Raw genomic sequence first — 288,358 nt, forward strand, 5'->3', positions numbered from 1 at the left:
TCTGCTTTCCTCCATGATAGTTACTGGGCTGTTGCTTTTTATTGTGTATTCATTTATCTTTTTCTTTCCTGAGAAAGTTGGTCTCTTAGACTTTGGGAAATATTTGGGATGGCCACTATATTATTTGGCCACATTACAGATAGCGATGAAGTTTTTTCCTCACACAGAACTGTGACAAATGTCAGCATATTTCATCCACCTGCATTTTGTGTGTTCAACAGTTTTATCTCAATGCATCAACAAAGTACCTGATGGCGATACCAAGCAAATAGATACACTATATTGGAAAAACCAATTGTATCAAATCAGTCACCCATATTGGTGAATTAGGCCAGATGACTAAACTGCTATTTTATTAAAAGTTCACTGATAACACCAAAGGTATTTGTGAGAAACAACACAAAGAATCAACAAAGAACGCTCACAACAAAATGCAACATTTAATTCTACGGTACTCAACATCCCATATATATATATATATATATATATATATATATCTGCAGTGCAGTTTTGCAGATTTAAATATTAACCACAACAAAGCAGGATACACTGTCAGAGCTCTCACAAAAATAAAGGTAAAAGTAAAGGCTGCTCACGATCAAAGCAACGCAACTGACCAAAGTTTATATCTTAAAAACAGCATACAGTATACTGAGCTCTATTCATATTTCAAGATGTTAAGCTCACGTCTGAGACATAATTTATTGTGTTCTCTTGCTTTGAAATTTACTGTACTAACATTTCATTTGAAATAACAGCCCAGTTTCCAGTCTATTGCAGCCCTAATGGTATTTTAATGGCAGTGTACTGTATAAACATATAAAAACATATTTGAAGAACGATGCTGTTATCTTCACTGACGTGTAAGAGGACGTCAGCACTCAACAATCAAAATAAGAAAAACAAACGTAAGTTTTGTGTGAGCCTCGGTACAGTAGGTCATTAGTGGGAGAGTGCTCTCATATCCAACACAACAGGATAAGAAAACAACAGCAAACTACCGTGTCAACAACAGGGAGGCAGATGTGGCAGCGTTCCCCCTGTCTGTTTTGACAAAAACAGCAATAATGAGCAACAGTGCAAACAATAAGAAAGCAGCAACACAGACGAGTGAAAGACGCCCGCAGGGGAACCTTAATGACTAAATAAACAGGAGGGATGGCGGGAGATAAGGAAACAAGTGGAAACAAGTACTGTTGGGATAAGATAGGATAGCAGTGCGTGTGTGTGTGTATGATTATTTATTATATTTTGTGTGTGTTCATATATGTACAGTCTTATGTTTGCAGCATTCACTTTGTTTACATCTGATTAAACTGCTCAGCAACACAGTTGCGCATGAAGTACTGTAGCACAAATATAATGTGAAGCAGGCTGCAAATGTATGTCTGTGAGAGAAAGCACCTCATCCGGGAACAAATAATTATTCTCTCTGCTAGGACTGACCCCCCCCGCCTCTCACTCAATCAGTCAGAGGGGGGTGGCCAGCATCTACAGATGAAAAACTGTAGTACTGACAAACTGTCTTGAAGAGCAGCATATTTAAAGTTGAAATCTCAACTGCTTTTAGTTAAGGGATATTGGAGACATCATTTATAAATGTATGGGTTACAAAGTAATGGCCTGAAAAAACAAAGCCTGATGCTGTAAACTGCTTTTTTGATGGAGCGTCTCAAATTGATTTTTATACCTAAACAAAAACACTGATTAAGTTTTGCCATGTATTAATCTAAATAGCATTTTTTCTCTATATTCACAGTATCTATATCTCAGAAAAATGATCTATTGAAGAGCAATAGCCCTGAAAGAAATGTGGATGTGTCACTGAACTGTGCTGTATACATATACTTTTTTCATGTCCTTGGCATAGACAAATGGGGGGGGTTTAAGGAAAAGACGAAAAATCTTGATCATTGTAGAAGTTTTCCTGTAGTGTCTTGAACAAAAGGTATTGTTAAATCTATCACACGTCTTTACTTTTGAACATCTTTACTTTTGCCATAAAAAAATTAGAAAATTTTGAAAATCTGTATTATTTACAGTAATTTCTTGTTTACTTGCTATCAGCACTTTTCTAGTGCACTGCTGGATTTCTTGGTGTATTGTCCTGATGTGTAGCTCTACAGAATACAGCAGTAAAATAGGGCATCACCCATGTGTGTGTACTTAAACATATAGTTTTTTTTGTTTGTTTTTTTTTATACTACTCTTTTCTTAATTTGATCAGGACCTGTGTCTTATTTTGAATTAGCACTGGCAGGATTTTTTTTTTTTTTTCTTGGAGCAGTTGGCTCCAATGGTGCTAAAGTCTAGGAGGGCCAAGCTGTTGCAAAAATGAAAGAAAGCAAAAAATCTGGTGTTAAGGAAGAAAAGCTGTTTTGTGTTCTGTCTTGTTTGCATTATGAAGGGGAAGCATTGTCCATCTACAGCTGGAGTTAAATAAATCATTTCCTATTATGTCGCTGTACCAGGCATGTTTGAGAAATACACAGAACTAGGTAAGGTTTCTGTGTGTGTGTCTTGGTTTAGATTTTTTTTTTTCACAAATAATGACATCAAAAGTGTCCCAATACGAGCAGTTTGTAATTTTTGGAGGTTAATTTGTTAAGATATGTGTGAATAGGTACATTCACTCACTCATACGGCAATAACACTACGCTAATTGCATCTTCATGTTCAGTGCCTAATTGGTTCTGGCTTTGACCTCATCGCAGGACAAGTCACACTGCAGGAAAGTGTCTGAAATGTTATGGCACTGCCGGAATTTCTTCAGGGGAAAAATTGATTGCAATAGCCATCAATTACAGTCAGTGAACATGTCAGACCAGAGTACAGGGTTTATTTTAGGATTAGGAATCTTTTAGGATTTTCAAAATTTATTTCAGACAACCAAATCGTGACCAGGCCCAGCTTTACATACTGTATAAATACCGTATTTTCCAGACTATACGTCACCCCAGAGTATTAGTCACTTCTAGCAAATATAGCAATGTTGAACAGGAAAAAAAACATGTATAAGTCACTTTGGTGTATAAGTCGCATTTGTAATTATACTAACTATAGTATAAATTAGCCTATAATGAAGGTAGGCTAGGTATAACAACAAGCAAAAAAAGTGCATTATGAAATTCATTCATCTGTGTCAAGTAACATTAAACACCTGCACCAACATTGGGAAATAGGTGAAGTGACGTGACCTCTCGGATTTTGACACTAAGTCCAAACTTTGTTTCAGCTGCCTATTTTACTACCTGCACTTTGAAGTCTGCAGTATGATTTCTTTTGGGCAGCATTTTCACGTTTTACACTAGGAGTTGTAGTATTGTGTGAACATAAGCCCTTTTACTTTTTCAGTGGTACTATATTCACCTGAGTCAAGAGTGCCATCTAATGCTAGTGACTACTCAACAAAATGACTGTAAATTTACACATATAAGTCACTTCACTATATAAGTCAAACTTCTTATAGTCCAAAGAATATGGTACCACAGATTATTCACTATACATCTGCCGACAAGGTGTGCATCAATATGCTACCTGAGTCTAACTGAGATACAGTTCGACACCCAGTGAGCAACTAAACAAACCTGCTATGGCTGCCAAGATGGGTAGAGCTGAGATGATAGGGATATGACAGAAACTAGGCTTCCTTACATATAGTGTATGCTGTATGTATCTTATGTTGACTCTGGGAAAAGCTGAAAGCCAATCAAGACTACCAGTCTCAAAAATATGGTATGGTTTGACTTTAAAAAGTAAACATATACAGCACTAACACTATTAACTAAGCATCTGCCCTCTTTCAGAGAAGTCTCACTAATTTGTCTCACCAGAAAAAGCACAGATCTTACTAATAACATTAATAATGGTTATATTTTAGGTGTTCAAGTAATCCATATCAGTGAACCAACATGTGCAATTACAAGATGGCGATGGAATGGGCTTTAACCTAAAATGAATTGCAGCAGGACAGCCTTCATTAATATTGTTAATTACAGCTGTGCTTTTTTTACGACATATCAAAATGGGGAAAGGGTGATGGCGGCAGTGATCAGTAAATAATATAACACCTGAATCTGCCTATTTCTAGAGTTAGCCGCACAACAGCATTTTAACATTTTCACTCTATTTCCCTGGATTTTTTTTTTTCTTTTAGTTTTCATGTGAACACAGCCAGAAGATGCAAGGTTTTGTCATTTTGTTTGCATGCACCAATGTGAAAAGCAAATCAAACCTGATTTCAGCCAGTTTCCTGTTACATGTTACATTTCCAGCTACATGTTGCATGTTACATACATGTTTCTGGCTGGTGATTGTTCTGAAACTTCTTATCTGCAAAAAGTAATAACATACTATAAGAGCAGACAGTACCATAAAACCTGGTATTGTAGAAAAAGTATTTTCATATAAAAGCACAGAACAGTGCTCAGCATTTAAACGTACTCTGACTCAAGCCTGCAGGGTAAAAAAGTAAAGAGCAGTTCAAGGGCAAGTACATCCAGCTCCTCTCAGTTTTACAAAACTGTCACTGCATTTCCCTTTGTCCACTCTTTATCTTTAAATTTCCTGCTCTACTGTTCATCTCCTGTCTGTCTTCACTGTTTTGCTTTTATTTACAATCACGTTTCCCGCTGGTTTTATCATGACTAATAGTATAACCTTCTTCAATGTCCATGAGACAAATCCCAGTATCATGATTGTACCGGCTGCCTAAAGTGACTAAGGCCCTCCCTCAGTGATCAAACTAAAGCAGATGAAAGCAGTCTGATCTTGAGATCAGACAACAGGAGGCCTCATTAACATTTTATCAAGCCTAAATAATACAACAGAATAAAAATGCTGCTCACATTGCAAAACAACCATGTCAAATTAGTTCACCAAATGTTCCCTCTGAGTAATTCATTAAGTGACTTTACAGGGACACACGTTGATAAAACTGTTAAATGCTCACAGTAGCAAGTAACTGCAAATAATTAATAATTATGGGCCTTGAGTGTGGTACGGGTTTGTCAGTAAATTAAAATGACAAGGCTGCTCAAGGGCTTATGACAAAAAAAGGATCTTTTAAAAGACATAAAATAAGTTGTAGATTAAAGGTGGGCTGTTTAATGGCATCTGGTTTCCAGGCAGCTGATGGCACTGATGACGTCTGAAAAGCTCTTATACTACTCTCCATTCTGCATTAGTTGTCTCTTTCAAGTTGACTGGGTTTTAAAATTAACAGCCTGCCTTCACTCAATATTCTGCGTTCCACACAAAATCATAAAGATCTCAGCGGTTGATACTTGCGCTAGTGATAATTGGATGTGTGTTGGATGAACTGCATTGTAAGTGTTAATTGCTACTGAGGTGAGAATCCAGCCAATGCAAGTACGCCTGTCTAGCCTGTGTCAGCTTATTTAGAGCTTACACACTGCAGTGCATTGTGTCCTGAAGCCAGTTTTTAGACAAGAATAATACATTGCACTACAACAAGGCTTAACACGAGTGCACATGCACAGAGGCACAAACAGGCTTACACAGAAAAGCAGAGGATTGCTCTATTCAGGAATACGCTTTGTACGGTAGATGAGATGAACAAGACAAATGGTGTGTTTTGAGGATGAACCAAAAATTGCAAACTGTGTGTTCATGTCTGTGTATGACAGATGGACACTAAAATATATTAATGCGCATGTGAGCAAGAGTTTTTAGGGAAAAAAGATTTTACGAAAATGACACTGACTGGCCATTTTATATGTATTACTATGTTAAATTACTACTTGCATGCTTAAGTGTCTCATCTTAGAGTTTGCATAATGGTGATCTTCAGTGAGGGTCACATTTGCAATAATTTAACATTGACAGCACTGATGAAGGCCACTGTGACTGAGGAGGTAAAGTACGTGTTTTATTTTAGATAATTTGCTGTGATTTATTAGTACTCTAAAAAAAAATTGATCCACAGGAAATTATTCAAACCCTCTTCAGAATCTGTTCAAAATCTTCACCAAGCTCTTTTCAATAATCCTCTTTTTTCTTACATTTACATTTCATGCATTTACATGGCAACTCTCCAGAGTAGTGTCCAAAAATGATTCTTTTTTGACAATTACTTAACTTTTGGAGCTGAATAACTTTCACGAGGACTCACAAACTTCACTTGCATTTCAATTTGAAGAGCCTTATTCCAGTTTTGATTCTTTGGCACCAACTCATACTCCAAAAACGGTAAATGCCACCAAGGTACTTTTCATTAGGCAGATAACTATTGGCAGACTGCCCTCAACATTAAACTGCAGTATTTGTTCAAGCACTTACAACACCCTATATTTCCTGATGAGGGATCTCCTGTGAAAGGAATGACCTCCCACAGAAGCAAAGGCACAGGTAGTCAGACGTTGTTAGCACATTCATTATCAAGGTCTTTTCATATCCCTTCTGTGATCACAGTCTTTCCCTGTGTTGTCAGTTTGGACTGATTCGGAATAGCAGCACTTTTCAAAAAAAGTGTGTCAGTTTATTGGGTACACCGAGCTAAAACTAGTGCAGTCTAATCCAACAGTCTTGCTATAAATCCTCCTATCAGTTAATGTTAGTTTAACTGTTTAGAAATGTGTTCATTCAGTGATATGATCATTAATCATGATGCGGTTTGTGCTGCTGTTGGACAAAGTAATATCTGACATGTACATCTTGTTGACCGCTGGTGGAGGTTGCACTACAGAGCATCGATGTAGAATGTTGAATAGAAACCCACTATATCATTAGCTGATGGCAGTCAACCACAACACATACTCGAAGACCTATGGCACTTCGTGTTCAGAGATTGTCAGAGATAACGTCTGTTGCTTTACACATGTCAACATAGTCTGTTCCTACTCTTCTTACCTCAAGTAAAAAGGTTGCTAATGAATTTGCAGTGCATGAAAAAGTTACCCAGGGCATTTTGATGATAAGTTTGAAACCATTTCTTTCTGATTGTCTCCTTTAAATATGAACAATATTTAATTTTAGAAACAACCCTTCTGGAAGCTCCCACACTCAGTTCAAACACTGTTGACAGATGATGCAATCCCTTGCAAATTTTGTTTTTATGATGGGCTTTAATCATACCTATAAGACTGCCAAATAAACCTCTGCCCTGCAGCAAAAGTATTATTTGCTGCTTCGGTAAATTTCTGTGCCTCAGATCTTCATAACACTCTGTGGATTGCCAGTGGACTGTCGAACATTTGTTTTCCCAAATGTCTTCTTGAGTAAGTTAAGGACACTTTAATTTTATTTTTAATTTTAGGTGATTCTGCACAGCTCGCATTACACCTCTTATGTAATGTAAAATTTATTTCTGTATATTCTAGTGGTGAGATAAAGTTAAGATAACGTGTTTTTATTGTTTGTTTTGTATAAAGTGGCTGTCTTTCCTGATGCTTACTACACACTAACACTGACTGTTGCAGAAGTCTAACTTAATGTCAAAATAAAATGATGAGTCTCTCTGGCTGATCAGTCATTGTGCCACTCCCATTATTTCCCTTTGTTTTCCATCCCTTTTGATTGCCAGCATTGCTTGAAAACATGGCAGGGCTCAGGTTTTGCAGCTGTCAGCAGAATCTGTGACAGCTGACAATGATCCGGACACATAAGGCCACATTTTGGGTTGTGTTATATGTGCAGTTCAGCCCCCCCACCCCATAGACTGCCACAGGTTTGTTGCCACCATTTAGTATAACTAATAACAGCTTGGCACTTCCTGGCATTTGCAATGGCATTGTTTCAGTAATCTTATGCAACGTCATAACATTTATTTCTGTCCACAGATCCATTAAGTTTTGGCCGAGATCTTGTGTTGATGATGGGAAAGTGCAATTTGAGCCTGATGAGTCTTGGCATCGTCGTCCTGGAATATGCCGGTGCCATCAGGGAAGAACGAAGTCCCTTTGATGGGGTAATTTGTTCATTTAGTACACTCAGGTAGTCAGCTGGTTTTGTTTTATTGCCGCATAACATTGTGGCAACCCCAGATCATAACACTGTCTACAGAGGCTTGTACACTGGGCACTAGGCATGATGGCTGCATTGTTCCATGTACTTCTCTTCTTACACAGGCACCCTTTATTCTGATTAGAATTTGATTTGAAATTCTTTTTGAAAAAGTGCAAAAACAATTAATATTTTACTTGTAATGAGCCCTGTAAAAGACTGCTGACCTGTCTAAGGTGGACCCCAATTCTCGCACAACGTCAGGGGGATTGGCTCCAGTCCCTCTGTGCCCTCTGCAGTATGAGAGGTATAGATAATGGATGGATGGTTAGATTTTATCTATAATGATGTGTTCCGACTGTATTTAAGACCCATTGCATGTCCTGTTGCCTTAACACCAAAACCAGCCTAGCGTTTTGGTTGCATATGAAAAATGGAAAAAACTAGCAAGTCATGTTAAATAGATAAGGGATAAAATAGGGAAGCATTTAGAATTTTAAATGAGAAACCATTCAGGTTAAGGCTGTTTGCTGAATTTGAAAAAGCACTACCTTATTTTGTCATTAAAGTGCAGCAGTGGAGGCGCATCAAATGAAATTTTTTCAAAGCATTTCCAAATAGGCTATCAGAACAAATCACATCCATGTTAAGTGTTACCTGTGCTTTTTTTTTTTTTTTAAGGTGACAGCCAGCAGTTAGTGTAGCTTGTAGATGCAATCACCATCTGTTTGCTGTACAGTAATTCACATTTCAGTCAAATTACACAGTGTGTCAGGCCTGGCTAAGCATAGCCACAATAATGGGCTCCTCAACACATCTACTAGAAAACATATGGACAGCAGAGAGCTAAATCCCTGCTGCCTATAATCAACTGGGCATGGCCACAAATCCTCTTCTTACAGCAGTATGTGCCTCAGTGTTTTTCAGTGAGACTCGGTATATGGCAGACACTCACTAACCCATTAGTGACCCTCTGTTTCTGAGCACAGTCACACACATTGACCTTTTCACTCCAGTCAAAGCCCTCCCTCCACCATTCCCTTCTTGGCTTCCTTCTCCTCTTCCTCTTCCTCTTCCCTTTTCAGGCACATTCAAAACTAGAGTGCCACTCCAAAAACTTTCAGAATAACACTGCATTTAGGATGAATATTTTACCGCATGGTTGTTTTTGAAAAGCACAGCCTGCGAACAACATCTCTTTTTTTCCTCCATATTTGAAGCTCGCAGAGCACACGGCTGCTGATAAAATTGGGCCACTGGGGAAATAAAGGAAATGAAGATATAGTCGTTTGCAATGATAAATTCACAGAGGCAATACACTTGTGCATTGCTTTTCTCTGACCAAGCATTTCCTCTGGTAGAAAATGATAAAGTGTTGTGGTAAAATAGGGAGAAAGATGAATGCAGCACATTTTAAAATTGTGTTTGGTTTGATAGGTTCTTCTTTCAGTAATGTTTTTATATGATGTCCAGTATTCAGCCTTATGTCTTGACTCTGTTAAGATGCTCTCATTGAAAGTCTCTGATGCACACAGTGTGATTACAGCATTTGGTCAGGGAATAGTGAAGGTGGGAATGTGAAATATGTAGTACACTGAGTATCTGTTTAATATGCTGCACACACTTATTTCCAGATCCACACATGCAGATACAATGGATAGTGCAGGAGTTACATGAAATAACAAAAGACATGAATCCATGGCGTCTCACGGGGAATCCATGGTGTCTCACGGGGAACATACACACACACAAAAACAGACAACTGTGCATGCATAATGATTTACTGTTGAATTCAGCCCTAGAGTTGACAAAACAAGGCAGGGTTGATTGGCGTAAATGAGCTGAGAATGAAAAGTGTTAAATTAATTTTGCATCATCTACAGCCAAGGGAGTTGAATTAGAAAGCCAGCAATAGCAGAGGAATTTAGTTCGAAGAGGAATGTAGCTGTCTAAATGTCTCCTGCTGCCACCCATGATCTGTTGTTTGTCTTGGATCTTTCATTTTTAATCCATGTTTTTAATTTTTCTAGCCATCTCAAAGCTCATTTAATTTTGCAGATATTTTTATTTTCAGAGTTCTTCATTTTAATGTCAGAGATCTGCTTATCCATCACTTAGATATTTATACATACACGAACTGCATATCTGAAGTGGATCAGCATAACTTTCTGTGTACTCAGCACAGGCTAAGTTCAGTAGAGATCAGGGAGAGTAGACAAAGAACAAGCTCAGTGAGACACATTTTAATTAGAACACACTTAGACTTGTATATGTGTGTCAAATCCATATTATAATGTCATATGGCTATAATTTTACATCATAATATGGTTGTTATTTATCACTGTTATTTATCAGTGCAAACTCACAAAACAACAAACATCCATCCATCCATCCATCCATCCATTATCTATACCTGCTTATTCCTATTTTAACATAGTGACAGGGATCTGCTGGAGCCTATCCCAGCTCTTTGTGAGTGAAAGGCAGGGGTACACCCTGGACAGGTCACCAGTCCATCACAGGGCCACATAGAGCCAAACAACCTCACACACTCACACTCACTGTGACGCATTATTGTAACAATAATGCAGGACTCCTTGTGACCCCAGTTAGGAATAAGCAAGTATAGATAATGGATGGATGGATGGATGGATAATGTGTCAAGTATGCACTTGTCAATTTTCACCATCTTGTCACTGAGTTTGACAGGGAGGCTATATTCATTTATAGAGCATTTTTGACTTGATACTATATATTAGTATAATATTCTACAGAAGTTATTAATGGCTTATAACTGATCTTAAAATTAGCAAATTATTCATCATCCTTTAATACAATAATTTCAGCCTACAAACAATTTATAATGTGTGTTTTACAAAAAAGGGGTGCAAAATATGTTTTATTTAATTAATAGAGATTAACATGGATCTAAAATGATTCTGCATCTACATGACATGTTTCACCTCTGATGAACGATTCCTGATGCACTGTGTTTTAAATATTACACCAAAACAGAGACATCGCAGTGTATACTTTGTCTCATATGAAGGACAGGACAATGACTCAGAGACGCTGTGGTCTCCTGAACAACCTACCTGACAAGACACCTGCATCAAACTGATAACAACTGAGCCTCCCCAGACCACAGCATGTAAAGTGAAATTTGTGAGTTGACATTGAGATGAGACTGAAATCTAATAAAAATGTTAAAGAGCTAACAGAAAACAACATTTGTTATTAAAACTTATCTTTTTATCAGAGCCTTTAGGTTGAAATAATTTGTAGCACTTTGAGATTTGCTTCAAATATAAAGTGCATTATAAATAAAATGTAATATTTATCAATATTATTATTATTAATATTATGAAATCTGATTTCAGTGCTAAGCAAAATGTGTTTCTGAGCATGTGTGTTTCTGTGAACAACTCAGCCAGGTGACCATGTTTAGTTGCCAAGTGCAGAGTTAGTTGCCATGTTCCACCTGTATTGACCAGAGAAAGAGAACAGCAGGTACAGATGGCCAGTGGGAGTAAATGGCACCATGCTGCATACGCACACACAAACATGCAAACAAACCATAGGGCCAGATTCAGACATTAGGCTCCGCACAGTCATTTTTACAGATCAATCTTCAATCCCAGCTAAATTTTTACATTATGAACAGGGGTATTCTCTGTTGACTTAGATGAATGTGTTTTGTCTGCACCTAGGTAACAAACTACATGAGAAAACATCAGAGAATTTGTTTAACTCCCTGCTGCACCAGCCTATTTTACCAAACTGCACTTAGGAGGGGGTCGGTTATTTAGTAAAAACTGTTTACAATAAGCCCCTTTGGACACTAAAGCACTACAGCCTCCACAACTGAACAGTCTGACCTCAAACGTTACAATAGCCCTTATGATTATTATTACTAAAGACAGTTTAACAGAATCAGTTTAACAGAATAAGTCATATTATTATGTCATTAAGTCATATTAACTTTTTACTGTCCACCTGTCAGTATAAAGCAAAGATTGTGTCAGCAAGGCAATATGTGTATTTGTTTCTTAACATGCCTGAATCCTATGGTCCGCATTAATGTCTTCATGTAAAAACAAGTAATGTGCAGACTACTGCATAGCTGCTCAGATCATATTAGAATAATATGTCATCCATTATATGAATAAAAAAGAGTCATGATGACTTCAGTCATCTAATATCCGCCATCCTTTGCACACAGGCTGTTTCCTCCCACCTGCAAAGTTTTTCATTTCACTAAAATTAATTTTTAAGGAATCATCAAAGGCAGTTGAACCATCAAGGCACGTATACGGTGCCAAGAGGTAATGTGATTGGGGAAAGCTACCTTGCAGCCAACTTTCTCAGATGAATTGGTGTGAAAGCTGATGAGGCGGAGAGAACAGGGATAGCATCTTACCAGAGCTCTGTAGCATATAGTATGCTCCTTAAATCAACACAAGGCCACATTAGCTACTAGTTCCATAACACACCTAAATCACCAAGCAATTAAAATGGCTGAGGTGCACTGTGGGTAATGTAGGTTCCAGGGAAAAAAAACTGTATTGACATGGAAACCACATCTCTGTTTCTACTGCATCGATTTTAATGTTTTTTGTTGTCAGCTGTGACTCTGACAATGCTATTTATGCTATGTTCAATCAAGTATGCTAAGTTAGTGGCATAATTTAACAGCTCCACTCAACCTTTACAAATTCAGGTTGATTTACTCACTAATGAGATGCCATGATTCAAATACGAACAACAAATGCTTTGGTGTTTGTCTTTCAGGTGCCTCTCTGATTGTTTGTACTAGGGTTTGAAAAACTTTATTCATTTCAGGTTACATAGCATTTATAGCTACTGTCATTATTGTGAAAAGCATAGCTAGATGAGTACTGTAAAAATGTGTATAAAGGCAGAAAGTTTAGTACCCATCATTTATTTACTTATTTAAAAACTCCTATTTACCTTATTGTGTTCCTAAAGCTCTGAGACCCAGCTTGTACCTTTGGCAATTTGGTTAAAATGTATTATGTACTGCGAAGGCTCCCTGCTTTAATTACCATAATTATTAATTATTTCCTGTTATTTCCTCCTGTGACCGTTAAACCTTTTAATCAAAGCATGACCCAGCAGTGAATTAATTTCTCTGGGGTGACATTATGTGAACTAATTTGACATGGTTGTTTTGCAATATGAGCAGATTCTGTTGTATTACTTAACCTTGATAACATGTTTGATCTCAAGCTCAAGCTGCTTTAATTTATTTTGATTTGAACCTGAGAGAGATAATCTGAGCAAGGCAGCATCTTTTATACCCCCTGGGCAATACAATATGCTTTACAGAGGCAAAGAAAACATTAAGGACTATAAGCGATAACAACAGCAGCAAATCCATCATCCACCACTTATCCCAGAACATCCAGGGTCGTGGGAGGGGTGCTGGAGCCAATCCCAGCTAACGCTGAGGGAACACCCTGCACAAATCACCAGTCTATCAGAGGGCTGACATATAGGGACAAACACACATAAAAATAAAATACATGAACTGAAATAAAAATAAAACATAAAAGATCAGAAACACAGCTACAGTGCAGTAAACAGCTGTATGTTGCCCTCAATACAACAAAGGCAACAAAAGTGCAGCAAAGGCACAGAAAAATTATAGATTTTTCAGTTTCAATTTGACAGTGCCTAGAGTTGGGGCACACTGAAGGTCAACAGGAAGTTGGTTTCACCTGAGGGCAGCATATTAGTTAAAAGCATCTTCACCCTGTTTTCCTTCCTGACCCAGAGTTCATAGTTCAGTGATTGCTTCCTAAAGGTCTTATGGCCCTGCTTGATTTTTATTCTTCATGGAGATCAGAGTTGTGTTTAGGCTCTTTACCACTGAGTGACTTATAAATTAGTAGAAGTAAATTAAAATTTGTTCTGTAGATTACTGGTACCCTGTGCCTGCAGGGGATGAAGGCATGAATGAGTCTCTGTAGGTCTGACCACAAAACCTCTACATTTGCTGTTTATTTGAAAAGATGAAATGCTGATTTGGTTATGGCTTTGATGTAGCTGCTGAAGATCAGGGGCTGTATTCTTAAACATCCCTAGCACAAAAAGTAGCTCCTGGTGATACAATTATAAGAAAAGTCTTAGGGTTGTGAAATTGAAATTTAAGTGTAAATCCTAGTAAAGATAAATGTTATTCATTAAGTATCTTGACCCTTAAAAGAAATATAGGGTGGAAAACTGTCAGAAGGAGGGAGGAGGACTTTAAAGATTCTTAGGAGTTTCTTAAGAAGAAAATTCCAGGAAGATGGAAAGGTAGAAGAAATGTGCTCTAAGTGTGAATGACTCATTACAAGTGTGAATTAATCAAGTGGTAGATCGTACAAGAAAAATGTTTGCAGTTGATCTTGTTACAGACGCACTCAGTTAAAGACTACTTTTATTACTTTTTCTCCAAGTACCTTTAAATAGATTAAGCCTGTGCGCCCGATTAGTTAAGTTTGGAGCTCTCTGGATTCTTGGAAGCTTTATAAATACTGCCACAGAATTTATAACTTGAGTGTTTGTCTTTAATGCTCTGGAATAAAGTTTAATTAATTCAATTTTATTCTAGAGGTATTTACTTGCTCTAAGACAAAGTGACAGAGTGAGCCTAAGGGACAATATTTACTAAGTAGGACAGTGTTGTCTGCATAAAAGTGGTAAGCTACCAGACTATCATGTATGATTTGACCCAGAAGAAACACGTACAGGCTAAATAACAGTGTTACAAAAATAAAACCGTGGGGGACTCCACATGTCATTGTGATCCAGTCTTATGGTCACCAATGAATGCAGTATAGTCCCTTGCCTTAGAGATATGATCAGAACAAAACTGGGACTGCACCTGATAATCCAACCCACTTTTCCAATTTGTAAAGCAGGATTTTATAGTCTACAGTAACAAAGGCTGCACTGATATCAACCAGCACCAAAACCAGTGTTTTACCTGTGTCTGTCTTGTTGCAAATGTCATATAATAACTCTAACATCTTTAGGCACCAGGTAATCTTTTTTATGGATGTTTATTTCCTCATTTTAGAGTACTTTGAGACATTACATCAACTTGAAAACTTTTGACCGGTATCTAAAGGTTGTATTATGGCGATGGACATTCAGTTTTACCTTTCAGTGAAACCAACCTGGGAGATAAATTGGAGGTTCCAGTCCAGCTTTTTTCTTAGACTGATGAAGCTGCCTAGATGGGTGGTGAAACGTTTCGGCCTTAAAGCTGAAAGTCCAGTTGCCATGACTCAACTTTTAGATAACTTCCCCTGGACGACTGAGAATCTTCACAGACATATTTTGACCGGTAATGTAAATGCTCTCTTTTTTAATTCCTCAATCTGTTATGCAGACAGTTTTGTACTCTGACCTTTGACAGAGTACCCTTTCCTCTTTACAGAGAAGCAAGCTGTCTCATATTTATAAGCAGGACACCAAATGCCAGACTAAATTTGCCAAAGCCTCAGTGAAAAACTTAATCTAAATAGGAATTAACCTCATATCTCACATCAATGCAGTGTATTTGCTTGTCTATTCTGCCCCTGACTCTGTTTATTACACTGTCACTTGCCTGTGACAGTGTAGAATAAAATGTATGTCAGTTAAAGACTTTTATAATAATATGTAAGTGATTCAAACGTTTTCCTTGTTTAGATTTGAATGGACCTGTGCATATAGAATCCACAAACCTATTATCTTTTCATTATACATTATCACACAAGGACAGACACACACACACACACACATACACACACACACCATCACTCGTGTGCAGCAGTGAAACTGAACCAGCTGTTGTCTGTGTTTCTGTGCCATTAGGAGCAAAAAAGTCTTTGTAGTGTTTCAAAATCAACCATCATCAAAGAAGTGCACCTGTTAGTTTTTTCATTAGTGTCAAACAAATTACATTACATTATATTACATTTAAATTTGCTAAAACCTGGAATTAAATAAATTAGAACCATGATAATTTAAGTCACTTTTTTCTATTTAAATCATGTTACAGCTTTGTTAGTTTACTGATATTAATTTACAGCTCCATCCTAGATTTTAATATCCTGTAGCTGACTTATATTGTTGTGTGTGCTAGGATGCACTGTGGCCAGTGGTAGAAGAGTAAGGTAACAATAGTTGTTTAACAGAAGGGGAATAATACAATATTACTAATGATTCGATCTTTGCTTCTCATTGCTACATATTAACAATTAGTTCTTCATAGATAACAGATAAAGTTTTACTCTGTTGGAATGATGGATGACCTGGTTATCGGTCCTCAGTTGATTTGCTATTTCACACTGAGGAGCACTGGAAGCTGACTGTCTGCCAAATGTTGGAAATATAGATGTACATACAGTATAAATGTGTCACAGTGATGTTTTGGTCTACAGTGGATATTTGCAGATGAAATAGTTTCCACTTTAATAAAATAAACCAAGGTCACCAATGCGGAGATGTATTTACATATCTCTCTAAAATTGAAAAAGAACAAATTAGATGCTGACACCTCAGGAATGTATTTATCTGCTTTTATTGTCAAACATATCAGTTTGCCTATAGAACAAGACAGAGCCCAACTGTGTGTTTTTATGCAATTCACAGAAGGCTGTTCATAGCTTCAGGGTTAACACATGGCTACATTACAGAGCATCAGTGACAGAGTTGCAGTGCCATTTTATTTATACTCAGCATGTACACCCACAGATAATAACAAAAACCACAAATGAGTGCAGACACAGGCTGTGGGTGGAATATTGTTATGTCGTCTCCTATTACATGGTGGTAAATATGTAAATGGCTACACAGAACATTTGTTTGTATTTGTCATAAAAAGGGACATCACACTGAGTCAATTTTTTATTGCACTTATGTAAAGCTACTAGGCTCACAAAAGCAAAACCGTATTCAACTAAAGTGTAAACAATACTACATTTCCAACAATGCAACTTGATAATGTCCTTTATTGGCTTCTTCTTGAGAGATAAATGCATATTTTCAAAGTCCATTTCCGAGACTGTAACAAGGTTTGTTATAAATTTATGGCAGATGATGACATCACTATGACATCACAACGCTGAGAGTTGACAAAGCCACGCCAGAGCTGCAGAAGACAATATGCAATATGCAACTACTTTTACAGGAAAGTCAGGAATCTTATGTTCATGTGTAAATATAGATGTACTCTAAAGTAAAACATTGTCCTTTCTAAGCAAGGTCAACCCATTGCTCAGCTGTTCTCTTTGTGTTTTATTTCCCTCTTAGTGAAAGTGACTTTTTGTGGCCAAGTATGGTGACCCACACTCAGAATTTAACCCATCCCAAAGTGCACACACACAGAACAGTGATCATTGCTGCAGCGTCAGTCATGGTATTGATTCCTACCAGACCTGACACTCAAACCTGCAACTTTCAGGTTACAAGTCCAACTCCCTATCCATTAGGCCACGACTGCACTCAGTCTCTGTCTCATTGAAATATTATGTTCACTGATGACCCTGCTCACGCCAGCTGATGTCTCCCACAAACTCTCTCTCACACATTCAATAAAAAATGTAATTCTCTCTACACCTTATCATCTAAATGGTGATTTCATCTATCACCGTCAGCAGATGGTAACAAAAATTGGACCTTATATTCATTCGGTGTCATCTACAAGAAAGAAATTGGGCAATAGTGTGAGCTTTTGAAAGTTGTTTTTTTTTTTTTCAGTGTCAGCATGTATACCAGCAGTCCACCGCAGAGCTAAGATGAATGCTTTCAGCTCAAAACTGAATGGCAGTTTTTCAGTGAGATTCATGTTCAGAATCATGTTTTTTTTAATGGGTTGGATTCCTTCCAAAAAGACAACACTCTTTTTCTGTCTTGCTCTTTCTTCCTTTTTCAGCTTTACTTTTGCTCTCTCCCTCTGTGTGTTATTCATGGGCAGTTATTTTATACAAGTTGAGATTAAACTCAGCACCAATTTATGAAAGAAAAGAGATTGGTCTGTCCCCTTTTCATCTTTCCAGAAATTGGCTTTAAATATAATGCTGCCCCCACTTAAAACATGCTAATGTCTGTCAGTATGTTTTGTGTGGAAGTCAGAACCCTTTTTTTTTATTATTATTATTCTTATTCTAAGCCCACCTCAAATCCCACACTTTTGGTTCTCAGTGACAAACTCCCCAGAGAAACACTTCACAGGTTCAGTCCTTTCAGCTCACTTGGAGCCAGGGCCTTTTCCTTCTTTATAATCCTCTTTCTGAATTTTAAGGGTGGGTGTATGGTAGGGCTGCGTGGAGTCACATGGATTACTTTGGCTTTGGTTTTACACAATACCTGAGGCATCAACTGTCAGAGAAATCTAACAGGTGCTATACGTGTAGGTGACACCATGCTGGGTTCAGATCACATCAGTGATTTAAAGAGGGCTGCTACATGTTTTTTTTTTTCCATAAGCCTGACAAACACACATTCAAAGTTCCTGATTTAAATTTATATCACTACATTTCACATTAAATCAACATTTTGATATTCTGCAGGCTTCCTGTTTGCTGAATGTGTCATTAAAAAAACATCTCACCAGTGCTTTAAACACTTGGAAGCAGGCTTAAGAAGAGCTCATTCAATTATTCATTCATTATTATCGTCACATTCACACTTGGCTTGGCAGTTTTGGATAATGTTTGTAATTCTGCAATTACACTCTTTATGGAGTATATGAAGGTAACAATTTTAGCAACTCCAATTCTGAAAGTAAAGATAATGCAGGGCAATTATGGGACTTGTTACCTCTAGGCTCAGAGTAATAATGTATTATTCAAAAATGCAAAAACGTCCAAATAAATCTCAGACTCACAGTTTGTAATGAAAATTGTGATGTGAAACCATCCTTTTTATTACCTTGTGCTGGAATACCTGCCATTGAGAGAGAAAAAACTGTCTTTCCCCCAAGTAACTTAGAGAACATTTAAAACTGTTACTTTTTTAATAGAAGAAGCTCATGCCTGAAGCACCGCGTGCACAAAAGAGTTTAACGAAACTTTAAGAGCCACAGTGAAAGTGTGGAAATGGGACACAAGACTACACCTCCCTATACTACACCACCTTTATATTCTGAGCTTTTTTGATATTTTGTCACAGTGTTGAGTGGAGTCTGAGTCATGAGTCTTCTGGTAAAAGGTGGAGTTAGTGTGGTAGTGGGTACCCTTGAGACCAGCTTGACAGAGAATAATGAAAAGAGCTAGTTAATGAATGGGAAGATGCTCAGACACTCTGAATACATGCAGTGACTGGATGAGTGAGGCAGGAGGAATGAGGACTCATCACTGAACTACAAAACATTTCCAAAACAACAAAACCATACAGCAACACCACAAAACCACGGCCTGTATTACTACTACTACTACTACTACTACTACTACTACTACTGCATTTTATTTTCCGACTTGCTGTTTCCACGGTAACCACAGGTCACACTACATCAACTGGGACTGAAATCTTAAGGGTTGCAACTTTGAAGCCTTGTTGTCCATGTTGGCTTACACAAAGTAGTACTAAAGTAGTATTTATGGCATGGTTGCAGTATTTGTTTGATTGTGTCAGTGTTTGCCTAAAATATACTGCATGGAGCAGTGCAGTGTGTGTGGTTTTTGAGTTTGTATTCCCCACAGCAGTCCATCTGCAGCAGGAACACACAGATTAACAGAAATGAATCCCGGTTGCCTGTGTGCTTCCGTGATGGTTTCAGTTCAACACAAGCAGCATGAGAGATAACAAGAGAAACCAGATTTTCACTGTTGGGTCTTCTGGAGTCAGCCCGAGGCTTCAGCTGGCCTTTGAGAAATAGATTTCTATGGACAACGATGCTCTTTTGGAATAATGGTCACACTGTGTTTGTCTGCTTGTTTCTTTTGTTATTTCAGGTCTAAATACAACCTGCTGCCCACATCAAGACATCTGGCTCTGGTCAGTGGGTATCTCAGCCTTTTATTTTGAGTGCCCAAAGAGTGCAAGGCCTCATTTTCTTCTTCTGCCTTTTAAAACCAATGCCAAATTTCACATCTGCTAAATACTGTTCAAATGATCTTTGGTCTCCCACCACAGTAACTTCTGAATGCATCCATCCATCACTTATTCCTGCTATTCAGGGTCATGGGAGGCTGGAGCCAATCCCTGCTGACATTGCGCAAGAGGTGGGTTAAACCCTGGAGAGTTCACCAGTCTATGATAGGGCTCACACACAGAGACAGATAAACACTTACATTCACACTTATGGGCAATTTAACCCCAAACTGCATGTGTTTAGGCTGTGGGAGGAACCACAGCACCACTGTGCCAATAAGATGCACAAAGTACACAAATCAGTCCTGCTAGTAAATTCCAGACAGTTGTTGTTGTGATATTTTACAATCTCAGGTGAACCAAAACGTGATTTGTAATGACTGTGTACTACACAACGATGCTCTGACATTCACTTTTTAGTTTCTCAGTCAAACACCTACATTATCATCATCTCATAACTCTGCTTCTTAAGTTATTCAAGGATCCTGTCTACACCTTTGCTTCTTTGCTATTCAGTTTTACTATAAATATCTGAGTGGAGCTGAAAAACTGCCCTTGCAGAGAGCAAAGGATTATTTCAGAGTACAAATTATTAATATTTTTTTCACCTGCCACTCTTAAAATGAATAGTTTATGACAGCCCTGCTGCTTTTTAGCTACACCCTTTCTCGTTCTTTTTCCCACCCATCATCTGTCTCCTCCCAGCTAATCTATATGTCCCTTCTCTTTCTTCTCCTCTCTGTACACAAGGAAATACCTCCAGGGAATGGAGGGGTTTGCTTTGAAAATTAACGTCTCTTATTGAATCAAATGAAGCATGGGCTCAGGAAGTGAGGCAGGAAAAGGTCAGCAGACTGAGAACATTTAATGAATATTGAATCCACCGCTCTCGCTTTCACACACACACACACACACACACACACACACACACACACACACACAGACAAAGCAGAAGATGTTTCAATCCCATATGTTTCCAAAAATACATACATAAAACAAAAATGATATAAATAAACATGCACATTAAAGGTTTTTGTAAATAAAATGGGTAAAAATCAGAATATTTTCAACTCTTGTAACTATGCATAAAGTCAGAGATTTCTTTTCCAAGCATAAAAACAGTAGTCTTTGTTGCCTGGGGAAGATTATGATCTGTTTTACATGGCTGCATATACTAACAATTTCTGTGTGTCCAATTCATGCAAATTGCTAGTGTCTCAGACACATTAAGCAACCATTTGATGAACATAGTAAAACATTTTTAAATTGCCATAATAAAATACTTGGAAAATAAAATATCATTAAAGTATCTTCTATATCTTATATCTTATATATTAAAATATCTTCAGTTGTCCCTTGATGACAGACATAGCGCTGAAGGGTCAAAGATCCATTGCATTTCATGTTTAGCCTTTTTGTTTTGTCTGGCAGGGTAGCCTGAAACAACATGTTCTAATAGAGTTTAGTGAAATTACTATGATATTTGCCAATGCCAACAATGTGTTCTCTTGACAGCTAGTAAGACAAGCCAGTAAGTGACATACATTTTCCTGCCTCATAAGAACCTAGAGGAGGAGACATGCCATACTTTGACATTTAAACAGCACAATGTAATGTAAGACCAGGTTGACCTTGTTCATTCATAGTCATTCCTCTTCAAGTGTTTTGCTTATTTACCTTGACTAAAGTTGACATTTACAAAATGATTTTATTCACTATTACCTGAAGTTGCACCTGCTTAGCTCTACTTATAACCTTTGTCATTACTTTACTGTAACAAACTTATGACGCATAATCAATTTATGAGAAACATAATTGTCACATTATGTGTTCACAATATAAATGCTTTGATTTTCAGTGCTATTTTATAATGGTATTGTATAGGCATGTCCGCTGGGTTGGACTATTGGATTTTAAATGCAAATAGTGAGATAAGAGTGAGTAGCACAAAAAAGAGATAGGAATGTCTGGAATTTTAAGTAAAAGTAATGCAAGACCTACTGGTGTGTGAGTGCTGAGTGCTTCCCTTCAGCTTCAGTAAAAACCGACAGGCATGAGGACACATTACTGGCAGCACGGCACTAGACATGCTACTAGAAGCATATGAACCATATCCATTTTCTATAAAAAAAATATATTTCCTTTCCATACCGGAAATTTTTTAAATCGAAATTTATGATTGAAAGACTGATCCAGTCTCCCTGTCTAAAATAATTATTTCTTGTGGTTATTTAAAAAAAGTCAGTAGTTGTAATAGAATTATTACCCTTTACGTAATCTGTAATCACTTGTGTCATCCAATACACATTTGTTTTGTTGAACAACACTTCCATAATGGTTATATTTTAATGCTGTAATGGATAAAGTAATCTTAAATTTCAGTCATCAATGACATTTCAGGTTGGAACCTGACTCAAACATGTCAAAAGTTCAAAGTGTCCACTGTTGACAGACTGTAAAATGTTAGAAATTCATCATTTTCTAAACCTTGAAATAAGAACAACTGAGCCGGCACACTGTGGATATCAAGAAAATCTCCTTGAGGCATGTGTACAAAAATATTTGTTCATCTGTGTTTCAGCCTTGTGCATCCTTTGCATACATTTTATACTTTCTGTAAGCACTGACACCAGCTGTAATGAAGAAATGCCTGGATAGCATTTGTATAGCCACTTGGTGTAATCAGGCCAAAGGTATGGTAAAAAGAAGAAGAAATTATGACGCAGTAACAAATGTGCAAAATAGTAAAATATGTACAAATATTGTGGCATAAATTGGACAGGATTTCTAGGATAAGCATATATTATGTTTCCTGGTCATCCATCAAATCAGCCATATCTGTCTTCTAGGTAAACTCTGGCTCCTTCTGAGCAGGACCGCTCGTTCCACCATCATGTTGAACAGGAGTTGCACTCAAAGGATGAGCCTAGTCCAGTACCTGCACATCTGGATGTGGCCAGCAAAAGGTGACTGTAGCAAATGTCATCCAAGATTTTTCTCATGTTTTTCAAAGGTCCAGACTGGGCTGGTACAGGGAGATTCAGATGAAAGAGGCAGATGAGCAAAAGAAGCTGAAAATTATGATTGTGTCTCCACCTTCATATAATATAACATCTTTTGCTGTTTCTTAGTGTTACTGCAATAAAGTCTGCATATCGAACACACACTGAACTCTGCTAAATGTATACTGCAGTTTCTATTGCTCTACCACCAAGCTATCACTAAATATATTCAAGCTGCTACCATCAGGACATTTACAGTAACTATCCTGAGCACTGTTGAAAGTACCATGATTCAGCTAGAAGATTTTGAAAGGTTTTGTCAGTGAGGAGGTAATCTGAGCTGAGCTAGACTCAAAGTTAATGTGATGTTTGCTCCTGTTGTTCCCTACAGTTAAATTAGCACCAGTAATAAGATGATCGGAGCCACTTGGTCTTAATGACTGTGTTTGTTCATGGTCAGTGATTGAATACATCCTTTATTTGATTATGATGCTCCCTAACACCCACAGGACTAACACAGCCTGCTAATAAAACACACCTACCATGGCCTCTTTTACATTTTCAGTTTTTTTCATTTGTGCAGGCTCACACACCCAGTCACAACCAACAACCAACCAATACCAACCATTCTCTGTTCAGTCTCTTTGCAAACTATGAGATTACAATTTAACCCTGTTGATTTTTTACTGAAAAGTAAAACCAAATCACTTATACAGTATCTATTGATAAAAGTGTTAGTCACCAAGCATAAGTCAATATCTATAAAAGATAGTATAACACATGGGGTGTTTTTTAATGAAAAGTTATGCTCTAACAAACAAATAATACTGCTTGCTAATGTGTAAAATCAATTATTTATTTTTTATTTGATGATATGGAATAATTATGCCTGATAAAACATCAACTGAATTATTAAAGAGCAGCTTTTATTTCATATGAATATTAACTATATACAAAAATACTTCACAAGCAAAAAACAAGAGCGCATTAAATCCATAGTTTTTATTTCATCATTCTATAGCATAAGAATTCATATATTTATTGTTTCTACAAGGTAACTCACCCACATTTCAAACCTGACCATGTGTGTATAGGAATCCAACAGTTGTGCTGAAAGAAAGCCACTGATTCCTAACACCTTCGACGAGGTGCCGTTGACCCTTGCTGTTTGCTAGACATCTGTCCTTATAGGTAGACGCATTCATTAAGTGTGATTCCATCAGTGATAGAGCTTTAGTGGATATTTTTGCTTGTTAAAGCCAATATCCGATGTGTTAAGGTGCAATAAATAGAGATGTAACAAAACAAGGACTGAGAGCCAGAATGGAGGTATGGCAGTTGAAAAAAATCTGAAAGGTTGGAGTCATAATTGCCAACACACAGTAAGTGTGAAATATACTGCTCAAAAAAGGTAAGGGAACACTAAAATCCTACATTGGCTCTTGATGAAAATCTTTTATGTACAGTGTATACTGACATTACTACAGCCAGTGGAAATCAACACTGAGGATTTCATCCTGGTACCTCACAGCAGTCAGGGCTGACTGTGACATGGAAGTCTGTGAGGCCCCTTCAAAGAGATGCCCATCCCCAGCCATCGCTGAAAGTTTAATATAGTTTTAACTACATATAGTTCTGTTATGTATTAGCATAAATGCCAAATAAACAGTTTTGTGTAGGCCACCATTTCAGTAGCTCAATAATAAGAAGCCTGCTCTTATTTAATCTACTGAATCCAATTTGCTGGTCTAGGATGAATATGTTGAAAATCATCGTTATTCATAAATGTGTGTGTGTGTGTGTGTGTGTGTGTGTGTGTGTGTTAGTGTACTTTAATGAATTATCTGAAATAGCCTATATCTGTCATATATTCATCAAGAGTTGTAATATTAGTGAGCATGTACTTCACTTCACTGAATCAAATGTAAACAAAAAATGATTTGTATACATGTATTTTACATGATATAATATAAAAGAAAACAACAAAAGAGACAACAGATTAAATATACATACAATACATTAGATTAGCGGTCTACTTGAATCAAAATGTGTATTGTATAAGCCTATAGGTACAATTTAAAAAAGTATAAAAATAAATTAATAAATTTATTAATAAATTAATAAATAAACAAATTACTATTCATCATTTTAAAAGCTTTTCTCTGTGCTTCTTTCTATTTGCCAAGAATATATATTTTAAAGACTCGTTACAATATTTGCATTAACTGGACTCCACAGAAAACAACGCTGATAAGAACTGCACTGAAAGACTGGTGTTTATTTTGATCCATTTAAATCCATTTCTAAAGATCTTCGGTTTGACGTACAGCCCGTCACGTCAACGCGTGGAGGCTTTCTATTTGCTCAGTTTTGCGGCCTGTGTTGCCTGGTAACGACGCAGCGCTGCATTTCAGGAATTGTAGTTCACAAACGGTCGTACCTGCTTTTACTGACTACAAGAAGGTTACGGGGCGAAACTACACATCCCAGAGTGCTTAGGTGTACTCCCATTTTGAGCACATGACTTGTCCTTCTCCAGTGTTTCCAGTGTTTTCCGGCTAAATTGTTGCCTGGCTAATATTTTCCACCGTTTTCTTTTATTCTGCCCGTGTGTGTGTTTAAAATGAAGCTGCGGTATTTAGTGGTTGCTTTGTGTCTCGGTGCGTGTGCAATGGCTGGAAAATACTCTCGTGAAGTGAACGAGCCTAAGCCGAGCGGCAGTGATGGGCAGACCGTGGAGTTCAGGATCGCTAAGTTGAACCAGGTGTGGGAGAAAGCTAAACGGGTACGTATATAACGTTAGTTAACTCAGCCAGCACTGTACGGTCAGAGTGAGCTCAGCTGTAATGTGAACTATGAAATATATGGTCAGTATAAGCTTGGTAATACAGTAATATATAGAGTGTAATTCTCTTTCAAAGTAACTGCAGCTGAGGCCCTTTAATAAGTCAATTGCTGTAACTACTCAGTGGTCTCCAGCAAGAGACAGTAATTATGGGCATGTTCCTTGTGGGAATATATCAGTGATTAGGAAGAAGAACATTAACGTTGAAGATTATATCTAACTGTAAAATGAAGGCATAAATGAGAGGCAGCATTTGTAGGTGAAACTAATCAGTCAAACCTCAACTGCTGTCACAGAGCATTCAAAGCAATACTGCACTATGCCTTGTTGAATTCACCAGTCATTTCTATTATCATGATTTAGGAGTCCAGCTCTGACTGAATCAAAGTTTCTCTGAGACCTGTTATTTATTTCCGTATTCATCAATCAAAAAAGCTAATAAACTATATTTTGAGACGTTAGTATAGGACAGCTGTTTTTTCACTGTATTTCTTACACTCTTTGCCTGTCCCTCCTCAACGGCTTGCCTTTTTCTGTCCTTAAACCCACCCAGTGCTACCTCCCCCTATTTAACTGAAGTTATGTGATTCTTTGGTTTGACAGATGCAGTTGTCCCCTGTGCGGCTGACCGAGCTACACAGCGACCTTAAGATCCAAGAAAAGGATGAGATGCAGTGGAAAAAAATGAAGGTTGAAGGGCTTGATGAAAACGGGGAGAAAGAGGCCCAGCTCCGGCGTAACTTCAACGGTAAGACAGTCTGCTCACTCATGCAGCCAAGGATAGGTTAAACTGTCTTGTCACTTTGTCCTAAATTAACTGTACAGTCAGTCTTCCATGACTATTCAGTCACCGCTTTTGGCAGTGAGACCGTGTGCTGACATTTTAATGATTTTGACTAGTAATTATGTTTGAAATGTTGGCTTACATGTCAACAGGAATATCTATGGTATTCACCAAAAAGCAAACAATGCAAATATCAAGCAGCTCCAAAGCTGAAAATAGTTATCGCTGGATTTTGCAGACACTTTTGTGTTTCAGCAACTATATTGTCTTAAGGCCTAATCCTTTTGTTCAAAAGTGATACTGCAAGTGGTTTAAATGGGCATGGGTAAATCAATGTAAATCAATAAAACTGACCGTGAACTTAATGACAATTTTTTTAAAATTTTCATTATCAGAATCTGTATTGAGTGATGCTGAAGTTTCCCTTTAAAAATGCAAGATTTTTAATGACCTTGTGTCTTTCACATTGGACTCTGAGGAAGTGTGAAACATTATTAGTGGTGTTATTCAAAGCCAATGGTTTACAGAGAACTGTTAGGTTATATTTAGTCAAAGCACAGAGTGCAGTATGTGAAAACCCATCAAAATAACCAATACAACTAATAATAGAAGTACTTTATTAATCCAAAAGGGGAAATTCAATTGTTACAGCAGTTATTCAAAGTTATTACATTTGAGCTTATTTAAATTATATTAATTAATAGTAATTCATAAAGTAAATTAATAAAGTAATTAACTTGTATGTAGTAATATAAAGTAATTATTTATTAGGGGGGGGTGCATGCGTGTGCGTTATTGTTTATATTGTGGAATTATAGTAGAGTCTTATGGCCGTGGACACAAAAGACTTCCTGAATCTCTCAGTCTTGGCTTTAGGAGGAATTAGTCTGGGGCTGAATGAACTTCCCATTCGCCACAGTTCCTCATGAAGTGGGTGGACAGAATTGTCCAGTATGGAGTTGATTTTGTCCACCATCCTCCTCTCTGCCACAGCCTCCAGACTGTCCAGTTCCAGCCCAACAACAGATTTTGCCTTCCTGATCAACTTGTTTAGTCTGTTGGCCTCACCAGCCTTTATGCCAATACTAGAGCCATTGTCAGGCATACCAGCTTTTAAATATTGCATGTCAAGCATATCAGTATACATACAAAGAAATATTTATTTAATTATGGAGTTTATTGTCATTAGGGGAATAAAAACCTCCCATAATACTTTGCACCTTGTTGATGCTTAGAATGCATTCTGTCAGGGTATATTCTCCAAACAATATAAAAACAAAGTGTGATTTGCAGAAGCAAGCATCAGTAAATTGAGATGTCCAGAGATTTTATGTAATGTAATGTTTTTGCTTGTAATTCAGTTAAGTGAATTAGTTTTCCTGGTGTTCCTGTGAAGGCTGCATTTTGATCCCTTCAGTAGCTCCATGCACAGATTGTATGTAGTATTCATTATATACTTGAAGTGTGAAGAATGTCCCTGCAGTTTATTCTGAGATGCTAAAAGGATGAGACAATCCAATCATGACTAAACCCTGAAACTGGTGTACCACAGTGTGTGAGGGGACGTTCACCTCAGCACCTTCAGGCAATGGCCCAGCAATACACACCATTTAGCATTCTGCCAGTAAGCAGCGGATACTTCCCTCGTTGTGGCAGCTCAGGCAGCAGTCCAGCTGCATTGGGCTCTGCTCCTCCATCACTGCCCAATAGTAGAACAACTTTCCATTTCCTTTGTAGGCCAAATATAAATCTTTAAGGAGGATTTTAAGTCTCCTTCTCCTCACTGAATCTGGTCCTTTTCTTTCATTCATACTAATTTGGCTCAGAAATCATTTTTGTTTCTTTCCTTTTCACAGCACTTTTCTCTGATGATATGTGATAAAGTGGTTGATCTACTGTAGGAATTCAAGCTTATTTTACTGCTTGTCTCTAGACATTTGTAAATGTCTGTGTGGAAAATGTAAGTCATGTTAAAGTATCTGCCTGCATGTGGACCCTCTCCTAATGTTGTATCAATAGTTAATAAGCAACACTGATGGCTTACTACAGTTATGAAAGAGTGCTGAATCAGCTCCTGCAATAAGCATTTACTAGTGTAGAATAATGAGGACAGAGCGTCTTCAGAGTTAGGTCCAATTCTGTTTTAAGTCACACACTTTGAGATGTTGGGACAGTTTTAGATATATAATTTATTGTGATGCTCTTTTTTTTTTTTTTTTCCAGACAATTGATAAATACATACAATGACAGCATTATCAGTTATCTGTTCTGAAAAGCCAGTGTTTGTGCCCGGCAGTTTCTGGATGCATTTTGAGTCATTTTTCGTTACGTTGTTTGTACAGACATTTGCCAGATTTTGGGTTGAGTAAGGTCTTCTGTTGTGTGACTGGAAGACTAAATGAGCACTTTCCTTCTCTCACTGTTTCATCTTTAAAAGTGTTTCATGTTAGGAACAGGACAATAGAAACCACATCCATATCAACTACTGTGTGCTATTTGTGTCAAGAAAAAAATATGATAGTTTGTTTTCGTCAGCTACCCTGACTCCAGGCCTCGTTTGCTCAATTTTCAGCAGGTACTCTCTTTGCTGTTCTCATGTGGTGACTTTAGTCTAGAATGGTGCCTGTTAGGTGGCACCCAGTTACAGCAGCTCCTCTTTGTTTTTTGTTTTTTGCAAGTTTTTTTACTAAATCATCTAGATCATCTGTTAATCCAAATCAAGTCAAGATCTATGCTTTCTCTCTGATAACGGATGAAAGTGGATGAGTTGGGATCTTCTAATTCCTGTGGAGAGACATATGGAGATTATGGAAACTGCATCAGAAAATATACGTTTCTGTGGCAACGGCATCCATACAAGGATGCCGTTGCCACAGAAACGTATATTTTCAACTGTTAGCTCTCAAGGGAACAAGTCTGTTTCTTGGTATAAAACCTGAAATCCCCCAAGACCTGAAGAGGCGTAGGAGGGGCTGCAGAGCAGGAGTGAAGCATCGAGAAAAACGTAGGAGATTTAAACCATTTCTCCCAGAAAATATTATGGGGAATATGAGGTCACTCTACCACAAAGTGGATGAACTTTCTGCTTTAGCTAGCAGCCAGCGAGTGTACAGAGAGTGTAGCTTGCTTTGCCTCACCGAGACCTGGCTGCATGAAAATATACCGGACAGCTCGCTTGAACTGCCTGGGTTCTCACTAGTGCGAGCGGACAGAGGGAAACAGAGTGGCAAGAAAAGAGGAGGTGGTCTCTCTGTTTTTGTTAACTCCAAGTGGTGCAACCCTGGACATGTAACAGTGAAGGACTGCATCTGCACTCCAGACATCCAGCTGTTGGTGGTTGGACTGAGGCCATACTACCTGCCCCGTGAGTTTTCACACACCATTGTTGTGACTGTTTACATTCCTCCATCAGCTGCAGCACAGAGTGCATGTGACATCATCCACACATCTCCAGACAAAACACCCCAGTGCCCTTATACTAATTAATAGGGATTTTAACCATGTCAGTATTTTGGGAACTCTGACCAACTTCAAACAGTATGTGGACTGTGCAACACGAGAAAATAAGATTCTTGATCTCCTTTATGCCAATGTGAAGGAGGCATATAGCTCTTCAGCCCTCCTCCCACTGGGTGGATCAAACCACAACTTAATATATCTAGTACAAACGTACAAGTAAGACAACAGTCTGCTACCAAGAGGTATGTGAAAGCAGCTCTATAGAGACAGAGTAGAGCACAAGTTGAGACAGAATAATATTAAAAAGGTGTGGAATGGGATGAAAATAATGACTGGCCATAGGAATTCACACACTGCTGTGGAAGGAGACTCAAAGTTTGCTAATGAACCTAACCTGTTCTTTAATAGATTTGACACCACCTCTGCTTCTTACTGTCCTCACACACCATCCCTCCTCCCTCCACCACCTTAGCTGATGCCTTGGGGTCTCTTCACATCCCTCCACCCAACATCTCTGCCAATGCTGCCTCCCCATTGCCCACTGATGCCATCTCCTCTATCAGCAGCGGTACAACATTTTACGCATACTTCACCTCCAATACCTCCTCCCCTGCCCTCACCATCAACATAATACACAGGCCCAGCCTTTGCCACAGAGCAGATGAGGAAGGAACTAGCTAAACCAAAGACCAACAAAGCAAAAGGACCAGTTGAGATCAGTCCCAGAGTACTTAAGGTGTGTGCTGGACAGCTTGCAGAGGTTTTTCAGAAACTCTTCAACCTCTCTCTGAGGCTCAAAAAGGTGCCAAAGTTATGGAAAACTTCCTGTATTGTCCCATTACCAAAAAGAGACCGTCCCAGCACCCTTAGTGACTTCAGACCAGTAGTGCTAACATCACATGTCATGAAAGTGTTTGAGAGACTGGTCCTGCAACACCTGAGGTCTCAAGTGTCTGATGCCATCATCTACTTAATGCACAGAGCATACTCCCATCTGGAGAGGCAGGGCCTTGATTAGTGTAACAACAACTGTCTGAAAACCAGAGAACTGGTGGTGGACTTTAGAAGGAGCAGGAAGACCCCCAGTCCCTGTCTCCATCCTTGGAGACGAAGTAGACATTGTGGACTTCTACAAATACCTTGGAGTCCACATTAACAACAAACTGGACTGGTCAAACAATATAGATGCACTCCTTCAAGAAAGGACAGAGCAGAGGAGACTCTGTTCCTTTGGCGTGTGCAACAAGCTACTGAAGATGTTCTATCAGTCTGTAGTAGCGAGTGCACTGTTCTTTGCAGTTGTGTGCTGGGGAGGTGGCATCAAGGCTGGTGAGGCCAACAGACTAAACAAGTTGATCAGGAAGGCACAATCTGTTGTTGGACTGGAACTGGACAGTCTGGAGGCTGTGGCAGAGAGGAGGATGGTGGACAAAATAAACTCCATACTGGACAATCCTGCCCACCCACTTCATGAGGAACTGTGGCGAATGGGAAGTTCATTCAGCCACAGACTAATTCCCCCTAAAGCCAAGACTGAGAGATTCAGGAAGTCTTTTGTGTCCACGGCCATAAGACTCTACTATAATTCCACAATATAAACAATAACGCACATGCACACACACACACACACACACACACACACACAAAAATAAATAATTACTTTTACTTTTCTACATACAAGTTAATTACTTTAATTACTTTAATTGCTATTAATCAATATAATTTAAATAATATTAAATTTAATAACTTTTAATTAGAGTAGCTGCTGTAACAATTGAATTTCCCCATGGGGATTAATAAAAGTACTTCTTCTTTAAGAATAATGTGCTGCTGTCAAGAGGTGTGTTAATTTTTAATGTGAAATCTTTTAGAACCTATTTTGAATGAATAGTATATATTTGTTGTTTAGAGAGTCTGGGGTATCAAAGAGCTACACCCGATGACAGCCTCAGGTGTTTCTTCTCACGTCAGGATAATTTATCACAGCATCACTGAGGTCTTTGTGATATGTTATGCAGTGATCCTGGCCAAGTATGGGATGGATGGGAAAAGGGACACACGGCCACTGGAGAGCAACTACTTGAAGGACCATGACACCAAAGAGGCAGACGCATTTGATGATCCCAGGCTAGACAAACTCTGGAACAAGGTGTGTTTAAAAAGGAAGAAGAAAAATATTTATTAAAATTTATTCTTCCTTAATTTCATGTCATCTTTTTCCCATCATAATTTTTATTGAGGAATTTTTCCCTGTTGCTGATAAAAATCTGCCACAATAGTCATAAATATGACTTAATGTCAGCTCAGCTAAAAAAAAAAAAAAATGTCACTTGGTTTTGAATTTTTTTAAAAAGTGCACCAAGCCCTTTTACAAGAGATGCTTAAAAGTTATTTTTTAACTGTAAACTATGTAACAATTTACACTGTAGTGCACAAGGCAGACTGTTTGTATATTTGTGATGCAGTTATTTAGGCAAAGAAAATAAATGGAAAGTTTTACTGTCAAATTTAATTACCAGAATTACACAATTCAAGTCTAAAGGTTTTTAAGGTTCAGAGCAAAGTTCTACAATGAGTTTTCCAAAATTCAATTTTGAAAAGTTGATATTTCCTGTATGTCATATATTCTTTATAAAATGATGCTTTTGTTACCACAGTCCTGTGGATTTTTAAATGTGGCCTATATAGGCACTACTGCTTTTTGTATTGAGACTGTCTCTGATGGCTCTTTCTTCATCAGGCCAAGAGCTCAGGAAAGTTCTCCAGTGAGGAGCTGCTGAGCCTTAAGAGGGAGTTTCAGCACCACAAAGATAAGATCCATGAGTACAACATCCTCATGGACACTGTCAGCAGGACTGAGGGTGAGCTGCATGAATCACTCCCTCTGCTTAGTTCTTGATATTTTCTGAGGCCAGGTTTCTCCTCTCCTAGTAGTTTTGAATGCTGTCTGTCTTCTCAATTTTTTTTAATACTTTTCACCACCATAGGTATTTATATACATGCATGATTATTGTTTGGACTCCAGGTTTCTTCCTGCCCAGACCAAGTTTAAAATGTAAACATTTACAGTAATTTAAGCATGGATAATTTTACTGAGAAATAAGGCCAGGTTTATATATTTTTGTAGCTGTCGGGGAGTTTCCAAAGCAAATGCATGCAAAAAAACCTCAAAAACTCAGTCTGAAATGGGCTCTGTTTGTTCAATCTTATGGTCATGTATGTAGGTGGCAGGTATCAGACTGCACGTTGCCACCCACCGCCCTCTGCTCTGTCAGTGCTTGTCACGTCACATTAAGCTGTGAATTTTAAGCTGAGCTGACAGGCCCTACTGTGTTTCAGAGTGATGCAGGGAGGACAGGCAAGTCTCTTTCAGACATGATTGACACTTTGCATCTGTTTCATTCCAGAACTTCTCCGTTAGCACTCCACAGCACTAACGTTTCTGCCAGAACAGGCCAGGGGTATTTTTCTGCTTGTCTGATGCAGTTAAATTTTAAGCCAATCATATGTTGCCTTGAGAGGCGTCTCCATGCACCTCCAACACTTCCTCCTATCTGGTAGCACGGTCTTCATTCTGTCTTGGTTTTATCAAGCTTTATCATTCAGTCGGTGCAGCAGTGTCCATTTGGCCTTATTTCACTTTTTACCACTTTGCTTTTTGTCAGAGTAAGACAGGCAGTAACCTCATAACAGCTTAGACAGCTTCACCAAAAAGATTAAGATCACAGGCTACTCAATGTTCTTATGGTGAAATAAATGTGATATATGGAGAAAAAGCCAGTCCTACGAAATGTCCTAAACAGGTTATTTTGTGGTTTGGGCTAAGCTCTCATTATTAAATGCTGCTTTTCTTTGTCTCTTTTGATTGCTTTAATTTTCTGCTCTATTTTCTTCCATGCTTCCTCTTCTTCCTCATGGTTTCTTTTCACAACACTCCATTTTCTCCGCTCGTCTGCCCTGGCACCCATCTAATCCACCCACCCACCCCCGTCGGCTTTTGACTCCTAACCTGCCCCATCACCTCTCCTGTCTATGTTCTGGTCCATCTGTTTGCCTCAACAGAAATACACAAGAATGTGATCTCCCCTCTGGAGGGTGACACCAAAGAGCATGTGCTGCACCAGAAGCACACGGAGCTGAAGCAGAAAATGAGAGACCTCAACCAAGGCTTCGAGCGTCTCCGTAAGCTCAGCCACGAGGGCTTCACTGAAGACAGTGGTGAGACAGAAAACACACACATACACAGTTTGGTCTCAGTCTCTCGTTGCATTTATCTCATCAACTTAAATCGTGATTTGTAATCACAGTTGCACACACTGTCATAATGCAGTTGGTGAGCACTGACATGCAATGACTTAAGATTAAGTTGTTTGTAGTTTCAAATTGAATATGCCTTTAAAATGAAAAGGGTGTGTGTTCTCACAACATCACACTCTTGCATCCATCCAGTGACATAAACCAGCTTGTCCTTGTGCATTTTAACTCAGAAAACATTTGTTTTTCATGATTTCATTTCCTAGTTTATGGTCATTTATCTTTCATACTGGGTGCTGTTGGTTCAGTTTGTGTGGGGTTGCAGTTTGAGTTTGCTGGGGAGTTTATATGAAGGCGATATTCCTTCTGCTGATTCATGCCGACTCCTTTATTTCCTCATTCCCCTCCAGGTTGTTTCTCACTCATCCTCCCCTCTCTTCCTGCCTTGTCTCATGCAAAACATCTCTTAATCTCATTTCTGTTTTCTCTGCTGGAGTTTGTTATTCATGCATTTTGTAGGACTTCAGGAATGACAGCACCTTATGCTGAGGTGTGAGTTTTCATCTTTCAAATTATGTGTAAATATGAAATGACGGAGCAGCTAGGGTAACTTGTAGTTATGCCTACATCCTATAAAACATCTCTTCAAATCTCTCTCCGTCTTGAGTGTGCATGTATTGGTGAGACTCCTTGGGCTGTTAATTTCTTCATCTGTCTGCTCTTTCCTTGTAGAGTTTCGGGAGCCCCGTGTAATTGAACTCTGGGAGGCTGCCAAGAGAGCCAACCTCAGCGACGATGAGTTGGACTCTATCAAGGTAGCTCTTAATCTCTGCTGACAGTTTTTTGGATCCGTCAACTCTCACCAATTAGTTTTTAGATGCCACTTTTTATCAGTCTAATGTAATTCTTAGAAACTTTTTAATCAAATGTTCTTCTGAGAACACCGCCATTATTGTTAGTAGTGCACTTGCAAGCTGGCACTACTTGTGTATGGTGAGCATTAAAGCAGAGAGCATACCTTATGAGTGCATTTTATGCATTGAGCAGAAGTATGAAATGCAGAAGTATTCCACTGTCCTATCACTCATTGTGCTGCCTTCAGCTTTTGTCCCATGAGCAGATGAATGCAGTGAACAACTCGATTTAAATTTCTTTTTAAGAAATCTGGCTCCAAGGTCAGCTGTATCACAGGAGAAAGACTGTTAGAAATTTCTGTGTGGCATTACCTCTCTACCCACTACCTGCATACGAGCTCCCTTGGGCAGCTGTGCATGTAATTGAAGGTGATCTAAACTGCACTCCTCTGTGTGCTCCATCTTTTCCTTGTTCATTTAGGAGGAGCTGCATCATTTTGAGACCAAGGTGGAGAAGCACAGCCATTACCAGGAGCAACTGGAGCTGTCCCACCAGAAGCTGCAACACGTGGAGGCTTTAGGAGACAAAGAGCACATCAAGAGGAACAAGGAAAAGTACAACACACTTGCTGAGAAGACCAGGGAGATGAGCTACAAGGTAAGGAGAGGCTGAAAGATTGTATTCCGCATTGTGCTGTCAGACACCACAAAGCAACTGATACTAATGTCTCACAACAGGCCTGGTCTAGAATCTATATTGCAAATTAGGAATGGAACAAAACAGCACTATGCTGCTGACACAACGCAATATTAACAACAGCTCATGTTGTTCCTGTCATAGCAGGGTAAGACTCTCATTTTGAAATTACAACACAAGAGGTTTTGGCAATAAACCAAAGGCTGCTCAAAACTGTTGAAGAGCTCCAAAGAGCACTTGGCGTGGCTAGCGTGACCTTTTTTCAAGATTTTGTTGCAGTGATGTGTGACAATACACTTCTCATTCCCCTGTCAAATTTGTTTCATTTGTTAAAGTGGAACATGTTTTTTTTTTTTTTAATTTGAACTTAATTGTGTCTCTATAGAGCTGTTTGATTGTAAATTTCCCATCCACAATGGAAAGCTACAGATTGGTTGTCTGCAGTTAGGCCACATCACATTAGTACAGTAAACTGGAGACACTGTGTTGATGATGACTGCAGATTCTTTGTCTTGATTTCAGATGAAGAAACATATGCAGGACTTGTCGAACAAGATCTCTCAACAGGGACTCGCACACAATGAGCTCTGAGAGTCAGTCTTGGTCATCACATCTGTGAAGGTGAAACGAACTGAAATAATTCCCTTTGCAACCACACACAAAGTATGCTCATTCCCCTTCACCCACTTTAAAAAAGAATCAGCGTTTTCCACACAACGTTTTCTACTTTTATAGTGTTATTAGCTGTTGATTTTGCTAATCAATCGGTTGAACTGTGGGCTGTTTGTAGATACTAAACAAAAGAGATATTTCCTGGACTTATATATAAGTCAGATCAGACACATTATCCAAGTACAGATAAAGTAAAACAGAAACAGCTACATAATGGCCTGGTACCTCATAGCAACATTTAGTATCACAACTAACAACAAATGTGGATACGTCTGCATGAAAATGTGGCCGTTCTCCAAGAAAGCCAACTTTTGTGGAGGTGGTTGTTGAAGGATGGACAGTAGCAGCTGAGTCACTCTTAGCCAGGTCATGTAGTTTTGCTGTTGAGTCAGGCAACCAACTAGTACTTCATCTCATAGGAAAATTGGCATATTTGTGGCCAGGCAATTTTTCTAGTAATAAATGCTGTGCTGCTCTGCTGAAGCATCATAATGTTGCAGCTGTTATTTGATGAATAGAAAGTGAAGAATGCTTTGCACATTTGAGTAAGAAGCACTGAAACAGCAATCTTTAATGTTCAGTAAGATAAAGTTGTCAACATACAAACAGTAATATATTAAAAATATAGTTTAAGATCATTCATATTTTCTTGGCATAAACAAAAGCAGATATATTTTACACTTGCTGTAGAGAAAGTGTCCCTGTGGTGTCATTAATAGGATCTTCTTGGGAAAACTTTTTTGACTTATCCTCATGTTGTGTCTTCCTCCTGTTGTTCCTTCCACCTCATCTCGTCCTTAGAGGCACCAATGCGGAACCACCACCATAAAAATAAATTAGCCTCAAATATTGGACAATTTGTCCTGATGATATCAAGAGGGAGTGAGAAACTGGAACACACACATACACAATGCTTTGCCATTAATCAATTCCTGGCCTCTCACAGACTAGAGGCAGAGACATTGATTGCTGTGATGAGTAATGTTAGTGGCTAGCTGATTACTCAGTCATGTCCTGCTTGAGTAAAATAGGCCTGGATTAATGTAATTTCCAGCCGACATATAACTCTGAGCTGCTTATGTCAATCAAATTCTTTTAAGCCCTGATATGGAATGATAGCCAAGGAAGCTGGGACTTAGCAGTTGATTGTAAGATATTGATTAGAAGCACTTCATCCCATTGTGTGATCATATTCTGCTCCAAACCTGTGATAAATATGGCACTTGGTGACCTCCTGGTTGAAGGGGCAATAATAATATAGACACACCAAAACATTTAGTAAGTTAAATGATAACATTTAGGCAAACTTAAAAGAAATTCCATCTTACACAATGTGATACCCTGGATAGTTACTGATTATCTATGGGGTAAAGTAGCTGTCAAAGAACTTGTACTACATGCATGTGCATTAGTCTTTGGTTGTTTATAAATGTTTTACACAAAATTGTGTTTTTCTAAACATTTGTGTAAGCCAAGTCATGTATATGTAGCGTGTCTCTGTGAGAGTATGATTCAAAATTTAACAACTTTAAAAATCTGCTTCTTCGTTATCATTACGAACTGACCACCATGAGTCGATATGTCATGTCTGGGGGTCATGATGCATTGATTCTACTGCACATGCGTTCAAAGTTGATTTCTTGATGCTCTTTTACCTAATTATGTTGCATATCTGTAATATTTTCTTTGTCTGCCATATTAGATACATCAAATATTTGCTGGATTTCACACACACATTTTTTGACAGCTACCTTACCCTATAACCTTCTCTCTGTGATTGCAGTAGTAAATACTTTCAATGCCATTTTCTGCCAGTGTTCGGACTGAAGCTCAAGTTTCTTCATTTGACAGCAGCCTGTGCATACTTGAGTGCCATGCAGCCAAAACATCAGTAACATTTCTAGGGTAAAAGAGCAACACCAGTTTCACTACTTATGAAATTATAACATTTACTCAAAACACAAAAAAAAAAAAAAACATCCAAATGGCAGCTGCATAAGAGACGTCTCAGTGGAATGGATTGTTTGCAGGAATTTCTCTGCATTGGCACAACTGTTTGTGTATTTGAGTAATGACCATTAAAGCATTTTACCTTCCTCAATCAAATGGAGGTAATCAGCAGTAAGAAGTATTCTGAAGTGCCATCCATTTAGGCGTTGCAGAGTCAGTTTGGTGATCCTTCCCACCTGTTCTCCAGCTGACTCAGTCTGCCCTCCCTGCCCTGAACATGCTCCGCCCCCACTCTCTGAGCCATGGCAGTGATGTCAAGTTTGGCGTATGTGCTCGAGCCCTCTTCTGGTCAGGAAGCCAGTGGCAAAGGGGGAGATGAGAGAAAACGTTTGTCAGTAGCATGGTCATATACATGAAAATTATGCTGTTCAGTTCCTTCGACACTTCGGTAACTCAACCCTGCACCATTTCCTATAAGAACATATTCCAATTTGATAGTGCTCTTAATGTCCCTAAAGCATTTGTTTCATTTGTGATTTACATAAAATGACTTTGGGTTAAGATGGTTTCTTTAGTTTGCCAATTCACACTTTTAAATTTGAATACATCTAAACTGTTGTACATGATATATGTCATTTTATTGAATTTAATTGCTTCTTTTTAGTTACAAATGTGATTATGCTACATAAATTTGGTTCTAAAGTGGCAATAAAAATAAAATTCTGTTTCATGAAGAAATTGTCTCTTCCATTCTTTAAGTGTACTGATCTGTCTGTACATAGCAATAATGGTGTTTAATTGCTGTAAACACATTTTCATTTTACACACTTTTGAAGAACAGACAGGAGGAAGACAAGCAGCAGTAGCAGTATACTGACAAATAAACCAAATGTACATTAGTATATTTTTTTGAAATAGTGTGTTGGCTGAGAATTTGACCATATTGTTTGGGAACACACCTTTCGAGAACCTATAAATAAATACAGTGTACTATATTCTACAATGCATCAGACCTTTGTGTGGTGGTGTCATGGGATGCAAATGTTGTTAGCGCAGAGGACAGAAAGAACTGCAGGAAAGATCAAGTATAGATCTAAAATGGCAGTTTAAGACGAGAGCTGAAAAAGGTTACCTCTGACAGCACTGTGAGGACTGGAGACTCTGGCTGAGCTGGGCTCCCGCAGGTCCAGCTCCATGTAGAGGAGCTCACTGTTAGTTTTAGCTGGCAGGGCGCTAATGGGGATGTTGACATAATTAACAGTGCTGTCACTGCGGAGCCCAGTGACAGACTGAGGAGCTTCATGAGGAGACTGGAACATACCTGAAGGAACAATCCAAAAGGAGAGTGATTAAAGTGGCTTCCCAGATAAAGTGTCAGTATATCACTAAGCTGCCCTTGACAAAAAAAAAAAACCCCACAGGCTGGTGTTGGCTTATATGTGCTCGGTGTCGCAGGCAGAGGTGGAGGAGCAGAGGGTGGCCCAGAGGGCAGCAACCTCTTCTCAGCTGAGCAGAACTTATTACCAGCCTCCCCAAAGACGACATGTTTCTCTCTCACACACACAGGACGATCTGGGAACAAATGTTTAGCACGTTAGTTTCTGTCATCGATACAGTTTGTGTAAATACTCCATTACAAGACGGTTCTGCATGAAAGAACACTCGCTGAAGTGAAAGTGACCATTAGCAGATTATTCCAAAAAATGACAGCGACATTGTTTTAGTCTCGAGCTTTCAGTTTTACTTAATACATCATCAGGAGCAGTTTGTCTCCAGGAAAGCACAGCTACAACAATACATTTTCTAGTAAACTTAACGGTGAAACACAGCAACTGCTTTTACATGAAGCTGAAAAAATGTCCTTTAAATTCCAAAAAGAGTAATATTTAATTATTATATACAGAAAGATGGTTTAGGTCATGTATTTACTATGTATTTACATGTATTTATTACTTGAGCACTTGGGTATTTATGCATTTACTTTCCACCAAACACAAGACACAAGCACAATGTTGCATGCACAAACACACCTTGTGTATCTTCAGAAGGTGACAGACCTGTTGGTGAGGTGGTGATCTACAAAATAAGAGATAAAGATTATTTCACAGGTTTTATCTTAAAGCCTTCTAGAATTAGTTAAAACAACTTATACAACATGGCCTTTCCTGTATCCCTTTGAAGAAATATGCTCATGTGATAAAGTTTGCTGAACAGTGGACAATGTACAGTAGCTACAAGAGGTAAATACAAGAGAACGGCACTCTGGATTTGCCTTCCTTTCCCATGAATCTCGTGAGTCACTTGCTTTGTTAAAATACAGTGTTTTAAGTAGTGCAACATCAATGTAATAAAATGAACAGTGTGTCTTATTCCTTATGAATTCAACTATTCATTAGTAAGAGGAAGAATTTGTCTCAGGCAGTCACATATTGTCAATATGCAATAGCTCTTTTTATGGCTCCTGTCCAGCCCGAGATAAAATGTGGCAGATAAGAATCATACCTGTGTCAAGCCACCGTTCCTCGCAGACCTCCACTGCTCTGGTGTGATGTAGTTGACACCATGACAGTACTGATGGAAGAGACAAAAATGTAGGCAGGGTGAATAATCTTTCACTGCAGTGTTTAACATTACTGACTTAAAGGAAAACAGCAGCTTTTAGTGATAAATGAGATAGAGAAACTGCCCAGGGCAGGCTTCATGAGGTAAAGAGGGTGATACAGGGCTGAGCTGACACCTCCAGAGGAGGTGATGGGAGACAAAGAGGCGCCCGGTTTGAGTATGACAAATCTACCAGTGAGTCCCAATTTACAGTTTTCTCCTGCCCACACAGCAGCTAATAATGCAGGAGGCTGGAGCTTCAGGAATAGTATCCATCATACAGTTTTGTTTCAGTGGACATAATAGAGCCTTTGGGATCAGGCATCGTCTCATTACCCGACATGAAGGGTGTGGAGTTTTCAACACACTGACCTGCTGACAGTTCAGAATAGAGCAATGATGAATAAAGGAAACTTGTCTCATACAACAGTATTCTCCCCTCCAAGGGTTTCTGATGGTTTCATCACTACTCGTTAACTTTCTCTGCCCCCCTTTTGCTCTCTGTCTGCAACTCACACATGCCGTATAAGGAACACACACACACACACACACACACACACACACACACACACACACACACACACGCACACACGCACACACACACACACACACACACACACACACACTCCTACACAAGCTGTCAGAAATCACAAAGACATGCTGCTTCCTCGCCTGCTCCGATGATAATTTTGATCACTTCAAGGGAGGAAGCGCTTTTCAAAACTCATCAGAAAATTAATTACACAAAACATGGGGAAGTCTCATCTGAGAGCTTTTCAGGTTTCAAGTAGTATCGAAAGGAAAAACAACACCAGCTCCAGACTAATGGAAACCCACACTTTTTTTTATTTGTTTTTTTTTTTAACATTTATTGTTTTTGGCAGGGCAGTGGCTCAGCAGGGGGCTGCGTGCCCTCACAGAGAGAAGGAACTAGCTCTGATTCACGGTCGCTTCTGTCACTCTCACCATGTTTCCAGTCCCTGTGGTTTTCAGGCCAAAGACTGGACCGGAGACTAAACTGCCCATGTGGAAGAGTGAGGAGGCCTGCTGTGAGTGCAGGAAGGCAGCCACCATGATGCACTGTGTGGTACATTATGAGCAAGCTAACACATTTTATGATAAGGTTTTGTTGTTAAAGCACTGTGTTGTAATGCTAATGATGTATGCTGCTGGTAGTTTGAATCACATTAAGCTCTATGGAGAAATGATGGTGTTTAGATAGCAGGCCTCCTGCTTCTCTGCTCCTGTGGAAAGCCCTGCTCAGCGTATTGCAGTGTTTTCATCTGCAAAAGGCTTTAAGGCACTGGCTACTGTAAATCACAATTACAAAGGCAGCCACCCAAGTAAGGCATTAGGGTGAATATCAAGTAGCAGCGTGTATGTAAAGGGGCTGGATAATTGCTGCTTGAGCTGCTGGTGCATCAGTCTAAAACACTGCAAAATTATGTAATAGAGAAATAGCAAAAGTTTAAGAGGCTACAGAGGCCACACAACAATGTTAGAAAAGTATATATATAATCATTTCCAACCACATTCCCCAGTTTAACAGTCCTGAACAAGCTGTAGCTCAAAGGTATGGATGGGTAGCAAAATTAATTGAAAAAAGACAATGAAAAAAGACAATCGATTGGGAACCACTGGACTGATCTACTTAACTATAAAGTAGAACTACAGTTGTGAGAAAAAGTGAATTAACTGGTTTTCTGCATTAATGTGACATAAAATCAGATCTGATCTTCATCTAAGTCACAACAATAGACAAACACAATGTGCTTAAGCTGATAGCACACACACAATTCTAGTGTTGTTACTGAACACACCCATCAAAGATTCACAGTGCTGGAAAAAAAATTAAGTGAACCCTTGGGGTCCATAGCTGGTTGAGCCTTCTATGGCAGCAGTAACTTCAAGCAAGCACTTTCAGTAGCTTTGGATCAGACCAGGAGGATTTTGGACCAGCCGACTGACTGCACCATAGTGCTGAGTATTCTTCCCAAACAATCCAACTTTTGTTTCAGCCCACAAAACACTGTCCCAGTGGCACTGCAGATTGCTAAGGTGATCTTTGGCAAACTTCAGGGCACAGCAATGTTTTTTTTTTTTTTTTCTTCCTCCATCATGTTCTGCCATGGACGCCCTGCCTGTTCAAAGACTTACATTTGGGCCACAGTACTAAAGTGTCTCCATTTATAGGCAGTTTGTCTAACTGTGGACTGACTGATGCCTAAACACTTTGAGATGACTTTGCAGATCAACTACTCTTGATCATCTGTTTTCAGAGATAGGTCTAAACCCCTGCTCCAAACCCATTTTATTAACTGGACTCCAGGTGAGCAAACTACTGACTCTATTTAGCTTTGGTTGAAGTAATTACATTTTTTCTCCAGCACTGTGAATGTTTAATTGGTATGTTCAAAAAACACATGAGAAATTAGACTTGTGTGTTATCAGCTCAAGCATGTTGTGTTTGTTTATTGTTGTGATTTAGATAAAGATTAGATCCCATCTTATGTCACATTAATGAAGGAAATCACTTAATTCCAAGGGGTTCACATACTGTAGCTCCACCTCAACAGGATACACTATTATGTTGTTTACACATTAATGGATCAGTAGTGACACTGACATTGTACTATATAATAATATCAGCCACACTGATCATATTTCTGTGGATCGAGTACATTTACTTTTAGCTGATTTATGTAAAATAAGAATAAATGTATCTAGCATTCAAAAACCCCAAATCTATCACTGCATAAATATAAAGACCTGGGTCTTGACTTTTGTTGGTTAGTAAGAGCAAAGAAAAACAAAGTGACCTTGCTCCAGGACACTAGAATTTAGAGCAGTGCCTCACAACAAAATATCTATGGCAACAGATGCCAACTTAACATCTGAGCCACAGTCCTAAAGAGAGGCTCATCCTAACTTATGACCACAAGGGACAGTTACATAAGGTCCCACAAGAATTTAAAATATATTGTGGTCTTAATAAATGCAGACACACACATTAAAGAGAGATTAGCATCTGTGAGAGTAAACCCAAGAGCAGGAGGAAATGATTAAGCATGGTGATTTTTGCACATACTTGGTTTCATTTCACTGCTCAATGCAAATGTTAACATGCAAATACAGCTCCCAAGGAGAACAAGGAGATTAGAAAATGTCTCTATAGCAATGAGTTTTATTTACACAATGATGAAAATCTGCTTACATTATTGTGGGGTTTTTTTTTTCCATATTATAATTTGATTTACAAAAGTCTCTCAGAGTGATTAGACTCTAGTCTTAAGAAAAAGTTCCAAAAATCATATTTTCTATGGTCCTCTTAACAGAGCTTGTGTAAAATATCAATCACTGATTCAATTTCTGAGCAGGGCTTTATAGATGTACACATACTCCCTTTGATATTCTACTTAGCTGGTGGATTGGTTTACTGATGTACTGAAAGAGTGTGAGACTACCACTACCTGTGTTTTTTCACAAACCAAGTCTCCAGGTGTCAGCAGGGGTCTGGGTGTGGACCTCCCCTCAATGTCCACAGGGAGCGCCCTCTCACTGTCCCAGGAGTGTGAGCGCTGTATCTTGCCCTGACGCTGAGCCCTCCGTCCTCCGTCCTGATTACGACCTCCTTCTTCACGACACCTGCTGCTCCTGCCCAGCTCTGGCAGGCCTGCTTGTGCTGATGGATCACTCAGGGACAGCGTCTGGAGCAGACTCCTGGGGGTGTCATACCACAATTTGAGGAGGCTGGGAATCTGGTACTCCTCGCTGTGCCTACGAGATGCACAAGAGTTAGACTTGGACGTGCAGGAGGAGGTGGTGGTAGCAGCAGAACTGTGCTCTGAGTTAAATACGGACTGAAAAGGGAAAGGAGGAGGTGAAGAAGTGGGGGGAGGGCCATGAGGAGGAGGAAGAGGAGGACTTGGCAGACGGGCCTCGGAGCCAAACTCCTCTGCTCCTTCCTGGCTGGCCATCTCCAAACTCTCCGTACATGAGGAGAAGCTCCCTGAGTAAGACGACTGACTGCCTGTCGCTATCCCAATCCCAATCCCACTGTCCAATGAGCTCTGTCGTCCACTGTCATGGAGACCACGAGTTTGAAGCTGGGCAGAAGATGGCCGGGTCCCAGAACCAGCCATCAGAGCAGCATAAAGCCGGTCATCTGAGCCGGTCAAGGCCTTCGGTGTGCAGGAGCTTGACGCTGTCTCGCTGGAGAGGTGTGATCTTGATAATGGCTCCACCCAAAACGAGTGTCTGGTTCCATAGCTTGTATCTGATTGGCTGGAGGAGGAGCTGGAGATGCTGCTGTGATCGTCCCCGGCAACAGATGTGCTGCTGCTATAAGTAGAAGCTGAAGAGGGCGGGAAAGTTGTTAAAAACTGATAAAAATTATTTACTGATCAATCTGCACAGATAAACACTGAAATGCAACCAGAAGGTGTAGAAAACTCCTACATACAGGACATTTAGTTAGTAATTTATAAATTATGCCTTTAATTTGGCTCTGAGTACAAAAAGTACATTTTATGTGTGAAATCAATTTTCAACTAACTGCTCTCATTTACTACAGTTCAAGTTGAGGGCACAAAGATTTTCTCCCCCAAACTCTCTCTGCACTTAGTGACTCATGAGACCTCTAACTATACTGAGCTTCATGTTTCAGACTAATATACTCCAAAAGTTCTAACTCAAACGTTCAAAGAATAATCTCAGGAATATAAGCCATTGATTAAACCCATGTGGGGACAGAAGGCAAGTAAACCAATGCATACAGGGTGCAATGGTAAGAAACTCATCAAATCTCAAAAGAATACGCATCAACATGTGAGCACCCTAAGATAACGTATAGTCCCTCTGACACATTGCAGAGTGATCATGTGCTAAATGCTGGTTACTGATATAGAAACTCATGTGATGTTTATAGAGAAATGCACCTGTGCTGCTCGCCAGGCTGCACTGAGACAACATGCTGAGTCTTTTCTCCAGCTCCGACGCCTCCTGGCTGATTCGTTCCTCTGCTGAGGCAGGGTCAGCACTGGGATCTGTTGTTTGTACATACCACACACACACGCACACGCACACACACAGACACAGACACACACACACACACAGACACAAGGCACTATCATAAAGACACGGTGGGAATGAAGCCACTACACAGGTGGATGAGCAAAACTGATAATGTTACAATATAATTTCACTTTTACATTTAACTACCATTTTACATAAATCAGTTCAGTGTGGAAAAAGAATCTTCTGATAGACTAAATGTTTAAGAGTGAAGCTCAGCACAGAGTCAGTCTCAAGGTCTATAATCACCACTAGATACAATACATTGTTTATCCCAGAGGCTATGTAATGCAGCTGCTGAGCTGTGTTGAATGTGTTACATATTTCTTCAGTGATACAATTTTTCATTCTGTAAAATGTAGGCTGATGTGTATAAAGTCAAATAATGATAAAAATATGATACACTGAATTAATATTAATATAATTTATAGACAGTTGAGTGCTACTTTATGCAACTGACTCTCATCGAAATGTCTGACATGAGTGTGTCTCCAACTGTTACACCAGCTTGTAAATTTAACATGTCCCAGAGGAGGTTATAGGTTGGACCTATCAATTTGGAGCATCAATTTAATGTAAAACTCTGCCAATTACACACTTAATTCCTGCTATAAATACACCCTGTGTGCTGCTGTGCCAGTATGTAGTGGGTCAGAGCGTTTGTTTGTGTATAGGTGTCAAAAACCTAACCCCTGGATCTCTGCCTCTGGACTGCAGCAGCTACCGCTAACGTGCAGATGCCAAGTTTCTTCACTACGCTATGTGAGGTGTCAGCTAACATTTGCTAACGTTGCTAGTCTATGCTAATTATATCTGCTGCACAGTACTGAATGTCGTGGGGTTACAGGGGGGCCCAGAGCACATTGACGCCGGTTGGCTGACACTAGAATAAAGGTTGCACAGAAGCTAAAGTTTACCTCTGGTCACTTTCAACCTGGATGCTGTTCATCCACCCCCCCATCAGTCCAATTCTGGCCCAACTCTCCTTCACCTATACATCTGTAGCACCTGTATTTGTCTGTTTCATCCCCTCCTATAGGAATTTACATATTAATGCTGACTGACTAATACAATAAATGTATAGATCTAAATATATGATCAGTACATGGATCTAAGTTACAGCAGCAATAGCTCATGTAAAATAAAAGTGCTCATTAGGTGGAACAAAGGCAATGGTGGGCACTGCCATCTTTATGTATCATACTTTGTCAGTTGATCATATGTGTTGTGTTAAATTGGTAAATCTGGAAAGGATCTACAATTTTAAAAGTATAATATTGCCCTCTGAAATTAGCTGATGAGCAGAAAAAGAAAGCAGATTGCTTCAGGCTGCCCAGTGGAGTATTGAATCATTTATAGTGCCGTGGAGAAACAGCTGTTGTCACATCCCTGATATGTTTTCTGTGTAAGTATTTCCTGTTCAGCTTACAACCCTTCTGTTCCCATATTTGTGGTCTCAGAAAGACTACGAAAATAACAGCACACAGATCACACACAAACATACGACCCTGAATGCACATAATGACCTTCAGGACTTTAAGTATGTGGTGTTTCTGTTTCTGCATGGTGCCTGACACAAATACTAAATATTCACACCAAATAGGCAGTAGACCTTTATAAGTCACACACCAAAGTGTCTCAGTGTTTAGTTCAGAGCAGTGGGCCTCATTTGTCATTTTTACTAGTGTGGATAAAACAGCAAAATTCCTATATCCATTGTACAGTTATAATTGCACACCTCCCTGCTTGGTTTTTTGGTATGTCTTTCTTTGCATATATGCGTTTTAATGCAAGCACATGTATGTTCACCTGGCAGTGAAGGTCTCAGGCCATGCACGGCCCTGCTGGGGGCGATGCCCCTGACAATGCAGTCAAAGAGGAAACTGATCTGTTCTCCTTCTGAACAGGACAAGAAGAAAACACCAGCCCCTGGAAGATGGATAGACAGAAAGAGAAAGTCAGTATGTATGATGGATGATTCAAAAAAAAAGATGATAAAGGTGAAAGAAATGAAGAAATGCAAAAAACACCATTAATCAGTTATGCCATCATAGTTAAATTAAGTTGACACTATGGCAGATGTTGAAATATGGAGTAAAATTAATTTTTGAACAAGGCCAAACAATATTCATTGGGATTCAGAAGACTGCTGTAAAGGCAAGGCTGCTCTTTGAGGCAGCAACAACCCTTTTATTTTTTTACATAAAACTTCTATCAGTCCAATCCCTTCTCTACTATCAAGCCCACGCAGAGCTAGGATTCTGTGAAAAAACACACACAAAAAAAGAAATTTCAACAACTCACATAGTGGGGATATTAAAAAGCAACCACAAAATAAGAGTAGAGCTGTGTTGACAATATTCCTAGGAACGATAACATTTGAGTCTGTATTGAGTACTGCTAGTCAGTAAAGGTTTTTTTAAAATGTAATTTCTAAGTAACTAATTAATAAAACTGGTGTTTTCCTTATATAATGGACCCCAGTTAGAACTTTACAATACAGCAGCTTTGTATTTTAAAGACAGTGAATATTAGATACTTTCCATTGAGAACACTTCAACCTCAATCAATTCAATTTATTTGTATAGTGCATCACAATAAAAATACCTCAAGGCACTTTGCATAGAAAGCCCAACAAATCCCTTAAGACCGAGCGCTTAGAGACAGTAGAGAGGAAAAACTTTGAACGGAAGAAAAACTCCAGCAGAACCGCACTTAGTTTGACCCTCTGCCTCAACCGGTTGGGGTGAGTAGATACAGCAACACTAAAAAACAAATGAACACCGTGCAGGTTTGGTGGGGCCGGTTTAAAACGAGTCAGGCTCGAGAACGTGCGGAATATGAAACAAATTCTTCCAAACCTATTACAAACAATAACAGCAACATTTTAAGGATCATGTTACTTCTTGTCATAATGTTAAAACTATATGCCATGCATATGAAGCATGAAGCATTTCTAAAGTGGAAAAAAAAAAAAAAAAAAAACATTCATAGTTTTACACGTAATTGTGTAGCTTCAGGGGATTCACGTTTAATCATGTACACATCAGAAGGTTGCCTTTATGAGTCTGAATTCTTAGACCACTCTTAGATGTGGGTCATAAACTTCATTTTAGCACAATATATTCATGAAACTACTGAGCAGGTCTTTTAAAACCAGCAGTCAGCCACTTACTGTGTGTCTTACTGGTGATGTAGTGATCCTGAAACACAATAACAGGTTAGTGGATTATAGAGCTCAGTGTTGTTATCTAAGTAGTGGTGAGTGTTATTTATGATGGTGATGTCTTTTGAAAACACCACAGGTAAATTAGTGTGGTCAGCAGGCTACACAAAACTGCACATAATGATATAATAATAATAATTCAAACATTAAAAGTTGCTGTTTGCTCATCATTGGTGACACTAGTGGAATCAGTGACAGTGGGTGGACAATTGAGTGAGACTGGCTCTCTAATGAAATTGCCTATGAAGCCAGTGTGGTATAACCTGAGCAAATAAAATGCAAACATCTGCTCTTTGCTTGGATGAGGATAGGATTCAGGGACGCTTTGAGTTAAGGTGCCAAGAATAGTTTCCAACTTTCAATGTCATAAGAACTAATCTGCCTTTGTTCTGGGTTCAACTTGCTAAGACCTTTCTGTGTGGATTTTCTCTAGGCGCTGCTGTTTCTTCCCACATGACATTAAACACACAGATATTTTCATGCCGCCCTCAACATTAGGAGGAAAAGAGTATTGTTAGATTTCTACCAGAGGAAGGACTCATCACCTCTATGGGTCACAGGCTGGTCCTCAAGGTCCCTGCTCAGTAACAGATGCAGGGTGTGGACAAAATAATAGTAGCACTATAGAATCTGATTCTATCCTCAACAAAATATGTTTTGCAGAATATAAGAGAAAGAAAAAGAAAACGAACCTACAGGTTACAACCTGGAACAGCTACAACTACACAACAGCTTCAAGTCATCATTAGAAAATCCACAGAACCCCAGAGGGAAACATCTGGCTCTTCAGCTGCTATATTCTCCATGGTGTTCACCATCTAGTCGCTGAATATATCTTTCTGTCGTTCAGTGCTGGACAGGTAGCGTACAGAGGGTTTATCAGAGCCTTTCAATTAAATAACAGCTGCCTGCTATGACAGTCGTGAGCAAAAAAAAAAAAAACAAAGACTGTAGGCCAGAAAAGTAAACTAAAAGCTTTGCAAAGCTGAAGAGAACCACAGAGATACATTAATTTGGTAGTTTCTCCCCACCATCGATCTCTTTCACACTACACAGAGTCAGTCCATTGAGTTTATATCTAAAATAGCTGATTACAGCTGCTTTAAAGTTTACAAGTGTAAGCATAACTCAGAGTTGTTATTTGCAAATGTGGAACTGTCAGGTTTAGAGACTCATAAGTGATTTCATCAAAATATTTGCCAACCTTGGTATGTTAGTAGGCAGCATTGCTGTAGGTAGCCCTTTCTACTCTTCTTTTTATCTTGTGTGGAAAAATCATCATCAGAGGCCTTGAGAAGCCGCTTCTCTTTACAAACAATTTTGGAACATTCTTCAGTCTTTATGGGACTATGTCATCATAACCTTTTGAACAAGAGAGACATATTCTACCATTAGAGAGAATATTATTAGGGTCTGATGGGAGTAAAACTGCAAATCTTCATTTTCTGTAATTTTCTCAGAGGGCATTTTTGGCAGTCATATTTGTATTTTATTTTGCTATGAACACCAAGGGGTCTTGTTGTAACTGGGCATCATTTATTTCTCACAAATACACCGAGTTCAGCTGCGTGAAAGCTCATCTTGAAGGGGGACAGATCTTATTTTCGTATTGTGACTATTATGGCAGTGGCTTTTTGGGGGATTTATGATGTTTATCTCTACACACTGCAGGTGAAAGGTAGCGTCTCTTTCAGCACGTGACATATAGCGAGGTGATGAGTCAAAGGCATGTAGGAGGCTATTTTGTCTTGATGTTTCGGCCTTAATTCATGAGGCTTTGACACTCCTAATGACAAGCGAAGAGTCAGACATTTTAACCCCTGAGGGTCATTCATATTCAAATGTCACCTGAGACTTGCTGACGTTGCTTTTTTCTTTGTACTTCTAAAAGCCCAGTGATCTGGACAACTGAGAATTTGGATTAATGGAGTGCTGCATAACATAACATACAGTAGCGTAACAAAAACACAAGAAAACACACACCGGCACGTGCATCAGCATAGCAGCGTGTGTGTGTTTATCCCTGCTGAGGCCCATGGAAAAATTGCTGACATAGTATGTTGGCTTAAAATTGCTTCAACGGCTTGACGGCCGAGGACCATTTATTACTGTCTACTGTGTGTGTGTGTGTGTGTGTGTGTGCGGGTGTGTGCGTGTGGGTGCGTGTGTGTGCGTGTGTTTGTCTTTGTGTCATATGTCGATATGAGCACATGATAAGCCAGAAAATATCGGTCCAGCTATGACATGGCTCCAAACATTATCGACCCACCCCATACTGATTCACATTGCTGCACAGTGTGCGTATGTGACTGCACAACCTAAAGCACAGGTACAACACACGACCATAAAACCTCAAGCTCAACCTAGTAAAAGACTTTGTACGGCAAGATTGTCCACGATCCCAAAGGACGGGTTGGCTGGCTGTTGGGGAGTGTGCGTGTGTGCGTGTGTGCGTGCATGGCTGTTAAAAGGTGTGTCATGTCAGGGGTGTACGTCTTCAGCTCTGCAGCCAGAAGCCGTTACCCTCCAAGGCACAGCTGACTTTCAAAGTGCAGCTGCAGCAGAGAGCACCGTGGCAGTCGAGGGGAAATTTCTACACGGTAGCAAGAGATGACCCAGAGCTGGACTTACTGATTTGCTTGAGCAAAAAGGTCTCAAGGGAAATTAGGGAGCTGAAAGGGTAAAAGAGTTATTTTATAAGACACGAGTTCAAAGTTCAGTACTCAAAAAGTAAAAACTAATTAAGAGCTTTTTGACTTTCTATGCAATAATTACTCTGCACTATTTGCACATCTTTGCACCGATCATGTCCAGATAAATACACAGGGTGCATTTTCCAAGCATGGTAGTACATGAGTGTTATGTTAAAAACTCTCTGCACTCTAACAAACCTCCCAGTCTTATTTGCAGGCTGTTGTAATGTCTGACCACATCTCATTTCACTTCTGATGTATTCTAATGTTTTTGTATGATTTATCAGCCAATAGAATATCAAACAGCTACAGAGATGCACCTCTTCATCTCAAGAAATTTACATATCAGAAGAAAAACACTTAGAGCTGAACCAAGGGTTGAATTTAGAATAAACACATCAACACAAATGGACTTGTAACAGTTTTACCACCAATTATTTGGTTAAAAAATGTAAAAATATGAAAGATAAGCTTGTCAAATGTGAATATGTGCTGTCATTATTACATACATGGGTTAGCACCTAAAACAGACCAGGGCAGTATTATATTATTGCATTTACTGGCTCTTTCCACAAATGGCATTTAAACTTGTCAAAGCAGGAAACGCAGCTAGTAACATCAATAATGGCTCCATTCAATACACTTATTACTCATGCATTTTTCTATGATATATCAAAATGCTAAGTGAGAGAGGCCCAGATTAATGTAAACCACTACTGGGGAAAAGTTTATGCCTTAATGAATTTAAATATGAAAGCGGTTTTGTTGTCGGCTTGTGCAACAGCAGTGCTACCAGCTTAAAACAAACAGTCACACACAGCACACTGGTGATTTGTGAAACAGCAGGGTGCTTTCCAAATGATAAATGGAAAATAAACATCAGTGCCAACAGGGAAAAGTGTTTGTGTATGATTAGAAGTATAATGATAAACCATATTATTCCCTCTGCCTGTGGTTAATGGAGCTGATAGCTCGAGGCTCTCCAAAACACACAAAGAAGTAACCACTGTTTGGTTGTTTTGGACTGTTATCAGCAGTAAAACTGCACTTTTGTCAAGCAAACCAGATGCACATGATCAACATAATTGCATCACGAATAAAAGTAGGCGAATACATTAGCCATGTGTTGCACCATTTCTCCATTTCTCCTTGGAACAGAAATGCTCCTAACTCTACTGACTGTATAGGAGTAGTTTATGGGTAAAGGATGAAGTGCTCCCAGTGATTTTTGGGAAACATGCACAAGGACTCTTATCGTAAAAAAAGTCTGCTATAGGTGAAACCAAATAACACTCCATGAAATTACTGCTTGGTGCTGGTATGTGTCACATGTACTCAAACACAAATACACATGTAAACCAACACTCTGCTTTACATTGCGTTCATGCCAAGATTGTCACTTGCCCATTTGACACTCACATCTATCTCTTTTTCTCTCACACTCTATCCCTTCAGCCATGCCAACAGGGCCACTCTCTGCTGCCCCACTGACTGCTGGGTAATATGTAGATGATTAGCCACATAGCCACCAGACACCAGAGTATTCACTACAGGGGAGACTGGTATTTATAGTTGCTGCTCATCAGAGCACTGAAACCAGAGACTCTAGTCCACATGGTTATTCCTGTAGGAGCCATAAGTCCTCCAGCAGACACGCACACACATGCAGACAGACCTTTTTATAAAGGCACACAGGAATTTTCTTCTAACACTGACAAATTGCAAAAACTGATTTACAGTGAGGAAAAAGTACATTTCCAAGCACCTGAGTAAAAACAAGAACACAACTTGTAGGTGAGTCAGGTTTCCCTACAATGAACACTTTCCTGCCCTGCTAGCCACCTTTCTTCCTGCCCATGTGTCTCACGCAGAGCCACACACATCCCCACCCAAAAATATAAAACTGCCTCTCATTCTTCACATTCATGCCCACATCAACTGGACATTCAGAGGATGCTTAACCTTGGCAACCTCGCAAACACACACAATTCAAGGCCAGCCCTACACAGTGGTGAGTTCATGCATACAAAGTCATTTCTTATGTGGATAAAGTTACTCAATAAACACCTGCAATAAATCAAATGTTCTACACACCTGTTGATGGATGGATTTATTAACCTGTAATCGCTAGAATGAAATAAAAAAGAGGCAATTCTTTATCGGAAGGAGAGACACTGAAACAGAGCATTTGGATGACTGTGCTCCACAGCCGTATATCATAAAGACAAACTTGATGCACTGAGCTCAGCCTCAGTTAGTCATACACTGAATACCCTCTAGTATATGATGGTTAAATTCTCTGTCATAAATTTTGAGAGTTCCTGCATTTCCTAAATTTTAGGAACAAGTGTGTTTGGATTTATTAACCATACATGCTCCACACTTTTCATTATAATAGAATAAATTAATAGTTTTTACAAAGAGTCAAACTGGAGTTTGTTTTGAAAACAATACACATGTAAAAGCAACAGTATTATCTAATGAGGTTTAAGAAACACAGATTATGCACAATGTATCATTCCCGGTCCCATCACTAATTTTATACCCTCTAGGTTTAGCAACTTAACCACAAACAAAACTAATACAACAAAACACATCAAGTGATGTACATTACACTGTCAATAGCCATTTCTTCCTGCTAGTGTTAAGGTGTTGCACGTTTTGGTGGTGGGTCTCGATGTTCGGCCCACCAGTTACTTACAGTATCCACAGCGAGTCCCACCCTCGAACACGAAGCCATTTGGCACAGCACCATAGCGCCGTAAAGCCGACAACTTCCAGTGGCCAGTGATGACAGGAGGGAGACCCCTGGTGAGAACCAACAGGTTGTTGCACAGGTGGAGGCAGGCAGGCCCGCTTTCTAGTTTGGTGCCCGGCTCCACATTGACACTGAACCTGTGGACTGAAGGAGAGAAAGGAGGACAGGGAGACAAAGAGGAAAGAAAAAGTGGAAAAAGTGACGTGTGTGTGAGTGTGGCTAATACTCATATCAACTTAGAGATAATTAAAATATCCCTGATCAAAAACCACAATCACATAACAAATGAGGTGAAACATGAAAACAAACCATCAGGGGATATCTCTCGTACGCACGCACACACACGCGCACACGCACGCGCACACGCGCGTAAGTGGTGGCTGCAGTAATGATGATTAAGCACTTCTTTAAGCTCTGCTGGCTGCAATTTGTCTTCTCCCAGTTGCTACATATGGCAGTTAGTCAGTGCCAAGATGTGTCTCCCTCTCACACAAACATACTGTACAGGGTCACATATAGTATATATACATTCAAGGCAGGGGAATAATTAGGATGACATATGAAAAGCACTTTCATAACCTACTTGTTTTATGCAGAGACTTAATAAACTCACTTCACCTGAGACTGTGGAACAGACTGAAGGTTTCCACCTGAGCACCTTTAGGTGCAGCCTGACTTGCAGGGACCTCAACACTCAAAGATGTAGCTGAGGCCTACGACATGCACTACGAGGGTTTACTGATCTTTAGCAAGTGTTAAACGTCGGCAAATGGTTTACACAGTATATTGAAATGGTAAACACCAAGGGTGCCTTGAAGGGAGGAAATCGTTACACCTTGAAAAATGTTAACAGAAATGTAGCGGTTTTATGCAATTTGCAAGGAAGGCAAATTGAGGTGAAAGGTTTTGTAAATTTGGGCACAGAAGCCTTACAGTAACACTGCAGACAAACTACAGGCATGAAATCAAGTTTTAATGGGTGCAGAGAGGTGCAGTGATCTACAAGAGGAGATAAAAACACAAATGACTTTTTCTAGGTCAGCTCAAGGTAGTGGAGAATACATTTACAACTACAGTATTCTCTGGTGCAGAAAGCAAGTCATACAATGCTGTGTTTCCTTAGTTAAAGTGAAAGAAGACCAAATATGGATGCTGTGGTTTTATAATGACAGACGGATGGAAAAGAACAGAGATGCTGTAATTAAGCTGGATGATTAAAAATCTAAAAGGTACTCATCAAAAGTGTCAAAAAAAGAGGGGAAATAAATTTGTGAAACATTTACATAGTGATGGAGGAGCTGAATTCTTGTGAATAATTTGATTAAAAGGTAAGATGAAGCCTCAGAAATATCCTGCAGGTGATATTCTGGAAGGAGGATTGTCAATTCAACTCAGCATCCGGCTGTGAAGCTCAGTCAAAAATCAATCTGAAGTTATTTAAATATGAATATGAACCAAAATGTCTCAGTAACACTAAAGTTTGGACAGTTGTAAAAAAGTAATTTGTTTGAATTTTTAAGTGAACCATTGAAAACTTTGAATTGAAAGTTTTTACCAGTTGATAAAATGCACATGTTTAATATTTCTTTGAACTGTATTGAGAGAGAAGGTGGAGGATTTGATATGAAAGACTGCATCATCACCTGCAGAATTTAGAGCGGTGGCATACAGTGGCCGACAAACGTGCCGCAGCGGCCAAAACATATGCAAGAGAGAAACGCTGCAACAATGAAAACACACAAGAGAGAAAAGACAACGGAAGTGGGCCAGGCCGATAGGGGGACCCTGAACCGAGGGATGCTATGAACAAAGTTTGGCTAACTTTTACAGATGTAACATAAAAAAGGTAGATTTTCTGTTTATTTCTTTTTAAACACTTGGCCGTCTTGTTTCACAATATTATAAAAGTACAGTATTGCCCTCAGTTTGGGGTGCCCCTACAGGCCTGGCGCACTTCTGTTGTGTTCTCTCTCTTGTGTGTGTTTTCATTGTTGCAGCATCTCTCTCTTGCGTGTGCTTTCTTTCTTGCATGTGTTTTGGCCATTGCGGCGCGTTTGCCCTTGTCGGCCACCATAGTGGCAGGCCTGTGGTAAAAACGGTCACCTTTCCAACTCCGAAATTCTTATTGCACAGGTGGAGTGTTTAAGAAGTAGAGGTGGTTGCAACAACAAAAACACTTCATTAAAACTAAGCCGCAAATTGCCCAAACTATTGCTTTGGATATCCTGGAAAAGTCTACAATACACTTTGAATTTGAAACAAACCTCATAACTTGTGTAAGGGCATCTCTATCTAGCACATTTCACCCATAAACTGTGAAATAGGATTGAGTTTCCTTTGGCATGTCTTGCGTGTCGATTTTATATATGCTTGGCCTTTTCCCTCAGATTCCTTCACTGAAAATAAAGTTGTGAAGTTGAGACAGCAGATAAAGGACTCAAGTGATGCAAGACAGATTGTATCTGGCCATGTAATTCCACCTGTCATGTTTCTGATCCCCACAAGCAAGTGATATTCACTGGTTTCGCCTTAACCTTTACAAGTGATAGGGGACAGAGCAAGACACTGCTTCACATTCTGCCATAGTTTGTAGTCGAGTATATTACAATGTATTTAGGACACTTTTACTTGCTTAGGGCCACTTTCAGGATTTGATAACATGCAACAGCTAATGAAGAACTGGTAATAGTATATTCTAAATCCACATTATAGCAAGTAACCATCTTTTTACTTCACAATAGAAAATAAAAAAATACACCACATGCACTCATCACAGGTGGAGGAACGATATGATAAAATGTGAAATACTAAAAGCAAAATCCCCACATCCTGTTCACATTTGGAACAGCTGAGGATGAGCAGTTCTCCCCCTTAGCACATTAAATCATCACATTCATGAACCTACTCTGGACTGTGACATCCACACAAGGTCAAACTACTGACCTTCCCCCAGACTATAGCAGACGCGGGCATCCCAGGCCAGCAGGGCGTCTCGGCTGGTGAAGCCCAGGACCAGTGTGCGTGCCAGGCAGAGAATGGAGAGTGTGTAGGATACCCCATCATACCCGGGCCCTGGCTCTACACCACATATTCCCTAAAGGAGAAATAACACTGATTATTTGGATTTCATTACCAATACACCTCTTCATATTCTTTTTGTTATTTTTCTGTTATTATAATGGAAAGATCTGCAAATAGTAAATCATTATTAAGGTGGAAACACTGAAAACCTCCTGGCTGAGGACAGGTGGCCTAACCCAAACAAAATGAAACTCAGGAGCAAAACACACAGCGTCTCAAACATCAGACAGTGAGCTCTGTGTCCAGAGGGAGCTGGACTCCTTCATGTTGCAGCAGATCCTCCGACTCTCTCTGGGCTGATGCAGTTTGCCGAAGGCAGATCAAATATACGTTCGATACCTGTATGAATGTGTCCTGTCTGTGCCTGTAATTTTCAACTTGTGACCCCATCTCGTGTTGAATACTCATTTTCTATATTTGTTTATGTAACTAATGTTCCTGCATGAATTCACTGTCAGACTTGCCTTTACGCTGAAGTCTTACATATCAAAGTTGCAAGACCCGCCTTTACACAGTAGCCAGCAAATGTTGCTCTTTGACATTAAGCCCTATAAGACCCATGTTTAGTCTCTATCCACATGCCAGTCGCCTTATTTGGACTACCTCATGTACATCGCACCAACCTCATGACAGCATGACAAGGCCGAGGTATGCCACATGACTACAGAGCTGCACAGAAAAGACCCTGCACGTTTGGTTGCCCACAGAGCTGAACATACCTCCAGCATTACATTGAGCCTCTCCTTGTGGCTGCTGGCCTTCTCCTTCCCTTTCTTCTTCTCCTTATACACCAGCAGAGACAGACAGTCTGAGGACACACACAGCGACGAGATTTAAAACCCGACAGGCTTAAGAGTCAATTTTGTGATTAATAACGGAATGTGAAATAACACCAGTGTCACTTTTTCATAATCCAGTGGTGTGGCAGCCTGTGTGTGTGTCACAGCTGTCACAACGATGTTTAAAACAATGAGCTGATCCACTGGCACAGCTAATGATGAAATTCAAGCCACACACACACACAAACACACACTCACACACTCAGTGTTGAGTAGCCTATCCCACCAGGTTTGCCAGTTTCTTCAAGGACACAGCTTGAGCCATATGTTTGTGTATGCTAAAAGGCCTCACAGCACGTCAACTATTCAGACTTTAAAACGTGCACCTTTATTATACTGCCAAATCTGCAAAGGAGGAAACCTCAGTTAAAGACTATGGCAATGTCAGAGTTTTTGTTTTTGGTTGGAAGGCTTTCAAATAATTAACCTTAGCGCCAGTTGGCACTAAAACCCCCATCCAGGCTTAATTTGCTGGGAACCGTCAGCATATATTCCTTGTCTGCAGTCTTTAGAGGTGACACCGGGCAATGAAATAAATGTACTCGATCAGTTCAGCTGATGTAGCTGACTGCAACGCGTGCTCCACGTTTGGACGCGGTTTTGTGACTCGCTCCCGTGGCGCAGAGCCAATGCGCCAGCTGACCAGCTGCGATTTAACTTTAGTGCAGAAAATCAGATAAGATTAGCGCTGGATGATGCGGAGGAAGAATCTCTAAGATTCTGTGTAAAAGTGACTGGAAATAACAAGAGATGGTTGTTTAAGAAACACGGCAGCGTTGGCCACAGGCCTACCTGCGACCGGAGACGGCTTCCGAAGCACGACCCACCGAGTCTTCCACTGTGGAGAAGTTTGTAAAGAAACAGTAAATCACAAAGTATATTCCTCTGGTTGGCCTGCAAGTATGGAGACTTATTTTACAAACGTAAAACAAGAAGGATTCACCTTTTTTCCTTCTCTAAACTTGACTTGTCCCTCCGCGACAACTGTATCCGTCATCTTCTGTCATGATTCAGCTGCTCTGTGTGTGTGTGTGTGTGTGTGTGTGTGTCGCTTCTCCCCCCCAGTCCACAGAAAGAGAGAGAGAAAATATCCTTTACAGTCCAGACGCCACTCTCTCTCTCTCTCCCCGACAATCAGACCCCCCCCCCCTCCTCCTCCAAAGTTAGTACAGTTGTCATCCGGCGTCAAGCGCTTCTTGTTTACAACGGGACTAACTCGATTAAAAAGCGCATAACTGTCGTACCTTTCACTTGACCCATGAAGCTGCCAATCAGACTGGTGTTAGACAGGGATTCCTGTTCCCTTCATGCTAATCAGACAATCTGCAGCTGACAGAATAGTCTCAAGTTAACAGATTCAAAGTGAGCCATTACCTTCAAACCCGCAACAACATTTAAATGATCATGTATTGATACTACTGAAGACAATGTTGTATCACATGTACATATCCAGTGTAACAAAAGCCTCCAGGCGCTGTTTCTTTCTTTTGTTTGTTTGGGTCATAATGTTACTTCCATCTAAGACGGTGAAACTGAATGAAGTAATCAGTTAATGTAGCAGGAAAAATAGTAACTCTTGTCTTTTTGTTTTTTTGTTTCGCAATACTCCTAAATGTTTACCCAGACGACGTCGGCCGACCAATGGGTGACGTCATGACGCACCACGTCTCTTTAAACATAAAGAAGCATCAGTGGCGGTTCTGGAAATATTTACATGTGGGTCCTTATGTAGAGTAACAGTACAAGTCTGCTTCTATAAGTTAATGGGATACAAAGAAAAAGTTTAAGGGCGTCTAAGACATTATGTATATTTACTACTGCATAGACTACAAACTGGGATTGTGGTTTGAATGTTTAATCAAAGTCACTTGCATTATGGGAAATGTAGGTTCAAGTGTTTTTTAAAGGTTGACTCAATCATGCCAGGCAGACCATATTTCAGCCTCCGCTGCTTTAAATTTTCCCAGTCACAAAAGTCTCCCTGCTTTATGTAAGTACAATGTTAAATATCTGGAGTGGAGTGTCCTTTTGAATTACTCATTTATGTCAACATACAGAAGTAAAGAACTAGAAGTATCAGAAGTATTCATCTGGAAGGACAACACAGTTATGGAGAAAGGATTGCCTATCGTGTGCATGTCATTCCAAAACTTCCATATAATAGAACCCTTTTGGGCATTTTCATCTAAAATAATGCACAATATGATTAGATTATGTATGAAGATATATAAGTGTAACTAGTAACAATGGCCATCACATAAATGCAGTAGAGTAAAAAGTACACTATTTCCCTCTGAGGCATACTTAAGTAGAAGTACACAGTTTGTCAAAATTGTTCTTAAGTACAATACTTGAAGTACTGCATGGTACACACAGAGTAAGTATGTACCATGGAAGTGGGACACTGTTTGAGTAACGTCAGCCTGCCATCTTCAAATAGCAGCCCTGAGCAGCTGCACAGTTGATGACACTGGGCCGTTTGACTGGACTCTAAACCCTGACAATGTTACTGCTGCTGCAGGGAGCTCCAGTTTGGTCAGAGCCACAGTCTGAGTCAGCTAAACGTCAGGCTACTCAAACAAATGTTGCTTTCAGTTTACCCCGGTCTATCTGCCCTTTGCCCTCTCTTTGTTCCGACTGTCTCTTGGCTTTGACCATGGAGGGCAGGTCTGAGGTCTGGTACACTGCTGACCTCATCCGGCTGCTGCGGCAACGCAGCTCCGAGGCCACACCCTCCCATTTCCTGTCCAGGTCTTTGGTCTGAGATCCCCGGAGGTCTCTGGACACTTTGTGGGTTTGCCTGGTGTCTTGTGGACCAGAGGTGGCCTCGATTTTGTCCAGATCCAAAGCTCGTTTTGGGGTCATGTGGTTGGAGCGGGATGAAGGGGACTTGGATTTGCGACGTGAGTGAAGAGGAGGCTGGGGTGGTGGAGGAGGAGGAGGTGGAGATGGCGAGGGAAGAATGGGCTTGGAGGATGTTGATCTTCTGCTGGACATTTTGAAACCTCCTCCTCCTCTTTCTGTCCCTCTCCATCTGTCTCTGTCTTTAGCTGGGGAACAAGAGGCTGCTTTAAAAACAGAGATGACAGAAGAGAGACCGCACAGGCTAGAGAAATGACATGCAACAACAATCCACATGCAAGGAGCACCCAGAAAATATGAAAAAGAAGCAAAATATTAACTTCTCAATTAAAGTCTTTGAGGAATTCAAAACAAACAAACACTATGACTATGAACCTGAACTCTTTATGTGTATGTGAAGAAAATGGTAAGAAACAAAGATTATTCACACTAAGTCAGCTTCAGTCAAATATCACACTTTCCACGCTGCCTCTTGGCTATGACATCCAGGGAAAGATGGTTAGATGGTGTGTGTGTGTGTGTGTGTGTGAGACTGAAAGCCTGTGTAACCTTCTTAATACACAGACTGCTGCCATCTACAGGCTGAGGGGTAAAAAGAGGCATACACTGTGATTGATGCTTTAATAATTATTTGACTTTGAATTCATATTACTTGCTACTCCTGCTAATGTCACATTTCATTTATTTAAACTTTTAAATAGCTTTGTCTTGCTTCATAAGAAGTGAAGATTTCCCACAGCAGACATTTTGACATTTAATAACAGGAAAAGCTCAGGTGCAATTAATAATGATAATGGGAAACAGCCTGGGAAGGTTACCACTGTCTCCTGCTATGGCAAGTCATAACGTCTGCTGTGAAAAACAATTATCTCAAACAAAGACAGTGGAGAAAAATAGAGTTTAGAAATAAAACTGTCTTGTGGCCTGCTGATCTAATTTCTGTGTTTTTAGCCGTGCTACAGCGCATCCTGCAATCCTGTCTCTGAGCTCTGCAGGCAGTTCCTTTAACCTCATGGTTTGGTTTCTGCTCTGATATGCATTGCCAGCTGTGAGGTTTTCTATAGAGAGGTGTGTGCCTTTCCAGATCATGTTCAATCAGTTTAATTTACGACAGGTGGACTCTAATCAAGGTGTAGAAACATCTCAGCAACGATCAAGACAAATGGGAGCTAATTTTCACATGTTGTTGCAAAGAGTCTGAATGGTTATGTTAATGTGATATTTCAGTTTTTTCCTTTGTAATAAATTTACAATCATTCATAGTAGTAATACTACATGGCACTGATTAATGAGAAAAAATGCATTTTAACAATTGTAGCATCAGGCTGCATCCATCCATCATCTATACCCACTTCTTCCTAACCAGGGTCACAGGGATCTGCTGGAGCCTATCCCAGCTCTCTCTGGGTGAAAGGCAGGGGTCCACCCTGGACAGGTCACCAGTCCATCACAGGGCCACATAGAGACAAACAACCTCACACACTCACACTCACTCCTATGGGCAATTTAGAGTCACCAGTCAACCTGACATACATGTTTTTGGACTGTGGGGAGGATGTACCTGGAGTAAACATGCAAACTCCACACATAAAGGTCCCTGCCAGGTTGCGAACCTGGGACCTTCTTGCTGTGAGGCAACAGTGCTAACCACTAATCTACTGTGCCGCACATCAGGCTGCAACAAAACAAAATTGAAAAAAGTGAGGAGGGTCTGAATACGTTTTGTATGCAACTGTATATGAGAAAATTAAGTTCAGACATTCAGGACATTTCCATCAGTTGTACTTCAAGCTATTGTGTTAAGTACTAATTAGCAAATGTTAATTCCAACAGTCTAAACCAAGATAGTGAGAATGGAAGCTGTAATAATGAGCTTGTTGTTCCATTAACAGCAATTAGCTCAAAGCATGATTGTGCCTAAGTACAGCCTCACAGAGGTGGTGCTATAGTCACAGATTCAGTTCTGGTGCCTGTACAGTGGATATTTTACTTTAGGGAGAAGAGTAGTATTAAACTAGAGGGTTAACCCTAACCCTATCTCAAATCTCACCAGTGCAACTCCCCAACACACTAGTATACTGTGCAGTATACTAAAAGTAAACTTATAAATACTGGTTACAACAGGAGTCCTCTGTTATAGCACAAGTCCGGTGATTTACATAGTAGCAGAGTAATGGTTCCGTTCCACCCATGTACTATTTACTTTAAGCTACACCGCCCAAAACTACGAAACATATACTTAAATGTTATGAATAAGGTAAGAATGGTTAATTATACTTCATTACACAGAGTATGTCTTTATCAAAAATAAAGAAATATATAAATAAATAAGTACAAGTATAAACCAAATACACTTAGATACTTGCCAATAGGAGCCAAGTATACATAAGTACAAGCACAGGGTGAATATACTTCAGTTTTTCAGTATAATTGTCACGTATACTTGGGTAAAATTTTGTTCAGTATATCTCTAATGTAAGTACATAAAAAGTACACTGAAAGTATACTTTTGGACTTATTTTAAGTTTGAAAGTAGTATACTAATAGCCCTCTGGTATGAACTTTTCTGCTACTTGATTCTTCTTCTTCTTTTCCTTTCGGCTGCTCCTGTGAAAATATTTGTGTTGGAAACTGTTCAGACATGACTCCTGAAGTCTGTCTTTCAAACTAGGCTATAAAGAGCACTTCATACATTCAGTAGGACCCCCATCAGCAGAGAACAATGATGCTGGTTTGGTATAAAGGCTATGTCCCCAGTAATGAAAACAGCACCTCTATGATGGAGGAAATAACCATTTAAAAAAAACAAACAAAAAAAAAAAACAAAGCAGTGTTTTTCAGTCCTAGTCCTGAGAGGACACTATCCATCCTGGTTTTCATCTCGTAATGTCTCAGCACACCAGGTTCACATCAGTGCAACTCCTGATATGCTCAATATACCTGATTTAGTAAACCTGAAAGCCATTGGCAGGTGTACCTGGGCAGGGAGAGATATGAAACATGTTGGACTGTGGCTCCAGAAGCTGTAGTGCAAAAACACTGACACACAGCAGTATGGCACTATCGTATTTGCCACACTCATTTTACATACTTTTTACTGCTACCAAGGAAATTATATTTTCTCTCCTCTGCATTTGTCTGTTAACAAAGCTGCTCAGAGGTTTCTCTACAAGCTTTCATAACACCTTCGGGACTCTCAAGATATGTTTTAGTAACATTTTAGAGGTATAAACTCTACTCGACATTCTGGTGCTAACAACTAATGCCAACATACCTTTGTCTCTCTTCTCCATTGTAACTTTTATATATGAATAGTCCAACTATTCCATGAAGAACTACCTAGAGTTGTATTTTGCAGATCCCAGTGTTTTCTGTCTGTTCTTAACCTTCTGTAATCTTAGACAAGTCAATCCTAAACCCAATCTTTACAGGTAAATGGTACAGAAAACTGTGATGATTTTACAGCTTTGGAAAAACTTACATATAAAAACAATAAAATAGAGACTATAATATAATACAACATTTCCCCCTGCTTGTTTTAAATGCAAAAAACACCTGCCATCCTTTAAATTTTAACAGGATCAAAATGCTGGGCTGACCGCACTGACCCAAAGACAACAGAACAATCTACAGGAGGTGACTGAGAAAAGTAGTATAAAAAGCACTTGAATCCTGGCTACAACAAAGCATGCTTTATTTTCCTAAAGGTCAGGCTACGTAAATGACACATTCATTTCTAACACAATGTGCCCAGTTTGCTCCATTTTAAGGCCATGTTATAGGGCACAGTATCTCATGTTAGTACACAATGTTTTCTCCCACACAGCGCTTCCTATAAGGCACTTGTTTGGCATTATGTTTTCTCATATGTTGGGCCACCTGTGGGCACTTAATCATGTCTTTTTTTTTAAAATAAGTTTTTAATTCTGCTCTTTAGTGTTTCGGACTTAGGGGCACCCTAAATAGCACTTTTCTCATTTTTTTTCCCACTAGAAGGGGATCCATACAGAACCACCAGCTCATCCCAGTACAATGGCAGCTCACAGGGCACTGCAGCTTGTTCATCTAAAGGGCACTTCATCATGTTGTCGTCCGTGTGAGGGTACTTCGCAGGGCACCATCACATTTTCTTCCCCATGAGGGCACTTCATTCCAGGCTGTCACATATATAGAGGTATCTCTAGGGGGTTTCCTGATTTATTTGTAACTAAGACAGTCATTGCATAACTTCGGTATGCTTTGTGTGGAGACCTTAGAGGACATTGCATAGTGTTTGCTCTACTGCAGGGGGACATTAGAAGGCTAATAGCTACTGGTGAATAATTCTGGTATGTTATGCTCTTATGTACAGTGGCCTCAAGGTGCTGGGTTGCAGAGATCTGTAAGCTTCTTTCTAAAAAGGAGAATTACAAATTTTTCAAATGCACTTAAACACATGAAAGTAGTCAGTACCCTAATTTTAATTTGTCAGTTTGTGCTAGTTTCATTCTATAAGACTTTTTATTTTCATCTCTCCTCTGTTCCCATCTCTGGCCACCACTGCTTTAGTTTCTCTTTTCACCAGCAGATGGAGCTATTTGAGATGAGAAGCTAAAATATGCTGATGCAGAATGAGAAAATTATGTTGTTCAGTTGAAACTGGCAATGTTCCCAACAAATGCCAGTGAACTGAAACACAGAACCACAGCTGTATTCACCTGACAGCTTCTGTGAAAATGGCATTCCCATTCACATGGAACAAAAACACTCTAGGTGTGAAAACAACAATCACACCCAGAGGTTTTCTTTGGACAAGCTTTAGGCTTTCCTTAATAATCAAATAATGATTTCCATCAATATTTTACTTAATTCGGTGTGACCAAATTTATTTCATTCAATCCATTATATTACAAAGGCAACAACTTGAGTACATACAGATCCTTGTTTTTGTCTTATCTATTTTCCTGACATTGTCCCTGCCTGAGTCTTCTGGTAAACACCTCATACATCACACTCAGACAGGCAGCTATGCTTTTTTTGTGTGTGTGCTTGTGAATGTGAGAGGGGAGAAAGTGGAACAAGCACAGATATTTTATCTCGATTTCTGTGCAGATATATTTTGGTTAATCTTATGGACTAGTTGGATACAATGTGTGCTAATAATGTTTTGCTGCTTTTCTCCCATGCCAGTCCTGAAAGAAATAGACACGCTGGAGAATTATTCTAATTAAAACCACTACAGAATAAGATCATGTGTGGCAAAAGATACACAAAGATGTAGAAGCTTTGTGATTGTACATGAGCGTGAGTGAAATGGAAATGAGAATCTGTGTGTGTGTGTATGTGGGTGCACGTGCATATATATGAAGATGAGCAAGAAACAGAACCTAGTTTTGTATGTTGGCTACCAAAGAGCCCATCCTGACAAAGCCTGCCTAACGAGGCACTGAGCAGAGGAGAACCCATGCATAGCTAATAGCCCAGTCCCCCCAAAAGCCTTTGTACCAAGAAACAAAAGCCCTGTCCTGCAGACAAACACACACACACAGAAGAGGCAACAGAGAGAGGAGAGGAATATCAAGTAAGATAAATAGGAGAGAGGTTGTACAGATGGAGTGAGGTGGACAAAGGTCATTCAAAGAAGAAACAAACTGAAGAATTGCCTCATTCTTAGATTCTTAACATTTTGATTAGAGTGAAAACCCAGAAGGTGGTTTAAAAACAGTTATTCTGATGGTGTTCCCAGACCCTATCTGGATAGAAAAAATAACCCATTTATATACAAATATATTTATATATTGCAATTGCATTTCCAAACCCAGGTAGCCAGAAATGACAATGTCTTTACTCCTCCAAAAGATACTAATACATTAGTGTGTCAAACAAAACATATATGTTGTACGAATTGTCAATATGTGCAATTTCAGGTCCTTAATTTGGAGAAGGAAAGAGAAGACTGCCTTGTAAGACAGTGGTAGTGATGTTAAAGGATGTTTTTGTACAGTCATATTTTGCTCTGTGCTGTGAATGTAACAACTGCATATGAAAGTACTTTCAGTACCACATTTAAAAATGTGTTTATTCTGGGGGAAGTATTGGGGATATCAAGATGCCTAGAAATACTTTATCTTTTAGACTTAGATGAAACACTGCATGAAAGCACTGATCCCAGTTCAACTGTTCTGTGCTAATAAGTGGCAAGGACAAATGTGAGGCAAGTACTCATGGCAAATGAAGTGAGGAGAAAAGAACTAACCTGATCTCAGAAAGTCTAAGAAAGGATGCTGCTCAACCTCTAAAACATTTATTTGATCTATTTACAGACAATACAGTCATATGAACAGAGGAGAATTGATTTCTATTGTAAGACAACTTAAGAAACAGCATGGCTGCATCGCAATTCAACAATGACTACAGCAATAAGGTGGTTTCACAAAGTAGACTATATACAAATTAATACTTTTAACTGATAGTAAGAATGAAATGGGACACAGGATAAATTAATGTTTGCTTGAATGCAGGATAAAGTAAGAGTTAAACTTTTTAACGGTTAGACCTTTTATTCTGGGTTTTCTACCTAATATCCTGCAGGGAGAGAGCTACAAACTGTTGAATTGTTTCACTATGGAAATCAAAAAAGATGCAGCTGTGTGATGTAGTGCAAAGAAAAATGGACATGAAAAAGAGTAAACTGCTCATGGACATCTGCTGCAGAGTTTCTGGATCATTTGGTCACAGACTGAGACTACATGTGTGTGCAGTCACAACAGTCTTAGCTTTCATGGGTGACACGAGAAATGCCTAAGGAGACAAAAACTGTGGTAGAAACAGGGAATGTACTGTGCTAAAGAAGATAATGAACAGCTGAGCAAATGTGCGTGTTCATGGTCCTGTAGCATATGTTTGTGTTTAACACATGATCCACTTTGAAGTTTACCACTCTAAATATGGGACAGCTTGTAATTGCTAGCAGATGTCATTGTTTTCTGAACCTGTGGCCACTCAACCACCTGCAGCATGAGACACATTTTAAAAGGTTAAGGAACAAAATTGAAGGAGAAAATGATTTTAAAAATGTGTCAAGATGTGTAAGACTTGTTTGAAATTGGCTAAAGTGCATTGTTAGAGTCTGTACACTGGGGGGTAGGGCTGGAGGAAGGTGTTGGCACTGGTCATCAATTCATCCAGACCTCATCCTCAAGCTTAGGACTGTGAAGAAAAATCCACAGCAAGTCTGCTCAAAAGTTCACAGATACACACCACACAAAGAAATGAATGCATCCACGTTCCTCTCTTCATGTGCCAAACCTATTTTAGCTTCAGGCTGTTGTTGACCTACAGTAAACGCTAGCCTAGTGCATACATCACTAAATCCATTGTTTGACTAAAGGAACCACTGTATATGACAAAGGTCTCAGCTCTATTTTTTCCATTAGTTACTGTATTTTTACACTTAAATCTGCAATTAAATGTTTACATGATTTACCTTAGACTGTAGAAATTATGTATTAAATTGAAAGATATTCGATCTATAAGCTGAATGAGGGAAGGGAGGAGTTCTGGATGCATTCTGGGCCTTTCAGCCACAGACCAACAGTGGCCAACAGGGAACTTCAAACTGACTTTAGTGGGTGTCCAGTCCCGCTCGCAGCCAGGTGAAGAAAGTAAGTTCAGAAGTTAAGAGTTCACACGGGAGAAGTACCTGAGCTAGGCAGACCATCCTCGGCATGCCGCTGGGGTCTGGGGTGTGGTTTACATGGTAGGGCTGAGGGAGTGACATAGTTGAGGCTGGGGCTATTAATGTCGCCCTCTCCCACGAGAGTCAGGTCAGACAGGGCATCCTCCTCCAGCATCTTCACTGAGTCTCCCCTCCCACAGTCCTGGGATGGGTGGATTGGAGAGATGGTGCCAGGAAACAGAGGAGGTGGTCTGGCTTTCCTCCCCCCACCACTCTCAGTGCCAAGAGCAGAGTCCAAGCTCTGGGACTGATGACTGGCATTGAGCAAGTGGGTGCCACCTCCTCCTCCCCTGTCATTGCCATTTGCCTTATTGCCCCGGCAACCGCTGCTAAGGAAGCTGCAGTCGTTAGGGTTACGGGAATTAGGGGTGGAGCAACTGGGCTCAGGATGGTAGAGAAGAGGCACAGCCTGGTTCGTTGCCACCGGTGACAGGCGGAGAAAGTCTGGGAGCTGCAGGTCACTTTTGTTTAGCAGGCCTCGCTGGTCGTCTGCTCGGTTGCTCTGAGCTTTGGATATGAGGTCGAAGAACTCTGCAGGCATGTCCGCACGCACAGATGATACACACGCATGCAAACAAATTAATAATCATACAAAATACCATCCTCAAAAACAGTGAGACATTCATTGTAATTCAGAAAACATGCAACAGAGGGTGTATATTAATCAGACAAGTCAAAGCTACATTCAGAGTGAGTAGAGGTGACTATTGTGCTAGCTAGCTTTGAAAGCATTTGATGCTGCTTTTGCTATACTGCAGACAGGCAAAAGGTTAGTATGTTCACAGCAACAGAAAGCAACAGAGAGAGCGGTTGTTCAGTCTTTACCTTCAACTTCGGCTATATTAATCTTTTTCTGCTTTCTTTTCTCCGGAGCCTTATGCAGAGAGACAGAGTGGTTGGGTAAGGACTGGTTGCTTGTGTCATGGCTGGGCCCAGCCTTGCCGTTTTCCCCATGGGGGTGGGCTGAACCAGCTTTCCCTGATGGCCTGTCCTCACCCTAAGGGCCACAAGGAGAGTGGAGCGGGGCATTAGAGCCCTGATGAGTCATGGCGGTGCATGTATGGGCACAAGGAATGGCATGACATTGGGACGGGTGCTACTGATTCTAAATGAGATTCTAATGGGGGGGGGGCACAAGAAGGCTGTTCTTGTGTAGAGTGATGAAATTAAGTATATAATGAAATTATATATAATTAGTTTAATGAAGTTTTTTTTTAGGATAACTATAGTGTCACATATATTTGGTCATTTAAAATTAAAAGAAAAAAATAAAATGAAAGGATGTTCCAATGAGACAACTACATACAATGATCAACACTGTATGTACTAACCATCACCAACATTTGGCTTACAGCACACACCACAACACCATAAGGACTAACTACCTAAAACTAGAAGCACACATTACCGCCACTGAGGTGGGACAAAAAAAGAAATCCATAAATGGCCTTTTCAGGTGGTCATAAATAACAAGAAAACCCCAACAACAATCTAAAGCACTACTGCCACCACCAGCTATCCCTACAGGGAGCTTTTAGATGATGGGAGCAAAGGAAATGCTGCGAGGGTGGGCTTATATCACCTGGCCAGGGAATGTGTTATGAAAGAAATAAAACCAGCAAACCAGAGAGAAAGTTTATGATGCATTCGGCCACAGGCAGACCCCAATAATGGAACATTAGGAACCAGAATATGACGAGGCTGTTGGGCCCACAGCCGCAGCGCACATAAATACAGTCACACATACAGCCTGAACATTGACCAAGACAGAGGTACACCTGTGCACATTTAGTAGCGTGACATCGTCAACCAGGAAGTGGAAACATTCAGTGGGTTATGGACATTCCAGTGCAAGAAGAAATGGGAAATAAGAATTTGGAGATCTTACTGTTGATTGGTTTCTGCTTGTTGAGGCCGGGCCAAGACTCTTGTCTGCTGAATGAAAGACAGATTTAGAGAAACTGATGAAGGCGACAAGCATGATAAGCATGATAAATTGGACAGCAGTTAAAATGTTATGTTCGTATGTTGCCATTGAAACAGTTAAAGTGACAGAAATTTATGTTTGTCTTTGTTGCTCACCTTTTCCAGGAGTGTGTTCTGCTGTATCTAACACCACTCGCAGTCCGTCCAGGTTGGAAATAGGAAGACCTAGATCTAAAGGTTCCGACTCCCCGCTCTGCATCAGACAGACACATACCTAATAAGTGTTGATGTCATCACATTTACTGTCTGTCTGTTTGTTTCTGTTATCTACAGACAGCAAGGGTGAGCAGTGACTTACAATGCGTGCCACCAAGTCAGAGAGGTGCAGGCCATATTTGGCAACCACAGGCCTGAGGACTTCAGTCACTGGTTTAGTCGGTTTAGCCTTTAGCCCCACTGAACGGTTGATAGGGACCAAGTCAAGTCTGGAGAAAACAAAAAAAGTAACATTTTCTCCATGACAATAGGTCGTTGAAAGCTTAATCTGATATTTCATAACAGAATGAAGAACTTTTTACAACTGTGTGTTACTGTACCTGAACAGAGTGCGTTTTTCTAGTCGGAGGTCCCGTGAGCACAATGTCATACAGTCTTGGTCCAAAACAAGTGGCTGAGGAACAGAGAAACAAAACAAATTCATTGTAAAAGATTTTCATATTTGATATCACTGACTCTCAGTGGTATCGTCACTACACTACTGAGATAAATAAGAGAACATGAAAGGGCGACTTCTTTTATTAAAGATACAGAAACACATTTAGGTTTTTGTGTCTTATGTAGTTGACTAGAAAGTTGCAGCCATAAAGCCAAAACAATGGCCTGAAAGACACTAAAGCACTTAGAGCCATTTGATAATTCATTAAATCTAAATCCACTCGTGCTGTACCTTCTCCCCTCCGACCAGGAAGAGGTCAATAGCTGCCAGGTTGATGCAGAGCTTCTCACAGAGGCCCAGCAGCAGGTCCCTGATGGACACCCCCGCCCTCAGTGGCACAGAACAACATGAGCCATCTGGCAAGCTAATGTTACACTGCCTCAAGGGGGCGCTGCTGCCTCCTCGCTCTGCTGATGCTGATACTGCACCACGGAAAACATCACCCTGGAGAAAGACAACAATCAAAGACAGGGAAGGAAAGAGAAGATGAGAACGTGAGGAGAGTGTTATAAACAACAAAAAACAATATGTAAGGAGGTTAGCAGAGTAAAAATTGTATATCATTGTACTCTGTGTTCTCAGTTTTTATTTGTTCTGAGCTACATTTAAAGCAGATCAATTAAATCAATTGAGAGGAGGATAATCAAGATAAAGCTGTGACATGCTGACATGAACATCTGTGTGCCTATTACAGTAATGTTTAAACTAATTATCTGTTGATGTCACTTTCCAGACTGACCTCATTGATCCCTGATCCTGATGTCCCCAGCTCCAGACTGGCTCCTGAAGACAGTGAACCCTGGGACTCACGGCGGCCATTGCTGCCAGAGAAATCTGAAAAACAATAAAACTTTCCATGAATGTCTAGAGGAAAGGCTAATTCCAAACCTCTATATCCAAAATAAAAAGCTCAGCATTTTTATTGATAACAGTAAGACCAGCAGAGATGAAGAGGTTTTTCTTCTTGAAAACTACACAATGCCCTTATAATTTTCTTTATGCAATTCCCCCAAACCTATGTACAGCAGTGAAAGAAATTAAAAGAACATTTTACAATATAATGACAACCCAACAACTCCATAGTATATGACACCAAAAAATAAAAAAAAAAACTAAAAAACTAAAACTAAAAAATCAAAACCTGCACCGTTTGAGGAATATGTTGCACTTTGTTGTGTCCACTTCATGTTTACACACAGATACATTCCAGGATTAGTTTGAATAGATGTTTAAAGAAAGATTAGCAGTTTAAATATGGATTTATATGATATGGGTTAGGGTTATAGGACAAATTGTATAATGAATGTAGCTGACTAGCTGTCAGGAATTCATAAAAAGGGCAAAACCACTGACTGTAGTTGAAGTCGGCCAGATCTCGTTTCTTGGGGCCTTTTCCAAAGCTCCTGTTGCGGGACCAGGAAAAAAACATGCCTTTCTTCCTGTCTCCTGAGTCATCCCGGCAGTCTTCATTCAAAGATCGTCCAGATTTGCTTTTTTTGTCCTCCTGTAAATCATAAAGTAAATAAATAAACGACAGACAGAAATATATACACACAAAGGTACAAAAACACAATGGTAAATGATGCATGTTACCACACAGATACATAGAAAAAGAGCCAGATGTGCTTTTTTCTCATACTCTAAAATGTATTATTACAATTACATGAAGAGATCAGACTTAAATTAGTATTTTTATAGGGTTAACTTTACTTTTGAAATTTTTTTTCACTATTTTTTAGTTCTAGAGATTTTTTCTTTCTTTTGTGGCCAGAATTTTTGTGTCTTTACATCCTGGCACATACTGTAAAAAAATAAACAAATGAATAAATTATGCGACTGGGTTTGTGATGCATTTACCTTCTTGGGTGTGGAGAGATTAGAGCGGTCAGAGCCTGTGGTGCTGTGTTTGGAGGTGGGGCTGCTGGGGATGTGGTAAGGGTCGGGCAGGGGCCTCCCCTCTACCTCTGCCAGCATACACTCCTGGTACAGCAGAGACTTGAGGAACCGTGTATAGCTGTCAAACTTCATCAGGTTGAAGATCTGAAGGGTTGAAAAGGAAATACATGCTCAGTAGTTAAATAAAAATACAGGTAAGAACACACAATCGCACAAAAAAATGAGTGTAGAAAAAGGTAATGAAAAGAAAATGGATGGAAGACAGAAAGGACACTGATATGAAATGGCAAAATGACTGAAGAAAGGAAGGACAAACCAAAAATCAGAAGAGAATGGAAAAAGTAGAGAAGCAAGGAGGACGATTGAAGCAGCAAGACTACAGAGGGGAAAGAGGTGGTCAAGATGCTTACAGATGATGAAAGTACACAGGAGAAAGGTAAATTAAGGATTTTATTTTCTTAGAGCTCAAAAATGTAATCCACAGGATGGTGTTAAAAGACAACCATTGAGTTATTTAAAAAAAAAAAAGCATGTCTGTCCTCTGGGAGACAAGAATGTGCTCCGTCAACTGTATTAGAATCTGCCACTCAGATTTAGATATTTCTTTTGTAAAAGTGCTGCAAAGAGTGGGGCAAAAGAAGGAAGAGCATGTTGTGAGCATGGATGTATGTGTATGTGTGTGTGTTTGAGTTGTCAGGCATGTTTCAGTCAGAGTCAAAAGTCATTAGCGGCATGAAATTTGAGACGCCTGGAGATATTTTGGAAATAGTTCATCCTAGGCTTTGATGTATAAGTGCATGTGCATCCATAAAAAAATGTGTGGATGTTTGATGTCTAAAAATATGGATAGTGATGGTCTCTCTAGGCTCGTGACTCTAATCAGGGCTTAAACATTTGACCTGAGCTGCTAAAGTCAATAAAGCTTTTCAGCAACTTTCATCCCTCTACAATGTGCACATCTAAGAAACTAATTAGGTTCGTGATGCTGGACAGCAGGCCAAGACGAATAGCTGACCTCATGTTGCGTGAGTGCTCTGTGCTATAATACTGGCACTTTTCCCAATAGGCGTTCCTTTTAATTCAGTTTTATGAGTAATATTAAATGTGTCCTTCAGGGAAGCTTTTTTCACTTCACCCTAACAAGGAGGGACAGAGGTCTGTCTCTGGAGCAGGACCTTCCTGTTTGACAGAAGTGGCTGCTCATCACCTTGTTTGTATATGGCTGTTGTGTGTGTGCATTTGGTGTATATGCTACCTGCAGTTGCTGCTCCTTGAACATGTCAGGCCGGGGGGCATTGAGGATGTCATCAGCAAGCTGAGCTTGACTGTCTATGTTGACTGGTGTTGTTGCCTTACTGGACAGGAAGCTGTTGTAGATCTCCCTGGCACGCTGAGAGAGCTGAGGACATTAGGGGGCGGTCACAAACAACAGAGGACAGGTCAGGTAGAGGAAAAATAAAAATGGGTTAGACATAGAATGTGAGGGATACAGTGCGTTAATTAACTTTTTTTTTTTTGCAAAGGGGGTATAAATGTATGCAATTCTGTTAGACTCTGTGTCTACATGTCTGTTACCTGCTTCTTGTCACTCTCTGGGACGTGGCTGAAAAACTCACAAGCCTGCCAGAACAGGATATTCTCCTCACTAAACTCTTTCTTTAGGAACTCCTGCAGCACAAGAATCAAACATGGATTATTACTAAAGACTACTAACAGCATGTGCTGTTCAGGAACAGTCATGTGCTGTTGTAGTACCGAGAAGTAGCGGACTCCCACGGGGTCCTGCAGCAGTCTCTCGAAGCAGACAGCCCAGCTGGCCACTCTCCGCTCAGTGTGGCGCCGGTGGCTCTGGACACTGGGCAGGCTGGCATTACTGTTCAGACTATTGTCACTACTGCAGCCCTGCAACTCCACACTGTTCAGTTCTGTTCACACACACACACAAATACACAAAACATCAAATTCTTGTGCTCTCAGTAGGACTGTGACAGTTTGATTTGTACTATTGTCATTGCAATAGAGACACCAGGCCCAGGTGTGTCCCATACTGCTGATAGTGCTGCTTTGATCCAGCACGAGAGCAGCACCTGGTCCAGTGAGGCCTCCTCTCCTCACACAGGTCCCTCCTGTGGGTCTGTGTTGCTCTATCTTGTGTTTTGCAACACAACACCCATGCAGCTCACTTTCACTCAAACAATTCTTGGAATTCTGATATCACAGACTTCACCAGCCCATTTGTTTGAACTGTTTTCAACTCACTAAAAAAATGTAATAATGATCTATTTGTCACAATAAAATTCCAGAAAAAGTCACTAGAAGAAACTAAAAAAAAATGATGTACTCTATAATGATGATGATGTTCACTATCATTTGTTAGTACAACACAAGTATCCCAGGCATTCATGCTGTATGTTAACACAGCTCCATTACACCATTATCTTTACAGATTATTTATGTTTTACACTATAACTTCCAACTATTCACTCTCAGTAAAAACTGTTTTCCTCATAAAGCACTCTTTTAACTTTCCCATTAAAGACTTTTATTTATTTATTTTTTTGCATGGATACTTATTTTCTCTAAGTAGTTCCACTTTTACCAGCACTCGACCTGAGCGTTTCTTTGTTTTTAATCTTTTGATGAGAGCAGGGGGCAGGAAAATTGAGATGCCCAGAAAAGCTGAAAATAACCAGAATAGAGCAGCTTCAGGCCTGATGTACTAAAAGTGTGCTGCTAAATTGAGATAAAACAAAATACAAGAACAGCCAGAGGGAAGGCATCACCGGTCAGGTGCTTGAGATGACGCAAATGGTGTAAATAAACTGAAAGACCAGTATCCAGCCCACAGCTAAAGCCCTGTGTGATTTAAAACTTGGAAACTTGGCTATTACTGGATATTTCCAGTGTGATTTCCACTTATGCAGGTTTGTTTATCCATTTAATATTAGCAATGACTCTTTTCACACTGAGGATATATTTTATCAGTTTTGTTAAACTACTTAGCTCTTTCACGCTCATTCAGATTCAAACCAGCATAGTAAACAACCTCTGACACTACACTTCAGCCAGCTTCAGCTCTATCACTGAATGAGAAACATGAATCCATGCCTTCTGTAAACCACATACCGGTACTCTGCTCAGTGTCACAGAAGCTGGAGTGTGTTACAACATACAAACTGGTTATATCACCAGTCTATCATATAGGCAACCCACTAATACCAGACTGCATCACAACAGTCAAACCAAGCTTCTGTTAAAAATAAAATTTGGTACATTTTGTAATCTACAGTTCACAAAAGGTCTATATGTTTGCACCCATACAAAAGGAATTCAGTCATTTTGGGGAGCAGAGCAGCAGAGGTGAGTGACACATGGAGCAAAGTTAGCTTTCCTGAGTAGCAACCCAGAACTCGGTCCACAGACAGCATTAACACATCCTCCCTAACTATGTATTCTTTTTAAACCCGAACTTCAACTCGCTTTTATCTTGTAATGGAGATGCACAAGAGAAAGATACTGACACTTAATCACCACACTGCTCAGACTAACAACAACATAGTTAAACATAAGTGCCATATGACATTCACACAGACACACTGGTAGCTACAAAGCCATTTCTTAAACCTCCTGCATCTTGTGATCAGGGGATTCCTCTTAAACTTGGCAATGTTAAAATAATATCAGTAACAAACTAAAGATTTTTTTTGGAAAACACATTTAAAACGCCAGCTATCTCCTCACCTGGGTAGAGTTGGTAGGAACCTGTGTGATGCCAGAGAGGCAGGCAGCGAATCCTTAAGGGTATCCAAGCCCCTTCATCCATACTCTACCCTATCAGGGCCTCTCACAACTGCAAACACACCAGGTTGAAAACACGCTCTTAGACAAGGGCGCGCACACATACACACACACACACGCAGCTGATAACATCACAGGAAGGGAGAGAGAGAGGAGGGAAAGCGGAGAGAAAAGGAGAAGTACATTGAATGAGAAAAAGAGGCTGTTGGCTGACAACCTGAGAGACCACAGAGTGAGCTGGGTCACAACACGTACACACACCTGCATGCACGCTAACACACACACAACTCTATGAGCTTCCTGATAGGTAAGTGATACAAGCACTCAGAGACTTCCAGATGAATAATTCAGCACACAGGGAGAAGGGAACTAAAAACGATGGCACACACGCACAATATATATAGTACATGCGCATGTACACACATCCACACAAACTGCAGTATTGATGAGCCGCTTGTTAAAGGAAGGCCAGTACTGAGACTAATAAGGCCCGCAGCCCCTACACAGCTGAACATGCATACACTGACAGATGCAAAGAACAAGGAAGAAATATCTGTCAATCTACTTATGGCTTGACTTTTCTGACAGTTAACAATACATCAAAATCAGTTTTCAATGTAAAAATTAATATAATACCGTTGTGGACCTTGAATAATAATGCTCCATGTACAGTCTAACCGCTGTATATAAACATGGACAACAGGTCACTACTTCCTGCCACTGTGCTAAAGTAAAGAAAATGACCACTTGTTCAGAAATCAGAATAATATCTATCTAAAATGAAGATAATATCAAATTTTGATTCGTACTTTGAATTTTTAGTTTGGCTCATGTCCCATCCACAAACATGGAGGTTGTGGTTTATGACATATACTGCAACCAGTCAACAGGGGGCGATTGACTTTTGTCTGCTCCCCAAAATGACTGAATTCCTTTTGTATGGGTGCTTCACTTCTGAGGAAGCTGTCAAGTTGTCCATCACTCCAAACAATACAATCTATGGCCTTAAACAATCACTCACACTCACAATCTAATTTCTGTATTAAACACATATAATCACAATTTTTAGCCTACGCCCACGATATGGCCTAAATTCAGGCTACAATAGAGAACAACTGGAGAGGAAGTTCAGAAAATGTGAATTCAAATTCTAAATAGGACAAATAAGGTAAAGGCAAAACCATTTTTGGCAGGAATGAACTTTGTCATAGCTCCAACAAATCACATTAAACTGGAGTTAAACTGGTTGAGGTATCCATAATAACACTGAAATAACTAACTCTTATTTTTTAGAATATGAGAAAAATGTTTCAAAACATTTAGTTTAAGGAATTGTTAAATCTGTAGATCCATTTGATAAGCTCTATGAAAATTACAGTAACAGCAGTCACTTCACAACTTTGCCTCAGGTTCTCAAACTAGTGCTAATTTTTTAGATGTACTGGAGCTAGAATCTCAAAAATCTCACTTTTCTCATTTTTGTGCACATTATTGCATCTTTCCCACGAAACTCTTAGCTTAGTTGTGTAGGATTTCTTTCCTTTACATGGGCAACATTTTTAAGTTAGCCTTCACCGAGTTAATGAATTTCCCATCTCCCAACCTGTAGCATGACTAACATGCCATCAGGCGCTCTACATCACATGCACATAAATGTGCAGCCAGAGCCAGCTTTCCTCTTCACTCACTAAGAACACATTCTGTCTTCCCGGCACCTGAACTGGCACTTCTATGTTAACACTGACTGTAAACATGTCTGCCATGAGCCCATTTGTCTTGTTTCACACCTCGTCCCTTTGCTTTAGTGTCTTTCATATGCATTTGTGAGGTGTTAAAGTGCCATCAGAAGTCTCCTCAATAGGAGACCTTTTGTCATTGTTGACTGACTGCTTATAAGACAAACCTATTTCTGCAACTTTTAAGACATGGTTAGACAACACTGTACCTTATGCAGACTTTACCTTATGCACTGTTGTAATATAGAACTTTCACATAATAAACTATTGCATTTAATTAAATTCTCTATTAAGAATTGATAGTGCACAAGCACAATCAAAATGTGAGCCTGGCAGAAGATCCTATCTGTGACTTGCCTTCACATGTCCTTCTGCGCAGTCAACAAGTTTACAAATTTGGGACTGACTTTATGATGCAGCCTGCCAACAGCAACAAAGCAGGCAGAGGTGGGGCAGAGGTTGAGCAAGTCAAACCAGAATGCCTGTTGTACGAATTTCAGTGAAAAAATGAATGAGGTGCTCAACATACGCATGGCTATGTTGCTACACTTGAGAGCAGGAGAACTTGTCTGACACAATAAGTTATAAAGTATACAGTATTTGTGCTATTAAAAGTTGCTCATGACAAAGAATTCAAAGAGATTAATTTATATGTCTGGTCTGTCTGTTAGTCAAATTCTGTGATAAGAGGAAAAGTGAAGATCTGGTATCACAAAAAGGTCATATTTTTAAAAAAAGATAATGGCTGTTTGCATGTGTGTACTCTAAGTAACCACCTCATGGTCCACTTTCACCAGTTCTGAGAATGTCAGATGTAGAAAGACATATCTACTCACCTCCATCGGAGACTGCAGCAGACTGTAAAAAAGCACAGAGAGACATCGATTAGGCTCTTCCCTCATCACACAGATGACACACATTCATACAAGCTTGAACAGTACACAGGAACCAGGAAGCAGCTGCCCAGGCATGCGCTTTGGTCTGTGTGGAGACACATTACAGACCCAGACTGTTTCTCACAAGGCCTGGCCCATGGTCACACACACTTTCACATCATGACACAGTCAGGTTAGCACCCATAGTCATTGTCTTCTCTGTGGGTGGAATCATCTGTGAACTGGCTGTACTTGATCTGCAAGATAACCTCCTCAGTTGGGTGGGGCTTACTGTGTGTGTGTGTGTGTGGCTGTAATGTTACATTATAAGAACCAGGGTTAGGGTAAGAGCTGAAGATAGGCATCTTGTTGTGATGGTAAAAGTTAAGTTAATGTTAAATAATGTCCTCAAAAACACAAATGCAACACACAAATGCTCTGCAAACACTGACTGTGTATCTGATATTCTTCTCAGCGTGGAGACCAAAACCTGTCTACACACTCACATTCTGTTCCCCAGAATGAAAATCACTGAATTTTAGGATGATAATTTGTTTTAAAGGTCAGGGTGAAGTTGGGGTTAAGGTTAAGGTTAAGGTTAGGGAAGTCATTTTATGTTTAACACTGAGGCAAGTCTCCAGGGAATGTCAATGTAAAGTCCTCATGAGAACTGAAAACAAACGTGTGTGTTGAGTGTATGTGCTAAAAGAGGTGAAGAGGGGAACTTTAGACCTACCTGCCCCCGATTTCACACTAAAGTGAAACATTTGCTTTCACCTCAAAATCACCAATTATAGATAGTTTATCAAGTCAACTGTCTACATCAGTTTAATCAATTCAATTTAAACCCCTATCTGTTTAGCAGCTTCAAATCAAATTTATTTGTCGCATACTTTTAAAATACAATGTACAATAAAGTGCAATAAAATACAGCTTTTGGAGTCTTTTAGATTTTTAAACCCACAGGCACAGATACAGATCTACACAGACACATATTAAAACCAGAAATACTTCAGACTCAAATCTTACTTCCTTGACACAGGCACAAAACAGCATACAGAAACACACACACGCTATACAATGCAGTAATCTGTATCCCAGACATGCTGAGCTGGGATGAGATCATTCAACACGTACATCAGTAATTCAGCTAACTCTGGAACATAGTTGAAATGCTCTGTGAGTCACAGAGCAAAAGTAGAAGTACAGACAAAAGGAAGAAAGGGGGGAGAGAGAAAAAAAAGAGACAGACAGGAACAAAACAAGAAAGGATGCAATTAAAGGTGGAAACGGTTTGCCAAGATAAAAATGGGAGAAAGAAGAAAGCAAAGAGGAGAAAAGCTACACTGTCGATTTGTCAGAGGCTTTTGATGCTCTTAATCTGATAGCTCTGCCTGTAAATGATTGGCTTTGTGCTTTATTCACATGACAGAAGACAAGCTATGGTGTAACCATGTGGGCAGATATTCTGAAGGGGCTTTCTTTGATACGTCTGCATTTGAAAACTAACCTTCAGTGATATCATCATTAGTCAACACGGACACACACAGTTTACCAGGTGACTTTGGAATCCCAGTACTGTAATTTCTTCCTCATTTTGACATGCTGAACGACACTTTGCCTCTATGTCTCACTGGCCATTGCAATGCACAAGATCCCGAACAGCCAATAAATAAGGGATTCAGCATATTTTAAAGTCGTGGCAAGCTATTAACAAAAAAAACAAAACAAAAAAACTACATTTTATATTTTACTTTATATATAGTTTTATATTATACTGAAACTATACCGTGAGCAACAGGGTGGCTACACCCTGTCTTTACCCTCATAATGAAATTAACGCAGAGGGAAGTGCTACTTCCCTGAGTAAATCCCCTCATTATATGTGAGGAACCGGTATATAGCTGCAGTTACCTTAAATCAGAGAATTTACATGATCACCTAAGTACTGCTTGTCCTTTTTTATTTTTTGCATTAACCTGATTTATTGAATGCCATTTAGAAAGGCCACCAGTTTACACCCAGAACATTAGAGAAACCCACATCAGACAATATGTTGGGAAAAATCTTATTTTCCTGGTCATACACAGTAGCTTCAGATGGCATTCAGACCTCTTCATTTCTGCACATTTTAAATGGATTAAACTCTAATTTCTGCAGATTAATTTACATACTGTAATACATAACTCACTGTGACAAAGTAAAAGGGCAGTCGTGGCCTAATGGCTAGGGAGTCGGACTTGTAACCTGAAAATTGTAGGTTTGAGTCTCAGGTTCGGCAGGAGTTGTCGGTGGCACAGAGTGAATAGCCAGTGCCCTGTCCACCCTCAATACCATGCCTGAGGTGAGACCCTTGAGCAAGGCACCGGACCCCCAGTTGCTCCCCGGGTGCCGCAGCATTGGCTGCCCACTGCCCCGGGTGTGTTTGCACAGTGTGAGTGTGTGTGCACTTGGGTGGGTTAAATGCAGAGCACAAATTCCAAGTATGGGTCACCATACTTGGCCATGTAAAGTCACTTTCACTAAAAGCCCTCTGGCAGCTGTGACTTTAAGGCTTAAGAAGCTTTCCACATCTGGATTTTGGCAAGGTGAACTGTCACCCCATTCTCAGGTAGTAAACTCGTAGTGAACTCTAAACCGCAATTTTGTAAACACTTTGGCTAGAAAAAAAAAGCTGTGAATTTTGAATATACGACATAATAAAGTGTGTTAAGAGGAAAGGGACCTGTATTTTCTGAAACTACTGTATATATATGTAACTCCAGTTTTAAGAATGTGTTGAGAGAAGGGAATCAGTTCTCTGACAACTGTATGCATGATGCAAGAAAAGATTATTCCTAGTAGGAATACATCTTTGTGTTTAAAACAGTGAAATGACCAAAAGTGTAACAGGCACTAAAATATGTAAAAAATAAAAAAGAGCAGCTCCTATTAGCTGAAATAAGTTAGCTCTAGGGCTGCACCTATCGATCATTTTTGGAATAGCGTATTCTACCGAATATTTCAACGATTACTCGAGTAATCGGATAAAATTGACTTCTGCATTTTTAAACAATAATACTATTGTGTAAACGGCATGTTACCTCAAAGTGGCATCACCTTGTGTCGGCTCCGCTGGATGAGCCGGTCTGGTTCACAACCGGATGCTTTCTGTTCATGCATTGATGAAGTGCTGTTGTGGTTCGCCAGTTCTACTTTACAATGCACGCACTACACCGTGTTGTCATCTTTTTTAAGTCCGAAACAATCCCAGGCTTTGGACATTTTCTGCCTTTTACGGATGGTTTCGCTCTCTGCCGAAGCGCCAACTTTTGATACGGAAATGCATTGTGCGACAGTGATTACAGTCCGTGTGGAACAATGATCCCTATGTGTAGCAGGTCCAATAACGCAAGTTATAGTAATTAAACGAATACTCGAAGCAAAGAAGTTGCCTCGATGATTTTTTGTAATCGAATTCATTGATTTCGTCGAGTAATCAGTGCAGCCCTAGTTAGCTCCACCGCTTGTTGACTGTAAAATTCCCATTGTGACTAAACCAATGTGCTCTGATCTGGTTTGGCCCTGTAACAGGAGTCCAACAACTGGAACACCTATAAATCCTGTCTATTCTGAATCAAGTTGAACACTTGATAAGGCATACAGTATGTGCAAGTGTGATATATGTACATCTTCACCATTTCCTCACTTGACCCTAAGTCTGCTTGAGTCTGTCCTTGGCAGATGGCACAGCGAGGGTAATCACTGGGATTAGCCATTTCAGGCTATCCCCGTAAGAGCAGAGGCTGGCACCAGCATGTGAAATCCGATTTGATGTGAGGTTATAGCAGCTGATTTTGGTCGACCAACCAGAGAAAATGAAAAGAGGCAAAAACCTTAACAGTGGAAACTGGTTACTCGATCCTTACATGGATTCAAGTTCAAAACATTTCACATCTCACAAATTTCAACAGCCTTCATCTCTGATGTGTGGGTGTGATTCATGTGTGAGTTACAACATGCTGTCTATTTTACATGGGTGTAGCTTAGAGTGTATAGCATATGGTCCACATCTGTTAGAGGTGTCTTTTGCATGTAGGGTGCATTCGTTTGCATACATGAATGTGTGTGTGTGTGTGTGTGTGTGTGTGTGTGTGTGTGTGTGTGAGAGAGACCCCCCCCCCCCCAATCCAGCTCTAATGTGATCATTTCCAGACGTATTCTGTGGTGGAGTGGTTTGGCCCCTAGTTGAGGCCCCAAATCCCCTCTCCTCTTTTCTTCCTCTCACTTCTCTCTAACCTGTTTTCAAACTCCTTCCTTTTGTTTGCTCTTTTCTTCCCATCAAGTCGCTCTGTTAGGCTCCAGCAGATCCCCGCGAACCTGGTTAAGGAATAAGCAGGTATAGAAAATGGATGGATGGATGGAAATCGCCCTGTTCTTTTGTCTCATCTCTCTACTTTCACTCTTTCCTTAAGTCATCCTCTTCTTTCCCTCCCTCCTTCAACTTTTCTTCTCTCATTCCAGTGGTGTTTCCCCCTCCTCTCCTGGCTGATCCTGGTCATTCTTGACAACCCACAGGGAATGACTGGGGTTTTCCAGACTTTCCCTACATTTCTCTTCTAAAGCCCCTATCTACAGAGAATCTGAAAGCTGGAAAATGCAACAGTCTTGAGCCATAAACAGAGAATCTCAACAAAAAATATAGCTCCCAAGACGTCCTACTACTTCATGCCAATTTTCGCCTCCATTGGTTTCAAACCCAGTTAGCTCTACACTACCTCACTATTACCAGCTTGTTGGGATTTACTGCTATGTCATTGCAGCAATATTGTCATTATTGTCTGCTGATACTGATTGTTCATAAATATCAATGGGCTTTTATGTCCCCATCAGACAGTAAATGCACCAATCAAATCAGCATAAAATGTGACACATCAGCATATGACCGATTATGATTTATTATGTACTTGGACTTTGTCAGAGAAAAAGAGTTCCAAGCAAAACCTCAAAATGGCCATGTGGTTATGAATTTTTTGAATTCACACAGAGCTGTAGCTAATGGTTTATTCTCATCAATTAACATGTCAACACATTACTCATTGACCATTTAAACTGTCTCAGATAGACATGGTTACAATGCATGACACGCCATCACTAGGAATAGCTTTACATTTTTACATTTCAGTGCACAGCTTACTGAATTGAAGTTGATTCTCAGATCAGACCCACAAAATATCTACTGTTAACTAAAAAAAAAAAAAAGAAACGGAAAACACACCCTTTCAAGCTCAGCTTTAAAAAGTGTTGTAAAAATGCTGTTAACTGGGTAACTTCTTTACTCTATAAAGTAGTGAATATTGCCCATCACAAGCTCCTAGAGCCTACACTGACATCTTCAAATTGTTTTTCATGTATAACCAACAGTTCTAAACCTCACAAGATTTTTTTTTTCAGTGAAAGAGTGTAAATACAGCAATCCTCAGAAGCTGGAACCAACAATTAGATCTTAGAATTCACAAAGCTCTGTGAAAAACTTGATAAAATGGTTTTGATTTTCTAAGAAGTCAGAAGAAATCAGCTTCACATCCACCAGATGCAATTGGAAAGGCATTCAGAGGGGACGGCATGTTGTATTACATTATAACTTTGTCGATCAATGTGGTTTTAAAACCAGATTATTTTGTCTACTTATCACAACTTTGTCATTTTCCCACGAAGATGTAGAAAACATTTGGGGAAACATAAAATCCCACCTTGCAGCCACATGCCAGGCCTGTTCATGCATGATTTATGTGTGTTTGTGTGTGTTTGCATGTGTATGTAGGGAGTGGTTGGTCACTATGTATACAGGTCCCAAAGTGCTTTATTAGGTGTCCCATGTGCTTTATCTGTTATGATGCCTGAACACTGGGTTCAAACTATGGCTATAATTTATAGGCATTCATTCTCACAGTTATCATAACATTAGCACTTTAACGATGACAATGACAGTGTCAAGGAAAACGCATTGTGGAAAACGACATTTTGTTTTATACGATGAGACACAGAGCAGCTAGTAACACCTAACATGGCGCATAAAAAAGTATCTGTGGGAGAAATTGTCAGGCATAACATATACACACACACACACACACACACACACACACAAACACACACACAAAGACAACACTGTGTACCACAGGAACCTATTCCTGGCTCCATCACTGGAGCTGTAACTGCCACCTTTGGTACAGCATGAGATTCATCTCTTGTGTGTGTGTGTGTCTGTGTGTGTGTGTGTGTGTGTGTGCGTGTGTGTGGTGAAAGGACTAAAATATTCAAAAACACTGAATGAATCTTCTAGGTCTACTCATAAGCCTGTAAAACCTGACATTACTACAGGAGACCACACCTATAACTGAACAACTGACACACATATGCTGTCCTTAAAAGGTGACTTCGAATTCACAACACGGATTTCCCGACTGCCTGCGCATAATCACTCACACTCACACTCACACACACTCACACACACACACACACACACACACACACACACACACACACTTCCAGCTGAGAAGGAAGCGGCTACACCAACAGTCTCAACGTGTGCGTGCCTGTGTGTTTACTTTTGAATATGAGGTGGCTGAATAGTGGCTGCCATTGAGTAGACTAGAGTCACCCTGCCAGGACGTGCAACCATGAAACTGCTTAGCTTTAGTGTAGCTTAACTCAGAGAGGAAAGGATGAGGTAATCAAGCTGATTGGATTTTAATGATCCAAAAGTCCAATGAGCCTCTGCAGGTGCAAGCACAAGTGAAGCTGCTGTCCATTCTTCCTCCTGACATTAGGTTGCACAAATCACAAATCTGATCAGTTTCTCAAAAAAGGAAGTGCAGATTTTAAACTCATAGCTGACTAATCAATGAAAAAAAGCAATTATCAAACTTAGTGTGAATGGACCCTCTGTATTCACCATCTCTACATCCCCACAGACATTTCTAAACCTGATATTTCTTCCAAAGTCAATTCCTCTGTGTCCAACTCTGAAATACTAGGAAAAATCCCTAAATCTCTGCATCACACTCAGGAATCAATATGCACTCTCAATGAAAGGAAGGAATGCAGATCATGTTAGTTTCCCTACAATAGAGCCACACAGGAGATGTGACTCAGAGGCCGAGCTGCTGATAAATGTCTGTTTTTTTTGGCTTGTTGCCTTAAATGCACCATCATCACACAGACAAAAGAGGGAACAAGATGTAAACACAACACAATCTGATCAAATACCTGTCTAAGCACATGCACATACACTCTCAAAGCCTCCAATCGACACACCAAATTAAGTGAATTTTATGGGAAAAGACAAAGCTGACTCAGCCCACCTTTCCATTGCTGTACAGCTGGGTTTTTCTCTCTTTAACACACACAAATGCATATGAGATGTTTTCAAGGTGATTCACCGAGGCGAGAAAAAAGAAGCTCTCTGTCTTAACCTCTGTTTCTCTTCCTCTCTGTCTCCTGCTCTGGCCCACAACACATCTGGCTTTGAGGGGAAGAGAAACATGCTGGAGCCCTCTCAGACTCTTGTTATTCTTTCATTTCTTCTGTCTCACTTTGCCTTTATAGACATTTCCACAGCCTATCACAACCACGTCCCTTCTTTCTTACAAAAACTAGACAGGAGGACTTGCTCAGTTTAACTTCTGCCCTGTTTGTTTAACCAGATTACATGGCTCTCTAGCTTTTTTACATTTTGTTGTCATTCAACTCCATTTGTCTTTAATATAGGCCTCCACTCCTTCCTTTGTTCTCGCTCTAGTATGGTCTGAAGGTAATGGATTCTTTTTTCTCCACGTGTACTTTGCTGTAGGTAATTGTATTGTCCCCTCTTTCCTCCATCTGTCTCTGCCTTTCACGTCATGAACACAACAACACCGGTATGCACTGTAGTGTGCACTGAACAACAGTCTCTACTTCTCTCATTCTTTTGCCTGGTCCGTAGTTCTTCTCAGTCTTAATCTGAGCTGAGGGAACACCAAAGCCAAGCAAAAAAAAAAAAAAAAAAAAGTGCTGTTTTTGTTGTGGCTGCTAAGTTTTTCCACTTGTGGTGTTTTGGCAGCATTACAGCCAGACTTTGGTTTATTATTAAAAATGACTTTGCCTTATAAATCACTGAATATGGAAATATTTGAATCCAGTGAAGTTTGCTTCTGTGGAAAGAAATGTAAGTAGTCTCTCTTATGACATGTTGTGCACTTTCTCCATAAAGACCACTTCTATGAAGCATTATATATGTGTGTGTCAGAGTGTTCTACTCACTGTATTGAAGTTCCAGACCCGCTTAAAGGAGAGCCTCTTCCTCAGGCTCATCCTGCTCCCCTCTCACAGAGGAGGAAACCCACTGACCGCTCCGTCTACATGCCTGCTACAAACACACTCACACACAGACGTGCTCGCTGATGCTGACAGAGCTTCTTCTCAGGCTATCTAGGGCAGGAAATTCATGCAGACAGCTGACTTAGATAGAGCCATGCCTCAGGATGCCTGTGTCACACTCACTGACAAACAAACACACATTAGAATTAACTATCTGATATAGTTGCAAGAAGAAAATCTGTCTATATTGTGTCTAACTACATATGTGCCTCTCCCTGTCTTTCTCAAACACACACTCCTCCACACACTGAGCTGACAGACAGACTAGGAAGCTTCATTCTCTCGTAGACACACACACACGGCACTGTTTCCATAGTGACACGCCCCCATCATGCAGCAGTTACGGAGAAGGGGAGGGAACAAAGGTCAGTCTGCCAATCATACTGCTGCACAACTCTTACCTCTCCACCCGCCTCTTGGTTTAAGTTCGAAAAGTTTTCTAATGATTTAAGTGAATGTGTTTCCTGCTTCATGTATTACAATCAAAAAGAAAGGAGAAGAAGAAGAAAGAAAAAAAAAAACTAAGAGGATGTTTTACCTTTACCCTTCGCTTTAAAAACATTCATGAATTTTGTAGGTTTGGTAAAAGGTCAAAAGAAGCAACTTCGCAGGACTGAGCAGCCCACTTCAGCACACACATGCTCTCACTTTCTCCCACAAATAAAAGGCAGCAATTGAATATGTCTAATCAGCCTTGAACCTACACCTGACTCCCCTTAATTTTCCTGCTTTGGTTTTGGTTTTGTTACAGCTTCTCTTATTCCCCCACAGTTAGCAATTTGTACCGCTGTCTTTGATGTGACGATTCAGTTATACAATCATTATGAAAACACATATAGCAAATGTTTCCGTGTATTAACCTGGTCGATCAGATACTAGCTGCATGTGAAGTGCACTCTGGGCTGGCAATATGTGGTTGTATGTTTGTGGATTTATATCTCACTGTTCTCCCAGCATTGTTTTATGTGTGTGAGTGAAATGAAAATTGCCTTTTCTCACAAACCACAACCAAATGTGTTTCCACCTGTCTTTATTCTCTAGACTGGCCTTGTGCCAGACACTATAGCTGTGGGGAATCCAACCATTCTTCATATAGCATATAACGTAGACCAGCTATTGAAAACTGTCTTATGTATGTTTGGAGCTTGTTTATGTTTATTTCAGGACTCTTTCCTTGTAGGATGTGGCACCACACCAAAAGCAAAAAAAAAAAAAAAAAAAAAAAAAACATCATAAAGCTACATGCTGTAAAAATCTGAGACAGCCAGTAAACTTTAAGGGTGAATTGAAAGGCCTATGTCCAGTAAAAATCTTTTCTTTCATTATGTTTAAAGCAAAACTGTCCCTTTAATGATTACTTGCCCAAATTAGGACATTTTTATTGCCTAAGTTTAAGCACCACAAGCACCATCTGAGGCCATAGAGCTCAAAACGCCCCAGTGATTATTGTTGTTAAAGGTAATGTTAATAATATGTTCCTGTATCATAGCAACATCAGGGATGGCTCCAGCACTCAGTCCCCCCCAATACCACTATGCACACACACACACACTGAGGCTAACAGCGCTGCCAAATCACTAATTACCAGAGCTTCTAGTGCTAAAAAGGCTGCCCATGGAACCCTAATTTTTAAAAACATTCAAGTTTGCTTGGTTCAGCTAATTATAACAAGGCCCCTCAAAAGCCAGTAAAGCCACATTGTTCAAACCCTGGCTACTCCATTTTAAAACAGCTCACTGGTGTTTCACATGTCTTTGACAGGCCAGAAAGAACTGTAGGTGGTGTGTGAGTAACCTGCGCTCAAGCTCAGCCAACTACATATCTATCAATGCAGGGGAAGAGAGAATTGGCAGTGTGCCACACAGGATAAGAAGGATACAAATTATACGTCAACTAAATCCATATCCCGAAGAGAAAAGAAAGAGTAGAGGAGAAGAGAATAAAAGAGGAAGAGGAGTGAGACATGAGAAATGTCTTATTCCTCGCCTAATTCCTGTGGTCTAGCCCAGCAGCTCTGTTTTCCTTTGTGTGCACATTAGATCATTGTTTTTTCCTAGGCTAATTCAACATAAAGGGGAAATATATATATATATATGCTGCAGATATCAGATGACAGCAAGACAAGAGGATTACACATTCAGACAGACACATGTGAGTACTTACACGCACATGCAATGCACATGTTAATGATTAGTAATGAGTAAATGCTGTCCTACTTTTAAATTTGAATTCCTGTAACTGTTTTAAGATAACCACATTACATGGTTGACGTACAGTAACATCAGTACTTATAGTACATTTTCAGGATATTCAGTAGGAAAACTGTTTACAGGGATGTCTGTTTTTGGCTAATTCTGTGATTTTAACTCACGATTGTTTCATTATATTGATTCAAAAATCCCATAAATTCAATATTGCCATAAAACAGTCCTGCTGAATAATTTACAACCTTGCTTACCACTGGACTAATACAGCCAGAGATGGCTAACTACTTTGATATAAACAAAGTTCTCATCAATCTATGTTATCTTTGAGATAACAAATAGAGGAAACTGGTACCACTGTCGTTAATGAGAGCATATGGGAGAGACCGGGAATCAACAGGTGGTTTTTCCTTCGAAGATTTCATTAGGTAATACATACATGAAACATAAAGGTCTATATTAGCTTACTTCAAATCCACGTCTTTCAAAAAAATATTTTTTCTTCTTCTCTCTTTTTCTTTCCATTGTGTACAACGCTGCATTGAAACTCCAACAAAACTCAACACTGCCCTCTGCTGCACTTATTGAGGTGAGACACGGAGTAGATCGGATGTATTTCTTAGGTTTTCTGACAAACAACTACTCCTTTGTGGTGATCATAACAGTAATACACAACAGTAAATCAGTAAAAAGTGAGCTGAACAGTCTTAGCAATGATCAATACTGAGTGTAGGCCTCAGCAGTTATGGAGTTACACATCAACATCTAAATATACATGCAGAGTAATACACACATGTTGGTCAAAAGAAAAGAAACAATTATACCGTTGTGCAGTGTTTTTAGTTGGTGCACCATTATGTGTACATTTGGCGTCTCTGTGTAGATAGTCTCAATGCTTTGTTGAAAACTCACTTATTAAACCAGTCAGATCTCTATTAGAGGTGACACATAATGCTAATTGGTATTAATATGACTCATATGTGTTATTGGCCTTTTAAATTCTAAATTACAATAATTACTAAACTGCTGCTGCATAAACACTGTAAAATTATTAAAAAAGGAAAGAGGAGAAATCATGAAAACGTGGACAGAGAAATACTTTACTAGTATAGAGGAACAGTGCTCAGTAGACCTTCACCAGCAGACTGAGACCCCGAAATGAATATTTTCTAGTACTACTACAACTACAGCCTCAAGCTGGTAAGAGTTTTTTTCAAATTTCCTGCAAGTTAATTTAATATGCAATACTGTGATTGACTTATCACATGACACTGTTTGATTTTGCTAATGTGGTAAATTGCACCTATCTGGGGCTTTACAAAAATAATGAAAAAAAAAAGGAGGTGTGTTTATTTGAAATCAGAGCTATTTCTGATGTGAGTCCTGGACTCCTGAGGTGTTCCATGCACAGGACCAGCGTTGATCTTGTCGCATCATCTGATTCCCCAACACACTCTGCTCCCAGGGGATATCACGAGGAACACACACATACAAACTCAGCCTGACACAGTGTGAATACACATCCACAAAAGAAGAATAAAATGTGTGTGCAGGTTCTTCTCTTTGGGCATCTTACTTTGTGCTTATTCACTTTTCTGGGATACAAATTGAGTCTTGCCTAAGCGTGTGTGTGTGTTACACATCTTTCTATGGTTGTGTGGACATGTTTTACTCTGATACCATTCTTGTTTAGTGTTAGGGTCTAGAGAAAGCATTATTTCTACGGGTGTCCTCACAACTACAGTATAGTGAGACACGAAGTCCGTGTGCGAGTACGAGTGCGTGTGTGTGCAGGGGTCAGAGGGCCTATGGGCCATTCCCTTCTCACTTCTATGTTTAGTAAAATAATGTCCTAAGCTGCTTTAAACCAGAGTGTCAAAACTCTTAATCAAAACTGCATACAATAGACACACGCACAGAGACAGGCTCATAAACAGCTACTGAACTGTTACATTATATAAATCTCATATTGTGGACAACTCTATCTCATTCCACGTGCCGCTCTATACACCCTATAGGCCTATTCCATTTGTATAAAAGATATTTAGTTGGAGATCACATTAATCTATCAATAATTTGCCTCAAAATAAAACTCCTCCAAAAGTAAATACAGTTTCTAAAGTTCAACTGATCTAAAGGTCTAAATCAAAGAATCAACAGGTTTTTTTCTTTAACACAACAGAGCTCCCCCCTTCCTCTCCCAAAAAAACCAGATGATTGGCCTGCACAGGTCACATGACCTGTTATCCCAGAAATAGGCCTTCAAAGTTCCAGTGCATTAAATTCATCCCTAACCAAAATAATATGTATTGGAGGATTCACATGAACTGACAGCTCCATAAGAACCACAGACAAGCCAGGCGATATTAATTAGTAGTTTCAGTTTAGGCTGTTCATACATGTAAAGCTCCACAATTGGCAACGGGAGTTTGACAAGATCTGAAATTCAACATTACAACAAGCTCATTCGTACCTTTTCCTCAGCTAACATCATCTGCTCCAGGAGCATAAGTTCAAAACAGCAATGACTGGGTAACAGCTTGCGTGCTACATGTGACAGAGGCACGGAATCAAATACAGGCTGCATCAAATATATGGAGAATAAACATACAAACACATACATAAATTCACACACACACACACATACAAACATATCTCATTTACTCACTGGATCAGCAGCTGTATCAGAATCCACTCTCAAAGTTTGCTGCTCCATGAAGGAAGAGATAAATAATCCTCAGCGCTGCATGGGAGAGCTCCCCTCAGTACACATTCTCATCAGCTGTTGAATGTGTGTGTGTGTGTGTGTGTGTGTGTGTGTGTGTGCGTGCGTGCGTGCGTGCAAATAGACAAAGCAGCAAAGCCTGATGGCTTTCAAACGTCCAAACCGGTACAGAATGTCGCTGTCGCTAAATTCCTCTTCCCTCTCACTCCTTCTCTCTTTCTTGCCCCCCCCCTCCTCCCTCTCTGTCAACTCCCTTGTCCTGCCTCTCTGCTCTCCACCTCCTCTTTCTCTGCTTTTCCACCCACCCTTGTATAATTTCTATTCCACCCACATGGCTGTGGGCTGAGAGACGCACACATACACACACTCAAAACCAATGCGGAGGCACGGCTGCAGAGGGAGATCCCTCGCCATTAAGGAAGACACACCCACACATAAAATCAGCACCGACTTGAATGCATTACCCTCAGTGCTGCTCTGTCATCTATTTAGTATGCCCCACACATGTCTGGAGCATAGAGAGTAAACTGACGTTCAAGGCTAGGGGGTTTACAGGGAGAAATGGATGCACCGTAACAATGACCCACCCTGAAAGACTGAGAGGAGTCGGAACAGACAGAGGCGTAAGAAAACCCTCCAGCTGACAGCAAGGATGGATAACTGTAGCAATGATTGTGTTGTGGGATACAGAGGTTAGAAAAAGCTGCATTCCTCAACATGCCATGACACACAGGGTTGACAAGCATGACTCATAACTAGATTTATGGTCTGGACAGCTCTGCCATTTCACTGCTACTCCATTTTTGACCATTCTATTTGTTAATCACTTTACGGAAGTGCAACTCATGCCAGTAGGCCCCTTTTAATAAACATAATTCTGTCAAACTTTGTTTTTGGCCACCACCTTGATGATTGATTTTAAGCCTATATAATCACATGAATTCTAAAGCAACTTAATCGCTTCTTCTAATCATATCCTAGAGGCTTGCACTGTGGATGATGTTCAGCAATTTGATAAGCTGTGTGACAGACAGTTTCACCATCTGATTAGCAAATGGCTGATCAGTTGTTTGGCAAGCACCTGTTTGCGCCGACAGGATGAGTCTATATAAACTGCTCCCATGACACTTTGTTTCCTTGCGGCAAATGAATGGACATGCTTTGGCATGTAAAAGTTGTGCAAAATGCTGAAAATCTAGTTAGATCCTGTGTAGATATTTTAGCAATATCTTCATGATCATTTTAGCCAAAAAATGTTAAGGATTATACTTTACATTTTGAAAGATTTCAGTTTTGATTGATAAGGTATTTTGGTATAATTAGATGTGTGTATGCACCAATTGTACCATCGGGTCTTTTAAATGCCTCATTTCTTGTGCTTGGGTACACAGGGGAAGGCACAGTCTGCCGGGGAGGATGGAAGCTGCCATTAAAGCTGGCACTTACAGAATCTAAACTGTCAAAAAAATCATGTTAGAATAAGACTTTTAGGATTCAACTCTCTTAGATGTATGTTGTGTAAACCAGAAAATACCTGAATATTCAAAAGGAGGTCTATACTGTACCAGATTTTCAACTATGCTGTAGTCTTCTTATATAAGAATGATATGAAGGCTACCGCTAACACTTATTTTTTTAATACCAATTATTTTATTGATTAATCTATTAAATGGTCATGGTCAAGGCGATGCATGTTTTAAATCCAACCAGCAGTCCAAAACCCAAAGACATTTTTGCTTGAAAATTACCTTAACAAATTCTTTATTCAATAATCTAAATAGTTTCCAATTGGTTTTCTGTCAGCTAATACAATAATCATTATGCTGGCGTCAAGCTGAGGTAACCACTGGTTATACACCCAACCCAACAGTGTGTGTAGCTTAGCAAATTGGATGCCTGTGTCAAAACATTTCCACAAAGAAAACACACCATCACACACCACCGTGGCTTCTCACAGCTAACTAGCTATTCCAAAACATACAGAGAGTACTGTCTGCACTGCTATCCATCTGTTTTTTGCAGCAGATATCTTGTTGAAATGGTCTTTTCCACAAACACTTTAGCCCCACTAGTGAGAAATTTCATCTTCCTCCACCTATCATTATGTTGCAGCTCATGAACAAACCAGCAGTTAGCCTCACAATCAGCTTATTGTGCATTCGACCTCTGAATGATTGTGTCTGTTTTCATATCTTAGACTTACATCAGTAAAAGCTTATGCTGGTTTTAAACATTTGAAGTTTCAAACAAAGTTACATGCTGATTTGTTTTTAACTGTATCCCCTATGTATAGCACTGTAGGATGATAAGCCAAAGAAGTTCATCACACAACTGAAATTCAGACACACAGCTGAAGCGGCAGGAGAGCAGATGTGTGCAGCCTAACTTCCATAACCTTACTGCTTTCATAAGACCTAGGCTGAATGTATGTTTGTGTGTTTAATGGTTAAGCCTTTAGCTAACATACACACATATATAATATATATCATCCTTTGTACACACACACACACACACATTACAGCATGAAGTCTGAAAGCTCCGGGAGAAATGGTACCGTTAACATTATGGTTGGGAACTGTGTGAATGTATATATGAGTGTTCATAAGCAAGTGTAGTGTGTTTAGGGTTGCAATTTGCGCTTGTGCGTGCGTGGTTCATTCATATATATGTGTCCATGTGTATTTGTCCTGTGTATGCCTGTGTGCATGAGTTTATATACTGTACTGAGGGCTCACTAACAACGGGGATTGTCAGCTTGCTGCTCATCAGAGCTCATTAGAAGTGCAGGCAAACACCTCAACCCCCATTACCCCTCACCACCATCACCACATGAACTCACAAACTCTCTCTCTCTCCTGCCCCCCTCTCACAACACAAAGCCCTCTCTGTTTATAGACATCACTGCATGTGCAGCAAGAGAAAAAGGCCTAATGACCGGAAGAAAAAGGTAGAATAGAGTGGGTGGGATGGTGGGGGGTGCAGAAGAGAAAAGTAGAGAGAAACCCTGCCATGGGATGGCCTAGCAATGGAAACACACACAATGGTGAAGTGAATCACCTTTGTTACTATGTGTCATGATTAACAGAAAATTAATATAACTAAATTGCATAGTAATGTGTTCTGTATAGAGTGGCAGTTCAAACTGAAACATACAAGGTGTAACCCTTTTCTAATAATGTTGTGCAGATGCAACTGCATCAGCAATACAGATGCAGTTACAACTATGGCAGAAAAGCTAATTTGATGCTGCACGTGATCTACAAATTGAGTTTCCCTTTGTCAAATCAATCAGAAGATTTTTCTAAAAAAGAAAAAATTTAATTAAAAAAATTGCTTTCATTTAACTTAATATCTTGGGGCCAAATCCTTATAACACAACATCTCTAATCCAGCCAGGGGCTTTTGTAACACATAATTCCGAGTGTCTCTACCATTGCTTCCTGTCTGTCTGGTCTGCTGTCCAAAAAAGAAAAATGCCAAAAATTTAAAAAAAAAAAAAAAAAAACTGGAGTAGTGAAGCAACAATGTGGTATCTGCTTATCTGCTCCCAGGGTGCCCTAGCAGCCACTAAACGGCGGAAATATTTTGCTTTCCTCTGATCTCTATCTTAGTACCAAAACTCCTGTAACAGGGCTCTGCTTTGGTCTCACCAACGTTCACAAACAGAGACCACGATCATACTCTGTGTATTACATTTTAGGTTAAATGTACAGTATTATCACCATGCAATTTTTAAGTTCTCAGATACAAAAAATTGTTGATCAAAATATTTGTTGGAAATGGAAAGGCTTATATTTTAAGATGCAAACCTTAATATTGCATCAAGGGCATTTGAAGCGGTAGCCATGATAGAAGTCCATTGTACATTTCCTGCCTGAGTACTAGAGCAGCCACTGTGGACTAACTCATTATAAAATGTTGTAAAGCAGAACTAAATAGGTATACTGTTAGGCAGATCTCATGGCTCTCAAATGACTGGATTCTGGGTCATTTCTTGCAGCTAAAATGAGAGCAAAACTGTAATTCCCACAACAGTGTAGCCATACTTCACCCAGTCAGCCGAAAATACAATCCTTCTTCACCTAAATGTATGTGTTAAGTAACCTCAGTTAAGGTCAGGTAACTCCTGGATATCAGAGCTGAAACTCTATAACCCTTAAATACCACCCTGCAAATGTCTCTTGGCTCATTTACTGGTTTTGTTCATGAATGTGTGCATGTTGTTGCAGTGATGTGAGGAGACGGCTCGATACGTCATGTGAGGATGCATGATCTGCCTGTGCCGTTGTTACAGAAGGATGGAGCAAGTGTGGCTCAAACGTGATAGTAGCTCAATGGTCAGGCAGAGCACAAACACAGTGGTATGTTCCATATGGGTGTTGGCGTGAGTGTGTGTGTGCTACAATGTGTCCTACCTCCAGGTCATCCAAGGAGCGGGCCAGGCTGAGACGTTTGGAGCGGCCAAAGGAGCGTCTGGCTGAGGAGCGCTGGGTGAGAGGAGGAAAGCCCATGGTCAGACCACGGAACCGACCACCCTGGGGCAAGAAAAGATGGTCAAGTTGTCTGATTTATGTGGTACAGTACATGCAAGCATGGGTGACAGTAGCCTAAAATCTAAATGAAGATGCCCATTGTAATCCCTAGAACATGTGAGAGAAAGTCTGTAGGGATTGGGAATATGTGTCTCCTCCTCCTTCAGAAGTTCAAGAAAAATGCTTCATTCCAGATTCAATGGCCGGTAATAACAGAGGATTCATGGGAAAGTTCTCTGGTCTAAGTGTGTAGACGTAAATGAGCCTGAATAAATATATTTGGCTTACAGCAAATATATTGATAGCAGGGTATTCTCTATGTTTCCCAAAGATGCAAAGATTCATAATAAATATAATCATAATACATTTCATAAAAAACACTCATCTAATATACCAGTATTCAATGTAATAATTCATTATTAGCATTTGGAAAGTTTACTTTACTGTTGGACTGTGTTGAATAACACCTATTATAGCTAATGGCCAAGGCTTTGAATTCACCTCTTAATAATAATCTAATGCATTAATGGGATGTAATACAGCTTACAGGTTTTACGGTAAAACCTCCCATGGTATATTAATTTCATAACTCTAAATTATCCAAACCGTAATCCAATACAAACAGATTTTGATAAATAGCATGCCACTGACCCTCTCACTGCTGCCTTTGTGGCAACATAATTTGTAGACAACCATACATGTGAGGTGTAGACACAGGCATGTATATTCCTGTGCCAGACAGCACCCTAAACAAACCCACATCTGGGTGGGTTTGTTTAGAGGATGGACAAATAGAGGATGGACATAACAACAACACCTGAAGAGCTGAACCTGAGAACGTAGCATGTTGTGGTCTTGCATAGTACTGTATTTCTATTACATAGTTTCATTACTGTGTATTCAATATCCTGTATCTATCTCTAGTCTAACGGTCCTTGGTTTTCAAAGGCGGTATCCAATCCAGGCCCTGCTTAGCTTCTGAGATCTGACAGAATCAAGACACTCGCAGGACAATGTGTCCATCTAGTGCGATGAAAACCCATTAACTTGTATAAAGTTAAAACTGGCCAGCAAGCTGTCATAAACTCTTGCCTAAAAGGAGCACATAAGAAAATTAATCATCGTGTCATCAGGATTTATTGTCCAAAGCCATCAGACCATGACGTAACCTCACTGAGTAGAGCTGTAAACCAAAGAGAAGAGGCTTAGCTTTGTGTTGCCCTCACAAGTCTACAATTAGCCTCTTAACAACTGTTGTTCTTTGGTCTGTGGAGAACAACAGAAATATTCTGCTCATTCCTCTCCTCTCACAAATGGCATCTTGCTGATTTCCATACTGTAGAAGAGAGCATATATCAGTGGACCCCAGTTGACTAATGAGTAATTAATCAATGTTGGCAGGCTCCAAAGGCCAACTGTGGCACACATTGAATCTGACTGGCTGATTAGGAACAGGTCTCATCGGAATCTCATCAGAAGATGACCAGTGGTGTTGCTTGGATACTGAGTCAGCCTTATATGTGTGTGTGTGTGTGTGTGTGTGTGTGTGTGTGTGTGTTGATGTACGTTTGGAATAACACAGATTCGAACACTTGATTACAAATACAGACACAAACATTGTCACAACATTGATCCTTATTTAACATGGTCGGTCTTATTTATGATAATAATGAGGCTTACAGCAAACAGAAAGGCTTTTAGAGAGAAGCAGAGATTTGGATGAAAAAGGAAATGAAGTGTTGATCTGACTCAGTGGCACTGGAGTTGTTCTGGGTGTGGTTGCATCAGAGCTGTTTCAGAGGAACATCTGAAAGATGAAATTTTTGTGAAAAACTTAAAACTCTTATCTGCGCAATTGATCTCATTCCCCTCTCACTGATACACACGTACACACTATCGATGTCACAGAAAAGAGGCGTCCTTCCTGTTTACAGCAACACAGCTGTCAACACAAAAACCAAATACACACACGGTGCTTATGTCTTGTAAAAACAATAACCACAGCAGTATAATAGGGACTAAATGAAGACTAGTCACACAATATGGTAACAGAGGTCAGCAAGTTTGATGTAATATTTTTAATCTTACATGAATAATAACATTTATTGAGATTGTGTCTTTTTAAGTGTCTTCTTAAAAACTGAGTTTGTCCTATAATTTCAGCCAACTAAATAGACCACGATCATGTCGACTTCCATGTGGACAGATGAACCAAACAACAGGACAATACCAACAAAAAATGAAAACTTAAACCATTTAGCTTAGACAATCATGAGGGTGAAGAAGACTTACAGAAGGCTAGGTTAGTGAAACAGTGCCATCATGTGGCAGATGTTAAAAAGCAATTAAGGATAATGTCTTAATACACCTAATACTACAAATCACCAGTAACATATGTATAATTCTGAAGTGTAAAGGGCACTAAAGGAAGAAATTAGTGCATTAAAGTCACACCTGTCACAACAGAATCAGCCTTTTATCTCAAGTACTTACCATGGCAGCAAGAGCCCTGAAAGCCCTGTGTCTGCAGTCTGAAGACAATATTCAGAGAGCTTAACATCCACCTTCCAGTCACTGTCTGCATTTACCCTGCCACTGGCCTTGTAAATACTTCCTCTGATTGTCGCTGGGACCTTGACCACCAAGAGGTTTACTAGGGGAACCCCCAGCCTCTTTCAATATCAAGGAAACAAAAGTACATCCTCTGTACATTTCGAATTTCTAAATGCAGAGGGAGTCTAGACTGTTTCCTACATACATGTAAAGATTCTGTATGAGCATTTCAAAAGACAGGTTGTAGAGGGGTCAATGCAGATGGAATCCATTCAGACTGGAAATGTGTATCTTTAATTTTGTATCTGTTCCTTTTTGTCTGTATGTCAACACTAAAGGAAACAGTCTCACAAAATAATGCAGTCAGTGCATCTGAATTAATCTTAGTTTTCATATGGTGTTTATCACATTACTCATATTGCCATATGTAGCATTAATCATGCAATACAAATCATGCACGAAAAAACGACACCAAACAATTAACAGAAAACTATACAATTACTTCATTCAGCCTGCTCTGCTGTTACACTGAGTCTCATTAAGGTCATAAACAGGTGGTTTTCAGGTGAAGGCAGGTGCCTAGCTAGTGCATAATAGATGACGTGATACTGGAGCAGTGGAGATAAATAACTTATCATTCCACTGAGTCTGGGGAGAAAGCCAACTGGGGTGCACACAAGTTTGGTGGGGCGAATATGGTTCACTTTCAAAACCACACTGGAGTGAGAGGGAAACATTGTTGAAGGACTGAATGACTGCTAGACCTTCACAAGGAGAAGGTGAGATTGCAATGGAGACTGGCACAATGAACACAGATGGATTTATGGTTTCGATAAACTGTAGTCCTGGACACACTTTAGTCAGAGTAAATTTCCACAGCAGAGGTGTGTGATGGGGGCTGCTACCTGCTGTCTGGGCTTCTCATCTCATGGTCAATTTTAACACATCTCTTCCAAAAGCCCCATAGCCACAAACTGGCACAGCATAACACATTACTGAATCCACTGTTACAAAAAGCTTGGCAATATAGTAAGTAAAAAATGCCAAGAAAAATTGGTAAAATGAGTGGTTGGCATAAAAACTAAACAACATATGAAGGGTGTTACAAATTAAAATTCTTTTATAACATTATCAAAAAAAACCTACCCTTTTTTCTCCCTCTTTAGCATTTCCTCGTTTCTTCTCTCTTTCACTTCTCTCTGCGGCTCTCTCCCTGTCCCCAGCACCAAATAGCTTCTTGGCCCACTCATCTTTCTGAGCAGCCAGTCGGTGGGTGTGGGTGTGAGGATGTGACGGAGGAGGAGGCTGGCTCCCTCCAGGTGATGGTAGGTGGTCTCCGGGGGCCAACGGGGCCCGATAGCGGTCGGCTGGGATCTTATTCATGGGTGGGGGCAGGGTGCTACAGTTGGCTGATGACCATCCGTCAGTGGATTCAGCGTAGGACTCCTGATCGCTGCTCAAGCCCTGCAGGTGGCTGTGGTGGTGGTGCTGCTGACGCCAGTCTCTCAGCACATGAACTGGCAACCACCGCTGAGGCTCCACACCTACTCCTGCTCCTCCTGCCCCTCTCTTTTCTCCTCCCCGCTTCCCTTGTGAGTAGTGGTGTGGGTGGACTCCTCTTGAGGGCCTGCCAGGCACATCAGGGTGAGCGAAGGGTAGGGGGTGTGGCAGTTCAGGCAGGTGTGGATCATGACGGTAGTGGCCATTTCTCAGAGCTGGAGGAGGAGGAGGAGGAGGGGGAGGAGGAGGGTGAGCAGCTGCAGCTCCTAGGGTGGGACTCCAAGCCTGTTGGGAAGAAGGTGGGCTGTCCCAGTGGCGTGGCCCAGAGATATGGTTGTGGCTGGGAGGACCTCCGAGGTCTACTAAAAGCACTCTGTTACTTTTCTCCTCTGGTAAAAAGTTGCCTATCCCACTATCACTGTTGCTACTAGTGCTGTGGTTCTGTTGGGCATCGTTGTCTGGATCATGAATGGCCCGGGCCCGGACGCCCTCAATGTTGTCCCCCATGTCACGGTAGAGGACGGAAACAAACTGGAGGAGAGGCTGAGAACTGGGCGGGAATTCCAGGCAGCCTCCTGTGTCTGGATCAGGAGTACACTCAAAGCCAAACCTCCTGGCTACAGGTAAATGGACCTAAGAACAGTCACCATAGCAGTGCCATTTAGCGAGATATCAGTGATGTCACTTTTTCTAAACAACTTAATAATACCACAGGATTATATTTTAATTGTGGCAACATTACACAAAATAAAATAAAGTTATCTATGTCTTCATAGCAATACTGAGATTAGATTAAATTAACATTAGCTTTTAGTGTTTTGGTAAAACAATGACAGTAAAGGTCGTACAAACCATCTTCTGAGTATCAAATAATAATATGCATCCTTAAGTATTGAACATAACAATTTGTTGTGATTCTTAGTTTCTTATTTACTTATTTTTTATATCAGATATTTTCTTATTTAAGTTGGAATTTTGGTAAGTTTAGATATATTTATTCATTTAAATGTTGTTAGTACCAAGTTCAAAGAACTCAAACACATGCTGCTGAGAAGAAGATTGTAAGATTGTAGCAACCAGTAAATTGTGGCAGGACTACTACAGGAAAAAAAGTAATTCAGAGACCTCTTTTTTTTTCGTTACCTCGACAAAGGCAAAATCAGTTTGTATTTTAAGATAAATTTAGACAGGGCCTTTTTGTGCCCTTTCCTCATTTTTCATTTCATACCTGGTGGTGGCACAGGTCTGGGTCTACAATGAACACATGACAGGAAGTCCTCAAGCCACCCTCGTCATCACGTCCTCTGCTAAAATGACGATCGTCCTGGTCGTCCGTGGCCTGCATTGTGACCAATCCAAAGAATCTGCGGTCATCAGGGCAACAGGCGCTGAAGGCTAGTTTTTCTGCAGGATACGTGGCCAGGACCTGACCTCTGTCACTGCACAGACGAACACTGTCATGCATGACCTAGTAAAATCAAATTAATGCATGTTACAACACAATACTGGGGAAAATAATCGGGCAGTCGCATTTACCAGACACCATTACCCATAACATGACAACTGATTTTTATACTGCTGAAATACAATCATCCTGTTAATGCATTCCTTGTTTACTACCAGCTTTAAATAATAAATACAATTTGTATGATCAAATATCTATTGAGACCTAACAAGATAACATTTAAAGGCTTACTAGGCCCTTTCACTTCAGATAAAGCTACTATTTTTTTTACCTCAATTACACACAATTAACAAATCTAAAAGGTTTTTATCATCACGTAGGCAACTTCAGTGAATTCAGTCGCACCTTCATAAGGACCAATGAATGAATCTTCTGCTCAGCCCTGAGGCGCCTCATGCTGCCTCTGATGGCTTGCAGACTGTCATTCTCTAAGCTTGTCCCAGTGGAAGCCAGTTCAATAGATCCCAGATACCCAACAATCATGCCCACATTGAGGATACCCTCGCCAGGCTCTAAACCCAAGTCGCCTCCATCTCCTACATCCACATCTTGCTCTTCATGGTGGTGAAGGTGGAGATGGTGGAAATCTGAATCCAGGAAGACTGAATCGTCATTAAGAACTTGTGCCATCTCCTCCTCAGAGAGTAAGTTGGGATTGCTCTTGGAACGGGAGGAGTTCCGATATGGAGTGAACTCGGGATCAGACAGTGGACGTGGTTTTGATGATGAGTTAATCCTAGGCCTGTCCTTGTCCGAGCTGCTAGAGGAGTGGCTGGAGTTCTCAAAAATCATGTTGAAAATTCCTCCAGACTGCAACTCAGCCACGACCTTTTCTGCCCTGTTGATACCCAGCTGCTTAGAATCCAGTTTGGGTTTGTACCAACCACTGCGAGCTCCACAACCTGGCCTGTTGTTATTGCTGGTGTTACCACTGTTGTCATAGAAACCATCCAACTCATCATCACTAGAGCATGAGTCCAGGTAAGATGCTGTCATTGTGTTGCTGCTTTGGTGACGGCTGCCAGCATTCCGTTGTTGGTGGTGATGGTGCCGCCTGTGACGCTCTCCCTCAGCGATGACGAGTTTCAATACTCCAGAGCAGCGTCCAATCAGTTTGACCACATCTTCGTGCGATGCCTTGGAGACGTTTATGTCATTGACTGAAAGGATGCAGTCGCCTGAACGCAACCCTACATAATCTGCAGGGCTCCCTTTCAGGATGCAGCTAAGGACACAAGGGCTTTGGCCTGACAGTGTAAAACCATATCCTGTTCTCCCCCTTGCCACCTCTACTGCACGGATTCGGCCTTGCTGGATGGAGGAGGAGGATGGGGGAGGCTGGGGGAGGTTGGGACCATTTCCACCTCGTCTCTTGGATGATGCATCTGAGCTTTGCCTGAACATTGTGCCAGGGAACTTTCTCTTGTCCATTGATTCAGTAGGTTTCAATTAGTCATTATACCAGCCCCTGGACTTAGCTCAAGCTTGAACACAGGACATATCCAGTGTCTGTCTTTGTGTCCACCAGCTCTGCTATCAAGCTGCTATGAAAAAATGAGTAGCCGTCCTAAATGCAGCAGAGAGGTGACAGCTCGGCCTCAGGTCTGACACAGCTTTGCTAACCCCCCCATTCTGGCGTCATTAGCTCTTCCAGTTCACAGGCAGGTTATCTGCAGAACAAACACAACCAAGTCAGTCACGGGAGCTTTTGTATCAATATATATATCACGAAGTGCTGGGAAAGCCGTTACTACACTGTTACATGGTGGCTAACCCAGCCCACTGTAGGGATGGGAGCCTGCATACAGACACACCTGTATAGGGCGGAGACCGCACAGCGCTGCCCAATAACGGGAGGCGCTTTGGCACCTGGCAGGTAAAATTAGACCTTTTCAGCTAACACATCTAACGCTAACTCCAAATTTCAACATGTTTATCGCTTTTCATCAGCCAGAACTGTGACTTCTGCTAGCTAAACAACTATCCGTCCATCAGGATTCAAGGACCGTCCCTGCAAAAACGTAAGAAAACGTTAACGTTAGCTGTGGTTAGCTCGGTTAGCTCAACACGGTAAAGACGTTAGCACTGGTTGGGTAATGGTGACACACTAACAGCCTCGGCACACACAGAAATGCTTGCTCCTTCTGACAATTCATGAAAGTTACAAAAACTTTTTTTCTTGCCGTGACTTGCTGCTCAAAACTACATCCACCCGTGCTTAAACTTTAGTCCCGCCCCCCGAGTTCCAGCTCTTTGGAATGTCGCTCTGTAACTATGGCTACGGCAGTGTATACAGACTTTCGCGTCCTGTCATTGGTTGTCAGGGCTGTCAGTCAGACAGCCAACGCTATGTGGATAAATTGACAAAAGTTAGATAGAGAAATCACGAATAAAAGTATCCACAGTGGTAGAGTAACGTTACTCCACAGGTGCCACAGCCTGGCGTCGGAAGATACTCCCACTAAGTTCGCCACTTTCTTTTCTGGACTCTTATTTTGGAGCAGAGTGCATGTACTGATCTGTTTTGTAACTTCTTTTCACCAATACGCAGAGGCAGACAGCAGAAACCACAGCAGCTGGCTAAAATAGGTCTGAGTGCTGAAGCAGGGATGGCTAAGGAAAAGGTGGCTGCAGGTCTTCTCATGTTTGGTTCATTCAGCGGGAGATTGAAAAACGACTTACTTGTGGTCGTCCTACGCCGATGCAGCTCGGGCAGTTTCCATAGTTTTGTCGCTAAGGTTAGTTAGGTAAACTCAGGGACGATGGGTAAACAAAAGAAAAGGCTGCACCATCTGGCGAAGTAGCCTTAAGAGGAGGAGGAGAGGGAGGTGTGTTTAAAGTGGGCAAGGGAGTGGGCTGTACAGAGGGGGAGACAAACTGTTGAAATATATCAGGACTATCATTTGTTCACCAACTTTATATGCTCAATTATCACTTATAACAGTGTATATGTGAGGGAGAACCTTAGCTGTGCTGCTGGTCTGTGGTACCAGTCTACAGTATTTGTTTTCTGGGGCCAAAGTCCTTGAACTGCTCCGGATCTAACACTATACTGTACAGTTTGTACACTTTCACAAGCGTCAACACAAGGCAGCATGGATGAGATCTACTCACAATTCATTTTGCAAAAAGGGATTGCAGTGCAGTATAAAAATATCCAGAACTGTTGAGAGAGATGTACTTTTTCTTTTGCAACCTGTTCAGCTTTATGCGATGATGTCCATTGTCTCTTGGTTTTTAGTGCACGTTATGCATCGCATGATAAAGCCATTGTAAAGTTCACTCAAAATAAGTGCTGCACACAAGCATGTGCAGGGCTTAAACCATCATGATTTTAGCTCTGTGCCTCATGAACCATATGGCAGCAATCTGGTAATCCTCTTAATAGCTTTTAATCATGAAACCACCCATCTTAATGGGTGCTGTAGAGCAAGGAGTTACGCATGTCTTTCATACAGCGTAGTCTATAAAACTGCAGCCTGGCTAAGAAGAGTAAATTGTACAAAGTGTGATAACTTAATTACAGTTAAATGTCTGATAACTGGCTTCAAATGCAGTACACTACAGCAGGCCTTTCAATGAGTAATGTTAAATGTTGGTAAATTATTTATTTTCTCTCACAGGTCTCTGCCCAGCTCACGTTGCCCATTTGTTGCCCGTCTGGCCGATTTGAAGTGGTTGGCAGCAGATTGTTGTTTCTGGCAAAGAGGAAGACGCAGCAGAGCATGGCAGCACATTTTAATGCCTGTAACCTCACCAGGGGAATGTGTTAAGAGATACACAGAGGATCCTGATGTGTGTCTCGCCTCAGTGCCGTTTGTGGTACAGTTATCAGAAAACGCATAAAAACGCTGGTTTGTCGTCATGGTGGGCAATGAATTTACAACGTTGAGAAAGAAAGTCATAATGAAATCACAAACCATAACACAAACCTGACATCTTTAAATAATTTATTCATTTCTACAACAGACCATATGCAGATTCATCTCTTTAAAATATTAAAATGAACTGAAATAATCATCTCTTTGCAAATGAGGCCCCAGTGTCTGAGGAGAATGTATCCTCAGTCTGTGCCTCTTCTGTTACCACCTCCAGAGAATTTCGGGGTAAATCCAATCTTTCCTCTAGTTTTGTGATCACTGAACTATATTTTATAGAAAAGGGAAGAGATATTCTTTTAAAGCCAAACAGGCTACTCACATACATACCTGACATTATGGGACATGGAAAAGACAAAAAAAAAAAAAGATTAAATGATTAAAAATGTGCATTAGCCCCAAAATCTGTGACTATACTGTCCACAGTCATTAATTCTTCAAGTGAAAGAAAAATGAAGTCTTAAAAGGGAAGCGTGCTAAACCACTTGCACGGGACTTTTGTCTACCACATCTACACTCATCTCTTAAAACCTCGAGATTTTCAGAGTAATCGTATTAACCTCTTCAGGGGTCCCCAGTTCAGTCTTTTGCTCGTTATGCCCTGGGAAGGTAATGAAAGATGAGCTGAAAAGAAATGTTTCTCTAGGGTGGTTTTTGAAATCATTCCCCTAAACATTCTAAGCAGTGCAGGAAAAAAAAAAACAAAAACAAACATTTCCTGCCACCCTTGTTTCACCACACAAATCTAAAACTGAAAAAACAACTCACTTAGGCTCATTTAATCTGCTTCAGAGAGGCTTCACATTGGAATTTGAATCACAGCCGCAGAAGACAGTAATGTCTTGTGTGAGTACGTCATTGTAACATGGTCAAAGTAAACCAGTCACACTGCCTTTAAGGTTGGAAAGTGGTAACATATTTAGGGTACAAATCGCTGGGATGTCTTAACTTTTATATACTGTACGACTCATTGCATATCAAAAACGTGTCTAACAACATGGAGAACTTCAAGTGTTTAAGTGCTAGATATTATTTAATATTCTGCACAAAGACAATGAATGACAAAATATTTACCAATCTTTAACCGAGACGAAACAATATTTAAAGCTCAACAAAAAGAGAAAACTCCTGCTGTCACGTGGCACCACTATGCTACACTTCCTCGTCTGTTGATTTGTCAAAGCTGCTGTTGGTCGCTAAGGTTACAAGGCTCCCTTTGGATTGTGTTGCATCTTTTCCACACAACAGTCATGGCAACCATGCCCATTAAAATGCAGTATTAAGGACTATGCAAGAAAATAGCAGAAACGCTAAGCATGCTTTCAAGCTCCCAGTGTACGGGATACATATATTCAGTCTTTTATCTAAGGCAAGTGTATGTACAGAGTAACAACGCCCAGCATACTCCTAGGCAGGTCAAGGTCAAGTCTTCAATAAAACACTATAAGCTTGTAGCTTTCTGCACTCTGCATCCTCTGATTCACTGTTTCTTCATTTTCAACCACAGATGCCTGTTTTAGGACAAATGTAAATGGCATCACATTATCTCTTTAAGATCTCTCATCTTCACACAGTTTTTCTATCATGCACCATGGCTTTTTATATTACTTTATGCAAAACACAAAGAACTCCATTTAAAGATGACTACATTTCTTCCAGTCTTACTACAACAATAATAGTCACATCTTACATCCTGAGAATTAAAAAAAAGAAGTCCAAGAAATGAATGTGTGGAACCTCTCAATAAAACAAACAGAAAGACTAGACAATCAGTATCATAAAAATCAAAAGAGGAAATCCTTGTTCCCCCGTGCTACTGGTTTAAAAAGAAAAAAAAAAGACATCTCTGCACTTTTGGTATTTTCTTGCTTGATGGTTTCCACTGTCCTTTAAGTGTAGATTTAGTGGCCCAGTTAAAACTATGTAGAATTTTGGAAATGCAGCACAGAGGAAGATGTCTTTTGTATGCCATCCAGAATAAATACAGGAATTAGCAACCTACTGAAATGGATGCACAAAAGTTGCCCTTTCTCCAGTGACAATACAATTGCAACACCCATTCCCTGCCTCTGATGGGGGGGGGGGGAACGGTTATTATGGCTATTCATGGTCATTCTTACACAAAAATATTATACTATTTAATTAATGTGTGTCAGAATGATCACAACTTAGATATAAAAATGTCTTCAAAGATACTTATTACTGACAATATTTAGCAGGCCTTTCTGAACCCTTTGTCAGTCTCCTAACCTGACTTTGAGCACTCTTAACAAGAACACACGGAAAAATAGATGCGTTGAAACTTTAAATATAGTAAATACTTGGCTTTTTCTAATTTTTTTCCATTTTACTTTACTGACATCACAATACTCAAGCAAGTCCAGAAAATAAACCAATCCAATTTGCATTTGATTAATAATATCTTTATATGTCTTTTTGTTATTGTTTTAAATCAAGGTGCTGCGTAGGAGAAAGTGTTCAAGGTGCCGTTGTTCTCACTGAGGAATGGTCTGTGGGGTTGGGTGTGGTTGTAGCAGAACCACGGTTCTTCAGGTTTTTGCAGCCAGTGTCCAACCAGTTGCAGGAGCTCACTCTTCCCATTTGAAACCAGTCCATTTTCACTTAAACACCCTGAACTGGACGTGATTCAGATCGCTCTTGTTTTTTTCTTTTTACACTCACTCCTCTGAAATTGTCGCAGTGTCTTCAGTAGTTCTACTTATTTCATAGCAGTGAAAAGGAGGGAACGGGATGAGGCTACAGTAGGTTTTTCCAATAAAACATTCTGTTCCTCCCCTCCATTACAACACGAGGGGGAGGTGCATTTCTCATCCTACCACATTTCTCACTCTAATCCACTTTTCTCCCTGTGCATCACTCACCCCCGGCCCCTCTCTATCCCTCTCTCCAAGCCTCTGTGCCCATCTCAGTCCTCTGCCCTCAGAGTGACGTGTCCTGGTGGATTGACTGCAGACAGCCCAGCAGCTGGTAATAAGGGCTGCCTGGTGACGCCACAGTCTCAAACACAGACTGAAAAGCCCGGCGGTCTAGTTCTTCGTCAATCTGGTGCCGGTAGAAATCCATGGCCACTAGGCAGAACAGGCTGACGTCCACCACCTCACTGGAGCCCATTCGGCTGATCACATGCGGCAGTCTGGTTTAGAGCAGGGAGGTTAGGGACAAAAGGCCTTACACTTGTTGCTACATCCCCACATATACCTCAGATAATTTACATTTGATGTTTTCATTTATTTCATGGAAGGATACAGGGCTGAGATCCACTGGGAGGTGGAAGCAGAAACAAAAAAGCAGGACAGGCTCCACATGGCCATGGCCACTGGTGTCCTCTGAGTGAAATTGGACAAGGACAGCAACACCCAGTCTCGCACCATAGATGACTGGCCAGTAGCATGGAGTGTCTGGAAAACCTGTGGATGAGTTCACAGCAGAGGGAGTGGCAGGAGTCAGAAATGGAAAAATGGAGGCTGATATACTGGAAATGAACTGGACAATCTTACCAGCCATGTGTGTTTTTTAGCCAGCTAACTTCAGTTTGCTGATTAAGGTCTGCCAACCATAAATGTGCAGTTTCTAAACAAGCACAAGTTCAGGTATGTCGTACAAAAGCTCTCCTTCCCTGAAACACTCACTTTGAACTGTCGAGATTAGACTAGTTTTGCAAATCAAATATTAAATTAATTATTAATAAGATTATTATTAATAATAAGGTCTGTTGTAGAATATTAAATCAAATCAAAATTAACAATAGTCTATTTCAAAATGCCTATTAGGGCTGTGCCAAATATTGAATTTTATGTTGCACTGCAATAAGATCAAGGTTGATATCGATGATAAGCGTTGGCCATTTTTTATTTGATATGGACAGGTCTTCGAGCCAATCACACAAGCAGAAATATAAGACTGGGCAGTGAGGCACATGTTTAGTTTATAGTTACCACTTAGTCTGAGGACTTTAGTAGTGTGGAGGTATTTCGCAATTGAAACCCCAAAACTTGTTGTTTAAGAACCCTTTATAAATCACTAATTAACATTACAAACAAAGATTAATAATAGATGGATGTATGGATGATTGGATAGATAGATAGTCCGACAAAAAGCAGAGTTTTCAGAAGAAAGTAAATATTTAAATCAAAATTAACCTTACATCTTTAGATGTCACTTAGGAGTAAAAAGGATAATGCCTATGCTTCTATTATGCAGTTTCATATTTTTTTGTACTCTAAATTCTACTGACTGCATTCATCTTATTTATTCTGCATTTTCATTCCTGGACAGCCACTAAAACACAGTGTCTCTGCTCCAGCTGGATGTCGTCTGGACGACCTTTTGTCTGAATGTACAACGAAGAGAAGAACAAAGTAGTAATTTTACAGAGACTGGACTTCATTGAAATTTTATGTAATGCATCCTACAAGAAGCAGATTACCAGTAAGAGAATAGTGTTTGAGTATTGCAGCATCTCTGTGGTAAGAGGACGTGGTTTGAGCAATAAATAGTTTTTAATCAGACCCAATTAAACCTGGTGATCTTAATGTACAGAATATTATAGGTGTTTAATACTAACATCTGACATAAAATTCATAAGAAAAGTGCCTTTTTCAGTGATTTTTTTTTTTTCTAAATTTGTATGTCCTGATGCTGACCTTGTACACCACAGTGGCCATGAATTGTGGGTAAGGTTGCTGATTGGACAGGAACTCCCCGATGACCTTGTTCATAACGTCTTGAGGTGGGAAGAAGTCATCCAGAAACTGGGGCAGAATCCTGGACACCACCCGAGCCTCGCTGGGTAAACCCTTCCTGATCCTGAAAACAGGAAACCCCAGAACAGCAAATGATGATGGGAAAAATTGACTGTATCATTAAGCAGCTTATTTCAAAACTCTACAAATCCAGAAGTAAAAAAATAAAAGGTGAAAAAGAAAGGCCTGTAAAATTATCACACGAATGGTGTTTTTCTGGTATAAAAATGTGTAACTTCTGTGGGTGTTTGTACCTGTCGAAGAGCACAGAGATCCTCTCCATGGCAACAATGACTGACTCGCTGTCTGGGGCCTGAGGGTCGGAGTGGGCGGGGCGACTGGCAGGGCTGGCTTTCTCCTTGCCTGAGGAGAAACCAACATGACCTGCCGTGACGCCCACCGCCTCCGCTACAGCAGAGTCAACCTGACCTCTAACCCCTGTCACGTCTGAACCTGACGCAAGCACCGCTGAGAGGACGAGAGGGGGGGTGGCACCGGTTGACCCAGTGGGGGAGAGGTTAGAGCGGGAATACGGACACTGATATCACAATGTTCAGATCAGAATTTAGTTGAACTTAAACACAAAACTGGTGAATTTCTGGGAGTTACCAACTTCGGTCAAATCACACTCTTAAGTAGGTTTTAGATAAATGACTGGTGCTTCTGCTGTCAGAAAGATTTTCAATACCATGTGTTCTAGGTAAATACATACTAGATCTCCCCTTGACCCGAATGTGCTTCAGCTTGCGCTGCTGTACAGCACATTAAGAAAGGCAGTATGCAGAATGGTAGGCATTTGTTTGCATTTGTGAGAATCTGGGTTTATTCAAAGAACTTGCTTGTTAGCTTTTTGGGGGGGAAAAAAAAAAAAAAAAAAAAAAAAACAGGTGTTATTTCGCATAATGACAACAACATGCCAAGATTTTCTGGAGTTAGTAGGGGCCGACGTAGGGGTTAGAGGTAGGGTATAGCAGAGGTATGTGTATAATACATGTATGACGTGCAGGAAAGCATGCAGGTTATTTTAACTGCTCTAACAGCTAAAATAAAAAGGCCAGCTGAAGCTTTGAAAAGTGTTTTATGCTGTAAAAGACATGTGGGCCCAAGCAGGTACAGACATTTGGCATTAAATGGCAGCACAACGAGAAAACACTAGTACAACTATAAGAAGTATTACATTTTAAGAGTATATTGCTACTTCTACTAGCCATGCACCACCTTCTCTCCACTGTACCACTGAAAGGCACCTACATTTGAAGACTAAAAACACTTGAGGAAAGTACTACAGCTAAATTATATTTGCTATAAAGCAACATCATAAATCTGAAATGTCCAGGGCACAGATTCCTTTTATCTTTATGGGAATTTTATTGTGCTTCACTAAATGTTAAATCTTTGTCAATCTTATCCTTGTAGCCCTTAGTACATCCTTACCAGATAGAGGTAACTATATTTAAAGCAGACTCATAATCTATTGGTCAATGAATGATCCTCTCAATTAACTGGTTACCTGCTGATCTATTAAATGTCAGCAGATTCTCATATCTGAGAAGCAGAAAATTAGCTATGAGTGTTGGAGACTAAAAAAAAAAAACTCCAAGCCAAGATTGGTATTAGAGGAGGAACACTTTTCTTTCTGTGTTCTTTAACAGCAGATCCTATTCTACTTTAGCTGCATCACTACACTTTACATATTAGTTTTGAGTTGTTAGCAGCAACAACATGATTATCTTGTCCTGCAATATAAAAACTCATCTTTCAGGAACTTTGGGAGCTCAGTAACTTGTAGCAAATAAAAGTTTTATTCATACGAAGAGGTGCAGGGGGTTGCCACTACATTTTTACTGCAATTGGGAAGGAAGGGGTATAGGATGAGAGCAGAGGCAAAAAAATGAGAGACAGCCTTACTGTGGGAGAGCAATTCAATAATGCTTATAGTGAGTTTGAACTGGATTGAGGAAGTCACCAGAGCAGTAATGAAAGCACCAGTCCTAAGAGTACATGCTGGGAGTCTAGCCGCCTTGCAGGATAAGTCAGGTCATGGTCTTGCTTACCAGTGTACATGCAAGTGAGCATGAGCCCCAGCGCAGCCATGGCTCTGTGCGGCGACGGCATGTTGACCCGGTCCACGCTGAGTTTTACCAACGCTTCTCCGTCCACTCGTGATAACTGCTCTGACAGCAGGAGGCGCTCCAGGCCACGCAGCACGCAGTGGTAGATGATGGAAGGAGTGGAGTCCTCGCTGGCTGACACTATCACACCACACAGCTGGAAAACAGGGGCAGAGGTGGGAGAGGAATGCAGGAAAAAAATATATTTGTTTGTATTCCACTGTAATGCACTTCATTGTTTGTTTTCCACTTTTATTTTTACTGCACCTGTATTACACCAGCCATGAACTCAGCCCCTACATCCAGAGGATAGTTCTCCATCATGTAGAAGGCCACTGCGCACATCACCAACACATGCTGCTGGTTATGCAGGTTCACACAGCTGCAGAATAGAAACAGTAGACAAACAGGTCACATGGTACAAAATTTAGATCAAAAAGAAAAAAATTAAAAGGACAGTTTGAAATATGAAGAGCACCTCCTGGTGGCCAAGAGTTGCAATGTACTCTTATTAAGCTGGACAAAATGAATGAATTCCCAGAGCTGCTTACAGTCCAGGGGGATCCTGACATTAAATGGCTTCCTGGGGCTCTGCCATTATCAACTCAGCTCAGCAGCTGATCAAATGAGGGCTGAGGTTTCTCAGATCAGATAGAATAAGGGTGACACTCACTGAGCAATTGCCCTGAGGTTGGACAGCAGGTATTCTGAGATGGTGGGGATGAGCTGCTTGGCTGTGTCATCCAGCAGGTCACACTCCAACACATACAGCACCCCATGCAATGCCCCCATACGGCTGGGCAGGTGGGTGCTGCGCAGGGTCATCTCCAACAGGCGACACACAGGCTCAGCTATCGCTTTGTCCTAGAAATTATTTTTTTTTTGTCAGAATGTTAGACTGTAGGCTAGTGGTACCAATTATCAAACATTCTACCATCACCATGTCTACAAACACACGGCCCTGCTCACCATGCCCAGTACAGCAGCAGCCTTGCAGATGGCAGGCACCAGGTATTGATTAAGGATCTCATCCTCTGGCGGGTGGAGCTTTTGCAGCTCCATTAAGGTCGAGAACATCATGTCAAATTGGTTCCTCTCTGTGAACAGGTCTGACACCGCCAGCAGCTACACAGAATGACAAGAGAGGAAAAACAGTGGAGAAACATTTTTGCTCCTGCTCCAGGACAGACAAATAGGGATAGATGGGAAGGTGACCCAGGATGAGGTGAAATGAAGGTCTTTGAAACTCTAAACTGTTTTATCCCAAGTTGTTCCCCAGAGAACAGTAGTCCTTTACTCTTGGGAATGAACACACATCTGGCAGTAATCTGACTGACTGTATGCACCATAGCTCACCGATCGGACCACTTCACTGATGAGGATGGTCGGGGTCCTCCTGTTGCTTGGGGAACCAGGGATCAGCCACTGGCTGTACAGCTCCAGGAGGAACTGGGAACATGAATGAATGTCCACGCCTGCACGATGTTTCCTAAAAGAACAAACAGATGGGGCTAGGTTGGCACATCATGCACTGGAGACTAAAGAAATGTGTACAAGTATGTTCATCTTGTTCATTTGTCAGACCTAGAGTTGATAGGAGATAAAGGCGGAGATGCTGGTGCTGGAATGTCTGCTTCATCTTCTTCATCCTCACCCCATTCTTCCTCCCTCAGAGGTGTGATGTTGTTACCCAACCACACAGAATGGATGGAGACCTAGGGAGGGAGATACAGGGTAAAATGCACATTTCATGTTGTTCCTCTAGTGCCCCACAATCAACCCCCTCTTTTTCAGGCTTTTCTTACCTGTCCCAGTTTGTAGTCCATGTTGCCCATCTCCCTCTCTGTGTTGATCTGAAGCAGCAACTTCTCATGGCTGATCAGCGTACCTGCTGAAACAAATTTTTTAAAAAAAGAAATGTGTTCAAGGTTAACAAAAACCAGGGGTCAGTGGAGGAGTTGGAGGTGGAGTATGTGTGAATGCAGGATTGTGTGTTACCTGCAGAGGCTGCGGACAGTGAGGGCACAGGATCCCAGGCATGGTATGGGTGGTGTGTATGGACATTGTCTCTTTTTGATACAAGAGCCTGAATCTCTCGCTCTACCTCTCCCCTGATCACTGCAAGTTTCCTTCCAAACCTGCGTTCACATATAACAAAAAACATAAATGGACATGAATATTATCACACGACAATTTTAGGTTGCTGCAGACTAAGACACAGCTGGGTAACTACCGTGTTTCCAATGCTTTGAGGCTCTTGTTGCGGGGCTGCTGTTCTAGACAGCTGACTGCAGGGTTGCCAGCAGTGGGCAGGGTCATGGCACTCAGCACCAGGCTGGTGATTGCCTGCACTGCTAATACATTCAACTGGGTACGCTCCAAGTCCTCCTAGAAACAAAAGGATAAGCTAAACTTGGATGACATATGCAACATATGCAAATGAAAAAAGCAAGTTATAGAATAGTTTCTTACAATGTATTATAGTATTTCTATAATACATTACCGTAGACATACAGTATTTCTATATTTATATGTGCAATTAAGCTCCTAAAAGAAGACGTTAGCTGATGTCACTAGAATAATGCCTACTGCATCAGTGATTATGCACGAGTTCTAAAGATCTGACCAATCAGCATTACGTTTTAATGTAACATTTAATTTGGGTGCGTACCTCCTGTTGCGTCTCCTCATCCTGGTCCATAGTTATGGGTTGAGTGACTAGCACCCCAAGCAGAGTGGCCCAGGTCTCCTCAAACTGAGTCCTGCTGCTCCAGCCTAAACATGCAGTAACCATGGTCAATGTAGAAGAGAAAATATTTAGATATCACACTCATAACAAAATCGGTACAAAGTAAAGGGCATTAATGCAACAAGACACAAAGCAACGTCATTTTTATAGCTACACGTGTGTTTCTCTACCCAGTGTGTTGATGCGGTAAAGAAACTCTCTGAAGACATCCTTTTCCTGCAGGAAATCCACAGGGATCTCAGGCAGTGTTGTACCAAACTCTCCTCCTGGTTGAGGGGACCAGCCCAGTTTCCAAACCTATATATAAACACACACACACACACACACACACACACACACACACACACACAGCATTGAAACGAACACACACACACACACACACACACACACACACACAGCATTGAAACGAACACACACACACACACACACACACACACACAGCATTGAAACGAACAGAATAATACAATGACGTATCTAAACTGAAATAAAATTTGTTTCACACACTGACCAGTGGAGGGACTCGGGTGTAGCTGTTGACCAGAGGCAGTCGGGACAGACTTATGACAATGTTGCACAATGTGGGTGTGAGAAACGCAGGCAGTACACTGTTCCTATGGTGACCTAGGGCGAGGACGCTTTGTAGACCTTCTACCAGCTCTCCCATGATCTCACATGCTTGCCATTCGCACATGTCTGCAAGAGAAGGGAACTTCATATTTCCCCAAGCTTTCACCTGAGATCTACTCAGAGCAGAGCAATAACTGTCAAAATTTGTAGCAGTGATACAAACCATTTAAACACTAAAATTCCAATTCCTAATCTAGAAATTTTACTGAATCTCTGAGGACTGCTTACGGTCAGAATACATAGAGTCCACTTGGTCACTGTCAGCGTCTCTTCCTGCTTTTGTCTTTTTCTTCTCTGAATGCAGCAGCTGGTCACCAGGACTCACAGCCACTGGGAAGTGAGGGTGAAAAGTTTAATTGAAAATGAAATGACAAACACTTTAAATGTCAATGCAGTCATCAATTTTGACTTTAACAAACTCACATTCCTCTGTCCCTATTACCTGCAACAATGATAAGGCGTAGACAGTGGATGAGGGAGCAGGTGTGTGTGGTGTACTCAGGAGTGGACAACTTGTTCCAGACGCAGGGCTGCTGCAGGCCCAGACACAGGCAGGACAGAGCCCACTGTAGGTCCACACTTAAGGGCAGGTGGTCCTGGAGCAGGTGCCACACTATCACCTGGGAAAAGAAAAAGACACATGAGCGTAGAAAAAGAATATGGTTAAAAATATTGCGGGAGGCATGTCAAGTATCATACTTTAACAAAAGCCTCAGAAGGTTTCTCAGATTTCTACTGAATTACAAACCCTAAATGCCTTAAATCAGAAATCAATATTTAAAAAAATATTCATGTCTAATTTAAAGCATTTAGGCTAATAGAGAAACTAACATGTTTAGTATGTGGTGTTTTACCTCAGTGGCTGTGCAGGTGAAAGTGGTGATGAGGTGTTCCTTGTCAGGGGGAATGTGCAGTGATGAAGGCAACTGGCTCACACTCAGCAGGTACTGAGACAGAGCTCTGCAGAGGGACAAAACCCGGGGGTAGAAACCTGGCTCATCTGAAAAACAGCATACCGCAATCACATGAATATATTCAATATCTAAACGGTAGTAGGAACAGAGGAACATGTCTCACACATTTTCCCTAGTCAACTTCTAAACCAGCAACACAAAATGCAACAAAGATGCTTTATAGGGCAACCCACTCTCAGCCAGTGGATGCTTATTAATGAATAAGCCTAAGAAATAATAAAACCCCTCACCCTGCATTTTCTGCCCCCCGGACATTGCTCTGACTCTTACCATACACCTCAGCCAGCTGCTCCCAGTACGGCTGTGGCTGGGAAGGCGGCAGGAAGGACTGGTGTGGGACAGGAAGTGACCCGGTGACCCCTGCAAGTTGCTCTAGGGTCACCTGCAAGGCAGTTTCCAACAAGAGCGACCCCTGACCCCGTGCTAACCGCTGCAGCCCCATACTCAGGCATGGACACAGCAGACTGAGGTTGAACTCCTGGAGAATGAGAGAACAGAAAACACAGGTGTGAAGAAAACAAATACATGACCTTAATCCCTGATGAGTGTGTATTTGTAACTGTGTCACCTTGCAGCTCATTATGTTGAAAAGGTCTGTTGGAGGTAGTTTGGTAAGGAGTTCTGTGGTCTCCAGTAGGGAAACATCTCCACGAAGACAGCACTGAGACTTTACCAGAGCCACATACCACTCCTGTAGCACAATGAAAGGAAATTATGTGAAGTATTTTCAGCTGACCAAAGTCCTTTACCTTGTGAGCTTCCTCGTCGCTGTTGACCCAGACACAGTCAAAAACACAAATTGGGAACATACACTTAGACCCAGATTCTTTAATTCCTCACCTTATCTGCAATGACCTGTTTAGGGGCAGGGGGGGGATCTCCATCCAAGGGGTGTGATGTCACAGGAGGGGTAGGGCTGCTCGAGTCGGCAACAGTCGTTCTGAACCTGTCCAGCAGGGAGTAGAACCTCTGATGCCTGTGATAGGAAAGATAAACAGATGACTGATTTATTTATCATTGTGACAGAAATCTGCCCAGCTGATGGAAAACATGAAACCCTGCAGCTTTTAGATGCACTCAGAAATAGATCATTTCAAATTACCTTGGTCTGGGATATCACACTGTCATTAGATTTCTGCATGGAAGTGGTTCATGCAGACATTATTTGGGGAAACAAAAAATAAAAAAACACCTGAAACTTGCATGTACTTATGATCTTATTTGAGTAGTTGTATAATGCCATAAAGAAAAACTAATGTCGGTTCCCACTGAAAATGTCAGTTTCAACACATTATGCATTGCAAGTAAAGGAAAAATGTTGTTCCTTACAATTTAGTTGTTTTCACTCCATTTAGAAACTTGATTTTTTTTAAATTCGTTAATCAAAGGATTTTTTTTTTTTTTGGTTGCTGCCTCTTCTGCTTTTGATTATAAAATCTCAAGAAAGTTGTGCAATTTAGTGCTTAGTGCTAATGTCTGTGCATCTACATCAGTGGTACCTCAGAGCCAGGCCACTAGTCTGGAGGTATTCCTGGATCCTGTCCAATTCCTCCACAGGGAGCTGAGCTATACTGTTCTGCAAGGTGGAACAACAGGTTCATGCATGATCAGCTTGGGAAAATAAATATTAATTATATAATATAATAATTAATATTAACACTTTTTTTTAAAAAAGTAAGATTCACATTTTTCCATAGCATCACAGACAAAGACATTCATTCACTGGTCTTATTTGCCCATAGAAGCAGGTTGTCTGCATGAAACTGCAGCAGAATCTACACGCGCAAACGCACACACGCACACAAGCAGAAACAAAAACACACCCACACTGTACCTGTAGTGTCTCGGCCAACAGCATCTCCACCCTGCGACAGGCCAACGTGTCCACCATGCGAGCCAGAACCCTGAAGGGTGTACTGAGCAGCTTATCCACATACAGCATCAATAGGGAGCCAGACTGACTCAGGTGGATGCCTTCCAAACACTGCAGTGTCTTCTTCAACATGGTAGGCTGAGAAAAAAAAAAAAAAAGAGGGTTCAGTTAAAGTATAAAAATAAATAAATAAAGAGAAAGATAAGAGGGAGATGTTAAAATTACATCTGTAATGATAAGGCAGAACATTCTTAGAAACAGGAAGGTAAAGGAATCCTTACTGTTGTGAGGTTGTCACAGCGAGATTGTATGGCCTGGATGAAGAGACCACTGGCAGCTGAGTTGCGGTGCACAGCACTGATGAAATCCTGCACTGGAGGCTCATGGGAAAGACTGATAAGGTCACGCACGTGGTTGACAATCAGCCAGGTCAAATGCTCTGAGTCATGGAGGTTCTGACACTAGAGAGAGATTAAAAATCCACCATGTACATCAACACGAAAACCAAGGCTTGTATAAATCAAGGCATTTTTAATGAACATTGTCAATTTGTGATTTATTGAATCACAAGAATAGTAAGGCTCACCACATAGTCACAGAAAAGGATGAGGGCTCCCCTGCGTACAATCTCTCTGTTGACCACTGCTGACCGGGACTCAGGCTTGTCCTTCTCGCCCTCCCCTGAGGAGTGAGGGCTCAGCAGCTTAGTGCACGAGAGACTGTGTCTCCTGAGATGGGTAAAAAATAGAAAGTTACTGTAAGAGGGAGGTCCCTTGGGTCTTAACCTGAGCTCTTCTCTTGTGATTCTGATGGTGTATGACTAAGGCCTACATAGATACAACCTGACATCAATGAATCCCTCACACACTCTATTCTTACCTGGGCGTCTGGTGAACTTCAGCCCACCAGGAGTAGTTAGTGTAGTTGATAATGAGGAGGACCTGGCACCAGAGCAATACCAGGGAGGGGTGGGTGGTGATTAGAGACTGCACCATGCCATTCAGACCCTCTAAGGCATAGAAGAGACCAGCCTCAGGGCCATTCTGTCCACCGCCATTTTCACCCTTCAGGAGACGGCTAGCTGCAGCTGTTATCCTTCGAAACATCCCTGCAAGCAAAAGAAAAAGGATTTTCACACAGCCTACATTACACTAATTTTGAAGAATATCATGCAGAAATAAGAGTATGGTATAAATTCCATTGCAAAACTTATTTATTCACCATTTCAGGAAAAGAGCAGCAGCATTTAAGAAAAAAATTAAACTGTGCTCACCACTTTTGAAGACATGTATGAGACACATGAGCAGCGTGCCCAGCTGCTGGCAGTAGAAGGTGTGCTGCTGCTCTGTAACGTCCACTTTAACCTGCCTGGAGGAAATGTCATCCAGCAATACCCCGACCAGCTGAAGCAGAAACCTGGAGGGAGGGATAGGGACACATTTCACATGTAAGAGAAAAAAGTTAATTCAAACTTGCAAAAAAGCAGGGAGATGGAATAATATTTCCTTATGTCAGAACAATGAGTGAACACACTAACCTGGCAAACGTTTCTTCGGCTGGGGCTTTTTGCGCCTCGCCATTATCCTCATGGTTATCAAGTGCTTCAGCAGCTGGGGGGTCACTGGGAGAAGGGCGTTGCTGATGGAGGCGACGGACTATGTTGCAGGAGAGGAGATGTGGGGAGAGTGAGAGCTCGTGGACCCGGGATAGGACAATGTCCTCAGTGGACTGGGAGATGAGTACCCTGAGCACTGCCAGGATACCAGACACCCACAGCTGGACTGTAGCCACTGAAGCCTAGAGGAGCAGACGTTTGATTTCAAGCCAACTTTAAATCTTTATTTTGCAAATCACTGAACAAGAAGTATACAAGGTGTATAAGTCAAGAGTCTGTCCAAGTTTGTGTGCTGTCTCACCATGGTGACCGGTATGGTGAACATACTCTTGAGGAGCATGTCCACAGGTCTGAGGGAAGAGGGCGCCACAGTCTCAAACAGAGTGTTCAACACTCCCAGGGCCTCTGGAGAGTCCAGATGCATCTGTGAGGACACAACAGAAACGGTATGTTTAAACCGTCACACCATTTGATTACATATGTTTCTGTTTCAATGGTTACTACTTGTCAGTACGCAACATGTTTTATTCTTATCATAAAATAGCCTGATTTGTATTTGCAGGTAAAAGTGGCAACTAATCAGTAACATATACACCTGCACACATTTTCCCACCTGCTGCTTGGCAATCATGGGAAGTATGATATCAGCAATCTGTCTGGACAATCTCTTCCACTTGTCCTCGTTCTCTTTGTGACACTGCTGCAGTACAAGGATGAACATCTCCAACACCTACACCGCACATGGAAAAGCAGAGAGAAGAGAAAAGAGGGGCTGGAATACTTGACAACATTAGACCAGCTGGACTGACTATGTCTGTTTGCATGTGCTTGTCAACATACCTGATGATGCTGTATCAGTCTGAGCAACATGGAGACCACCACTTCTTTCTGTGTATCCAGCTCTTTGCCTGCATCTGCTTTGTTTGAGCCCCTCAAGACGAACAGGTCATGAACTATTGGCTGCAGGGCTGGGATGGCTGTAAAAGAAGGTAGAAAGAAAATACGTATCACTTCTATTCTGAGGATCATTGCACCCACATACAACCTTTTTACAAATACAAGAAATGATTGAGTATGTGGTGTGTATTGCTTTTGTTCCTCTCACCATGTGTGACAGCTTTCCTGCCGCTTGCCATGATACCATCACACAGCTGGATGATCTTGGGGATGCTGATAATCTGCTTGGAGTGGTAGCGCTCATAAGACAGCAGCACCAGAAAGAAAAAGATGTTGGGAATGATGGCCTCTGAATCTCTGTGTGAGAAGGACCAGGTACAACAGTCTGGTTTACAGAACAGTTTTGTAATACTGGAGACAGTAACACAGTGAAAAAACAAGTTTTAATGAGAAAATCAACACAGTCTAAAAGACACACAGGGATAGGAAACTACCACAATACACTGTTTTTTCAGGATTTAGGGAGGAAGAAAACTGACCTGAATTGTCCCACTTCAATGTACTCAAACTGCTTCAGGACAAAGCCTATGAATACCTAAAACACAAGCAAACATATTCCCTGAGTGACCCAGATTTCACAAGGTAAAGAAACATGCATGAAAAAGGATGTGTGTGATTTTCACCTGATCTGAGTCCAGCAGGCAGTAGTTGACTCTGAGCTGCACAAGCTGAGCGAGCAGGTCCAGCACTTGTCTCTGCAGCGCCACAGAGGTGCTGGTGGTATACTGCTTCAAAGCTTTAATCACCAGTGGCTCAAACAAACGAATGTGGTTGTGGATGGCATTCTGGGAAAACCAAGTGAACAACTTTCAGAACTTAAATGACATGTGGTGTTGTGGCCTACACATTTTTAGCTGTTCACAGTTTGAAACAGAAGCAGGAAGAATGTACCTTGTCTCCTCTGTGGCGTGCTGCATTGGCAATGTTGGACCTCAGCTGGTTGGAAGCTTTTTGCATCACATCAAACCACCTAATAGTGAACATAAAAGATGTTTAAAAGAGTTTTATAATGCTCTGCACATTCTATACAAATGTATTATTGTCAGCGCAGTGCCTGAGCTACAACTCACCCAGAGGTGTCCTGCTCATGCTCAGCCTGGACCATGTTACGGAGACTGGCGTCAGCCAGAGCCTGGGTGAAGTGTGTGTACGGTGCCATGAAGCAGTAGTGGTAGAGGCCTGGTCGAAGACTTGACGAGCCAAGGCGAAGAGCCTTGCCCTGGGAACGGCTAGGCCCACTCAAGACGCCCTCGTACTGGGAGGCCAGATTGGTGCCAAATAGGGTCTTCAACATCTAAAGAGTAAGGACAAGTCTTCAACTATTAGAACAAGGAATAAGATAGCGCTATAACATCTATACTAGATGATATTTCAGTTTTAAACAGTCCAATACTCCACAAAGCTCTGGGCCTGACAGCGTTTAACCCTTTTCTATCTCTGCTCTGCTGTTATTCAGTGAGTTTGGTTTTGCCCAGTACAAATTATATGGCCTACACATACAATAACAAAAGCCTGATGTCATATTATTCTGAATTGAGTTCAATGCCAATGTCAATATTTTTGCATGCCAGGAGCAGCTACAAAGATGGCCATCCAACGAGAATATTACTTTGTGGAGCTCTGTAAATATATATATATATATATATATATATGAATGTATGGAACCATCGCACAGGGAAACCAACACCTTTACAGGCCCTGTCGGCAGGAACCAGCCTCACTCTGTGTGGAGTCACACCAGTTGCAGCACACTGCTCAGTGCAGCAACCATAAAGACTGCCACATAAACACAAATTTTAAACAACAATTCTGCAATAACAGACAAACTGATTACTCACTTGTTGTACACAAACAGTAGCCATGGTTGGTTCTCTGGAGAAGCAGGACTTGAGGTAACCCAAAATTTCCTCCACACACTAACAGAAAACATACATTATCATCTAATATTTCCAGAAAACATCAATTACAGAATACTGTTCTTTGGCATGTACTAATTAAACTAAATAACTTTGTTTCCATAGATCAACTAGTCTAAATTACCCACACCCACTAACATTTACATTTTAGAACTTGTCCAGTAGGGCTGAGAAAGTCATTCGTACCTTACTGATGTCATGTAGTGTGGCCAGCTCCAACAGCTGAGACAGAACGTCTAAAGTAGCACGCAAGAAACCTCCAAACTTCTCCTGGCCACTGTGGAGGTCCAGTGTCACCTGAGAGAGAAAAATAGAGACAAAAACTGTCAACTTCAACACCAGTGCTGCTAACTGATATTTATGCTATCTGTACTTTAAATTCTGCTAACTGATATTTATGCCATCTGTGCTTTAAATTCAATGCATCTTCTGACCTTGTAGTTGGCATGTGTAGCTTTGAGGACATCATAAAGCTTGAGGTAGGGTGGCAGGTGATAAAAGCTGCCAATGGTGCTAGATTTGTTGATGGCTGTTGCCCCTGTGCTGTCTGCTGGTCTACCTGCTCACCAAAAGGACAACTTATTAATTGTTCGAGGGCACTCAGAAAGATGATCCATAAATGCATTAGGGCATGTACCTGTGTTGACCTCAGTGCTTTTCTTTGGACTCATAGGGGCAGCACTGGGCTCAGCAGCATCCTTCTCCTTGCCTTTTCTCCGAATGGGACTGAGAGAGGGGGTGTTGCTCAGGGAGGGGAGGGTGGCCTACAAAATAGGGTATAGAGTATAAGTGGGCTTCCTGCACATGTGATTTCTATCCGTAATAAAATTGTGGCTTACAAATAACACTTAGATTATAAGGGTTAGGGTTAGACCCTGACCAATATGTGTTTTTTGGGGCTGATGCCAATATTATGAAGTAAAAATTATATATATATATAAAATAATATATCGATATATCGGCAGATAGTATTTATGTTTATATTATTGTACAGTACCAGTCAAAACTTTGGATACACTTGCATAGGCAATGGCATTTCAATTTGTGTGTCCAAACTTTTGACTGGTACTGTATATAGAATACAGCATACATATACATAAACACACACACATAAACGCATTTTAAACGCACGTTAAAAAATGTTAATATCTGCAGCATATTCGCCGATATGATATATCTGTGATAGGCTCATATTGGCCCATAGAAGCGGCAAAATGATATCGCCTCCATCAGCAACGCCCTTTCTCTAATTATAGGCTAATCAAACAAAACAGCAAAAGACCTTACCTTAACTGCTGGTCCTGGTGGTGTATCATCTAGCACATGAGCGCATATGTTGAGGACCTTCAGCAGGTGGGAAAAAAGCTGCTCCACCATGGCCACCAGAGAGCGCTCCGACAGCGCTGGCCAGGGATCCTCCATCTTATTTGGGCCTCCAGTGGTGTTTGTGTTCCCACCAGTGCCCTCCTCCTCTCCAGCCCAAGGATTGCGCATGCATTTAGGAGCCACAGCTGAAAACATGATTGTGAGACAGATTAATCAAGCTTTGTTAATCAAGTGTATTTTTAAAAATGATTATTTAGTAAATCATTATTTCAAGCTACATAAACAGAGTAAAATGTTTTATGCTACTACCAACCAGCAAGCAGATTGCCAGAAAGCAAAAGTGCCTCCTGGTGTGCTGAAAGATCCAGGGGAAACCAAGCAGAGGAGAGTAAGGAGAGGACCATGTTAGCCATTCCCACTGTCAGAGTCCTCCGCTCAGTGTCTGGGGCAGATGAACTGGCTGAAGAAGCAGGTGCACTGCTAGCCTGTGACAAACTGCCAAACAGAGATACAAAGACAGTTTATGAATGTATCAAAATGTACAACTTTAAATGTATAGGTACAGGAAGGATCCACAAGGAGGGGGGTACACAAACCTGAGGGCCCTGCCCCTGCTGCGATTGAGACTAGAGCGGGAAGAAAAGTTGCTACTCGAGCTAACGTAGCCGCAGTGCCAGCCTGTGCTCCACGTACACACTGGGAAATTTGAAGCCAGGAGGCACAAAGCCTCACAGCAGCCAAACTGTAGAAAATCAGACAGAGGAACGGAGTTTATGGAAAAACACTTAGCAGACAAAGTAGGTAAAGTCTTATGCATGTCTGGAATCTTACAGTTAGGGCTCTGGAGGTAGAGGAGGTGAAAGCGTGAGAGACAGCAGCAACAACCCTGGACAAATTGTTCTCGAATGTGACATCTGACACAGTGTTGGACAGGTTGTAGCCTCTGTACGTCCTAGCAGAGAAGACAGTTCAGCTCCTCAGATATTATGTTCTGTGGTTTTGTCATGAGCTTTGTTTTAAAGTGAACAAGCTGACCAGAAAGTGTTTCTAATAAATTCCAAGTAGTTCAGGGCTTGAAAATGAGAGAGCCAACATTCGTCAAAGTACCAGTTTCAGAGGTTTGTGCAAGAAGATAAAACAGTCACAGGACTGAAAAATATTTCTTAGGGATAACCTTGATAGACAAGATGTGACTTCGTATAAGTACACAAGTGTAACTACCTTGTGATTGTGCTAACTGTAAACTGGGAGGGGGGCTGTGTCTCATGCATGAGTAGCTGCAGGTACACTGAACTCTGGTCCCGGGCAATAGCCACCACTGGGTCCACCTGGCCTTGGTCACAGTCATAGAACAACCTGGGGACCAGTCTGTTGGGGAGAGAGAGAGACACATAAGGGAAAGTCTAGAGAAGAGAAAAAGTAATTAAATAAAACTGTTTTAATAATTTTACTCAAATCAACTCATATACTTGAGCAAAGTCCAGTACAAGAAGGATGTGTAACAGAAATGACTCTATATGTAAAGACACCATACCTGCTGACAGCAGAGGCAGCCACGTGTCGTACCCTTGGATCATCATCTCCCAACAAATGGATGACCACATCATTTAGGACTCTGTCCTGTAGCCGCAGCCGCTAAACAGACAAACAGGACAAATGATTAAATCGCAAGAAGCTCAACCTGAAAACGAAAAAAAGAAACATCCTGCATGTGTGCCTTTTGCGCCCCATTGTGCAATGAAGGCAGAATGGCAAACCTACCCCAGTGTAGTGATGATCTCCTTTGTGCAAAGTCTCAGTGTTTCTCTCCAAGAAATTAACTAACCTAAAAGACAGCAACATAACACTGTAACAGATGCTGTTAAGCTGGAGGATATAGTGATTTTTAACATGCAATAGTAAGATATCTAAGTGAGTAAGACAAAAAAAAAAAAAAAAAAGAGCTAAATCTATCCTACCGGAAGTCCATTTCAGCCAGGGTCTCTAAGAGCTCAGTGCGAACAAGCCAATAGGAAGACTCTCTGAGAGCCAGCAGGTCTATCACCAACTGCAGGCCAAGCTCACTCATGGTACTGCTGCACACTGTCATGATACAGTGCTGAAACACATACATAAAGGCAGGTCAGATTTACAAAACACAAATAGCTCACAAATTACAGACACATGTGTCCAGATCCTACCCTCACTGCAGAACAAGCCATCTTGCAGGTAACGGAGGATTCATCTTTCAGAGTTTTATGGAGCAAAGGCACCAAGTCCACCAGGGACAGAGGGTTACCTGGAAAGAAGCAGGACAGCCAGGTGAGAACAGCAATATTAACTATGATCCAAGGTTTCAACAGGTTAGTACCAAGACTAACATATCTGTGCACCCCTACCAGCATACACGCACACACACAAACCTGTTGCATTCTGTACACTGGCCAGCCAGGTGTTTATGTTGTAGCGTGTTTTGGTGAGTGCAGCCTGTATGATGGCTCCACAGAGGATGGCTGTGGCCCCTCGGATCTGAGGGTCCCCATGGTTGATGAGGCCCAGCACATCAGTGATATACTGTTGCTCTGCAAGGACAAAGATGATGATGCTGAAGGCTCATAGCTAGAAACTTCAACAAATATATTTTCCAGTAATGAACAACTGCACTGAAACTGTGACCTCTGTGGTTGAGTGACATTTCATACTGATATTAATTCACTCTATGACGCTGACCCGATTAAAGATGCATTTCCTATTCAGGTGTCAGATCTAAACAGGAATTGTCTTAAACATTTTTACCCATACCATCTGTTGGAATGCCGTCCAGCGGCTCCAGGTAGAGAGAATTAAAGAAGGCTTCAGGATGCAGTGCTGCCGCTGCCCCAATGCAGCTAACTGCCAGAGCCTTAACACTCACTCGCACCTCCTTGTCAGTGATGAGACCTGAGGGGAAGAAAAAAAAAAAAAAAAAAACAGAGCAAAGATCATGGTAGACAACCAAGTGATCCCTTTTTTTTTTTTTAAATATATAATTGCTTATACTTTTCAGATTCAATTTTACTCAGATTTCTCTTACTATCTCCAACTTTTGAAAGTCCACACTTACCATTCTTCTGTCCTGTCAGTAAGAAAGAAGCAGCAAGAAGTCGTACACAGTGCACCAGTGGCTCCACCCCCTGGTCTGTATAATGTCCAATTGAACCCTTTATCCGTGATGGCTGAGAGGCCGGCAGAGACAATCAGACAACCATAGAATAAATTTGTTGTTGTTCTTCCACCATAGAAAGCCAGCATGAAGGTTTTTGTTCATTTTTACCTTGTTGTCAGGTTCTGGTTCAGCAGGTTCCTCCTTTGGGATGAAGCGGTCCACGCTGCTGTCTGAGCCCTGCCGGTTGTGACCTCTTCCTTCGAACAGATGAGGCTTGCTCAGAGCTGAAAACAGATCTTTGCATCAGTAAGCAGGGAAGTGTCTTCATTTAAAACCAGTCTTTCTGAGTTTGTGCGCTCAATGGTGTACACACACATACCCAGTGCTGACTGCAGGAACGGTTCTGGTGGTTCCTCTTGGGAGGAAGGTGCTGTCCCTTCATCTTCTTCATCCTGTAGTGTCCCGATCTGCATTCCCGAATACTGACTCTCACTGCCATCCAACACCTTAAACACAGGCACACAAAACAACCATCTCCAGAAGGGAACCAAACTCAGTTACAGATACAACAGTTAGTCTGAAATAGAACCACATGCAAAGGAAACCTAAAGACTTTCTGACCAATTCATTATTGAGGTAGATTTGCCAGGTTAAACACAAGGACACAGCTAAACAAATGACTCAAACAAACACTTCCCTCTTAAAGCTGCACTGAATCATGCTTGGATCCAACGCAATTTATAGCAAATCAACTGCATACAGGATAAAGCACAGGCTTGCAAACACTTCAATTATGGTTGTCACAATCCGCCAGATGAAGAGCAAGCTTTTGATCCAAACCACCTGACCGAACTTCCCCAAAGATTCAGAGTATGGTTTTTACTTTTAATTGCAAGATAAACCACTTAAAGTACACGACCAGACTCCATTCGACTAAAATATATCTAAGAAGTACTCTTGAGGAATTTGAAATAATTCTTTTTCTCCTGGTTTAGCTTGCAATGGAACAAAAGCCTGTCACAGCGTCTCAAAAGGGTAGAGGGAACCCAATCTGAAGACCGAACAATTAAGCAACAAACAGGCTCCATGCTTTTGAAGATCATGGCAAGCTAGAAACATGGGATATCTGGATTGCTTGTCTTGTTAAAGGACTTTCAAAAGCATCATGTTTTTAGATGGGAATCACTGGGAAACAAGGAAAAGAAGAGGACTGTTCTACTGTCAATGGCAGTACAGAAGGGAAAAAGTAGCAATAAGCAGGGTAAATTTTGCATGTGTTCAGATGAAAAAACGGATGAAGAAAGTCAAAGGTTTCCAGACAGGCAAGCCCCTCACATTCTGTTCAAAGTGTCCAATTGGCTGACCTTGTCACTAGTGCTAGAGGAGGAGGTGGCATAGAAGGAGGAAGAAGAGGAAAAAGAGAAAGAAGACGACGAAGAGGAAGCAGTGTAGACAGAAGAGTCGCTGTCTGTGGCATCGGGACCCTCGGTGGATGTTGGCGAGGGTGGGGATGGCTCAATCACCTGCGGCAATGGAGTGCGCGACTGCGGCGAAGTGAGGAGAAGGATAAAGAAGAGGGACCATAGAGGTAGAATTGTTAGAATGGACAATTGCACACTAAGTGTCTTTGGTCTTTGGGACCTCCTACTGTCCAGATGACTGAACCAAGGGTGCAATTTAACATCTCCAATGTGTTGTACAAGTGGTTTGCATGTTGTATTGCAGTAATTACTTATTGTATACTCGTCATTTTGACATGAATACATTCAGGACATTTTCTTCTGAAAATTACACATATTAAACTTAAGGAAGAGATAATTCCACATTCACAGCAACATGTTCTTTTTAAACGGTATTTATGGGTATTGGCCATAACAAGACAAGCATCCTGAGAAGTTGTCAGGCCTATATTTAAAGTTCTGACGTAACTTCAAGTCACAGTGAAGTCACACGACTGATCTCTTCTGTCTCCATACTGGCTCAGAAAAATTTACTTCAGTATGGCATGGCCTAAACTGAAGCTCATAGCTCTTCATAATGTAGGATATCAGCTGAAAGAATTTCCACTACATTTCGTAGGTAATGGGCTAAAACCTGCAAAACCACTTATACAGAACTTTAAGGCTTAAAAACTGTGGAAAATTGAAGCAAGAATGAAAATTGTGTCCATTCTAGAAATCCTATTTCTACGGCATGCACTGGAGCATCATTCTAAGACTGGAAACTGCGCCATTAAGGACAAATCAGTGGTAATGACATGGAAATGATAAGGACATAGAAATGAAGTCTGTCCTCTGTACTGCACACACAAACAGAAGTAGAGCACTTCATGTTCAAGCTAGCATCCCAAAGCAAACAAAATCTCATGCCCAGACAATCACACTGACCAGCTCTGCTACATCTGAAGGGGTGACAGCTGAGTCCGGGCCCTCTGTGGTAGTCTGTGAGGAGTCGCTTGGTGGAAGTGAACGATCGTTAGCGCCTAGGAGTGTCCCACCTTCACCTAAAGGGCCGCCCTCTGGCGTGACATTTTCTGGTGTAGTGTAGTCAGCCGTCTCCGGGGTGACGTTGGCTCCACCGCTGGAGCTCTGACTCAGCATCTCCTCCTCATTGTCATTGGGTGACTCGGGAGTGTCTGATGCAGATGTGCCACCTCCGCCGCCACCCTGCTCTGACGAGGCACTGAGGTCCACAGAATCGCCAGGCTGCAGTGTATGCTGGGAGGAGCGTGGCTGCTCAGTGATGATGTCAACCTGGGCTGAGGTGGGACCATCTGCACCAACAACTGATGCTGAAGGAAAGAAATACATACAAACACTTTTTTTTTTCCCTCCCCCACACTCTAGACTGAGGCCTACATTCAAATGAGAAGTACTGTTGGTAGGACTGCCACAGTTGCCTTTTAATATGTATTCTGCCACCTGGTGGGTCTTCCTCACCTGTGAAGGCACCAGTGGTGACGTCGGTCCTCTCAGGGTCATCCTCCAACCCCTCCTCCTCCCCAGACAGCATTTTACCTGGAAACAACAGGTTTAACATCAGCAAATGACATTGGCATTAACAGCAGTTTAAGACAGGTAAAAACACTGAAACCTCGGTGTGGACAACTTCCTTCCAGCTGAGTGGATTCTAAAGAAAAGCCAGGAGCAATCTCACATATTTTTGGAATCCTGTTACTGGACATATGCATTAACATCCAAATATTACATAAACAATTTAGAGGAAAATCAACTGCCTTCAGTGAGTCAGCTGGAGGTAAATTTACCCACGCCCTGTCTGGAACATATGTAAGAGGGTAGAGCACGGCAGAGGAGATAAATTGAGTAGTCACCTCTCTGTTTCCTGAGAAGGAGTGGACTGCAGGAAGACCCTCCCCCTGCTGCAAATGGCAGGAAATAGGAAGTAGAAACAGGAGGTGAGGAAGAGAAAAGCAGCAAAAGCTACAAAAGGCTCATAGGAAACAGCAACAGTTATTTCCAGACAACGGGGAATGAGTTAGCAAGCAAAGAAAAAGGCCACAAACCAGTCCAGAGCAGAAACCAGAGAAGAACACCAACACATTTTGTTTGACATAATGTCCTGGCAAAGTCAGTAAGTATGGGTTAATGAATTAAAAGCTACCTGAAGCAGAACATTTACATCCCCACTGCCAGATAAAACACTGCAGGGCCACATTATAAAGTAAAAGCAGATAACAAGTATTCATTAGCACAGTCCCAACTGATTGATTTACCAATGAGCTCGAGGATGCTGCCGGAGCGGGAGCGGCTCTCGATGTCCTGGCGAAACACGGTGGCACGTGGGATGCTGCCAGCAGTGATGAGTATGTGCAGAAGCTCTGGTGGGGGAGTCCTGAACACCTGCTGCAGGAGCTCCAGAGCCGCTGTGACTACATTGTGATCCCAGTGCTGTGTGTAGTGTAGGGTCAGCTCATACACCTTGAGACACATACAGAAAAGTGAGCCAAAACTCAAAGAAAACTGACTCACTTTACGACATGCACACAATCGCGCTCTTCCCTCTACCTGTAGCAGTTGTTCAGGTGTTGACTGTACGTCAGCCTCCTTCCTGGTGACTCCAAAACTTCCTTTGAGGCTGGTGGTGTTGACTTGCTGCTGCAGCAGAGGCATCAGGTAGCGGAGGGTAAGCAGCACGCCCAAAATCAGATGGCTGGGGTGCTCTTCATCCACTGGAACCAACAGACCTGGAGACAGGAAGGACAGAGTCAGCAATTGTGTTTCCCAGGTATATTTGAATGTCGGTATCATGTGTACTATGCCTAAAAACATTTATGCTACTTGAAATAAACTTAACATGCCGGTAATAAGTAAAACACTAAGTTAGGCAAGTGTGTTTACAACATGGTTTTATGTTTACAACTTCTGAAGTGTGTCCATGTGTTTATGCTTAAGTGTACAAAAATGTACAGCAAGTATTTAATTGTCCACTACAGTTTGTGTGGGAGTGGGGGTCTTTGTTTGTCCTACCCAGCAGCACATTAAGGAGCCAGGTGTAAAAGTAGCTGGTACGTCTGGAGTGTTGGCACACACTGACGGCTGAGCTGGCTGCCGTCCTCCTGATGGTCGGGGAGCTGGACTTCAGGTTGGCCACAAACGACTTCAGCAGCACCTGAGACAAAAAGTGTTACACTACAATGAAAGCAGGCTGTCAGGATGTACAGATATGCATTTGCGTTACCTTTAGTGGCATCCACTTACAACTTCCATTTCCTGTTTTTGTATCTATATCTATAAACAATATAGTTTATGCATAATAATCTAGACATCAATTTTGCCTTTTAGCTGTAATATTTTATGGCTGTTTAATTAAAATTCATTTTTAACAGGATTCAAGGAAGCAGTCCATCCAACCCAAACGGAGGATTTAATTTCAACTACTATAAACATGTCTTTCAGATAAACCAAGTTAAGCTTATGCTTGGATGGATGGATGAATGGATTATCTAATCCTAAAAATGTAATTTCCACAGCATTTCTTTGTGCCAATACCTTGATCTCTCCATCATTGGCAAAGTGTCCTAAAGCCACCATAATCTTGGGCACTGCTGCAGAAAGCGTCTCTTGCACTGTCTCCTCCTGCCGCTTCGTGATTCTGGTGAGGCACGGCAGCAGGTTGACAAAGTAGGGTCTGCACCACAAGGGGGAGATGGAGGGAGGGAGAAGTATGAAACAGAACAAAAATTAAAGAAAGGAGAAAAAACGAGCTTGAAGCATAGATGGATCACATCACTGTTACTGTTACTCCAAAACAGAAAACTGAACCATACAATTGTTAAAAACTACTTTAACGTATCTTTAGGCAACAGCTTTACAATTTCGAGGGCATGGAGCATAGAATGAGAGAAATATACATCTAAATGAAGTAAAAAGCTGACATTTGAGTGGATACCTGCATTTCTGTGGTCTGATGAGGTGGGCAAGCTCCGCAAACCTCCACAAAGCAGCCCTTAGACTCCGAGAGGCACCATTCTACAGAGATACAAAAACCATTCATATCATCATAAGCATCGTCACCACTTCTAGTACCTCTGCTGGTACTAGAAGTGGTGACCAGCAGAGGTACTAAAAGTGGTACTAGAGGTACTAGTATATCTTTAGAGTAGAGTTTCAATCAAACCTGGGTGATCAGTTTATGAGTGCATAACAAAGTGCCTCATGACATAAACATGTCTCATTACCTTCTTAATTTCTTTGTACAGCTCCAACTGAAGCCTAGGCAGGTTGGAGTCCATCAGTGCCTGAAGATAAAAGTTACAAATAATAATCATGAGAAAAATGTATCATTAAAATAGGTCATTAAATAATCAGATTTCTAACTGCATAAATGCATTTAAAAACAATATTAATATGTTAACACATCTGATCGACATCACCCAAACCTAGGGACGTTACCCTGTAAGTGTCCTCAGTACAAACCTATTGTAATTAACTGGAACTTATTACTTATTAACTTATTACTGGAAATGTAATGAAGAATATTGAAAAGGGCCTGGTAAAGGGTTTAAACGTTCCTGCTCACTTTTATGATTTTATTGAGGCACTCATCGGCTACCATCCGGACATCTGATTCACTGTCATCACTGCAGAGCAGGAACATCTCCATAGCGATGCCCAGCAGTTTCTGAAACTCTGGAGATGTTCTGCTCCCAGGACCATAGACAGGAAAATAAAAGAAAATCAGGAAAATGTCATTACACACATATGTATCTAACTTTAAACAGAAATTGGTTGTATATTTCAATTACACTATTCTGAACTGTTCACAAATATCAATGCTTAATTAAAGTGAAAACTCAACAAGTGACATTCTTCCATTCAGCTTCTGTCAAACACTTATGCACACAGATTAGTCCTGGAGTATCTGGATGGTTTATCAGATTTTATGCAATGGGATAAGTTTTTAATAAAGAATTACTGGCAGTTAAGCTCATAACTGGGTCTGAACCACCAGGAGTTTTGTGTCCCTGGTGTGAGAGAACTGAACTCAGTTCTAGACATAAATAAAGCCTAAGGATTGATATGCTGTAAACTAATAATCCGAAGTGGCAAATTTTGTACTTTGGTAAATTTTTTACTACACAGTTAGTTGTATAAGTTAATTTAAAAAACATTTTGTTCAAATAACAAGACCTACCTCAGAGAGTGAGCCACAATATTTTCACATATTGTCAAACAGTGGGTTACTCTATCCTTTTTTGTGGTAGCCTGTTCCTTTTTCCTGGGAAAGAGGAAAGATGGGGAGTGTGAGGAGAAGGGAAAGGAAACAAGAGGCAGCAAAGGACAAAATAGGGCTTTAGTTAAATCTTTCGCAAAACTGCACAATGACTAGAATACTGACTATAAGTCAATAGCAACTAATAAACTAATGTAAAACTGCTAACCTTTGTACAGAGAAGGCTTTGTTATTTACCTCATTCATTTAAATGATGTGGACATGTTTACTGAAGGTAAACTGTCTAAACACTACAGCCATTGTACATATGCAACTACTACTCAGAGATGAAGCAGTCCTGCTGCTACACTGATCGCATCATGATAGCACTGCATCGTGAATAAAACTGACTCGATCACAACCTGCTGCAATGTCACACACTGAGGGAAGGGAACGATAATCACAAGTGCAGGGCCACTCCAGCTTTGGCTGCAGAAGCTCAGTGCATGATGGGAGGGACCTGGCTTTCCCCTAGGCTGTCCTTATCGACTCCCCACATTTAAAAACGTACTAAGTTTCAAGTGCAACTGCATCCAGAATAAAAGCTTTCCATCTTACTTAGATGACAGATTGACACTATTGTGACACAGTAACAGCATGGTTAATAACGTACGTCTATCCATCCATCAATTCATTATCTATACCCACTTATTCCTACTTAGGGTCACAGGGATCTCCTGTAGCCTATCCCAGCTCTCTTTGGGTGAAACATGTCACCAGTCCATCACAGGGTCACATACAAACGAAAAATCACACCAATTACATGTCACCTATCAATCTGACATGTATGTTTTTGGACTGTGGGGGAAACCACAGAGTACCAGGAGAAAACCCACGCAAGCACAAGGAGAACATGCAAACTCCACAAAGAATGGCCCCTGATGGGTCTACCAGGAACCTTCTTGCTGTGAGGCAACAGTGCTGACCACCAAGTCACCATGCTGCCCTTTGATTAATAACATGCTCAATTAAATTCAGTAAAAAGTGTCCAACAACAATACTAAGGACCACTGTGAGAATACTGCACGGCATTCACATGTAACCTAACTTGTAACTTCAACATGACTGACTTGGCTTAATTATATATTTGAAAAGGTGGAAAGCTGTCACAGACTGTTTGACGTGTGATCCTTGAATGAAAGAGTCTGCTTCTGTGAGCAGGAACACAACTGAACATTGAACATGCAGCCCTAATCACCGCAGCACCTCTTGCTCGGAGGATCGGGATTGGGAACTACTGACGGGCGTAATGACGTCAGTTGGGGAGAACACCGTGTACCTGATCATGGCCAAAAGTAGCTATAATATTATTATTATTCATGTGCAATTTACTACATAGCGTTACTCTCAAATCGTTAACACAACTCGTCCTCCCGAGATTAATTTATAAAGCAGACAATGAAGCTTTTACTGACTCCCTGGCGCTCTTCTCAGGTGCGTGGGCTTCAGTTAACGGACGCCTCCAGTTTCGTCTGCTTAATCTGCTTAATGTTAGCTGACACTAGGACAACCTTAATGTCCAGGCAATGAGCCTCATTCTGCACTGGTGCAGTGCCTGACAATAGGCAGGTCTAAAATAGCAGAGGGGTTTAAATAGCAGCTTTAACTAACTAAAGCGTAAGCAGTTAGCTTCAAGCTAGCTAACTCTTAAAGCGTGGCTAACCGAGGAGCAGCAGCGTTAGCTAGCGAGCTAGGCTGCCTGTGTAGCAGAGACACTTACTGCCTCTGGGCAAGCTCCTCGGCGGTTGGTGGTCCCTGTTGTTGCTGGAAGGACTTCAGAGACTCAAAGGCCTTCATTAGCTTTTCCATGGTGGCCATTTTAGCAGCCAGCAATGGGCAGACTAGCTCAGCAGGCTAACAGTTACTGCAGAAGCTAGCTGACCAGTTAGCGCACGGACAGAGCGAGCGGTGCGTAGTGCGACGAGAGTGCTAACACTGCTCGCGACGACGACCACCGGCTGTCCGCCTTATCTTCGTCCCAGGTGTCTCTTATAGTTTCACAGTGTTGCCCCGAAATAACGACAATAAGCCATCTTTGATGCAGCGTTACGTTCCCCCGACAAATCACACCAGGAAGTGGCATAAGTGACAGCTTCACACAGAGAGGCGGGGTGTCACATCATTGGCCAATCAGACTGCGGTTTTAAGTTGAGTGGCCTGACAAAGAACCAATGAGTGACTGAGTTTTTTTCTTTTGTTGTTATTGTTGCTGTCACGGGACCGCTGAGATCCAGATTGTTTAAAAACAAATTTGGGCACTGCCGATATTTTAGCTGGCTTTATAGCGCACACAGGAGGATGATAGGCTAATTAAATCAGGGATAAAAACTCATGCATAGAAGTCTTACTCATTCCCAACCTTCACATGGACAGTTATAAAGCAGCTTAATGTACAGCAAAGGCATGATCACAGAGCTGACTGACTAAATGTCAGTTTCACACTAAGGTAAGAGGGAACAGACTTCATTTGGCACAGAATGTCCTCCTCCAAAGCCTTGTAATCTAGCCCTAACTCGTACTGTACCCACCATCTGTGATTAACTGAGAGAAGATGGGAGTGATTGGAGAATAGTAACAGCCCAATGAAAAGACATCTCTAACTTTAATCTATAATGAATTCTTACATAATGGTTTAAGAAAGTAACAAGTATTTTAATAAACTTCTACTTGTAGAAAAATCCTCTAATTTAGGCTCTGTATATAATATAATGTAAATCATAGCAGTATGAGAGTATTTGTTTACTCATCCTGCCTAACTACAGATAAAGTAAGATATGACATAAATAAGTCAAAACACTACTACTTTTATACAAATGGCAGTGTATTATTTCATAATTACAAATGTCAGATATGGTACAACAACCAGTGATACAACTTGTACAAGAATTAACAATGACTGCAGTGGTTGAACAACATGACTGTACAGATACAAAAAAAAAAGGAAGAAAAAAAATCAAGAAGAGTCCCAGGCCCAGTTTGAATACCAATAATGCATTTGTCAATAAGTATCACTTAACTGACATGTCTGGACAGAAAAGTGTGAAGCCATGGAGAACCTCCAAACATGTGCTTGAGTCTTGTTATCGCAAAAGTAGACTCAAGTGACTCGAGAAACTGAGGATCTCTCACATCTAAGCATCATCCCAGTGTTTTGGGGGACTGAGTCACAACCAGCGCCTTGGATGAAGGCAGAGAAGGAATACTTGTTATGTATTCAAACCGGGCCAACTCAGCTGGTCACCTTGCCATTTATTAGTTGTCCTCAGATACCAGTGAGATATGTTGGCACTAGAAGGTCATCATTTACATATACAAGGAACCTGAAGTATTACAAACCAATACATGCTTGAGTAATAAAACGTATGTATTTTTTTAAAACAGGCATTACAATGCACTTAGTGCGGACATTCAAAACTATTGAGCTGTTTAAAGTTCCTTCATGTGAGGAACTTCTCTCAGAATGGACGGAAGAATAAAGAGATGGAAAAGAGGCAGGATGAAATGGACTTAATAGTTGGCACATACAACAAAGGCTGTCAGTCTTTCTTCAGTAAATTCTTCAGATAACAAAGCAAGTTTGATTTACTTAAATGTTGCTTTTGGTATCATTGGCAAAAAAGTTAAAGACACTTCCTATAGTCACTGTCAAAACACACCATAGTGCAATGAATTTCTTTACTGCTATACTGTATAGATGGTATAAGAGTAAAGTTAGTCCAAACAATGATAGAGGCATGGGTGGCAAACACAGTGAATATGTGTTAGAGCCTAGTTACATGTTAGAAATCCACAATTTACAAGGTTTTTGAGGCAAAAGAGCTAAAAGGCTAAAATCTACATAGGCAAGAAAAATCATCTTCAAAATGTGCCTGAGAGCAAAACAAACATAACAGACACTCAAAAACTCAAGTGACAACAAGCCAGCAACAGCTAGATGCACGTTAGATTCCTGATTTTCACAATGGAATGTGCAACAGGGGACACAGGGGGACAACATATGAGAACAAACAAAATTGGTTAATTAGATGGAGGACTATTTGAGTACCTTTTTAAAAATATGCTATCTTGAATCATGAGAAGTTAATTTGAGTGATACTCTAACACATACATGAAATTTTGATCTATTGTATTGCAATATGCACATATAACATTTTTTTGTGGAAAAAATAGAATCAAAATGAATTAATCATTTAGGTAACTGAATTCTAACTGCAAAAGGGCATAGTTAATTTACTTTAATTGAACAAAAGCTGCATTAGCATACAGTGTAATATAAACAAACAAAACTAACATGTCCAGATTAGGTATTCACAGCATTAAAACGTGATGGGGAGTAAAGCACGACTGCCTCATAAGCAAAACTGAGAAGCAAAATGGCATCAAATGCCTCTGAAATGCCAGTTATAATGGAGAGCACAACAAATCCTGACTATATCATGGTGGGGAAATGTACAGAAAACATATTTGCTCATGATTGGTTAAGTTAAAAGGAAATGATACTATGATAAAACAGAAGTGCACAACAATTGTGGTTGGGCAAGTGGTCGAGTGTTCCTGTACACAGATGATAGTAACTCTGCAGGTAGGATTTTAAACATTATTCCTCTCAGTTCCTTCTTGTCTACACAAATACAGTACAAGCAACTGTCTCAAGTCATTCCTATGAGAGAACAACATACATGATTTTAAATGGAGAGGTTAAAGGGGGACACTATCACAATAAACAAATTTGATCTTTATCACAAACAGTTAAAGCCGCTGGATCTAATTGGAGGTCTACTAGCAGAATATGTGGCATCATGGTATCTATGATCAACAGTCACAAAGGCCAAAGCAGGCTGTCTCTTGACTCACTGCAGAGGTTAATAGCTGCTGACAGCTGAATCAATGGAAGTTAGTTTGATGTAGCAACAATTTATCTAGATGAAGCCATTGTCAGCTGCAGGTCAGATCTCCAATACAGTGCCATAATCATCCTCATGTGTCCTGGTGTTCCAACACATTCTCCAGTCAGCCCGTTGTGGCTTTTCTTGTGTGCTAAAAATATTGGTAGCAAATTACTAAGAATTTTCAAGGGAAAGAATTTTCACTCTGTGCATAAAAACTGGAGACTGGACAAAAGAAGGAAAAGCTAGGTAGCAGAACGAAAGCAGAAACAGAGAAAGAAAAATAATCACCTAAAAAAGTTCTGCCTGAGTAAATAATGTAACAGATGTATTAAATAACAGCTGTGTTCCTGTCGGATACACTGTCTGGCATCAGAAATTAATGTACTGAGCCTCTTCCAGCTCATGAGAGTTTTAGAGATGTCCAGGAATTATAGTTATCAGGGCTGGCAAACTAAAAATGCCCTGCCTGATATTCCCTTTGTATCTTAGGGTAGTTACTGTTACTCACTGACTAAAAGATTGTCAGAAATGAATCCAAGCAATTTCAAATAAAACTGAATTAGCACAGGCACCTACTACACATGTCATCCAGTCCAGTGCAATCTGTCTAACTGGGCTGAGGGAAGGACACAGATTATCAAGATCTTGGACTTCCAAACCAAATTCAAAGGGGTAAGTGGAGATCTGGGGGAAAAATGAATAGGTCTAAGCAGCATGGTTTCAACACAGCAATGATTCTTCCTCCCCCATATCTGGATCTACACTCTGCATTCAGATCTACCTGAGCCTGGAGGGGTAGGGAGGCTAAAGGTTAGGACTGGGTGGATCTGATGTGCTAACACAACATCACATTGGCCAAATGAATGCCAAACATACAGCACAAATAAAAACAAAAAGGCATATGCTACATTGAGGAAAATAAAAGGTCTACTGGTACTGTGCTTCTTAAAAAAAAAAAACACTCCCCCAATACACATTTGCTATACTCATTCCAAAAGAAAATAAAAATGTAATGTATGCATTCAAGTGGTACTTTTATGGCTTTTTGTACAATACAACCTTTAGTGAAAATATACATCTAGACATAAATTCAAGTACAAATGTACAAAATCTTTAAACTCATACTTTTTTCTTTAATTATAATACACTTTTAATACAGCTCATAAATACAGGTCAACATTCACTGAGTTCCTAAGATTTGCGCTCGGTTGGAGTTTGTGGTGAAGTTCAGCGGCGAGAGGTGGAGGAGGCAGGTGGAGGGAGTGGTTTAAAGTCGGGAGGGCTCTTCGATCTCGTCGTCACTGTAACCGCTCTTAAAACAGACCTGGGAAGAACCAAAAGTGTGGATATATCACTAATATTAGTGGCTTTTCTCACTGTACTTACTCATATGAGCAAGATGATGTCACATTCTCCAGAAACGCCGACCTTGCCTTAACCACATCATGGCTGCAGAGCCCAAGCTCGTCTCCAGTACTTAAACACGTCATATTGTGAATGAGCACCAACCAGCTGTCTTGTGCCAAGTTAGAAGATACATTAGACATGCAATTGAAACAAGAGCATAGGTTTCTTAGCAAATACCACATGGAAGGAAGGCCTTGTTCTTACCAATCAGTTAACTGGGAACCACCTTAACATTTACATTTCATAGGAGTTCAGTCTAATCTTTTCATATGCTGAGATCTGACAAGGATTGGGAAAAAAAGGGAGGAAGGAAAGTAGGAAGAGAGGAAGTACCTTATCCCCCACCCCCTCGGACAGTTGCCGAAGCACTAGCACTTGCCTCTCTTCTGAACAGGCGGTAGAAGAAGCCTCTCTTTGGTGGAGGGTTAGGCCGGTTCATGTCCAGGTCTGGACACAGATTTCCGTCAGTCTCATAGACGTTGATTTCTTTGAAGCACTCCATTTCTATCATCTACAAAGGACGAGAGGCCAGATTATCTTTACTGATAAACTTTCACTTTCATAACATGCCTGTGGTCAGCATGGTGTATATAACACGACCCTGTGCAGATACTGCAGCTGTTCAGTATCTGTCTCATTTGGACATTTATGATGTAAATGAATACTTCCACACATACATATTCTGCATCTTGTCTCATTCACAGACATTGGTATATTCAAATTTAAAAGAATGTGCACAGACTAATCTTTCCACATCTCCTATGTGATCTGTAGTGCTATAGTGTTTGTTGACTGCTGTGGGACTGAATGATGACATCATCCCAGATGGCTGAGCCTACAGTACCTCGTTCTGCCACGGGATGGAGACACTGCCTGTGACAAACTTGTGGTAGAAGTCATCATCTGTGGGGTCAAGGTTCACACCTTTGACAGTGGAGAACTGCTCGATGTCAAGAACATCTTTACAGTACACCGCCCGAGGCTGACAGAGAAAGACAGAACAAGGGATACGGAAAAAACAAGACAGATGTGAAGAGTTAGAACAGCAATGAAAGCTGTAATTATTCTGATTTCGACAAAGAAATAACCTGTAATGCTTTAAATCTGGTGGGTAATTGCCTAATATCTTAACACACATCTGGACTCTGCTGTTCTGTTTCTCAGTGTGGCCCTACCGACCTGAATAACATTAATCAGAAATAACACATACTCACATTTTCACTAAAATATGACCACAACCATCAACTGTTTACCAATAAAAACTATTATGAAGGTGGATCCATGATGTTTGCCGTAAAATATGGCAACTCCGCTTCAACTGCTATAGAAAGCATGTTTTCCATTTAATCAGCCAGTTGAGGATTTCAAATGACAACACTGAAATCAAAGACCTAGTTCTTACCACCCCCATAGGACTACCATGATAACCAGCTTATACTGGTTTGTTTACTTGTAACAATGGTATTTCCTGTATGCTGATTTGCAGTTTGTTGAGGTTTCAGGCTATAAGCTGTGAAGCAGGACTGTATGTACACTAACATGTACACAGTGGTTGTGTAAGTTTGGGTGTGTGTAGTTCTTACATCAGGGCTGAAGGGAGGGTCTAGCATGTTGGCCTCCAGCCGTTTGAAGTTGATGTTTCTAAAGATGGGGTGCTGTTTGACCTCTATGGCCCCGAGACCCTGACAGCCCAGTCGCTCCTTTGGGTCCTTGGCCAGTAGCTGACATGCAGCATAAGGAAGAGGGGGAAAAAAAGACTCCATAACTTTGCAAAGATGTGGATGTTACCCAAATATATATAAGCATAATAGATTTTACATTTCTAACTTAAAAGAACTTAAAACAAATCTATATCCAAGTCAATTTCTCAAAGATTGGGAGGGGGTTATGTGATGTTGGATAAATCCTAACAATTTTACGATTAGTTGCTCTAGATCAGAGGTCTCCAACCCTGGTCCTCGAGCACTACTGTCCTGCAGGTTTTCCAAGTATCCCTGCCCTTCTAGTTTCTGATTGGCTGAACACGCCTGATCCAGGTAGTTAGCAGTGGGTAGGACAGGGATATTTAGAAAACAAGCACGACAGTAGCGTTCAAGGACCAGGGTTGGAAACCACTGTTTTAGATCATTCTGTACAAACACAAGTATGGATGCAGTTTGCATGTAATCTTTTTTGACTTGACGTATCTGACCCTGTATAATCCAAGAGAGATACAAATTCATACGCTCAGGGTTTAAGGCAGCGCCATCATGGATAGAATTAGAAAGTGCCTCAGCGAGAGCTCCTGGATAACACAACACCACCTACAGTGCAACAGATTTATGAAGTGGATGAGTGCTGTTTAGTGGTTTGGCTACTAGCAGACACTCTCACTGACCCTGTTGTCACCCAAAAGCAGATGGCTTTCACAATCAACAAACCAATGGCTTCGCATATTTTCCACCCCATCTCCCACTCTCTCTAGTTCCTCTTTGTTGTTCTTGCTCTTGCGCAACTCTTGGCCAGTTTTCACCAGAGTTCAAAGCAGACTCTCCCTCTCACTTTCTGCTCTTGTCAACTTGGACCACTTGTCTATTTTGGGCTGTGGTAATAGCCATCTCTCTAGAATGATAGAGGCTGCCCCACTCACCCATTCTCTCTCCCCTTCCTTATTATCTTCCTCCCATTTCTTGCTGAAACCTTTCTTCCTCCTGCTCTCCCCTCCACTTCTCCTCTCCCTGGGGAGTCTTTGAATCTTCTGAACCTTGGGTCAGAATGTTCCACCGCGTCACACAAATCGTCCCATTCCCTCCAGCTTAGAAAGCGAGAGCCTCAGCAGCTCCTCTTAGAGAACGCAGCAGTGACTGCTGATCTTGTTAAACCCGCACTCATTAATAATGATGATAATAATAATAATTCTATGGAAAACTGTCTCTTCAGCTTACACATTTGTGACAAAATATTTATCAATACTTTTTGAATATGAATACTATTTATAGTACTATTTCTGCCAAGAGATCATTCTAAATATTACACACTGCACCTTGTACCTTTAAGAGGTGATAATATGTCATGTTTACCCTTCATTTTTCTGCCCCCAGGTGGCCAAAAAGATCAGTTCAAGTTTAAATTTGTTTGAAGAAGTATGTATTTGAAAAAAAACTATGCTTCTTTCATAGTGGACAGACATCTTCATTTTTCAGTATATAAAAACTCTACTAACCCAAACAGAGAACCAGGCCTGTGCTGACACAAAAAATGTGTAGAATGTTTATCTTGGCCTGCCTCATCTAGCGCATGCTGGGATTAACATCCACAACCCCAAACAGCACAAGAGGGTGTACAAAAAACACAGGACACTCTTGGCCGCAATTATTGTGATCTATTGCGTGATGGAATTGAAAAATGTAGGTCTTCAGAGATCTAATAACAAATCCAAACTATGAAATAGCTCTTATAAAGTTTATAACACAGCTTATTAAAGAAACCAGCAGTTTAAGAATGTTTTTATGTAAACTACAAATGTATAGCTTTTTCAAAAGGTTTGGCTGTTTAGAACAAATCATAAACTACAAACTCCCAATAAACAGTTTGAGAAATCATGTTATTCGAAAGCAGAAGAATGTTTTTTTAGAATAAAATACAAACAAACAGCTTTGTTTCTACTATCTCACTATCTAACTTCTGCTTTTCTTGTTTCACTGTGTGTGAGTATCAGACCATAAAAGCTTCTTCCCTATTAGCATATCCCATAGCCACATACATTAATAAAGGCAGTCACCCTAGCGATATAAACTTGATCTTGATGGTTGGTGCATACAATTAAAATCTTTACCAAGTGATTGGACAATGTCCTTCTCCATACTTCTTCACATCCCTCCAACCCCCCATTTGACACTAGTCTCAGAGAATGTTATTAATATACTTTCCTTCCTTTGTCCACTCCCTACCCCTGTTCTAATCCCACAGTCATCTGTCACATCCATCTCTTCACTCTCACCTGTCTGCAGATGTCCTTTGCCTCCTCAGAGAACTTATCAGAGTACTCTTCCTGGTCCTCCCGCACTCTTCTGTCCACTTCCTCCCGCTTGACACGTTCTTTGCGCTTGCGGAAGGGTGACTGGCCCTGGATCATCTCAAAGATTAGGCAGCCCAGCCCCCACCAGTCCGGGCTGAAGGTGTAGCTCTCGTTCTGGATCACCTCAGGAGCTGAAGGAGAGAAGAGTTAGAAAACAGAGGTTAATTCAAAGGATTTCAGTTAATCAATGCCTTTTAAAGCAGTAGGAAGATAAACTTTGTACAGAGGGAACAAATGAATGATGAACTGTATTGTAATAAAGAGAATGAAACGTTTACCTAAGATAGGGTGTAGAAGAGGATATCTAGGGTTTCTAGGACCAAAAGCTACATCGATTTTTGCCATTTTGTTTCTTCTTTTTTTCCTCTTAAATTTCAAGTGTTACTTTGTCACATTCTTACCCATGTATCCAACTGTTCCCACTCTCCCTCGTATCGTCTCTCCTTCAGGAATTTGAACAGCAAGGCCCAGGTCTGAAATTCGGATGTGCCCTAAACAAGAGCCAGAAACATATTATCTAACTGAAGGCGCATACTTTAATAAGAGGATCATTTTTCATTTCCTAAACATCACAGTCATAGTAGTAAGTAGAGCAAAGGTCAAAGCCATATAGTGCTCTGCATTGTTACATCATAAAAGTTGGTAGGCAAGAGAACAAGAAAAGACAGAGCAAGGGGGAGATGAAGGATATTCTTCTTTTTCAAGACCATATTACAGAAAACAGATGACACATAAGTGTGAGTCAGAGGAGAGAGGACACTGCTGTAGAAAACTTACAAACTGTTCATTTGTTTTGGATATTTTGACATATGGTCTTCTGTTAAACACATGATGGAAAACAAATGACCAAGGAGTGTATCCACATATTAGCCAACACTGGTCCAAATATAACAATAAAAAATCAGAACATACCACGATCATCTAGAAGGATGTTTTCAGGTTTCAAATCTCTGTAAAAACAAAAAACAAAACAGACACATACACACACACATTAGGGAGTCAAACTTCCACTATTGTGATTGTTTAAAAATAGACCATACATTTGAGAACAATGATATACAGCAACAATAAAGTTGAGAGTAAATATTTGTTTTCTTTATTAACTTGCCATGTTGTTGACATTTCATTGTCTTTTATTGCTGTGGGTGCTTTCTGTTCTTGAGCTTTCGTGTGGATTAATAGATGACTTATCTGCTTACACTGCTTTCTTTGCTTTATTATCAATTGCTAACGTTATATTGTGCTGAGCTACAGTATGTTCCTGATTTCAACACCGTTACAACAGATCTTCCTGACTCACAGTTTGAGGCTTGTAAAGTCAGTGTATTTCTACAAACCCCATCTTGAAGCTTATTCTCATGTTCAGGCCTTTCCCTTAAACATTTTTACTTAACATAACACACTGTTATTTTACTTCATTTTTAGTCTAAAGGGGAGTCATTGAATTATCCAACCTTAAGGAAGTGGTTTTTGAAAATTATTAACAAAATTTGATAAGAGATTTCAATTGGCAGCACCTAACCACGCCAACCTTAGCCACAATGCTAACTGTGAAGTCCACTGTAACAACAGTGTTGTTTATGTGACTATGTTGGCCATGTGTTTGCCAGTGCATGTGCCTTATGAGAACATCAGTGTTTATGTTAGCATTACTTCTAGGTTCCACTCTTTATGGCAGGTGCATTATACCTTAGTGAAATCGGTATGCCATTAATCCAGTCACACTTCATTACCCAGGACCTTCTATTTGTACTTATTGCAGCAAAACAGATTGCAAATACTCTTATTGGAATATATCTATTATTAATGCTAGAACTGGGAAAAATATTTGGACTAGTTTTTTGGTTTTATCAATTAATGACATTTGTCAACTATATCTTTGTGCTAAAGAGGTACTCCACCCATTTAATACTGCCCTTTCATAAAGCAGCAAAGACACACTCTCTTCTCTAGAATTGGTTCAGTTCAAAAATGGACAGATCCATCTTTTTCATGAACAGTGTCCCTAACTGCCCAGTAAAAACCCATGTCTTTCCAAGTTTACACCAGGTTTGCAATACAGACCTTGTGTTAAAAATAGCAGTCTCAATAATAGTCCCAAGATAACCCTGATGTCAATCAGTGGTTTTTCCGCAGCCTTAAGAAAGTCCTCTGATAGCCACAACTGTTTTCATAGGCAGAGTAGTACTTCTTGTGACAAGTAACTTACAATTGGTGGAGTGGCCCTTTAAATCCCAAGACAATTGGCCTGTTAAAGGCAAATTCTCCTGTACAAAAACAAGCTTACATAATATAGTTCTGGGACTGTAAACCTCACAGCATTAGTCCTCAGAGACAGAGATCCTCAAAATACCCTGAATGTTTTCCTAAACTCTCTATGCTTAATGATGTTTAGACAGTTAAGTTTCTTTAAAATGAAAAAAAAAAAAAAAAATCTTAGTCATGTTATTTATTTTTATTTTATTTTATTTTGTTTAATTTTCCCATCAATGCCTGCCCCAAACATGTGGCCTAACCTGTAGACTATCCTCTCACGGTGCAGGTCCTCAAGACCACAGCAGATCTCAGCAGCGTAGAAGATGGCCCTCTGCTCGTCAAAGCCCGAGTTGCCCATATTGTAGATGTGGAACTTTAAGTCACCACCATTCATTATGGTCAAAACCAGGCACAGCGCATCCTTAGTCTCATAGGCATATGCTAGGCTAACCTGTAGAGGGAAGAAAATTTTGGGAAGTGGTAGTGAGGGAGGTGAGGGACCAGTCAGAAAGGAAGGAGTTGATGTAGAAGAGGGAAAGGGGGGGAGGAAAGAGGGAAGAGAGAGGGTGGCTAGAGAAACATTATTGTTTCATTTGGTTTGTTTGTAATCATCCATTATCTCACATAAAATGTCAAAATTATACAAAAAAAAAAAAAAAAAAAAAAGAGACCTATCATACATGGAAAACATAAAGCTTCTCCACTCATTGTGCCATTGCCTCATGTCCTTTCTTGCTAATCCCACCATCTATCTCTCTTTTCTGCCTTCATTCCCACCAGCCTCCTCCTCCCTCTCCCCCCCTGTGGGTCAGTGACACGTAGGCTATACTGTGTGCGCATATGCTTTTGTGTACAAGCAGGATGTTGCTGCCACCAGGACAATTCCCATCTGCTGCAGAGTGTGCAGTCAGAGATGGACCACAAGAGGGGATGGGAAAAATCTTAGAGGCCAAGTAAACCACAGAGACACACACAAGTGGTCAAATATTTGGGCACACTGTCGCATTCAGTGCTTGCAGTTTGTTTCTATGGATTTCAACATTGCAGATTATTACTGAAAACAAGTATGGAAAGGTACACACACACACACACACACACACACACAATCATGTACTAAGAAAAATAATATCAAAGCAAAATATGTTTATGTTTTTAGATTTGTCAAAGGAGCCACCTTTTGCTGTTTTACTGTCTCTCAAACAGGTTCATAGGGTAGCCACCTGGAATGGTTTTCTAGCAGTCTTGAAAGTCTTGTTCCCATTTATGCTGAGCATCAGCAGGCTCCTTTTCCTTTTCTCAACTGTTCAACTCATCCCAAAACATCTCAGCTGGGATGGCTGCTACTTGAACTCTGGAAAGTACTGATGTGGTCTATGACCTGAGGTGACCAACCAGCGGCCCTTAGTTGAGCGGTTCTTGCAATAATATGGATTAATGTAGTAGTTGGACAGGGCTGTTTGCTGTACACCAGTACTACCTCACCACAACACGTGAAGAAGGCAAAAACTTTGACCAGTTAACTTCAGACCAGGCATACCAAGTCGCTCAGAATCAGTGGACTACCTCATGAAGCTGGTTAAGGCATTTTGCTCACTTAATAATTCAATAAGTGTTATTTCATACTTTCAATGTCTTCAATAAATCAGGTTTATTCCTTATCTGGGAAAATCTATTACTATTAGCACACAAAACTCAAGCCTGTCATATTGGAATTGGAGTTAGTTTTTTCTTGTGTATATAGTATACTACTACTATAACTATAAAAAACATATTTAAAAAAAACCCAATGATGAAAAAAGCTAACAGTATTTCAATCAAAATTTCCATTAATGCCTAAGTTCTATGATAGTGTCATAAAATCCCAGAAATGAAGAAAGACAATACGCTTATTCAAAATGACTTCACTTTCAGAGGATGTGAATCATAACATCAGCATCTGATCTGACCCCCTGGAGTTTAACCTTCCCAGTTAACAGTCACAACTGTTCCTGTTCTTTGACCAGAAAAAAAAAAAAAAAAAAAAAAAAAAAATTCACTATTTGCATGATTACATAACCCATTAATTATCTCTGGGTGGTTTACTGGTTAAAACACAGAGTAAGCTAACAGCATGTATTGACTAATAGTATGCACCGATCAAAAAAGGTAAAGGAGAACAGCGAGAGAGAAATGAGGGGTTTGAGAGAGCACTTGACTCTTCTTGCTACTGCTGTTTGGTCAGTGTTGCTAGGTAACAGAGCTGCTCTCGTAGGTAGAGAGGCACATGGAGAGTCATCAGTTCTGCCTGCAGCACAGAGAACAAACACACACAACACACACAACACAACACAACACAGCACACACACACAAAACACACAACACACCACACACACAGCATCATGTGCCAATCCCAGGTGACAAGAGCCGCAAGTCTGAGGTTCTGTAACAAGCCCACTCCAGCCTTTGCGTGTGTGTGTGTGTGTGTGTGTGTGTGTGTGTGTGAGTGCATGCATGCCCATACACACCTTTCTCCCATGACTCACTCAAAACAAGGACGGACAACACAGCTCACGCTGCATCAGAAACCGAATAATCCAACATGTAGTGCTATTCTAAACACAAGCATTAGCTTCTAATGGAGAATATGGAGAGGCTTTCAGGGTCTTCTCTGCTCCTTTACAGTCCAGGTTACCGTACTACAGATCAATATCACAGTTCTGTACAATTAAACAGTCACTCCATGTTCTGCTGTATGTACACATATACAAAGTACACAGACCGATGGAGCAGAAATTATCCCTCCTCAACGACTTCCAAGAATGTTAAACAAGCACTTGCTGTAATTTTCTTGTCTTTGAAACAATCATCTTTTTTTAGAGAAGCAAAATACAGAGCCAAAGCTAAGTTTACTTTTCCTGCCTGAGCACCTGAGATGTTTCTGTAAATACAGTTGGACAAAATGGAAAGAGAAGCACACATCACTAGTTTTCCAGTTGCATTTCAGTCCTGATGTCAAAAGCATAGTTAAGCAGGACAAAAATTCATGCTCTTCCATTTTTATACACAAGATGTGTACAGAGGAGAATAAGGAGAAAAAAAACAGAGGAATGTGTACACTGTATCACAGCTTTATACAGTAAGATGTTTAATTGACTATTGCTGCTTACCTGAAATACTTTTTGACAAAAGACCACTTAAAGTTTAACACTTAATCAATATCTCATAAAATCACTGATATCACCCTTTAAGGTTGTGAACTGTTCCTATAATGTATCATTTTTCATGTTAATGGGTTGTCGACCGTAAATTTCTACTGTTCAGTTCTTTGGTTCTGCATGGAAAAAATGAAAAACTGGTGACTCCCTAAGAAAGCATTTAAGCTTGGCATTACAGCACCAGCCAAAAACCACCGCTTACTCATGATTAGGGCTCAATTTATAGAAATACTCCATAGGAAAATCAGCCAATAGCAATGGCACCTAAAACTATGAAGAACTGCAGTACACTGGCAGGGTAAAAAAAATTGTGTTTTGTTTTGCTTCTTTTTTGTACTGGCACACCAGGACACTGTGTTAGTTTTGTCTACATTCAACCACTGTACAGAAATGTAATTTGTGGTTGATGTTTTTGACATGTATGAGACAAAACACATACACCAAAGCCTCCCTGCATTTTGTGGTGTTGCAACACAAACACTAATGGCCTTTGTTGCAGTTATTTATATTGGTAGAACAACCAGGAAGAGCAGTTTTAATACTGTTTCCTATTGTTTGAGCCTGCATGGCTACTGTTATTGTTTTATATTGTCCCTCAGATCAGTACTTCCTCAGAACTGAAATTTAACAGTTCCCTAAGTTTCATGCTGAGGACACAGTTGTGACATACAATTCTCATGTGTTTTGTCCAGTAAAGCTGTAAGGGCATCGAAGATACTTCAAGGAACTACTATAACCTGTGACTTCGGGTCAATAGAAACAGTATAAATATTTAAATCTAGATATCCTTACTAACTGCATGGTTTAGTTTTCAGCAATGTGTGTGTCTCTTGTTTTTCTGTGACATGCACTTTTCAAAACCTACACAAATAAAGAACTTATTAAAACTTAATTAAAAAAAACATATGGTAGCAAAACAGATTTTAATTAAAATTCAAAACACTTTCACAGTTTATTAATGGCTGACAGTATGCTGCAAATAAAATCAAATTTGACATGCTTGCACAAGCAAAATGTCAAATTTGTTACCAAAATGAAGCAGTAGATTTGACTTTGATTGCAGCTGGTTAGATGAACTTCTTAAAAATGGGTAACCCCACCTCCTTTTGAATTATTTCTTAATTTTTTTTTAGTTCTGTCCCATCATGCCCCTTTGCCCTGCAGCTCACAGGCTTATCCACCTGGTGTGGACAGCACTGAGGAAAAAAATCTGGAGTCACAGCAGCTGTCTTTAACAGCTGATTGACAGCCTTTGCAAACACACCTTTCAATTTCATTTGCAGGATCCTGGAGCCATAGCAAACAACATTCTCTCATACAGGACACACATTCACACACAGACACACAAAACAAGTACATTTCTGATAAAAGGTTGAATAAGAAAAAGGTAGTACTTACTACAAAACTACTGTTAACTTTTTCTAAAATGCGTTTTTCGTTTAGTGCCATTGCTTCACCTTTTCTTTTCTTCACTCGTTTCTTTTCCAGCTTTTTACAGGCGTACATCTTACCGGTGGCACGTACTTGGCAGGCACAAACCTGGGGGGGGGACATACACATATCCATAAAAGACATGCTTTAAAACCACAACTAATGGGAGTTAATATGTCACTCCACTGATTTCTCTACCTAACACCAGTCGAGAGACATGCTGTATTAACTAAGTGTTAAATCATTAACATCTTATTTCCACACTTCATGTGTAAAGAAACATCATGTTGGTTGATTATCGACTTTAAAAACTTTCACAACCCCAAAACACCATCATCATTCCAACTTTATTTCTTGATTGCTTCCATTCTTACCTCGCCAAATCCACCTTTTCCTAGTACTCTATAATGTCTGAAGGTATTTTTGGTTACTGGTTGCCTGGAGAGATGGAAAAGGGAACAAGGAAGTGAAAAAGACAGAGTGGAACAATAAGGAGAGAAACAAAGAAAGAAAGAGACATGATATAGCTGTTATGTCATTTTCTCAGACCATATGATATTGCAGACAGAGTAATGCTCTAATATATTATTAATCCACCCTGATGACTGGTGTTTCTACTCAGCCATTATACATCAATTATTAACCGGAAAACTGATTGGCAGCAACATCTTTGTGTTTTAGTGAAAACACTGTTCCTAATACAGGTCTAGGCTTAGTTTTTAGTTTGTGCATTGAAGTTTTTTTTTCATTTGTTTTGCTTTTTAATATTTATTTTGCAATTTTATTAACATACAAATAAAATTTTGTACTGATTAACTTTGATCTGTTTTGACATTTAGAGGAGACGCGCTGCCTCTAGAAAACAAATGAATGGAAGGAAGAATATTAATCTGCACAGTGAATATTCAGTGTCTAAAGTATGTGTCATTGTGTAATTTTTATGTAACACAAAGGAATGGTTTGCATTTTTTTGCTTAACCAAGTGTGTAATCTGCAGTGACTACCCACCTCTCCAACCATTTCCACTGCAGGAAGCGAGAGAAGTACATGGACTCCTGGTAGGAGGAAAATGGAGCTCCACTCAGATAATCACGAACTATTCTGTAGGAAGAGAGGAGGAAAGAAGGGTGGTGATCATTTTAATAACAAGTTAATATGGATGTTACAGTGTACAAATCAGCAGGAAAACAAGCTGATGTAAGATTTTTTTTTTTTTTTTTGGCAAATCTTTCAGACAGCTGAAGTGACAGCTGGCCTGTGTTCCCCACAGAAATGTCTTTACAATGACAGCAAGCAAGCACACACACACACACACCAACACACTTTGCCCAACTACCCCGAATCACAGTGTGTGTATATTTGTGTACATCCATGTAACTCTGTGTGCATGTTCGTGTACATCTGTGTGACTTTGTGCGTTCAGGCAATAGGCAATGCCAGCTGTGTTACACTTCAAAGTCTCAGCAGATAGACGCAAAAAACTCAGTGTTGATACAGCACAGTGAAAAATGAAAAAGGCCTTTGAACAGAGACATTCCACTCATCCCAACCAGGAAACGGGATATGGAGGAAACATTTTCTCTTTTTTCTTTTTTGTTTGTTTTGTTTTATTACTGAGCAGGAGATTTAACAGAACACGTAATCTCATCTTATTTAACATTTGAACGTGTTTGTTTGAATTTTTTGTAAAGTTCCAGGTGTTATTGACATGACTGACCCGGAGGAAAGGAGGGGTCATGGCATCACAGCCTCATTGTTTCCTGACCATACAGGAACCATCAATAGACCATGACTGTCTTGAAAAACCCTGACAGCCTCTCATATTAGATGTTTGACACCATGTCCTCCTTAACACTGCTGCAATCAATCATGGACTAAACTGTATGTATATATATATATATATATATATATATTTCTTACAAACTGATAAATATTGGCAATCATTTTTTGCAGATTACATTATTGAAAGTCGGGTGAGACATCTTTCCATTTTTCAAAGCTTATCTTAATTTTTATGTGTCATTTACTGACAGAAATGTCCAAGAGCCCACCCCAAACTGTCAAAACCACCACACATTTTTCATATATATATATATATATATATATATATACACATATATATATACATATACATATACATATACATATATATATATCAGTTTGGGGTGGGCTCTTGGACATTTCTGTCAGTAAATGACACATAAAAATTAAGATAAGCTTTGAAAAATGGAAAGATGTCTCACCCGACTTTCAATAATGTAATCTGCAAAAAATGATTGCCAATATTTATCAGTTTGTAAGAAATAGCTATTTACTTTAAGTTTTGACACTCTTGTTTATTCCATTGGCTCACAGGTGACTCAGGCTACTCCTGAGGGGTAGTGTTCTAAACAATTTGGGCCCCAGTTTCTTTTGTACTGTGCCCACAATTTACATTTTGCCATCAATTTCATACTATTCTATAGAAAAGATGGTGGCAGTAGCACACCAACAAAGGCAATGACTTACAGTATCTTAAAGATTTTAAAATAATAATAGCATTTTAAAATTATTATAGAAAAAAAAAAACATTACAATAACAGTGATAAACTGCTGAGTAACTTGTCCTGCATTTGCACAATCAGCCTACTAAATGAAAGTAGCGAGATTAGGCAGATTACACATGCAGGGCCAAAGGAAAGAAAACTTAAAACTTGAATGCATTGTTAGAAACCTAAAAACGAGTGACCCTTAGGAGAGTCAGTGGCCTGCAAAGGACAATTAAATTGTTGGTCACAGAGAGAAATGGTTTGGAGTTGTAAAGCTGGATAAACAGCAAAGTAATATCAGTTGCACAATATGCAGGTGGCCTGTGATGACGAAGAGTGGAAACCCAACAAAACGCTTCTGCCATTTGAAAACACAACATTGCCATGTCAGTCTACAGAAAGCCTGCTGCCAGTCTGCTGCATTAACAGCCAAGGTTGCACTTGTGATAACATCAGTTCAAACCCCAGGAGCAGTCTGCCTTTTCACTCATTGCCCTCAGATGACAAAGGTCTAAAACAAGCAGGGAAACAGTGAGTGCAGTTTCATATTTCATGGCGAAAGACTTGGTGCCAGGTACAGAATAGTGGGAAAAATGGGTTTCAAAATCTAATGAAAGTGGTTTACTCCAGGTACAAAGTCCCAGGACGGAAACATTTTCAAAAACTGCCCTGCCTCAGCTTTTTCTCCTAGAAATTAGGGGAAAACTGGAAGAGCAGCTTTACGCACTTCACCAGTACTCCTTTCCCCACTGCTGACCAGTGTGATCACAGTCTTTTCTGCCAGCCTACAACACATGACTGGAAACCAAAGTTACATACCAAAGTTCCCTCCTTTACCACCCAGAAGTTGAAGAGATACTCATATCTGGCCAGGAGATTTTCCTTAACCATATTTTACAGTTACCTCATCACTAAGGAGGGTAAAGAAAGTTGCTTGTGGTTACCGGCAGCACTGGGGTGGCTGCTCTTGGCCACAGGTTTGAGAGCAGAGAGTTTCCACAGAGGGAAGCACCCTCTGCCATGTAAAAGAAAACTGAATTATGTCATCATGGGACACTGTTATTCTGCATGACATGAACATCCATCGGTGTACAGTGTCTATTTTATGACTCTGTCCTCTGCTACTCCTGAGGAGTTCGTACTAATATTATTTTGTATATCCACGCCCAATTAAAACTCATCAAAATTCCCTGTCAAATACTGGTCTGCCCTGTAAGATCCACACACACAACTGATTGTTTTTATTAAACGCGCGTTTTTCCCAGTTCATGTTCTGTCCTAAATGTGTTGTCAAACCATGGCCTCAATAAACTAATGCTTTGTCGTTGAGACTCACATCTATGTTCACTTATCAGGCAAATGAACTTCGGTCAGTCTTAGAAGACAAAGATGGTCTTGGAGACTTAAAGAAAGGGGCTCCAGAAAGGCAGGAGCCTAGCAGTGCCTGGCTTGGAGTCGAGCCTCAGACAGACACCACTGGGTGTTGAAATAAACACAGCTACAATATGGCTTTTGTTGCACAAAGGGAGGAGGAGAGGAAAAGAAAAGGGGAGAAATGTCAGCAGAGAGACCTTTGTCAAGATCCACAAAACACAGTGATACACATGTACTGAACAGTCACACTCTACTTTCATTATGACATAATCGTATGTTCCACTGCTGCAGAAGAAAATCCATGAGTGAGCCATTACGCTTCTGCTAGTGGGTGTGTGGCTCCACTGAAAGTCACGTTTCCACGTGGAGCACCATGCTTTCCTACAAGCCTTCCCACTGACAAATAAAACTGAACAGAATTACATAGTGGAATTACAAGAAATTAAAGAAAATCCAAATTCCACAAGGGAACAGAAAAATGATAGTGGAAGGAGTGATGACAGAACATGAACAGGAATCCCATTGAAAAACATCTCAACTGCTGTTCTTTCAGTTACATAAACACGTGTCTGTGTTGTTCAGTGTTTGTGCACTCTGCTATTTTCTCCTACTCTTCTTAACACTTTCTTTCCATTACTCCTCACCTTTCCAGATTTTTCCTTTTGCTCTCTGTCGGTGTCTGTATTCAGCCCCTTATGCTGTACTTTCTGTCAGCATATCACTTTATGCTTTTAATCCAGTCAAAATTTGAGTGAAGCAAATGCTGCTTCCCTGTATAAACAAAGTGTGGTCTTCATCTCTGTCACACCAATTTTCTGTACCCCTCAGTGTCATTTTGGCTTCACAGAGGTTTTTAAGCACAAGGGGAAAACTGAGGATAATCAGGGTTGCCTGATGTCAGTTGATTTGATCTGATATTTTCACATCATATAATTTTCTTATCTTGTTTTACTGTTTTTGTACATCTCCCTAACAAAAAATGCAACAACATAGAATAAAATGTGTTGTAAGGTAATTCACATCAAAATTCTCAGCTTTGTTTCCCTGTCTCACACTACTACTACTACTACTACTACTACTACTACTACTACTACTACTACTACTACTACTACTACTACTACTACTACTACTACTCATCATAATAATAATCATAATAATAATAATAATAAAAACAAAGTATACACTGAATTGCAACTCAAAGCAAACTGACTTGCTGGTAACTTTATAATCCCTCTTTACATTCTCCAAGGTACCAAATTATAGAAAATAAAGATCCTAAACTTAGGACATGATTATCCAAAATGAAGCAAGAATAATAACACTAACACAAATTGGAAAATCCTTATGGTGTCCAGGAGCAGCTTTTAAAATCCTAAAAATTACTTTGACCCATGGTTTAACTTTACTGTGATGCAATGTTTCCTGGGTAGGGCTGGACAATTAACAAAATTTAGCATTTTGCCAACATTACACATCTGTCTTACCAACTTAAGCTTACTCACATCACAATTCTCCATAAACATTTAAATACCCTTTAATCCTGGAATAAATACAACCATATGCACATTACCTTCAGCCAACCAATCATGCTTCAGGCAGTCAAACGGTTCATACTATAATTAATGAATAACAACACAAATAAGGAAACATAGTAGACGTATTTAAACTAGTTATCATGGTATTTCCATGGTTAATGTGGCAACTTATCATGATACACATACACAAAAAAATCTACTGTGACAGAGTTAAATTATTGGGCTAATACAAAGTTATGTTGAGGTGTGTGGATGTGTGTTTGCAATGAGAAGTACATTCGGGTAATAATCCCTGGTCTGTTTGCTTCTCCTGGCTCTCAGAGCAGGAAGCAGAAACACCTGCAAGAGACTGTGTGTGTGTGTGTGTGTGTGTGTGTGTGTGTGTGTGTGTGTGTGTGTGTGTGTGTGTGTGTGTGTGTGTGTGTGTGTGTGTGTGTGTGTGTGTGCGTGCGTGCGTGCGTGCGTGCGTGCGTGTGCGTGTGCGTGTTTGTAAATTTGTGTTTATGTGTGTATGGGGGAACACTGAGGTGGCTGTTGTTTTCATGCCAACCATCCGGATGCTTTCTGCCCACTGGTCTTTTTCATTCACCCTGACTGTGTGTGTGTTTACAAGTCTCTCTGTATATGTGTATATGTGTATATGTATATATGTGTGTATGTGTGTGTGTGTGTGTGTGGGTGTGTGTGTGTGTGTGTGTGTGTGTGTGTGCGTAAGATACTGCACTCCAGGTGCCAGCTGCCTCATCATCACTTGTGACAGGGTGCACTAGTCCACACAGTCAGCAAACACACACATTTTCTGATGGAAAAAGACTGTGTTTTGACAGCCAGAATCAAAGAGAAAGAAGACTTACTTGGTGCAGTCATTGAAGAGCTCCTTGCACGGACTCTGCTCCAGCCTCTCCCGGCACCCAGCAACTACATCCTGGGGTATGTCTGGAAGATGTGCTGCCGACTTAAGGGTCGAGAACAGAGTGAAAGACATTAAGAGTGGATCAAAACAAAGTAAGATGTTGGTGTAATATGTATGTAGACTGTCAATAAATCAAAAAGTTGTTAGTCAGCTCATCCCTTTCTGTTTGTGAAGGTGTACATTCTGGCTAGTGGAGCATCAAGGTTGTGAACAAGACTTCCCCTTCTGGTGTGGTTTTAAAACAAACTCTGGCTCATTTGTCAGTTTGGTCTACTTTGTTTAGGGCGTACCAGATCACATCACACATGGTTCTTCAAAGGCAAATATTTGTTTAGTCATTAAAAAATGTTAATGTAATGATAACATAATCAAACAAAATGAATTATTAAGCAAAACAGCTTATGAAGAATTGCCATCAAAATAATAATAGCTTTAAAGTACTGTCTAAAAATCATTAAGTTAAATTAGATAATTAACGAAGATTTATGAGGCACTTGTTGGACATGTGAACAACTTTTTCATGTCCATGTCCATTTGTTGTTGAAAAAGTGTATGCATGTTTTACCCCATTATTAAAGTAGGTGTCTAAAACATTCAGCCCACAGTCCCTCCTCTTCTCGTCAGGAGCTAGCTGGTACATGGCCTGTCACAGAAAAACAGAAGTGTGACCAACTACACCAGTGCAGGAAGCCATGCTTATTCAGTCATCTTTAATATCTCTCCAAATAAGGTCTGAGAGAGAGAGGCATCTGAAGGCAAAGAGAAAGGTTAAGACAGGAACAAAAAGAGAGGGGGAGAAAGAGACAGACAAAGAGGAAAGGGTGATGTAGGGAGGTTAATAAGGAACAAGGACAAAAATCAAGACACAAATAAGCGTGGGACTGCAGACAAATAGAAAGATGTTGCTGATAACATCTAATCTTAGTCAAGGCAGTAAACTGGCAGCCATGTTCATCCTTACACTTCGCCCAGTACATCTGTCACCTACCAGAATGACGCCTCAGTTCTGACCCCGTCGCACCATCACAGATGGTGTTTTCGGTCAAATATGGCTGTAGGCAGTGAGTTGGTCTGGAGTTTGCTGCTTCGAGTCATGTGTTTTGTTTGAAAACAAGCTCGCTGGATAGGAATGGGACCAAGCTGTGCTACCACGCAACATAGGCAGGGCATGAAGTCCATGATTGGACTAAGCAGTAATGTTTCTCATTTCATTTCTTGAACATTTGTCAGCTAGTATGTGTATGCGTGACTCCCAGTACATGCTTGTCAGGCAACCTTAAAAAGACTAATGTAGCTTCCTAATTAAATAAGCATGATTCGCCCCTGTTTTCCTTTCTGGCATACCTCTGGGGGCCTAGACACAAGTTTGGGCCTGTGTTTGCCTGCTCACTCAGGGGACCTGCCTCTGACGTGGGCTTGACCTCATGGAGGAGTGCATGAAGGACAGGGAGGGGTCTGCTCTCTGACAGCCTGTGTAACTCCTTAATCACCCCCTACGCCCATCCCACCCACCACCTTACACCACTGCCAAGAGCAGGCAAAGGACCAAGACCTTACTTTCCCTTCCTATTGCTTGGCTCACAGTGGCCCAAATCAGCCCCGTCCCATGGGAGAAATCAGAGAGATGGAGAAGATAAAAGAGATTGAGACAGGGAAACATGGACAAGCAAGTGAAATAGGATGTGCTGAAAGAAGAAAAGTTACTAGAAAATCAGAGTAACAATAAAGGGCTCATATTCCATCTCTTACCACAGCATCCATAAACTCGATGCAGCGTTTCAGCTCAGGCTTGGTGTCACAGTACTGACGGAATAACAGCCGACCAATGGGTTGCTTCTCACATAAACTGGTGTAGTCCCTCTCTGAGAGGAAGAGAGGAAAGGGAGGCAGAGACATAAGGAGAAATATCATTACACCGGAAAAACATACTATAACCGCAACTTGAAAGCCTAGCTTACTGTTTTCTCTACTTATCAAACGTTAAGAGTAAGAAAGAAACCCATGGGTGCTTTTTTTCATGTCTCTGCAGTTACGCTCCAGCCCCCCCTCAGCTCACTAGCTTATTTCACCAGCTGTCTTTGGAACAGGTGTTATTCAGACATACAAAAAAAATACATTCTTCACAGATGAATTAATTGTTTAATTGCTGTGTCTAGCATTTATTTCATGTTGTTTTAAAAATGACATTACCATTTGATAAAAGAAGAACTAAATTTTCTTTTGAAGCTAAATGAAGCTAAATTCTGAGCAATACTGATGCTTGCTAAGTACTGGATAACAGATTTGTATAACTTGCAGTTTTGACTAAGGAAAACCCAAGAGGTTTTCCATAACATGATGACAGAGTTGCTAAATGCTAACAAAATACACTGTTTTGTCTTTCCAAGACAGGAAGGGGTTCAGTTTCTACTGTCCAGGAGAATGATAGAAAGCATTATAAATTAAAACACAAGAGTTAATGAAAAAAACATGAGGAAAACAAACCATAGTGCATAGGACAAAACTTTAAATCTCACATTCTAATAATGGAGCAATGTATTTTAGTTTGAGTAGATCAACCATCTATCTGTGAAGTATTTCAAAGGTATATTTCCCTAACCTTTAAGAAAAGCTCTTTTCATATGCACATCCAATAACTTCATGTTAGCAGTTAGGCTGCCCCTGCTAATACACATACTGAAGTTCCCTCAAATATAAGCTACACCTTAAATATGCTTATGCTACTATGTAAAAACAAAACACACAGCATGTCTGTGTTTTCAGTATATGTGTGTGTGTGTGTGTGTGTGTGTGTGTGTGTGTGTGTCTCCTGTGCAGCTGGCCCCAGCCTATTAGAACTAATAGCACCCATTTGAGTCATACTTCCTCTGGTACCAAAGGAGGAAGAAGACTCAGGATGTTTCCGTTACTGGTTGACAGTGCAGACACACATGCAGACAGACAAGATAAACACACAAACAAAAATAGGCCACACACATTGACATGCACATGCAAAAAGAGGAGGAGGAGGGATGCATGGGATGAAAATTTCTGAGTGGTGACAGCTACAGGACAACCTCCAACAGTAAATCAAATCTTTAAAATAGCACTTCCAGCTTTGTTTATGCCTCAGCATTGTCCTCTGCTCTGCAGCTCATTGCTTCTCATTCAAACTGAAAGCTTATACCGCCACAAAACCTAACCTATCAAAAAGAAGAGTGTAAATACATGTTTTTATTGCTTCCCTTTCCACTGTGTGACTGCTGTGTTCTTTAAAAAATAATTTAACAGATCTTTTGTATCGCTTAGCCTATAGACATGCGCTTTCCTTTTTGATCACCAAGTTTTTGAAACCCTGCTTTGGTCTGTCCCTATCAAGTGTGTTCAGCTGTGAGCTGGAGCTAGGAAAGCCCCCACATACACACACACTCATAGCTGATAAGGGCAATGTTAAGGCACTTGCACAACAAAAACGTTTGGAGCAGTTTATTTGAGCTCCACAGTGTTTACCCCTGTATGCTGACATTTTCAGCCAGGTAAGAACAATGTGGTTTGAGTTAGATGTACTCAAATAACTGCTTCACAATTCTTGAAAATGTGGCTCTCTGTCTACTTCAGTAAAAACAAATGTGTTGGCCTCCATCAAAATATTGTCTCTTGGGAATCACTGGACAGGTTTACCAAAACTCTGTCTAATAAAGAAGTCTTGGGAGTACACATGACGTCTGTTTACAAGCTGGTTTGTTTGCAACTGGGCAAACAAAACTCAACATTTTCCACTGTTGTTCAGAAGACAATTCACTTTGAAAACTTAAAGCATGAATTGTTAGCATCTGCTCCTCTGCAACCCAAAAGCTAGCAACCACAGATTCTAATTTTTAGTTTTCAGTTCTTATTTTGTCATGGGAATTTATCACCCCACCAAACATTTTAAAGACACTGGGTTTGAGGTGCTCGTTTAAAATGAGCATCCGTAGGTTTCTGCATGTTGCTTGAGAACAGGTTTTGGTGATTTCCATGTAAGGACTATTGTGCCCTGCCACTCCAGGTGCCATTGGATCCCACCCCTCTGCTCCGTCACAGGAAAACCGGTCACAGTTTCAAGTGACACACTCCAATTTGCATAAGGGGGGAAATCAGAGAATCTGTGTAACATTTCTGAAAAGCTTGTTTCATAGGAACAAACCCAGTGAGCAATGAATCTGACATCAAATTGATGTCTCTTGGTTGCATTAAGCACAATAAAAATTAAGATGCAGTACAAGATAAAAAAGTGCAGTGTTTTATTTCTAAGCTTATATCACTCTCACTTGAAACGTATTGGTGTTTAAATTAGACTACTCTGAAACACAAGCTTGGGACAAGTTTTGTCACAAGATAAAAAGATTTGGCAAATAAATAAATAAATATGTTGACAAGCCCCACAAATCACACACCACCTTCACTTCCCATTTAAATAGAAGGGAGTCTCAGCAGTTGAATATATAGTATGTAATTTTCTGTCATCATTTGTTTGCATTTTAACCATACATGGGGATCTGGGATTTGGCATCAATCTACACCCAGGGATACATAAATTACTTTAGTATCTGTGTTTTCTTAACTTAATGGTAAACAAGTCAATACATAAATTCCTCAAAAAGCAACAACTATTACAGGGGTAATTCATATGTTTATATTCACTAAAACAGTAGAGTGATGACAACTAAATAAATCCTTTATTCCTGAGCGGCTTGCAGTTTTTGCAACCTTTGTGAATCACACATACAACACAGACTATGTCAGTGTTTATTAAGGTCTACACATAAAGGCAGAAATAATACTAAATCACATGAACCTTATGTCTTTGCACAATGTTTCTCTTTATCTTGCCTATTAGTTTACAGAGCAGTCTTTTTATGTACACCCTTCACATTATGTAACTGGATCCTGAGCAAAGACCTGAAAAGAAACCACAGTTTCTTTGGCCTGGCCCTGGCCCTATTGCATGAGAGCATGCATATAAATATGTGTATATATGTGCTCGAGCTGATTCCAGGCTCTAAATCATTTAAATATGACAACGTAGAGCAGCAATGCTCCAGTGAAACATTTCTTCTTTGGCTAAGAGAACTCTCTCACCAAAGGAAAAAAAAAGAAAAACACTGAAAAAAAAAAAGAGAAATGATAGAGAAAGAGCATGCACACGGCAAAGTGTCAAAGAAAAATTCAACAGAAAGTAAGAAAATTAAAAAAGGTTAAGAGGTGCAAAGCTTGAACTAGCATGGACTAGTAACTGTGCCAGTAGAGAAAGCTGCAATTACAACTTCATTAAAACTCCAATTTAGACCAAGACAGAGTGAGTTAGTGAGACAGTGAATGGCCAGTTAAATGTGCACAAGTGTGAATGTGTGCAACAACTGAATGAGTGCATGTGTGTTTGTGTGCACGCTGTTAAGGCCGAGATCTACGTATTGGCCAACACTCACTGCTGCTACGCAACAACAGCTGTGTCCCTCCATCCAGTATACCTCTGGTTTCAGAAGTGTATTAAATAGGATAACACGTTTACAGTGATCAACAGTAATACATGCACATCTACTGTATGTATTGGAGGAATACCGGAAGAACAGAAAAGTGAATGAGAGGAAAAAAGAGGGAAAGTGGTCTAAGGTAGACAAAGTGGCTGCAATCCACATAATGTAATCTGGGCTTCCTAGAAGTACGACACCCTTGTCAAGGCTAAGGTCAAATGCCTGACATTATCAAGACACAACAAAGACACTGCTATCAGTCAGTTGCTATACTGTAACCTTCTACCCACCATGCCTACATGGGGTACAGGCATGTGTATGTGTTTCCACACGCGGGTTTGTGTGCATGCGCATGCCTACACGTCTGTGTGTTTAAGTTCACAAAGGGGATTATTTTGATCCTGCGCTCGATGTGATAGGGAACTTTTGCAATAGTGTCTATGTAATAGCGAATTCAACACAAGCACAAGCGCGCACACACACACACACACACACACACACACACATAATGCACACAGCGCATAATGGTCTTCAAAGTTCAAATCCAAATGGCAATAAATACGTATGACATGACAAGTAAGATGCTTCTTCACACTTAGGATAACATTTATGTGCTGTTTTTAAAACAGGTAATCAATCAGTTTCTATTCATTAAATCTGTGAAGACAGATCCACAAGTAGCACAACCGAGATATCCCTACTTTCCTCTGCCTCTTCCTCTCCTGTCCCTGAAAGATCTTTCCTCTTGTTTTAAAAAGCCTCTCTTTCTTTGTTTCTGTTTTCACTTACTCTCTCCATAACTCTCCTGTTCTGCCACTCTTATGTTGCTCTGAAGTGGTGAGAGAGATACAGATAGTGGGAGAGGGAGGCATGTAGATAGAAAGAGGGACGGAGAGTATGTGGGGGAGGGTAGCACTGCAATCTCTGGCAGAGAGAGCTGTGACGCACTATTACACACACAGACACAAATACACACACATACACACAGGGAGTGCTGTGGCATGCAGAGAACCAGAGTGGGTGAGTGGGTGTGAGGAGGGAAGAGGAGATAATGCAGCCCAGGAGTAGAGCCCTGGTCTGGGACACAAAAAGAGAATCCTGCCCCTAATTTAAAGTCAAACCTTGAAAGACAAGAAGGAAGCAGGAGTGACATATTTTGTTTTTCTTTTCATGCAGTCAATGAGACACACACAGACATCATGTTAAAAGAGACTAAGATTACAGCTGAGTCTTACGCACACCCACACACACATAGACACACACACACACTCACACACAGAGTTTCCTGTCCCCTGCCTGTAACAGCGGGTGGAGACGGGTAGAAACAGGAAGGAAGTCCAACATGAACTTCCTCCTAGAGTCAGACCCACCCCAGCAACACAGCATGGCATGCTATCTGTTTCATACCCCCACCGCACCCCACTCCACACATGCACACATTATGTTTCTTACCAATAGTGCGGCGTAGCTCCTCACACTGGCTGATGTGAGGGAGTTTAAGCATCTCCTTCCATTTCTTACTGCGGCCATTCCTCTTTCCTCCTCCACCTGAGAGAGAGAGAGACAAAGAGAGATTTATATCAGACCATCACACATCACGTTTCAGTGTTGCACTTGGAGTCCTCAACCACATTCATCTGGTGGCATTTTCAACACAAGAGACCAAGGGAAGGGAGTGTGTGTTTGTCCCAGTGAGGCAGGGACAGCTGGTTCATCTCACCAGTCACCTTAATGCATCATGACAAAGCACGTGGTGAAGAATGTTGACAGCTTCAGAGATCACACACGCACGCACGCACGCACGCAGCTGGCTCTTTCCCTGGACCACAGTCAAACATTAGCCAAACATACCTTTAACATAACTTTAACATTCATGGGTTATCACCCACACTCACATACAGAGCGGTGTCGGGCAGGCCTCTTGGCAGATCAGATGACCCTAATAAGAATGATGAATAACCTTTTATGCACAACGGGGCTCTTCAGAGGGCTGGGGTATTCAGACACCCTTCACTCCAATTCTTTTTTTTAATTTTTGATCATTAATCTACACTCGGTGCCACATGATGACAAAGTGAAAACAGAAATTTAGGAATGTTTGTAAATGTATTAAAAAGATAAAACTGAAGTATAGTTGTTTTTTTTTAATGAATCACTCAGCAGCAGCTGGAGCAGGAAGGTAGCTGAGTGATGGTCAGTCTGATCAGGGGTGAACTGAGGTATTTACTCTTTGAGGCAGAGAGAGCACTGAACTTGAAGAAATTAGTCAAGTATTCTAATGAGATGCTGCTTTGATTCGACAACTTACAGCTTATAAACACAGCAGACATTTTAAGACAAACTCATAATATTTAAACAGGAAATGACACCACGCATATCCTGGCTGCAACCGATAGGTGAGGCTTTTTGTTTTATGGTGTCTGGAATTTAGACTTAACAAGCTTTCTAAGACATCACTTTAAGCTCTGGTAATGTAAAATGGAAATGTGGCATTTTTTTAAAAAACTTAAAAACTGACAGCATTGATACAAATGTTTACTGTCCAACAAAGGATATAATACTAGAAAAATGATGATTATCTATCTATCTATCTATCTATAGTCTTTGTTAGTATAAAAATTGTAGTTTTTTCTGCTAATTTAATACCAAATTTTCCATATATAATATATTGTACAGCTGAGTATCAGTTGGCTTACTGCCTATCTGATCAACTATCTAACAAAAGCAAAATGCCACAAACATATGGGGGAAAACAACAACAGTTTTACCCACAGATGAATGGATGATCACAACGTAGTATTCCCACCTTATTACCAGGTAAGAAAACATTATAATGTCACTGGGCAGTCCACAGTCACTTTACTTTGCTGCACTACTTGCAGCAGGCATATCATTTACAGTACTACCTGACATTGCAGAAACAAGAAACTGACACCAAATTTCAAGCCCTTTTCACCCTTCTCTCTACCTTATTTTGAGTTTTCTACAACACTTGTGCAAAATTTAACAAGCCAGTTTTCTAAAAAGTTAATTAAATGCGGACATACAAAAAAACTATCCAACATACTGTATGTTAAGTCTGAAACTGGTCACAGAACATAACTGTGATTATCTTTTTTCCACTTATGAAATCTTACATGTAATCTACCATTTACAATAATGCATCAATTTAACAAAAGCATAAAATTAACCAACCGCTCAATTGTTTGAACTAAAAAAAAAAAAAAAAAAAAAAGTTCAGGCTTCACTTACATTTTGTGATTTAACAAATAAAAAGGTATAGTCTACTGCTCTCTTCAAGGGTTTTCAAAAGATTTGTGTTGAAGACACATACTTTTGGCTTTACATTCAGCTGATTTAAGTGCTTGACTGTCTTTGCTGTTTCCCCACTGAATCAATACACTGTCCTGAGCTAGAATGAACCATGTAGACTGTGGCACTTTAAGGACAATGGAGAGGGAAATCCTGCCCCCAAAGTTCAAGAGACACCAGCTGGTCCGGCAATGACGTATGACAGTTTCAACACAAACACAAGCAGGGGATCACCATGGTCAAACACCTGCAAATGCACACTATACCAACACAGAGGCAGGCAGCATGTATAATGTGCATGCTCTCACCTCTACAAAAACATTTTTATCCCATCTTCTTTAAAAACCAGTCATACCTCTAGGTCTTGTCCTAGGTTATGGCAAACAATGGCAACCAAAAACAGATGAACCCAATGTCAGCACTACAAGATGTCATCATTTCTGCATGGTGTACACGCATACACACAGATAAACGTACTCTCTTTGTTTGCAGAGAAAGAAAAAACAAAAGTGGAACAGCAGCAAAGACAAATGCTGGAGTTAAATGTTTGATAAGCTATTGTACACACTGTGTGATGAGAGCCAGTAGCACCTGTCTGGTTATTTTGTAGGAGAAATTCTTGCACACACTTGTACAGAATGATCGATGAATGAAGTCAAACAAGTTCAACAAAAAGTAACAAAGTGTCAGAGATTAACTTCTTCAGCTGTTGATACCATGAGATGGAAATCTAAATGTTCTTGCGTGCAGTGCCAATAAAGGAAGAAACGCTTATATATAGTTCAAAAGGCACAAAGCTGAGAAATGTCACCTAAACTTGAGGCCACATAAAAAGAGAAGATAAAGGACAGACGGAAGAACAGAGGAAAATGACAAAACAGCGAAGTGACAGGCATTTTAATAGCAAGCTATAGTAGAGAGAGTGTGTGTGTGTGTGTGTGTGTGTGTGTGTGTGTGTGTGTGTGTGTGTGTGTGAGAGAGAGAGAGATTGTGCATGTGCGTGCACATGCCTGTCAGAGTTGACTGGGCCACCCCACCCTGTTTAATGTCACTCTGACGTCAAAGCCATGTGTGCAGGCCCTTAATGCAGAAGGGATGGAGCAAGTATTTATTTAACTTCGGTTCTCCCCTCCGAGGGAACGCAGCCCTCCATAAACATCAACTTCAGAAAAGGTCTGCTCATTCATAGCCGAGCATCAGCCAGTGCTGAGATCATCGCGGAGGACCTCAGGACAGCCTTGCGCATGTGCGGCAGTGACAAGATCCAAAAGTCGGACCATGATGAGAGTCGCCACTCCACCGCGAGGACGCAAATTCCTTTCCTTAAAAGATTTATAGACAGCAGGAGCATCCAGGTATCACAGCAGTAAGACCTGATACACGTTACCATCGTGGTTTGAGTCACACTGGCTACACATCATCCTCTGTATTTCCATACTTCCTGTCACCTGTCAGCTATCCAGCAAAAGTAAGTTGCCACAAAAAAGGCCATGAAACAACTGCTGAGCAGTTCTAGCCACAGATGAATGGATGACCCAACATAACTCTCAGCTCAATTAATACAACTTTAAGTAACCACAGGCTTCCCTGTTGATAAGAGTCCAAAGGTTTGGCTTTTCTTTAAGAAAACACAAAGCACCTAGTGGCATAAATGCAAATCTTATAGAGTTCACTTTTTTTGTTGTACAGTGTAACCGCGTTTCTGAACAGCACAAGATAATGGCTTTTCATTACTTTTATTTAGTTTGTGGTACTATTTACACTATGCATGGATGCATCAGTTGTTTGTGCCAGTGGTGTATTTTGGTCCATTTTCAGGTCTGACCAGTTGGATGTATTTAGGAAATGGGAGTACAGAAAACAAACAAAAAAAGAAAGAAAGTGAAAGAAACAGTAAAGGAGAGAGTGAGTAGACAGAGTATTTTTATATCGCTGTTGGTCTGGAGTGAATGGGAGTGATCCTATGGGATCTGCTGCAGTTTTCAACTGCTCTTAGAGGGTGCAGGCCAAATACGGTGCAACGCCATCCCATACATGCTCCTTTCCCTTTCATCTGATGGAGAAGAAGGAACCAGACTGGAGGTCACACACATCAGAGTACGGCAGTACCGTCTCAGTTTGACCGCCCAGCCCCACCCCATCACATCAGAGTTCAGTGCAGTTCCCACCAAGTCCGACCAGATTTTTTTTAAATTTCAGTTCAAATAGTGCCCACATCTTAATTTACATCCATAAACTGGAAAAAGAAAAAAGACTGTATATCTGGAAATTCCTGTAAAACCAACAGAATTATGACTTAGTTGTGTAAATCCCAAAAGAGCAAAAAAAGCCCTTTCTATCTGTTGATGCCTGTAAAATGAGACTAAACCAATAAATTGGCCAATTTCTTATGTCACTATTAGCTGACATAGTGGCATTAGTGTGTACGCCCAGAAAAAAGCAGCAGTATAAAAACAGCAAATATATTTATTTTTCCAACCCTCAAATGAAGATATACATTGATAGAAATAACCACTACAGTTCACAACAAATATGGCAAATACAAGCAATGAGCGTTAAGATTTTTTTAAAATTAAAATTAAACAAAATTCTTTCTACATTCATTAAGAAAAACTGTTTTTTTGCACATATGAACACATGAAGGGGTTATTGGTATTCATAAGACAAATAAATCATCTTTCTGTGAGAATGTGAAGAAATTGCTGTGACAAAAAAAAAAAAAAAAAAAGAAAGAAAATGCTTGGAATGTGAAACAGCATCACTGGCAACTTCTTCTGCTGTGATTCCCAGCTTTTTAAGATGTTACCGTGAACAGAGCTCAGCAGTACTGCTGTCTTCACAACCCGTCTTTTTTTTGCATCGCCATATGGGAGAAGCCGCTCGCCCATCTGATGAACACATGTCACACGTTGACACCTAGAATCAGAGCAGCCACAAGGCCAGAAAATTCTGCTTGTCTGTGGCAGTGACAGACCATCCACAACATCAAGCACCCAGTATTTACATTGTCACACAATATGCACTTAGAATGAAGTTTCATCTCTAGGGGCTGTATGGAGAGCAAAGTTCAGGGTCAGTGTGCACTTAAAGGGCGCCACTGAGCATGAAACTGAATAAAAGTAAAACAAAAATATTAAAAGATTGAATAAGAAAGATAAAAATCCAAACATGCTGTTAAGTAACTCAACTACATTTTGTCACTAAGAGCAATTTCTTTAACTTTCAAAACATAGACTATACTGTTTACTAAGATATTTTTGGCCAAGGTAATCAGACCCTGAATATCTGCTACTGGCCCATGCCTCGTCTCATTTGACCCTGCTCTGACGCAGGCACATAGGTGGAGGATCTAAGCACAGAGCTGTGGTACTCTCCCAACAATATAACTTAAATGGTAGGAAATGGCAGAGGGTCACGTATAGTTTAGGCCCATTGTAATATGAGCATGCACACACAGAGAAGCACAATGGAGCTTGTACATGAAAAATGAATGGCCTGTTGCTTTTCCAGTCACTCTCTTATAAAGTGTGCAATTGGTTGGAGTACCCCTGATAAGGAAAACATTAGCTGTGAGAATCTGTGTTGGCTATTCATAGTCCAGTGTTTGCATAAGGTAATCTGTCTATATACTCACACTGAAAGACACACATCAACTGAGAGACAGAAAAAGAAACATGTCACATGTCACACAAGGTAAGACATGCACTTTTTTTTTTTTAACTTAAAATTTTGTTTAACACAAGCAGAAAAAGCACATACACACACTACACAGAGACATGTGCTCTTGCTCATTCCAGCATCATGCTGTAGGGTTTTGCAAGACCTTTCCTTCCTCTTCCCCATCTCTGCGTGCTCTGAGATATTCCATTAAACCTCACCGAGACGTGCTTGAAAACTGACCCTTGTTTTCACAGCGTCTTGAGGGAGAAGGGGGAGGGAAGGTCGGTGCAGGAACACAGTGAGACTAAACTTGAGCAGGACGCCCAGAGATCGAGTTCGTAAGAGGACAAACTGAAAGGTTAATCATCTATATGTTATCTACAGCTGTCTCTCAGATGAAGGGCCCACTGGTTAATTTCATGGCCACGCTGAAAGAACAGGAATACACAAAAGCAGCTTCTCCAGGCCTCAGCCCTTGAGTGTGGAACACACAGCACATATTACACCTTGAAGATTATCTTTGATAAGACAACACCTTCAAGCCATATTTGAAGGCAGGACTGGCAAAATTTAAACAAGCACAGATGCCAAAATTGTGACTCTAAGAACATTTTTAAAAAGCCAAACTGATAAAGCATGAAGGGGCTTGACATTTAAAACACTTGCTGCTAGACTTTGACTCTGCCTGACCACTAAAAACACTTTATTTGAACCATAAGAACTTGTAAATACACCCAACAGCACACACTGTTAAAATCAGTCTGACAGCTGGCATCTCATAGGAAGAACGCCCATTTAACAACTAATAAGACAGCTGGATCACTATCCCTATGATGTTCATAAAGCCTCAAAAAGTTCCTCTTATGCTTAGTGCATTTGCCAGAAACTGTGCTAATGAACATTTCAGTGGTCACACAGCTTAGCAATGATGCTAGAGCCATGCAGCAGAGCTTCATACGCAACACACTACATCTCCGACTCTGCACAGCCCTTTTGTTGGTGTAATAACTGCAAAATGAGACCCAGATCAAGGGACAGTCACAAAGCAATGTGTTTTATGAGCCTCAGCTGGAGGAAACACCCCTGAGTGTTGACAACAAGTGTTAGCCCAGCTATGACCATAAAGCTAATAAAGCTCCACTGGTTAACGTCACAGGAAAACCCTCACAAGTGATCTCAGAGGACATGAGAGTCTACAATTTGAAGGGTGGGGGAGAGGGGGCAGAGAGCAGAGAGAGGTTAGTGGCACCAGCTGCAGAAGTCCATGCGCTTACAACTTCAAAAAATATCAAAGCTTCCAACTTGTAAGGTGGAAATTAGTTATATAAGCAGGATAAAAGTCTCTTCTGTTTGTCAGAGGAATGTGAGCAGTGGACTGTCCACATTCCTTCCTTTTTATGAAGACAGCAGGAGCGACGAAGGAAACAGCAGAAAAAGATCTGGTGAAATCTGACACCGAGGCAGAGGGGCATGAGCACTTAGATACCCTTTATGTCTACTGACATATGTTCATGTCCCTGGTGCATAAGAGTCTGAATTAAACATTAATAACACTCAACTGTTTTCATTAGCCCATTGGACAGTTTCATTGCTTCTTATCAAATTTTGCAAAACAAAAAGATACTAGAAGCCACAATGACCCTTCACCAGTTCATTTCACTGAAGAGTCTGCCATCTGTATAAACTCAAAGTTAACATTTTGATTTCACCCTACATCGTCCTATTTGGCAAGGTTATACCTGCGACCCGCATGTCTTATTCCCAAATAGATAAAACGCATTCCTGTTGCAGATACATCCGGCCTACATTGCTGAATTATAGCCAAACAAAACACAGCATTCATCAGATTTTGCTGACAGCAGCTTAGACTTGTCATTGTATAAACTTTGAGCAAAAACCTGGTGCTCAAAATGACAGTAAACCCTAAATTGACCTGGGCATATGAAACACATCTAACCTGTACTGCATACAATTTCCAAACCTTTCTCAACTGCAAGACCTTTATCTGTCACACTGTCACCACTGCTCTCCCCACAGACTTGATTTATAACTCACAGCTGAATGTGACAAGTAAACGTCTCTCAAAGGGGATTTGGGGAAATGTAGTTGACCTTTAAATGAAGTAAAAGCAGAGGCAAAACAACCAAAGTAACTTTACTAGTAAGTCCAGTCTAAGATTTCTACTGATTCAAAAGAGCTGTCCCCTAAAAACGAATCAGATCCTCCTCTGGACTAAGCAGATAGTAATCACAGTTTCAAACATGATCCTCCTGCCAGTCATTTAAAACAGACATATTTTACAGAAGCCATGTTAAAATAGTTGAATTCAATGTTTTCAACTAGTTTGAAATTTAATATCAATTCTATGGTTGTCACCTATCAAGCCCAATCGGAAAGACACATGGCAACAAAACAATTGCTGTAAGGTGGTAACATCAGGGCAGAGAACTGATTGAGTTCTGATTGAGAACTGAGAAGTAATTTACAACTTCAGCAATGTTTTAATTGTATTCAGCAATTAAGTTGAGTTTTTTAGTTCTGCAAGAGGAAAATGTGTCTTTTATAAATTTTCCAGGGGGTACTCAGCACAGCTTGCTCCTGACATATACAGCTGCGTAAGTCAGCTGCAAGAAACATATCGGTTTGTATCAACAATCGCTTCCATTTGACATAAACCATGTTTTCATGTGAGAAAGGATCCTCAAATGTTGTCATGAAAGATTTTTGACAAATAAATGCAATGAGGACAAGATATTTCACAGCTGAAGAGTAAACATTTTTTCTTAACGGACTTCATACCACCATCTGCCATAGGTTGTTCTGCCAACTAAGGTGCTGCAAAATATTGTAAACAGTGGAGTCAGTAGGACAAACTATGATAACACTGTGTCTAAATTATCTCAAGTGCTTTTAACTGCATTATGTACTTCATGGTATCTGTAAATATCAGCCAACCAATACCTGTCCACTAACACCAGATGCTAAATGTATTGGTTAGATTCTGTCCTTTACAAGCAAATGTGAATATGGGTACTTGATGGTGTGAAAGGTGTTTACACTGTCATTATAATTACTGATGAGACACTCCTGATGTTATTTTACATGAGACTATGTGGAAGCATATTGCTGGGTTGAAAATAACTCATGTTTGGCTGAGCTTTTACATCCACATAAACTGTGGGTTGCATCTCTGCCAAAAGTTATCCTCTTGGTATTCTGACAATCACCACTTTCAGAAATGTCTAATATACTATCAGGGAGCTTTAGGAGCAACTTCCTCTAACAGTAGAACACAACCACCTCATGTGGTCTGAGAAGCCAGAAGCAAAGAGAAAAATCCAGATACAGTGGAAATGGTGGTTTTCTTTTTTGCATTGTCTACCGAATGTATATGCGAAATTCACATAGGCTCGGTGGGTACTGTGTCATCTCTAACCACTTCCCTTGACGTGTCATGTCAACTGTAGCAGACTGGGCACACCCTGTCATAACACTTCTCACTCTGACCACCCAGTTTCACATCAACAGGTGTATAAACGTTGACAAAAAAAAACAAGCTGAGTCTTTAAAGTGGTTAAGGCCTTAACGAACATTCAAGACAACATGATTAGACAAGTGTTAATTGTGAGATGGAGAAAAATAGGTAATCTACCATGGAGACCATCAATTCTGTGTGCACTCTACATTCTTAGTACACCAGAAAATTGGCATTTCCCCTTTCTGCAGTGAGTTCAGATAGTTACAGAACAACTGATTTAATGTCTTGCTCATGGACACATCAGCAGGGCAAGCTCTGGCTGACTCAGAGGCTTGGATCCATCTCCTGCAGCTCAACAACCGCCTCCATGCACCTTTCTGCTGCGTGTGGGAGCTTTGATGCCATGTAGCATGAAGGAGGCCAAAGAGAGACTCCTAGATAAAAGGCAGCTGACCTCTGATCCACAGGAGCTGTTTTCTGTCTGCTTTGGTGCTTGGTGGTGGGGTTTGCTTTGCAACTTTTGACGCTACCGTTGTTGACAAGTGTCTCTGTGACATACCGAAATACTTTGACAGGTACAAAACATCCACCTCTGGAAAGATAAATTCAAATCCAATTAGTCTCCTATGCGCCTTGAAGGGATAAATGGGGAGCCATTCACTGTTTTTTATCTGGGACATAAGTAACCTAGTGAATGGTATAGCAGGGTGAAATATCCAACACCTAATACCTACCTAATACCTTAATTTACATTCTGAAGTCAATGAATATTTTTTATAAATTTTAAATCTACATCACTTTTACTACATGAATTACAGGAATGATCGACTTACCAAAATCACGATTAATCTATATACTATACACATCAACTGGTTTATCAACAACTGTTGCAACACAAATGATACCATTGCAGCTACGACTGTCATGGTCAAACTGAGCCGCATGTTAAAAGATACCAGGCTCCTTCCACTCTCTACATTGTTCATCATGAAATATCACTGATGGGCTCTTAGGGCCTAAGGACACCGAGAGGCAATGAGCCTGTAAATCCGGTCACGGGTTAATTCTCATGACAATGTCTAGCACCATTAAGCCCCAGGTAAAAGAAAGCCTGATGCCTCGTAAGGAGCAGCTGTTGTTATGAAATGGATTCACTGCTGCTGTGCATAATCCATTTCACAGCAGTGTTGGTGTTTTGTCTTGAACTGGAACGCACTCTGAATATAATGCAAACCACAATCAGGGAAGGCCTCTGCATACGTACGCCGCCGATCCACGACCCCCGAGCAATGCGAGCACTCTTGAGCTCCTTTGCTGCCGAATACAATGGATCAGCTTGCACAATATCCCCTGAGGCCACCGACCCTACTGCTGCTGTCCAACCCGACTGTAAAAGTAATAATAAAAAATAACAAATCGTGTAGTAATGACACCTTTCTCCCTCCCCAGACTGCTGTTACTGTGTCGCACACCCACCCCGTGTCCACTCGCTGCCCCCCTGCTCTGCCACCTCCTGGAAAACAGATGGAAACTCGCCTCTTTTCCACCTCCAGGTGAGCTGCTGTGGGATCACCGGCCCGCTTAGCAGCAGGCGCACCCGGGGCCGTGTGTACAGAGCCTGGGCCGCCGTGCTACAGGAGGGGGATTCTTCAAGCCCCTCAACCTGAAACCTCCACCACACCGTTATTCCTTTATCTCAGCAGCTCCCAGTCACCAGCCGAGCGGCAATGCAGTGGCGTATTTCTGCGTCAAATACTACCCTCCACCTTCCTGGCCAGACTTTAAACACACCGGAGCCTATAATGACAGGTAACCAGAGGCTGCACTGGTGGGGGGGCTGGGGGGGGGGGGGTACGAATCCCCCTCCCCACACACACACACACACACACACACACGCACACCCCCTCCACCCACTGCGCAGCTATATTTCGCTCAATAGCCAGTGACGGGAATGCCATTAAACCCTCGTTATGTCATAGTAAATTGTACCTATCCACAAAACCGCTGGTGCTTGTGTGAAAAAATGTGCCCGGCAGCCTGTAATGCAACGCGATGCTGCAAACACTCCCTGCGTTGTTCATCTCCAGCCCGCTGGGCCTTGGCTCTGTTAACCTGTCCGGCAAAATGTATATATGTGTGTGTGTGTGTGTGTGTGTGTGCGCGCGCTTGTCTGTGTGTGTGTGTGTGTGTGTGTGTGTGTGTGTGCAAACAGCTGGTTTCGGTGTTTGATATGTTTGGCTTTTGCCTGGAGACAAAGCGCTGCTCAGGGATGGGAGACAGAGAAAGCATAAATCCCAAGGAGAAGCCGAAAGCTCGGGCTTGTCCATAGCCCTGTCGTTGAGGTCGCTACAAAAAAAAAAAACAAAAAAAAACGTTTATTGTTTTTGTTAACTGTGCTTACCTTCCCGTGCCTTCAGGAGAACCGTGTTGGCCACGATATTTTCAATCTCCATTGTCAGACTGAGAGACCCGAGCAGTCGCGATACATTTCACTCAGCGGAAACACACGGTTTTTCTGATCAAACGCGCCGACGACGGTGAGGCGGCTGCACGCGCACAGGACGAACGCGGCACTGGCGCATAGTAGGTCTTCAGAAGTGCTCCTCGGTCCTCTCCATTGCAAGATGTGTTTTTTAAGCCAAACCCTACCTACGGAGCTGTACGAGTACGACGGGGCTTGTTAGCATTCACAGCCTGCCTGACTTCCTGCTTCAACTCCCTCCTCCTCCTCCTCCTCTTCCTCCTCCTCACCCCTCCTCTGCACAGCGCACCAACGAGAGTAGGAGGGATCAATTTACAACCAGTGCAACACACACGCACGCACACACACACACACACACGCACGCACACAGTGTATTCTTACATACATGCATGTAATTTCCCAAGCCCTGAAATTATAGGTGGTTATTCCGCTTATTGTGTGGTACTGTTGGATTAAAAGGTGCTTATGCGTTTCTCTCAGGCGTAATATCAACCGCACATAATGTAACAACGACAGCCCATTGAAACATCATAAAAAGAGACATATTGTGTCATATATTAAAACATGAATGAGTATACTAGTAAGTAAATGCTCCTCTCCATGATTTCCTGCCACACCGGCTGCTGGGTAATGCATTATGAGGAATCATGAATGCCATCTGCAGAAAAAGGCATGAAGAATGTCAACAGTTGGGTGTGAGAGTTTTAAGTTGTTGCAGTACAGCCTGAAGAAATGAGATAACATACTTGTTTTTACCCCCCCACAGCTACGCTGTGACCCAGCTTCCCCCTGGGCTTTCCAGTCTGACTCTTTGATCAACTGAACCTGTGAGGCTTTGGCCAGAGCTCTGTGTCTGATTCCTGAGATGATAACTTAAAAATGTTCTTCAATAATAGTTCAGACTCATAAAAATGCCATTTGGAAGAGAACAATAAACTTTTGCACTTTTGCTGCTATGGCCATACAAGCATTATAGATCCTGAGGTCAGAGGTCAAAGGCCACTAACATTTATCTTCATATTAAGTTACAGGGCTCATTAAAATGTGTCATTGCTCTTACCATGTTTTGTTGATGGGCCATTAGACTTGCATTTTAAAAAGGCAATCAGACCTAAAAAATAACAGTTTTATTACTTTATTATATTTATCATTGTGTATGTGTGTACGTGTGTGTGTTTGTGTGTGTGTAATCAGTCTTTGTTCTCACGCCACCATGTAGATATCCTGACCATGATTATTTCCCTGATAAATAAGACACCAGTCTGGCGTCAGGTGTCCATTGATGTAATAAATGATTATTATAATGGAGAACTGATCTGTGATCTGTAGTCGCTGATCCAACTGAGAGCTGTGGAGCTATTCTTGAACAATATGGTAGCCATGATATACTGGGTTCTGATCTGTCATACTGAAACACCTCAGTTTATTTTTAAGTTCTGTTTAGAGTATTTTTCTCTCCGAGTCACAAGTTGATTGTAATTATTTCACAACTTCAGTAACACACCACTGTGTTGATTTTCTATCAGTATGTGGTTTGTTTGCAGGTAGTGTGGGCTTGCTTGTCTGGAACAACAGGAATCTTATTATTACACAGTCGTTTCAAGAATATTGAAACTATTATGGTCTAATTCTGCCACCTAGAGGTGATAATGCAAAAATACATTACATTCAGTGGTCATAAGTATTCAATATTAAAACCTTTTGGACAAAGGTGTCTTTAGATATAAAAAGATGACTTAACAACAGTAAAAAAGGTTAAGTGATGGAGAGTAACTAAGTATATTTGTTCAACTCCTGTACTTAAATAAAATATAATGTACTTTATTTTATTAAATTCACACTACTTTATAACCACTACACTTCAGATGAGCATTTTATGCTTTTTATGCAACTACATTTATTGGACAGTTTAAGTTACTTTTTTCTTTAAAAAAAACTTCTGACATAACAACATAAAATAGAGTGTTTTTTATACATTACATTGTTAAACACTCACTCTGTAACATTCTCAAAATACTGTAACAATCAGATAAAAAATGGCAAAATTAACTTAAATGTTTTCACAGGATACTGTCATGGAAACATTTGAAAATATATAGAGAGATGAGAAACAAATACATAAGCAGTCCTTAGTCAATAAGAATCCTGGTCAGTAAGTTTTAACATATGATTGGCTATTTTAGTAAACAACTGTTCTTCAGTATGCAACAATTAACAATTTAAGGCTTTCTCCAGCAATTCTTGATTTTTAGTTTTTCTATCCATTGTAATGTAGGTTACATTAAAAACACAAGGTGGTGCTGCTTTCATATAAATGTCTAAGTCTGTGGCTCAGTGGTTTCAGATGTTGGTGCTGGAATTTCTACAATCCAATTTCCATAAACACGTTGTTATCCCTAAGTAGCCTAGTTTTCATTCAACCACTACTGCTGTATGTAGGGTTGTTGTTCACTCATTGGTCATATGTCCTTAAACACTTTGAGACATAAACCTCTGAAAAATCTATACTGAATGGAAATAAATATACATTGACTTCCCAAATCAAGCACAGATAAAAAACTGCATTGTTAGGTAAGACTGTAAAACAGGGGTCTCCAACCCTGGTCCACGTGCGCTACTGTCCTGTGGGTTTTCCAAGTATCGCTACCCTTCCAGTTTCTGATTGGCCGAACACAACTGATCAGCAGTATAGTAGCGCTTGAGGAGCATAGTTGGAGAGTCCTGCTGTAAAGAATTACAAACATGTAGATGGGAAGGCTTTTTTGTGAAACCCAGAATGAAAATTCACTTGACATGAGCAACCTTCTTATTTTGAGGTTATCGTTATTTTCACAGTTCAGTGAACCATGGTAGCCCTGTATACTAGAAAAACCAGATCAGAATTATTTGACAGGATCTCTCTCCTCCTGCCTGTGAGGAATGTGAGAAAAGATGAAATATTAATAACAAATATTTACATACATTGTCTTGGGGTTCTGCACAGTTGGTGTTAGTCCTGGACTAGCTGTACTGTAACTATGTACACAAAGAAGGAACCTGCACATACAGCTCCAGTGAAATTTCTGCAATAGACATTCCTGTAGAGCCTTTATAGTTTCAGATGGGCTGAAATGAATAAAAATGGATAGTTTTTGGTCTATTTTTGTATCAGAAATGTTAAAGTCAAACTTCTGCACAAATGCATTTAGAAAATAACATTATGATTAGTAGGATTAGTTGTCATTAAGTACATTTTCTGAATTACAGTTTTGGCAATATGTGTACTTGACTTAGGTATTTCCACTTAATAATACATGATACATTTTTAGGCTAAGTAACATAAAACAAGAACTACATTATATAGCACACTGCATAAAAATTGAACAACAGCAACAAGAAGGAATGTCAAAGTGCTCCACAGAAGAACAAAAACACCCTATTTCTATTTTACATAATTCAGGTTCATCCACCATTTGAGGTGTCATCATTGACCCTATTTTAGACTGTGCCCATTAGCACTATTCCTACCCTTAAGATTTCCAGATCAAGAAAGAAAAAGGCCTTTGATAATAGAAAAACTGCTCCAAGACATTGGCATCCAAATGTTGACATGACAAAGACATGACTGATCCTCATCTTTAAATACATAGCTGACTCCTTCATAAAGAAGGACAAACTAAAGGTAGGAGGGGCCTCCTTGTTTATGATGCTTTTCACTTCTACTACTTTAAGACAAAATGTGCTTTTATACTTCTTTTTTTTTAAATCAGGTTTTTATATGTAAAACATATCATTATATAAAATATATATATTCATTACTGGAGATTACAACTACCCAATAGTAGCCTACAATATATATATGTACAGTTGTTAAAAATTTGTTACATATATACAACAGCAATAATAGATAATAGCAGTAAAACATACTTAGTGGTCTTTTTTCTATAAAGAATATTTCATTTACTTTTGATATAGGCTGCCTATAGGATGCAAGACATTGTATTTTTATGGTGTGTTGCTGCTAGCCTGGTTTCAAGTAGTAAGTAAAAGTTGCTATTACTTCCTATTTGCATTTATCTAACTTTAACAATTAAATATGCAGTCCGTGCATTTATGCACAAAATAGCCGTGTAACCTCCATGTTTGTTTTGGGACTTTTTTTTTCCACAGAGGTGTTGATTCGGCTGCAGGCCTGTGGTCATTTTTGAAGATACAGTTTGAGCTGCATGCGTTATACAAATAAAGCTATAGGCCAATTAACAGAAACACACCTCGGATTGTTTGGATGTTGTTATGTTTTCCAGGCTATGTGAATATTAGTAAGCTTTAGTGCTGTGATGAAACCAGCGGTGTGTTCATGCCTGCTGCTGTTTCCTGCATCTGTTTTCACGTGACCAGCCAGTGAGCCAGTGCGGCAGACACTAAAGAAGGCAAAAGGAAACGCCGTACTTTCAGCTCAGTATAACCCGAATACCTTAATACGGGGTGGACGCCAGAAACCTTCGAGGATGTTCTCACTCGGGGAGACGATGGAGTTTCTCATAGGAAACCCCTTTTCTACGCCCGTCGGTCAGAGAATCGGTAAGTTGCCGGTGCTTCTTAAAAGTATATATGCTAGATCCGGGGGACCAATGTTTTATTACCGCATGTCCAGGAATATAAATCAACTTAACTGCACTTATATTTTTTTTGTTTTCGTATCCTCAAACGTTTAATGATAATAACTCCAAATTTAAAAAAAAAAAAAAAGTCTTCAGAGCCAACGACGCGACAGAGGCGGGACACAGCTCCCTCAGCCTTGCATGTGATTGGTCAGTCTGGCGAAAGTGGCAACATATGTGGCCAATTAGGTTTTTCTTGTCACTTCCTCATTCGCTGGTGTGTTTTTGTTGAACTGCAGCTTAACACCTTCTGCGTAACTCACTGGTTCTCTTCAGCATATGCCTGTTACACATGTTACACACCTTTTTTCCCTCAGCATGACAGCAGGCTGCTTCTTCAGGCGAGACCGCTGCAAAGAGACAGGCCAGCTTTTGAGGCCCAGAAAGATGTGTAATCAGGACAGTCATGAGTAGTGAGAATATGCCACACGCCCATCTCAAGCCTTCCTTCCTCTTATATCATCCACACACACTTTCTCACATATACAGTGAGTATCAGAGGTTTTAGCTGCTTCTGACGCATATGAGAGCAGAAGCAGCTGACAGTCACATGAAGAGCAGGGGAGCAAGGGGAGGAGAGGCTAGGGATGGAGGGAGTGGACGTGAGGAGGGGAAGGGAGTCACTTGGGTGAGGGATTTGTAGAAGTGCAGAGAGGCTTGGCGAAAAGGAATGAAGGAGATTTTAGAGACTTAGGTGGACCCCGTGAGGGGTTGTGTGCAAAGTAAAGCTGTTGGCTTTGATTGCTAAATCGTTTGAAGAAAGAGGCGTCAGAGGTGAAGATTTGTTTTCTCTAAAAGCCCAATAGATGAAAAAAACACACTATTATCTGGAGGACATCACTTACTTCATGAAATATTTTGGTGTTTGACTTGTGTCTTTGTTTTTCTCCCTGGCTCAAGGTACACAAGTCCTTGGTGGTGATGGCAGGTATTTCCACCCACAAGTCAAAATCAGAATCTAGTGGCAGATGTTGGTTTGGTGTTGCTTATATTATCAGGGAGACAAAGGTCTCACTGAAATGTGGTAATAAGAACTATTACCCAACCAATGAAAATGGTTATGCAATGTCTCCAGTGGCTCAAAAACAGGCATGGGCAGCCCATGTTCCTCAAGGGCCACTGCTCTGCTTGTTTTCCAAATCTCCCTGTTCTACCCACTGCTCATTACCTGGATTAGGTGTGTTCAGTCAGTCAGAAGTTGGAAGCAGCTAAATGTTTACATAAGAACCATTACAAATTACAGACATTGATATTGAAAGATGAGCGTGTTTACCAGCCACAGAAGACCCAGTGAAAGATGCTTTACACTGCACCCGTGTCCAAAAAAGTCTGAGACTGTTTACATCTTTAGTCACAAATAAGTATTATCTAAAACCACTTTGGTAGGGTCTTTAAGATAATGTAAAGTCTGTAAGTCAACTTTGGAAATATGAACTTCTGTCTCCTAACATCCACAGATATAATAAAAACAGCTGCCTTAATGAAACAGACCATGTATAAGTGTAATCTTCTTTATATCGCAGTGTTATATCGCAGTATATCTAGGTCATTTATTGTCTGACATGGTTTTCTATATAAGTTCTTCTGTGCCGATAGAGCGAGCGACCAGCAGCTCTCTGGAGTTGGAGGACTGGGGGCTCAACATGGAGATATGTGACATCATCAATGAGACCGACGAAGGGTAAGGATGACATCATCTGCCCTGCTCAGTTTTTCTGGGTCTGTTCAATGTAACAGACTGTGGTCTTTATTTTTTGTGATCTCTCCAGTGTTAGAACGTAAGGACTAACAAGACTTTACGACTTGCACTGTATGTAGGTCTCCATGATTTATTTTTGTATTATTACTGTTACTTCCTTCATGGTTTTGTTATTTCTTTTTTCATTACAAGTATAACTAGTTTTGACTGAATGACCTACTAACAGTGTACCTCAGGCCAATTTCGTTATTGTTTTGCTGTTTAGTTTATAATGCTGTGAGCAATCTCACCGTAAACCTGAAATGCATTAGGTTTGCAGCAGCCAGATTTAGACAGTAATAAAAATCAGTATGTTTAATCTGGTGAGTGATATATGCATGAGTCATGAACAAACTGCATTCAGAAATGCCACTGTAGCACATATCCTCTGTTTTGTTCCTTTTTAAATGATTGTTGTTTATTTGCATATTATTATGTCAAGCAGCCTGATCATGTGATACACAGTTGTTGGTTTGTTTCCTCCTTCAGTCCAAAAGATGCAGTCAAAGCTATTAGGAAAAGGATCGTAGGGAACAAGAACTTCAGAGAGATCATGTTGGCTCTTACTGTGAGTACTAGGTCACTGTATGTAAAACTCAGTCTCTCATAAAGTGAGAATTGGGATTGTAATATATAGGCCGGAATGACCCTTGTCCTGATTGGCTGGTGGCCTGGAAGAAGTAATTTTCATGTACCTGCTTAAACAATTGGCCAAAATAACATTCAAAGTCATAACATATTAGGAAAAAAGAGGTTCATTTTGGAGCAACTTGAATCACAGATGTTTAATTACGTTTTCATCTTATTTTTGTATTTTAACATCATCACTGTCACACAGGTTCTCGAGGCTTGTGTGAAGAACTGTGGCCATCGCTTCCATGTTCTGGTGGCATCACAAGAGTTTGTTGAAGGAGTTTTGGTCCGTTGTATTCTGCCCAAATATAATCCCCCCTCTATCCTCCATGACAGAGTGCTCAGCCTCATACAGGTATGTAGATGCTCCTGCAGAACAGTTTGCACTAGGACTGTATATATTGATTTTTTTTTTTTTTGTATTTGATTAATTTTCTGGGTGTTTTTATAAATCATCTATTCATTGTATTAAGGGAAATTGTATCCCATCACATTGTCCCAGAGCTACATTTTAATTGCCCTGGAGCCACATGTGAAGTCCTTTGTTTAGTCTGTTTAATAGTTCAGGACCCAAAGACATTCAGCATACTATCATTGAAGGCTAAGAAAACAAGCAAGAGGTCATTAGAATTGTAGCCGACTAATTTTCTGTTGATTATTTCAGCTCTAGTTGCTACTCAGTTTTTTATATTGTTGGAACGTTTATTGTTTCCTGTAGGTGGGTTGAAACTTTGAGTATAACTTTGAGATAACAGTGTTATCTTTAGTTCTTTGTAACTGAAATAGCTTTATGCATTCCTGTGCTGCATGGTCAGAGTCAGTACTTCCGTCTACTGTGTTGGTAAATAAGGATATGAGCCACTCAGTTTGATTATATTTTTTGTTGTCCCATCTCTAGTCGTGGGCTGATGCGTTTCGTAGCTCTCCCACCTTGGCAGGGGTGGTGCATGTATATGACGACCTGAGGAGACGAGGTCTGGAGTTCCCCATGACAGACCTGGATGCTTTGTCCCCCATACACACTCCCAACAGGGTAAGACTGTCACAAAACGAAAATCAAACACATAGCCAATTGTGTGCGTAGATATGGATCTTTATGTAGTAACTTACGCACTTCAGTCTCGGCCTTCCTTTTGCAGAGCATCCCAGAAAACGGGACTCCGGAGTCAGCACCTGTTGCTGCTTTGACACCTCAGTCACAACAACAGGCCCCTTCCAGCATTCCCACTCAGGACATGTCATCTCCAGCCCAACCCAGTGACCAGGGACCAGTCTCCCTCTCTGAAGAACAGGTACCAGTGACTGAAAACACCTGCCTGGCATACTACATACTGAGATGCACTGTTCAAGGCTTTTGAAGCTCACAAAACCAAACTGTTTTCCCTTTTTCTGTCTGTCAGTGTTAGCAGCCCTTACTATACATCAATTGTCAGTCAGCAGTGGAACCATGACACTATCCTGTTCTTTTAATAGATTTTGATGCCAGCATTCTCTTGGGGTCGACACTATACAAGTGAAAAGCCAACACATTATAATGCCACAGTATGAGAGACAGATGAGGCAGCTGACTAAACCCGGACAAAAAAGATTTTTCACCTTTTGATGTGTGTCAGTGTCAATCAGTCCCTAGTCGTGGGAAACAAATTGACAGTAAAATAGACTAAGCTGGGAGTCAGGTTTTCACTGCTGCTCTTTATTTTTGTTTGTGAAAATCCAGGAACAGAAGCTGCGAAGTGAACTGGCTCTAGTGAAGGGAAATCTCAAAGTGATGTCTGACATGCTGAATGAGCTAATACCTGGACAGTGCCAGCAAGATGATACAGAGCTGCTACAGGTGCGTGCGTGTGCGTGTGTGTGTGTGTGTGTGTGTGTTTGAGAGAGAGAGAGAGAGAAAGTGTGTGTGTGTGTGTGTGTGTGTGTGTGTGTGTGAGAGAACTGTCTTTGTCTTCCAATCACAGAGTTGAAGCAAATATTTCAACATCAACACTGTTAGAAATTCATTGGTGTGCCATATGCTTCCCATCTCATTTTACTGTGAATGTGTTACTCTCATGTTTGTGAGTTGTATTGAGCCAGTCAAAAGTAGGGTAATGATATAATATGTTGATCGTATCCATCAGAGTTAATATTGTACATCTGTGGTATGTGTTCAGTGTCTGGGAAATATAGGAAACCAGGTGTTGATGTAAAAATAGATGAAGCAGGATGAGGAAACTCAGGTACACCAAAAAGCAAATGACAAAACTTCATCAAAAAAATAACTCATAGCATAAAAGATTTAACATCAAGCCTTAATGATGATGTTTTTCGTATCATTTGCTATGACAATCTTTCTGTCCTTTTCCGCCCAAGCAGCAGCTGTTTACTGTCTGTAAGCACATGCAGACTCGAGTGGTTGAGCTCATCCCCCAGCTGCTGGACGAAGGATTTATCGAAGAGTTGCTTATGGTCAATGATGACCTTAACAACGCCTTCATCCGCTATGAGAGGTGTGCTGGAACACAAAGCTTTGTGTTATGAATTTTGTTTTGGAGTGTGTTCACTTTTAAAAGTGTAATTCAGGTATGTGTATCTTGCTTAAGACTAATTTAACCACTATGTTGTGATTGTGTTGCAGGTTTGACAGATTGAACAAGGCACAAATTACAAGTACTCAACAGGCAAGAAAGCTTCTGACGTTCTCGTTTGTGTGAAATGACTAGTGCAGTACTGTGCTGCTCAGAAAGGTTTTTCATTTTTATTTCTGCTATAAGACTGTACTCGCACTCTAGGTGACACCCCTGTGTTGTGTCCTCTTCTTAGCGGAGCTCTGCCAGCACTATGAACCTCATCGACTTCAGCTCTGAGACTTCAACTGTCAGCCAACCTGTTGTCACCAAAACAAACAGCCAGTCAGCAGTCAGCGCCTCAGCCGATCAACAACAACCGAGCAACCCCAGTGAGTAAACTCTGTATAACGTTCTTTTCCTTCTGCAGCACCAATGCACACCTATGATTTCTTGATAGTTTGTGCTGATATTTTTGCAGCCTATGAGTACATATTCAGAATTATTACAAAAATGATCTGGCATTTCCTGTTTGTTTGATTATACAATATATGCTGCTCTGGGAAATTAGAGACACAGGATGGAGGACGCAGTCTTCATTCAGTCGTGTCTTTATGAGTGAATCTTCTGTCTTGCAGAAGAAGAGGAGGAATTTGACATGTTTGCTCAGACCAGAGGCAGCTCCATGGCTGAGCAGAGGAAATGGTGAGTGCTGCCAACAGGTGACAGAGAGACGCACATCATGTCAGCAGTCGCGCTGAATTGGTTAATGGGATTTACGTGCAGGTCATTTATGACCTGCCAACATATCAATGCCTATGAACTCATTATATTTGGAAAAGGCAAAACTATACTATAACATCTCTATATAATTACATTAAGTTCACTTCACTTGAAATAAGCATAAAAATAAAATAAAGAAAGATAGTTTGAGTTTGATATATACCTCTCTTTACTCTTGCATGATAATTAGTAGATGTTCATGTCCCTGGTATTTGTTTAGTGTCAGGTATGAGGACCCAGGAGCTGTGGAGGGTCTCGCTGGAGCTCTGGACACGAGGTTGCAGGTTACAGGAGGGGTGAGTGCACCAATGGATTATGAATATATAAAATTTGTACAAATGATGTAAAAACACAGTTTTACCTTGTCCCTCTCTTGATTACTTTTTCTCTTAGGTGTCACCAGCACAAAACTCAAACGATATCGACAAATGGTTATCTTGTGATACGGTATGAGAAAGCATATGTGTACTATATATGGTGTTCTTCTCCAACATAAACAGTGTGATGTGTTATAAAAATAGTATGATGTTATCTTTACTCTGTGTTTTATTATGTTTGGAAATGCAGGAAGAGGAATCTTCAGTTTGTGAGGGAGTGTCCAGTGAAGGTATGTGTTATTTTCAGTCTAGTGGTTCAATGATGTGTGGATGTAAATGTGATGTTTCGTGAATCCTCTTTTGTTATACACAAGTGTGCATTCAAGGATATACACATACACACACCTCTCACTAGAACTGTCCCTCTCAGAGTTTGATAAGTTTCTGGAGGATCGGGCAAGGGCAGCAGACGACAGCAGCCCGGCGACTCTCAGCGTCCCGTCCTCCACGTCCAGACCACCACCCCAATCTACCCGGCAACAGGACAGATCACATGATCAGCTTTTTTCCCTTTGAGTTTGGGGACAAACAAAAGGAGCAGATGGATGTAATAGTCAACATGCTGATATCACTGCATTGAATGTGCCTACAATCATACACATGCTGTGCCAAGTCAGGTTTTCTCTGAAAACAGACACATACACACAATATATGTGAACCTGCTGCCGATTCAACTTGTTGTAAAAATGCAATATTTCTTAGTTTATTTTCATGTTTTTTGTCTTCATCACTTTTGCTAATGTTGAATTGAACAAAAATGTAAATTAGAGTAAATGTTTACATTACCATATAATATTGAGAATATGTTTGATGTTAACACCATTGTGTGCCTCTGACCCCGACAGAATTTGTGTTGATAAATAAATTGAGTTTTTGTCCTGCAAATATATTTCATCCCTCCACTGCTATTATTTAAGAAATAATAAGGGAATGTACCCTGAAGCTCGTTTTCTGACTGATCTTAGTCGTTGTATGAAAACGTGGCTGTCTCATGTCTGAGATTGCTGACACAGCTCTACCCAGTCCAGCTCAAATAATACTTTTTTTCACATTTGCTGTGGAAAATGCAAAACTTCCTTTTATTCAATCTCATATGAATGTTCCCTTTAAAACATCTCAATAACTGTCAATTTATTATAATACACATTGAAACCTGTTAAAATTTGATTTATTCTGGAATTCAGCACATTATAAGAAACCAAACTAAAGCAGATTTGTCCCTTTTTTTTCATCAGTGTTTTAGCCAAAACATCAGATCCTTGAATGAGAAGAGGGAGCTTGGCCATACTCCATAATAGGGCTCCTGTTTTTGTGAAAGGCGCTAATTTGGGTTTGTTATTGTTTAAGAGCTCAAGGATGTCTGGCGTTGGGTACACAGAGTCCCCAAGCATCCAGAGGAGAACCTGTAAGTAACAAGTGAAAAGGAAGACAAGAGGATCAATTTTTCATTCTTCTGTGTTACCATCCCCACTTGAAGACCATGTTGAGACTGTTCAACAGTGTCTGTCTCTGCCGGATTATTGTGTCTGTGCTTCTCTGTGGTAATGCAGCCTTTATTTCTAACATTTCAAGACAGAATCAGATGCCAAATGTGACTATTATGGAGTCACAATTTCTTCACCTGAGAGCTAGTCTAGTGTCTTACTCACAGCCAATTCGCCCATACAGCCTGCTGACAAATGCCGAAGACTACCACCACATGCCCAAACCCAGACATCGCCGCCCTTCTCAACTCCTGCGTCTCCTGGGATCCTCCTTTGACCCGTTTTGGATGTCCATAAATCAGCCATCTGAGGTCTCTAGGGGACACAGCGATGGTCAACCTTTGTTGCGTGGTGACACACCATCTGCCAAATTACTACATTACTACATTAATTACTACACTACCCTCAGAGAGAAGTCCAACCTGAGTTCTCTAGAGCTGAGAGAGGCTGCAGTGAACCATCAACAGAAGCTGGAGAAGGAAGCTGCCGAGCTGGACCTCAGTTCATTGCCCTCAGATGTGGCCAGCTCAGTAAGAGTATGGCTGGTGCGCTCAGCAACATGTGAATTACATTACCAATGGGTGGATCTGGGCCCAGCTTTCTGGCCACGCTGGCTACGGCAGACTGACTGCGAAAAGTCAGACGGAGTGCACAGTTGCTCCTTTCCCAGTGGGATGAAGTGTGTGAGAGCTCAGACAACAGACATAAAGATTCTGGCTTGGCACTGCTTGGAAATTGGAGATGGGGGTGATGGCTCCAGACAAAAAAAGGCTGAACAGCCTGAAGGCAGCACTGAAATGGGGACAAAAGAAGCAATGAAAAGGTGTTTATGGAGGCAAGTGCCTTACCCTGTGGTCACTGCATGCACATGTTCATGTAAATGAATGTGATTTTATCATTTTTAATCCTATTATGCAGCTAGGTTTCTCTATGTATAATATGTATTTTACACTGCCATTGAGTTGATGTGGTTAAATGATTTTCCATATCTAATTATAGCTACTGTTTTGCAGCCAGACACTGCATGTACCTAATGTTGCTGGCTTTATATTTTTTATGTTGCCAGAAGTGAAACGCTGGCAAACAGAACATCTGCAGGTAATGTTTGACCTGTTGGGCCATTTCACGAGGTGTTTTGACAAATGTGTCATCGCAATAATAATTGTTCTGTCTAAAATAGCAACTAAGCAACCAACAATGCTTTATATAGTATATGACACAAAGTACAGGTTAAGTCATTGTCTTAGTTGTGTCGGTTGTTTTCTGTGCCACCTCCTCTCCAAACTTCCATATGAAAATGAATAAAATCTATTTCATTTTTGTCTAGTTATTGTTCATTGTATATTTTCAAAACCATATCATAAGTTTAAAAAAAGACCATTACTGCCATCTGGTTTTTATAGGTTTCACTGGGCTGCCATCTCTTTCATCTCTTTCTGTACTGGTGATGTAAGAATACCCGTTAGGAGGATTCAAACCCTTATACAAGGAAACCCCCTCATAGCCAGTTTGGTGCAACCATATATATCTACACTTAGATGCTGCAACGTAGCTTCTGAGATGCATCTCACCTGCCGCTACATTGCCTGTTATCAGTAACATGTGAAATATTATTAACCACAGTATGTAAAAAAGCTTTAAACTGTTTTAATGGTGTTTGCAGGGATATGTTTGTGTCTCCATCAAAAGGAATTCACATATTGTTCACATACATAAATTCAGTACATTTAGATTATATTCATTGTGGACAGATGATCTTAGACCATATGCAGCATCTTAATGTATGTTCCCTTTTTGTCATTTTTCAGTTGCAATTTATCAGTGAAGGTAGCCGCCTTCTTTGTAGACATTTATTAGATGGGATTTAATTGCATAAGAAGTACAGGTGTAGTTTTACGTTGGTTCAATGATGATGCACATTCAGTCCACGAGGTGGCGGGAACGCAGCTTAACCTCCTATAATTAACAAGAGAAGAAGAAGGGCGTAGACAAGATGGCAGCGTCATTGGAAGATGAGTTTGAAGATGCGCCTGACGTGGAGCCCTTAGAGCCAACTCTGAAGAACATCATCGAGCAGAAGTCTCTGAAATGGATATTTGTGGGTGGAAAGGGTGGTGTTGGTAAAACGACGTGTAGGTAAGCTGTCTCCTGGCGTTGACTCGCGTCGTCGCTAACACAAGGCTAGCTTACTTAGCACAACCAACGGAACAAACGTGTTGTTTTCCTTTACCTGTATTATCTGATGAGTCTTATCCGACTGGCTTTAGACGCGTTAGCATGTCGGTAACGTTACACGTGGAGCCAGAGAGGTAAGGTTAGCTGTCAGCTCTCCGGCTGCTAGCATGGTCTCCAGCTAACGTTAGCAGCCAGCGTTAATACCGTAACACATCATGACTCCTCCAGCTCCCGGTGATCCGCGGCCGATCTTTGTATCGGCGTGAATATGTGACGTCAGGAGGAAAACCCTGAAGCACTATTACCCATGAAGTGGCTAAGGTCAGTGCTAGGTCATTAACACAGGCTAAGATATTCACCTGGTACAGCAGGACACAGGGCTGAAAGAAACCTGATTGAAATAATGCAAAAAAAAAAACAAACAAAAAAAAACAGGATACTGCAAAATTAAAACGCTTAGGAAAAAGTAAAAATAATATAATATGATCTATGTAACTACATTGTATTGGGCACCTGCATACACGCCCACATATTTTCTCTGATTGAAAAGAGCCTTTCATCAAAACTCTAGAAATAGCTAATGTTACCTAGGGCTGCAACAGCTAATTTATATTATTAAATTAAACCGAAATTATTAAAATAGTTTGCAACAAAACCTCTGAGTTTTTAGGCTTCATGTCTGTATTTCCCCTGGCACATTTAATTTCTTTAGCTGCTATGTCTGTGAAGCTCACACACACACACACACACACACACACCCACCCACCCACTCACCGTTGTTCTGATGACTGACGCAGGTCAGAGTCATTGTGGACTAAATGTTTGTTTTCACATATGGTTGGTATGCACTGTGGTTGCTCTGCACTATGGTTTGTATGCACTGAGGTTGCTATGCAACAGTGAGATGAAAGAAGTGTTTGATGCAAGGATTCAAGAGAGTCTGTCAGCATATCCTGCCGCTATGTTGGACTATATTAGACTTTATAAGCAAGCTCTTAGGAGCAAAGTCTGGCTAATATCCAGTCCGTATTCCTTGCACAATTGCGTTTTTACATGCAGCTCATCAGGGTAATGTCTAGTAATGTTTAAGTGAATGTCTGAAAGCATGTCGCTTCATTAGTGTTAATGTGCCACTTTAAATTTTAAGTGTGAAATTCTAGTTAAGTGCCTTTTTTAATGTAATAAAATTTATGATCCGTTCAAATGTCATCACACAAAGGTAGTTTTATTTTTTTGTTACATGTGTAGAAAACCCGTTAACGTTCATATTTTGATAAGACATTGAAAACAAACTTCTCTATATTCTTTTGTAAAAATTAAATTAAGCGAAAGCATAATAGATTGAATTATTGATTTTTAAAACAGTTGTTTGTTGCAGCCCTAATGTTACCAAACAAGATCTAAAGCCAGAGCCGTTCTCACTTGATGGTCAAGTTGAAACTGTAGGGGGCTTTAAAGACCTCGTTGCAGTCCTTGATTTTCAACTACACTTCTCTAAAAACACACATTTTTAAGGTGTGTCTGATCGTTATATCAGGAGGTCTATAAAGAATATTATGACTGTTCCTATAGCAAAACCTTTAGCTTCTTATCACTGGATTATACTTTGTGTTGGGTGAATCAAAGACAAATTTCCACCAAGGTGGACAATAAAGTATTATTCTCTTCTGTTGTATTGCTCTGTTCATAATGTTAGTGTACACTAGGTTATCGATAACAGTTAGTGCTTTCACTAAGGTTTAAGAATTATTTGAAGAACTTTGGCTGTGTTATTCATTTCATGTAACTAGAGCCATCTAAGTCCAAAAAATTGTCACTTAATGTTAATGCTGCATTGAAGACAAAGAAACATATAAGCAACATTAAAATTTAGTGACCAAAGTTTGTCATAATTCAGTCTCATTTATTGTCCTCATATCTATACCCATTTTTAACTATACCCCATAGATGTGTTGTTGATATGAACACTTACAGTTATGTACAATCTGCTTGCTGTGTGTGTGTCTCCTCTGTCATTTTTCCAGCTGTAGTTTGGCTGTCCAGTTGGCTGCTGTCAGGGAGAGTGTCCTCATCATCTCCACAGATCCTGCCCATAACATTTCTGATGCTTTTGACCAGAAGTTCTCAAAAGTGCCGACTAAGGTCAAGGGCTATGACAACCTCTTTGCAATGGTAAGTCAACCTACCAAAAGAAAACCACATTTCAGTGATTTTCCAAGGAAACTTGGCACAGATTCAGGTACAAATGGGCTGCTAGAGTACAGTTGCATTAGAAAATACTTTATTAATGTAAAGATCATAACACACACTTTCTCTGATAATCAAATGTGACCTCTATGGAAGGAAAACATTTTTTAGTGATGTGCTCCATTTTTTTCTAGTGTACAAGAAATCCATGACAGAGTCAGTATCAGGACGCTGAAATCGAAGTGGTCAAATAGAATTCTGTCATCAGTAATCTTACTATATAAACCTTGATTTCTCTGCTGTGTTAAAATGTCTTATTTCTTTCAGATTTTAGTTCAGTTTAGTTTGCAGATTCTTAAAAGTCCCATAAAATTTGTTTGATGAGCAGAGAGCCATAGCTTCCTTTTGTTAACAAAGAGGTTTATTTATTCTGTTTCTGGAAAATGAAATGCAGTTCATGATCTCACCACCTTTATCATGAGAATGGTCAGTTCTACATCTGGATCTCAAAAGAACAAACTATCATTGTGTAACAAACTGAATTGGTGAAGGCCCCAGCATGTTTGTAATCTGCTAGTTGTTTTTATTTTGGTCATTATGTGTCTGTGTGTGTCTGTCTGCGTCCGTGTCCGTCTGTGTCTGTCTGTAGGAGATTGACCCAAGCCTGGGTGTGGCAGAGCTGCCTGATGAGTTCTTCGAGGAGGACAACATGCTCAGTATGGGCAAGAAGATGATGCAGGAGGCCATGAGCGCATTCCCAGGCATCGACGAGGCAATGAGCTACGCAGAGGTCATGAGGTAAGACAGGCTGGTCAATGTGAAGCCAGACCACATTTTTATATATCTCATTCATATTGGTGATCCTGAGCTGCATTTGCCTTTGATTGTATTATGAGTTTATAAAGAAATGTTGCCCAGTCCTGAGTTAAACTAAGTCTGTACTACCCTGTATCTCAGGTTAGTGAAAGGAATGAACTTCTCAGTGGTGGTTTTTGACACTGCCCCCACTGGCCACACTCTGCGGCTGCTTAACTTCCCCACCATTGTGGAGCGCGGACTGGGCCGTCTCATGCAGATCAAGAACCAGATCAGCCCTTTCATCTCTCAGGTGAGGAGTGATGAGCAGATGCAGCAGTTTATTGGTAGTTTTGTAATTTTTATGTTAAATAGGGTATCTAAAAATCCTCATGGCTGCCACTGAACTTCGAGTGGAACAGGTAAATGTAAAGCTGGAAGCAAAAAGCAGCTATAACATAATGTTCATATTTTTCAATTAAGGTAGTTTCTAATTTATTTTAAAGAAGCAACTTTTTGAAACCTGTACATCAGATATAGTGTATAAGTGTATATATCATGTATATGTGTATATCATATACTCTGTTTCTCTGGTTGTTCAGATGTGTAACATGCTCGGTCTGGGGGACATGAATGCAGACCAACTGGCATCTAAGCTTGAAGAGACCCTGCCAGTCATTCGCTCAGTCAGTGAGCAGTTCAAAGACCCTGTAAGTCACACTAATATTGTATTGTATATTGTAATACAACTACATTAGAGTCATTTTAAGATGATGCTGCTTCTTCTTCTTTCCCTTACGGCTTACTCCCATTCGGGGTTGCCACAGCGGATCGATTGATCAGCATTGTAGATTTGGCACAAGTTTTATGCCGGATGATGTTGCTGCATAGTTGTTATGTTAAGTTTTGTCTATTTGAGTGCATATAGGCTTTTTGTACTGTTTTGTGTCAGTTACAAGCAAACACTGTGTAGTGGGTCCCACTATCATTTGATATCAAATGCAACTGGAACTGTGTGAAGACAACAGAAGCAGTTTTTGGGTTGAATACCAGTTGTTTGTTGCTATTAAAGATAACTTGAAATAAATAGAGGAAAGGATCAGTTTCAGCAATGCAAGGCCATTTTGAAAGTTTTGTAATCATTTCTACTGCAAACTCTGTTGTCCTGTATTTCACCGTCACCGTCTGCAACAATACAGTGTGACTGTGTTGTATGGCGGTGCAGCCTCCCAACCTTTCTCATGCTACTCTACAGTTGAGAGATGTAGTTTTTTGGATACACGTATGAAGGTTTACAGATTGTGTCTAAATGTAGCAGAGCAACTCAACACATGGAGCCATGTGTAATATTTCCTCCTTTCCCACTTTCCACGCATCTATCAGGAACAGACCACCTTTATCTGCGTGTGTATCGCTGAGTTCCTGTCCCTGTATGAGACAGAGCGGCTGATCCAGGAGCTGGCCAAGTGCCGCATCGACACACACAACATCATCGTCAACCAGCTTGTTTTCCCTGACACAGAGAGGCCGTGCAAAATGTGTGAAGCCCGCCATAAAATCCAGTCTAAGTATTTAGACCAGGTATGAGTCATGGGGGTTTTTTTTTTTTTTTTGAGTTATGAGAACAGAACTCCATTGTTTCCATCAAATGTCATGCCATTGTCCTTGTTAATGTTTTGTGTTCTCCCTACAGATGGAGGACCTTTATGAAGATTTTCACATAATCAAGTTACCTCTGCTTCCACATGAAGTTCGAGGTGCTGACAAGGTCAACACGTTCTCTAAGCAACTTCTAGAACCCTACAAACCTCCAAACAAGTGATCCCGTCACTGCGAGACCCCCCCGCCCCTCCCCTGCAGACCACACCTCTGTCTACAGTCTGAACTCCTGTGAGCTCCCCACTAAACAGCCTCAATCCCCGCAGCAGCAGCAGCAGCAGCAGCAGCAGCAGCAGCAGCAGCCTCCAGACGATCCATTCACACCGCAGCCTGTCATCCAAAGGAAAGCACTGGTACAGCAAGACACGCGCCCTTCATGAAGAGGAGCTGAAGAATTCACAAACACACTTACATGTTCTGGTATACATTGTTAGAGATATGGCAGTACGGTTTTGTGCTGCTTTTTCCTCACTTCACTTCCTCTTGTCTATATGTCGTCTGTGCAGCAGTTACATTACTCCTATTAAGAGCCTTTAACTTCTCTTTATGTAACATAAAACCTCCCCTCCTCCTCACCCTCAATCTTACAGTGTCCAGCCTCAGTTATGAAATCAAGTGTCTCCAGGTGTGTAATCCAGGATAAAAGCACTTTCAGATGGTTGATATTTCTGCCGTGTTCGTTCTGTGTGATTTGGTGACAGGTGTTTTTTTTTTTTTTTTTTTTTTTTTTTTCTCTAGTTTGACTTCTGGTGGACATTTCATAGAAATCCTTCTCTTGTGAGGAATTTCCATTTTGATTTCTACTGATTCAGTGTGATGGCAGGGCAATTAAAAAAGTCACTTCAAAACAAAAATAGTTCTAAGAAATAATAATAAAAAAAGAATACAAAATCTTTAGTAATTTTTGTTCTTATTGCAATAAAGAAAAAGAAGTCTGAAGTAAAGCAGCCTAAAGTGTGTCTTTTACCATTTGTCAGATTAGACATGACCACCCTGTTTTTTTATGATGGAAACGTGGTTACTTTAAGGGAAGACATTCTGAACGACAGTCTTAATGGCCACTGTAAAATATTTTATGCCACTGTGGCTGCTTTAGGTGTTGGTGAGCAGGTTTGAGGTTTAAAAAGCAAAAGTGTGATGAGACTCTTGGTGTTTAAGAGTTGGCACTTGAACACAATTTCCCAAGCACTGCCCTGAAACCTTGACCAACTGTCCACCCTGTGTACTGACAACAATATGGGAACATTATAAGGCATTAGCAGTCTTATTTAGTGCATTATTAAAATACATTTAATGTTGCAGGTGTCTTGAGCAAATCAAGGGCTAGTAAAGCGACTTTGTGATTAAATAGACACTGGCTGGCCCATCAGTTTTTTTTTTTCTGAACAGAAAAGACAAAAGACAGTTTGCTGAATGCTTTTGAATCAACGAGTCTGTTTTCTACACATTTTCTTAAGTTTTGTTCGAGTGCTAATTAAAATAAACTTGCCTCAGCCGACAGCTTTTTGTGCTTATTCATTTGATCAGCCTGTTAATTGGGTTTTGCGCAGCGACGCACTAAAATGCTCAGGCTGCAGATCGAGTTGGACAGAACATGAAGTCTTCATTTCTGGCACAACAAAGTGGAAAAACGGGCTTTTTGTTGAACGAAGATTGAAAATGATACACCGCAATAAAATCAAACTGCACAGAATGTCCCTCATGAGCTCCACAGGGAGAGTGTTACTGCTGTGAATATCCGCCAATTCACTCAGTCGCTTACTCAGTCGTAAAATACGACTTCCTTTGGAAAAACGTGTCGTGGTGCTAAAGTGCATTGGTAACAAGTGGGATTATTAAATCTCGCTAACCCACACGCCTTTTCCTTCTTTATTTAAGCGCACTAACTAACTTGCTTGGTAATTATAGTCCTTTAACTGACAAACTACTTGTTGTTTTCATGACACGCAAACGTTTTCACGGTCCACTTGCTCCAGTTTCATAATTCCCTATTGCACTGTACGATCCTGAACGCTCCTTGTGCCCTGGTGCTGCGGCCTGTCGCTTGTGGTCCATCACCGAGCAGTGCTGTCCCGGTCGGGGGCCGCGTTAACGAGCTCCTCCCCCTCCTCCTCCTCGTTTTGGGGATTTACCCCAGGGCGCGCTGACCACTGGACGCATCGAGGAGGCTCCGAGGATTAGACTACTACCGTCCAGCACACAGAGCCTCCACTTTACGAGCTCTTAACCTAAACATCACCGGCATGTACAGGGAGTGCTTTACTGCTAAGTGAAAATATGAATTCACTTCTCCAATGGTGCCAATTACGCACAAAATTGCGCTGATCAACTGGCACGGTCATCAAGAAAGAAAAAAAAAAACACAGACACATAAGGTAAGAAGTATTTCTTCAACGAGTTTCTTGCAATAAACTAATGAGAACAGACTAACTGTGAAGCTTGACCACAGAGGGTTTGGTGTAATCATTGTTCATTATGCAACAACACCAGAGCGTTTGTCTATGGCCTCTGACCCACCTGAACTTCTTACATGAGCAGATTTGGTTCGAGTGCAGGTGGAACTACAGACGTGTGGTTTCTCTCTGTAGTGCACCTTCAGTCTGCAGAGCTGTGTCCTGGCTGTCACCAATGACTGTCACCTACACGGCCAGAGTTGCAAACGCCCGATTCTGTGGCTTCTCCAAGCTGCTCCTGGCCTGGAAAGGGAGCATCTATAAGGTGCTGTATAAAGAGTTCCTGGCTTTCTTCGCCATGTACACCGCCATCAGCATCACTTACAGGTAGGACACAAAGGGCTGCATGTTAGGAAACACATTCATCCCTGATTGATTTACAAATGATTTTGGATCACTTTCCCCTTTTTTTTATTTTTAGATGTTTCCTCTCTGATGACCAGAAGAGATATTTTGAAAAACTAGCAATTTATTGCAACCACTATGCCAGTCTCATCCCTATGTCCTTTGTATTAGGTAAGATTTAATCATGCTCTTTTCACTGGGATGTTACATATTTGGTTTTTACCTCTTTGGTTTCTACTTGCTAAACAGTTACGACCAAAATAATTCACATGACAGTTTATTGTAAGTTTTCAGGTCAAGGACCCTCAGCTCTAGTCCTCAACATTGTTGGTCATTATCACATGACAGTTAATTGATGATATAACTGAATCAAAGTGATACTGATAGCGGTGACGCTGTTTCTGTAATTTGGGAGAACAAAATATTTCGATTGAATATTGAGCAACATTTCTATAAATATGCCTTTCAGCGGTGATCCCAAAAAACCCTATGTGATTCCAGTGCCTTTCTTAGACTCCACAGTGCTTTTCTGCAGCATGCACTGAAAGTTTGCTCATTTGATCTTTTTTCATGTATGTTTTCATTCTTTCTATTTCCTTTCTTCACACAAAACAAGCTAAAATGTTTAAATTTAAATTTAAAACAAACAAAAAACATGTCATGTAATCTGTCGTCACCTGTGTCTCCTCTCCACTGCTGTTTTCAGGCTTCTATGTGACACTGGTGGTGAACCGGTGGTGGAACCAGTACACCAGCATCCCTCTCCCTGACACGCTCATGTGCGTGCTCTCCGGGGGCCTCCAGGGGAGTGATGAGCGGGGCCGCCTGCTGAGACGCACCATGATGCGCTACGCCAGCCTGTCGGCCCTGCTGATCCTCCGCTCCGTCAGCACCGCTGTGTTCAAACGTTTCCCCACCATGGACCATGTGGTGGAGGCTGGTAAGTAACAGGGGAGTTATGGGGCAGTGGATTTCACCCTTAATCTACATCATTTGTGATTTTGCGAGTTTGTGAGTTACTTAAAGTGTCATCAATAACACACATGAACTGAAATTAACTGAATAAATAGATCTAAACAGAAATAATTCAAACTTAGATAAATTGTGATCAATGCACTTTGCTGTCCATTCAAACACATAATACAAGTGTACAGTTTTATACGATATGTGTGATTAACTTTTCTCATGCTGTGATCAGTCACACACGTCACAAGTTTGTGTTGTTTCCTTTCTGCTGTACATTCTCTCCAGCGAGCGCAGGAGAATTCACAAGGACAAGCACATCCTGAAATTCACAGATGATAAAAGAAGTTATCATCATCCGTCTGTAACTAGACCATGAGAAACTGTTGTAGCAGTCCTCTCCTCACTGTTTTCTAAATTACACGTGTTGCAGCTAATATACATTATGATATTTCTTTTATGGTTTTTATAAACACGCCAGCTGTTTTGTAGCTGATATCTATAATACAGTGTATTTCATGACACACTGAGATAGAAATTAAATGCAAAGAAAACACAGGCTAAATCACAGAGAGTATTTATTCTCGCTCCTGAATTGTCATAATGCCACTCCTCCTTTTCTCTGGGCCAAATTTTACATTAATTAATAGGAATAAGGTCATCACGGTGCCCTGGGTATTAGCACTGTTGACTCACAGCAAGGAGGTTCCTGGTTTGAAACCCATCAGGGACCTTTCTGTGTGGAGTCTGCATGTTCTCCCTGTGCTTGTGTGGGTTTTCTCCAGGTACTCTGGTTTCCTCCCACAGTCCAAAAACATGTATGTCAGGTTGATTGGTGACTCTAAATTGCCCATAGGAGTGAGTGTGAGTGTGTGAGGTTGTTTGTCTCTATGTGGCCCTGTGATGGACTGGTGACCTGTCCAGGGTGGACCCCTGCCTTTCACCCAAAGAGAGCTGGGATAGGCTCCAGCAGATGGATAATGGATGGATGGATAATAGGAATAAGTGAATCTGAGTCTTAAAGCTTTGGTGTCCTGTTCATTTATAATTGCTGTGCAGGATTCATGACTCGGGAGGAACGAAAGAAGTTTGAGGGCCTCCACTCTCCTTATAACAAATACTGGATCCCCTGCGTTTGGTTCACCAACCTGGCGGCTGTGGCCCGCTGTGAGGGCAGGATCAAAGACGATCACACACTCAAACTACTGCTGGAGGTGCACCATTACATACACACACACACACACACACACACTACAGGAACTACAGTTCCTGTGGAGACATTTGGCAGAGATTAAGTTTGAGATGTGTATTCACACAGACAGAGTCAGGATTAATGTTGGATAGTGACGTCAAAAAATCTCTCTTTCTTCATTAACAGGAGCTGAATATGTTCAGAGGGAAGTGCAGCATGCTGTTTCATTACGACATGATCAGTGTTCCCCTGGTATACACACAGGCAAGTGCTCTGTGCTTGGGAAGTGAAATGACTTGCTTACTCACAAGTCGAGTGAGGAATTAAGTCAAGCAGCTTGCTTGCTGCTATACTCCAGTAAAGCCCATCTCTCTTGAGTACACTCAAGATATTCTATGTGTTCGTGTCTTGATGCTGATGTATTTTGCCTGATGCTTTGTTAGTTTTCTATATTGGTCCCAAAGAAGTGTTATTTTTGAAAGATATGCTCCTCACTGTAATTTTTTGCTGTTTGATGTGAAGTTACAATGGTAATAATAACTGTTTACAGTAAAATGAAAGGTACTTATCACAAACACCCATGTATGTTGGGTATGTGAAATATATACTACAGCTCCTCTGAGCCTTCATGACAATTGCTGTGATTCATTTTAGAAATGAGGAAGATATTATTATAAAACAAAAGGCAAGCATGACATGGGATCCCTAACCCACCATCTGTCCCTCAGGTGGTGACTTTGGCAGTGTACAGTTTTTTCCTGGTGTGTCTAATTGGTCGTCAGTTCCTGGACCCCAGTCAGGGATACCCAGGTCATGACCTGGACCTCTATGTGCCGATCTTCACACTGCTGCAGTTCTTCTTTTATGCTGGGTGGCTTAAGGTCAGAGGTTTTCATATGTTTTTTTTTTTTTTTTTTTTGTATCTCACGTTTCATAAAATGAACAACACTGATGCATGTAGCTTGTTGACTTTTCTGTTATCATCTGAAGGTGGCAGAGCAGCTGATCAACCCTTTTGGTGAAGACGATGATGACTTTGAGACTAACTGGCTGATAGACAGAAACTTCCAGGTTAAGGCTCCTTTTCTTTTTCATATGTCACTTTGTAAGGATTCAGTTCCAGTATACTCTGTTAATGTCTTTGTTTGAATGTGTTGCTGAAAACACTTAACACGAAACAAACGCCTTTTGTCTGGCACTTTGCCATTCCACACAGGTATATTACTAGATACTGCTCCATCCTGATTTCCTATTTTAATTTTACTGTATTACTTTTATATAAGTACAACAGTATAACTACTATAAGGTAACTTGTCCCATGGTATTATTTACTATGGGTGCCGTGTCAGTATCTGCTTTTTGCTCTGCAGGTGTCGATGATGGCTGTGGATGAGATGTATGGAGATGTGCCGATGATGCAGAGAGATCGCTACTGGAATGATTCAAACCCCCGACCGCCCTACACTGCTGCCACGCTCTTTGTACTCCGCAAACCCTCCTTTCAAGGGTCCACTTTTGACATGGCGTGAGTTTTTTGGGTTTTATTTTCTCACTGTATGTGTGGCTTGTGACTGTGACACTTTCAGGTTGAATTCCCCTCGCTGGGTGGGAAAATTTAGGTGATGAAAACGAAAGTATTCTGCAATAATTTAAGAAGTACTTAAGGCTGAGAAAAATGAGATAATGAATGAAAAAAAAAACGAAACATCAACAGCAGCTACAAACAATGGCTCATTTAGGGAAATGAAGCATAAATGACCACATCTTTTAACAGGCTTCCCAAAGAAGAAATGCACTTCCAGCCTCTGGAGGACATTGCTGAGAACCAGGAGGAGTCAGGCAGTCATCACCCCAACATGGCTGTTTTCAACCACCTCCTCAGTGCAGCACCTTCCCCCACTGGTTTCATGGGTGAGGCTCTTCGTCGCACGTCTGCCCAGCTCCAGAGGCTACGCCACTCCCCCAGCATTGACCAGTTCACCAGTGATGATGGCAATGATGAAAGTGGTAAAATCGGGGGGTCTTTACCATCAGGGCTGGGCCAGGAGACCCAGAGCACTGTGTGTAGTTCTAAGGAGGACAAGAGCGCCAAAATGTCTCTGTTGGAGATTGAATGGGCGGTGGAGCAAGACAGGCGAGGAGAACACCCTTCTGTCAACAAGAAGAACGGGGTGAATGACGTGCAGGAGAAGAGTGACGAAATGTGGCCAGTGAGGGAGGCAGGAGGTAGAACACACAGTCCAAGGTGGGAGCCCCAAGCTCCTGTGTTGCTGCTTCCTCCTCACTCCAAGTCATCAAGAGAGAAGTCCCCTCAACCAGCCTCTGCCATTCCCTTCCCTTCCTGTCGTCCCTCTGCCTTCCTGTTTCACCCAGCTGCCCATTCTGGTCTGGAGCACTGTAGTTCCCAGCCCGCTATCAATCAGAACAGAGCTCTGCTCACCATCCCCAAGCCTCCATTCGGAGGACACAAAATGTCCTTTCTCACTGTGCCATCTTACAGTGAAACCCAGCGTTTTCGCAGTGTGAGCATTGGCTCAGAGCTCACTCGCTCTTAGGTGGACAATGGACTGTGATGTCAGATATAAGTTTAGACTAATTGTTTATGTTCCAGTGTGAACTTAGTCAGATGTGGAACTGTGCCAAATACTGTATGTCACAGCTACTTGTGAACAAATGAGATGAAATTGAGACTGTGTCTACTGTAAAATTTAGGCTCTTTGGTTATCTGCACATTATACTTTTATTATATTTTTATAAATTGCTTAATCCTGATGTTTGTGCTATTACTTTAGTATTAACCAAAGTTTGCAGAGAAAATACTGCTTAAGAACATCATCATCATCATCATCATAAAAATCCTGTAAATAAAATGATTTTTATTTCATTTCTGTGCTGTATTGTCAAACAAATAATGAAATAACAGAGTTACATTAGAAGTCAATGGTTGCATCTTAAAACATGTATAAATATGAGGAATGGAGCACTCAGATTTCTAATTATTTATAAGTACACATTTAGTTCTAATATTAATAAAAACTAAATGTAATATTTAGTTTTTACAATAAATCACAAATGTCACTTCAGTATCAACACTGACCAGCAGAGGGTGATGGCAGCAAACCAGAGCACAGGAAAATAAAAATGAAAAAAATTCACAACTTTTTCCAGTGGGCTGCTCTCTTCAGTTTCTCCCTGCAGATGAAGCGTCCTACCTGGGCTGCAGCTGTGGAGAGAGCCCTCGTCTGGCCTGGGTGGACTGCCTCTGTCTGGCCAGGAAAGACTGAGCTAGGTCTGGACCTCTGGAGTTCTCAGCCAGGCTGTGCCGCTGCAGAACGGAGGACTGCAAGAGGCATAAACACTATCTTAAGTAAAAGTACTGTAGGTGCCTGCCTGACACTAATTAAAAAATACTACTGCTACTGCTATTACTCTACTACATCAGCATAAATACAAACATTGTAACAAAACAAATTTTTTTATGCCTAGTAAAATGTCAGTGAAAGGAACATATAGGTGCCCAATCCCCTCAAACAGCTTCATAATAACACAGGTCATAAGGTTGTCCATGTCCTTCCCATGGCCAAAAGTGGAATTGTTAGTGTGCAGTCACTTGATAAATCAGCACTTATTTTGAAGTGAGAAATTTGATATGTAGTTGTGAGAAAAGTGTTAATTATATTTCTACATCACGCTATGACAAACCAGTTTTGCCTGGCCCATTTAGAGCAAAGACAAGAATTAAATTATGGCAAAAACACTCAGAGATTTCATTTAATCAACACAACCACTTCACTGCGGTGTTTGATTTAGTTTGAACTGTTTGAGTCACCATGATTCACAAAGTATATTTCACTGAATAGTACAAAAAACAATTTGGTGCACCTCCTACAAACTTATATGCACTTCTGATAAACACTATTCAATTGAAACTGATTGAAAGTTTTTTTTTTGAGACGAACAGGACGAAGGAGTTTCTTTGCTAATGCTCTCACCATGCTTTTCCAGGCTGCAAGGATCAGTTTCTCCTCTTGTTCCTGTCTGGAATTTACATTATCTCGCTGAGAGCCCTGTAGCTGTGACATTTGAAAGGTCACCACCTCATTTCAGCAAAATGAAATGACATAGCCAAACAAAAAAAGTACTTCAGAGAAGTTACAGAGTCTGGACAGGCACCAACTCACCTCTGGGGTAGCTGCAACAAACACTTTGGCCTCTTTGTTGCTGCTCATTATTCAAAATATACCACAACACAGAGAAATGTAACCAAAGAAAGGTTTGTGCGACTGACCAACTTGTGGAGCCAGAACTCTCTGACCTGCACGCTCGGGATGCGCATCAGCACCGCTCTTGGCTGCGTTTTGCAGAGGAGGCCTCGGTTTTGTTGTGTGACAGACAGAACAATATGAAGCTGGGCTGCAGGCTTAACTGCTCTGGTTCCTCTGCTGACTCAGACACATTCATTATGGGACTAAGGCTGGGAATTAGTCACAATATAAGTACCCAACAGGTATGTGGTTACACTGGTTCAGTAATAAAAAAGCATTAAGAAGAAAATAAAAGGAAACTGTGTGTATTCTTCTGACAGTGAGGTCATATCATGGCACTCTTCTGTTTCCACAAAGATCCATGAGTTAATATGCATATTGGTTTGTCTGTTTAGCTGACTTATTACCACTTTTGTTCACCCAGAAATTCTGACTTCCCCTAGTTATTACCTGACCAGCATCAAAGGCTAGAAATATCAGCATATCAGGTAAAATCAAGAAAAAGAGAAAAAGCTTGGCCCCTCATGGCTAGCTGTATGTACTTCCTGTCTCCCAGAGTCCATTTTTACAAAGGTCAACCATTTCCAGCGTTTGCTGTGGCTTCAGAGTAATTGTGGTTTATGTTTTTGTCATTAAGTGTGAAAACACAAGTGTGGGGGAGGATTTCACAGAACTGTGTGTTCGCGCCTGTTTCTCTGGAACCAGGAGTAGTGAGGTCAGCAGACAGACTTACTGAAACGATCTAATTTAAGACTCAGATCTCAAATCTGCTCTGGAGCTCCTCACGAATGATGTGACCATATTAACCACAACTGTGTGCACATGTGTGTTTGAACATTTCACTTGTCGGGCTGCCTGTATGTGTACGCCACTCTGTACTTTCAGTCGGTACAACTTTGTGGAAAGCAAATGCAGTCCTGAAATAGAAACAAGTCAAAGAAACAAAACAGAGGGGGGAAAAATGTGGGAAGAAAAGAAACCTTCACAGTTTCTTGGAACCGGCCTCATCTGAAACCTGCAAATGTTTACCCTGTTATGAAAGAGTCGCAAATCACAAGGCTACAGCAGACACACAAAGCGCTGCAGATTCCTGTTAGCTAGAAGGGCCTAAGCATCTGTTGTGAAATCTTCCTTCTACTGCTGCAGTTTCTGTGCCGCAGTGTGAAGATTTCTGCTGCATCACAACCAGTTTCCTTGCGTCAGCTCACCACATGTATCAAGCTCAACAGGAATTGACAATAACCACAGAAGGAAAATTCTTTTAATTGTACTTTTTAAAAATTCTGTTTGCAGAATGTTTGTAGAATAATTTTTCATTGATTAGCATTATATGCACAGAAGTAACTGATGACTCAAGTAACTCAATTCAACAAAATGCAGAGGTGCAAGAAACGTAAGACAATAGTCAGGTTGTAAACATGGCAAAGATTTAGCCGCAGTATCTTAACCACTTTATTTTGAGGTAAAACTGAGAGTGAGCACACCCAAAATGTCAGTACTAACCGTTCTTGTGTGCATGTAAACTTACTGTGAGTACAGTAGGTCAAAGTTCAACCAGGATGTTGGACTTCAAGTTGTGGCACAACAGTAATAATTGCGCTGCTCCTTTGTTTTCTTTTAACACACGCCAGATCATCCTGTCTGACTTTTTAATGTCACCGACATCTCAGGAATTTCTTTTGTGAGAACAATTCATATCATTATCACTGGAAACAATGAAAAAGAACAAACTGCGACTATGAAAAAGGTGCTGAAACTGGAATTCCATTTTTAAATTGATTGTTTGAGCAAGACAAATGGATACTGTAATTAATGCTGATGGGTAACAGAAGAAGCAGAACAACATTAAAAGGAGTTAGCATGGTTTATCACAATCAAACATCAAATAAAGTGCATTCAACTTTTATCTAGATCTGATATTTATGATATATTTATTTATATTTATGTACTCTTAACAAAAGATACACATAACGTTAACACTAGATAGCAAAATTATAGTAGGGCCATCTATAGACCTTAACAAGAACATGTAGATCTTAAATAAATACAGTGGAAAAAAGCTGTTGCATTGTCACCAAACAAAACACATAAAACCAGGTCATTAATATGACCACAACAATATTTGTATTGATTTGTTTGTGGAGCCAAACACACACACACACACACACACACACACACACACACACACACGCACACACACACGCACACACACACACACACACACACACCCTCACACACACGCACACACACGCACACACACACACACACACACACGCACACACACACACACAGTTTACAGTTTCAGTTTTGGTGTCTTTGTTAGTGCATTATGAAATAATGGGGTATAATGTGTTGTTCAACTAAGTAAACACACATGTGACTCCACTCAGTGTTTATTGTACCATTTCTGACCCTGTACTTTCACATTTGTTTTCGTCTGCTGTGTGTGTGTGTGTGTGTGTGTGCGCGTGTGTGTGTGTGTGTGTGTGTGTGTGTGTGTGTGTGTGTGTGTGTGTGTGTGTTCCGAGCACTCCCTGTCTTACACACCATGCTTCATGATGAAGTACACCATGTGCATAAGGACCTGTCTGTCTGGTTCTGCCCAGCTATGTGTGTGTGTGTGTGTCTGTCTATCAGGCCGGTCTGTTACAGGCTGGTTCTTCTCCGTCACACATACATACAGTATCTTTTTGGCTGTCTGCTGTACTAACTTTGTTTAACAAGATCCCTTTATCAGTACAGTCTGACCTAGAATGAATTAACTATTTGTTATTGGCTTGATGTTGTCCAGATAGATGTCAGTATAAAGACTTGTTACTGTTACTGGTTAAGTGTGTGTGTCTGTCTACAATCATCAACAGTGTGTGTTCACAGTATACAGTAGAACAGATTTGATGTCTTTTCTTATCTTTATCTAAAGGATTAGTTCACCATTTCAGAATATGAACTTAATTTAGATCAAAAGAACAATACCACCTGTTTGATAATTCTTTTAATACATATTAGCAGTTTTGTACTGATTAAATGATTGAGATATAATTTGATTTTAAAGATTACTGTATATAACTGTAGGTCTGTGTATGGACATTTACAACTAGGAACAATCAAATTAAACCACATCTGTTGCCAAAGTGGGCCCCACTAAGTTCAATACTAGTTTCCAACTCTGTACTCCTTAAACATAAGCACAATATATACATATCGAAACAGTCGCATTAATGGGTTTTGTTCTTCGCTCTGTTGGCATCAACACACAGTTATATAATTTTGTACCAAGTTATATTTAACAAGAACAGTCTTCTCAGATGTGGTTCCAAAGGATAATGTTTGAAAATCTAATTAAATTGGGTTCATGGTCGAATGCGGATCAATTTTTCTGGCAGGAGGTTGGCTGTGGGTGGGGGTGAAGAGCCTTTGATATTAAAAGGCCTGAAAAGCCCTGTACTGAATGTGCTCATTGTAAGATCAGTCCATACATTTTGAATTGTCTTATAAGTGCTGGATCCACAACCAAGGTCTCAGAGTGTTTACACCTGGGCGTCACAGGAGCAGTAGACGTGCAGCTGCCACTTGCAACAGCAGCCTCACTGCTTCCTCTGCCTGGCTACACCACTATTTATGTTTGGGCTGCAGCGCTAAGCAGTTGCCAGCCCCAGCAAAACATGTTTTTCCTCTGAAGACCTGAAAACAAGGCAGACAGTGTCTCCATAGTCAGACTACAGGTTATTATCTAAGTCAACCTGAGGATGTTATTATTTCTGAGGCTGAGGTGGAGTGAGCTGAAATTGGTATCACGCAGTGACCAAAATGGATGGCTTCTCCTGTGACTTGAGATCTCTTCTGACATTAGAGAAACATCCTTTACTTGTTCAATCCCAAACTGCCCACATCACTTTATGCAAAATTTGACGTAGTCCTAATTACTGTATGAAACTCTTTCTCATACTGAAAATGTTTTTAGGATTTTCACACCACTATGAACACAATTCTAATATGGCTCCAGACCTTTAAATCACAGTCCACATCTCTGATTTATCAGCAGTTCAAATGAAGTGAAACAAATGACACTTTTGACGTTGTTGTTTTTCATTGTTGACATTTCTTGAAACAGGTAGGAGCAGTTTTCCAGTCCTTCCTTGCCATATGATCACAATGTAATTTTGCAAAAATGATCCAAACATTAAATTATATTTACAAGTGTTTATATACCAGTCAATTTCTTGTTCAGAAGCAGTTGCTGAGCAGTTAGCACCGGCCAGGCTGCCTCACCCATATCCAATGTTTTTGCTAAGCTAAGTTAACATGCTGCTAGTTCAGGCTACATGTTTATTGGACAGATGTGAACATTGGCATCAGTTTTTCTCATCTGAGTCTCAGCAAGAACTTTTCCTGTTCTGGTTTCTAAAATAAACTATTACTATAAACTATTCCTTTAAGGAAATCAACATAAACTTCCTGGTTTTCATAGTCAAACCAGTCAGTGATCCTCGCCACAGAGGTTTCTGTATTCCTTTTGTTTTTCAACCCATTTATATTTGTTTTTGGCTTTGAGTTTTGATCCATCTGTTTGGCATGCAGTACGCATTAGTAACGTGGTTAAAGTGGGAAACATGGAAGACAACTGACATGGCCCTGTAAAGTAGAACATGTTGAGGAATCCAGCAGCTGCAGGGCTGCACATCTGCACTGAGAACAGATCAACAGGGGAGGGGAGGAAGTGGTGTGGGGGGCGTGGAACAGCAAACAAGTGCACTGGAGGGCTGAGGGGTGATTAGTTCGGGGCCACGACTGCTCCGCCTCCCTTTATTCCTCCTGTCTTGCCTGTTCTCATGTCACCCTTGGGCTCGCTGATGGATCCTGACAATAACGGCTGTCCTCCGTCCCCCATGTCTGCAACCCCACTCGTCTACACCAGCCTCCTCAACTCCCCTCCATCCTCTCTCCTCCACTATGCCCCCTCACCCTTGCCTGTTCAGTGCTGACCACGGTGACCTAACTTTGGAAGTTGTCGTCCTCCAGCTCGGCTCTGGGCTTCTTGAGAGGCAAAATGTTGGTGCCCGGTCGTCAAAAGCACATCCATGACCACCCATCCATGGCTATTAATCTCTGGTAGACAGTCGTGCTTCTAAAGGCTACAGTCAAATCACTGCCCGTCTCTGAAGAAGCCAAAATGGATGTTTACCGCACGTATCAATAATTATCTTATGACTCGCCTGCAATGAAACTCAGTAGAAATGTTTGTGATGAGTCAGCTTAACACCACTAAGACAGTGATATTATCACCATCTGTCAATCATCTTTTATAAACTGGGGTGCAGCATTGTCTGTAAAGCATATACCCACACGTACACACTCTTTTCCCATTCCTGTTATGCAATTTCACAAATTAGCGATGTGAAGGCTGAACTTGTTGAACTGAATGCAAGATGGCAGGTAATCAACACAGAAGCCAGACATGGAAATAAAACTAGGACGAACATACACACTGAGTTGACATGGGTCAGTAATGATGAAGAAAACTTTAAAAAATAGCAGATGAGGGAGGAGAAGGATGTCATCTTTCAGTGGGGACATGTTTTATTCATGCTGTCAGCAGAGACGTTGGTGAAGTCACAGGAGTGTAAGTAATAGTGTATGTCATAGAAATCAACAGCAGTGATGACCTCATTTTACTGCATAACTCCCTCCACCCACACACTCTTTAAGGAGCTCCAGATGCATGAGGAAACACACACACACACACTGAAAACTTAAAACCACATGTACACGTCTGTTTTTCATTTATTTTGGTATATAATCAGAGCAAATAAATAAATATTTTTTTTGGTTCTTATGGAGTTTTTAACAGCAGATACCCTACCTGACACAACCCTCTCATTTATTCAGGTTTGGGACCGACAGTAAGACCACACTGATTCGTGCAACCTCAGGGCAGTCTCCCATTCAAGTACTAACTAGGCCCGGCCCTGCTTAGCTTCTGAGATCTGATGGGATGGGGCAATCTGATTATTGTAATACTGTTAATAAGTCTGTGATTTTGAAGAAGGGCCCCAAATGCAGACAAAGGACAGTGTCAGAATTTAAATTTATGGTGATCTTTAATGGTCATTAGTGCAGTGGGCAGATGACTGGAAGGTTTGACTCAGGGATGGATAATCCAGGTAATGATGAGAACTGGTGAAGGGCTGACAGCTGGTGATGCAAGTTATGGCCAATAAGATGAAGCTGAGGGGAATCAAGGTGATCCAAGGCAGCTGAAGGTGAGGCAGTGCAGGATTCTGTGGCGCAGAGGAGCACACCATGACTGGACCTCCTCTCCTCCGATGTTTCCATACAGCAGACCAGGATGCTGGTGAAAGACGTCTGAATGGAGTCCAAGCCAATCCTGGAGGTCCTCTTCTGGACCATAGCTATCCTAGTCAAGCGGGCATTAGAAAACGTGCCCGCAGTGCTTCTCTGCTAGTTGCAGCTAAGACTACATGGTGATGACAAGACTACAGGAAGTCACTGTGTGTGAGACCAAGAAAAATTCCTGTGAAACCACAGGTCACACTTTAGGTTTGTAGGTGTTAAACAAACAAAATATCTCATGCTGAACTTGAGAGTAGAATCTTCTCATTTACAGTAATTCTTGGCAATAATGCAAGTACACTTACTTCCTAAAACGTTAAGCTATTGCTAAGTACAGAAGTACAGAAGTATTATTATCACTTACCTAAAGTATCAAAAGTAAAAGCACCTGCTGTAGCTGCTTTTAGCTGACTTACAGTAATGCACACTAGCTCATTCTCAAACAATACATATGATTTATCTAACAGTTGTTAGATGATTGTTAGGGCAGGAATTACCATGTTCGACACAAATATATATTTATGTTTTAAATGTTCTCTAATGTTTACTTTATTGTGAAATATTGGAAGTGCTAATAACTCACAGTCATGTGAAATATGTGTGATCCCAAATATACATTGTTTTTTTTTTTTTTTTAATGGCTTAGTAGGTACAACAGTTGGCAAACACTGGGTTAATCTTTAACAGCTAACGCACACTCTAGATTTCATAGGTTTATAATGTGTTTTTGTGATTGTGAAAAATGTGATTCTGCTGGTAGTGCAGTGCATTAGAAAAAACTTCAATCGCTCCCTCTCTAAGGTAGCCTTAAATAAAAATATTTCAGAATTGTACCTGAATACAGTACTTGAGTAGATATACTTCGTTTCTTTTTACCACTGTGCACACACATTTACGCTACACGCTGTGTTCAGCTGTTGTTGTCTGTGAGCTCACACGAGTGCTGCACCTGGAAGTGGAACCAAAGACCTGTCCAACTCCAACCACACCTGGCTGAAACCGCAGACAACCGCATGGCAATAAACTCTTTCACACACATATACACAGACACGGGTGTACATGGAAACACACACCCACACACTCACTCATAGCTGCTGATCAGAAGATAAATGCGGTACAAGTCATGCCCATTGTTAAAACACAGACACACAGACAGTGAGGCAGCAAGAAAGACAGATGTTTGTGTCATGTATTATGAAATCTACAGTATTGTGGTCCCTCCTACCCAAGGAAAAAAACTCACTTTCCCATGTTCTCATAGGCACACACAAACAACTCTAATCACAAAACAAAATACAGATGTGCCGATCCTGCCCTGTGGTGGAGGCCTTAAAATCCCAGAGCAGCTATTACACACGTTTCAGTTGCACAAAACTATATGTCTTCAGATGACAAACATCTCACTCACTTTATTTCCACTGTGTCCAGATATTTCTGCCTAGGTTTCTGAGACACCAAAGAACACGCTCGTTCCCGACTGCTCGCCTCAGGCCAACCTGACTCTAGGATGGGATGTCAATAATCTCCCAAGCCTTTATTTTCCGCCTTCATTTGTGGCAGTGCTTGTCTTGTCTTGCTGCCTGTTGTTTTTGCTGCTCAGGAGCCCTGTGAGGTGATCTCATCTGTGCCTCGCTCCTCAACCCCCGCTCTCAAAACAACAATGTATTTATCTGACCAAAATAGCCACCTCAGGCTGGAAAAACCCTAGTCAAGACAAACAGAAATTGGCCAAGAGTTTCCAAGGAAGCCAGTCTGGGCTGAAGGAGCTGCTTCTGAATGACAACAGCCATGGGGCAGTAGAACCAGACTCTGCATTTAGTGTTGTGAAGTGCTGGTTAGACACAGATATAATAAGTGCTCTATTTGTTCTTGACAAAAACGTGAACACGTTAACAGTGACACCTTTAGGGTGCAATACAAGCAAGAAAAACACAACAGTTTGAGCTTCAGAGCAGTGACATTTGATGGAGGACTGATGTATTGAATATTTCTGTTGCATATTATCAATTTATAACAATATTTTTTTTTCCATTAGTTTAGCAGGTTTTAGACCATAGATTTCACTTAGAGCTGGAATCAGGAATTAACTATCACATATGACACTAAACATTTTGTAATGGGACTGGAACCTCAAAGCTCTCACTTCTGTATTTAATAGATTCTGCTGTGGTTTTAAGCCTGTGCTTCACTTTTGGCCTCTTTTTGCTCCAAGGAATAGTTTGACAAGACTCGTCAACATTGTGAGGTTGCCAGACAACCAAGAATAACACCAGGAAGTCCCTTCTCTAAGAAATACTCCAAAATACAACCCATCATTAAAAACCACAAACTGTCAATTTAACACTTCAGAATAAACAGAGCACACTATCTAGATAGAAAATGAAATAATGAAGTTTATAAAAGCTGACTGCCAGATTTTGTCTTTGAAGAGATCCAGGCTCCTAGTTTCTTCATTTCTACTCTTTAGGCTAAGCTAAACTGACTGCTGGCTGTAGGCTATAGCACCCCTGTATCATACTGATATCTAATGCATGGCAAGAAAACAATAAAATGCATTTCTCAAAACTATTGTTAAAAATATCCTGCTATTTTTTAATTTGAATCAAAAGCTGATCAATTATTACTTGGATTCTAATAATCTAATATTAGCTTTAGGTTAAAATGATGTTTTGGGCTCAGCAGGGCCAAAAGTCAGACTTTCAGTCTGAATGACTTTACTAACTCTCCCTAGACACCAGTAACATAATTTGGACTATCTGCCCTCGGGTGGAGACTTGAGACACACACATGAACAAACAGACACACCACAACATTCGCACAGACAGACAAAATATTAAGGTACGGTCTGACCCTCCTCCACTCCACCAAGGGAAGGAGGCGTGTGGAAAAAAACAAAAAAACTGGAATTAAAACACATTCCACTTCCCGTAAGACCGGGAGAAGGAGCAGTGAGTCACTGGAGCAGTTTGAACCGGGTCCTTCCCAGTTTCAGACGTGTCGTCTTTGAACGTCTACATGTGGAGGTTTTAACCTCTTTTGGTCCCGTCAGCTGAATGCTGTTAACGCTGCCTCTCTCCTTTCTTTATCCCACCCCCTGCTATTAGTTAACCACTAGTAAAACAATGGCAGTGCCACTCTGATCTATTCACTTTGACTGGAAGACATTCCGGTTGAGATTGTTTATAATTTCAATATGCTGTTTTTATTGAAGTTGGCACAGTTTTCTGTTTTTAATGGTCAGAAGGTTGAAACATTTAACACACACAACAAAACTACACACATAATGACACAAAATGTACACTCTCATCAAGAAAGCCACACATAATAATCTGAGCTGAGAGCCTGTTATAGATCTCTATCATGCTTTTCCCCAAATGCTGCCAGGAAAACATTTTACTGTAAAGTCAAAGTAATAACCCCTCCTTTCTTTTTCTTTCTTTCTTTCTTTCTTTCTTTTCATCTTTGCTTCTCCTCTCATCTGTCCAGACAGTGGTCCCCCCCAAAAAACAGACTCAAACTCATGAAATGATGCTGGTTTTCCATTTTGTTCACAGGCGGCATCCTGAGTCACAGACAGTCGGTCCCGCTCCAATCACACACATGCTGACAGCTTAATTGACTCCACTGAGGAAGAGTCCATGATATCTGTTCTCTATCAACTCCCCTGCTGGCGAGACTGACTCACACTGAATTCAGGTGGACCAGCTACCAGTTGAAGCTGCTCAGGCTCATCAGGCAGCCTGATTAATGGCAGATCACGTGATTTAGACCAGCTGGCACAGGACTTGTTGTTCTTGCTGTTCCTGTTGTGAAGTCATCTTGTAGCTTTTTTTCCTTCATATTTTAGTCCTTATCTTGTGTTATTTAGGACGTCAGGTAAAAATCTGACTTTAGATTACATTCAATTTTGATCTATTATTAGCTTGAAGAATATGGTTGGTGCTAATTCATTTTTTAGGAATTTCTTTCTTAATAAGTCAGAATGATACACAGATGTGCTTAAAAAAATTCTGAAATTCCCTCATTTGTTATCAAATTTCTCTCAAACAGGAGTAAACAGTGCATTGTTGGGGACTATTTTCAGAGGTGGAATAATACAAATTTAGACCTTTAGTGAGTTTTACAGCAGCAGGACAGGTATGTGTGATAAAAATAAATGGTATGCTAATAAAGAAACATATTATACAGTGCAATAACTCACAGATGTGTTTTTAAGAACCTTTGGAAAACAATAGAGTTCTATGGAACAGACAAAATAAATACATTAAACTTTTTGGTCTATGTGGATTTTGGTCTTTATAGATGATCTGTACATCATATAAAAGATGGACTTCACGGCATGATCATAAGTTAAACTATAACCAGGTGATAAAATGACAACAAAAAACATTTTAAAAGCACATAGACTTGGACAGATAAAAAAAGATTCAGCATTGGACACTGTCACAGTCCTGAGTCACAAGAGGAGAGTGTTCAGGTCTTGGCTGTCATATGGCACAAATAAACACACACACACATAAATGTATGGATGTAAAAATCCACATGTGCACACAGACACATGCACACTCGCTTCACTCTCTCCCAAACACACACTCGTACATAAACCCTTCTTCATTGCCCTGGCCCTGCACCCAGGGGGACAGCAGTGACTCACAACGAGTCATACACACACATCACAAACTCTCACATACACGCAAACACTTGTCAAAATGCCAAACTGGCAAACTTTATTGGATGCAGTCCTCTCTGCTCCTGTAGATGCAATCACGGTGAGCATTGTTATATTTAGGCTGAGGGTTAAAGAAATTGAAAGAAACCCAGGTTTCTGACCTAACATCACACAAAAAGCTGGAACATCTGATGACAAGTGACCGTGTGATCCATGATCACATGTGGTCAGATATCATTCGTTTCATCATCTACATTTTGGCCGCATGTAGCTAAAAATGGATCAATCACATGTATGTCGAAAATGTGACATGAAAATGTGAAGATTAATGCTAAAGTTTTATATTTATCTGCACTGAAGGGTGTTTGAAGGTGGATTAGAGATTAGTCTTTAAAGACAGGTATTGCTGTCATGTCAAAATGAACCCAGATTAGATGATACATCTTAAAACACGCCAATATCTTGGAGCAACTGACACTGGTGTTTATTTGTGGGGATAATTATAGGAAAAGTAGATCCGTGTCACATGTAAAATGGCAGTTGGACAGCCTGGTAGTACAGATATAAAAAAAAAACACAAAGTTTTGACACCAGATCATGGTTGTATAAATGTAGGTTGTAGATACCTCGGAGGGATGGAGGAGATAGGATTTTGGCTGAGTTTTCCATCCACCCCCCACCCCCCTCCATCCTCATGTAGAACCATTAATCAGAGACAATATGAAGTCATTGCGCCCTCATGGGATTTTACTGCCTGTAAAAATAAACCTTACATGCCTCATAAGCAGAGTTGCTAACACTAATCTCACGAATAGGCTTTGGCAGCCTGTGGTATATTCTTCTTTTTTGGGTGAGATGTTATTTAGAAAAATATATTTTTGATCAAATCAGCTGAGATTAACAGGATTAATTAGTCATGTATCTATTGTAGTTTTCATGAGTTTTAACACTAATAAAATGTGACGATCAGAAAGAACAGAAATGAGAGGAGAGGAGAGGAGAGGAGAGGGGAGGGGAGGAGAGGGGAGGAGAGGGGAAAGGGGAGAGGGGAAAGGGGAGAGGGTAGAAGAGGAGAGGATAAAAGTGGAGGAGAGAGAAAAAGAGAGAAAAAGGCAGAGAAAGAGAAAAGAGAATGTGTGGAAGAGAGGAGAGGAAATGAGAAGAGAGAAGAGGAAATGAGACAGAAGAGAAGAAGAAATACCGGGAGAGAAAAATAAAATTAAAGAAAAGGAAAGGCAAAATAAGTACAACAAGAAACAAAAAATAAGAAAAAAGAAAAGAAATTAAAGGATGAGAGGACAGATGGATGTATGTTGTAACACAGAATGGGGAGGTGAAAGAGGGTGGTTAGCTGGCGAGCAAATATATGCGTCACTGAAGCTATTCCAAGATGTACAATGCACACTCTCTCTTACTCACTCACTCACTCACTCACTCACTCACACACACACACAAACACACACACACACACACACACCATTCTACAGCTATCTTTGTGATGACATGCATTGACATTATGTAGCCCTTTACCCTAACCTGAACCATCACACCTAAATGCATAACCCTAACCCTAAACCTGACCCTAACATAGACCTGATTCATGGTGAACCATGAAACAACATTTTGAGAATCTGAATACAGGCAAAAATGTCCTCAGAGTTCTGAGTTGTCCTCACAACAGGGGCATCAAACTCCAATTTGCCCACCTAAGGACAAAAAGACATATACATATACATAGACATACACAAACATGCACACATTTTTGGCTTGGGCTGTTTCCTTGACAACAGTATAGTATTTTCAGGGATCAGAGCTGGTAGTTGTGTGCACATATTATATATGTGTGTGTGTGTGTGTGTGTGTGTGTGTGTGTGTGTGTGTGTGTGTGTATGTGTGTGAGAGTTGAACACAACTAAAATGCTTGTTAGTCAAGTGACCAAAATTGCAAAACAAGGTCATTTGTTCTTGTGAATTTGACAGTTTTGCGTCACTTACGGAGCGAATGCTTTCATCACACTGTTAAATAGGTCTTCGCATATGATAAAGTTTTATACTGTAATACTCTTTGATAGTGCATTTTGAAAAAGGAAGAAATATACATGTGAGCATATATTTCAGTATCACAAATCCATTCTTCAATCATTGAATTTTTCAAAATTAACGACAAATCTGAATGAAATATCAGGGAAAGTTCCTTTACTCTGTAATGGGTGTGATAGATTTGCTGATAAGATGAAATTTCAGTTCTCTGTAATTTCCAAATTTCTAATAACCTTAACGGATCTGCAGCAATCTCATGATTACCAAAAGAAACTGTTAACAGGATGTCCTAACTGAGTGTGTTTAATCACAGGCTGTTCTTAGAGGATGCTTAAAATACACTTTGGTTGTTAGATCTTCATATGTAAATTAAATGTTGACACTTGCATACAAATGCACACACCCAGTGTGTCAAACATACACACGCACGTGTATGTACATGCACACAAACACACACAAATACACAACAGCCCCCACCTACACTTCACTACAGGAAATCAAGCATTTCCTGCTGCATTTGGCACAGGATGTGAGGTTAGTAACTCAGATGTTTCAGTGTATTATGAATGAGAGCCACTCTCACTGTGGACCACAGGCTCACTCACAGCATGTTTGAAATACTATAATCAGTGGTAATCATATTTATATGAGATGCCTTGCTCCCACACATGATTGAAAATATAAAAGGCCACGGGGGCACAATGTTTAGTTCTATGAGTATAAAAAGATGGTAAATCAAAAAGGAGGCAGCTGAAACAACTGATTTGCTATTTGTCCTATACTGAAATTCAACTAATTAAATCAATTAATCCCAGCTAAGTGGTATATTTTGTCATGAACTCAACTCAAAACTGTGTCTTATACGTTCGCATAAAGGGGAAAATGCCAAATAATGTAAAGCTAATTATCCACGGTTTATTCATTCAGTAATGACTATCAGAGATGGAGCAGGCATTAAACTGTGTGTGAACAGCTTTCTACTGTCAGAACACAGCCAATAAAAGTCAAAGACTTTCCACAGTGCCAGGAGAGGAGGTCCAGCGCTCACAGCCAGGTCACTGGACTGATTATAATGGGTGCATTACATGTGTGCTCATTACAACCTTAATAGGTCTCTGATGGGATTTGTCTGTGTGACAGAGCTGACCATTTGCTAAATCCCACTTCCAAGCATGAGGCGATCCAAAACACAAAAGCAGTGTAAAGAATGGAGGAAACTTCTCCTTTCGTCCGCTCTCACATACAGCAACCGGGAGCTGTTAGCATGCTGTTAGCATAGCAAGCTAACTAGATCAGCAACCCTGTATTACTTCAAGGACCATAGGCCTATCTCTTTTACATAATACATAATAATACATAAGAACGTAACATTCTCTGACAGGGAACCAGGATATACCCTGAGCTATTTAAGCAGCTTTGTCTTTATTTGGTTTGGGGAAGTTCATTATCCAGCAACCGCAGCTAAACTCAGATAGCTTTACATTTGCTACACTATGTTGCTTGCAATGCCCAGGTATAATTTTTCTAGTGCATATAAAGTTATGTTACCACGAATTTGAATCAAACTTGTGTTTAAATCTTGAAATAATAACAAAGTCTTCCCTTTAATAGATGACAATCCTATTATGTATGGATTTTATATACAGAAGAAATAAGGAAATCAACTGAAACAGCCGCTAGACTTGAACGTGCACCATAACGTTAGTCTTTTAGGACTATATTATTTGTGATGAACATAAAATACATTTACAGAGTTCTCATTTTAAAACAAGTGAGCTGGAAACATCACAGTGAGCTGAGATGAAGTTTTTAATTCACAGTTAGTGAGCTGGATATGACCGAAATCTCCGAGCTCGCAGCTGTCCTCCTTTGAGCTGACAAACTTGACAGCCATCAGTTAGAAATATGAAATCTGCTTTTGTCTAAAACTAAAGAGTCATTCTTTCAAAACTGACTGTGAATTTCCAGAATAAATCTGTCACTGGAAATGCCATATTGCCCATGACAGAACACATGAACAGGGGTCATCTAATCGAGTGTCTGCATGTGCACACTTGCATGTGTGTTTGCTTTGATCAAGCTATGACAAAAAGACTTTGTCTCATCATTAGCATGCATGCACCTATGTGTTCCTGCTTGTGCCAAAAATGTCGACATAAAAAAAAAAATACCCCGAGGGCAAACAGCCTGCTCAGCAATGCAAACATAATAGCCTACATGCATGCACAAAGAGAGGGAAAATGAGGCAGACGGATAGAAAGATATAATAGATAATAGATGGACAGATAAATAGTAAGAAAATAAGTGCAAAGAACAAAAGGACACATCTTTTTCAGAAAACAACTCAAAGCAATGCATGCATCTTTCTGCACATTTCCTGATGGTTTCTATCATACCCATCTGATAATACCCTCCACCCAATTTCTGGGCACAAGACACAACCAGTAATACCAGACAGCTGGGAGGCAGAAAAAAGCAAAAGTGCAGTTTAACCGTTTCATTGCCTGACAAAACTGAGCAGCCTGTGGTTGTCTGACTAAAAGCCTTCTCTCTCGGTCTGTATATATTAGTGGTTTCACTCTAGTGAGTACTGATGAAAGTGGCACTAGGCCTCTCCCAGTCACGCCTGTCTCTACCACTACCTTACTGGGCCGTATAAGGAGGTATTTTTATCATAATTGTAATGGCTGGTGTGTACATATATTATCCACACCCTACTGAAATGAAACCAAACGTTGTGATAAAACTTTTGAATTAATGAGACAAGCTCATATGGTTCAAATATTAAAAATGAAGTGTTCACCACTTCTGGATTTCAGTGCTTGTGCACAGGGGATATTTTTTGCAGAACTTATGACTACAAATGACTCTTAAGTTTGTCCCCTGCTGTGTTTCTCTTTCCCCTTTGCTCTCATGGGAATGTAAGGGGAGTAAATATGAAGGGTGTAACTCAAGAAAACCAGATGAGGACACTGACTACATTAATAAGATGGTCTTAAGTTTAAAAACATATGCGAATAAGGCATAAGCAAATAGATAAATTAACCCTTGAAAGTCCTTTATGTCACTTGGATATTGGATAATGAGTCCTCCTCATGTAGCACATCCACTGACCAGTATTTTCAATAATAGCATTGCCAATACCTTGTTCTGCAAAATTGTGAAACAGATCAAAACTAGTAGAGCAAATGTGCAAAAGCCATTTTCGGTGGATATATTTACATAATTCCCTGTAAATACTTACTACTGTTGAAGCAACGAGACTAATGAAAAAACTCTGTACTAAAGGTACTACAGTAAAGGGTATGTCTGCTTCTGTAAGTTCTCTTTTAAAGCAAGTCTTTTGCTAAAAAGCTGACACTGTGGCCACAAAATGACAATTTTGGGATAATGGAAAATCTTAATCTGTAGCATAACTGTAATAAAAGTAGAGTAGATCATCAGCAAACAAGTCTCAGTACAATCAATCAAAAGTTTGCTAACATTAGTGATCAGAGGCCACTGGTCATACTAGCCAAACTTATGCTGTAGCAGATAAACCCCTTGATAAACCCCTTGACATGCTAAATTGATAAAATGTGCATTTTATTGCTTGGATCAGCTTTTTATTTGTAAGAGGTGGATTGATTTGTTTTTTCTTTTAAATAATGATATAGTTTTACTTTAAATGAACCCTATATTTCAGAACAAACTAAAACTTAAGAGGTGTAAGAGTTGACATTTGATATAAGATTAAAGCTTGTTTACAATGTGTTTTCAGTATTACCCCTCACAACCGATCAAAACTGCAGAATCTCGTAAACATTCAAAAACCAAATGTCCCTTATGCATGTATTTGCGAGGGTACACATATGTGTCATGTTACTGGGGAGGGATATGAATGTACAAGTGATGCAGATGAGTGTCACATTTATAATAAATGTCTACAGTTTCTTGTTTACATAACATGCAATATGTCACATGGGCTAATATGTGTGATCTGTAATCTGACAAATTGTTATGTTATGCCCTTCTAATGGTACTCCATATGTGGCAGGCAACATATGACATTACTAAAAGGTCTGTAGGCAGAAAAATAATGGTGACTAATTCATCAGGAAATTCTTACTGCATCATAGAGCTGTCAGATAAAAGACATTTCAACGCAAAAGGTTCACAGAGGACTATCACACACACGCGCACGCACACTCACACATACACACATGCACACGTCAGTAAAAGGACTTAAAAAGAACAGATACAGTAAATGATGGATTGGAGAGGTAGAACAGACATATGTGCTCATTCAAAGACTGAAACACCTCTCCACACGATTTAATATTCGTATGCAGGCTGGCAGAAATTAGCTAGGAACCTATATATGGGTTGGAGAAGAGGCATTCAATGCATGTAGATATACAAAGAGATCGCCTTTGACCGCCTTTGTACTCACTCACTTGGCTTTCTTATTATGAGAACAACTATCCTTTGACAGGAAAGTTCCTGTCTGTGTGTGAGTATTTCTTTGTGTGTGTGTGTGCACGTAAAAGTGCGAGTGTGTGTGAAAACCCAAGATGGTGAACCACTTCTGGTAAATAAAATAGAAGTGGGCTTTGCTTGTTGGTGTGATCTCTACATTGCTGTCAAACAGGCAGTAAATAATGAGGTTGATTGAAACGTTTCTGACTGCTGAATTCTGATGAAAGTTTGAGGGGCCTGAATGACTAATTAGGAGATTAAGTTAGCATGTATTATGACTGTAATCCCTCTCACTACAGAAAATTTGACCATGAGATTAATATTAAGTTAATGTTGTGCTGTTTGCTTAATATTATTGCACTGATGAAATTATGTCATGGGTTGTAGCAGTAGCTCTTCTAAAACAGCATACATTTACTTTATGATTTAAAGCAGTCCAGATGTTGATCTTTCATGCTTTAAAAGTAGGACAAAATCTTTCTGAAACCATTTGAACGAGAAAATGGGACAGCATGGGAATCTTTAATCAGTTGTGAATCTGTTATCAAAATGTACATCATCACTGTGCAGCGTAGTCACTGTTCTAATGAATGAAAGTATGAATAGGAAACTGACTTTGAAGAACTTTTCTGTGGCTTGGGTGAGATAGAAAGTTAAAGAGTGAAAAACCGAATCATTTCATCTACATAGATCAACACGTGCTCGATATTCTCTCTGTATGTTTATTGTTACACCAGTGGTACACAATTAAACAAGACCCAGACTTTTGTGATCAGTATTTTATAAGCTGCCATACCATGCCATCCACTTCTGTTCACATCTCTCTGCTTTATTTCCAGGAAGCAAAGGAGTCTAGAAGTGCTGAGTCTCATTGATCATCAACGACAGTGAGAGCATCAGAATGCGCTCTGGGCGCCTACACAGTTTCAACCCAGCTTGCAACACCGAGCTCACCAGCAACCACACAATTAGAAACACTGTCCTTTCCCTATGTCTGCCAAGTGTCTCTTTGGTAAACATTTCTCATAATGCGGGTGCTGTCAGTTGCAGGCAGGGATGCAGTCAACAGCAAAGTTACAGATTTAAACTAAAGGCACATAACTAATTTGGCAGATTATAATATAGTTATGCTTTTTATAGAGATATATAATAATATATAAATATAAAAATGTATATATGAATTCATGTAGTGAAAGAGATCTTAAACATGGAAACTAAAACGTTCTGCTGTGGCTTAGTAAATCCTACCAGTGACTCCCCGTTTAGCCTTTGGTTTAATCTAGATCAGTTACACAATCTATCATTAGCGACTTTGCTTCTATGCTGAAAGATAAACATAGCCAACATCGTTCATTTAAATTACCTGCTGGGAAACTGTGTAAGTTCAAGGGAGCCTTCAACCTCAAACCAATACCACAGTTTCTCATTTGACTTAATAAGCCAAGTCATTTACCAGCTACTGTGATTAATGTTACAATCTGCTTTCATGTGAATGGGCTGTGCTTCTCACAGGTCAACACATATTTTTGCTCCATCTTTATTTTTACAAGAACAATGAATTTAGAGGAATGTGGCGCACATGCCAAGTGGGAGGGTGTAATACATTGGGTCAGACTGTACACTGAGCCTTTCACATGCATCCATCAGGTTCCATCATCAACCATAAACAACATACCTCGTCACATATGCATACAGGGAGGAGACTGTTTTTTTTTTTTTTTTTTTTACTATATCATATCTACGCAGTGCTGCATGCTGCTGGTGGAAAGACAAAGATAGTTCCAGTATTACAAGAAATATTTCAGCATTTTGAAAAATACACTCATCTGCTTTCTTGTCAAACGTGAGATGACAATCTCATCTCTCTCTGTGCTGGAAATTGGAAGCTGGAGCTGGGAGTTGGTTATCTTTGAATGTCATCACTATTCCAGGAAATCAACAGTGGCTACAAGGAATCACTACTCTTGGCCAAAAAAATCATAACCTCACTTTGGTTTTCACACTTCTGTTTTTCTACTGATTGACCAAACAATGTGTTATGTATTAATTAGTGTTCTTCAGATATACTAGCGGTACTAGTAATAGAAGTAGTTTGTACAGAGCTACACACTTGGCTACTGTTTCCTCATTAATGAACAGATATAACCAATGCCATCAACCTTCTCATCTAACTCTCAGAAACATATTTCTCAAAATGTCAAATTGCTCCTTTAAGACAGGCAAGTGAGCGAACCCAATTAGGAAACTGGTGGGTATCCACTGAACATGGGGTATACACACAAAGCATTAATTTACTTCATATAGTTACCTCATAATACTGTGCTATAATGCCTGAAAAGGCACATTTGCATCCATAGCAACTCAGCACTTTTAACAATAACTGCATTATAATAAATGGCAAACTTTATGCAGCAAATAATGTGTGACTTTTAATTGTTAATCAAGGTAGCATGTATCAAGTCAAGTCAATATCTAATTTGAATTCATCCTGTATAACGAGCTAGAGCCATTAGTATAAGTCCTGTTGGAAGATGGGTTCACAAAGCACATGTAATCTCTCAAGAGAGACCTAAATGTATGAATGGAGATTTGTCCGTAAATGTTGGATGATCTGGGGTGTCCATTAACATGATACCTGACCTGAACCTTTCGAAGCCTGCTGTTGCCACACCAGCACCACAGCTGGCCCATTGTCACAACTTACTGAGGAAATGAAAATGTGGTGTACCCACCCTGGCCTCCTGCCACCTCATATTCACTTCTCCTATTTTCACAAAGAGGAACTGTTGGCCAGTGTCAGACAGGGAATAAAACATCAGCAATACATCCTACCTCCCCTCCCTGACCTGCCAGTTTAGAACAAATCTGAAGCCAGTTTGCATCTGAGTTTGTGAGTTTGTCAATCACACACCACAACCTTCTAAAGAGTCTCCCCCTGCTTGGGAAGGTTTAGCCCATACTCTGTGCAGATGTTCCCGTACACAATGCCCACCACTTGGTGTGGTATATACTCTTCCTGCCTGTGTTTTGCATCCTGCGACTATGTATTGGTCTGTCTCTGTGTGTACACACACACACACACACACACACACATATATATATATGTGGATAATGATACAGGGTAATTTAATGAGGTTAAACAACATTAGACCTGTCATAGTAGCTTTTCAGTCATTTACAGTATATCAGCCCTCATAGTTTCATAGCAAATGTATGATGTGTCTTGTTTTGGTGCGACTGGGAGTATTACTCACCTCTGTAACTTTATTCCTACACTCATTTGACATCAGTCTATGACCTGCTTTAGACCTTTTGTCTTTTTTATTTTTGTAACCCATAACCACCTCAGGCACTTTTGCCGTAAGAGCAATAATAAGTATGCTTCTTTTTTTTTTTATCAGCCACTGACTTTAGTGATGTTTCCCCTGATGTTTTCTCTAATGGTTCAAGGGGTTTGATGCTTTATTTAACTTTAGAGTGAACTATGTTCAAGACTGCCATGAAACTGGGTTTAGCCATTCATGTTATCCTCAGGATGATCTGCTTTGGTTATCTCCTGATTTCTTGTCAGGCCAAAACGTCATTTTGTGCAGTACTTCTGGTTATGACCAAATACCTGCAAAATTAATTCATTACATTTTCATTCTGCTTAGATATGCATGTCCTAATTTGGCAATATTAATATGCTAACACAATAAACTAAGGTGGTGAGCATTACATCTGCTAAACATCATCATGTTAACATTGTCATTCTGAGGATGTTCCCATGTTAGCATTAGCAATTAGCTCAAAGCAGTGTTGAGCCTGTGGCCACAGGGAGTTGCAAACATAGCCAAAGACTTTTAGTCTTGTTGCTAATTGATCAGAAGGACAAAGCACTGACTAAATAATATTCACACATTGCCCTACTCATAACTAAGTTTATGTTTTTGACTTTTTCAAAAAAAAAAAAAAGGCAACAAAGAGCCTGTTCAATTAATAAAGCAAATGAGAGTATAAAATGGGATGAGACCTAATTAAACCCCCCACTTTCTGCTGCTTGCCTTTTTTTCACAGAATGGGTAGAGTGACAAGGAGTTTAAGCCTCCGTGTGGACAGAGGGGAAGTGGGAAGGACAGCTCCATATGCGTTACGTCAGCCAGAGGGGACAGCTGGGTCCGACTGTCTTTTCCTGCCACACTCATTTGGCCCCAGCAATCATCCTGTCTTGTGATAAAGGTCTCTCAGCGCTACAAGGCTCCTTGGCACTAACTGCGAGCTACAGATGAAGAATATGCTGATTAAAAGCATCTTCATTAAAGCGATTACATACACAAGGCAGTTCTAGTCCCAAGGGCAGCCAAATAACGATGAAGGGAAAGAAGAAAAAGGAGAAAGATTAAGGCTTTTGGTGCAGAAAGAGGAGGAGGGATGAAAGAGAAATCGACGATAGCTGCTTGTTAGGATTCATTTAAGTGACCCACAGTCTTTAAGGACTGTCTAGTAGTCTTTGGACTTACTATGCTGTGTGATGATGTGAGCTCTATTCTCCTCACAGGGACAGGCAGCTTTTTGCCCCGACGAACAACTCTACCTGACTCACCACACCTACAGGCCGCTTCCAGGTCATCGAGCTTCCAGCGTGGAAGACCTTGCCAAAGATGCAGGAAAGATGTTACTTCTGGTTCATTTAACAAAGCTGGCCAGTTTTAGCGCCTGAATAAGCTGAGGAGGTTGTGGTGGGAGGCGTAATGGAAAGGGGGGAGTTAAGTTGAGATGAAGGCCAAATGAACATCTGCAGCTTTCAGGCATTCTTCAGTTTAGTCCTTTTCTAACAAAAGTGTATTTGACGTTGGTGAGGTAAATACAGAGAATGGTAAGAGAAGAGGATAGCAGACAGGTTCGGATAAATCAATCATGCAAGCCAAATGGATTTAATGCATCAAAACTCTTTCAGTGAATGTAGATGACTCTCATTCTGTAAATGCAAGGCACTATTTTAATTGAACTACATCCTGACTTTGACATTTACTTCATCATTTTAAAATCCACCTCACAATGTGGTAAATTCAGCTTTGTCAATAGCCCTGTCTGCTTAGTGGAATTACTTCCTCTCTTTTTCTAGCGTCTGTATTCCACAGTTGACTTCACCTGCCCTCGGTCTATCTTCTGGGCACAGCCAGCAGTCATCACATAACCCAGTGATGTGCTAATGGCTAAAAAACAGAAAAAGAACAGAACAGAAAAAAAAAAAAAAGATCTTTATATGGCTCAGACACAGGCATGATCAGTTTCGGTACATTTGCAAAAATGTCTAAAACCTTTTCAAAAACATTTTCCCTTTTGTATTGTTGACTTTAGTTTGATGGACAAAAATTGACATTTTACCCATTTCTACAACACAGTAAATTATGTTGTCCATTATGTGATCTATCAAAGGCAGTATAATAACAGAACTGCATGACTAATTGAATTAACAAAACAAAATTTCATTGTTCATTGTCAGATTTCATAAGACAATCAAATTGTTTTCTCAAAAGCTGTTTATTTATAGTCTCTATGAGTATCAAACAATAAGGTAAGTAAGAGGTCATTGTTTTGTGATATCTCAAAGATATGACTGTAGTGATGTTTAGTAAGTGGATGAGGTCACTCTGAAACTGGAACTGACCACTAAGTGATACTTCACTCTCTTTCTGTGAAACTACCGTTTCTCTGTTTCCCCTCAACGTTTCTTGTCACCCACAGGGGATTCAACTTGTAAATCAGGCCACTTTTTCAGTGGGAGGGTCAGACTGACCAGTACGTGACAGCTGCCCAAACCTATGCGGCCTATGACTCCTACAAGCTGAGGAAGTGCACGCCATATGACTGATGTTGCATCAGATAGCTTAAACAGCATGCTCTATCCCTAAAATGTTACGGGAAATCTTCAGGCCTAACATAACTAGTACACCTTAGTTACCATTTCAGGTAAGGTGTGTAATTGGTGTAGAGGTAAAAAAGGCCAAACACTTTCACAATTTCAAAAGAAGACTTTAATCTGTAAGTCAAAACTGCTAAACTTTTATGAATGACCACTAAACATAGCCTAGTATACATCGACTGCACATTAAAGGAGGATTCCACCAATTTTACATGACAGTTGCAGTTTACGCATCATGAGACGTATGACTGTAGACACAGTTGTATAATGGCTTTGTGGGATTGAGGGTAGCTTTGATAAATTTGACAAAATAACCCAGATGATTTTAGAGTGATGCTATCATAATTAGTGTGAGCTTGAGAAATTTTTATCAGGAAGCCTGTGATCAAGGTGGAGGTGGGGAGTTTAATAGAAGTGACCTTCTGGCAGGCAGGGGTTGTTTGAAGAAAAACTATTAAAATCCATAGTGGGCAATGTAGGTGTTAGTGTTTCTGGAGCATACCATTCTTACCATTCTTCTTACAATCTGTATGTTAAGTTTATGAGTGCAATATTAACTGGGCCAAGTGTAAAATGTCTGTCAAATTCCTCCACACCACGGGTCCAAAGTTCAATAATTACCTTTATTGTATGCTATATTTTTCTTGCTGTACTCTTTCAGGCTGTGTGTGTTATGTATTAAGTTCAGTGGTTAAGGAGAACTTAACCAATTGTTCAAAATTACAGCTGATATGGGAGTGAGAACAAAGTAGCGACCGGGTTTTGGGTGAACTGTTCCTTTAAGTTAACATGATTTGCAAACACACACACACATATGACCCGAGGATAGACAGCCTAATACATAAGCAAAAGGCTGGAAAGTCGAACAAGAGGACAAACGTGCGGGGGCGCATGGCCCTCTGGCAAATGAATCAGAGGTCATTACCATACAGAGACAAAGATGTCTTTCTACCAAACAGGTGTTCAGTTCAGGAAACATGTATTTATTTTAATATCATTGGAAGGTCCATCACTTTTATATATTCCTGTAACTTATATAGTAAAGTGTTAAATTCTGGCTGCACCTAATAAACTTAAAGATCTGGCTAAGATTAAGGTCCCACATCTTTTTTATTCTAATGATAATTACAACTAGACCCATTTCATTTCTATATCATTATGTAAACCTGCCGCAGCAGTTTTTGGTGGCCAAGATAATGTCCAGTGTTATTACTACCTTTAAATATTGTTTGTCTCGCATAATAAAGACTGCATCCGTTTGTTTGACACCCTGACCATGTTTCCTTGCTTTGCCAGTTGCCCATATGTTTCATGGAGTACTGAAGACATCACACCCAAGAGTTAACGCCACCCTCCCACCCTCTCCCTGCCTGCGGGGTAAAGGGGGGTGGCAGTGCGCCTCCTCCACCTTCCACACCCCGCAGAGCTGGAGTCGCGCCAGGATGGGATTGGCTTCCCGCTTCAGCGAGGGAGAAACTGGTGCGCCAGGATATCCAAATATGGTCTGTCCGATATCAGTTTGGATCGCATGACTCAGCACCAGAGTATATATCCTAACCGATGGGATAGTTTTTGAGGGGAAAAGGCGAAGTGACTGTTGGAATGTGTGCCAGTAATAGGCCGATTGTGCTTCAGATGACTGTGAGCCTTGGGAAACCTCGAGCCTGACTGTTATTAAATAACAGGGAGTGTGGATGTGTGACTAGGGTAGACTGTTTTAAAGGTTTACCTGGGTTGAGTTTCCCTCACGCCGAATAAGCCTCGTCTTGTTTACAGTCCTTGTTCCTGGCAACAACGTCATCAGGTCTAAGTGACGCGGAACGGGGAGGAAACGACCAATCAGCGGGCTGATCGGAGCGCGTGTACCGCCGGAGCATATAAATACAGCTGTGCGGGGCGGCCGCCTGTCACTATAGAGGAAACAGAAGTGGATATCTGACTCAGAGCAGAAAGGACTCTCCTACACACGAGTGGATTGAAAACATCTGAATTAGTCAGTGGACTCCGCTTTGAATCCAACTAAAGGTACAAATCGACGACTTGGTACAGTACAGTTCCACTTTTTTGGAAGTTTTGCTCTGTTTTGATAGCTTCAGTATAATAATAAGGCGGGACTTTGTGCTGGAGATTGACTGAATTGGGACACTGAAACCTCTTTGCAGCGCACTCTTGTATTTGACTGTCTGATTTGAAATATGTCCACAATAATGGAACAGCCTTTTTATGACGACTCGTTTCTCTCTGCTTATGGCCATCCAGGCGCAGCCCTGCCAGACTACAAGCTGCTAAAGCAGAATATGAACTTGAACTTCTCCGATTCATATCGGAACTCAAACTTCAAGTCACAGCACCTGCGCGCCGACAGTGATTTCTATTCAGCGGCAACGGCGGACGTGGGCTCACTGAAGCTCGCCTCTCCCGAACTGGAGCGACTGATCATCCAGAACAGCAACGGGGTCATCACTACAACGCCGACACCTGGGCAGTACCTCTACAACCGCGGGATCACAGAGGAACAGGAGGGTTTTGCTGAAGGTTTTGTTAAAGCGCTTGACGACCTACACAAGATGAACCAGATGGCTCCTCCAAATGTGTCCATCGGCACCGGTGGCGTTGCCTGCTCGGCCCCAGCCTCTGTGTTCGGTTCCTCCATGCAGCCAGAGTCGCTCGAGTACACCACCTTGAGCAGCTGCACCACGAACCCCAGCCTGTCCTCGACAGCCAGCTATCCCTCCACCACCATCAGCTACCTGCCCCACCACCAGTACCACCAGCATCCCCAGGCCGTTGCGCACGGATCTCACCATTTCCAGCACTCTCTGGCCGGAACGGGCATCCACTCGCAGCGCTTCGGGGTTTTCAAAGAGGAGCCTCAGACAGTCCCCGACATGAACAGCAGCGACAACGGCTCTCCACCCATGTCCCCCATCGATTTAGAGAACCAGGAGCGGATCAAAGCGGAGCGCAAGCGGCTGAGGAACCGGTTAGCAGCTTCCAAGTGTCGGAAACGCAAACTGGAGCGCATCGCTCGCCTGGAGGACAAGGTGAAAGTGTTGAAAACAGATAACGCCGGACTGTCAAACACTGCCTCCCTGCTGCGGGAACAGGTGGCCCAACTCAAACAGAAAGTCATGACACATGTGAGCAGTGGCTGCCAGCTCATGTTAGCGCCCAAAGTGAAGTCTTACTGAAGAAACAATGCACTTTGTACAAAACACTGGTCATGAACTGCACTGACAAAAAGGAACAGTCTTTATAGTCCACGCTGTATCCGAGAACTGGATCATTATGGTTTCTTCGGCTGAAAAAAAAAAATATCACAGAAATCATTCAAGACTAAAACACTTAGGGCATTTTTGAAGCTGTTTTTAAAAGTGTCATCTTGCCTTTGCCTGTTTACATTTTTCTTGTACTGCTATTTGTGATGCTTCCTATGTAAGTTATTTGTGTTTGTCAGGTATGACCTGATTATTTTTTACTTGTACAGTATATTTAAGTAAATTAAATGGTAAAAGGAAATATCTCGTGTTGTTTCTTATTGAGGCTGCGCATTTAAAACGGTCAATTCGAGTAATTGTTTTTAATCACCACACTGATGTCAGTGGTTTCTCAGTAGCTAAGTTTAAGGCAGCAGCAGTCCCAGCGTAGGACTCTTTCCCTATTGACGTAAAAACGTCAGTCCATACATGGTCAACTTAGCTGGCAAACGTCACATCGCGAAAAGGTTTCCGGGAACTCCCTCCTACATTGCCCGTCAGAAAAGCTGCGCTCTCGCCTTCACGCCCTCTTCACACCACAGTGTTTTGTGTGTATGTGTAAGTGAAGAGGTTTGTCAATGAGTGGTTTATTCGAGTTCTGGGAGTTTCCCCGTTCTGCTTTCAATTTCCCAAAACAAGTCGTGAGAACACAAGCTCAGGAAAATGGTTGCAAAAGGTTCCAGACAAACTTTCTGTCTGAAGAACTAGTTAGAGATTACAAGAATCGGTGCCCTAAAAGCTGGCACGAATAAATGTTTGAAGTAGCTGTAACCAAATCATAGAAGTACCAGTGACAGAAAGTGCCCAGTTAATTGTATAAACCTGGACATAACTCAGGGTTTCTGTAGGAGTCATTACACAGGAAAATGTAATCCAAAATAAACAGTGGAACACATATGGATAAACGTTCTCCTCAAACAGTGGCAAGTATCTGCAGCTGGGACAGTTATGCAGGGCTGTGGTAAATCATCTCCAACTATCCAAACTTTCCCAATTCAGTAACATGTGGCAACGCCAGGTTGCTGTGCTGAGTCAAATACCAGAACTCCAATATTAACCAAGACTTCACAGCCTCATGACAGACTCACATCCTGTGCCAGACACAACAACCAGAACTGACACACCAAGTTTACTTCAAGAAGTCTGCTGGCATAATACTTCGAAACAGTATAGTCAAACTAGAAAGCACAAGTAACAAGCTCAAAGATTCATGGCACCACCCGGAGGTCACAAGTGGAATAATGTTTATATGCTAAAGCACTTCAGACAAAATTAATTTTCTCACTGCTTTAATAAAGATGGTAACGTAAATCATTGACAGCAAGAAAAGATACAAGTTTTTTTTCTGAAAAAGGAACAAAACAACTACACTTTCAGTGCTTGAGACTATGAGGTTTTCCCGTTAATTGGACGCTGGATGTACAAGGACAAACTGCAACAAGGTCTGAAAATTTGTTCGGTGTAATATTAGACTGGACGTCATGAGAACCTCTCTTCTGAAGGCAAGTGCTATGGTTAGGTCGTCAGCCAGTAGAGCGTCACATTTAATGCTTGGAGAAGAACTCTTTGCTTTTCTCAACGTCAGGGATGATGGTCGCGCTTCCAGGTTTCCAGCCAGCAGGGCACACTGTGTGGAGGGGGGCAACATGCACCATGAGATGTTAGCAACAAACACTGAACTCAGTGCACTCCGAGGACAGAGTGCATGTGTAAACACCCAGGAGGGTAAACAAACAATGCAAGGTCATTTATACAAACTCACTGAACCCCACCAATTCAGTTTATAGCAACAGGTAGCATAATGTCACCAGTTTTAGATAAATGTTGAGTAACACTGGTGAAAGTTCTGCCAAAAATATTTAGTCATAAATTCATCATTTTGACCACTGTGTGATTTTTAAAAAAAAACTTTTTTTTTTTTTTACATGTTATTTGATGGGACACAGGATCAATTTACTTTAGAGCTGCACTTAGCAACAATTTTAAGAATTGATAAATCTGTTGCTTATTTCTTGAACCACATTTGGTGCCTGAAAACTAAACATATCAAAACCTAACTTATTTTCTTAAGTCTCAGTGATACTGAATCCCCTTCGTGTATTATTCCAACATGTTTCTCATCAGGTGCTGCTCCATTACTGTTGTGCTCTGTGCGCCATGGAGGATCAGACCTGCATATTTAGCACTTCACACTTCTCCCCTTTCCTTAATACAAAGTGCTCTCAAATTTCTAAGTCTACTCATCTAGTTACCTATCCTACAGCATAACAACTAACTTTATCAAATGTTTTGTCTCCATGATGTACTCCCTCTGCAATGTCTCACACAGCTATGTCATTGGACTAATTGATGACTAAATTCATTACCAACTATTTTAAATCATCTATTTATTATTTGTTGCAGCCGTATTTTACTCACCCTCTCCAAATTTGTCAGTGTGCTGGAAGGCCTGGACCAGGCGCAGAGTCTCATCCACAGAGCGACCCACTGGCAAGTCATTGATGGTGATCTGCCTCAAGACGCCCTTGTCATCAATTACAAAGAGACCCCTGAGGAGTAGTATTGTATAGGTTCATAGATATTCTTTTGTACTTCCCACTTCTAGTGCCTTCTTAGTCATAACAGTAGTAACCAAAGAGCAGAGAAATTATTCTTCCAAGTTCCCAGGAGAGCTCAACTACTGGCCTTTCAGATAAAGCCTTTATTTAAATGACAAGCTGTTCTAACCTGAATGCGATGCCATCATCCTCCTTCAGCACACCATAGTCTAGGGAGATTTTCTTGGTGAGGTCTGCCACGAGTGGGATTTTCATGTTACCAAGCCCCCCCTGCTTCCTTGGTGTGTTGCACCTGTGGGTGGGGGGAGTTCAGCAGTACCAGTAAATACAACTTGTCAAACCGTATTTCAAACATTGTACAATGTTTATATTTTTATTTTAGCACATTACATAAATTTCTGGCAAGCAGTGTGTTTACCATTTTCTTCTACTTCTGATAAATGAGTAGCAAAATAGATGCAACAAAGGTTTATTGCTGCCCTCTATTGGTAGTCAGCACAACCCATTCACAGCACACCTAGACACTGGTGACTCAACTGCAGTAAACTGAATTAGTGTCATGAACATAGTAAATTTCCCAGCAAGTCCTGTTTGTTACCAAACTTGGTTATTATGACTTCATACCTCAGGAGATAAAACATGCGTTGACATGGATGATACAATTGAACTTAAGCAACAAAATAAGAGCACCTCCAGGAAAGCTAAAATGAGACTTATTTAGTGATCTTATAAACAAAGATGTTTCCCTAAAAGAGACCAAATATGACCCAGCTGAGGCTAGTTTCCATAAAAATGCTCAAACCAAACATGTTAAAACTGAAAAATAATACACTACTTCTACAAGTGTTCTTGTAGTGCAATTCATGACCCTAAATTCCTTACACCCTTTTCTTCCTTCCAGAAAGTGCTGTTTGACAGAGAGTCGTTACCTCAGAACTTATCAGGACTATGCAGAAAAGCCAAGTGACAGAAGATAAACCGATTAAGCGGGATGGGTGTTGTTGCAGATCTGCCAAAAATCATCAACAGTGTCAGACATTACCAAAAAGGGAGGCCCGGTCCTAAGTTATTTTACCATCTGATCTGTATGAAGTACTAATCCAACATTTTTACTTTCCTACACGTCAAAGCTGCTCAGTGGATGCTAGCTTTAAGTAGACATGGACCAAAATAGTTATGAATCTAGATTAGCTTTAGTTGAGTAGTTCAAAGTATTTGAAGTTGAAACCACAGCTTTCATTTAACAGATTCTTTATGTTTTAGTGTCCAGTTGCTTTTTCATAATGTCTGCTTCCCAGCAAAGACAACTTAAGACAGTTTACACCACTTAGTGACAGCTGTGTGCATGATATTTGCCAACTGCTGACTCAGGACCACTGAAGTAGTGAAGTTCAGGCAGAAAACAAATCATACCTAAAACAAGTCAAGTCATGATTTTCTTTCAGTCAGGATGGATTCTCACCATGCCAAGTGGGAGAAATGAGAGTCTATGGAGCACCCAATAACCTCACAGCCAATATTGCGGAACTCCTCTGCCCGGTCGCTGAAAGCCACAATCTCAGTGGGGCACACAAATGTGAAGTCCAGGGGGTAGAAGAAGAAGACGACATACTTCCCTAAGAGCACAGAAGACAGGAAATGAGGGAAGCATTGACTCTGGGCAAACAATATTAGATACAGTAGTAGCTGTTAATCAGGCTACAGGCAATGTAGAGTAAATGGTCTTAATTGTATAGAGCTTTTCTACACTTACTCAAAGTGCATTTACACTATTTCCCCATTCACACAGTCACTCACACTCATACACCGATGGAACAACCACTGGAGGCAACTTGGGGTTCAGTGCCTTGCCCACGGACACGTCGACATGCGGACTATTGAACCAACCCTCTAGTTCACAGTCGACCTTCTTTACCTCCTAAACCACAGCTGCCCCCCAATTAGACCAAAGACATCAGAAGTAACAAGGTACAAACACTTTTACTCTGACTGGTGTGAACAACTGATGAAAAATACGTTACCTCTGTAGTCTGACAGCTGGATTTCCTTGAACTGTCCATCCACTACAGCTGTGGCTTTAAAGTTTGGGGCAGGCTTGCCAATCTTAGCATTTCCAGAGGACATGATGGTAGTGGTGGTGGTGGCAGCAGCAAATTACTGCAGGAGACAGCACATTCATGTTACCAGCATGATCCTGAAGCTCATAAACAGATAAGCACAGGTGGGTGGAGCCTGAGGCCCCTCCTGGAGCTCTTATAGCAGATAATCCTCCAACATTAAAACAAGCAAACAAAACACAAAACAAATGTGATCTTGAGGCCTGTGACAGGGCTGAATTATGGATTTGCAGCGCTAACAAAAAAAAAAAAAAAAAACACTTTCACAAAGCCCTTAGTCACATGCAAGTTATGTCCAGCGTAGAACAATGGCCTTTTAAGGAGGTTACATAACCATGATAAGCAGAAATCAGGACACTTACTGCGTGTATATATACACACACGCGCTTTTATTAAGCGTCAGACATACGCTTTGTTAACCCAAGGTTACAGTTCGCAATGATTTAGAAATACAGGATAAAATTTATAAAACCATAAAACAGCGTCAACCCAACAAGTCACAGCATTGAACAAGCTGTGCATTAGAGAAAACTTTTTGCCTGGTTACACCTGAATAAACCGACAGTGGACAATACTTTGGTGCCCTCAAAGCTTTAAGTTGGAGCCTTGCTCTTGCAGCCAGCATTGCTCGGTGGGCAAAGTTCAGCGGTGTAACGTTAGCTTCACAGATAAAGGCCGAACAAAGCAACAGGCCGCCGGCTAGTCTCTCCTATGAGCTAACGTTACAGCCCAGAGACAAAGAAAAGCCAGAGACAGACACTTCAGGCAAGGGGAGCAACTAGGCTGCTACCCGGCACTGCCTGGCCGTCTCAGCCCCGTTAGCTTGAGCTGCTAAACCGCCTTCTTTGTTCCCGCCCTGGACGAATCGCGCAGAGATAAGAGAAACTTCTGAAAATGAAAACCAGGTAAACACATAAGTGCCCACTCACCTATGTCCGCGTAAAGATATGGATTATTACAGCACAGGTCTGCTGCTAACCGAAGAACAGAGAAATCAAAGGACGGACGAGCTGCGCGCAAGAAGTATGCAGGACACGAAGAGGGCTCCGGAAGAGAAAATACAATGACCCTTTTCAAAGTAAAAGCTGAGGTTAGCACGTATTTGTCAGCAGCTGAATCAAATTAATGATATTAAACTAAAATGACTTAACACTTTACATTAAGAGTACAACTCATTTGCTTTGATTTAATACAGGATGTATTTGATTAATGCAGAATGTTTCATGAACTCCTGTGATCAGTTCATATTAATATTCTCATTTTACTCATTTACATTTGCTTTCACTTTATTTAAAAACAATATTTATAAAGGCCACAGTGCATTGGAACATTTTTTACACATTCCAAACAAATCTTAAAAGCACTAAAAAATAACTTGGTGCTCCTTCTATAGAGGAGCAATATACAATTTGCCAGTAGCATTTATGTAAAGATGCTCTGGAAATAATAGGATCACGCTTTCCTTTGAACATGTCAGTCCAGTTCGTCCTGTCAGTCTTCTAATGACAGCTGCACACAACATGCCTGTCTTTTAACTGCATCTTTTTCACCTTATCATTAAGTATCTCATTCCCATGTATTATTAATGTGCAGCCACTATACTATCTTAAAATACTTAAATCCCACCAGTGTTCATTTTAGCATTTTGTTTTAGGTTCTATTGTTAGTCTTTTAAAAATATGTATGTTATATAAGTTTTAGTTAAACTGTAGTTATTTTCTCATTTAATTTTTTGTTAGTTGTTTGTTTGTGAAGAAGATTTTTTAGCTGTTACACTTGAGTCTAATGTTCTTATATATATGCAGTTTACAAACATGCATTTTAGGGTTACAATGCAACCACAAAGGGGCACAATCCAGTGTCTTCATGTGTTGGTCCCAAGTCCGGGTAAATGCAGAAGATTGTGTCAGGAAGGGCATCCGACGTAAAATTTAAGCCAAATCAAACATGAGAATCACAAATATGACTTCTATACCGGATTGGTCTCGGCCCGGGTTAACAACGACCTCCACTGGTGCTGTTGATTTACAGGGTGCCAGTGGAAATTGGACCTACTGTTGGTCGAAGAAGGAGAGGAGGAAGGTGTGTTCATAGGCAAAGAGAGAAGAGGAAGGGCAGGAGTGTAGGACTTAGAGTAGGGACTTTGAATGTAGGGACTTTATCAGGGAAAACTAGAGAGTTGGCTGATATGATGGAGAGAAGAAAGATGGATATCTTGTGTGTTCAGGAGACCAGGTGGAAAGGTAGCAAGGCCTTTAGATTAGGAGCAGGGTTCAAGTTGTTTTATCATGGTGTGGATGGAAAGAGGAATGGGGTAGGAGTTATCCTGAAGGAGGATTTTACTAAGAATGTTCTGGAGGTGAAGAGAGTGTCAGATAGGGTGATGAGTCTGAAGCTGGAAGTTGAAGGTGTGATGTTGAATGTTGTCAGTGGTTATGCCCCACAGGTAGGATGTGAGTTAGAAGAGAAGGAGAAATCCTGGAGGGAGATGGATGAGGTGATTCAGGGTATCACTAGTGGTGAGAGAGTGGTGATTGGGGCAGACTTCAACGGACATGTTGGTGAGGGAAACAGAGGTGACAAGGAAGTGATGGGTAAGTTTGGTATGCAGGACAGGAATGCAGAAGGACAGATGGTGGTAGAAAAGGATGGAAATGGCTGTAGTGAACACATTTTTCCAGAAAAGGGAGGAGCATAGGGTGACATATAAGAGTGGAGGCAGGAGCACACTGGTTGATTACATCTTGTGCAGACATTACAACCTGAAAGAGATCAGTGACTGCAAAGTAGTGGCTGGGGAGAGTGTAGCCAGACAGCATAGGATGGTGGTGTGTAGGATGACTCTGGTGGTGAGGAAGATGAAGAGGACAAGGGCAGAGCAGAGGACCAGGTGGTGGAAGTTGAAAAAGGAAGAGTGTTGTGTGGCTTTCAGGGAGGAGCTGAAACAGGCTCTGGGAGGTCAGGAGGTTCTTCCAGATGACTGGACAGCTACAGCTAAAGTGATCAGGGAGACAGGAAGGAGGGTACTTGGTGTGTCATCTGGAAAGAGGAAAGCAGATAAGGAGACTTGGGGGTGGAATTAGGAAGTTCAGGAGTGTGTTAAGAGGAAAAGGTTACAGGGAGATGCAGCGTAAAGTGAAGGTAGAGGTGGCAAAGGCCAAACAAAGGGCATATGAGGATTTGTATGATAGGTTGGACACTAAGGAGGGAGAGGTGGATTTGTACAGGTTGGCGAGGAAAATGCCAGGGAAGCCAGATTGAGATGGTTTGGACATGTTCAGAGGAGGAACAGTGAATACATTGGTAAAAGGATGCTGAGGTTAGAGCTGCCAGGAAGGAGGCCTAGAGGAAGACCAAAGAGGAGGTTCTTGGATGTAGTGAAGGAGGACATGAGGATAGTTGGTGTGGGTGAGGAGGATACAGAGGATAGGGTTAAATGGAGGCAGATGATTCGCTGTGGCGACCCCTGAAGGGAGCAGCTGAAAGGAAAAGAAGATGCATTTTAGGGTTACAGCTGTACAATCTTTGTTGTGAACAGTTATGGTTAAAGGTGCTGTAACGTACTCTCCAGAACATCAGAGATTCATTCACATTTTGAATAAAATCCATGGTGTTTAATGGCAGAAGCTACATTACTGTATTATGGATACTTATCAAATGTTAATCCCTAAATTACTCCCTATTTCTTGGTTTTGGGATTTTTAAATTTAGATTAGATTAGAACATCAAGGAACAACACAGCAGTCTGGTGTTTACTACAATTTGAACCGAGCAGGAAGGCCCCAGGAAACATTAAGCATCTAAGGAGAGTCACGTTTGATCCTCTAAACCTCTGCTTGGCTAACCCCAGGGCTTTTATTTTGAAAAATGACATCACCGGCACAGGGTTAACCACTACTTCCGCTGAGCTGGTCAGTGAATCTGATGTTTTGAGGCAGTTTGATTGTGGCTCGTCAGGTAAGGTTTAGGTTTACCGGGTTGGGGTTACTGGTTTTTGTAAGTAATCGTTTTTGTTTAGTTTCCAGTCGAGGGCATAGGATGTGTAGCTAGTCGCGATTTCGCTTAAACAAACCTGAAATAGGGCTAATTTGCAGCTAACGTTAGCATGCTTTAAAAGGATGCAACAGAGGTAACTAGCCTCGGTTAGCTTGTACATGAAATACTTCACTTGTACATGTTAATTTGTCTGTTACTTTTTGTCGAGTCACATTATTTTGGTCCACGTTTGTTATTTATATGTTCTGAAAAACTATGACAGCTAAAGATCCATGCTGATCTGCATTGATTTCTGTCACTTTCTCAATGTATATTTTCTATTTCACCCTGACACACATAGACCCGCAGGAAGTCAGCTTTCTTAGACTTCAAAACAAGCTCACAGAGATATCAGCAGCCATGGATTCACAAGGTAAGAGCCTATAAATGAGTTCCCATCACTTTTTCGGACTCATCTTATTTATCATTTATGAATACAGGTTTATAATTATTTTTCATTTTCCTACATGTGTTCTATTGTGCAAATCAGGAAATTAGGTTTTAGTTTGTAGGTCTGCACCTGGTCAGTACCAGCGCTGACATGGACTGTGTTCTTTGTCCACAAACTGTTTGTTTCTTTGATACTTTTATAATAAAATTTTATGTTTCTGCTATGAGGTTAATTTGTTTGATCATTGAGGGCCTTCTGTTACTTTACAGAAAGGTGATTCCAATTAGACTATGCCGTGTGATATAGATGTGCTGTAGATTTTAAAGTCAGCAGGGAGACATCTGGAATTTTTTGGCTACCTCCTGATTGGAGACACAATTTGTGATGACCAACTTTCACCTGAACTTCCCCGCAGCATCCCCACAGCCAGTCATGTGTGAAGTCTGTGGAACATACTTCGAGACACGTCGCGGGCTGTCCAGCCACGCTCGCCTCCATCTTCGGCAGCTTGGCGTCACGGTGTCAGAGAGCAGTGGAGCTCCAATAGAGCTCCTCTACCAGCTCATCCAGGAGAGAGATGGCTCCCTTCCTAATTTCAAGGCAGATTCCTCTGCGCCTGCATCGACAAATCTCAAAAATCCAACCCAGCAGGAGTCCAAGGTTCCCTCAGCACAAGAGGACAAGACTGCCTCCCTCAAGGCAGTGGTCATGACAACTCAACAAAAGATGGATCACCAGGGATCTCCAGCTAAGTTAAAAGAATCAGCCGCCACTCTCCTCCCCTCCTCTCCTTCTGCTCTTATGGTCAGTGAAGGCGGCAGCACATCCTCCGTGGAGCACCAGCCCAAAACTAAACCACTGTGGGCACCACTGGAAACAGATGCCCCCATCACCTTAGGTATGGCTAAATCAATCAACCATCCATTAGCTACTGTATACCGGTCCCAGGTGGGCTGGAACCAATCCTATCTGACACTGGGGAAAAAATAAATAAATATAACCCTGGACAGATCACCAGTCTGTCACAGCAACACACGACACATAGAGATAGATATGAGCAATTGTATAAAGTAAATCATGTTAATACTGAGGTTTCTAGCTGTCAGACAAAACTTAACATTATAATATGACTATTGATTTCACATTTATGTTTTAATACAGCACATCACAATGCACTGTCATTCTGCTGACCTTGTAACTTTCTCCCATCATTTTCTTCATTTGTGCAGCTTCAGACACCATAGATGAGGTCTGTGTTTGCCAGCTCTGTGGCTGCTGGTATGAGACACGCAAGGGTCTGTCCAGTCATGCTCGGGCCCATCTGCGCCAGATTGGTATCCCTGACAGTGAGATTAAGGGTAGCCCTATTGACTTTCTTTACCAGGTTATGGCAGAAGAGGATCTTAAGCCCATCAGCAGTGAGCAACAGGAGCAGCTCACATCAGATAGTCCATCTAGGTCCTCTTCCAAACGCCCCTCTGATCTGTCCTCTCCACCTGCATCTCCCTTCAGTAAACGACTGAAAACATCAGAGGAGTGTACTTGTATTCTGTGTGGGGAGGAATTTGAGAACCGTAAAGGTCTGGCCAGTCATGCACGCTCTCACCTGCGTCAGATCGGGGTGACTGACTTGCTGGGGAAAAGCTCTGCAATCGACACTATCCAGGAGCTGGTCAGCAGTGGTGTGTTAGAAGCCGTGTACCCCTACAAAACCAGCAGTACAACCAGCTCATCTGCATCTGTAGCATCAGCCTCTCCCGCAGCTCCACCTCTGTCTCCAGCTTCTTCAGGTCAATCCCTGACCCCGTTTCCCTCCGCATCCCTTTCTCCAAGCTCTACAAAGAGTGCTCTGTCTCCTCAAACCCCTGGTAACAGGGCCCCAAAGGCTAAGAAAGGCTATCGGCTGGCTGTAGACCCCCTCCACAGGAAGCCCAAGCCTGAGCCCGTGGAGGTTGAGGTGTCTGTTCAACCAAAGGCATCCAGCACCAACAGCAGCTCTCTGACACAGAGGTCACCTGATCCTGTTGCTGCTGCAAAGCCTCAGAATGCAGGTAAAGCAAGTAGATATCCCTTAATATCAGTGGTTGGCATAGGCTGGTTGTTTAGTTTCAATGTTAATTTCTGTTCCAATTGATTTAACCTTTTCTTTTTTGCATTAATTCAATTATAAGTTTATATATGAACATCAATGCTTGAATGTATCCCTTCAGTGTCCCCTGCACTTGGACAGTCCCCGCCGTCAGTCCTTTGTGATTACTGTGGCCAGCTATTTGATACCCGTAAAGCCCTGTCATGCCATGCTCGAGCCCACCTGCGCCAGCTTGGGCTGACCTGGTCAATCAGAACATCGCCAATTGACCTCCTCAAAGAGGTGATGACCCATGGTGAAGAAGGCAGGAAGGTTTCTTCAGTGTCAGGCAAAGCCACCTGGACCCCTCAAGGCTCCAAGAAATCCCGGGACAGCCTCCAGTCGGGGGAAACAGCCTCCAGCACCAGCACCACACCCTTGGATTATTCCATGAAGGAGAATTCCCACTCAGTTAAGAGTGGGCCCACACACGTAGGTAAGAATGTCACTATAAAGCAAGAGATGAGATATTTGTGGCAGATCAAAGTGTTGTCTCACAGAGTGGTGGAAATGTGTTAAAAGAATAGTTCTTGTTGTTTTATGAGAATGCCTGTTTCTGTTATGATAGGTTTTGAGAAAAGAAGACTTGTGTAAGAAGAGGTAAACATTTTGAGTAGTGGAAGCAAGTTTAGTATACCACAGATGTCAATTTACACACTATTATAGTAAAACGTGACGTCTAAACACATCTCCTCTTTGTGTCAGACACATCCTGTGAGCTTTGTGGGTTTGACTTTGAAAACCGCAAAGCCCTGGCCAGTCATGCACGAGCCCACCTCAGACAGCTGGGTCTCATCGAGTGGAAGGCAGACGGAGTGAGCTCACCGATCGAACTCCTCAGCGACTTGATTCGCAAGGATCCGGTCAAAGTGGCAGCAATAACCCAACGCTATCGTACGGGAGACCTCTATATCAAGAAGGTGGAGGGAATATGCTTAAAGAAGTCCCATTCATATTTGGATACACACAGAGTTAAAAAAAAATCCTAACTTGCTGTACAATCATTTTTTTTAGTCGCAGAAAGCTGCACTTTCACCTGCTGTGTCCATAGACTCTGACCCGGTGCCGGGCAGCAGCTTGAGGCCTGAACTCAAGGTGAACAGAGAAGATTTTCACACACGGGCTGCTGCAGCCCACAGCAACTCTGGTGTGCGCTTCCCAAGAGGTGAGAAACAAAAGATTGTAGAAAATAGCCAGATACAGATATGCTGTAATATTCCTGTATGTTGCTGTAATACCTCTTCACATGGTTTCAGGGGTCCACCCACCAAAACACAAAGTGCCTGTAGGAGAAGAAAATCAGGACTCCCAGCAAGCTTCACGGACTAGCAGCAGCATCCCTGCTCTGCTGCCAAAACCGCCCCTAACACCGCTTGTCAAAGTGGTGGGCAAACTCTATTACCTCAAGTGCAGGTCAGTCTGTAAAATACAAAACATAAAGATGCACGTTCCGATCAGATTTATTGTGTAATACGGTTAAGAGTGATAAATAAAGAGGCTTTATCTGTATTTAATATCAATAACGGACAAAATGTTAATGCCAGTCATACTGTACATACATATAATTATCAGCAGTTTGCAGTGTGAGGTATTGAAGAATCAGTCTTTATTTGGCATTATTAGGTAGTAGTCAGTAAAACTTCTAGTTCACAAAGTTTCCGAATTCTGAGATGCATATTGTCTAATGGCATTATCAGGAAGTTATTGTACCCCATCTCTGTCTCTGTGCTGCTGTTCAGGTTCTGTGAAGAAGTGTTTCATGGGCCTCTGTCTGTTCAAGAGCAGTGGATCACACACCTGCAGAACCACATCCTGTCACTGGGCTATAAAGGCAAAGCATCTCCTCCAGCTGCGCCAGTGACAGCTCCAGCACTTGTCCACCCAGTAGCCGTCTGAGGCATCGAAATCTTTCTGTACTTCACTCAGCAAAGTCGACATTTTCACACGTCATGTCAGAGTCAACAAAAGCTTTTTGTGTCACATTGTCAAGAAAATGAGGTGTTCACTTTTTTGTCCCAGAGAGGTCGCACTTGAGCCATATGGGGAAAGCAGCAGAGCGTGATCTGCTTAGGTTCAGTACTTATCGCTGGATGTTTTCATTTGGATCAGTGCTTTCCTCCTGCTGTTCACACATTCCTTCATTTATACAGATGTTAAACATGTTTGAATGTTATTTAGTGTTATGTGTCACTAGCAAATAACATGTCCCACACAGAGAGAATAATTGTAGCAAAAAACTTTTTTTTTCCTTATGAGTAGACTGGTGATTTTGTGATATACTTTCTCTCCTTTATATGCCTTTGTCTGGAGTCTTGTTTTATAAATTTAGCTGTATTTGACTTTAAATCTTGGAGAATTTTGTTTTTTCATCACATGAAATGTTTTTGATTATCACAGCTCTGATGGTAGAAAGTAAGAGACAGAATTTGTACCCACCTGATGACATCTCTGTAGAAAAAAAAAACTGTCCTGAGTAGAATGACACTGTGGTCTATACTTCCTGTTTTCTTCGAGTGTAACTGTTAACTATGTATTGTTTTTCTGGTCTTCTGACATTTCTTTTTTAACAATTTATAAGTAAATTAAATTCTGTCTTGTATATAAACATTCAAAGATGAAACCTCTTTTTTTAATCTATATGAACCATCCAGATGGAACTCAATGGATATGAATCTGGAACCTATGATGACCTGCACTTCACCAACAAGCATGGTTTGGATGTAATTCAGGATGTCATGTCTCCATTCAGTCATTTCATTGTGTTTTTTGTTTTTCTGTCTTGAATCTTGAGTCATTCATGGTTTTTAATTGCATTTTTATCACTTCAGTTGTTTCTTTTCTTTTGCATATTACGCACATCTTGTCTTGAAATATATATATATATATACATATATGGATGGATATGTGTGTGTAATTATTTTTTGGGCATTTCATGACTTTTTTAGAGAATAGATAGGTGTACATTCTCACTTGGATGTGAGTAAGTATACCTATATCAGATGTTACATAACTGAGGCCTGATTAGTGGTTTCCTGTCCATAATTGCTTCACTTCGTTCCTTCATCTGAAACCTTGTAGTGTCTCAGCCTCATTAAACATTTTAACCTTTCACATGTAAAATCAAACATGATTTAATGACCTACTGTGTTTTGGCAGAGCTTGTGCACAGCATTGTGTTGAATGAAAGTAAATGAGTTTGTATTTTCTCTTTCAAAGAGTAACATTTAGCTGCACATTTAGCATCATAGTCCAATTGCTCTTCTAAACAAAAAACCTCACCAGTATGTGTGTGTGTCAGTACTCCTCAGTCCTGAAACTCTTGACATTATGAAGATGTGTGTCTTGATGGCAGCAGTGACTTTAAAACTGTCTGTTTCTTCCTGTTGGTGAATATCTGACTTCAGAACAAAATGTCTCTAAACTGCCACCCATCTGGTCCACAAAGTTCACTTTGGTTGGTTGGTAGCTTTTGGTTTGATTTCTTTTGCTTTCCAGAGGTGTAGCCATCAGTGTGTTGACAGCAGGTCATTAATCTTGCTACCCTGTGTGCTTTCCGCTGCAGGTCCATTAGTCGATGGATTCTGAATCACTCAGCTAGAAGATGAGGAAAAGGTTGAAGTTTCAAGTTCTGCGTACATCCAGGAAGAATAACCGGCCTCCTGTGGATGTTCAGACTCCATTAAAACATGATACAGTTTTTAGCTGGAAATCAAATTGCAAGCGACCTTGTTATTCAAATTTCTGTATTTCATAAATACCACAGGTAGAATCAGACATTTATAAGACAGCTGAAGTACTGCTTGCATTTCATTCCGTCCTTATTTGGTGGGTGCTCTGTTTTCAAGAGGGATGCGTAAAATGTATTGGATACTAGCTGAATGTGCCCTCGTCTGCAGTGATTTAGAAAACGCATCTCACAGAAGAGACTGCCCGAGCTGAAATAATATGTAGTAGGTTTCCATGCACCATAACACTATTTTCTACCCTGCCTCCATCATAGATGGTATATGGTGTCCATTCACCTCTGTCTCTGTGCCACTGTCTCTGCTAGACATTCCCTTTATATCGATACTTCCCTGGAGCCTCATTGTGTGTGATTTACTACCAGACAGAAATCCACATCCAGCCACTGATGGATGTCTGATGTCAGCTTCTCTTCTGTTATGCCAAGCTTAGGGGCGTTTATGCACTCAGCAAGTAATCCCACCTGACAAGATTTGACTAGGCTGTTACTCAGAACTACCAACACCTGATGGTTCAAACACAAGGAAGTCAAAGTGGGGATTTATTGAAGCGAGAACTCAAAGGAACACATCTGTCATCTAGGGCAGGAAGACTGGGAAGATCTGGCCTAATAATTTTAGGTTACTGAGTGTGGTTAATGGGTTTTTAAAACAGTTGTGGATTTATTATGGCTCCATTTGGCAAGGCTGAACAGTCTAATACAATTCAATTATTATAGTCAAGCCAGTTCATATAGACTATGGTGGACAAGGCTGAAGACAATGAATGTAGATTAGAAATAATTAGATCTTGAAAAATCACCAGAAAACTGACATCTATGGACATTTGGGGAACAATTAAAAGGAAAACGAATGAACTATGCATTGTAAACAGGTTTCCATGTTGTTTAACGAAGGAACCTCTTAAAATTTCGTCTTCTAATTTTCATTTTTAATTAGGCAAAAAATTGAGGAATGGCTTTAATGACTTTCAGCCAATTCTGAAACTTTTATGCCAACTCTTTAGCAGCACAACAGTCAGCCTGAGTTGTCAAACACTGTTTTTAATTTCTGCATAGCCTTGCAATAATTGCTGGAGCAGAGCGATCATTATTGTTATTGGATAAAATCCCAAATTAATTTGAGAGCAACAGTGAAATGAGTACTCTGTTGCAAAGTGTTATGTTTTTTTCAGCTTCAACAGAGAAACATGACAATGTTTAGGAATAAGTGTTTCAGCATTCTGCCCCTTTGGTGTTTTTTGTGTAAGTCTTGGAAATTCACAGGACTGCGGGTTCCAGTCTTTATCAAACTTTTTTTGCATTAACAGACAAAGTTCACAACTAAAGGTGGGCGCAAAGTCAAACCTCTACCAATTGAAAGACCCAGATGTTTTTCCAACGGTTCACACGAAGTAGCACTGAAGAGAGAGTGAATGGTACAAGCCAAGTCTATTCTCTTTGAAAAATCTGTAAGGAATAAAAACAGCAAAGATTAACACAATATGTTAATCTTTGCTGTTTAATTATAATCTTGCCAAGCTTCTAAAGCAATGCAAATAAAAGTACAGTAACAGTACAGTACAACAATATAGTGTCAGTATGTATCACCTGTCAAATTATACTTAAATTTACTTTTGACCTTTGAATACAGTAGAAGACATAACAAAACACATACCACTAGAATTAATTGCTATCTGCCATACATATATATATATGTGCCATACACACACACACACACACACACACATATATATATATATATATATAGAGAGAGAGAGAGAGAGAGAGAGAGAGAGAGAGAGCTGGGATAGGCCGTGACCCTGGTTAAGCAATAAGCGGGTATAGATAATGGATGGATGGATGGATGGATGGATGGATGGATGGTATACTGCTGTCTAATCCATTACCTTACCAAACAAGTGTACTACATTAGTTATTCTGTGAGTTGCTTTATTTTTTCAATGAAGGTGAGGTAAAGGTAGAAGTTTACGCTTATTGCTCTGATATTTTGGAGGAAGCAATGGAGAAGATCGAGAGGGAATAAAGATTTCTCTCCTTTCTCAAGTTTTTCTATGACTCATGTGTCTGGAAGTAAATTCTTCCAGCTCCTCCAGTATGATTTATAGTATGTTTTTGGGGGCTTGGCAGAAGATGGAATTTTATCACACTACTTGTGGCTTCACAATCATCTCTCAGAGAGGACAGATTCCCCAAGACTGTGCAGCTCTGGCAGTGTTTCATTTGTACTTTTCCATAGATTTTTATTAGTTTCTAGTCTGTGACTCTGCCTCGAGGGTAGGATTTCACACACAAAGGACTGTTTGCACTGGTATATGCACACATCAGTGTATGCAGTTGTAACTGTTCATGTGCGTTCTTAATAAAACCAATAATGTCCTCATTGTGCTTTTTTGCACTAGAAGTAATGCCAAGTCTGATTCAGCATTGTACTGCACTGCAGTGCTGCAGTGAGGTTATGATTAGGTCATCAGAGCGATCAGGTTGCCAGTTTTGCTGTGTGTTGTTTTGCAACATTCAGACTCCACGGACACTGGACACCAGGGACAAGCTCAGAGCCTTGCTGGTGTCTCACCATGCCAATGATTTTGGGCCTGGTTAGATGACCTTGAATAACTCCTGCATTAAGGTGACAGCAGATCCTGGATCAGTCTAAACCCTCGCTGCCACAAGCAACTAATCGCTCCATTGATTTATAGTGGAACAAATATATCACCCACTGCTAAGATGCTTTTTGTAAATCTGGCACAGATTCATATTTCTGTATTACAACTGGGCTTTACAAGAAGCTTATAATGAAAGCTGTGCAAGGTTGAGGAGCAAAACAAGACAGCAGCTCACCAACTGACAGATGCAACAACAGCAGATCTGTGTCAGACAGGCTGAAACTTCTGACCCTCAGTGCAGAACAATGTGGATATAAAGTGTCCGTTTGGAAAAACAAAACTGTATCTGCAAACATAAAAAATATATATTGAGCATTACTCTGTTTATAGAAAAAAAATATTCATCTTTTAAATGTAATTTAAAAAAGGAAATTCTAAATGTTGCCACTACATTATTATGTTCATTTGACTGTCTGTATTTTTCAGACTGTCAGATGGAGTTTCATGTTCCAAAGTCACAAATTAAATACAGAACTTTTTTATTACAGCCCTGTTTTTAATTTTCTACAGACTATTGTACGATAATGATTGTTTCAGTATTTTAGGTAATTATCCCAACCCCAGACAGCTCAGACTATAAAAATATGACCGCTGTACAGATTCAGAACAGACTTCTGTCACACTGCATTACGGTAACCAGCAAAAGATTTGAGCCTTGTGTTTGTTTACATGAATACAGAGTAAAACTCTCCTTTGTCCTGTGCACATGCAGGTGTTCGTGTGTGTTGTAGTAGTCTTTATGTATGTGGATGTACATGTGTCTGACTGTGTATGTGCTCTATCCTGTGATATGATGACAGAATGGATGAAGGTGCACAACCAGAGAGACTAGTCATCAATTCTTTTCAGTGTGTTTTATCACTGGACTCACACAGACACAGACAAGTTCCCATAACTCAATAGTAAAACATTTATGAATTATTAGCATGACAACATGAATGAGACCCCAGAGACTTAAGGCAAGACAAAAACATAATGTCTTTGGTTGGTTGTACGCCAGAGCTTTGTCTATTTTCTAATAATGTGGTTTCACTTACTAATTTTATTTAGATCGATTTTATAGTTTTCATTACTTACACACTCAGTTTTCAGTAATGACTGGTAATAAAGATACAGAGATACAAACGTGCCACTGAACATTAAATCTACAATAACATTTTCCACCACCAGCTCTCACTGGCTCCAGAGAGCTGTGATAAATGCAATACATCTCTTAAAGTGATGCTACTTGAGTCATCTTCACTTGGGTCTCTGATAAATAAAGAAATCTGGGGCTGTGGAATCAAAAAGTACTATGCTGCTTAAGGCTATAGCAGCTCCATGCTACATTAGCCCATACCAGCATAACACACCAGTCAGCTGTTAACTTACATTGTGACTAATGTGGGAAGAATTTTTTCAATATAAAAGACATCACATCTGCTTTTACTGTATTTATCATTTTTTTAAATAAAATGTTAGCCCTGACTTGGTCTGCACCAACTCCTGTGGGAAACATCTGGGTATTTAGCTGCTAAACAGACACCGTTAAAACACAGATTAACAAATCATTAAACTGTAGTCTTGAGTGGAGCTGCAATGTCAGTGAAAATATTACGTGAATTTATCTCTACAAGTTGACTGCTTTACCTTCACATTGTCATTGTTATCATAGAATTATTAACAATAATGGCTTATTTAATGAAAAGAGATAATGGAAACAGAACATATAAAGACTTTTACCAGACCAGGAGTTTCCCTTCACATTTTTACTGAAACTCAGTCCTGTAATATTTCAGTAAATCCGCTCACATCATTCAGCACTGAATGTCAGGGAACTGCCTAAATCAAAAATACTCAGTGTCCTCAAAAGCATTGGTGTAAAAAAAAAAAAAGTGTTATGCACCTTTTATTTCCTGGAAAGAATGAATCACACGTATGAGTGCCAAATGAGGACAAATGAAAAGATGAATGTATTTTCCTGCAGTATTCTGCAGGACAAAATACTGCGGGTCAAAACTAAAATTCAGACTACTTTGGCAAGGTGCTGTATATTCAGTATGTCACATGTTGTGATATGGATCATTTGGGAAAATATTATTTATCACTTATGGGCCTTTTGGGCCTATTATGTGCCTTTCAGTCTTTACTTTTGCTGCATAAAATAAAATAAACGTTTTCCATCTGTTAAAAGCAACTACGTTAATATGTCCGCTCCAAATATCAGATTCTGATTTTTATTACCTTGCTGAAACTGTTTCTTAAATCCTTGATAAATCCATATTTAATGGCTAATTGTAAATCAGAGTGCTTTACCATTTACCAGCATCAAATTGCTACAGATTCCACATACTCGCCACTACTATTTTCAACAGTAATTATGAAAATGGGAAGCAATAAATGAAGCTGCAAAAGTACAGGAGCAAAAAATGTCCAGTAATTTTTGACGAAGTTTCTACATGAAGGAGGACAAGAAAAGGAGTCCTATACATCAGTAAGAAGAGTGGGAGAAAGATGGGGCTGTACTTTTCATTATCTTGTCACATAATACTCCTAATAACACCATATGCCATTTTAAAAACTATTTGGCACTGGCATAGTAGGCTATTTTCATCACTGGATCATTTTAATGAATGCATATTTGTCTCTCAGGGAGTGGTTTCAGCTGCACAAATGAACTGGCTCAAAAGTGCAGTGCAGGCTATTTTTTCTATGCAACTGCATTTGATTTCTATTGACTGGGCTCCAAAAACTGTTAAATGCAGAGAGGAATTCAACAAATGAAAATCAATCATACTGCCCATTTTCATTTAATCCATGTAAGCAATTGCAGTTGTTGTAATTTATTTCTCAGGAGCATGTGTGAACAGCTAAGGCCTTGGTTACTTTATTTCACTCACTGGGGAGGGTAATACTGAGCAGCTACAGGATATCAAAACAAAAATTCTTAAATCTTCTACCACCATTTGTATTTCCTATGGGTGCTTTTCAGCTCAGAGTTTAAAACATGAACTTTATGCCAGCACAGGTAGGTACCAGTGAAATTACTGCCTGCACAATATGTCCTCTGGGTCTGACCTGGCCAGGGTTTTACTCTGCAAGGGCAAAAAAACATTCAGTGGCATTGAATCAGAGGCCTGGGACAGAGCCAGCGAGGGTTGCCAGTTCATCAGGGCACTAATACAAATGGACAGATGCAGTATGATTCATATTCACTGTTGAAATGCATAAAAAAACATCGAAAAAAGCAACATGACAGAGCATCATATTGCTTCCTTTAGGAAACAGGTGCCTGGCAAAAAAACAGAAACAAGGTGAAAGCATCAACTTATACATAAGTAACTGACTGTTAGTGCATGCCTTCCACCAATATACCATTTTCTATATTTAAGGAAATACAGAGAGAGAGAGAGGCACAGTGGTTAGCATTGTTGCCTCACAGCAAGAAGGTTCTGGGGTTGAATCCCATTCAAACCTGGGGCCCTTCTGTGTGGAGTTTGCATGTTTTATCTGTGTCACTCAGGTTTATAAGTGTTCTGAGTGTGAATTGACCAAATAAACAGAAGATGCCCCTTGACAACTTGTCCCTGCAACTTTGACACAATAAATATCTTCTGTCTAATCCCTGGTCTTTTCCACACCCCCTACCTCATGGACTGCTCATTGATTCACAGTTTTCATCCCCCAACTCCACCTTAACCACATGATGTGAATGAGCCCAGGGAGTATGATACATTTCAGATGGATGAGCTAAGAGGTGTTTGAAATTCAAAGCAGATCATCAAAATCCCAGAATTTCCACCCAACTAACAGCAGTTTAAGGAAATGCTGTCCCTCTTCCCCCTTCCCAACACTGTATAACCTTACATGACCCATTTTTAACTTGCTGGGATCCTGTGACAGGACAGAGCTCTGCTCATTTGAGGGGAGCTCCTGGGCCAAATGCTGGGACACTATACTCCAAACCAATGTGGCTTCTGTAATGTGCAAGCAGTGTGTTATCAGGTGCCAGGAAAAACTGGGACTTACTGGGTGTATTTAGCAGGAAACGTTTCAAATTAATTAATATTACTGAGAGAGGATGTTAGCTTTTAGGTTTTGTTGTCATTGGCTTTCCTTTAACTTCCACAGCTGTATGTGTAACAAAATTGACAATAATTGAAAAATAAACAATTTTATTTATAAATTTATATATTTTGCTTCTGACCTTGATGTAACCCAAAATGCATGAAAATATTGAATTGATAAATCATTCAGTCGCCACAAAGTGGGTTAAAGATGACACAGAAAGTATATAGAAATGACTGTAAAGCACCGAAAAAGTAAATATGTAATGTTGTATATGTTATGTGTGGTATGCATAAACAATAAATATCCCCTTTACCCCTTTACACTAAATGTGCAGTGTGTTATTCTACACACACCTGTGCATAGAAGGTGTACAGAAGGTCCTACAATGCACTCTGCATGAGTTAAGACATGACGAGTGAGTTAAGAACTCTTTGTAGACCTTAGCAATAAAACTGTGGCATACATCAAGGAAGTGGTATAAAATTATTTCTAGTGTTTCCAGGAGAACAGTGTCCTGTAATTGTAAAATGTAAAAAGTTTAAAACCACCAGGACTAAGCTAAGGCGTTGCTGTCCAATTAAACCGAATAACTGGGAAGCAGGAATGGTCACTTTGACAAAGCTTCAGTGGAACGACAATCTCCTCAGCTCTCCATCAACCAGGTCTTACCAGTAGGTTTGGTAGACAGAAACTCTATGAATAAAAACAGATGGAAACATGTTTGGAGTTGTTTGAACAGCAAAAAGGATTTAGAAAGCAGGAGGGAAAGTATTTAATGGTCTCATGAAACAAAATAAAACCGTTTGGACAGAACTCCAAGTCTGGTGAACACCAGTAACTGCTCATCACCTGGATAATACTATCCTACAGTGAGGCGTGGTGGTGGCAGCATCATGCTAAGGAGGTGCTAATCAGCAGCAAGGACAGGGAAACTGTCAAAGCTGAGGAACCAATGACTGCAGCCAAATGTAAAATCTGTTCTAAAAGGTGCACATGACCTGAGACTGGGTCAGCGGTTCACATTTTAGCTTGACACTGATCTGAAAACCAAGGAACTGCCCAAATCCAGATGTGCAAAGCACTTACCCAAGGAGTCTTTAATTGCTGCCAACAGGATTTCCAAGTTAAAGGTCTGAATACTTTTGTAAATGAGAGATTCGACTTTTTGATCACATTTGCAAACATTATTAAAGACAAGCTTGAGCTTTGTTATGAGTGATGATGGGGAAAAATGGAAATTCCATCTATTTAAATCTAAAATGTACAAAAAGTGAAGGAGCTGAAACACTTTCTGAAGCCACTTCTATATCAGTCTTGTGTAATAAGGCGAATTAGCTGTACTTTCCTGAATAATAAAAACTTTGTGTGACATATTTGCATGTCTCACATAATTTTCTGAACAGAGTGGTGAAAGTATGCTGTAAAATTTGGAGTTTGTACATAACACTGAGTGACTCTTCATTGTGTCACATAAACACATGACTCCTCCACAGTGCTGTGATGCTCAGCAGGGCAGCACAAGCTCCAAATATGGAACCAAAAATATTGGGGAGCGACCAAAAAGTCTAAAAGCTTGCTGTATGATTTTTATTTCCGTGATGTTTATACAGACACCGCATTCGGCAGCAAGTGCGGGCTAATGTAGCTGTCTGCCTTGTCGTGATCCCACTGAGGGAACAAACAGTTTGGCTGCTGAACAGCCGTTGACTCATGTTGTTGTATAATGGATTGTTCACTCTCCTCCTCTTCGATTTGTCTCACTATGTTCTACTTGTGCTCTCTGTGGAGGTTTAACTCAGCGGGAGTTCCTTCAAAAGTCAAAACATGATGGAAAAATGCATTAAAACACCCTGAAAAGAGTTGTTATAATCTGATGTGAGATTTAATATTAAGATTAAGCTTTAAATTTGTTGATTAGTTTCACTGATGTTCTCATACCTTCCTCTCTATGGATAAACCATCGAAAAACGATATATATGTAAAAATCAATACACGGGCATGGCCAAGTTCATACCACCAACTCAATGATAAATTGTTTCTGAAGTGCCCCTGAGGCTGCAGATAGACAGGACTGACCTTTTCATGATAAGTCTTGTTTACTCCTTGATGTCAGAGCTGTATTGGCAGAAACCGTTGGTGGAGAGTAATTGACAACATGCTTTGACAGGTGAGACACAGATCAATCTGATTAGATTCAAGGCAGTGTTGTTTTCATTGTGCAAAAGGAAGGAAAAACTGGACTGTAGTCCCAAACAAACAAGTTGCCTAACAGGTCAGTCAGTGTCTTATCTTGTCGTGATGCATATTTAGCTGCACATCTCTCAGAAACTGTTTAGACAGTCAAATAAGTCTGCCAGTGGACCTCCCACCCACTCCCTTTCTGACTGGATGATACCAATACTTTAGTTCAGTGTCCACTTCACCTAAAGCACATGGAGGTCAGTCAGGTTATTTTTATATGTCCTTGAGGTGGAACGCTGGGGCTAGAGAATATTTTTGGTGTATCCTAAATTTCCCATAAATTCACACAAAGACCTCTTCAGGACATGCTGCACCTCCCTAAGTGCAAAGACTAAAAATATAGTTGTGTAATTATTTATAAAAACGGACCCGCCCAGAGTAATTCCTGCAATAGCCCTCAGAAAAGGAGAAAACATGATCTGAAATTGTGATACCACCAATCTCATGTGAATAATTGGGAAACAGAGCTAGTCAGCCAATACAATGGACGACGTGCCAAAATGAATGTACTCTAACATCCATGAAACCTCTTGATTTTCAGCTTCACACCCATTGGATCAACTCTCCGTGCAGGTTACTGGATTTCATCACTTTCACCTCTCTGCTTCTATGATTCATTTGTTCAATCATTTTAGAAGCCCGTGGAGAACTGAGGTTGAGTAGAGACAAAGTCTGGGTTAGGAAATCACCGTGCTGCTGCATCAAATGAAATATGCTTGTTATGTTTACAAAGAACTGAAAATTCCCACTAAAAAAGAACAGACAAAATGTACATCCCACAGTGCACCTGCCAAACGCTTTAAAAACAGTGGATGAGACTGGGGATGAGACATTTTCTGACGGGTTTGGAAATCTAAAATGTTGATTGTTTCTCTACCTGTCAAGCTGTTTGTTCCTACAAAGCAAAAGTCTTCTACATTTCAAAGTCAGGGATCAACAGCTCCACGTCTTGAGAGTAGTATTTTGGACCTGTTTGATATTTGTTTTAATGCTGCTTTAACAACCACCATATAATTGGAAAAAGTCAGTTGTTGTTAACTCGAATTATTAAAACATAAAGCACAGGGTAAAGCTGAGTGCAGTTTGTATGAAATATCATAACTTTGTTGTTGCATGTTGACCTTCTCCAATGTGCTGGTCTCCAGTCATGGCTGCGTTCAGCCACGCTCTGTCCAACAGCACTTTATCATGACTGTCTGTGCCAACAAATTGTTCATTTAATGGGAAACCAGACTGGTTTAATTGTGTCAAAAAGAGTGTAAGTCAGAGATTGACCTACTTCGGTCTGGCATGAACATCACACAGAACTTCAGGCTGACAGTTGGCACTGATGAAATAGCTCATAGAACCTGCTGCCCAACCACATCCAAAGGCAAAGTGGTTATAGCTTTTCTGAACAGCCGCATTTAAAGGACAGGTTGAAAAGAAGTTACCCACCTCTGGACGATTTTTGGATGAGGCTTTGGATCCGACGTTTGGATTAAGCTTTCAGATGCTGTCTGATGATGTGACAAACACTTTGTCTAAAGCACATGAGGCCCTGAAACCACCACATCAGCACATTCACCTCCAAGCTTCTTACAATGGGATTTAAATTGTATTTAATGTAATTATGCTAATAGTTAAAACAGCCCCTTAATATTTCCAGGTTTTGAAACAGAGCTGTTACTGTGAATCTGATCATGTGTTAAGCATCTTGAGAGAGTCCTCAGTGCTTAACAAATCATCACAACCACAGTTGGATGGAATAAGCCCCATTAGTTTTATTAGTTAATAAAAGACAGATTGAAAATTCAGTTTCCCTCTTTCAAACTCGAGTGTTCTGTGGAGATAATACTCAGTTATGTTAAATACTTATGAAGGCAAATCAAACTTAATGTTTCAACATCTTTCTTCAAATGGTTATGTCTGATTCCACAACACAACCTGATGTAGGTTTCCTTTCACAATATGACATGTATGTTGTTACAATGTGTTATTACAATACCCTTCAACATGGAAACATTTCAGCTCCGCTTGATTCATTCATTAAGTGCTAATTCAGTAGTAACAATGATAACACAAATACTTATCAATACTTAGTCTGGCAGAAAGTTGGCACTTGTGGAACAACTGGTCACGTCTGGTTTGGACCACAATATATGAGTCAGTAAGAAAGTTCAGTTCCTTTCTTTTGTCTTTTACACTTTTTTTGGAAAGACAATCCAGATTGTACACCAGATGGCTAATGAACTGATTTGCTTTGGGAGGGAATGAGTAATAGGACTGGAGCTGTTAAATCCTAAATCAATATTTACAGAAAATATACCAAAAGGAAATGTTCCCAATCATGTCAGCCTGAGTAAAATACATTGCTGTGTTTTCTTTAAAAAGCTGCCAAATGATGCAGAATACACTTGGTAAGAGTCAGCTGATAACATACACACTGCTTTAGAGAGCCAGTGGTCATCTAATACATCATCTATACTCATCAGGATAAAGAAATCAAGTTCATTTTTTGACTTTTGAAATGTAAGTGCTTTCTGGCTGTGTTTGAACTATTATGCATTATAATATGCATTTATCTCTTACATCTGTGTAGTAGTACGTGTGAAATATGAAAAATGTTATTTCACTTGCAGAAACATGTATTACAAGTATTACAAGTATTATTTGTTCCAGATGTTGTGAAGTCTGGATCCCTCATCTCAGCTTTGAACAGCTGCTGGACCTTCTTTTCTAGATGAAAAAAAAAAAGTTCATTTGAATACATTATTTATCCTGACCTGTTGAAAAAAATATTTGGTTGATTAATTAGGTTTTTTTCTTCAATTGTTGTTTATTAGACAGTAACAGAACAGAACTATACTTCGCTGAAACAACTTCTTAACCACATAAAATATGTTTTGTACTAGCCTTACATCAGTAGAGCAGTGACTGGATCAGAGTGTGGTTGTGTTAAGGGGGGCAGCGTGTGCCAAACATGTGGTTTAGGTTTTGTGTGTGAAGATGCCAGGGCATGTCGGCATCCTGCAACTTAGTGGTTACACACATATACATATAACCAGTAGTTATGGAGCATTAAAATGCCTGACTGATGTACTTCACTGATATTTTACTGAGCACATGGTTTGAGTTTCCAGTTTGAGATAGACAAAAGGCCATAAGTTAAACTTGAGTCTTTCAGTTGGATTAAATTAACATTACATTGTTAATTTAATTACATTGCCAAATCACTCTTCTTGTCTCTGCTGAATAAATTTTCCTTGCCATCTCTATCTTGCCAGTTCACAGCTGTCCCTTTCTGTTGCAATGCTGTTTTTATTTTGCAATAGATGTGATTTTACATGTAGTGAAGTGTAAGATGTGCTTCTTATTAGAAAAATGTTTCTTAAAATATTATTTTGAAAATGCTTAAAATGCTTAAACTTATTTTCCCAAGTTTGTTTGGGAAAATACACTATTCAGTTTCTAGAGTTGCCATGAAAGCAGAGCACCACATGCAGATGCTCAGTTTTGCATGAGACTGGAGCCAGGGATAAAGAAAGCCCACCCCTGTCCAAAATCAGAACAAAAGATTGTGAAACAACATGTTGCTGTGTTATGGGGAGGTTATTCATCAGATTATTTCTTGGCCATGAGTTTGCCAGGCAGCCAGCGGCGACTGCACAGTCTTGTTCAGTGAACATCAGAGATGCTGGTAGGTGGATTTGGACAGAGGTGGGCTCCCTGTTTCCCCTGTTTCCAGGATTTTAGCTACAAGTACAAAAAGTACAAAGTGACTCGTGTAGCCAAGTATGGTGACCCAGTGCACACACACAGCAGTGAACACACACCCAGAGCAGTGGGCAGCCACTGCTGCGGCACCCGAGGAGCAACTGGGGGTCCGATGCCTTGCTCAAGGGTCTCACCTCAGTCGTGGTATTGAAGGTGGACAGGGCACTGGCTATTCACTCCACCCCACAGACAATTCCTGCCCGAGTCCCGAGACTCAAACCCACAACTTCTGGGTTACAAGTCAAACTGTCAACTACCCATTAGGCCACGACTAGCAGCTAACGGCTGCTGCTTGTGTTTTCATATTTAGCGTACAGTCACCAAACTGCAAGTAAATACCTACATTTCCAGAAGTGTTTGTTGCTTTGAAAGGTACATACAGAATCAGGAACAAGTCATTCCATTCCAACACTCGTGCATACGCAGATGCAAGCACAATCTCATGCACATGCTTGTTATTAATATCCTCAGTCTTTTTCCATCAAGCTTCAACCCTCAAACATTTAAAGTAATCATTGTAGTTTGGCAGAGTCCGGCCACCTACACAGAGCCTGCTCTAGAGTCAACAAAACAGGGTTATGTTCAAAAAAATGAATATTGGGGTTTAGAGTCAACAAGATCTGATCTAACCACAGGTTAGACATTAGGGTTATGTCTCAGTATTTCCCAGCAAGATATAAAGTTGCAGCTGTAAAGCCTTTCATAGAAATGCAAAAATACACTGTTTATCAACATTAACTAAAGTGTCTCCTGTTGACTCATACAAGCCCTTTGCATACAGGTGACCCTGTCATAATAAATTAAACTCAGAAAAAATGGGGAAGGTATAAAGTGTTCACTGCATGAGAATGTATGTGCCTATTAAACTATAACTTAATTTCAAAGAATTTGCAATTTAAAGTAGACACTTTTCAACACACCACACCTTTAATTAAAGTGCAAAATTTGACTCTTCCTCTTCTTTCTTTCTTACTTTATTTATTTATTTCTCAATTTGTGTTCAGTTTTTGAAAAAACAAACAAACAAGCAAACAAACAATGAACACACTGTATATTGTAGTGATTAACATTAGGTTCACTCAATTATCAAGAAAACAAGCAATGACTCCTTTATCTCTATAAAGTTTTACTTGCAAGGGAGCATGTAGACAATACAAGTGATTCTGCAAATGCTTAAAAGGAAAGTGCCTGTGAGTGGTTTATCAAGGCTCATGGTTCACAGTCGTAAAATGAGGAAGTTACTTCTCTTAACATGAGACGTGCATGCTTTCTTTACATGAGTAACAGTCTGTGGTTGTCTGACAGTTGCCCTGTCACGTACAAGAGGTGCACTCTAAGAACAGTTTCGAGTCTTTTCCTGTTATTGAGGTTACATGAAGTTACTTCTCTGTTCTAGCAAAAGGTTACACTGGTCAAGCTTCATCATTTTTCTTACAAACATGAAGAACAAACTTGGTTCTGTGAGCTGGTGTGGTGCATTACTTTTTAGTTTCTGGAGACAGCTGTGTTCCTCACATCTCATTTATCTCTGTAGCATTTACTTAACAATGGAGCCGAGATGCCATCACGTCAGGTGGATCTTGGGCTGTGATGGTGCTGTGGGGACAGGGCTCAGCAATGATCCTGCATTAAGCCTCAGCGGGTTCATTGAAGAGCTGTTGTGCCCTGTCCCAGCTGTTTGTTTCATCGTCTCTGATAGACTGCAACAGTGTAAACAAACATCATCCTTGGGACAGTGTCTGTATTACATCCACAAAGAAAAGAGGTGATATCACATTACTCTGTACAACTTTTTAGTCTGAGGTTGGTATTGCTTCAGTTTGTGCATGATGTAATGTCCTGCATTCACACTCCAGATGAATCTGATTATGTGTACCACCAGCACCATGACTTTTAAGCCATGCAAGTCCAAATGGTTTCTTGTAATTTACAGTACATCAAGGCCTAACTTTAAACTGATTAAACAGTCAGATCATTGCCAAATTATGAGCTTGAATCAGAATGAATAAACATAGCGTAAGACTTTACATGAAACGTTGCATGAATTGATCTGCATCTCTGTTAGTATAGACAAACTCTCACAAGTCTGGTGAGTAAAACTGAATTATGAACTGGGCAAATTTTCTAGAAAATTTGTCAGACATGCTCAAAACTACAAATTGTGCCATATTTCATTCCTAAATACATATGTACTCCCTGTGACATCATAGACAAGCTCTGGCAAAATATCTAGGCATAAAAATATTTAGAAATAAATGAGTAGAGAAGGTCTGACTAGAGATAGATGCAGCGCGACTGTCAGCAGTATTACCAGAATCAGTGAGCTGGCATGTTACTCTTGCTGTGTCACCACTGTACAGTATGTACCTTGAGAAGAACTACGCTGAGCAAGGTCAAAGTCGTGAAAACAGCAGAGGTTTGAAGGTTCAGGAGTGTGTGAGTTATCTGGCCGCTCGCCTGCTTACACTGTCCCCCTATAGCTCTAAGTCCATCGTGAGGTACAGTACAGTCATCTCTGCTTCACTGTTCAGACTGAAGATAAATGTAGAGGAAGTCACAGGAGGCAAGAGTCCAGCTACTTACACAAGCCTTTTCCCCATCACGCTAACCCCTCCAGACAATTTATAACTGAATATGACAAACATTTGTAAGATTTTGTTGTTAGAGTTTGAGCTCCGTGCAACACGTGTATGAAAGCATGTTTTGATCTATTATGAATGCATGGCCCCAGATCAATCCCTTTGAGTTCAAGCCTCAAGCCGCAGCATACTGCACTAACAGTTTGTCAAGGCTGCAAGATCGATGCTGCAATGGAAGTGGAAAAGAAATGAGAAAGCTGCAGAGATGGATGCCTTCACTTTTCCAACCGAACTACACTTATACCTGCTCATACCTGACAGTTGACAGCATATTGAAGCTAATTGCTGATCAATGACCATCTGCCTGTCTCCAGTCACTTTTATCTTTGTAATTCACATTAAACTATAATTGATGTTTGTATAGCCAGAGATATTTTCCATCACTATATCAAACAAACAACACATACACACAAAGTAACAGCTGAATTTATACTTAGAAACAACAACAAAAATAAGAAGTGGCATTGTGACTAAGTGGTTAGCACTGTTGCCTCACAGCAAGAAGGTCGTGGGTTTGCAACCTGGCCCTGAAACCCATCAGGGGCCTTTCTGTGTGGAGTTTGCATGTTCTCCCTGTGCTTGTGTGGGTTTTCTCCAGGTACTCTGGTTTCCTCCCACAGTCCAAAAACATGTATGTCAGGTTGATTGGTGACTCTAAAAGTTCAGTGACAAATAAAAGTTCTGATGTGTGAGAGCATGAACTGCTTTTTAGGAAGACACGGAAGATAATGTGAAAACATTTGAGCGCTGAGACAGTCGAGTTTTTATTGCAAGCTTGATGGGTGGTAAATATTTCTCTGTGGCTTTGGTGGCATAAGTCAGAAACAGAAAAAAAAGGAAATCAGAGACTGATAGTCCTTGTTTTTTTTTCCATTCATTACCATGCGACTCTGTGGATCAGCTAATGGTTTCATTCTTTCAGGTTGCACTTAGTTTTTCTTCATTACAGAAAGTTTTATGTCCTTTGAGGTCAATTGAAAAATAATATCAGAGCCCATCTATGACCAAATTTCACTGAGCATTTAAAAAAATTGTTGGATCATTTTAGAAATACACATGGAAAGAGAAGAAAAATGTAAATGCTAAAAAAAGGCCTGTTTACATTAGTTAGCCAAATTTACCACAAAAAAGCAACTGTTATCAGAAACCCATGTAAAACAGCAAAATATCATTTTTACACTTCACATTTGGTACAAATAAACAAATTAGATGTAATATGTTAATTAATAAAGTTTTGCATTGCATGTAGGCAGATATTAACATCTTTCTGCTTCCCGTCTTTGTGCTTAGCTAACAGCTTGCTGGTTGTAGCTTCATACTGTACCAAAACACACCATCGTAACTATGATATCAGTCTACTCACCTAATTCTCCACTGGAATGTGAAAAAGCATATTTACCAAAATGACAAACTGTTCCTCTATAATTGTATAAAATATACAGTGGGTACGGAAAGTATTCAGACCCCTTTAAATTTTTCACTCTTTGTGTCATTGCAGCCATTTGCCAAAATCAAAAAAGTTCATTTTATTTCTCATTAATGTACACTCAGCACCCCATCTTGACAGAAAAAAACAGAAATGTAGAAATTTTTGCAAATTTATTAAAAAAGAAAAACTGAAATATCACATGGTCATAAGTATTCAGACCCTGTGCTCAGTATTGAGTAGAAGCACCCTTTTGAGCTAGTACAGCCATGAGTCTTCTTGGGAATGATGCAACAAGTGTCTCACACCTGGATTTGGGGATCCTCTGCCATTCTTCCTTGCAGATCCTCTCCAGTTCTGTCAGGTTGGATGGTGAACGTTGGTGGACAGCCATTTTCAGGTCTCTCCAGAGATGCTCAATTGGGTTTAGGTCAGGGCTCTGGCTGGGCCAGTCAAGAACGGTCACAGAGTTGTTCCGAAGCCACTGCTTTGTTATTTTAGCTGTGTGCTTAGGGTCATTGTCCTGTTGAAAGGTGAACCTTCGGCCCAGTCTGAGGTCCTGAGCACTCTGGAAGAGGTTTTCTTCCAGGATATCTCTGTACTTGGCCGCATTCATCTTTCCTTCAATTGCAACCAGTCGTCCTGTCCCTGCAGCTGAAAAACACCCCCACAACATGAAGCTCCCACCACCATGTTTCACTGTAGGGATTGTATTGGGCAGGTGATGAGCAGTGCCTGGTTTTCTCCACACATACCGCTTAGAATTAATGCCAAAAAGTTCAATCTTGGTCTCATCAGACCAGAGAATCTTATTTCTCATAGTCTGGGAGTCCTTCATGTGTTTTTTGGCAAACTCTATGCAGGCTTTCATGTGTCTTGCACTGAGGAGAGGCTTCCGTCGGGCCACTCTGCCATAAAGCCCCGACTGGTGGAGGGCTGCAGTGATAGTTGACTCTGTGGAACTTTCTCCCATCTCCCTACTGCATCTCTGGAGCTCAGCCACAGTGATCTTTGGGTTCTTCTTTACCTCTCTCACCAAGGCTCTTCTCCCACGATTGCTCAGTTTGGCTGGACGGCCAGGTCTAGGAAGAGTTCTGGTCATCCCAAACTTTTTCCGTTTGAGGATTATGGAGGCCACTGTGCTCTTAGGAACCTTGAGTGCTGCAGAAATTCTTTTGTAACCTTGGCCAGATCTGTGCCTTGCCACAATTCTGTCTCTGAGCTCCTTGGGCAGTTCCTTCGACCTCATGATTCTCATTTGCTCTGACATGCACTCTGAACTGTAAGGTCTTATATAGACAGGTGTGTGCCTTTCCTAATCAAGTCCAATCAGTTGAATTAAACACAGCTGGACTCCAATGAAGGAGCAGAACCATCTCAAGGAGGATCAGAAGAAATGGACAGCATGTGAGTTAAATATGAGTGACCATGTGATATTTCAGTTTTTCTTTTTTAATAAATTTGCAAAAATGTCTACATTTCTGTTTTTTTCTGTCAAGATGGGGTGCTGAGTGTACATTAATGAGAAATAAAATGAACTTTTTTGATTTTGGCAAATGGCTGCAATGACACAAAGAGTGAAAAATTTAAAGGGGTCTGAATACTTTCCGTACCCACTGTAACTCTCATGATTGTCAGGGATTACAAAAGAGCAATTTAATTTTATTTAATACATCCACCATACTCCTGGCAAATATAAAATAACAGCAGTGCATAAATAATAGCAAATAGTGGGCTATCAGCTGGCATCTCTACCTGAAATTTGAATAGAACTAACATGCACATGTTCTCTGGTTGGAAACAGCTGAAGCAGGTAACAGAGTAATGTGTGTGACAGAAGTGATGGAGTAATAGTCCCCGTGTGGGTGTGTTAATGGGTAATTGGGTACTTGTGTCATCATCTATTAATAACATCTCTGCTGATGAAATTAAATCTTGCTGTGCAGTGGACCCACTTTAATTGCTACTTCTCCTCTTTTATTCAGGCTGACAGCGCCCTCTCATTAATCACTACACTGAGCCCTTCAGTTTTATTACAGACCACAGCTGAATGTGGTATGATGGCGGGCACTGTTGTCATGGATCTGATCGCACACCATGCTCAGATATGTTGAGTCTCCCTGCAAAGCCTGTTTATTTCTCTACTCAGCCGGTTAAGCTCGGTGCTGCAGCAGATTTGATTTTATTCTTCTGTATTAAATTGTGCAGCGGAAAAAAATGAATGCCCTCCAAGCCAGAATTTATGTTTGTCATTTTCATTCATGCATGAAGGTTGTCTGTGTTCCCAGCATAATCCAAGCACATCAACCACCACAGTCTCCCTATAGATTCATTCAGATTTTGACTAAATATGGGTTTTGGGTAGGAGAAATATGATCTGACGTAGACCATTAAATATTGATACGGAAAACTATCATTGAATTTCAATAAGAAAAAAAAAATTATGGGAAAAAAAGCCACAAAAATGTTACAGTTTTATTCTTTGCAAAAAGAACAGGAAAGAAATTCTGAGAATTTCTCTTCTCAGAACTACATTCAGTCAGGAGCTTCTGTTGCACTGAGTGTAGTTCTTGGCACCTTTCAAGACGTTCAAGCTGACTTACATCATAGTAATGTGTTGAAGGTTGACTGTAATAGAACATATAAACATTAAAGACTTTTTTTGTCTTTTGTGTTAAACCATCACCATATCTTCTTGTGTTCCTGGAGGATGTACTAGATGAGCAAAATGAGAACTGAGCTGCTGTGGGAATAAACAATGTTTGAGGACATTTAAGAAGATGATTTGTGACAAGAAAATGGAAGGAAACATTTCCAAGGGAAAGCAGTAAACATTAGTTCCCGTATTTAGGCAAATTTCAGTTCGGAAAGACTAAATATTAACACAAAATGTAAATGCGTGTGCTCCAATAGCCATAACAGCCAGGCTGGTTTTAGATTCACAGTAATGCTACACTTTTTATTTTGCACATTTCATGACACTAATTTGTTTCTCTGTCCTTGCTGGTGATCTATGACTTGTCCTCCCCTTCCAGTGCTCTAAACCACAATAGTTAAATCCTGACACAGATCATAAATTTCACACTCTCATCAGTCTCACAGCCCTTTATCACTGTTAGAGAAACATCAGCTCTGAAAACAGACTCTAAAGGCTACAGGAAGTCACTACTGTCCTGTTTTAATTAGTCATGAGATGGACAAAAGACTTGTGGGTTGGAAGAAACAGAAGGATTTCATAATAATCTGGCATTACGGCCTGAGAGGGATACAGACACACTAACACTGCCATGCTTACAAGTTTCATTGTGCACATCAGTATCACCGCCCTGACGTGTCACTGCCTGAATGAAAAACTTGTGATCGACTGTAGTAGTTCAATTAGTTTTTCAGGTGTTGTACAGTAAATATATTGGACAAGCAAAGGAGATGCCTAAAATAATTCCAATTCATCTTGATTGGGCCATGGCTTCAATGTCAGTCCATCTAGTGAATGGCTTACTTCCTCACCCCCAAACCCTAATTCCAATGAGGATGTGGGTTTGAATGTAAGACTTTTGGTGTTGGAAAATTACACAAATTATCTGGGAAAATGTCTCCAGTTGTGGTGTGCTCCTCAGGCTCCTTTAGAAAATGTTGTGCTAATTCTTCTATCAGATGTTGGGAGATTTCACAGCTGGCTTCTTCCATCCTGTAGTTGTTGAGGTATTTCGGTCTGGACAAAAATAGCAGACCAACCAGCTGAACAACGCTGACATCGCTGGAATATGCTTGTTTGAATCAGTTCTCTAACATGTTGGAATGTGCTGCATTTTGTTGGTGTGTCAATTAGTACACGGTATTTTTTAATCCTCACATAAAGCCTTCATGAAAGGGACCACTATAACTTTGTTCTAGGTTTATTAATAATTCCACTGACTATCTTGCTGCTTAGAGAAAGTACAAATCAAAGCCAAAGGTGAACAATGGCAGCTGTTTTAGTGTTGCAAGAGAAAATATATGGTCTGGATGAGCTTCTGAAAGGTCTAAATAAAACACAGTCTCAGAATAAATGCAAGGTGCTCCGGGAACATTTTTTAGTTCTGAGCTGTTTGGTCTCTTTCACATCACGTCGAATCAAGGAGTTAATCTGTGTTGTTGTGGAAAGAAAAGTTGAAGTCCACCAAAGCCCTGCTGTCTAAACATTTTGGTTCCAGTAAATATTCAGCTGCATGTGTCAACACTGGACATTTTTTCTACTCATTTGTTTGCACTTTTTGTCTGTCCAAAACAAAGTGCAGGTACTCTTGGTGTTACTACAGGCATCAAACATCCTAAGGTTTATTGTAGAAGACAGTGACAAACCCCTCCATCCTGAGCAAATCTTCTTGTCCTTAACCTCGCTTGATTTGAGTGTCAGATATTTGTTGTGTTATGCATGTGTCATTATTGCCAACCTTTAATTTGACATTTACAGTCCATCACTGGGTATATGTTGCAATTGAATCTGAAGGAATCCCTGCTAGAAACAGGAAAATCAGCCATGTCAAATCTTTGCATTGCCCAGAATAAATAACAAGGGTGAGTATTTGTGGGTTTCAGCATATTATTATGTTGCTATTTCTCTTGGCAAAGTGAACACTCCCTCACATCTTTGCAGAGTCAGAGACATACAGTAGGCAAAACAGTAACTGAATATTAGAAATAACCTTTGGGTTTGATCCAGACAGTCAGACAGCAGTTTTTAAACAATTTGCACTACAAGGAGTGTGTGTTTCATCAGGGAAAAGTAGCTAAACTTGTTCCTGCCTTTGACAGCATGTTTGCCTCCTCTTCTGTCAGCTGAATATTCTTGTACAAACTTTTCAGCGTTTCATTATTGTCCAGGACTTTGTAAGGCGACCCGACAGAGAGTGTGTGGCTTTCCACTCATCATGGCCAGCATCTCAATGCACAAGCACATGACCCCCTGGTTACCTTGGCCACACCGAGTGCTTTTACATGATGTCACATTGTTTGATTGAAACTGGCACATTGTGAAAATTACTATGTTTGGCCTTGGTTGAACTTCTGTCAACTTCAAAGCTACTCAGATGGTAAGAAATACTGAATCTCTCTGACACAGACGGATGTGCTCTGCAGAGAGGTTTGGCAAAATGGAAGAAGAGACGAACCATTGAACAGTCGTGGTGGGGGAGTACTGGATCCTGAAGCCAATAAGGAATACTTGTGTGCACATGCAACAAGAAAAAAATCACTTCTTTATCCTTAATATTACATTTCCAACTTCAAGAAAAGATATAGATCTTACTGTAAACTTTTCCAGTCCATGGTACCCCATCTCAGAGTGTTTCTATGGTCATCGGGTATGCAGCCAGTGAATTTTATGCACTTTGTGGTCAGTGGAAGGGGGAAATGGTGTAGAGGTAACCTCAAAGCTATAAACCCCAGACTTAGTATTGGAAGAGCCAGTGGACTGCAGAGGCCAAATGGCACCATTTGTAAGAGAAAATGGGGGCACCAGGGTCTCATTTCAGAGCTGGAGGAAAAATGCACATAGCAGCCAAATGCTTGATTGTTGTACTTTACAGTCTAAATGGGCACCAAGAAAGGAAGGCAATCAGACTTGAATTATTGGCGTATTAGTCCAAGGGAAACAGACATCCCATTGTGCTTATTAAGATATGCTAATAAGAGGTATGAAGATAATAAAATAAAGGCAGTAATTCATCACTGTCTTCCCCACATGCCTCATAATTTTTAATGCTGAATTCTTTCTGTCAGCTTCAAATCAAAATAGTCTGGTCATGAAAGACTTTCAATGATTATTACTTTGTATTTTTAGTAGATTATTTCTATAGAATAATACAGCTAGATGCATTTTGGAACAGTTTCCCTTTAGGGATTTTTGGTAAACACTACAGCAGCGTGGTGCTAAGGATGGCAGTGATCAGTGCACCACTTTGGTCCTGACTAAAATATCTGAATTCCAACAAGAGTTGAATGATTGCTATGAAATGTAGAAGAGACGTTCATTAAACCCAGCTGATTAATCTTACTGACTTTGATCCCATCACTTTCCTCTAGTCCCACTGGGTTCACAGTTTTGTTGTAAAGACATTTAAGGAATGTCAAGCATTTACTACAGGCAGCGCAGTAATGAGAAAAAATGAGAGAGAGAGATTTGCAGCAAACATTCCCAGGCAGACTCTAACTGAGGATGTTAAACATTCATGGTCAGCATTTTAACCCCTGTGTTACAGGACTGCCCCAGCTGTTTTGTTTTCCTTCATTTGAGGGTCAAAAGCCAAACAGGAAGAGAGATAAATGGGAAATTAGATAAAACAAATCTCCAACCGAAGACACACCATCATCATTGTTCACGGTCAGAACCCTAAACTCTGAGCCAATCAAAGCATGCTGACATCTTGGCTTATCTAATTACATTTGTCTACTCTGGTTTTTCTTTAAATACCTACAAGTTGGCATATTAGGACACTAAAATATGATGGTGAGCATGATAAATACCTGATCTGCAGAACATCAGCTTGTTGAAAATGTCACTGTGACCATGTGATCGTGCTGATGCTCACATTTAGCACTATGTGAAGTGTCACCAGCTGCATGGCTGTAGGCTCTTGTTTATGAAAGCAGATCTATGTTCAAAGCAGATATGTTTTTTATTCATGGTTAGGAGAAGCGCTTATTCGACAGGTGTGACTGCAGCTGTATGGATGAATGCTTCACTGACAGTTTTGATAAGCTAACATGTAGTGTCACTGTAAAGACAGATGTCAGTTCGCAGACGTGTTACAGCCAGTGCAGACTTTCCCCCAGCTGCCTAACTTTGTAAGTTTTATAAACCAATTTATGTGTCAGTGCGAGTGCCCACCTCCGCTCTCTTTCCTGTGAACTAGCAGCCAATTTGAGCCTTTACTCCGTTTCCAAACCACAGCCTGTGCAAGTGTGTTTCCAGTTGGACTGCCAGGTCCCTATAAAATAAAAACAAACATGACCACCTGTCCCCAGTATGCAGCAGAGAAATCAGAATCAGGGATACATTATGTCTCCTTGTGGTTTTCCCTCTCAGACTGTCACTCAAGGAAAATTGTCCTGTTTTCCCTAATGCAGCTGAATAAACCCCCAGGACTAACAGCAGAGGCTTTGGGGACCATTTGGATCTTTTCTGGGGGGGTGAAAAGGACGTTTCCATGTCTTTCTCTGTATTTTGGTGAAAGATACAACTGCAAAACGAATGACATTTTTTAGTAAATTCACGCAATCCAACCTTTGATTTGACTCCATCTCAGTGTCTGGGCTGGGGGGTTATTTATACAGAGAAATGAAACTGAAATCTGATCTAACTGTATACATCCACTTAAGGAGCTCTATGGTCACTTGATAGCTCAGATGTTATTTCCAGCACCGAGCTGCACATTAAACGGCAGAAAAACAAGTCAGCTATGAAACCGAGTCTGTTCACGCCGACCCAGGCTCCAGAAAACAAAAACAGAACAATTTATTCACCACAAATCGACCGCAACCAGTAAAACGCCACAACTTTACGCTCATGGAATGTGCGCAATTTCAGACCTTTTGGTGACGGCGTTATTGCGCGGCCTACACAGTGTGCTGCTTAAAAAGACAAAACAGGTCTGCTCTTGGAAATGCAGCTGACACACACAAAGTGAGTAACGACATCAAAGTGCGCTTACTGACCGTGCAGCCGTGAAGAGGCAAAAAGAGAGATGAGGCGTGAACTTGACTGAGGAGGCGCGCCGCAGCAGAGACGCCCACACAGAACCGGAGGCAGAAAGACGCGCTATAAAAACTTGACTCGGTATTTTAGTGTTAGTGGGGATCCTCTAAAACCTTCAGGCCACCATGCGGCAGCCGCATAGATTCAGCCATGCACAAGGTTCTGCAGGGCACATAGGTGCCTTAGACTTTAATGAAGAGAAACATGATTTCTGATCTTAAGAAAAAGACGTTTTTCATCAGTTTGTGGATTACTAAAAGTTACTCTGGATACCTGTTTGACAAAGACAACTGTCTTTTGGATGTCGCGCTGGACTGAGAAGGATATTTGAACTATGTAGTGGTAAGAATTCCTTCTTAATCTATTTTATACTAATAATAACAGCCTACAATTAAAAAAAATTTAATAGGTAACACTGATATTGTTTTGATGTTGTCACTGTGATTTGCCTGTTCACGGTCCCCTGAACGTTATGACAGGTAAACAATATATAATATAATGTAGCTCAGCCCTTTTGTGATTTAATACCAGATGTCAGGTTTACAGAGAAGTCTCAGCTCTGCTCATAGATTTATATGCTCCTGGCACAGTTTGAGAAATCCTGGCTGTTTTAAAACATATAAATGATCATGCAGAACACGTTTCTTTATAAGGAAATAGTCAGACAGTATCTTTAGTAACTGCAGTTGTAATTATGATCTTTAAAAGGCAGACAGGTTCTCCATGTTGAGTTATATTTTCCAAAAAAATGGCCAGTATTTCGCAAATTGTGCCAGTGGTATGTAAATTTACGAGCTCAACTGTAGAAGATAAATTGCGGAACAAACGTCTAGTCTGTTCTGGTCAGATCTTTGGTCATCTATAAAGAATTTTTAAGAGGGTGTGTTTTATGTATAAACCGTCACATTGTGACTGTGGAAGATACAATAGGTACAAATTTAGGGGGAAACAACATAAAGTTTCTTGGCAAAGTGTTGGTTCAAAATAGCTTCACTGCTTCTTGTGAGAGTGTCTTTTTCTTCCTTTATTCCCTCATTTTGTGTTTTGATGATGGTGGATGGAGCACTGTCTGACATGTTGGGCAGAATCACTGGTGATCAGGTGGGGTTAGATCTTGTGACTGTGAGGTCATAGCATCATTCATTTTCATACTCATCAAGTTGTTCCCTAAAGACCTTAAAGCATCTGTATTTCTTTATTCAGGTTTTTCATTTATTTTCACTTATGTGTGTGTGTGTGTGTGTGTGTGTGTGTGTGTGTGTGTGTGTGTGTGTGTGTGTGTGTGTGTGTGTATGTGTGTGTGTGCGTGTGCGTGTGTGTGTGTACATTTCTCTCAACAACAGGATTTTAGTTTGGTCACAGTTTCTTGGCACTTTACAAATCAGCTCTGCCTCTTCTTTTTGTTGCAGCCTCTCTTCACTATGGACCACCTGACCTTGAGAGTTCAGTGATGTTAGCTTTGAGTCACTACAACTCCTCGGCCTCCCCGCTCCTCCCTCAGTTCTCTAATGACAGTGAAGGGAGGGTGGAGGCCAGGGTGGCTGTTGAGGGCCTGTTGCAGCAAGGAAACCTCACGTTCGTGCAGCCGACCACCAGCGGAGCCATCGTTGTAATATTGTCCATGACACTGGGCATCATCTCCAACATTGTGGCCCTCATCATCCTGGCTAATGCCTACTCCCTCCAGCGCCGGCGCTCCAAAGCCACGTTCCTTCTGTTTGCAACTTCACTGGTGGTCACAGATTTCACTGGGCATGTGATCCCTGGTGCTCTCGTTATCAGACTGTACCTCTCTGGAGGTGTGAGCCCCGAGGACTTTGACTCTTCCGATGGCATGTGTCAGTTCCTAGGTGGCAGCATGGTGTTCTTTGGTCTTTGTCCACTCTTTATGGGCTGTGCCATGGCGGCAGAGCGCTGCCTGGGTGTCACTAAGCCTCTGTTGCACTCATCCCTGGTCACCAAAACCCGCACTAAGATCTGCCTCTGCATCATCTGGCTGGCAGCTCTGTGTGTGGCCATGCTGCCCTGCTTTCAGCTGGGCTCTTACACTTACCAGGACCCAGGGACCTGGTGTTTCATCAAAGTGCTCAGTGGCACTGAGGAGGTGGATGTAGCATTTGTTGTGTTGTTCTCTGGACTTGGTCTAACGTCTTTAGCTGTGGCGCTGGTGTGTAACACCATCAGTGGACTGACGCTGGTGCTGGCTCGGTTCAGGAGACAGCTTGGTTCCCATCACTCAGCCAAGTCCCACGACATAGAGATGGTAGTGCAGCTGGTCGGTATCATGGTCACCTCATGTATCTGTTGGAGCCCTCTGCTGGTGAGTATCATAAAGTATAATAAGAAAGAAGTATGTGGTAAGGTAACAATTACATGACAGACAACACCTACATGCACACTCTGATAATTTTTATTCAAAGTGTTTCCTGTTATGGCGCAATCAGACCAAAGCCCACCTGGCTAAATATACCTGCATGTTGTGGCCTAAGGCCAGAGGGGACAGGATAAAGTCTTGGTTGGGTTGTAAACAAAACCTGCACAAGGATATAAACAAGCATCATTTCCTGAATGAGAGGCCAGTTCCCCTCCTTTCTTAGGCTGGTTGGATGTTGCCAGGACCCAAGTCAGAGTAAGGTCTGAGTGAATGAGAAACACACTGCCCACATTTACTGTATTCAAAGTAATATTTTTGGCCTTTATCACTAATTATCTCACGAAAAATTAGTATGAACATATTAACAGATTTTAAAAATATTGTCATTCTTTCTAAAGAAAACACTGAATGATAGATGTTGTAGTAACACCCTAATTAATAGTAGAGATGCATTCAGATACTTTATTTTATTTCTCAAGGATTTTCCACTCAAATTAGAATTCTTGTACTAATAAATGACAGTTCAGCAAATGTGCAGTAATAAATAATTTACACAAATAAACAGGAATCAACAGGAAAAGAGTTTTCAGTATCAAACTGTTTCTTTAAATAGAGATGGGGAGATCAATACCTAAAGTACCAAAGCTACCAATACAAGTATCAAATTTACAGTCAGATCATGATCATGAACCTCCACCTCACATCAGACGACTTTCTGTGAACACTTCTTTGACTCACTGCAGCATCCACCTCATTGGCTCAAAGAATTCACACAACAAATATTTATTTTGTAAATGACCAAATATTTTATTAAATTGTCTTATGTTATAACTTTTTTTAAGCATTTGATTAGGTAACAGTGTAAAGAAATGCTAAATGTTGTACAAATGTAGTCAATATGAAGCATAAACATTGTTCCGCCCAGAATGATAGCACATTAGCAGCATGTAATAATTAAAATGAAGAGTATTGATATTGTGTTTTGACCTTGTTATTTCTTGGTGTCTGATTAAAACCATGCAATATCAGATAATCACAGCAAACATTTTGTGATACCAACCACCCTGGCCTTCAAATAAAGTGAAAGGTTTAGTGTGACCTGACCCAGTCTAATTGGACCCGGTCACATTCATATTATTAATATTGTAAACTGTTACTCTTGAAAAACCTGATATCGCTTGTCGCTGACATGAATGCAACAATAACTAACATAGTGTATTCATGTCACAGTGTTAAAATAGGTATAGCATCCTTCTCTAAAAATAAAAAGAAGTTTATATTCCATACATGCACAACAAATACTACTAATACTATACCAGTCCTTCCTCACGTAAGGATATGTTTCATGCCTGCAGATATTTGGCCTGATGTCCGTGATCCACTCCTACACCGGATCTATTGGGGCTGACTTATCTAAGTACAAAACCCTGATGGTGATGGGTGTAAGGCTGGCCACATGGAACCAGATCCTTGACCCCTGGGTCTACATCCTGCTGCGCCGCACCGTCCTCCGCAAAATCTACCTCATTGCAAAATGCCAGGCAGGCCTAAGGGGCAATGTATTGGGTCGCTGGGAACCCACGTCTTTTCCCAGTTCAGAGAAGAAGGAGGTCAACCAAGTGTGAGCTGAGAGAATGACTTATGTCACTTACTTAGTCACTTACTATGTGACTGTACTAGTGGATGACGCCAGGCCATTGAGCATACAAAGATGTTTAGATGAAGAGACCGATAGACCTGCAGATCAGCATTTCTTGGCTGGTCCACTTTAGACAGGTTTAATGGAGTCTATGAAAATAGCTCTTTTATACTCCAGCAAAGTTTATTAGTGATATTAGATTTGTCTGGCCTTACAAATGGAAGCTAGCTAATGCTGTGATTTTGCACAAAATATCAAAACCTTCCTATAGTTTACTTATATAAAGTGAACATTCCTTGCATATTTCATATTTTCATTTGGACTGCATTCATCCATGTGACACTCATGCATACGATAGGCAAAAATGTAAAAAACATAAACATAAACATCCCATGTAATCAGACCTGAAACAAGTTTGCTTGTGGTCCACAGAGGAACTAATGATTGTTTGGTTTGATTTCTTAACTTTATTTTCGCTTGAAAGCAAAAAAAAAAAAATGATAGCGACTTGCTCTTAAAAATGTGGGAGAAATGAGCTGAAGCAGTAGAACCATCAGGGGGAGCTCCAGATTAAACCTAAGAGCATTGATTTTTCAAGTACTCAGCTGAATGTATTTCATAAAGGAATGTTGATATTCAAATATTGTGGAGTATATGTACGAGTTTAGATATGCTCTCTGTGTGTTTATAATGTTTTATGTGAAATATTATGAGTTAATACTTGAACTGTACCCTCAAAACTGAGGAAATGTAAAAAACTTTGAACGTAAATAAAACAATGCAAACTGTACTTTGAAATTTTGGATGTATTTTTGACTAAATGTGTTTTCAACAGTTTTGTCTAGCAAACATAGGCAAACAGGCCTATGTTGAGATGGCATAAATGATGATTTTGATAATATGTTTAGTGGAGAAGATTGTTCAGCAAGTTATTTCGATTCAGGCTTAATTCAGTGTGTTGCTATTTCCAGTGAGCAGCTTCCTTGTATGCACATACGTCTCTGAAGTGGGTAACTCTAGACGAAGTCAGCGAAATACTGTTAGTTCCAGCTTCCAGTTTTATCTGTTTCCTCTCCTGCATCATTTCTTTCCAACCACAATGAAATGATCTATAGTGGAAAGATTTTCCTTCTTATTCCACAAGCCTGCCCATAAATATTTGTATAGGTCTTGCAGTCTTTACACAACATTATACATATGATATAACACTGTCTTGGTGTTTTAAAAACACAAAAATGCAACTAATCCTGCTCCTTAACTCTTATACACTATACTGATAAGGTTAATATAGGAATTCATAGAATTATCATTACAGTATATGAAGATCACTTCCTATTTCTGCCTCTTTTTTTGGCTATATTTTAAACATTCAACATTGCCTATTGCACTAATGTTTATGTTTCATGCTTTGGAGAGCTTGATTTTTAGTTCTTGGAGAAAAGAATCCAAATTATGAACTCCCCTCTTTTACTCATCATTTAAGCCTCATATATATATATATATAATATATAACACAAGTTATATTCAATGAGCACATTTTTATGTTTAAAGATGGTAAAGCTGAGATGCTCCTATGATGAGGAAAATTGTAGTAAATTGTTAAATTTAACTCAGTATTAGTATCTACTATAAACTCAATTTAATATTCTGCAAAGAACATATTACACTCCTTACAGATTGAGTAAACTAAGTGATGCTATTTCTGGCCAATGCCAAAGGTGTAAAGTGTCTATGGGGGATCTTGTTCATATGCTCTGGAGCTGTGTGCAGGAAGTATGTAATCACAATGACTTCTGAGGTGTGTGGATTTCATTTGGACTCTGACCCTAACATCTGGATACTGGGTGATGTTACACCATTAAACCTACCTTCTGGTAGGAAATACTTTATTTTACTAGCGGCTACTGCGGCAAAAAAGTGTATTCTTAAAAACTGGAAATCTACAGGCAAAAACATTCCTGAAAAGATTTACTCTCTGTGACGGGGAAACCAACTGAGGTTGAACACATATGGACTTTTTTGAACTCTCTGACAATATTGGACTTGGGTGACTGATCTACCTTAATCTCTGAATAGTTGATTGGTCTTTTAGTTTATCGACACAGTAAATGTAACTATTTGTAATTGTATACTAACTCATGTATATAGAGAGCGGGCTGACGAGATATTGTTGTTCTGTTGTTTATTTTTATTTTTATTTTTTTGTAAAAATGGAATGTATTATTGTTACATATCTTAAGGGATGTATATTAGTATTATTGTACATTCCTAATAAATATGTCTATACAATGGTATAGCTATTTCTGAATGTCAGTACCTAAAGTTTGCGCTGATGCACTGATTATGATGGAAAGATTTTATAACAGATCCCCCCCCAAAAATTAATCAAAATAGTTGTTCCCAAATACACATATTTTTATAAAACTTACCTCCTCTTGGAGTTATTTTATTTTTGTACAATTAATTTCAAGTAGGTTTATTATATTATTAACATTAATTATTATTAGCTGTTATTATTATTATAGTAATTATGGTTTGTTGTTGAAATGCTTATGTCTTTATGCCTTTCCATAGAAGTGACCTGTACCCTACGTACTGACGTTTGGCGGGGGAGGACACTTTAATAGGTCGTGTCCTTACGTCATCTTGATGCGACTCGTTGTTTGACAGCAACAAAAAGGTAACAACGTTACTGCAAAAAAGGTCACACCTGTTTGTCTTCTCGCTCACAAAGGTAAGTACTATCACCAAAGCCAGTGACTGACACAAAGGTCAGTCAGTGGCTTTGAGCGAAACCGAGACCTGATGGAAAATGGATAAAAATGGCGCCGACATGCTAATACGATGCTATAAAGTCTTGTTAGCTAGCTGCCGTAGCTCATCACTGCGAGGTTGTTCCACCGAGTGTTTGTGGATAAACTGTGGGGTTGTTGCAAAGTTCTTTGGGGTTATGTGTGTTTAGTTTGCGGGTTTATGAGCGTGTCGGTAATTCGCAACCAGTCTACCGAGCAGTGTTAGCTTGTCAGGCGAATATGTTAGCATTAGCTGCGAGCAGAACATGCCTGTGGATGTCTTACTCTCGTTCATCACATTTGGAGCCAGCCTGCCTGTTCTCTGCCTCTATCGAATGTTTTTTTCTGGTTAAACAGGTGGGAGCGTCGGTCCTAAGGTAGCAACAGCATGGCGGCCGTTGCAGCGCCAGTGTGGGACGAGCACCAGGCCTATGAGGAGCTGCTGTACTGGGACAGCCTGATCCAGCAGGGCCACCGCCTCCTCCCGCAGGACTTTGATAGGTACACACTGAGCATGTGGCTCTGAATGGTAAACAGTGACTGAGAGAAAGCCGATGCAGCTGTGTATAACGAAACACGTTTCATTCTAGGTAACTTCAACGCACGTGAAAATGCATCTGACAACAATTAACTTGGAAAATACAGCTGCTAAAGTTGGAGAGTTTAAAACAGGTTCAAGGAAAAGCACCAAGATATATGCCGGCACACAGGGGATAGTCATAAGCCTGAGAAAATGTAGATTTAATGTGGAGAGAGTAGTCAAGTCAAACTCAACATTTTGTGTTGTGTTCAGTATTTATAGAAACATGTCACAAGGTCGTGACTCACACCTGTTGCATTAAATGTAGGATGATATGTTACAGTGAAGTGTTTAGATGAAACCTAATAGGACCTTGGAAAGTGTTGAAATTGTCAATGAAAGGTGTTGATAATACTTGTTACTGTATGTTTACACTCAGTTTCACACCTCTTCATTGTCTTAGCACCTGCTTTTGACTGTTGTATATTTGTTGTTTCTCCCTTCCAGGTATGAGGAGCTGCGTTACTGGTATGACTGCCTGTGCTACGAGGAGGAGCTGAGACAGTACCATGACTACATAGCTGCTATCGAAGAGATTGAGGATAAACGGCATTATGAGGTTCTTCTACTAAGTTGCAAAATTCTTGAGACAATCTATAAGCTTTTAAATCTGAGTCATCTTACCCAATTTTTGTTCCACATTAAAGTCTGAACTTTAAAAAGATTGTTCTTCCTCTTACATGTAAGCTGTATACTATTGGGTTTTTTTTTCCAAGTGTTTTTTTTTTTTTAATAAATCCTGCACTTGCTGACTGTTGCCACTAATATATTTCCCAACTGCATCTGACTATATAGAAGTATATAGTCAATTCATTATTGGTTACAGTTTTAACTAAATATGTTTGTTCTCATCTACACTGCGTTCTTTTCTCCAATATAAAGGAGGTTGCATCCACCCACACACACACAGGGCCATATGATCGGCATGTGATGGCCAAACACTCTGAAGTGTATCCCTCACCAGAGGAGCTGGAGGCCGTACAAAAAATTGTCTCCCACGTGGAGCGTGCTTTGAAGACTGTGTCTGACGAGATGGATATACCACAAGATTGCAACAAAAACACAGAGGTGGAAAGGTAAGCAAGATATCTGTGTGTTCTCTGGCAGATGTCTCATTAATTACCAAGTATATCTCTTCACATAAATAATCATTTTTTAAAGTCTTTCCCCCTCTCTTCAGTGCTAGTAATGATTCACAAGAGCGTGTCCTGCGTGGAGTTATGAGGGTGGGCCTGGTAGCTAAAGGACTTCTGCTGAAGGGAGACAAGGACCTGGAGCTAGTGCTTCTTTGTTCCAAGAAGCCGACAGTCACCTTGCTTGGACAAGTGGCTGAAAAGCTATCTGCACAGTTAGAGGTAGAAATTAGTTACTGCAGGTGTTTTACATCATCTTTAATAGAAACAGAATTGGAGAGTTTTTTTTTTTTTTTTCCCCAAACATATAACATGAGTTTGTCTTTGTCATTCTAATTCTGTTGTACTTGTTAATAGGTTATTTCAGTGGGGACATACACAGTAAACCAGTGTCCAGAAGAGGCAGCCATTGTTGTGACAAGCACCAAAGACTCAGTGCTGACTCTCATTATCCACCTGACATCACCTCTTGTCAGGACAGAGGAAGAGAGTAAAAGTGCAGCAGAAGGTGTGTATGTTTGTCCAGCCCCCAGCAACCATAGACCCAATTTGTATGTTTTCAGTAAGCAGACACTGTAGTGTTCCACTGATCAGCATCTCTGCTCTCTACAGTTCAAACCTCACACAAGGTATTCATCTGCATCATTACATTTAACCTCAGTGGAACTCTACAGTGCAAAGCCAGTGAACAGCCAGTTAATGTTGGCTCTTCACTGCCTCCAGAGTCCTGTCGGCGTTTTGTGACCAACTGGCATTTGCCAGCACTCAGTTGTTGATAATAACAGTGTCTCAGTCATCAAACACAACCTAGTTTATTCTTGTTGAACTGTTCTCATGTTTAATGTGAAGGTTTTTTCAAGAATAACAATTCAGAGCGCGCACTGCATGTAATTGATGCTGACCATGTACAGTACATTTAGCACCAGCTGCAGCAAAACTGATTGGCAATAAGGACATGTTGTGGATTCTTCTGGGAGAATTAAGGTCAGGAAAAAGCACAGAAACGACTTGTTTACAAATGCAAATGTTTACTAGCGGTGAGTGTTGGTGGAGCTTTGGTGGTAAATGGCGTGAGCTGCTTACATTGGAATCAGAACTTACAGTGAGTTAATTGTAAAGGCAGGGGGAGCTTGCTAAAACCCCACGGACTGACCATACCAGTCTCAGTGCAATTTAGTCCATTTACTACACACTTTACACTCAGGCTGCGCAATTAAAATCATATAATACCTGTGATCATCATTTTTGCTTCCATGCTGAATCAAACTTGATCGGGTCAAACTTAGTTTGCGTATTTAGCGTATGCACGGCCTGTCCTTGTGCATCAAACCAAACATACAGAAAACTCTCAGCTGTTTCTATCTGCAGATTGTGGTTTACAGGTTTCTGATTCCTTTATGTGGTTGCTGCTGTAGATTGGAGACTGTTACTTGACAAGGAACCTGGCACTGTTGTGGAACTGCAGCTTTTTTTATTCGAACTCATTATTTTTGTTTGATAATCTTTCATGACAGTGGTGCTCCTATTTTTCGTATTAAGTCTAGTTACAATACATTTACATGGATGTTAATGCTTAAGAAAATATCACATTTTCTTTAAATATTAGAACACATTTAGTATGCAACTTAAATAGGGATGTGTATTAACAATGATTGTAGTTGTCTTATAGTTGTAATTTTGACTATTATAATGCAGCCCTGCTACAAACATATTTTATTGCTGGCTATCAGTTTTTCATCTGTCCTGCCACTCATGCAAACATTCATTGTGGAACATAATGGAAAACTGAACTGTGCAGAAGCCAACAGTTGCTGGGGTTAGATGAGTTGAATTTTCATAGTGTAGAAAATGAGCTATAATTTGCACAACCCTGGTATGGCTCTTTATGTTAAGTCAGTCTGTGGTAAGGCCTGTTAAAGCCACATTTAAATCAGGAATGAAATCAGTTTTGCTGCAGTGTGGGGCAGACGTAAAGATTCTCTAAATGCTTGTGATTTACAACTGATTGCCTTTTAGTCTGTCAAGTTTTTTAGGGACGCTGGACCTTTGACCAACTGGACACACTGTCTCAGGAGGGGGGGAAACAGCAAACCCAAGCCAAGGGGCTGAGGGAAGGGGGTATTTATTGTAGATTACACACATTAGAATCATACTACTGCGTCTTTATGACTGCCTTTTTGCTTCCACTTTCACACACTGTAGAAAAATTAGCTGGGATCTATAACACATGAATATTATGCTCTTTGGGAATAAATATTTACACATTAGCTGCTTTGAACCCCCTTTCCCTGCTGCTGGTGGTTTGAGGAGAGCTGCTACTCCCTGAGCTGCAAGACAGAGCCAACCCCCTTGGTCAAACTGTACCTTTTCTTCTTACCCCACCTCGTCAATAGAAACGCGAACAGACAACGATCCGCCGGACGTTCTGGACAGGCAGAAATGCCTAACTGCCTTGGCGTCTCTTCGCCACGCCAAGTGGTTCCAGGTTTGCATTCACGTCCTTATTTGTACACAAGGTTGAACTGTTTTTGTGAATGATTTCTTTTTATTTTTTACTTTCTATTTACACACTATAACAGTTTTAATTGTGCCCTTGGTTGTTGTTGGTGTAGTTTAGAATCATAAAATGTGGAAGTTTTAAGACTTGGAAAAAATTTGAAAATTGGTCTGTTGATCTATACCAGTGAATTGGATTAATCATTGGTATCAACTCCAGTATATCATTTGGTTTGACTTGTCAGAATGTCAACAGAATGAGCTCTCTCAATTTCAACTTCACTTCTGTACAAAAAAGCATGTGAACAATACATGTCTGTTAGTTTAAGTAGTTGTTGATTTGGAGATGGCTCAGTAGTTGATCATTCTGTGCTTGCTTTGTTTTCGGGGTGGTTTTGTGGACACCCACAAAGCACAGCAGTGAGGTTATGGCTCCTCTAACTTAACTAGCTTTTGCTTGTGTCTTCAGGCCAAAGTCAACGACCTGAATTCTGCTGTTGTTGTGATCCGTATCATGAGGGACTTGTGTAACCGTGTTCCTACATGGCTGCCACTGTCGGGATGGGTAAGCGAACTTATGCACATGACAACTGCTGTGATCTAGTTGTGTACAGTAAATAGCAGCGTAGTGTTTGGAAGCTTACTTCTAGCTCTGTGATCAAAACCTACACTTTTTTAAATAGAACAACACCTCTATAGGTAGTTAATATAGTCACTGCTGTTTTTTCTGCATAGCCTCTTGAACTGTTGGTAGAGAAGGCTATTGGTACGGCTGAGAGACCAATGGGAGCAGGCGAGTCTTTCCGCAGGGTTTTAGAATGTGTTGCCTCTGGAATCCTCTTGGAAGGTGAGATTTTTATTTAATTTTTAAACCAACACGAATGCACTGACTGATGTATACACTAATATTAACATTAATGTTATTTTATCTGTACCTGTGTCAAGATGGCCCTGGAATTAAAGACCCATGTGAGAAGGAAGCAGTTGATGCCACTGTAGGTCTGACTCTGCAGGAGCGTGAAGACATCACACAGAGTGCTCAGGTAAAATGTGATTGCTGCTGCATACAAGCAGTAGACCAATAGTATTAGACCCTATAGATAATGCCTGACTTTTGTATTTTTCTTAGTTTGCCTTGAGACTGTGTGCATTTGGACAGATGCACAAGCTGTTGGGGATGGACTATAAGCCTGTAAAGCCTCGGAAATCAGTGGGAGCCGGTGGCAAAGATAGCATAGGTACATATAGATCTCTGATCTTTTCCCCTTTCTGTGCTCTTTAATGAGGATATCAGTTCTTAAACTTGTTTCTGTTGCTTCATTCAGCCCAGATAGCACCCGCTGGACAATTCAGCCTGTCAGCTAAGAGACCTTACACAGATGTGGAGAAGGGAGAGGACGAGCCACAACTCAACAGTAAACAGAGGAAGTTTCTCAAGTTCCAAAAGCGCTTTCAAAAAAAATCATGTTAGTATTGCAAATTAAAGGCCATGATTAATGCTGAGCCTCTTAATCTGTCTGGTGATCCCCCGTGACTGTGGAAACATAAAATGTTTTCTGGACAGAAGAAAATGGCCCAGATTAAAGTTTTTACCTCTTAGGCTATTTTATTTTTCAATTTCTAGCTAATATATTGCCAGCACTCCACATAACTACTGCAAAATGTTGCTTGCAGTGTGTGTGTATATGTGTGTGTGTGTATATATATATATATATATATATGTTGTATGTAAAGCAAAATGTTGAAATGTTGACAAGTTATAAAATGCCCCCACAGTGTTGTTATTAGAATGTGGATTTACATTTGCATAGTGACCAAAAACAGCTTCAGTGTTGTTAAAAGATGTGAACCTATGTTGTGAGTATCACTCCCATTGTGTATGCACACAGCATTAATTAGGAATCACAGCTCTCATACAGATTACAAATTACCTCCTTCTAGCAGCAGATTCTGGCCTCCATACTATTCTCAGACTCTTGGACCTCAGTGCTGCCTTCCGCACCATATCTCACACCATACTCCTTGATCATTTGGCTGACACCGGGGTCTCTAACACTCCTCCACAATGCTTCTATCCATACCTCTCCCACCGTTCACAATATATCCAAGGACAAAATACCAGATCATCAACCTCACTGCTCACGGTGTTCCACAGGGCTCAATACTAGGTCCTCTACTCTTTATCATCTGCATTCTCCCCCTTGACAGTATTTTCTGTCACTTTGGTATCTGCTTTTATTGTTATGCCAATGACGCTCAAATTTACATTACCACTAAACCAGACATTGCATCACCCCATTGCCTTTACAGACTGTCTGCAGGCTATCACAACCTGAATGTCAACAGCACTCTCCAAAACCCATCCCATCAGTATCCTCATCGATGGCTGTTTGGTCCCCACTGCATCACAAGTTAAAAGTCTTGATGTTATCTTGGAGAGTACTCTTTCATTCACGTCCCACATCAACAATATCTCATGTATGGCCTTTTTCCATCTCTGCAGCATTTCCAGACTCCGCCCCTCCCTCACCCATTACTCTACAGAAGTCCTCATAAACCCTCTGGTTACATCATGCCTGGATTATAGTAATTCTCTGCTCACCGGTTTACCCCAGAAACTCCTTCACCATTTACAATCCATACAAAACTCTGCTGCCAGAATCATCGTTCGTACCAAGTTTTCACATCACATCACACCAGTCCATGTATCTTAACTGTTACATGCTTTTATTTTCTGTTTATTCTGTCATATTTATGTACTTTTAGTGATTGCTCTTTTAACTGTAAGGTGACCTTAGGTGTTTTGAAAGGTGCTGACGAATAAAATTTATTATTATTATTAATAGGTATATTTTGACTTGATAGAAACATGATGTATTAATACAAAAACTATACTAAATGAATGGATTTAATTGCTCATATTTATCTTTTTGCTTGTTTTCCCTGTAGTCACTGATGATTTGAGCATGAATGCTGTGATGCGTTTGAACCAGTACAGACCTGGCCTGGAATACCGGCTTACATCTCAGACTGGTCCAGTCCATGAGCCTGTCTTTACAATGGCTGTGGATTTAAATGGGAAGACCTATGAGGCCACGGGGCCCTCGAAACGAGCTGCCAAACTTAATGTAGCAACCAAGGCAAGACTTCTGTAGAGTATAAGACAAAAACCAAAACCCAGATTTAGGGCAGCTACTTCATAATTATTTATTGTCTAATTTATCATGGCAGTTTTTCTTTACCATTACAGCCCAACTGGGTACACGAACAATGGAAGAAGTAAGTTCTTGTTTAATCTTTTGACTTGTCATTCACAGGTCCTACAGGATCTTGGTCTTCCAACAGGCTCAGAAACTAAATCTGAGTGCAGCAGTGAAACTGAAGGAGCCCAGGAATCAATAAAAGCTGCCAGCACAAGCTCTGTTACATCAGAGGATGTAAGCACACCTCTTTCCCTCTGCAGCTGTGTATTCAAAAAGTTGTGTATTTAAAAACATCACAGTGTAAAGCTATTTTAGCATATGCTTCCTTCAGACAGAAAGAAAGACATATGTGTTATAAAAGTGAGTAAAAGACTTAGTCCTGTTTACTTCACAGCCATTATTTGCTTTGTTGTTATGAACAGAGTGGTCAGGGTCCCATATTGACCAAAAATGGCAAGAACCCTGTGATGGAGCTGAATGAGAAACGCCGCAGCCTGAAGTATGAGCTGTCTGCAGAGACGGGGGGATCCCATGAAAAATGTTTTGTCATGGAAGTGAGGAAACATGAATGGAATATACATTCATACACACATATACTTTCTACATGCCTAGTGAAGAAAAAAAAAAAAAACAAGAAAAACTGATGTCCTGTGGGTCTGTTTTGATATCTGGTCTATATGTCAGAGAAGACGATCACTGTAGAGTCCACAAGATTTTCACAGTTGTATGAAGTGATAATGGCCTTGTGTATAGGAAAGGACCTCGCCAGCTCTTGATTTCAGTATTACATAAGAAAAACACTGCAATAGACGGGTAACGAAAAAAATCAAAAATGTTGTGTTAATGTCGTTCCTGTCTCTTAGGTGGAGGTTGATGGTCAGAGGTTCAAAGGGAGAGGCTCCAATAAAAAGGAGGCAAAGGCCTACGCTGCACTTGCTGCCCTGGAAAAACTGTTCCCAGATGACAATGGAGTGTCAAACACCAACAGAAATGCTTCTAAGAAGAAGGTCACCTACACTGACATGGTGAATGATCTAGTTAATGTTGCTCAAAGTTTGATTTTTGTTAATTTGACCTGTGAAGGACACATGAATTTTTCTGCCTTTTCCTGTTCAACAGCACATACCAGGATTTGGCACTATCCGTGGCATTCCCTCAGACTCAGGGTCCCGCGGCTGGGGTCCTAACAGAGGCAGAGGCCGTGGCCGAGGCAGACAGTTTCCTTCAGGACCCAGCTATAACAAGAGTAAGGACATTTATGTTCGCTTGGTGTCAAATAGTTTTACAAAGACTAACTAAGATTCTTTAAACACTCTTCAAAAATCTATAATACAGTAAAATTAATACA

The 288,358-nt window shown here is 40.6% G+C and overlaps 14 protein-coding genes, 2 long non-coding RNA genes and 1 other non-coding gene across 40 annotated transcripts in view; 11 read left to right on the forward strand and 6 right to left on the reverse strand.

Moving 5' to 3' along the window:
- The first annotated feature begins 25,565 nt into the window (after positions 1-25,565).
- On the forward strand, positions 25,566-38,609 carry lrpap1 (low density lipoprotein receptor-related protein associated protein 1). The gene is made up of 8 exons (XM_026303201.1): positions 25,566-25,839; positions 26,503-26,647; positions 32,161-32,291; positions 32,883-33,003; positions 34,205-34,360; positions 35,129-35,211; positions 35,732-35,908; positions 36,470-38,609. Exons 1-8 carry the CDS (start codon positions 25,678-25,680, stop codon positions 36,536-36,538), a joined length of 1,044 nt encoding a protein of 347 aa, XP_026158986.1. The 5' UTR covers positions 25,566-25,677; the 3' UTR covers positions 36,539-38,609.
- On the reverse strand, positions 37,166-59,926 carry dok7b (docking protein 7b). 5 transcript variants are annotated; one of them, XM_026303199.2, is made up of 14 exons: positions 59,784-59,925; positions 59,633-59,678; positions 58,721-58,809; positions 57,864-58,014; positions 54,864-55,064; positions 48,053-48,172; positions 46,108-46,215; positions 45,032-45,524; positions 44,641-44,947; positions 41,072-41,140; positions 40,600-40,645; positions 39,989-40,141; positions 39,702-39,890; positions 37,166-38,914 (listed from the first exon to the last, which is right to left on the reverse strand). In XM_026303199.2, exons 1-14 carry the CDS (start codon positions 59,835-59,837, stop codon positions 38,784-38,786), a joined length of 2,157 nt encoding a protein of 718 aa, XP_026158984.1. In that variant the 5' UTR covers positions 59,838-59,925; the 3' UTR covers positions 37,166-38,783. The 5 variants fall into 5 exon arrangements, with proteins under 5 accessions (XP_026158984.1, XP_026158985.1, XP_026158983.1 ...); XM_026303200.2 differs by having other exon boundaries at positions 40,094-40,141; positions 44,641-45,524; positions 59,784-59,926; XM_026303198.2 differs by having other exon boundaries at positions 44,659-45,524.
- A 9,191-nt stretch (positions 59,927-69,117) lies between these two features.
- rgs12b (regulator of G protein signaling 12b) lies at positions 69,118-106,527 on the reverse strand. Of its 7 annotated transcripts, none has more exons than XM_026303462.1 (19): positions 106,424-106,527; positions 104,087-105,411; positions 103,505-103,744; positions 101,923-102,909; positions 98,107-98,226; positions 80,327-80,348; positions 75,712-75,881; positions 75,532-75,624; positions 75,212-75,355; positions 73,918-74,100; positions 73,414-73,564; positions 72,800-72,894; positions 72,292-72,504; positions 71,942-72,015; positions 71,704-71,830; positions 71,502-71,598; positions 71,308-71,354; positions 70,245-70,416; positions 69,118-69,950 (listed from the first exon to the last, which is right to left on the reverse strand). In XM_026303462.1, exons 2-19 carry the CDS (start codon positions 105,170-105,172, stop codon positions 69,367-69,369), a joined length of 4,605 nt encoding a protein of 1,534 aa, XP_026159247.1. In that variant the 5' UTR covers positions 105,173-105,411; positions 106,424-106,527; the 3' UTR covers positions 69,118-69,366. The 7 variants fall into 7 exon arrangements, with proteins under 7 accessions (XP_026159247.1, XP_026159250.1, XP_026159248.1 ...); XM_026303465.1 differs by lacking the exon at positions 106,424-106,527 and adding an exon at positions 105,556-105,962 and having other exon boundaries at positions 70,245-70,293; positions 71,308-71,351; XM_026303463.1 differs by lacking the exon at positions 106,424-106,527 and adding an exon at positions 105,556-105,962 and having other exon boundaries at positions 71,308-71,351.
- Positions 105,586-107,948, forward strand: LOC117152663 (uncharacterized). Its single transcript, XR_004463091.1, has 3 exons — positions 105,586-105,617; positions 105,692-105,762; positions 107,365-107,948. It is a non-coding gene; the product is annotated as an uncharacterized LOC117152663 (long non-coding RNA).
- A 685-nt stretch (positions 107,949-108,633) lies between these two features.
- htt (huntingtin) lies at positions 108,634-138,454 on the reverse strand. Of its 5 annotated transcripts, none has more exons than XM_026303458.2 (66): positions 138,107-138,454; positions 136,309-136,392; positions 135,694-135,814; positions 135,353-135,412; positions 135,064-135,143; positions 134,664-134,802; positions 134,142-134,283; positions 133,680-133,858; positions 133,388-133,592; positions 132,594-132,671; positions 132,042-132,445; positions 130,034-130,160; positions 129,823-129,938; positions 129,613-129,724; positions 129,312-129,449; positions 128,933-129,091; positions 128,711-128,808; positions 128,489-128,628; positions 128,292-128,355; positions 128,065-128,165; positions 127,752-127,898; positions 127,362-127,482; positions 127,127-127,272; positions 126,844-127,025; positions 126,492-126,715; positions 125,842-125,968; positions 125,639-125,763; positions 125,391-125,501; positions 125,127-125,204; positions 124,359-124,582; positions 124,180-124,258; positions 123,912-124,073; positions 123,768-123,823; positions 123,437-123,585; positions 123,172-123,308; positions 122,945-123,061; positions 122,633-122,755; positions 122,254-122,513; positions 121,990-122,132; positions 121,596-121,824; positions 121,303-121,444; positions 120,998-121,177; positions 120,678-120,854; positions 120,343-120,419; positions 119,684-119,819; positions 119,412-119,534; positions 119,114-119,321; positions 118,724-118,869; positions 118,312-118,489; positions 118,098-118,199; positions 117,751-117,935; positions 117,413-117,539; positions 117,165-117,268; positions 116,727-116,881; positions 116,492-116,631; positions 116,299-116,384; positions 116,078-116,208; positions 115,850-115,982; positions 115,463-115,618; positions 115,167-115,357; positions 114,761-114,875; positions 114,437-114,650; positions 112,637-112,745; positions 112,284-112,446; positions 110,887-111,047; positions 108,634-110,773 (listed from the first exon to the last, which is right to left on the reverse strand). In XM_026303458.2, the coding sequence occupies exons 1-66, from the start codon at positions 138,202-138,204 to the stop codon at positions 110,560-110,562; spliced, it is 9,438 nt and encodes a 3,145-aa protein (XP_026159243.1). In that variant the 5' UTR covers positions 138,205-138,454; the 3' UTR covers positions 108,634-110,559. The 5 variants fall into 5 exon arrangements, with proteins under 5 accessions (XP_026159243.1, XP_026159240.1, XP_026159244.1 ...); XM_026303455.2 differs by having other exon boundaries at positions 112,637-112,850; XM_026303459.1 differs by having other exon boundaries at positions 110,560-110,773; positions 116,299-116,381; positions 138,107-138,204.
- On the reverse strand, positions 124,942-125,071 carry LOC113128914 (small Cajal body-specific RNA 14). The gene has a single exon (XR_003295558.1).
- A 1,166-nt stretch (positions 138,455-139,620) lies between the features above and the next one.
- On the reverse strand, positions 139,621-178,633 carry grk4 (G protein-coupled receptor kinase 4). Of its 2 annotated transcripts, none has more exons than XM_026304364.1 (16): positions 178,314-178,633; positions 166,915-167,010; positions 161,720-161,832; positions 160,536-160,613; positions 159,912-160,012; positions 154,629-154,721; positions 153,995-154,058; positions 153,588-153,728; positions 149,256-149,446; positions 147,652-147,689; positions 147,141-147,230; positions 146,662-146,870; positions 144,266-144,403; positions 143,527-143,664; positions 143,062-143,193; positions 139,621-142,599 (listed from the first exon to the last, which is right to left on the reverse strand). In XM_026304364.1, exons 1-16 carry the CDS (start codon positions 178,363-178,365, stop codon positions 142,543-142,545), a joined length of 1,731 nt encoding a protein of 576 aa, XP_026160149.1. In that variant the 5' UTR covers positions 178,366-178,633; the 3' UTR covers positions 139,621-142,542. The 2 variants fall into 2 exon arrangements, with proteins under 2 accessions (XP_026160149.1, XP_026160151.1); XM_026304366.2 differs by having other exon boundaries at positions 143,016-143,193.
- LOC113128797 (uncharacterized) lies at positions 162,973-177,721 on the forward strand. The gene is made up of 3 exons (XR_003295540.1): positions 162,973-163,034; positions 177,362-177,465; positions 177,616-177,721. It is a non-coding gene; the product is annotated as an uncharacterized LOC113128797 (long non-coding RNA).
- A 4,113-nt stretch (positions 178,634-182,746) lies between the features above and the next one.
- On the forward strand, positions 182,747-190,000 carry LOC113128374 (target of Myb protein 1). 4 transcript variants are annotated; one of them, XM_026303666.1, is made up of 16 exons: positions 182,821-182,954; positions 183,352-183,962; positions 184,631-184,715; positions 185,262-185,340; positions 185,611-185,760; positions 186,304-186,438; positions 186,545-186,697; positions 187,123-187,239; positions 187,761-187,894; positions 188,023-188,065; positions 188,208-188,343; positions 188,590-188,656; positions 188,955-189,030; positions 189,128-189,181; positions 189,302-189,341; positions 189,467-190,000. In XM_026303666.1, the coding sequence occupies exons 2-16, from the start codon at positions 183,956-183,958 to the stop codon at positions 189,625-189,627; spliced, it is 1,437 nt and encodes a 478-aa protein (XP_026159451.1). In that variant the 5' UTR covers positions 182,821-182,954; positions 183,352-183,955; the 3' UTR covers positions 189,628-190,000. The 4 variants fall into 4 exon arrangements, with proteins under 4 accessions (XP_026159449.1, XP_026159450.1, XP_026159451.1 ...); XM_026303667.1 differs by having other exon boundaries at positions 183,352-183,447; XM_026303664.2 differs by lacking the exon at positions 183,352-183,962 and having other exon boundaries at positions 182,747-182,954.
- Positions 190,001-190,133: 133 nt separating this feature from the next.
- Positions 190,134-191,855, forward strand: LOC113128376 (noggin-2-like). The gene has a single exon (XM_026303668.2). It carries the CDS (start codon positions 190,592-190,594, stop codon positions 191,477-191,479), a length of 888 nt encoding a protein of 295 aa, XP_026159453.1. The 5' UTR covers positions 190,134-190,591; the 3' UTR covers positions 191,480-191,855.
- A 695-nt stretch (positions 191,856-192,550) lies between these two features.
- get3 (guided entry of tail-anchored proteins factor 3, ATPase) lies at positions 192,551-198,350 on the forward strand. The gene is made up of 7 exons (XM_026304352.2): positions 192,551-192,731; positions 194,795-194,942; positions 195,607-195,755; positions 195,915-196,065; positions 196,355-196,462; positions 197,136-197,333; positions 197,446-198,350. The coding sequence occupies exons 1-7, from the start codon at positions 192,589-192,591 to the stop codon at positions 197,572-197,574; spliced, it is 1,026 nt and encodes a 341-aa protein (XP_026160137.1). The 5' UTR covers positions 192,551-192,588; the 3' UTR covers positions 197,575-198,350.
- A 1,686-nt stretch (positions 198,351-200,036) lies between these two features.
- Positions 200,037-205,130, forward strand: best2 (bestrophin 2). The gene is made up of 9 exons (XM_026303715.1): positions 200,037-200,191; positions 200,286-200,380; positions 200,916-201,149; positions 202,232-202,386; positions 202,551-202,628; positions 203,093-203,245; positions 203,355-203,435; positions 203,735-203,889; positions 204,139-205,130. Exons 1-9 carry the CDS (start codon positions 200,040-200,042, stop codon positions 204,917-204,919), a joined length of 1,884 nt encoding a protein of 627 aa, XP_026159500.1. The 5' UTR covers positions 200,037-200,039; the 3' UTR covers positions 204,920-205,130.
- Positions 205,131-231,733: 26,603 nt separating this feature from the next.
- Positions 231,734-233,571, forward strand: LOC113127776 (transcription factor jun-B-like). 3 transcript variants are annotated; one of them, XM_026302556.2, is made up of 2 exons: positions 231,734-232,095; positions 232,312-233,571. In XM_026302556.2, the coding sequence occupies exon 2, from the start codon at positions 232,350-232,352 to the stop codon at positions 233,241-233,243; it is 894 nt and encodes a 297-aa protein (XP_026158341.1). In that variant the 5' UTR covers positions 231,734-232,095; positions 232,312-232,349; the 3' UTR covers positions 233,244-233,571. The 3 variants fall into 3 exon arrangements, with proteins under 3 accessions (XP_026158341.1, XP_026158339.1, XP_026158338.1); XM_026302554.2 differs by having other exon boundaries at positions 231,739-232,077; XM_026302553.2 differs by having other exon boundaries at positions 231,740-233,571.
- Positions 233,572-234,581: 1,010 nt separating this feature from the next.
- prdx2 (peroxiredoxin 2) lies at positions 234,582-239,048 on the reverse strand. Its single transcript, XM_026302557.1, has 6 exons — positions 238,914-239,048; positions 237,889-238,024; positions 237,330-237,483; positions 236,037-236,159; positions 235,728-235,858; positions 234,582-234,936 (listed from the first exon to the last, which is right to left on the reverse strand). The coding sequence occupies exons 2-6, from the start codon at positions 237,989-237,991 to the stop codon at positions 234,854-234,856; spliced, it is 594 nt and encodes a 197-aa protein (XP_026158342.1). The 5' UTR covers positions 237,992-238,024; positions 238,914-239,048; the 3' UTR covers positions 234,582-234,853.
- Positions 239,049-241,872: 2,824 nt separating this feature from the next.
- Positions 241,873-246,775, forward strand: LOC113127775 (protein Wiz-like). Its single transcript, XM_026302552.1, has 9 exons — positions 241,873-241,941; positions 242,321-242,392; positions 242,826-243,308; positions 243,640-244,461; positions 244,621-244,974; positions 245,244-245,458; positions 245,553-245,703; positions 245,795-245,951; positions 246,278-246,775. Exons 2-9 carry the CDS (start codon positions 242,380-242,382, stop codon positions 246,432-246,434), a joined length of 2,352 nt encoding a protein of 783 aa, XP_026158337.1. The 5' UTR covers positions 241,873-241,941; positions 242,321-242,379; the 3' UTR covers positions 246,435-246,775.
- Positions 246,776-272,550: 25,775 nt separating this feature from the next.
- Positions 272,551-277,596, forward strand: LOC113127652 (prostaglandin E2 receptor EP1 subtype-like). Its single transcript, XM_026302324.1, has 3 exons — positions 272,551-273,135; positions 274,203-275,113; positions 276,523-277,596. The coding sequence occupies exons 2-3, from the start codon at positions 274,244-274,246 to the stop codon at positions 276,790-276,792; spliced, it is 1,140 nt and encodes a 379-aa protein (XP_026158109.1). The 5' UTR covers positions 272,551-273,135; positions 274,203-274,243; the 3' UTR covers positions 276,793-277,596.
- Positions 277,597-279,412: 1,816 nt separating this feature from the next.
- The window catches only part of LOC113128217 (interleukin enhancer-binding factor 3-like), a 10,378-nt gene continuing 1,432 nt past the window's right edge, over positions 279,413-288,358 (forward strand). The window contains exons 1-17 of one of the 4 annotated variants that reach the window (XM_026303379.1): positions 279,413-279,486; positions 279,956-280,099; positions 280,626-280,737; positions 281,061-281,254; positions 281,359-281,533; positions 281,669-281,819; positions 283,702-283,796; positions 284,277-284,372; positions 284,543-284,654; positions 284,753-284,850; positions 284,937-285,045; positions 285,133-285,273; positions 286,757-286,947; positions 287,125-287,244; positions 287,433-287,564; positions 287,874-288,035; positions 288,130-288,256. In XM_026303379.1, the coding sequence (XP_026159164.1) occupies positions 279,987-280,099; positions 280,626-280,737; positions 281,061-281,254; positions 281,359-281,533; positions 281,669-281,819; positions 283,702-283,796; positions 284,277-284,372; positions 284,543-284,654; positions 284,753-284,850; positions 284,937-285,045; positions 285,133-285,273; positions 286,757-286,947; positions 287,125-287,244; positions 287,433-287,564; positions 287,874-288,035; positions 288,130-288,256 (2,128 nt within the window). In that variant the 5' untranslated portion in view covers positions 279,413-279,486; positions 279,956-279,986. Of the gene's footprint in view, positions 279,541-279,955; positions 280,128-280,625; positions 280,738-281,060; positions 281,255-281,358; positions 281,534-281,668; positions 281,820-283,701; positions 283,797-284,276; positions 284,373-284,542; positions 284,655-284,752; positions 284,851-284,936; positions 285,046-285,132; positions 285,274-286,756; positions 286,948-287,124; positions 287,245-287,432; positions 287,565-287,873; positions 288,036-288,129; positions 288,257-288,358 lie in introns of those variants that run through there. The other 3 variants (XM_026303377.1, XM_026303380.1, XM_026303381.1) reach the window with 3 other exon arrangements.

This window comes from Mastacembelus armatus, chromosome 1 (assembly GCF_900324485.2).
Source record: "Mastacembelus armatus chromosome 1, fMasArm1.2, whole genome shotgun sequence".
Taxonomy (NCBI): domain Eukaryota; kingdom Metazoa; phylum Chordata; class Actinopteri; order Synbranchiformes; family Mastacembelidae; genus Mastacembelus; species Mastacembelus armatus.

Bases quoted from the DNA above. Each gene is read 5' to 3' on its own strand.
- lrpap1 (XM_026303201.1), top strand. From the start codon at position 25,678: ATGAAGCTGCGGTATTTAGTGGTTGCTTTGTGTCTCGGTGCGTGTGCA. The intron at 33,004-34,204 runs GTGAGCTGCATG...TTGCCTCAACAG, and splicing joins CACTGTCAGCAGGACTGAGG to AAATACACAAGAATGTGATC. The intron at 34,361-35,128 runs GTGAGACAGAAA...CTTTCCTTGTAG, and splicing joins GGGCTTCACTGAAGACAGTG to AGTTTCGGGAGCCCCGTGTA.
- dok7b (XM_026303196.2), bottom strand. From the start codon at position 59,837: ATGACGGATACAGTTGTCGCGGAGGGACAAGTCAAGTTTAGAGAAGGA. The intron at 46,216-48,052 runs GTGAACATACAT...TACAAACAACAG, and splicing joins CCTGAGACCTTCACTGCCAG to ATCCCAGTGCTGACCCTGCC. The intron at 45,525-46,107 runs GTGCATTTCTCT...CGCCCTCTTCAG, and splicing joins CAGCCTGGCGAGCAGCACAG to CTTCTACTTATAGCAGCAGC.
- rgs12b (XM_026303462.1), bottom strand. From the start codon at position 105,172: ATGGACAAGAGAAAGTTCCCTGGCACAATGTTCAGGCAAAGCTCAGAT. The intron at 71,831-71,941 runs GTACAGTAACAC...TGTTTTCTCCAG, and splicing joins GAAAAACGCACTCTGTTCAG to ACTTGACTTGGTCCCTATCA. The intron at 71,599-71,703 runs GTAAGTCACTGC...TGTCTGATGCAG, and splicing joins CTGACTTGGTGGCACGCATT to AGCGGGGAGTCGGAACCTTT.
- htt (XM_026303455.2), bottom strand. From the start codon at position 138,204: ATGGCCACCATGGAAAAGCTAATGAAGGCCTTTGAGTCTCTGAAGTCC. The intron at 129,450-129,612 runs GTAAGTGTGGAC...TCTTCCCCTCAG, and splicing joins ACTGACAGGACAGAAGAATG to GTCTCATCACTGACAAGGAG. The intron at 116,209-116,298 runs GTAAGAAAAGCC...CTCCCTCCCTAG, and splicing joins TGGACTACAAACTGGGACAG to GTCTCCATCCATTCTGTGTG.
- grk4 (XM_026304364.1), bottom strand. From the start codon at position 178,365: ATGGAGATTGAAAATATCGTGGCCAACACGGTTCTCCTGAAGGCACGG. The intron at 161,833-166,914 runs GTAAGAAACATA...TCTTCCTCTCAG, and splicing joins GGAGCTACGCCGCACTATTG to AGAGGGACTACACCAGTTTA. The intron at 160,013-160,535 runs GTAAAACATGCA...TCGACCCTTAAG, and splicing joins ACACCTACTTTAATAATGGG to TCGGCAGCACATCTTCCAGA.
- LOC113128374 (XM_026303664.2), top strand. From the start codon at position 182,882: ATGTTCTCACTCGGGGAGACGATGGAGTTTCTCATAGGAAACCCCTTT. The intron at 188,066-188,207 runs GCAAGAAAGCTT...TCCTCTTCTTAG, and splicing joins AAATTACAAGTACTCAACAG to CGGAGCTCTGCCAGCACTAT. The intron at 188,657-188,954 runs GTGAGTGCTGCC...GTATTTGTTTAG, and splicing joins ATGGCTGAGCAGAGGAAATG to TGTCAGGTATGAGGACCCAG.
- LOC113128376 (XM_026303668.2), top strand. From the start codon at position 190,592: ATGTTGAGACTGTTCAACAGTGTCTGTCTCTGCCGGATTATTGTGTCT.
- get3 (XM_026304352.2), top strand. From the start codon at position 192,589: ATGGCAGCGTCATTGGAAGATGAGTTTGAAGATGCGCCTGACGTGGAG. The intron at 192,732-194,794 runs GTAAGCTGTCTC...TCATTTTTCCAG, and splicing joins GTTGGTAAAACGACGTGTAG to CTGTAGTTTGGCTGTCCAGT. The intron at 196,463-197,135 runs GTAAGTCACACT...CGCATCTATCAG, and splicing joins GTGAGCAGTTCAAAGACCCT to GAACAGACCACCTTTATCTG.
- best2 (XM_026303715.1), top strand. From the start codon at position 200,040: ATGACTGTCACCTACACGGCCAGAGTTGCAAACGCCCGATTCTGTGGC. The intron at 203,246-203,354 runs GTCAGAGGTTTT...TATCATCTGAAG, and splicing joins TTTATGCTGGGTGGCTTAAG to GTGGCAGAGCAGCTGATCAA. The intron at 203,890-204,138 runs GTGAGTTTTTTG...ATCTTTTAACAG, and splicing joins GGGTCCACTTTTGACATGGC to GCTTCCCAAAGAAGAAATGC.
- LOC113127776 (XM_026302553.2), top strand. From the start codon at position 232,248: ATGTCCACAATAATGGAACAGCCTTTTTATGACGACTCGTTTCTCTCT.
- prdx2 (XM_026302557.1), bottom strand. From the start codon at position 237,991: ATGTCCTCTGGAAATGCTAAGATTGGCAAGCCTGCCCCAAACTTTAAA. The intron at 237,484-237,888 runs GTAACGTATTTT...CTGTGCTCTTAG, and splicing joins CCAGCTGTCAGACTACAGAG to GGAAGTATGTCGTCTTCTTC. The intron at 236,160-237,329 runs GTGAGAATCCAT...CCCCACCCACAG, and splicing joins CATTTCTCCCACTTGGCATG to GTGCAACACACCAAGGAAGC.
- LOC113127775 (XM_026302552.1), top strand. The intron at 244,462-244,620 runs GTAAAGCAAGTA...GTATCCCTTCAG, and splicing joins TGCAAAGCCTCAGAATGCAG to TGTCCCCTGCACTTGGACAG. The intron at 245,459-245,552 runs GTGGAGGGAATA...CATTTTTTTTAG, and splicing joins GAGACCTCTATATCAAGAAG to TCGCAGAAAGCTGCACTTTC.
- LOC113127652 (XM_026302324.1), top strand. From the start codon at position 274,244: ATGTTAGCTTTGAGTCACTACAACTCCTCGGCCTCCCCGCTCCTCCCT. The intron at 275,114-276,522 runs GTGAGTATCATA...TCATGCCTGCAG, and splicing joins TCTGTTGGAGCCCTCTGCTG to ATATTTGGCCTGATGTCCGT.